Source organism: Moschus berezovskii, chromosome X (assembly GCF_049115385.1).
Source record: "Moschus berezovskii isolate FMDL1 chromosome X, NW_MosBer_1.0, whole genome shotgun sequence".
Lineage (NCBI taxonomy): Eukaryota > Metazoa > Chordata > Mammalia > Artiodactyla > Moschidae > Moschus > Moschus berezovskii.
Genome location: NC_142488.1, coordinates 63,573,442 through 63,861,799, shown reverse-complemented (window position 1 = coordinate 63,861,799; position 288,358 = coordinate 63,573,442). Strand labels below are relative to the sequence as shown.

General features: G+C 42.5%; 1 protein-coding gene and 1 pseudogene across 1 annotated transcript; one reads left to right on the top strand and one right to left on the bottom strand.

Moving 5' to 3' along the window:
* Positions 1-66,661: 66,661 nt before the first annotated feature.
* LOC148773333 (uncharacterized) lies at positions 66,662-216,180 on the bottom strand. Its single transcript, XM_088834273.1, has 3 exons — positions 216,104-216,180; positions 214,817-215,367; positions 66,662-66,973 (listed from the first exon to the last, which is right to left on the bottom strand). The coding sequence occupies exons 1-3, from the start codon at positions 216,178-216,180 to the stop codon at positions 66,735-66,737; spliced, it is 867 nt and encodes a 288-aa protein (XP_088690399.1). The 3' UTR covers positions 66,662-66,734.
* An 806-nt stretch (positions 216,181-216,986) lies between these two features.
* Positions 216,987-278,391, top strand: LOC148773332 (uncharacterized protein CXorf49 homolog; annotated as a pseudogene).
* The last annotated feature ends 9,967 nt before the right edge of the window (positions 278,392-288,358 follow it).

The following is a 288,358-nucleotide window of genomic DNA, read 5'->3' as shown; positions in this document are numbered from 1 at the left end:
CCAAACCAGCTTTACAACAAATGTTAAAGGGACTTATATAGCCAAGAAATACAGCAGAAGAAAAAAGATCTACAAAATCAACCCCAAACAATTGAGAAAAGTGCAATAGGATAGATAACCAAAACAGAAAACTAATAAGGAAACACAAGTCTTAAATGCTACATTAGGTGAGATGGAGCTCATTGATATCTTCAGGACAGTCCATCCAAATGCAGAAGAATACACCTTCTTCTCAAGTCCACATGAATCTCGCTCCAGGATAGACCACATTTTGGGTCACAAATCAAACCTCAGTAAATTTAAGAAAATTGAAATAATATCAAGCATCTTCTCCGACCACAATGCAATGAGACTAGACATCAATTACAAGAAAAAAACTGTAAGAAACACAAATACATGGAGATTAAACAACACGTTTCTAAATAACCAACAGGTTACTGAAGAAATCAAAGGGGAAATTTAAAAATTTCTAGAAACAAATGACAATGAAAACACGGCAACTCAAAATCTATGGGATGCAGCAAAAGCAGTTCTAAGAGGGAGGTTTATAGCAATACAATCCTACCTCAAGAAACAAGAAAAACATTGAATAGACAACCTAACTTTACACCTAAATCAATGGAAAAAGAACAAAAAAACTCCAAAATTAGCGGAAGGAAAGAAATCATAAAGATCCGAGCAGAAATAAATGAAAAAGAAATGAAAGAAACAATAGTAAAGATTGATAAAACAAAAAGCTGGTTCTTTGAGAAGATAAAATTGACAAACCTTTAGCCAGACTCATCAAGAAAAAAAGAGAGAAGAATCAAATCAACTAAATTAAAAATAAAAAAGGAGAGGTTACAACAGACAATGAAGAAATACAAAGGATTATAAGAGACTATTATGAACAGCTATACGGCAATAAAATAAATAACCTGGAAGAAATGGACAGGTTCTTAGAAAAGTTCAATCTTCCAAGATTGAACCAGGGAGAAATGGAAATTATGAACAACCCAATTATAAGCATTGAAATTGAAGCTGTGATCAAAAATCTCCCCAAAAATAAAAGCCCAGGACCGGATGACTTCACAGGAGAATTCTATCAAACATTTGGAGAAGAGCTAATGCCTATCCTTCTAAAACTCTTTCCAAAACTTGCAGAGGAAGGAACACTTCCAAACTCATTCTGCAAGGCCACCATCACCCTGATACCAAAACCAGGCAAAGACAACACAAAAAAAGAAAACTACACACCAATATCACTGATGAACAAAGACGCAAAAATCCTCAACAAAATTCAGCAGCACATCAAAAAGTTCATATACCATGATCAAGTTGGGTTTATTCCAGGGATGCAAGAAATCTTCAATATATGCAAATCAATCAATGTGATACATCATATTAACAAATGGAAAGATAAAAACTATATGATAATCTCAATAGATGCAGAAAAACCCTTTGACAAAATGGGCATAGAAGGAACCTACCTCAACATAGTAAAGGCCATATAGGATAAGCCTAAAGCAAATATTATTCTCAATGGTGAAAAACCCAAAGCATTCCCCCTAAGATCAGGAAAAAGACAAGGGTATCTGCTTTCACTTTTATTATTCAACATAGTTCTGGAAGTCCTAGCTTCAGCAGTCAGAGAAGAAAAAGAAATAAAAGGAATCCAGATTGGAAAAGAAGAAGTAAAGCTCTCACTGTTTGCAGATGACATGATACTATACATAGAAAACCCTAAAGAGAGTATCAGAAAATTACTAGAACTAATCAGTGAATTTAGCAAAGTTGCAGAATACAAAATCAATACACAGAAATCACCTGCATTTGTATATACTAACAATGAAAAACCAGAAAGAGAAATTAGGGAATCAATCCCATTCACCATTGCAACAAAAAGAATTAAATATCTAGGAATAAACCTACCTAAGGAGACAAAATAACTGTACACAGAAAATTATAAGACACTAATGAAATAAATCAAAGATGACATAAACAGATGGAGAGATATTCCATGTTCCTGGGTAGGAAGAATTAATATTGTGAAAATAACTATACTACCAAACACAACATAAGATTCAATGTGATCCCTATCAAATTACCAATGGCATTTTTCACAGAACTAGAAAAAAAAATTTCACAATTCATATGGAAACACAAAAGACCCCAAATAGACAAAGCATTCTTGAGAAAGAAGAATGAAGCTGGAGGAATCAACCTTCCTGACTTCAGATTATAGTAAAAAGTTACAGTCATCAAGACAGTATGGCACTGGCACAAACACAGAAATATAGACTGATGGAACAAGATAGAAAGCCCAGAAATAAACCCATGCACCTATGGGTACCTTATTTTTGACAAAGGAGGCAAGAATATATATAATGGGTCAATGACAGCCTCTTCAGTAAATGGTGCTGGGAAAACTTGACAGCTACATGTAAAAGAATGAAATTAGAACACTTTCTAACACTATACACAAAGATAAATTCAAAATGGATTGAAGACCTAAATGTATGACTGAAAACTATAAAACTCTTAGAGGAAAACACAGGCAGAACACTTGATGACATAAATGAAAGCAGGATCCTCTATGACCCTCCTCCTAGCCTAATGGAAATATACAGAAAAGTAAACAAGTGGGACCTGATAAAACTTAAATGCTTTTGCACAGCAAAGGAAACTCTAAGCAAGGTGAAAAGACAACCCTCAGAATGGGAGAAAAGAATAGCAAATGAAACAACTGACAAAGGATTAATTTCCAAAATATACAAGCAGCTCATACAAGTCAATACCAGAAAAACAAACAATCCAATCAAAAAGTGGGAAAGAGACCTAAACAGACATTTCTCCAAAGAGGACAAACAGATGGCTAACAAACAAATGAAAAGATGCTCAACATCACTCATTTTCAGAGAAATGCAAATCAATATCACAATGAGATATCATCTCACACTGGTCAGAATGGCCCTCATCAAAAAGTCTACAAACAATAAATGCTGGAAAGAGTGTGGAGAAAAGGGAACACTCTTGCCCTATTGGTGGGAATGTAAATTGATACAGCCATTATAGAAGACAGTATGGAGATCCCTTAGAAAACTGTGAATAAAACCACCATATGACCCAGCATCTCCACTCCTAGGCATATACCCTGAGGAAACCAAAATGGAAAAAGACACATGTATCCCATTGTTCATTGCAGCACTATTTACAATAGCTAGAACATGGCAGCAACCTAGATGTCCATCGACAGAGTTGTGGTACATATGCACAATGGAATATGACTCAGCCATAAAAAGGAACACCTTTGAGTCAGTTCTAATGAGGTGGATGAATCTAGAACCTATTACACAGAGTGAAGTGAGTCAGAAAGAGAAAGATAAATACCATATTCTAACACATATATACGAAATCTAGAAAAATGGTTCTGAAGAATTTATTTACAGGGCAACAATGGAGAAACAGACATAGAGAATAGACTTATGGACATGGGGAGAGGGGAGGAGAGGGTGAGATGTATGGAAAGAGTAAAATGGAAACTTACATTACCATGAGTAAAATAGATAGCCAACAGGAATTTGCTGTGTGGCTCAGGAAACTCAAACAGGGGCTCTGTATCAATGTAGAGGGGTGGGATGGGGAGAGATGGGAGGGAGGTTCAAAAGAGGGGGATATATGTATACCTATGGCTGATTCATGTTGAGGTTTGACAGAAAACAACAAAACTCTGTAATTATCCTTTATTAAAAAAATAAATTAATTAAAAAGAAATAACTCAGTATCTCTAAAGTATATTGAGTTACTTACACCTTCCTCCCAGGGCTGTGGCCAGAAGACCTTCCATAATGGCCAAAAACTGCTTTGAGAAGGGCTACTTTAGTCCCGGTCAGGCTCAACTTCTTGACCAGCGTAGTAGGTACACAGGTGTGTTCAGTTTGTTATCAGTGTAAGTACTTTTTGATGTGTACTTCTGATGTATGCATTTTTGGTGTGTATGCTAATTACCCATAACATTTATTTTTGAAAATGCAGCTGACACATTTTTTTAAAACAGGCCCTCACTCAAGGGGAGCTGAACACTTTGTATTTGGGCCCCATTGGACAAGGTTGGTGATGCCATTAACATCTAAGTAAGGGAGGGTGTGGCTATATAGAAAGTGGGTTTAGGGAAAGCAGGAGGCTGTGGATGTGTAATTTGGAGCATGTTTTCTTCTTTGGCACCTGTCCCAGGAAGAAAACCAGAGCACTTTCTGAGAGCTAGTGCTGATGAGTCGCAGGCTGAGGGGGTGGAAGCAGCCTGGATCATAAACGTACATACATCCCAGAGGCTGAACTAAGAGGCTGGCATGGGGGACAGAGTGCTGGTTGGATGCTTCATAATCTTGGGTGGGTCCTAGGCCTCTCTTAGCCCCATTTAGTTCCCACTTGGTCTGTGAAATATATGGACCTAATTGCTTCCTGAGGGTTCTGTCAGCTCCGACATTTGGAAGGGGCTTGTCCTAGGCACTGAAATTTGTCAACAAATGCATTCTTGAATGGTCTGAGCACTCATGCTGTTCTAGTCAGTGTTCTGGTCACAGAGGACGCAAGACTGAAAGGTCCTAGCTGCTGCCCTCAGGGGGCTCCCAGACCTCAGTTTTTCCAATATACTTGTCCCTGGTAATAGACCAGTACCAAGTTCCAGAGTATCAAAGTCTCTGGAGACTTGCAAGGAAAACCCCAGCCAGGGCTGGAAATGTGCAGAGAAATGTGTGAAGTAGACTGGGGGAAGCAACAGAGGGTAGTGGAAAGCTGGAGTGTGTATGCTGCCCACATCTGACCCTGGCTCCTAAGCACTCAATGTCCAATCTGGGAAACCTCTCCGCTGGCTCAACCCAATCTATCTGTGGTCCGCAGGCTGCCAACAGCTTGACAGTGTGCCTCCCACCAGCTGTGTCTCCCAGTCCTCTTGAGCCCATACTCCATCATCTGTATATTGATGTATAAATGGTATTCATGTAATACCGTGCTAATCAATCTTATAAATGATAAAACATCAACAAATATGGAAATTCAGGTCTGATTAAAATGAATGTTAATAGGAATGCTAATATTCTCTTCCTGCCTTGATGGATTATGCGCCCACTTTGGAAGTCACAGGTCTAGTGAACCACCCAGCCTTACAGCCAGGTGATGGAAGAAGGACCAAAGGAGAGGAATAAGCATGTGTTGTTTCAGGCTTTGTTCTCAGTGTTCTGCATGCCCTCGTCATTCATTCATTCAATAAATTTCATTGAGCTAATTATGTCTAGGCCCTGTGCTAGACACTGGGAGACAGAGAGATAGACAGGACACACACAAGGAGTTTACAGTCCAGTCAGAGGAGACAACAATAATCAAAGACACAAATGACCAAGGTAGGGCTGCTGCTGCTGCTAAGTCGCTTCAGTCGTGTCCGACTCTGTGCGACCCCATAGATGGCAGCCCACCAGGCTCTGCTGTCCCTGGGATTCTCCAGGCAAGAACACTGGAGTGGGTTGCCATTTCCTTCTCCAATGCATGAAAGTGAAAAGTGAAAGCGGAGTCAGTCAGTCGTGTCCGACTCTTTGCGACCCCATGGATTGCAGCCTACGAGGCTCCTCTGTCCATGGGATTTTCCAGGCAAGAGTACTGGAGTGGGGTGCCATTGCCTTCTCCGAAGGTAAGGCTAGCTTGTGAAAAATGCTATGACACGGCAATATGATGGCAAACCATGGATGCGGGTGTGGGGAGCTAGTTTGAATAAGTTGTCAGGCAAAGTCTCTCTGAGCTAAGAACTGAGGATCGCCAGGAGCCAACAGAGGGAACTTTTTTAAAAAAATGCCAAGTCCATGAGGTGAAAAGGATCTTAGTGTTTTTGAGAAATGGAAAGGAGGCCAGCGTGTCTAGGGTGGAGGAGGTGGAGGGGATTTTAAATACAATAGGAAACTGTTAAGAGTTTTAAACTAGAGAGTGACAAGATTTGATTTAAAAAATTTAAAGGCCACCATAGGGGCCTTTATAAGGGCTTCCCTCATACCTCAGTTGGTCAAGAATCTGCCTGTCAAGAAGGCAATGCAGGAGACCCCGGTTTGATTCCTGGGTCAGGAAGATCCACTGGAGAAGGGATAGGCTACCTACTCCAGTATTGTTGGGCTTCCCTGGTGGCTCAGCTGGTAAAGGATCCACCTGCAATGCAGGAGACTTGGGTTTGATCCCTGGGTTGGGAAGATCTCTTGGAGAAGGGAAAGGCTACCTACTCTAGTATTCTGGCCTGGAGAATTCCATGGACTGTATAGTCCATGGGGTTGCAAAGAGTCAGACATGACTGGACGACTTTCACTATGGGGGTTCGAGTAGAAATGGGGAAGTAAAGAGGCTACCATACTCGTCCAGGCAAGAGATGAGGGACTAGGGTCAGGGCAATGAAACCAGCAAGAAGCAGGCAAACATAAGATATATTTAAACCTTGTGACAGCCTTACAGTAATGCTCTTGAAAGGCCAGTGTTATCATTCCCACTGCATTTATGAGGAAAATGAGGCCAAGAGAAGTTAACTTGTCTAAGATCACACAGCTTGTAAATGATAAAAGCAGGATTCAACCAGGTCTGCCTGGCTACACATTTCCATCCTACTCAGAATCCTAATTCTGTTTCCTGCTCCAGGGACTCGTTCACCAAGACAATACAGGGTCTTCCTGTTTCAATCCTAAAAACCACAATGAAAAGGGGATTGAAGACTATTTGACCCAGCACTCAGCCAAGGGTATATAAATGATTAAAACAGTCCATTTGTCCCGTTTTCTTAAACATGTTGAGTTCACCGGAGCTCAAAGTAAGGGAAAAACCATTCTTTCCTTTAGAGGGGGAGTGGACAGGAGGACAGTGGTGATGGTATATTTGGAAAGAGAAAAATAAAAGCTGCCAACTTGTGCCTTCAAGGAAAGCCCAGGGACGCAGGCCAAGGCAGGGGAAATGACTTGCCAAATCCCTTTCAGTCCCCAAAGTTGTACATGTGAAAAAGAAGGTGGAATTGTTCCTGCCAAAGACATGAAGTCCTTTACAGAGTACTTTGTTAGCAAAGCCTAGCATCCCTGTCACTATGCAAAGCACGCTGGAACGTTGCTATGGCAACAGGCAGCCAGGCACTTGAATCAGCTCAAGGGCTGCCTCAACAGAGAGGCCCAAGCCGGTGGGGATATCTCCCAGAGGCAGGGGGCAGAGAAGTGCAAGCTGATTTTATGTACGTTGATGAAGATCCCTGAGCTCACTTCCAGGTTCCCAGGGTCCAAAGCCTGTGTCTTGCGGGAAATGCCTTTGGCTGGCAGATTTGCCTAACCTCCCTAAAACACAGCACCCTAGGCTGGCAGGATCTGATCCTTTCCCCTGGTTCTCTCCTGGCATTGGGGTGGAGAGAAGAACAGACAGCAGTAGTGACATGAGGGTAGAATGGGTGGTGCCATTCTCCAAGTTTGGTGGCTCTGAAAGAGGGGCAGGTGTAGGGCGTTGGGAGAGAGCTCAGCTTGGCCACTGGGTGTGCATGGTGCCTCTGGGCACAGCTGTCTGGGAGGCAGTGCGGATGTGCAGTCTGGAACTCAGAGGAGGTCAGGGCTGGAGCTCAATATGGAGCAGTCACTACCTCTCAGGATATATGAAGGCAAAAATTAGGTGAGCCAGTCCAGTTTGAGTGGGAAAAATGGGAAGAGAAGGGAGTACTGATGTTTACATTCGGAGTCCTGACTTTTTGTGTCTCTCCCTGGCTCTGCAGTGGCAGCCTTCCTGATGCACTAGACCAACTTTCAGGGAGGCACCTACCATACAGACCAATGCCCTCCTGCAACTGGGTGGACAAAGGGGCCTTAGTATGCATAGGGCCCTTGGTAATCAGGCAGGCAGCTGGCACCCTTGACACGAGGATTTTCTGGAAGAGGGACTTGATAATCTCAATGGGTCATAAGGAATTAAGGGGCAAGCAGAGAACGCCTTCAAGTATTGGGAAGTTGTCAGACCAGCTGTGGCAGAAACAAGTTTTCCAAAATTCTGATTATCACTTGAAAGTTCAAATTTTATCTTTAGTAACAGACACTGTCAGCTGTTTTCCTTGAAGTGACAGGTTCATTCCATTCATTTTTGAGAAAATGTCTGCCAAGTACCCAAGTCTGAATAACCATAGTTTGTCTGTCAGTTGTCCTTTCAAGTAAAAATGATGTTCTGTGAAAAGAGAGGCCTGTTGAGCTCACACCTCAAACAACTGCACAAGTGCTTTTCCTTAAGACCAACATCAGCCTTCGGCATCAGCACAAGTGCTTTATGTGTTCTTCCTGTTCTGTCAAACAGAAAATTATAAAGATCTGAACTCAAGGATCAAGATTTAATCAAACTAACAACTTTTACTTCTTTATCAAAGCCATTCTTCAGTATAACTGACTTTAAAAATAACTGAGAGTGTGTGGTGATGAAGTACTCAATGACCGCTAGTACAAGTTGGTGCCACTGCTCTGATCCACACTAACGACCCAGCCGTTTTGCCTTTGGTGCAAACACCAGCCTCATGAAAAAGGCAAATGATGCTTCAATATTATCTTGAAAATAGCTCTGACCTTGCACATCCCCTGAATGGGTCCCAGTAACTCCAAGGGGGTCTGTGGACCACACTTTAAGAACTGCTGGTTTAGAGAAATTGTTGCCCAGGTCCATGGGGGTAACTTAAGGAAGGTTTATTGCAGTATTATTTGTGGTCACAGCAGGTTGGTAGGACCAAGATGTCCAGTCTTAGAGGAACAGAGAAGTAAAATGTGATGGATGCATGTTGTGTCAGAAGTAGAAAACTAGATGTGCATATAACAGCATGGGGAAACTTTAAAAACTGAGTGGTGAGGGGAAAAAAGAAACAATATGATGTATGGCTCAATACCACTTATGTAAACTAAAAACACATATAAAAATAAAACACTACATATTTTTCAAAGACATACAGCTTAACCTCATTTTATGGTGCTTCACTTTATTGTGCTTTGAAGATAGTGCATTTATTTAAAATTTTATTTATTTAGCTGTGAAGGGTCTTAGTTGCAGCAAGTAGGATCTTTAGTTGCAGTATGTGGGCTCTAGCTCCTTGACCAGGGATTGAACCTGGGCCCCCTGCATTGGGAGTATGGAGTCTTAGCCACTGGACCACCAGGTAAGTCCCCAATAGTGAGTTTTTTTGTTTTTTTTTCTTTGACAACAACAACAACAAAAGGTATCTGAAGGTATGTGGCAACTCAATATTGTCAGATAATGGTTAGCATTTTTAAGTCATAAAGTATTTTTAAATTAAGGTATGTACCTCTTGTTTTTTTAGACACAGCACTATTGCACACTTAACAGACTACAGTATAGTGTAAACAGCTTTTATATGCACTAGGAAACCAAAAAAAAAAAAAAAACCCTTTGTGTGACTCACTTTATTGTGATATTTGCTTGATTGCAGTGTTCTGGTCCTGGACCCACAACATCCCTGAGGTATGCGTGTACTTCCAAGAACATATACCAACCCACTAGAGAGTGGATGGTAATGGGGATTCAAGGTGAAAGGGAAAGATAAAATAAGAGTGAACAAAAATTTAAAGAACCTTGCATGGATAGATAATAATGTGCAGAGCAACATACTTAACTGTGCCCTGGAGGGGACAGGACAGAGTGAATTCAAGGTGGAAAATAGTCTACTCTTTCAAGAGCTCCCATGGTAAGAAGCAAGGGGGATGGCTGGAGAGATGTCTTGAGAAAGAAGTGGATGGAACATCTGTGTTTTGCCTTCTATCAATCTACCAAGCATGCATTAGCTTGGGTTACCACTGTCCTCTTGTCCAGAAAGGTAGGGGAGGGCATGGAAGGCGATTCCACTTGCTGGCTCCTATTTTCTCTGGAAAGTAGGAAATGAGATCATTGCTAGAAGATGGTATACAGTTGGGGTTTGAAGAGCCAGGGAAGATGTGAAGCAGCTGCCATAGAGACTAGAGAGAAAGAAGCAATTCCAGGCAGCACTGAAGGCCCAGCTGGAGACTGAGGAAACTTTGAGATGGATGGGAGGAAAATTGCCTTGGTTTTTCATTCATTTATTTAGCCAGTTAGTCAACAAATATTTATTGAATGTCTGCTATGTGCAAAAAGATTGCAAATCTTGGGATACCATAAAGAGTAAAATAGGCATAGTCTCTATTCTCATGGACCTGCCAGCCTAGGATTATATATATGTGTGTGTGTGTGTGTGTGTGTGTGTGTGTGTGTGTGAGAGAGAGAGAGAGAGAGGTGAGGGGAGGTGTGTGTTAAGTGAGCACATAAATACCAATATAATTAAACTATGATAATTGCCAGGAAAGGAAGAAGGTACAGGATGTTGAGAGAATACACTGATGAGAATATAGTCTGGGAGCTCCGCTAGTAAACAGAGATCTCCATCCTCATTTTCAACAGCTGCATAGTACCTCACTGTAGGATTGCTCCGTAACTAACTTAGCTAGTCCCCTACTGTAGGGAATTTAGAATTTGTTCCCTTTCTCTCCTCATCATAACCAACATTTTGATGTACATCTTTGTATGAATCTTTGGGCATTTGTTTGATTATTTCCTTAGCATACATTTCTGAAAGTAGAATTGCCAGGCCAAAGGATATACACATCTTAAGGCTTTCCAAAATGCCCTGCAGAAGGGTTGTACCTATTTACAAGGGGGAAAGTCTGCATTAAAAAATAAAAGATTAACAGTAGTCAGATCTAAGTGGTAAAAATTCTATAAAGATTATTCTATTTTCTACATTTAAATTTCTCCTCATTTATCTACCTTCTAACCACTCCTAAGTGTATGTGTATTACTCATTTAAAAATGTTTTTTGAATAGTTAATGCATATACACTGCATAAATATTAAGGGAGTAAAAAGTGAATTCAGAGAGAAGTGAGTCTCCTTGAGCCCTTGCCCGGTTTTTTAGACATCCTGCCAGAGATGTCCTGTGAGGATACAAGAAATTAGGTGGTAGCATCTATACACATTTTTGGCACCTTACCCTTTTCATTGAGCACAAACAGTCACCTCATTTTTTAAGGCTGCATAGTATTCTGTGGTTATTCAGACTATTTCTACTCTTTTCCTGTTACCATTCTTTTTACTTATTTAACAATTATAATAACAAAAGTGGAAAGGGAAGAAAAAAGGCCATCTACTAAGATTAGAATATGTCTCCATTTGTTCAAGTGCTGGGTGACAGAAATAAAAAGATAAGAAGTTTTTGTCAGAGTCTCCAGAAAAAAAGCAGATTTATTTTCAGCCTCAAGGTTTGGAACACTTGTGCTTTTACTAAGCAGTTGATTTGCTTTTATCTGTGAATCTTATAACTGATCGGGGCTTCCCTGGTAGCACAGATGGTAAAGCATCTGCTTACAATGCGGGAGACCTGGGTTCAATCCCTGGGTCAGGAAGATCCCCTGGAGAAGGAAATGGCAACCCACTCCAATATTCATGCCTGGAAAATCCCATAGACCAAGGAGCCTGGTGGGCTACAGTCCATGGGGTCACAAAGAGTCGGACACGACTGAGTGACTTCACTTCACTTGATAACTGATCATGCCTCTCCTTTCTGTTATCTGACATGAAAGCTTAAAGCCAAATTTCAAGATTCACATTTATCAAGAAGGGACTTCTTTACCGGTTACCCTTGTTTTCCCCTTGCCTCATCTTTCTCTCACACAGCTAATTTTTAGGCTCTTTCCAAGTACTGGGTGTACCTTCATAAGCCACTTTAAATCCTTCTTGGAATAAGTCAAGGTATAAATCATTTTTTACAAAAATTGAGCTAATGCTTGGGTCTCCCTCCAACGCAGTCCTCAAGAGGGATGGGCAAGATACAACCAAAAGATGCCTCCAGAAAACAACAAAAGCCTAATGGAAGGTCAATCGATTCCTGGGCTACATGCGTCAAAGCTGAGGTCTTCAGCTTCCAAACACGGAAAGCAATTTAGTGCTCCAGTTCCCATGGCAACTGTGTTGGAGAAGATGCAGGAGCCTGGCCTGGCAGTTGCTGGGGGAGCTCTGGCTGCTGGCCACGTGACTTCGATTCAGGCCTGAGTGTTCAGATGCTCAGGGACTTTCCATTAACAGGGAGCACTGGATTTGAACCTAATTGAAAATGCAGTTACTGGGAAGAAAAGCATACACTGGAGACGGGGTAATAGCAAGATAGTCCTCCAATACTTGAAGTTAGTTCTCACTTTCCTTTTCTTCCCTCTCCCCACTGAGAAGGAGGTTAAAAAGTAGGAGATAGAAAGTTGGTGGGAGGGATCCTTACCACTTGGTCCTTTGTCAAAGGGGCTGAAAGAGTAACTGGGGTATAGATCCATTAGCATATTTAAAGCCTCAGCCTAATTGATTGCTTTAGCCTCCATTGAAGAAGGTTGTGTTCGTCACAGGGGGAGGGGCTGCCTGGAGGCCAGAAGAGGAGTAGAATGGGTCAAGGTCGGTGAACATTCCCCTCACCACTAAGGGAGAATATAGATGAGTATTCATCTGATCTGGGAGAGGGAAGAAGAGTTTAAAGTAATAAGTTCTTTCCCAATAAGTAAAAAGAGGCATATTTTACTTTTATAATTAGGAAAATCATCTCTAAGGCAAGGAGGGGGATAACCAGAAGAACATGTCATTCTCTGAAAGGGAAGTGATTGAGAATCACAGAACAAGGATCAGTTCAGACAACTATAAAAGTGGCTCACCGAAGGGAGAGTTTGAAAATGTCCTGCTTATTGTACTGGGGAGGTGGGAATGGAGGGTCTCCTAAAGCTTATTGAACTCACCTAAAAGCAGCCAGTTTAGAACAACCTACCAAATGGTACTAGAACTTGTCACTGACGTATGCAAGCAGGATTACTCTGCTTCCTATACAGCGAAAAGAGAGGACTATGGCAGAGAATGGGCTGTGGAGTCTCCTTGGAAAGAAGGCTATGCTATATCCCCAGCACCCAGAGCAGACTTGGGTGCTCAGTAAGAATGTGCTCAGTAAAGCCTTTCTTGAGAGTCCCTTGGACAACAAGGAGATCAAACCAGTCAATCCTAAAGGAAATCAACCCTGAATATTTATTTGGACGGACTGATGCTGAAACTGAAGCTCTGATACTTTGGCCACCTGATGTGAAGAGCTGACATTGGAAAAGACCCTGATGCTGGGAAAGATTAAGGGCAAGAGGAGAAGGGGAAAACAGAGGATAAGATGGTTGGATGGCATCACGACTGAAAGGACATGAGTTTGAGCAAACTCTGGGAGATGGTGAAGGACAAGGAAGCCTGTTGTGCTGCAGTTCATGGGACCTCAAAGAGTCAGACACGCCTTAGTTACTGAACAACAACTACAATAAGTGAGGCTTTGCTGAAGATTCTGTGAGGCTCTTTTAATGATGACCAAGTCCTTAGGTGGGGTCTCTGCTCTCAAGCTGCCTTCAAGGAACTCACCCGGGGGGAAGGCAGACATAATCTGTGTTTCTATAGATGATAAGACTGTTCACTTCTCCCACAAACACTGCTCGAGACTTATTTGTTGAGCATGAGATGGGAGTAGAGGAGTGGACCCCCCAAATGAGAATCTTATTACAAAAAAGCCTATAAAGTTCCCAGTTTGGGAAAGATAATATGCAACTTGTGAAAGAAGCTGCTTTTGAGATGGGCTTTGAAGGTTGGGTAGAAGTTCAGGAAGCAGATGTAGACAGGGATGTAGCCATGAGAACAGAAGTGAAGGCAAAGACATATGAGTGGTGAGATGATGTCCTAGGCCTTTTTCAGCTCTGCCAGTCTGGTTCTGAACTTCAGCTTCATCTTAAGCAATAATATCTCTGTAAAATCATGGCTTTGATATGCTTCTTATTATTTTCTCTAGTGTACAGAAAAATAAATACATAAGGAAAAATAAAAGGAAAAGTTCCCCTATACCTCTGGGAGGCATTTCAACTCATGAAAGTGGTTGAGGTTCCAGGTTTTGGGAAATTGTGCCAAAGGTAATAAGGAGCCACTGAGAGCTCTATCTCCAGAATTGAGAACAATGGATGGGGAGAGAATGAAGACAGGCAAATTGGTCGGGAGGCTCTTGTAAGACTAGTGAAGGGGGAGTGGTGTGGCCCTCAATTCTGAAAAAATGGCCCAGAAGCCTGGTGTGTATGGAGAGAAGTGACTGACTAAAGAATAGGTTCCAAATTCCTGGTTTGCTGCACTCAATTCCTAATGAGGCAGGGCTCACATTCAATTCTGGCCATTATGTTCTTCCCAACATGGAAGACTATTGTTTTTCATTTCCCTTCCCCAATTTGGGACACACTGTTATGGCTGTTTAAATAAGGTGGCAATAGGACTGGGCAATGGCAGGAAATGTTTCCCCACAGGAAAGGCTCACATCAGATCCCTGCTGCCTTTGGCAAGTAGAAATCAAGCCATCTGCAAAAGAGGCCAAGAGGGCCAGACCACAGCAGCACCTTCAACAGGTGTTAATAACAGAGAAAATTCTCCTTTTCAGTTAGCAACCTGGAAATGGAGTGTCTGCAGAGGGGCTGCAGGGAGCAGGGTGGTGACATGTCCCCAGTTCTGCTACTTGAGCAGTGTGGAGGGAAAGTCCAGAGAGATTGGTGGCTTGGAGGAGGACACCAGCTGCCTTCTCCATTTACAGCCTGGAGGAGGGGCTTCTCTCCTCACACACAGGAAAATGCCAAGCTTCAAAACCACCAAGGCATCAGCCTGGAGTTGGAGAGGCAGGTGAGAGTGACCCTGGAGGAAGGGGAGAGGGACATGGGTGGGGGGAAGGTGGACTGGAAGGGCAGGAGTGGGGAGGGTCACAGAGTAGCCAGGTCCCTGTCCCACTCTCTCCTGCACTTCCAAGCCCACTTCCTTCAGTTGAGACTTCTAGCTTTGTTCCAGAAGTTGTGTGGCCTCCAGGCAACTCCCAGGAGGGTTGGCTTGGTGGCCTCCTGGCACCTCTGTGAGATAACTGAGGCTTGCTTCTCTCCCTTTCAGTTTCCAAGCCTTTCAGTGCCTGACCTTGCACACAAGCAAGCTCACTCTCATTCCTCCTCAGTGTCAGGCACTGGGGACATAAACTGGGAACTGGGCATCCAGTCAGGCATGCCTCCAGAGGTCCAAGAGCCCAGCTTTCTCAGAGGATGATAGGCACACATGTTGCTCCTCATCCCATCACACTGGGAGCACCAGGAGGGCAGGGCCCCAGTTGGGCTCAGCCACGAGTCAGTGCTTGGCCCAGGCATAGTGGGAATGTGATTTATATTTTTAATTTCTTGAAGAAATCATATATATATTTTAAAAAAACAAGGCAAAGTGAGATCCACGCTCACCAAACTTCCGTTCCAAGCAAGAATCAAGAGGCTTTCTTTATGTCGGATTTTTTTTCAAGCTGCTGAGATAAATACTGTATCAAGTGCATTAGGAACCAAGAGGGGGCTTTGCCTAGAGGTATCTGGGATGGCTTCCAGAGAAGATGTCACTGAGGCAAACCGCAAGGAATAAATGAGGTTTTCCAAAGTGGAGATGAACACTGTCGTTAGGTGTAGGGAATGGTAGCATGACCAAAGGTGTATAGGTAACAGATCAGGATGCATGGTTGGAGACCTGCAATTAGAAGACTCTGCTGGAAGCAAGTGGTAGGGGATGATATTGGAAAAGTTGCCTGGACGCATCCTGTGGAGGGCCTTAAATTCCAGCTGGAAATAAACCAGGAATGCATCGTGGAGAAGGAAATCTTAACTAAAGACTGACCTGGCAGTGACATAGGAGAAGCAAGAGAGAGCTGGGTCAGCTAGGGGGTGATCCTGTGGCATGACATTATCTGGGACGTGCTGTCATTGTGGGAATGCTGATGTCGACATAGGGGAAGAGGTTCTCTCATATATTACTGGTGGAAATGTAAATGGGCACAGCCATCTTAAAGAGCAATTTTGCAATATCTAGACATACCCCTCAAGCCAGCAATCTGACTTCTAGGTACATACAGTTGAAATTTCTACATGTACGTGGAGAAATATGCACAAGAACATTAACTGCAGCATAGTTCGCAAATGTAAGAAATAGAAACAACCTAAGTTTCTGTCATTAGGGATTAGAGAAGCAGATTTTACTATTCATTTGATGGTATACCATGTAGCAGTTACCATGAACAACCTACATCTATATGTGTAAAAAGAATAGAGACCAAAAATACAGTGCTGAGTGAAAAAGGTAAAATTTAGAGAGCTACTTCACAAAGAATATCACTTATGACAAATTTTAAATGTATAATATACACACCATATATTGACACATAAACATGGCTGAGATACACATTATGGTCAAAGCAATGAAGGATGGACTGAGAGGACAGGACGGGGACTTGAGTGGGATATGTAATGTGTAATTTTGCTAGAAAAAAAATGTCAGGCAAACATGACACAAATGTTAACATTTGTTCATTTTGGGATGAGAGACAGAGCTGGCCACTACCACATTCAACCAGTTAAAAGCCCACAGACCTGTACTGAAGGGCATCACAGCCACAATTAGGAAAAACAAGAGGAAAAAATGATCCCACAGTTTCTAATAAAAGCCACATTACAGAACCTGGGTTCAGTGCCACACTTGCCTGCACCCAGCTTCACTAGCTTTCAGTCAAGAAAACAATAAATAAAAAGTGAACAAAAGTGACCCAAGGTGGAGAACTATGACTTGGAACATACTGCCAGGCCTGGATGCAAAGGCATTTGGAGAGCAAAATTTACACATATATTCCCCACATGAGAATCAGCTTCACCCTGCAGGATGTCTGAGTGCCACAGCCAAGGTGGCAGGTCCAGCCTTTGCAGGGACCATGAGGAGGGCTTCCAGAGGAGAAGGAGAATAGGAGAGCTTTTGGGTCATCAGATCAAGAGAGAAGGACAGTGAGATCAAAGGGAATGTGAGCTCACTACAACTAGAAGGTAAGCTCTAGCAATATGTGCTCACTGATCTGTCCCCAGTGCCTAGAAAAGTGCCTGGCACAGAGGAAATGCTCACTATCTGCTAAGTGAGTGAAAGGGAGTGCTGGAAAGGAGAAGTCTTGAGTGTTTCCAGCTCTGTGTCATTTTGATCGCCTAAGTTACTGGATTTCAGATGTGCCAAAGCAGCTGCTCGCAGTGTTTCCAGGGAATGTTTCCTGCTCGTAAGATAGGAGCTGGAGATCAGGTTTGAGGCATCAGCAGAAGGAACGGTGATAGAGCTACAGAGAAGTAAGGCTCCAGGAAGAGGTGTCCCTAAAAAAATGTATGGCGGGGGAGGCTCTTAGAAGCAAAATGGATACCAGAGAGAATAAAGGAGGGAGGATGGTATTATGCCCATAAGGCACTGCTAGCTCCTAATGGCACCCTTGCGCAGATTTGAGAAAGGTGCCTTCTCTAGCTGGCACACAATTTAGAGAGCAGCGATGCTTCGAGGAGAGTTGGGGTAAATGGCCCCCAGATGCAGGGCTGGATTTCAGTCCCTATTTGCTTGGGCACCCTTGTGCAGGTGCAGGGCACAACTTGCCATAGGCAGCAGTCCTGATCCCCATACCAGCCCCCAAGACAACCAGTTTCTTCCTAGTCTCCCATCATTCTGCAACTCATTGCCACCTGCCGAGGAATCTGTCACCGCCCTTGCTGTCATCCCTGTTTCACAGCCCTTGCCAGGTCATCTTGCCCTGGAACACAGCAGGCCCTTCCTTAGCACGAAGGTAGGTGGAGACATATGAAAATCAGTTCTTGGTGAATTTTGAATATTATTCTACAAGCAAGGACTTTGCGTTCTATTATCAGCAACATCTCAATTGCCTCCGTTAGGGAGGTACATGCTTCTCTATTCTCCCAACAGAGGTCAAGTAAAGTCCAAAGAGGCAGAGGCTAGAAAAGGCTTCTGCACTCCCTGGTGTTGCCTAAAGGAAATACTGATGACATTTCTGTCACCCTGAAGAAGAAATAAAAGCACCAACCGCCATCCCCATGTGAGCTTTTGAGGGTGCCAGAACATCTGCACTGGAAACGGTGGGGAGAGAGTATCAGCCCTCTCCCCAAGATTGCAGTGGGACCATGTCGTCCCTTCTCAAGCAAGAGAATACAAACTCTTAATTCTGAGAAAGTGGTAGCCATCAGATGGGAACCATCTGTCACTCTGTCCCTCCCACCAACAAAGTTATCTGTATTTGCATTTTGTGAGTTCCCTTCTCCCCTGAATGATGACAGATCCTTCGTCTTTTCACAAGGTTGCCCCGCTCACCTTTATTTTGGATGGCATCCCATCCTATTAACTACCTTTCCTTAAACCCAAGTGGTGGAAAGTGAATCCCTGTGCCTCCACTTCCTCATCTGTATTATGGGAAGGAAATAATATCTACTGTATAGAGTTGTTGTGAGGATTGAGTGAATTAATCCACATAAAGTGTCTAACTTAGTGCTTGTCATAGAACAGGCACTCAATAAATATTGCTTATCATCATCATCATCATCTTGAGTGTGAAGGGCACAGTGAAGGTCAATGAAGTGTCAATGGCACTGAACCAGTCTGGACAGCCAAGTCTGGGTTGGATAGCTCAGGGTTTGTTTCAGGATGGAAGCCCTACACTGAAGGCTCCTGGCCACTGCCAGGCTGGATCCTGGGGCCCTCAGAGTACATTCTTCTGCATGGCAAAGTTGGCAACCCTTTCCTCCTGACACTCTTGGCTTCCCATCTTGCCTCCTCTTCACCGTGCTTTGACTTGCTCTCCTGATCTAAACTGACTGGGCAACCAAGGGCAGCTAGCACTAGGAACTGGCCTCAGGTGCCATGCTGCATCCAGGCACACCTCTGTGCCCAGTCCAGCATGCTGTACCTCACAATGGTTGGGAGAAATCTACTAATGCTTCTCATCCTGAGACACTTGGGACTCCCTGGAACCCAATATGGGGAGACAACCAATGAGCTAAAAAATTTACAGTCAGGGCCAGGCTCAATATAGGCAGAGAAGATTTGGAGAGCAAGTGAAAGGCCCAGAAGTGTCTCCTCTATTATTCAGTGGCTGTTGCCTAAAGGTCTACCATTAGAAAGCTTCATTCTATGGCCACATCCTTTGTTCCCAGTGAGAATGCAAAGGCCCAGAGAATGGGAACACAGTGAACACAGCCAATGTTGATGGCTTTAGTAGAACAGTTTACTGAGCAAAGTCTCTGCAAAACTGAGACACAATGGATGCCAGCTCCCTTCTCCCCATGCTTGGTCTGCCAACATTTCCTGAGAAACACTCAAACACAAGAAAGGGCAGTATAATGGAGGAGATCCCTTGGGGGAAGCATGAGGGAAAGTGGGCTCCTGGGTATGGTTTCAGGATGGTGGGCAAAAAGGATGATGAAGTGAGCGTGTATAAGAAGGAGGGAACTAAGGGGGCAGCCATGTTTCAGCTTTACCACTTTCAGGATGAACAACAGCTGGAGTGTATGCATGTGACATTGCATTAAAAAAAAAAAACCTGGAATTTTAATACCAGCTCTGCCACTTATTAGCTGTGTGACTTTGAGAAGTCATTTAACCTCTCTGAACCTCTGTTTTCCCATTTGTATAACCCTGATAATGATAACAACATGAAATTGGTAACATTGTTTTCGGGCTTAAATGTGTATAAGAGAAACTAACTGGCACAGGAGAACTCATTTATTTGTTGCATTTAAATTTTGTTCTGAGCCAGCACTAGGGGCTTTGCCAGCAAGGTAAAGACACTGAGAAGCAGAAACACAAGGCAAAGGTGACCCCTAAACCCCTCTCTTTGTAGTGTCTGTCCTTGAAATGTCACCAGAGAAGGGAACGTAATCCTCAGCCCAGGATTTGGGAGCCAGAATCCAGAAGGCATGGCCCATTTATCAGTGCCACCAGACTCTCAACTTTAATAAGCTTTCTGCATTCGTAACCACAGGAAGAGGAGGAAGTGGGCCAGATTCCTTAGTGATCATGAATACTGCCAGCTCACTTTTATATTGGCAAAGTGCATTTGTGATCACTGATTAGTTCATTCTCACATCAGCCCTCAGGGAGCTCAGAGTATTTTTCTTTTTGTTTAAAGATGTGGGAATTGGGAAACACAAGATTTCTGCCATTTCCTACAGTTGGCCTGATCAAAGCCTTCTTCTGGGTATGTGGAGTTGCCGTAGTACTGTGAGAATTTTAGGGATGGCATTTTAGGGTCGATACTTTTCCAGGAAGATAGGCTGCCTTGTGTTGTCTAAAAGACTCAGTGTTTTACCTATCAGATGGGGCTGTGGGCAGGCCTAGGAGAAAAGAAACTCCAAACCTTAAAAGGCTAGGAATGCAGGGCCCAGGGAGATAGGGGAACGGACCAATGAAAGCACTTAGCAACATCCAAAGACCAATGGTGGATGAGCCCCACTGTTTCCATGAGGCAGCCTTGATTATCATTGGCTATGAACAAGAAACTGTCTCCCTGGACTGGGAACAGGGAGGTGGGGTCTGCAGCTCTCTTTAGGTACTTACACCTGTCCATGGAAGGGGCTTAAGAAAGCTAGGGGAGCTCCCACTCAGATCTTGGGATCCATAAGTTCTAAGTTATATTAAAAAAACAAACAAACACACTAAAGCAGTTTTAGCAGAATTTTGCCATTGCCAGGTCTGTAAAAATGCAAACTGTGCAGGCCATAGGCATGTGGTCTGTACATGATATAAAAAGGCACACATGGTCATCTTTAAACTCTGAGTGAGGGAAAACCTATTCATATGTCAGTCCCTGCCTGCCCCAGGCCTATCTCAGTCAGCAAGGATGATCAAAGACTTTCTGTCGGCTCAAACTTGGCCCAGCTCTGGAATCAATGTGAACCCAGCCTGACAGGGCACTAGGAGGTTCCTCCTCAGCAAGCAGCATGAGGGGGCACTGCAAAAAGCACGTGCTGCCCTGGGCACTGCACCTAAGGCTGGGAATGAGCTGAGTCCCAGAGGCCATGGGGGCCTCCCACCTTCCACTGCCCCTGTACCCCCACCAGAAGGGGCTGGTTTTCCTGACCAGCCATTGTGCCTGGGGCCACTGTCCTTGATCTATCTATCAGCTTCACCCCCTACCCAGGGGACCTGCCATCTAGTCCCAAGATTCAGATGGTTGCTGGGGAGCCAGTTGGCAGGTTTGGCTCCTGCCAGTCCCTTCCTTCCCTCAATGTCGGAACTGTGCTTAGACCCCATGCCTCGTGTGGGCTTGTGGGATGGGTGACTAGATTCCCACTGAATGCCAAGGCCTGCTCCCCACCCTCCCTAGATATTGCATTCTGTATCAAATCTGCCTTGAGTTTCCCCTACACCCTTTAGACATTGTACTCAGACTGATTCTCATGCCCTGGCTGGGCTGTTTTTTAATCTCAGCACCTACTGTGTGCTAGAAGGGGCTTCCCAGATGGCTCAGTAGTAAAGAACCTGCCAGCCAATGCAGGAGACATAAGAGATGCGGGTTTGATCCCTGGGTCAAGAAGATCCCCTGGAGGAGGGTATGGTAACCCACTCCAGTATTTTGCCCAGAGAATCCCACAGACAGAGGAGCCTGGGGGGCTACAGTCCCTAAGGTTGCAAAGAGTCAGACACGACTGAAGCAACTTAGCACGCATGCACCCTTGTGCTAGAAGCTGGGAAGGTTGCTGGGTTCTAGCTGTCCACGCCCCCCGTCCCCCCATCCAGAGCCAGCTCGGGCCCTGATGGCCACAATGTGGGAGTTTCTAGCCTGATCTATAGCCAGAGCCACCCCATTTGGCAAGTTTCCATGAACCATTCTCCTTATACAATCTGGAGAGTTCTGTGGGGGCCCAAGCCACACTGGGATGGGGGTAGAAGGGGCCCACTGACAAGGATACTGGTTGATTCTCACACTAAAGGGGGTTTGAGTCCTTGTTTATGGAGCAGTACTTTCCCTTCCACTCAATGGGAGGAAGAGTTCCAAAACTGGGAGGGACTGGGATTCAGTCTGATGTCCTAAATCCTGGTCTCTTGCTGTGTTGGATGGGCCCCTGAGAGGGTAACAGGCAGGAAGGCCAGAGGTCTCCAAATGGAGGAAATAGTTTGCAAGCGTCAGACACTTTTTATCTCTTAAGCGGCAGGAAGAAACAAACTAGTGTTATATTTTTTCCCCTTCTCTATACAAGTTTAAAAAGGGGTTTCTCTTAAAATTCTGTGTTGCCATTATGACACCTTGTTCCGCCTGAACTTAACTTTTTTCAAACTTTGAGCTAACCAATGCATTTTTCTTATAGAAATGTTTGTTTTAAGCTATGTTAATGTACTATGTATTTACCCTAGACTCTGTCTTCAAGTCAGGTTCCGCCTAAAGGCTCAGAACCGACTTGACAAACCAGTATGTTATACTCATACTTTGTTCTCCTAATCTGTGTTAATGAAACTATATATTTGTATGGAAATCTGCCTTTCTTCAAGATTCAGGTCAATCTTTTATGGTCGGGATGACTCACCTGGTGCCAATGTTATCTCAAAATGCATGTTGTGGGTGAGGGGCCTGGTGCCATTCCCTGAGTTTTGAGACATTTCCTTTCTTTAATTAGCAGACTGCTAGTAGCTAAAGAAAGAGGAGAGTGAAAAAGTTGGCTTAAAGCTCAACATTCAGAAAACTAAGATCATGGCATCCGGTCCCATCACTTCATGGCAAATAGATGGGGAAACAGTGTCTGGCTTTATTTTTCTGGGCTCCAAGATCACTGAAGATGGTGATTGCAGCCATGAAATTAAAAGACGCTTACTCCTTGGAAGGAAAGTTATAACCAACCTAGACAGCATATTAAAAAGCAGAGACATTACTTTGCCAACAAAGGTCCATCTGGTCAAGGCTATGGTTTTTCCATTGGTCATGTATGGATGTGAGAATTGGACTATAAAGAAAGCTGAGTGCTGAAGAATTGATGCTTTTGAACTCTGGTGTTGGAGAAGACTCTTGAGAGTCCCTTGGACTGCAAGGAGATCAAACCAGTCCATCTTAAAGGAGATCAGTCCTGGGTGTTCATTGGAAGGACTGATGTTGAAGCTGAAGCTCCAATACTTTGGCCACCTGATGGGAAGAGCTGACTCATTGGAAAAGACCCTGATGCTGGGAAAGACGGAGGGCGGGAGGAGAAGGGGACGACAGAGGATGAGATGGTTAGATGGCCTCACTGACTCAATGGACATGGGTTTGGGTGGACTCCGGGAGTTGGTGGTGCACAGGGAGGCCTGGCATGCTGTGGTTCATGGGGTCACAAAGAGCTGGACACGACTGAGTGACTGAACTGAACTGAACTGAAGACTAGCAGGGGGGTACACTTTCTGCCCCCTTCTGATGTCTATGTCAGAAGCTTTCTCTATCTCTTTTATACTTTAATAAAACTTTATTACACAAAAGCTCTGAGCAGTCAAGCCTCGTCTCTGGCCCCAGATTGAATTCTTCTCTGGAGGCCAAGAATCCCAGCATCTTTCATGGTTCTGCAAACAACCTTTCACCTCAAGTGTTAGGGGAAGCACACTGACTGAGATCACCCACCCTGGCCAGGCACCATAGTAACCATTTGCATGAGTTGTTTTACGACAGGAGGTCCTGCTAAGGAACATGGAAGTAATAAGCCACCACCAACCAGAAGAGTTCGGTAAAGGTCAAAAGGAGACACCACATGTCGGACCACCTCCCAGAATGCTTCTCTCTGTGGCATCCATCTTGGCTGAACAAGACATGCACTACCAGGAAGGACTCTGAGTCAGAATGATTGCCTAAGGACGACCTGGAAACTAATCCCATCACTATAAAACCCGAGACTGCAAGCCATGTGGCAGAGCTGTTCTCCTGGGTTCCCTTACCCTACTGCTCTCCACCCGGGTGCCCTTTCCCAATAAAATCTCTTGCTTTGTCAGCACATGTGTCTCCTCGGACAATTAATTTCTGAGTGTTAGGCAAAAGCCCAGTTTCGGGCCCTGGAAGGGGTCCCCCTTCTTGCAACACAAGCATGTGAGAATCCAAAGAGCCATGATGTCTTCCACTGCTACCATGTTGGCACCAGATATCTGCTTTTGCTTCTTCTTTGGATTCATGATTGGTTCTCACTTTCCCCACTGTGCTTGTCTGCCATGAGTTCCAGTCTGCCAGACCTAAGGTTAGCCTATGTCCCTTCAGCTCCAGTCTCTTGTCTTCTATGACCATAGCATTGACAGAGCCCACCTGGAATTGGCTTCCCACCAACCTCCCAATTAGCCTGGAAGCCCCTTAAGGACAGAGGTTGGGCCTCATTCATCTCTGTACCCCATCATCACCCACAGAGTGTGTGACACAAAAGAGGGCTGGTAAGTGTTGACAGAAAAAATACCTGCTCCAAGTGTAGGACTAAACTAGCCTCCTCACAGCTTGGTCAGTTTATTTTGTCCCTGCAGAATCTATACTCCTTTTCAAGAAAGGTCTTACTTAAAACTTGGATTTCCATCTGCCAAGAGCAGGAGAAGGACAAAGGCTTAGGAACACAAGCCCTAGGTAAGATGGAGAGTAAACATTTGCCAAAATAATCAACCTGTGTATGGTCCAAGAGGGACAGGGACCTCGTTGGTCAAGAGGAAGCCTCAGGGAGTCTCAATGCACAGTAACACCTCTGAGGAAATGAGCCCTGGAGTAAAGAGTGCTGAGATGTGCACAGGGGGTCTAAAGAAGTCATTTGTGAGGGAACAAGGTATAACAGAGAGCATATAGGCCTGAGGCCAGAGTTCAGTTCAGTTCAGTCATTCGTTCATGTCCGACTCTTTGCGACCCCATGAATCACAGCATGCCAGGCCTCCCTGCCCATCACCAGGCCAGAGTACCTAGGCTCAAATCTTAGCTTTGCAGTCCACTGGGTGACTTTTGGCAGTTTCCTAAGGAAATGTCATTGTCTATTTCCTCACATGTAAAATGGGAACAGTAACATCTGTTTCATCAAGTTAGCACAAAGGCTACAAATAATATGCGGAAACTACCTTATAACGTGGAACATTCTTAAAAAAAGGCATACATTAGTAACATAATTAATAATGTTTGGTACATGATTGATTCTGACACACAAACTTTAACCTGGTTAAATTTGCAGAGACTGCAAGCAGGATCTTCAGGGTGGAATTATGTGTGTAGGAAGGTTATATTTTCTAGGAAACTGTATTTAGGATAGTGAGTGAGGTGACAGCAAACTGGCTATTTATTTGGTCTGATGGGGTGGAGTACATGCTTTCCTCCCCCAAGCGAACTATGAGCATGCCAGTGGCAGCACCAAGCCCAACCTTCCTCTCTCTGCCCCACCACCTTGCATACCTAACTCAGGCCTGGCACAGAGCAGATGCATGACGGGAGAGGGCAACCAGAGAATTCTGGACAGAAGCGACTCAACTTGGGTCTGTGAGAGCTCTGAATTACATGTTTTCACTTGGTTCATTCATCCATCCGTTCACTTATGCAATAAAGCACCTTCCATGTCCAAGGCACACAGTAGGTCCACACCTTCAACTCAGGCCCAGTGCTCTCTACTCACTCTACAGAGTCCTTGCAACTCCTTCTTTGGGTTCAGGAACTGTCTTCTTGACTGGATACTCTGCTCAGCTTTGATTTTCAGCTTCTTCACAAGATTCTGCTTCTTAAATCCTCCTTGGGGCTCCTCTCATCACTGCTTACAAATAGGTGTGGTATATCCAAAATCACTGCAGATGGTGATTGCAGCCATGAAATTAAAAGACGCTTACTCCTTGGAAGGAAACTTATGACCAACCTAGATAGCATATTAAAAAGCAGAGACATTACTTTGCCAACCAAGGTCTGTCTAGTCAAGGCTATGGTTTTTCCTGTGGTCATGTATGGATGTGAGAGTTGGACTGTGAAGAAGGCCGATCACCGAAGAATTGATGCTTTTGAACTGTGGTGCTGGAGAAGACTCTTGAGAGTCCCTTGGACTGCAAGGAGATCCAACCAGTCCATTCTAAAGGAGATCAATCCTGGGTGTTCATTGGAAGGACTGATGCTAAAGCTGAAACTCCAATACTTTGGCCCCCTCATGCGATGAGTTGACTCACTGGAAAAGACGCTGATGCTGGGAGTGATTGGGGGCAGGAGGAGAAGGGGACGACAGAGAATGAGATGGCTGGATGGCATCACCGACTCGATGGACATGAGTTTGAGTGAACTCCGGGAGTTGGTGATGGACAGGGAGGCCTGGCGTGCTGTGATTCACGGTGTCGCAAGGAGTCGGACACGACTGAGCGACTGAACTGAACTGAAAGTTCCTACCCCCTCTCCAGCTCCAGGATATCCCACCCTGGCCTGGTCCTGACACCCCAGGCTCCTAATGACTTGAAAAGGGGATTAGGATTGAGGAACAATTCACAGACAAAGAGAACAGAGCAACTGAGCCCTGCTCTCAGGGAAGACGTGGATGGGGGGCAGAGTAGGGCAAAGAAACAGTTGAGGCCAGGAAGTCAGCTGGCTTCTCTTAGACCCCTACTGGGGGTGAACTGGGACCACGAATCTCTCACTGGGGCAGTGTACTGGGCCACCCACCCCACTGCATCCTCACTGAGTGGAGTTTCAGGCTTTTGTTTCAAAAACTAGTTCACTCTCCTGACCCTGTACATTGAACACATCCTAGATATTTTCCTGCTGAAATAACACAGACTAGGGATCAGACAGACTGGAAGGGGAGAGAAGAACACTCAGGGGGAAGGCCTGATGTGGTGGCTTCATCCATGATGCCTGAAAGGACTCTGTCCCCAAGCAAGGCCTCCAGTCTCCACTCCAGGTCAGCCTACTCCCTCTTACCCGAAAGAAAGCACTTGGGCTCTGTTGCAGCTGTATGTTTCTGTCAGGGTTGGCAAGCCTCACAGAAGAGCCCAGAACTGAGGGGTGAGGGGAAAAGAGAAGGCAAGCAGCATCCTGCATGGGCAGGTTCTGAGAGAAGTCCTCACTACGCCATTCTTGAACTCCTTTTGTTTTCCATCCTATCCCACTCCCAGCCTGCTGAAAATCACTAGCTGAGGGCCAGGATCAGATGAGTAAATAAGCCAGACACTAAATGTTTTCACCCAGAAAGGGAAAGAGGGAGGTGATATGAAATCCTCCTCCTATTTTTTTTTTCTTCTCCAACTTCTTGAATATCATTTTATGCTGTCTGCTGTTTGAAAGCTGAGTTTGAAAGTCAGGTGGACATACTTTTGCATCACCCAGGAGTGGGGCTACTTGTAGCGGGGAAGGATAGGGATCTGGCCCTGGTGTTTCTTCCCTGTTCCCTCTGCTCTCCATGTTATAGTCATATCAGAGGCCATAAAGGACTGGCCAGTGGAGATGTTTTCATGGTGTAGCTTACACATTTGAAATCACTGTCAGCATTGAAAAGTGACAATATTTTACATTAAAAATATTAATTTCTGACATCTTGAAAAACTGAAAAATGTGGCAGCACTGGGCCAATAATTCCAGATGACAATGAGTAGCAGAGCTCAGAAGCAGCAGTCCCCTTGGGACTTACTGTCCAGTTTCCCACAGTCCCCATACTTCCCTTTGGTGCTCCAGGCATGGAGCGCCACTTACCATGTTCATGTTAGTCTTTGTTTGTACATGACCCGTTCACTCACTTATATTAACTTCCTGGGTCCTTTTAGCACTTCAAGTGAGATCTCTGATTTACACTGAGCTACTTATTCTTTCCAAAACACGCCTCCATGTTTGCCTTTATTCTTCCCTCGGCATGGAATGCCACCCCATAGCCTACCTAGAAAATGTCTATCCATCCTTTATGACCCAACTGAGGCCTCATCTCCCCTGTAAAGTCTTCCCTAACCCATGCAAGCAGAGCTGGGGATTTCCTCCTTTGAATTCTTGCATTGAGGCCAATGGTACACCATTACCATTTACCTATTGGGTGATAATTATGCATTTATATGTCTGGTTCTGCTACTAAACTGTGCATTCCTTGAGACCAGAGACTATGGTTTCCTTATTCTTAAATCGCCAGCTCTGAGCAAGGGGCCTGGCACACAGGAGACACTCAAATGCTTGTTGAGTAAATTATGGAATGGCTGACTGAAGGGATGAAAAGGGAGTTATAAAGTGCTCACTCAACACTCCAGTATTCATGGGTTTCCCTGGTGGCTCAGATGGTAAAGAATCTGCTTGCAGTGCAGGAACCTGGGTTTGATCCCTGGGTTGGGAAGATCCCCTGGAGGAAGGCATGGCAATCCCACTCCAGTATTCTTGCCGGGAGAATCCACATGGACAGAAGAGGCTGGCAGGTTACAGTCCATGAGGTCACAAAGAGTCAGACACAACTGAGTGACTAAGCGCAGCACTGCACACTCAATATAGATACTGTCCCTTGATGGGGACCAGAGGCAAGTTGGGTGGTACCAGAGCAATTCTAGATTCCCTGAAGTCAATCTCATTTGGCACCAACTGTTTGGTAATGAGCCTGCCACATTCTAAGTGCTCATGGACTAAAAGAATGGAGCTCATCTGACCAAGAAGAGTGACACCTAAACTTTAGTTTGGAGTTGGTGTTCAGGGGCTACCTCACATCACTCTGGTTTAGAATCCTGCCTCCAGCACATTCCACCTCTGGGACCCTGAACAAATGACTTAATCTTTCTGAGGTTCAACATCCAGACCAGAAAAAAAAATCATAATACCACTTCATCACAGAGTAGGTATGAGGTGTAAACAAGATATCTCTAGGTCAAGTGACATGTTGCAGACAGTTAAAATGTTGAACCCTTTGTTGGTCTAGGTTAGCAAGGAGCATGTGCATGTGTAAGAATGAGTGGGTATGGTATATAACACACAGGACTGTGCAGATGCGATCTGTGTTCCTATCCAGCTCCGATTCCATGGGATACTTCAAGAGAAGATTAGGACACATCCTCTGAAAGGAAGAATTCTATTACAGGATGGTTAATGCTGATAGCAGCCATGAAATTAAAAGACACTTGCTCCTTGGAAGGAAAGTTATGACCAACCTAGATAGCATATTAAAAAGCAGTGACATTACTTTGCCAACCAAGGTCCTTCTAGTCAAGGCTATGGTTTTTCCAGTGATCATGTATGGATGTGAGAGTTGGACTGTGAAGAAAGCTGATCGCTGAAGAACTGATGCTTTTGAACTGTGGTGCTGGAGAAGACTCTTGAGAGTCCCTTGGACTGCAAGGAGGTCCAACCAGTCCATTCTAAAGGAGATCAATCCTGGGTGTTCATTGGAAGGACTGATGCTAAAGCTGAAACTCCAATACTTTGGCCACCTCATGTGATGAGTTGACTCACTGGAAAAGACTCTGATGCTGGGAGAGATTGGGGGCGGGAGGAGACGGGGACGGCAGAGAATGAGATGGCTGGATGGCATCACCGACTCGATGGACATGAGTTTGAGTGAACTCCGGGAGTTGGTGATGGACAGGGAGGCCTGGCGTGCTGTGATTCATGGGGTCGCAAAGAGTCAGACACGACTGAGTGACTGAACTGAACTGAACAAGACCTCCAAAGAGAGAGATAAGTTCAGTTCCTCCATCAAATGCTGTTCAGAGGCATAGCAGAGCTCTGCCCCACCCACATTCCCATTCCCTAGTGCCCACAACACCCAAACATATGAGTGCTGCACTCAACCCATTTTGGCTGCCATTTTGGATGTTTCCTCATCTCTTTAATGAAAATGATAACAACTGCTTGGAGGGCTGGGTGGGATTGTTAATGAGACTGGACACCTTAAGCACTTAACTTGGTGTTAGTATACAAAGCAAATGCTCAGTAAACCTTAAGCGATTTCCTTTCTGTGGGGCCACAGGACTGCAGACTAACCAAAAAAATTATGGAAGAGGGAGGGACACTGAAGACATGTCATGTTGTATACTGAAAAGGGTGGACATGAAAGTGACAGGGACAGGAGGAATTTTAATAGGACCACAATGAGATGGGGTCAAGGGGTTGAGAATGAATGAAAAAAAAATGCATGTGTGGGTCCTAAATGTGTGTGTCTTAAATATCCACAACAACACACAGGATTCAGTCCACTGATATAACCAGCTCCTGCTGCTAAGTCACTTCAGTCGTGTCCGACTCTGTGCGACCCCATAGACGGAAGCCCACCAGGCTTCCCCATCCCTGGGATTCTCCAGGCAAGAACACTACCCAACCAAAATGGGTCACATCATGCTTAACAGACCTTTCTGGCATTTCCTACAGACACCATACGGGGATTACTGATTGGAAATGTAGCTACCACTGAACTTTACTAAACTTGAAGTTGGAGATTTTTTTGAGAGTTTTAAAAGGCATTTCATAGTGTATTTATAATCAATGAAAAGTGAGAAGAAATCTAAATGTCTAACAAGTGGAGAATGGACAAATTGTGGTATAGCAATTATATGGAAGCTCCAACACTCTGGACACCTGATGCGAAGAACTGACTCAGTGGAAAAGACCCTGATGCTGGGAAAGATTGAAGGCAGGACGAGAAGGGGATGACAAAGGATGAGATGGTTGGATGGTATCACAGACTCGATGGACATGAGTTTGGGCAAGCACCGGGAGTTGGTGATGGACATGGAAGCCTGGTGTGCTGCAGTCTATGGGGTTGCAAAGAGTTGGACATGACTGAGTGACTGAATTGAACTATATGGGATAGTATACAGCAATAAAAATGAATAAATTGCAACACATGTATTAGCATGGATAAACCTCAAAAGCATAATGATTTAAGAAAATAAATTTGCAGAAGAATATGTATGCACAATATGATGCCATTTATACAAAGTTTAAAAACATGCATAAAACAATATATATATTTTTATGGATCATATGTATGTGGCGGAAGTATAAATATATGCATGGGAATTAGAAAGAGCCAATTTGGGATACTGACTTCCTTTAGGCCAGCATGGGGTGGGGCTCACAGCTGGATCTGTAATTAGCTGTTGCTTAGAAAAGATCTGAAGCAAATGTGGCAAAATGTTAAGACTTGACATTTTCCAGTCTACTTTGCTGTATAATTTTTAAAATCTGGAGCAAAAAAGTGTTTCTGGCTGCCACTGCTTTTATCCTTTTACACATACTTCTTTGTTGAGGGCCTGATGCAGACCAAGATCATTTAAGCCTTCATACAACCTTTACCTCATTTTACAAAGGAGGCACTTGAGGCTCAGACAGGTGAAATGGCTTGCCCAAAGACAAGAAGTATGATTAGGTCCTAGGTTCCCAAACCTCATTTTCATATCCTGTACCTCAAAATATGAGTCCTATGCTGCCAAAGCAAACTGGGATTCTTTGAGCTTTCTGGTGATCTGGATTCTTAAATGGGATTGATTAGCATTTCTCAACCCTCCACCTTGTGGCAGAAGGCAATTCATGTCCAGCATCTCCCAGCCATCCACCTAGTGACAGAAGGTGGCCTAGGTAAGCCTTTCTTTCCTTGATGACACTAGTGAGTGAGAACCCTCTTGGTATTGGGCTGTCCAGAGAGTTGGTTGGGTGAGGTACTCTCTGCTTTGCAATCTTGGTATCTCTTACCGCTTACCAAGAACTTGGTGAGAGGCCTGGGGAAGCACCTTCTGCCACCACTGGAGATACCAGTAGGGATCAAGTGGGAGGCCCACAGACATCTGGCCTAGGGAAGAGCTTTCCTCCTTCATAGGCCTGGTGTCTCCTACCCCCACACAGCAGTATCAGTCTTGGAGAACTGCATATTACTTCCATGTGGAGCACCAGTAAGGTGAACAAAAATACCAGAATAGTAGTGCAAGGGCTCTAAAAACTAAATTGTCATTGGAACCACGGCACACAAAGGTAGGCCAGGACCTACCTGTTAAACTTAAATAGAATGACTTCCTGCTAAAATACAAGATTGAAATAGGATCTAGAGTCTCCCAACATAATATTCAAAATGTCCAGGATGCATTGAAAAATCACTTATCATACCAAGAACTGGGATAATCACAACATGAGTGAGAAAAGACAATAAGCATATGCTAACACCAAGATGAATCAGATGTTGGCATTAAGAAGCAAGGATTTTAAAGTATCCATCATAAAGTGCCTCAACAAATACTATTTAATTTTTTTAAATATGAAATTTCAAACAAAGTAACAAAAGATACAAAAAGAACCCAAAGTAAATTGTAGCACTTAAAAATACAATAATAAGAACTCACTGGTTAGGCTCAATAGAAGAAATAATATGACAGAGGCAAGGATCTATGTGTGAACTTGAAGACAGAACAGCAGAAATTACACAATCTGACCAGCAGAGAGAAAACAGACTAAAAAGCATGAACAGATCATCAGAGACATGGGACAGTGATAAAATATCTAAGATTTATATCAGAGCCCCAGAAGGCAAATAGAAATAAAGGGTGAAAACTCCGCAAATTTAGACAAAGACATAAGCCTACAGATTCAAGGGGAGCAAACTCAGATAGGATAAACCCAAAGAAATTCACACCTAGACAAGTCAAATAAACTTCTGAAAAATAAAGAAGAAAAATATCTTGAAAGCAGTTAGAGAAAAATAATTACCAATAGTGCAAAAACAATCCAAATGACAGTAGAGTTTTCATCAGAAACCATGGAGTTAAAAAAAAAAGTAGCACATTTTTCAAGTGCTAAAAGAAAAGAGTTGTCAACCTAGAATCCTATGTTCAATGAAAGTATCTTTCAGCAATGGAGGGGAAATCAAAACATTCTCAGAGAAAGAAAAACTAAGAGAATTTGTTATCAGGAGGCCTACCCTGAAAGAACAGCTAAATGAAAGTCTTTAAATATAAAGGAAATTATAAAAGAAGGAATTTTGGAACATCAGGAAGGAAATGTAGAGTAAGTGAAAATATGGGTAAATGTTGAACTTTCTTCTCTTAAATTTTCTAAATTAAGTTTTATGGTTAAAACAAATTATAATACTGTCTGATGTAGTTCTAAATGAATCTAGAGGAAATAGTTAAGATAATTATAAATGGAGGCTAAAAAGGATATAAAGGGAGGTAAGCAATACTTTGGCCACCTCATGCGACGAGTTGACTCACTGGAAAAAACTCTGATGCTGGGAAAGGTTGGGGGCGGGAGGAGAAGGGGACAACAGAGAATGAGATGGCTGGATGGCATCACCGACTCTGTGGACATGAGTTTGAGTGAACTCTGGGAGTTGGTGATGGACAGGGAGGCCTGGTGTGCTGTGATTCATGGGGTCACAGGGAGTCGGACACGACTGAGCGACTGAACTGAACTGAAGATTACTATATACTTGACTTGAACTGGTAAAATGACAATATCAGCAACTATGAAAATATCTATATCTTATGAGATATCTATGTAGATATCTCTATATCTATAAATGCCTTCAGCAATGTTATACAAAGAGATACACTCAAAGACATTTAGATACATCAGAATGGAGTTCTAAAAAATGTTCAAGTAACCCACATGAAGACAGAAAAAGGAAACAGAAAACAAAAGATAAAGTGACAGATTTAAACCCTAACATATTAATAATTATGTTAAATGTAAATGGTCTATATATTAAAGCTAAAATATAGAGATTAGGAAGAATAAATATTGTGAAAATGAATATATTACCCAAAGTAATTTATAGATTCAGTGCAATCCCTATCAAGCTACCAATGGTATTTTTCACAGAGCTAGAACAAATAATTTCACAATTTGTATGGAAATACAAAAAACATCGAATAGCCAAAGCAATCTTGATATTAGAAGAATGGAACTGGGGTAATCAACCTGCCAGACTTCAGGCTCTACTACAAAGCCACAGTCATCAAGACAGTATGGCACTGGCATAAAGACAGAAATATAGATCAATGGAACAAGATAGAAAGCCCAGAGATGGACACCTTACCTATGGACACCTTATCTTTGACAAAGGAGGCAAGAATGGAGAAAAGACAATCTCTTTAACAAGTGGTGCTGGGAAAACTGGTCAACCACTTGTAAAAGAATGAAACTAGAACACTCCCTAACACCATACACAAAAATAAACTCAAAGTGGATTAAAGATCTAAATGTAAGACCAGAAACTATAAAACTCCTAGAGGAGAACAGAGGCAAAACACTCTCCGATATAAATCACAGCAGGATCCTCCATGACCCACCTCCCAGAATATTGGAAATAAAAGCAAAAATAAACAAATGGAACCTAATTAAAATTAAAAGCTTCTGCACAGCAAAGGAAACCATAAGCAAGGCGAAAAGACAGCCTTCAGAATAGGATAAAATAATAGCAATGAAGCAACTGACAAAGGATTAATCTCAAAAATATACAAGCAACTCCTGCAGCTCAATTCCAGAAAAATAAACGACCCAATCAAAAAATGGGCCAAAGAACTAAACAGACATTTCTCCAAAGAAGACATACAGATGGCTAACACATGAAAAAATGCTCAACATCACTCATAATCAGAGAAATGCAAATCAAACCCACAATGAGGTACCATTTCACACCAGTCAGAATGGCTGCTATCCAAAAGTCTACATGCAATAAATGCTGGAGAGGGTGTGGAGAAAAGGGAATCCTCTTACACTGTTGGTGGGAATGCAAACTAGTATAGCCACTATGGAGAACAGTGTGGAGATTCTTTAAAAAACTGGAAATAGAACTGCCATATGACCCAGCAATTGCACTCCTGGGCAGACACACCAAGGAAACCAGAATTGAAAGAGACACATGTACTCCAATGTTTATCGCAGCACTGTTTATGATAGCCAGGACATGGAAGCAACCTAGATGTCCATCTGCAGACGAATGGATAAGAAAGCTGTGGTACATATACGCAATGGAGTATTACTCAGCCATTAAAAAGAATACATTTGAATCAGTTCTAATGAGGTGGATGAAACTGGAGCCTATTATACAGAGTGAAGTAAGCCAGAAAGAAAAACACCAATACAGTATACTAACGCATATATATGGAATTTAGAAAGATGCAAATGATAACCCTGTATACGAGATAGCAAAAGAGACACAGATGTATAGAACAGTCTTTTGGACTCTGTGGGAGAGGGAGAGGGTGGGATGATTTGAGAGAATGGCATTGAAACATGTATATTATCATACGTGAAACGAATCGCCAGTCCAGGTTTGATGCATGATACAGGATGCTCAGGGCTAGTGTACTAGGATGAACCAGAGGGATGATATGGGGAGGGAGGAGGGAGGGGGGTTCAAGATGGGGAACACATGTACACCCAGGGCAGATTCATGTCAATGTATGGCAAAACCAATACAATATTGTAAAGTACTTAGCCTCCAATTAAAACAAATAAATTAAAAAAAAAGAAATGGATTATCTGAATAGTCCTATAATGATTTAAAATACTGAATTCAAAAAAAATTCTACATAATCTGTTACAGAAAACAGAAAAGGAGGGAACACTCCACCAAGTCATGTATGAGTTCAGTATTACTCCAATACCAAACTAGACAAAGATAGGACAAAATGAAACCTACAGACCAATATCCTTCATGAATTGACACAGGACACAAAAATGCTTAACAAAATACTAGCAATAGAACTCAGCAATACAGACAGAGAGATGCCATGACAAAGTGGATGCTTTATTCTAATGGGGGTTGACTCCAGGAATGCAAGAATTGTTCAATATTTGAAAAATAAGTGTAATCAACAGGCTAAAGAAGAAGAATCATATGATCAAATCAAGTGAAGCAAAATCATTTGGCAAAATCCAATACCCATTCATGATAGAAATGCTCAGAAAACCAGGAAGAGAGAGGGAACTTCCTCAACTTAGTAAAGAACACTTCCAAAAAAATCTGCAGCTAACATTAAACATAATGGTGAAAGACTGACTGTTTTCCCCTGGAGATTAGGAACAGGTCAAGGGTGTCTGTTTTTACCACTGTTACTCAATACAGAAAAAACAATTACATTGCTATATACAAGCATTGACTATGTAGGAAACAAATTAAAAAACACATAATACCATTTACAATTGTTCCAAAAAAAGCAATATTTATGTATTGAACTTGCACAGGATCTCTATGCTGAAAATTACTAAACTGCTTAGGAAAGAAATCAAAGACCTAAATAAATGGAGAAACAATACTCTATTCATGGGTTGGAAGACTCATCATAGTAAAGATAGAAATTCTTTCAAAATTGAAGGTATAGTTTTAATGAAATTCCTATCAAAATCCCACAAGATTCTTTTGTAGATATAGACAACTTTATTCTAAAATTTATGTGGAAAGGCTGTAGGCCCTAGAATAGCTAAAAATATTCTTGAAAAGAAGAACGAAATGGGAGGTCTCTGCTTATACTATACAGTTACACTAATCAAGAGGGAGTGGTACTGGTGAAGCAATACATATATAGATCAATGAAATGGAATAGAGAACTCAGAAATAGACATACAAAATATGCCCAACTGATTCTTTAAAACTTTTTATTTTGTATTGGGGTATAGGCAATTAGCAATGTTGTAATAGTTTCAGGTGAACGGTGAAGGGACTCAGCCATACGTACATATGTATCCATTCTCCCCCAAACTCCCCTCCTACCCAGTCTGCCACATAACATCTAGCCAACTGATTTTTGACAAAAGTGCAATAGCAGTTCAATGGAGGAAGAGCAACCTTGTCAAAAAATGGTACTGAAGGAATTGACCACCGGGGGGGGGGGAGGGGAGAATCTCTAAATGGATGATGAATTAGATGTAAATACAAAACTTTTAGGGAAAAAAGAGAAAATCTTTGGTACTGAGGGCTAGGTAAGGGGTTCTTGGGCTTGACATCACAAGGACAAACCATAAAAGGAAAATCTGATAAATTGAATCTCTTCAAAATTAAAATGTACGCTCTGTAAAAGCCCATGTGAAAAGGACAAAAAGAAAAGCTTCAGAGTGGGAGAAAGTATTTGTAAACCACATATCCAAGAAACTACAAATCTACATGCTAGAACACATAAAGCACTCTCAAAATTCAACAGTAAAAAAAGAACAATCCAATTAGAAAATAGACAGAAGCTATGAACAGACATTTCACTGAAGAGTATATATAGATGGCAAATAAACTATGAGAAGATGTTCAACATCATTAGCAATTAGGGAAATGTAAAGTAAGGTCACAGTGAGATGTCACACTTATCAGAATGGCTTAAAAAACAAAAGTGACCACATCAAATCCTGGTACTGCCACTAGGCAGAACACTCTTTGACATAAATTGTAGCAGTATTTGTTTGGATCTCTCTCTTAAAGTAAAGAAAATAAAAACAAAAACAAACAAATGGGACCTAATTAAACCTAAAAGCTTTTGCACAGTTAAGGAAACCATCAACAAAACAAAAAGACAACCTACTGAATGGCAGAAAATATTTGCAAATGATATGGCCAATAAAAGGGTTAATACCAAAACTATACAAACAGCACATACAACTCAACATCAAAAAACCAAGCAAACTGATTTAAAAATGGGAAGAAGACCTGAATAGACATTTACCAAAGCAGGCATACAGATGGCCAATAGGCACTTGAAAAGATGCTCAACATTGTTAATCATCGGAGAAATGAACATTAAAACCACAATGAGGATTTCCCTGGGGGTACAGTGTATTTCAGGAGGATTCTTTATCAGCTGAGCCACAAGGGAAGTTCCTGGGGGTACAGTGTAAAAGAATCTGCCTGCCAATGCAGAGGACACAGGTTCAGTCCCTGGTCCAGGAAGATTCTACATGCCATGGAGCAACTGAGTCTGTGCACCACAACTACTGAGCCCGAGCTCTAGAGCCCATGAGCTGCAACTACTGAAGCCCGTGTGCCTAAGAGCCTGTGCTCCACAGCAAGAGAAGCCACCATGATGAGAAGCCCATGCACTACAACAAAGAGTAGCCCCTGCTCGCGTCAACTAGAGAAAGCCTGCATGCAGTGATGAAGACACTGCACAGTCAAAAATAAATATCACCTCACACCTGTCAGAATGGCTATCATCAAAGAGAACACAAATAACACATGTTGGTGAGGATGTGGAGAAAAGGGAACCCTCACACACTGTTGGTGGGAATGTAAATTGGTGCAGCCATTAAAGAAAACAGTATGGAGGTTTCTCAAAAATATAAAAGTAGAGTTACCAATATGACCCAGAAATTCCACTCCTGGCTATGTATCAGAAAAAGGGAAAACACTAATTCGAAAAGATATATGTACTCCAATGTTCACAGTAGCATTACTTACAATAGCCAAGATATGGAAGCAACCTAAGTGTCCATCAACAAATGAACAGATAAAAAAGATGTTGTGTATACACACACACACACACACACACACACAGTGAAATAGGACTCAGCCATAAAAAGACTGAATTTTGCCATTTGCAACAACATGGATGGACTTGGAGAGCATTATGCTAAGTGAAATAAATAAGACAGAGAAAGACAAACATTGTATGATAACACTTATTTGTAGAATCTTAAAAGAACTATTGAATGTAGCAAAAAAGAAATTCACAAATATAGAGAAAAAAGTAGTGGTTATTAGTGAGAGGAGGGAAGTAGAGAGGGACAGGATAGGAGTAGGGGATGAAGAGGTACAAACTACTATGAATAAAATAAATAACCTACAAAGACCTATAGTACAACACAGGGAATAGTCAATAATAACTATAAATGGAATATAACCTTTAAAAGTTGTGAACACTATGTTGTACATCTGAAACTTATGTAATATTGTACATCAACTGTACCTCAATAAAAAATCCTCATGGGAAAAATATTAAGCATGCAATTAACATACAACTTGGCAACTGCACTCTTGGGCATTTATCTCAGAGAAATGAATTCTTGTGTTCACAGATAAACCTGTTACACGAATGCTCATAGAAGTTTTATCCATACAGCACCGGACTGGAAACAACACAGATGTCTTTTAACAGGTGAATGGTTAAGTGAACTGGTACATTCATACCATGGAATACTACTCTGAAAAAAAAGGAGCAGATTGTTGATAGATGCAACAACTTGCAAGGACCTCAAGAAAATGATGCTGAATGAAAAAAAAAACAGTCTTGAAAGATTACATATGATATATTCTTGAAATAACAAAACGATATGGGTGGAGAATAGCATCTTGGTTGCCAGGGGCTAGCAGTGGGGGAAGTGGGTAGTGGCTGGGTGTGAATATCAAGGAGGTAGCACCAGGGAGATCCTTGTGGTGACCATCTTGATTAGTTCTGCACCTTGATTGTGGGGATGGTTTTGTTGTTCTTTAGTCACTAAGTCATGTCTGACTCTTTGCAACCCCACGGACTGTCACCTGCCAGGCCCCTCTGTCCATGTAATTTCCCAGGCAGGAATACTGGAGTGGGTTGCCATTTCCTTCTCCAGGGGATCTTCCTGACCCAGGGATCAAACCTGAGTCTCCTGAATTGGCAGGCAGATTCTTTACTGCTGAGCCGCCAGGGAAACCTGTGGGGGTGGTTACACATATGATAAAATTACATACACACACTCACAGAGTACATGTAAAACTGGTGAAATCTGAATAAGGACTATGAATTGTACCAATATAAATTTTGACACTGTACTATAGTCATGTAAGATATCAACATCTGGGGAAACTGGGTAAAGAACCCCCTTTACATTTTTTTTTTTTGCAATTTGCTGAGAATTTTTTTTCTTTTTTTTAATGTTTATTTGTTATTTTTTAACATCTATTTATTTTAATTGGAGGTTAATTACTTTACATTATTGCATTGGTTTTGCCATACATTGACATGAATCTGCCCCGGGTGTACATGTGTTCCCCATATTGAACCCCCCCCCCACCTCCCTCCCCATCCCACCCCTCTGGTTCATCCCATAATTATTTCAAAATAAAAAAATTTTAAAGGGAGTTGGTGTATTACTTGATGTATTTATTTACTAAGATGTCAAAACTGGGCTTTTTTGGAAGCCAGAAAGCAGGGAAAGGATGGAAACCAGCATTTGCTGGGGACATGCTCTAGGCCAAACAATTGACGCATATAATCTTATTTAATTCTCAAGACATCCCTGGCAAAGTTGGCATTTTTTCTCATTTCAGATGAAGAAAATGAATCTTAGACTCAGGGCTTGTCCAAGTTAGTGGCTAATAATTTCTAACTGAAGCTAATAATTATTAAGTGCATATGTATGCTAAGTGCTATTCATGAATTATTTCATTTAATACTCAAAATAACTATGTAATGTATTATAGGTACTAGTATTACTCCCATTTAACAGATGAGGGACCTGAAGCTCAGCTAGGTTAAATGACCTGCCCAAAATCATACAGCATGGAAGAGGTAGAATCAGGATCCAAGACAGGCATGTATGATGTACTTTTCCTCAACCTCAAGGCACTTTCCAAAGTCAAGTGGGGTAAGAAATTCAGATTCCAAGGCAGAAATGAACCCTCCTCGGTGTCCTCAATACATCCCATGAATTTCCTACCCCAGTCCCTAGAACCGTTTATTGGATACATACCTCCAATGTCTGCCTCTCCTTCCAATGCTAAATTATGGAGACTCCTTGAGAGACAGAACCATGGTTTACTCATGTTCATGATTCTAGAATAGAGGCACAACTGATATCTGGTGCATGGATGAAAGAAGTGAGAGATCTCTTTAAATTCTGTGAATAATTCTCTCTCTCTCTCTCTTTTTTATCACTTTTTATTTTGCATTGGGGTATAGCCAATTAACAAACAATGTTGTGATAATTTCAAGTAAACAGTGAAGGGATTCAGCCATACATATACTTGTATCCATTCTCCCCCAAACTCCCTCCCATCCAGGCTGCCACATAACACTGAATAGAGTTCCATGTGCTACACAGTAGGTCCTTATTGGTTATCCATTTTAAATATAGCAGTGTGTAATTGTGCATCACTAACTGAGCGACTGAACTGAACTGAACTGAACTGAACTATCCCTTCCCCCCATCCTCCCCCCTCGCAACCATAAGCTTGTTCCCTAAGTGTGTAAATCTGTTTCTGTTTTGTAAGTTATGAACAATTCTCTCTGTAGGGCTGCACCTGGGAGTATCTGAGAACCCATCTTCACCTGTATCTCACCAGGTGGGCTGAGTAGACATGTTTACCCCAGTTTTCTCTGATCCCACATCGCAACCACTGGTGTGCTGGAGCAATTTACCCTGGCTCACCATACTGCTACTGCTGCTAAGTCGCTTCAGTCGTGTTCGACTCTGTGCAATCCCATAGACGGCAGCCCACCAGGCTCCCCTGTCTCTGGGATTCTCCAGGCAAGAACACTGGCGTGGGTTGCCATTGCCTTCTCCGCTGGCTCACCATAGCCAACTGTTATATTTTCAGAATTTTGTAAACCAATTTTTAAACCATTCACAGCTTGAAATCAGCCATGGTGGGAATATTTAGGCCACAAAAATTGGCAAATGCTATAAAGTAAGGCACTCTCCACAAACACCAGAACTGGTTGTTAAACATTTACCAGCACATTGCTGATCCCAGACATTTGGCTGCAGTACTTAGGTGCAAGTAAATAAAGAACTCCCAGGTGGAAGGGGCAAAAAATAAGCCTTCTAGGGTGCTGCAAATGTTCTTTATCTTGATCTGGCTTATGGTTACACAAAGATGTATACAAAGGTAAAAATTCATTGAGCTACACATTTACAACTAGCACACTGTTTGCAACTTACTGTACGCATGTTTTGCTCAATAGAAAGGAACTCCCAGACTATGCAAAGAGCTGTGGATTGATCTAGACCTCTTGCTCCCTGCAGAGACCCTACTAATCAAGATGCACTGATGCTCCCAGGCATATTGATCTACGTGCATCGCGGATGATGAGGCAGTTCAGTTCAGTGCATTATCTATCGCCCAGGATGGGGCAAAGGTGGTCCAAACAGCTGCTGGCATCGGGACTCCGAGTCCCTTCACGTCTTTTCTTTGTCATAGCTGCTGACATCTCTCACCTACGTTATTCATAGCTGTGGCTCGGGATGGTGCTGTTTGCTGATGGGCAGCATGACTCACTATCCAGCAGATAATTTTTCTAATTAAGTGGGGAGATGGACGGATATTTTCCCATACTTGGGCAGAAGTCTCATTTGCTTGTGTCTTTTTACTGCAATTACTCAGCTTTATATTGAAGGGGCGATTTTCTCCACTTTAAAAAAATAGTAATGAAACCTGCCCCCTCAGACAATTTGTGGGGAAAATGGAAAGGAAATGAAGCACTTTTCCAAAATGCACCCTCATGAGAGAGAGAGAGAGAGGAAACAACCTTCACTGAGCTTCTTCCATAAAATTGCCATAGATGGGAATGCCCAGCTCCCTATTTTATCTTTAGGATGCTGGCTGGCATTTAACCTTCCTGAAACAATTCCCATCCTCCTCCTGCTTTCTGGACTCCTCTCTCCTCAGCCACTCAACTGAACAACTTCCTTGGGGCAGCAGCTTTATTCTGTGAAGGAACGACAGGAACTTGCAGGCAAATCCTGGGGTCTAGGAAGTGGGATGGGAGGTCTAGCTCAGTGACAGCCCTTCATGGGGATGCAAGAGCAACCATGGTGGAATTTGAAGGGTGGACGAGGATAAATTTTCTCAGTGTCACTGTCATAGCCTCAAGAAATCAAATACTTAGTCCCCCCGCCCTTCTAGGCTCAGAAATAGCTCCTCAGATAAACCCAATTCAAGCTCAAGTGCTCAAAGTGCATTGTAGACAGATATTGCTATGAAGATTTTTTTAAAGTAGAATGTTAGTAGCTGCTGAAAGTCCCACTCAGTCCCCCATGAGCTGAAGTCATGAAACTCACCAGTTGGCTCGGCCCCCTCTCATTTCTACCTCCAACAGGGTAAGCAGCCCTGGCACTGGTCTCACTGCTCTTTCACTGTATTCACTGGGCCCTTGTACAACTTGCCAGTTATGAGTCCAGTCCTGAATCCCAAGCGTACTTGGACAGAACTATATTTCCTGCCTGGCTTTTGCCAGGCTCTTTCTCCTAGGGACTACTTCCCATAACACACACACACACACACACACACACACACACACACACGTCTGCCTCTGCCATGCCTAAGTTTTTCACACCCAAAGACCACCCAAGAACCAGTATTCCCAACCCCACCCCTTCCTTAATAGCCTCAATAATGTCTGCAATCCCAGCATGCCTCCTGCCCAAATTATGACAACTTGCTTAAATCACAAAGTCCTCAGATGCTCTTGGTAAATTCGACTGATCCTTGGCCCACATATGATGCTAAAGGCTTGACCATGGGCCTAGCTTTACCTCTAATGTCCAGAAAGGGCCCACACTGCCCCTTCTGTCCAGGAACAGTTCAGTTGAACCGTGTCCCTGCTGGTTCCTGACCTTCAAAGTCTTTCCCAGTGGTTGAGGTCATATTTGGGGCCCAGCTGCAAGTTTAAGAGACTGCTGTCAGATGAGATATACCCACTCTAGTGCCAACAATGTCAGCACTTATCATACCTTCATCAGGTTACCGGAGTGCACTAGAAGCTGGTGCTTCTTTTTCTCTCAAAGGGCCTGGGAGTGGGGTGAGGGAAGGCAGGAGGAGAGAGGTAGAGAAGGAGGTCAGATAGGAGGATCAGCTGCCACGTTGGGTTACTGGCTCCCCTCACCAGAAGTGGCCACCGATAGTCATTTAACAGATATTTGTTGAATAAAACCATAAAGACATGCATGGATTAGTCCTAAAATACAAAAGAAAAGTATTCTTTAGCTCACAGATATATCAAGCTCTCCTTGAATCTCTATCGCCAGCCCAGTTTGCCTTCCATACCTCTTTCTTTACACTTTTCCCTTTCAGCTAAGCAGCATTAAGTCCTTTTCTCTGAGGTCCTAAAAAACTAAGAGCCTTGCTTTTAGTTTTCCACAAAGTGGAAAACAAGCCAGAGAAGAACTTGCATGGCTCTTGGCCACCGCATATGCAACTTGAGCCGACTGAACCCTGTTTGCCTCATCTGAGAGGTTATACACCAGTGTGTCATGAACAAACAGACTGATGACTGGGGCTGGAAATATTTCCATCTGCCTTTCTCATGGGGTTCCTAGCACCCCTCTGGCCTCAACTCCTCCAGCAGCAGCAAAACCAACACTCCACATTCCCAAACTCTTTGGGTAGGCAGTTCACAAGGGTGCCGGTGGGCCAGGCTGCACAGACTAGGCCTCTGAGCTTACAGACTCCCAAATACAGAGTCCCTGGTGGAGTCAACCAGAGGGCTGTGCTTACGGCCCACCCATCTTCTTCCTGCTTCAGTTACCAAGGTTCTTGGAGGTCCTGGCAGGTCCTGCTCCCACCTCCCACCAGGTCCATGTCAGATACTCCCAGACCTCACTGACAGGGCAAAGGTTAAAATGTCCAGACTACATACCTAGTCATTCCAGCAACTTGCCCAGCAGTCCTCCAGAATGTGTGCTTGGGAGCTGGAGGAGGGATAAAATGAGAGGACAAGGCTGCTGGGGAAAGCCCTGGGCTCCGTAACCTTCTGGCCAAGTGAACTGAATTTCTAGACTAAGGCTGGAGGAGGGACGAGCAAAGGAGAGAAAGGAAAAGAGGCAGGACCAAAGCTAACCCCTTCTTTTTTCCTCCTAAACTCGATCCAGATTTGCCTTCTGAGGGCTGCCTGAAACTGATCCCTGTGGCTCTGACTCGGCCTTTCTTAAAGACATAGTCTCCACTATGCGGGGGCCAGGGGGGCGGCATATCTCACCTGGCCCAAATATGTCCCAGGACAAAAGATAGGGGGAAGGCAACACAGTGCAAACCCCCAAATGCCCCACACCTCCACTTTTGATCTAGACCCACAACTGGAGATTCCCTCAGAGCAGCCAACTCAAGACCTCTGCTGGGTGACTCACAGACTCTGCTAGCTAGAGTCACTGGGCTGGTCTCGTGAAGTCAGTCTGCAAGCGAGTGTGGGAAAAAGAGCACTGGAACATGAGTCCCATCTCTCACTACTTCCTTTGTCACCATGATCAAGTCACTCTCCTCTCAGCTGTGGTTTCCCTTCTTGACACATAAAAAGCTAATAGTGGCAGCCCTGCTAAGCTCCCAGCTTGCTGCTGTCTCTTGTTACAGTGGAAGGCAGCACCCTGAGGTGCTTAGGGTCCTGGCATCTGACTCCCAGCAGGCTGTGCTGCTCCAGCTCAGAGATACTTACAAGGATCAGAGTTGGGACTTTTTTCTCAGTTGGGTAGGGGTGGAATCCGGGTGTGAGCTAGTGAGTGGGTAGATAGGGAGCCACTGTGTGTGTGTGCCAGGGGAGGAGGAGGAACAGCCTATCTTCCGTGTTCTTTACAAGGTGTTGTTACCAACCCATCAGGATCTGCCATTCAGGGGTGCAGAAAGTGGCTATGAACACATCCTGATCTTCCCCTCACCTCCATATTTCTCATTTCCTCTGTAGGAAAACCACCTAGGCCATCAGCCTGGCAAGGCCTGGGGGCCAGGCTCTGGGCCTGGTGGCTCTTTCTTACTGCAGACTCCAGCTCCTCTTCTTCCCTAAAGCTGCTTGCCTCCTCTCCACACCTAGGCTTTTGTTCCTTTTCAGTCTGTCTGCAGAGGGGGGCACCGTCTCCAAGCTTCCCCCTCCTTTCTCACCCCGAAGAATAGCACACAGCCTCATTTCCTTTTGAGACCATGGTTCTCAGCTGTCTCTATGTGAGAATTTCCTGAAGAGCTTTAGAAAAAAGGCTCATACTCAAGCCTCACCCCTGGAGTCAGATTCCATTAGTCTGGGGCATCCTGGGCACCACTGGTGTAAAAACTCGGGAGGTGATTCTAATGTGCCATCAGAGATACAAGCCATGGCTTTGAGGGTTCCTGCTGCTTAAGATATCAGGGAATCAGAGGAAGGGTGACCAGCTAACAGGTATGGGAAAAGAGAAAATGTTGGCACCTCCCAAAGTTATTCCAGAAGCAGTTCTCCCCTGCATGCATCACTCTCTCAGGAGAAAACAATGCCAGTAGCTCACATCATCATGCCAGACAGTGTCAAGTGTTTTGTTACCTCACCCAATCCTCATGACCACCATCGTTTTTTCAGTTGCTCAGTCGTGTCCGACTCTTTGCGACCCCATGGACTGCAGCAAGTCAGGCTTCCTCGTCCCGCACCATCTCCCAAAGTTTGCCCAAGTTCATGTCTGTTGCATTGGTGCTCCACAGGAGGAGGGAATGGCAAACCATCCCAGCATACTTGCCATCAGAACCTCATGAACTGTGTAAAAAGACATGACCTTCATAGGAGGTATCATTCTTATTCTCATTTTGCAGTTGAGGAAACTGTGGCATTGAGAGGTGAAGCAATTGGTTCAAGAGTGGGATTTGAACTCAGGCATGTGGCCATCAGCCATTACACCACATCCTTCTTGCTGTCAAGCTTCAGATCTGGTACTGTTCTCAAGACGCTGCCCTCCTTCCTGGAAGGGCCTTCATCCCACACCCCAGGTCTGCAGATGCACTGGAGCTGAAAAAGTACGCTACCTTCTATGCATAAAAAGCTGTCCTTTATCCTGGGGAGGTCATCTGTATTTGAGGAAACTGCATGTGAGGTCTGGCACTCACATTCCAGGAAGACACACAGTTGCAGTGTTTAAAAAATAGACTCTGGTCAGACAGACCTGGATGCACAGTCCAGATTGGCCACATACTTGATGATGACTGTACACTATACTCTCCTCCTCAGTAGCCCCGGTCTCCTCGTGTATCAAGTGGGATAATCACACAAAGTTTCTGGGGTCATGGAGCCACAATAAAAGTACATGGGCAAAGTGCCCGGCATAGAAGGGTGCTCAGTATGCATGCTTCCCAACTCTCCAGCCTGCCCTTTATTGGAGGAGCCTTCTAGGGTATGTGGCAAAACCCTTTGGCAGTCTACAGACCCATTGCAGGAAAAAAAAAATGCCATTAAATATATTAAATAATGGAGAAGGAAATGGCAACCCACTCCAGTATTCTTGCCTGGAGAACACCAGGGACTGGGGAGCCTGGTGGGCTGCCGTCTATGGCGTCGCACAGAGTCAGACACGACTGAAGTGACTTAGCAGCAGCAGCATATTAAATAAACTACTTAGGATTACAAAGTAAACATTACTGTATACAGAAATATAATTTACAGTCTAGTCATATGTACTTCTTGATGAACAGATTCAATGTAACAAGATCTAGCAATAGGTCTAATACTAACAAACTTTTGAGATAGTAAAAAAAAAAATGATTTTTTGAGATACCTGTAACAACTGTGATGTGATACGGAAAAAGGCTGTAACTCTACTGGGGACAGTCCCAAATGCTGCTGACAGCACTGTGGCTTACTGCACTGGAGACAGCTCGGCCCCCTCCTCTACTCGATAGCTGTGTTATCTGGGCCACCCTGCTTAGCTTCTCTGTGCCTATCTCCTCACCTGTAAAATGAGTTGCTGTGGGGATGCAATGAGTGGGTGAGTACGTGCAAAGTGCTTAGAGCCAGGCCTAGGACACAGCGGAGGCTCCTTAAGTGTTAGCTCTTATTGTTATCTACAAATGGGCTTCTATAGATCAGGGCGCAGAGTTCATTAACCCAAACCCCGGGGCAAAGCCCTACCTCCAGCTAAGCTCCCCTACTATGCAAAGATGACTCCAACACCACGTGTGATGCTGTGCCATTTGTATTCCTCTGGGACTTGGGATCTTTAAATATCTTCTTTAAAACACTGCCAAAGCCAGGTCTTCTGAGGCCAAGAAACAAGCTCCTTTTCAAGGACTGCCCTCCCTTGGGCTTTGCCTCAGGACAGCCTCCCAGTCCTCTCCACGTAGCCCCACTTGCCCTCCAACTCCCCCTCCCACAACCTCTGCTGCCCAAGGCGCTGCAGTTACAGGCTCTGCCATGGCTTCAGGCTTCCAACTTAAGAGTCGAGAATTTGCCTCCAAACTTTTAACAAGCTAAAGGGTAATTTGGAATTGGAAACTGATAGCACTCCCTGACTTCTCGCTGTCATTATGAGTCAGGGAGGGGGTCTGTGAAGATCAAAACCATCCCTTCAGTGTACAGATGTGGCAACTGAGACCCAGAAAGAAACGAAGACTTGCTGCAGCCCATATGGCAGTTTGCTAGCAACTCTGGGCTTGTGACCCAAGGTTCCTCTTGCTCTGTCCTCCTTGGCTGAAGCAAAATTTCCATCTTCTTAGACCTCCCCCTTCTTCTTCCTCTCCCTCATCTGGCCAGTTCACACTTCTCATCAGTTCCCTTTCATCATAAATATGGTACCAAGCCATTAGCCCCTCTCCACGTCCCTGCACCTGCCCTGGGTCAGGCCCTCTCGCCCTTCACTCCTCACCTGCCTCCCGAACCATGGCCCACTCTGCTGCTTGAAACTTCTTACTCTGTGCCTCTGCTCCTGTCGCATGCCACAGATGTCAAGAACTCGAAGGAAGCTTATGGTTCTCGAAAATAACTCCTCATATACCATCCCACTCCACATCCTGCCATGTTAGAGAAGAAGCCTCCAAGGCTGTGCTAGGTGAATGGAGCCCTCCAAGGTCTGACAGCGAGCAAGAGGGAGAGCTGGCACCCAAACCCAGGTCACAAGGTCATGAACTCTGCATTCTAGAAAGAATTAACTTTAGTACTACTATTCCCATGACATCACCCATGTCTCCAAATTACATCCCAAATCCTATCGTTTCAGGTAACAACTGGAAAGCTTGCTCTGGTCAGGACCATGATTGCTAGTTCCCCTTCTACATGCTCATTTTGGAAAATGTGGACAATTCTCCATATCTTTCTCCCACTTTTCCCCAGATCCTCTAAGGTAGGCCTCCAATAGCCAACAGCCCAAATTGCCTCCTGATCTGTCAAAAGCATGGGTAGGCCCTGCCTGCTCACCAACCATTTTCACAAATACTACAGGCTTGGGCTCAAAATCAGTTTGCTAGTCTCATGTTTGTGAACTCCCCCATTGCCCTGAATCTCCTAGAATATACTAGACTGTGTCTGCCTCCCCTATGCTGCACTAACACCTGGTACCAGGCCTAGTATAGAATGGAGATTCAATCTTTCAGAAATGAATGAATGAATGAAAGAAAATGCTAATATTGCAAGAGGAACAGAGAGGAACAAGACATAGACAACTCTGTCCTCTGGGAGTTTAGAGTTTACTTATGAATATATGATACATATGTGAATACAGAACCAGGCTGCCATATCTGACCTTCCCTGCAGTCCAAGCAGGAACCTGGGACACTGTAATAAGGCTGCAATGTAAAGTAGTTGGGTGCAAGGGCATGGCAGGGCAGGTCATGGAGGCAGCATCTTGGATCCAAGTGGGCATCGAGCTAAGCAGCAGACTGTAACAGGCCTGGTGTGTGTGTGTGGGGGGGTGGTGGTGTTGGGAAAACCAGATTAGGTTTCCATGAACTAGAGACACCATGTTAGTAAAAGTATGTTCAGAGTGGAGAAGAAAGATTCTGGTAATATTTCTTCAAGGCCTGGTGTGTAGCTGCAGAGGCTTATCAGTAAACTGGAGGGCAATGGGACCAGAGACAGGAGGAAGCCTGGGGATAGATGAGAAGTGTCTGAATGAGAATAGAAGCAGCGAGAAAGGGAAGACAAAATCAGGCAAAAATGACTAAGGAACAAATTCCATCTTGTGACTGAAGCTGACGCTGTCGCCACTGAAATGGGCAAGTCATTGAGGAGTGGGAAGAATGGGAGTGTAGCTTGAAGTCTTCTCACTCTTAAACTTCATGCATTCATTCACTAAGCATTTACTCAATACCCCAGGACATAGCTCTTGACTCCATATGTGTGTGTGTGTCTACACATTCTAACTCTAGGGAATGCTGGAGGTCTCTCCTGCCCCTTCACCTTCAGGTAGGACAAGAGACTGAAAAAAAGGCGTAAAGATCTTTGCTATTCAAAGTGTGGTCCATGGACCAGGTGCATCACTATTGCTTGGGAACTTGTTTGAAAATGAAGAATTTCAGGTTCTACCCCAGACCTTCTGAAATAGAGTTTGCACTTTACTTCTTAAACTTTAATATACAAACCATCTTCTAGAGAGCTTATCTATGTCACTGGCCCATGGATCCCACATTGAGTAGCAAGGAACTAGACACAACTAAGGGGCCAGTGTGCTGGGGATGAAAATTTTAATGGGAGGGACCAAGGGAAACTGATCTGGTTTGGGTGCCATCTCTCCCTCTTGGTCATTGTCAGACCTTAGCAGGCTCCATTTCCCTAGTGTGGCTTTAGTATCTTCCTCTTTGACACAGCAGGATGTGGAGTGGGGTGGTGTATAAGGAGTTGGACTCCTGAGGAGCAAGTCAGGGTTACGGGTTTATTTGTGGGGTCCCCTTCACACAGGTAGGGAAGTAAGTTCCCAAGCAGCACCTCCCCAAGCTCCCCAGTGCTGTCTCTGGTGTGGACCAAAGGAGGCCTGGTGGCCCCCAGATAATCTTGCCTAACTCCAGCCAAACTCCAGGCAGGGTGAGAAGGCCTCACATTGGTTCAGGTCCAAAACTCTGCCTCAGAAGGAAAAGTTCTTTGAACAGTATGATCTCTGAGGACTTAGCATGATGGTCTACGTCTGGCTAAAGAATTGGAGTTTTTGTGGTCCCAGCCAACATTCCTTCCATCAGAGACACAAGTAACAAAATACAGGGTATGAGAGAACTGTCCCCAGCTCTCCCCATGCTTTCATTTCATGAATGTAAAACTCATGTGACACCATCTGTGACAATGTGTTGTATGACCTCACGTGTGTATGTTTTAATGAAGGCATAATATATCTTCAAGTAACTACATCAGGAAGGTGAAGGATGGGTGGTTTTTACTCTTGTGTACTTTTCCGTTTTGGCCACAATTAACTGTTATTAATAGTTTAAAAATATGAAATTAACAAAGGTTTTATTTAAAAAAACCAATTGAACACAAAGAAAAATCATGGCACTACACAAATAAGTGCTGACTTTTATGGTGTAGATAACTCATTATATGAGGATTTGAGGGAAACTTCCAGAGTGAAAGAGCAAGGGGATGAGAAAGGGGTGCCTAAGATCACCAGATTATACCCAGGTGATGCTACTGGTAAAGAACCCACCTGTCAATACAGGAGACCCAAGAGATGCAGGTTCGATCCGTGGGTCGGGAATATCCCCCAGAGAAGGAAACGGCAACCCACTCCAGTATTCTTGCCTGGATAATCCCAGGGACAGAGGAGACTGGCGGGCTACAGTCCATGGGGTCACAAAGAGTCAGACACGGCTGAAGCAACCTAGCACAAGATCACCAAGTCTTTATTCAAAGATGGGTCCACTCAGAAGTCAAAACCTGAATTTCTTGAAATGCAAAGATGCCCAGGTACTAACCTGGGTGAAAGTGAAAGAAAGTGAAGTCGCTCAGTCGTGTCCAACTCTTTGCGACCCCATGGACTGTATGTAGCCTACCAGGCTCCTCCGTCGGTGGGATTCTTCAGGCAAGAGTATTGGAGTGGGTTGCTGTTTCCTTCTCCAGGAGATTTTCCCAACCCAGGGATTGAACCTGGGTCTCCCGCATTGCAGGCAGACGCTTTACCATCTGAGCCACCAGGGAAGCTCACTAACCTGGGTAACTGGATTCATTTTTAGAGTCAGAGAATCTCAGAACTTGAAGAATCTGAGAGATTACAAGGCCAGCTATATATCTTTTTTCTTACAGGAGGGAATTGAGGACAGGACGGATTGTGAGGACACTGTAGGCTCTCTATCTTGGCACACATTCTTCTCTGCCTGTATCATCCTCCCTTCTGGCCCTGGGTGCCTAGCTAACACCCACTCTTCCTCAAGACTTGGTTCAAACATCACTTACTCTAATGGGTTAGGTGTTCTCCTCCATGCTTACAAATGTATTCCTTTATCATTCACTTGACAAACTACTGGGAACCTACTGTATGTAAGGCACTTTTCTAGGCACCTGGGACACATCAGTGATTCAAAATTCCCTGGCCTTGTGTGCAGTGATTAAATCAAAACATTTATTTATTCAACAAATATTTATGGGGTCCTGTGTGAGGCATAGCTGTTTTAAGGTTGGGATAACTGTCCACAGCTTTGGTATCCTCCCTTACCCCCATGGTCAGTGCCTTGTGAACATAATGAATGTTTTCTGAATGAATGAATAATGAAATGGGCAAGGTCACACTTGAGAAGGAGCTGGTACTGAAACCCTGGTCCCCTGATAGCTAGAGCTCTTCCCACCACCACCACCCCCACCCACCATTGCAGTCAGCCCAAATCTTTGGAACCTCCACTCCATCGCCTCGGGTGGGAAAGGTTCAGAGGAGACACGATTAAGGGCCGGGTCACTTAGGCAGATGCATTTTGGAAAAGGGAGACCCACTCTATTAGGGATCCCTCTGGAGAGGATGGGGACGTCACCAGCTTCTCACATTCCTGCTCAAAAGCTTGGGGCAAGCAAGAAGTGGCTCTCTCTAGTATGGCCCTATCAGACCAGCATTATACAGGGACTGATTATTCTAGGGTTCATTTCACTTCGGTGATTAAAAAACCATTTTCGTTCAAAACAAAGCCACCTTCGGGACTGCAGAGACGTCCTCCACCCCCACCCAGTCACCTCCACCACATCCCGGGGCCCCAGGATCTTTTCTCCCTCTGAGCCAGAAGGGCAGCGTCGGTTTGGGCATCTGGAGCAGCTGCCCTGCAGCGCCCTCTGCCGGGCGCGGGGTCTGCTCGGCCGCTCGGCTGGGCGGGGGAGGAAGGCGGGCGGGGCGCCGGGCCACTTCAGAGCAGCCTCCTTCCTGTTCCGGAGGTGCTGATGGACCTGACTCATCCCGCCGGTGCACCCGCACTGGCCACAGCCACAGGCTCGCCGCCTCCACACGCGCCTGGTAACACACCGAACTCTGCGCATGAAAAGCAGCCCGGGGCGGATCCCCGATGGTGGCACCTGCTCAGTCAGTCCAGGTCCCACCCTGCCTGAACCCCTACCCTGGGCAAGCTTCCAGCCCTGGAAGCCCCGGTACCTCCGCTCTCACTGAGTCTTCCTCATTGACCTTGAATAGGGGTTGTTTTGTTACACGGCCTTAACAGAATGGGAAACTGAGGGCGACAGAAATGTGAAGAAAGGGGGCCGGTCACGTGACTAAGACGCAGAGGAGGGACTAGACGAACCTGTTCTCTCTGACCCCAAAGTTCAAGGTATGCTTTACATAGCATCAAGCTGTATTGTCCTCCTGCCCTCCAACCCCACTTACAGACATATACAGGAAAGGACAGTTGGAAAACATCATAAGGACTTTGAAAGTCGAGCACTGTAATAAGCATTTGCCATTTTGGAAATGAAAAGCTGTAAATGACATTTAAGAAGAAAGTCAGGTGGACGTTTGGCTTCATTCTGTCAAGATGTTTTATTATGGGGCAGAGGACGTGATCAGAACTTTGAGTTCCGAAGATGCACCAGAGGAAAACAGATCAGAGAAGGGGCCCCTAAGGTTGTCCAGTAGTGCTCTGCTGCTGCTGCTAAGTCACTTCAGTCGTGTCCGACTCTGTGCAACCCCATAGACGGCAGCCCACCAGGCTCTGCCGTACCTGGGATTCTCCAGGCAAGAACACTGGAGTGGGTTGCCATTTCCTTCTCCAATGCATGAAAGTGAAAAGTGAAAGTTAAGTCGCTCAGTCGAGACCCCATGGACTGCAGCCCACCAGGCTCCTCCATCCATGGGATTTTCCAGGCAGGAGTACTGGAGTGGGGTGCCATTGCCTTTTCCGCCAGTAGTGCTCAGTAGGGCCTAAATCAGAGTCATGAAAATGGACAGAAAAGGTACAGATCCAAATGACATTGGGGTGGGAAAAGGCTTAATGATAAGTTGAATTTTCAAAAGTGTGGTTAGTAAACTCCACATAGCACTTTGTACCTCTCGTAAGGTATTTACTGCACTTGATTTTGCCTTTGGCTCAGACAGTAAAGAATCTGCCTGCAATGCAGAGGACCCTGGTTCAACCCCTGGGTCAGGAAGATCCCCTGGAGAAGGGAATGGCTAACCACTCCAGCATTCTTGCCTGGAGAATCCCCTGGACAGAGGAGCCTGTCAGGCTACAGTCCATGGTGTCGCAAAGAGTCAGACACAACTGAACCACTAACACTTTCCCTTTAAGGTATTTATTGCACTTGATTTTGCCTTCTTTATTATACTGATGTCTGTCAGCCTTGTTCAATGCTAAGATCCAGAGAGTGATGCTGGTACCTGAGGTCCCACCCCTGCCTTGGAGAACATGACCTTGTGGGGGAGAGTGAAGGTATCTAGGGGCAGTGTCCATTTTGTTAGCTGAATGTAACACAGGTGAGGGCAGAGCTGCTTGCCTAGACAGCATCTGGACATGGCAAAGAAGCCCTAAACCAGGCCCTATATCCCCCTAGGAAAAGTTTGGAGGGCTTCAGCTAAAATCCAAGACTGCCTCATGCTACAATATCTTTCTTGGGCTTACAGTTTGCTGGAACAACCGAGTAGGTAGGTTGAGCTGCTCTGGCTGCTGCTGCTGCTGCTAAGTCACTTCAGTTGTGTCCGACTCTGTGTGACCCCATAGACGGAAGCCCACCAGGCTCCCCCGTCCCTGAGATTCTCCGGGCAAGAACACTGGAGTGGGTTGCCATTTCCTTCTCCAATGTGTGAAAGTAAAAAGTGAAAGTGAAGTCGCTCAGTCATGTCTGACCCTTAGCGACCCCATGGACTACAGCCTACCAGGCTCCTCCATCCATGGGATTTTCTAGGCAATAGTACTGGAGTGGTTTGCCATTGCCTTCTCCGGAGCTGCTCTGGCAGCCCCACCCAAAGCCAGGCATCAAGATCTGTGCAACTGGCTATGAGTACTTACTGCTAGCTAGTAACACTGAAGGGGCATACCACTGGGCAGGCAGCATGGCTCTTTTGTGATAGAACAGGCCGTCTTTATACAAGGGTAAACTAGATAGCATATTAAAAAGCAGAGACATTACTTTGCCAACCAGGGTCCATCTAGTCAAGGCTATGGTTTTTCCAGTGGTCATGTATGGATGTGAGAGTTGGACTGTGAAGAAAGCTGATCACTGAAGAATTGATGCTTTTGAGCTGTGGTGTTGGAGAAGACTCTTGAGAGTCCCTTGGACTGCAAGGAGATCCAACCAGTCCATTCTAAAGGAGATCAATCCTGGGTGTTCATTGGAAGGACTGATGCTAAAGCTGAAACTCCAATACTTTGGCCACCTCATGCGATGAGCTGACTCACTGGAAAAGACTCTGATGTTGGGAGGGATTGGGGGCGGGAGGAGAAGGGGACGACAGAGAATGAGATGGTTGGATGGCATCACCGACTCGATGGACATGAGTTTGAGTGCACTCTGGGAGTTGGTGATGGGAGGCCTGGCGTGCTGCCATTCATGGGGTTGCAGAGTCAGACATGACTGAGCGACTGACTGAACTGAACTGAAACTATCCAGGCATCAGAAACCTCACCAAGACTGAAACCCCATGAGCCTGGGTCATATTTTATGAGAGTGAACCAAAAGGTAGCCAGATCTGCCTCAAAAGCCACACTATGAATGTCAGAATATCAGACCCAGTAGGCCCAGCTGCTGACCAAATCCATCTTCCAATATATGCCATATATAGATGGACACAGTGAATGAGAGCAGCCTGCTTAGAACAGGTGGTTCCCTAGTTCCTCAGGACCCCACCCATAAACACCAGCATGGAAGATGGGGCCATTCCTAATTCCTGGTACTTCCCATTCTTCGCCACTCATACTTGTTATCCTGGGCTCTCCTGGATAAAAAAATCATGACCCCACTGTCTCCTAATGTTACCATGTGCTGCTTATCTCCTTCATCTACTCCCCACTTCCTTCCTTAAATTCCAACAAAGTATGTTATCAAGTCAGAGATTTTGGGGATGGGGTTGTTTCTTTTTGATCAGGAAAAGGAATACTTCCCACTTTGGGAATACCACTGAACAACAGCCCTAGTGCCCAGAGCCCATGTTTCTAATGAAGATTTACCCTTGGAGCCTGAGTGCAGGCTTTCACAAATACACAGAAACAAGTGTGTGTGTGTGTGTGTGTGTGTGTGTGTGTGTGTGTGTGTGTGTATGTAGAAGGGGCTTATGTGGGTTCTTTAGCCCTTAAACATTTTTCACGTGGGCTCTAATAGTCTTTGTGAAGGAGGAAAAGTTGTGTGGGGAAAAGTAGAAAATGTCAATCTTTCCTAAATTAACCTATAAACTAATTGCCATTCCAATCCAATCACCACAGGAATTTTTCATAGAACTTGACAAATTGATTTGAACATCCATGTGAAAGAGAATATGTACAAGAAGAGCTAAAATAATTTTTGAGGAAAAAAAACAATGAAGGATGATTCATTACATTGGCACAGAAATAGACAAGTAAATGAATAAAAGAGAACAGAGAGCTCCTGAGCCAACTCATGTAAAGATATTAAATAAATAATATTTGTCATTTATAAGCCTATGGTGAAAGGATGAACTATTCAATAAATAGTGTTGGAACAACTGGTTTTCCACTGGATAAAAACTAAATTAGATTCCTACTTCATACTACACCTGTGCGCATGGAAGCAAACACATTAGAGATAGCTCAAACAACTAAATATGAATAAATAAAATATAAGCACAATGAGAAGTATGTAGGCATATGTATCTATGAAATGTTGTTTAGAGAAATCCTTTTTAAACAACCAAATACACAACATAAAAGCCATGAAGGAATTTTTTAAAATTTTTTTATTGGAGGATAATTACTTTACAGAATTTTGCTGTTTTCTGTCAAACCTCAACATGAATCAGTCATAGTTATACATATATTCCCTCCCTCTTGAACCTCCCTCCCATCTTCCTCCCCATCCCACCCCTCTAGGTTGACACAGAGCCCTGTTTGAGTTTCCTGAGACATACAGCAAATTCCTGTTGGCTTTCTATTTTACATGTGGCAATATAAGTTTCCATGTTACTCTCTCCATGCATCTCACCCTCTCCACCCCTCTCCCCATGTCTACAAGTCTGTTTTCTATGTCTGTTTCTCCACTGCTGCCCTGCAAATAAATTCTTCAGTACCATTTTTCTAGATTCCGTATATATGCATTAGAATAAAATATTTATCTTTCTCTTTTGGACTTACTTCACTCTGTGTAATAGGTTCTAGGTTCATCCACTTCATATTTTAAATGCATTTCTTTTTTATGGCAGAGTAATATTCCATTGTGTACATGTACCACAATTTCTTTCTCCTCTCATCTGTCAATAGACGTTTAGGTTGCTTCCATGTTCTAGCTATTTTAAACAGTGCTGCAATGAACAATGCAATATATGTGTATTTTTCAATTTTGATGTCCTCAGGGTATATGCCTAGGAGTGAGATTGCTGGGTCATATGGTGGTTTTATTCCTAGTTTTTTAAGGAATCTCCATACCATCTTCCATAGTGGCTATATCAATTTACATTCCCACCAACACTGCAAGAGGGTCCCTTTTCTCCACACCCTCTCCAGCATTTATTCTTTGTAGACTTTTTGATGAGCGCCATTCTGACTGGTATGAGGTGATATCTCATTGTAGTTTTGATTTGCATTTCTCTAATGATGAGCAATATTGAACATCTTTTCATGTGTTTATTAGCCATCTGTATGTCTTCTTTGGAGAAATGTCTGTTTAGGTCTTTTTCCCACTTTTTGATTGGGTTCTTTGTTTATCTCCTATTGAGTTGTATGAGCAGCTTGTATATTTTGGAAATTAATCCTTTGTCAGTTGTGACATTTGCTATTATTTTCTCCCATTCTGAGGGTTGTCTTTTCACCTTGCTTAGAGTTTCCTTTGCTGTGCAAAAGCTTTTCAGTTTAAACAGGTCCCACTCATTTACTTTTGTTTTTATTTCCATTCCTCTAGGAGGTGGGTCATAAAGGGTCTTGCTTTGATTTATATCATCGAGTGTTCTGCCTATGTTTTCCTCTAAGAGTTTTATAGTTTCTGGTCTTACATTTATGTCTTTAATCCATTTTCAGTTTATCTTTGTGTATGGTGTTAGAAAGTGTTCTAATTTCATTCTTTTACACGTAGCTCTCCAGTTTTCCCAGAATCACTTATTGAAGGGGCTGTATTTGACCCATTGTATATTCCTGCCTCCTTTGTCAAAAATAAGGTACCCATAGGTGCATAGGCTTATTTCTGGGCTTTCTATCTTGTTCCATTGGTAAATATTTCTGTGTTTGTGCCAGTACCATGTTGTCTTGATGACTGAAGCTTTGTAGTATAATTTGAAGTTCAATCTGTAGTATAATTTGTAATATAATCTTTAGTATAATCCAACTCCATTCTTCTTTCTCAAGACAGCTTTGGCTATTTGGGATCTTTTGTGTTTCCATATGAATTGTGAAATTTTTTATTCTAGGTCTGTGAAAAATGCCATTGGTAATTTCATAAGGATTACATTGAATCTATAGATTGTGTTTGATAGTATAGTCATTTTGACAATATTGAGTCTTCTTACCCAGGATCATGGAATATCTCTCCATCTGTTTATGCCATCCTTGATTTCTTTCATCAGTGTCTTATAATTTCTGTGTACAGTTATTTTGTCTCCTTAGGTAGGTTTATTCCTAGATATTTAATTCATTTTGTTGCAATGGTGAATGGGATTAGTTCCTTAATTTCTCTTTTGAGTTTGAGTTTCCACAAACTCTTAGAGGAAAACATGGCAGAATACTGAATGACATAAATCAAAGTAAGGTCCTCTATGGCCCACCTCCTAGAAGAATGGAAATAAAAACAAAAGTAAATGAGTGGGACCTGATTAAACTAAAGTTTACAAAGAATAAATGCTGGAGATGGTGTGGAGAAAAGGGAACGCTCCTGCACTGTTGGTTGGAATGTAAATTGATATAGCCACTATAGAAGATGGTATGGAGATTCCTTAAAAAACTAGGAATAAAACCACCATATGACCCAGCAATCCCACTCCTAGGCATATACCCTGAGGACATCAAAATTGAAAAAGACACATGTATCCAATTGTTTATTGCAGCACTATTTACAATAGCTAGAACATGGAAGCAACCGAGACATCTTATCGACAGTTGAACAGATAAAGAAATTGTGGTACATATGCACAATGGAATATTACTCAGCCATAAAAAGGAACACCCTGAGTCAGTTCTAATGAGGTGGATGAACCTAGAACCTACTATACAGAGTGAAGTAAGTCAGAAAGAGAAAGATAAATATTGTATTCTAATGTATATATACGGAATCTAGAAAAATGGTATTGAGGAATTTACTTACAGCTCAGCAGTGGAGAAACAGACAGAGAATAGACTTGTGGACATGGGGAGAGGGGAGGAGAGGGTGAGATGTATGGAGAGAGTAACATGGAAACTTACATTACCATATGTAAAATAGATAGCCAATGGGAATTTGCTGTATGGCTCAGGAAACTCAAACAGGGGCTCTGTATCAACCTAGAGGGGTGGGGTGGGGAGGGAGATGGGAGGGAAGTTCAAAAGGGAGGGGATATATATATACCTATGGCTGATTCATGTTGAGGTTTGACAGAAAACAACAAAATTCTGTAAAGCAATTATCCTTCAATAAAAAATAAATAAATTAGAAATAACCTAACTTCAACTGAAACTCTTGACCATTATAAATAAAACAGATAGAAAAAGACTCTGAAAGGTGGAGAGAGAGGGACACCAGAGAGACCTCAAGACTTGAGGAATACATGGTGGTAAGTTCCCTGGATTTGTTTTGTCTCATGTACCCCAGAGTTAGAGCTCAAAAAGCTTGCAACATGGAAACACCAATGGGAACAGACAGAAAACCAAAGCAAGGCTGTCTCTCTAACCAAAGGACCAGAAAAGGAGGTAGACTAGCCACACAGAAGATTTTAGACAATAACTCTTCTGTTCCAGCCAAACATCACAGGAAAATAATGTGGCCTCTTCTCAAACCCACCTGCAAAGAAAGGGTTAAAAACATAGGCTTTCACTCTTCCTAAACTGTGATCAGGTGTAACCTCCTTACTGGGGTGATGTTAAAGAAGGCTGAGTGGGGAGCTGGGATGGACCTACTAGACAGAAAATCAGCAAGGATACAGAAGAACTCAACAATGCCCTCAGTAAACGGTTTCTAATTTAACATTTATCAAACACTCCATCCAACAAAGAAGACTAGACATTTTTTTCAAGTGCCCATGGAAGAAGCTATGTTACACCACATCCTTTGCCATAAAACAAGCCTTAACCAACTAAAAAACAATTGAAATAAAACGAAATGTATTCTGTGACCACAGTGGAATCAAACTAGAAATCAATAATAACAGAAAGATAACAGGAAATATCTAAACACTTGAAAACCAAACAGCACACTTCTAAATAATCCATGCGTCAAAGATGAAATCTCAAGAGGAATTTTAAAAATACATTAAACAGGATGAAAATACAACATAGGAAAATTTGTGGTATGCAATTAAAGCTGTGTTTAAAGGGAAATTTATAGAAAAGAGAAAAAGCCTCAATTCAATAATCTATGTTCCTACCTCAAGAAACTAGAAAAAGAAGAGCAAAATAAACCCAGAAGAAAGGAAATTAAGAGCAGAAATCAATAAAATTGAAAACATGAAAAAAATTAGATAAATCAGTGAAACAAAGATCAGTAAAACCGATAAAACTCCAGTAAGACAAAGGGAGGGGGAAAAAGAGAAAACACATGTTGTTAATATCGGGAAAAAAATGAGTATCAATTACTTCTACATCAAAAGGAATAAATACTAAGACAACTCTACACACTTTGACAATTTTGATGAAACTTCAGTTCAGTTCAGTTCAGTGCAGTCGCTCAGTCGTGTCTGACTCTCCGCGACCCCATGAATCACAGCACGCCAGGCCTCCCTGTCCATCACCAACTCCCGGAGTTCACTCAAACTCATGTTAACAGAGTCGGTGATGCCATCCAGCCATCTCATTCTCTGTTGTCCCCTTCTCCTCCCGCCCCCAACCTTTCCCAGCATCAGAGTCTTTTCCAGTGAGTCAACTCATTGCATGAGGTGGCCAAAGTATTGCAGTTTCAGCTTTAGCATCAGTCCTTCCAATGAACACCCAGGATCGATCTCCTTTAGAATGGACTGGTTGGATCTCCTTGCAGTTCAAGGGACTCTCAAGAGTCTTCTCCAACACCACAGTTCAAAAGCATCAATTCTTCGGCGATCAGCTTTCTTCACAGTCCAACTCTCACATCCATACATGACCACAGGAAAAACCATAGCCTTGACTAGATGGACCTTTGTTGGCAAAGTAATGTCTCTGCTTTTTAATATACTATCAAGGTTGGTCATAACTTTCCTTCCAAGGAGTAAGCGTCTTTTAATTTCCTGGCTGCAATCAGCATCTGCAGTGATTTTGGAGCCCAAAAAAATAAAGTCTGACACTGTTTCCACTGTTTCCCCATCTATTTCCCATGAAGTGATGGGACCAGATGCCATGATCTTTGTTTTCTGAATGTTGAGCTTCAAGCCAAACTTTTCACTCTTCTCTTTCACTTTCATCAAGAGGCTTTTTAGTTCCTCTTCACTTTCTGCCATAAGGGTAGTGTCATCTGCATATCTGAGGTTATTGATATTTCTCCCAGCAATCTTGATTCCAGCTTGTGCTTCTTCCAGCCCAGCGTTCCTCATGATATACTCTGCATATAAGTTAAATAAGCAAGGTGACAATATACAGCCTTGACGCACTCCTTTTCCTATTTGGAACCAGTCTGTTGTTCCATGTCCAGTTCTGACTGTTGCTTCCTGACCTGCATACAGGTTTCTCAAGAGGCAGGTCAGGTGGTCTGGTATTCCCATGTCTTTCAGAATGTTCCACAGTTTATTGTGATCCACACAGTCAAAGGCTTTGGCATAGTCAATGAAGCAGAAATAGATGTTTTTCTGGAACTCTCTTGCTTTCTCCATGATCCAGCGGATATTGGCAATTTGATCTCTGGTGCCTCTGCCTTTTCTAAAACCTGCTTGAACATCTGGGAGTTCACAGTTCACATATTGCTGAAGCCTCGCTTGGAGAATTTTGAGCATGACTTTACTAGCGTGTGAGATGAGTCCAATTGTGCGGTAGTTTGAGCATTCTTTGGCATTGCCTTTCTTTGGGACTGGAATGAAGACTGACCTCTTCCAGTCCTGTGGCCACTGCTGAGTTTTCTAAATTTGCTGGCATATTGAGTGCAGCACTTTCACAGCATCATCTTTCAAGATTTGAAATAGCTCAACTGGAATTCCATCACCTCCACTAGCTTTGTTCGTAGCGATGCTCTCTAAGGCCCACTTGACTTCACATTCCAAGATGTCTGGCTCTAGGTCAGTGATCACGTTATCGTGACTATCTTGGTCGTGAAGATCTTTTTTGTACAGTTCTTCTGTGTATTCTTGCCACCTCTTCTTAATATCATCTGCTTCTGTTAGGTCCATACCATTTCTGTCCTTTATCGAGCCCATCTTTGCATGAAATGTTCCCTTGGAATCTCTAATTTTCTTGAAGAGATCTCTTGTTTTTCCTACTCTGTTGTTGATGAAACTTACCAATTCATTAAAAAACACAAATGCCCCAAACTCACACAATAGGAAATAGATGATTTGAATAGCCCTATTATTGGGCTTCCCTGGTGGCTCAGAGGTTAAAGCGTCTGCCTCCAATGCGGGAGACCCGGGTTCGATCCCTGGTTTGGGAAGATCCCCTGGAGAAGGAAATGGTAACCCACTCTAGTATTCTTGCCTGGAGAATCCCATGGACAGAGAAGCCTGGTAGGCTACAGTCCACGGGGTCGCATAGAGTCGGACACAACTGAGCGACGGAACGGACGACGGATCACTATTATTAAGAAAATTGCGTTCATAATTTTAAAACTCCCAGAAGAGAAATACCCAGGTCCTATGGTTGCACTGGAGAATTCTACCAAATCTTTAAAGAATTAATTAACACCAATTCTATACAGTCTCTTCCAGAAAACAGAAGAGGAGAAAATACTTCCCAAATAATTTTATGAAGCTTATATTATCTTGATACCAAAACCAGATGACAGTCACACAACAAAAATGTAAACTACAGACCAACATCTCTCATGAAAATAGAAGTAAAACTCCTAAACACAACATTAGTCAATAGAATTCAATAATAAGAATTATACACCATTATCAAGTGAAGGCTATTCCAGAGATGCAAGATGGTTTCAATATCTAAAATAAATCAATGCAATACACAATATTATAGACTAAAGAAGAACAATCACATGATTATGTAAGTCAACGCAGAAAAAACACTTCACAAAATTCCAACACGAATTATGATAAAAAGAAAAACAACACCCTCAGAAATAAGAAAAGAAAGGAATTTTCTCAACTTGAAAAAGAGCAGCCACAAAATACAGCTAACGCTAAACTTAATGGTGAAAGACTGAATGCTTTTCTCCTCAAATTGTGAACAAAGCCAGAATGTCTGCCCTCACCACTCTAATTCCACACAATGCTGAAAGTTCTAACCAGTATAACCAAGCAAGAAGAGGAAATGAAATGCATACAGATTGAAAAGGAAGAAATAAAACTGTCCCTATTTGGAGATAACCTGATAGTGTATGAAGAAAATTCCAACAAACCACAAAACAATACCTAGAACTAATAAGTTTGGCAAGGTTGCAGGATACAAGATAAGCATATGGAAATAAATCATATTTCTATATACCAGAAATGAACAAATAGATGCAAAAATTTAAAAATACAACAACATGTACAATTTCTCAAAATAAAATGCTTAAGTGTAAAATACAACAAAACTTGATAGGAATTGTACACTCAGAACTACAAAATGATTAATAAAGGATTCAAAGATCTAAATAAATTGAGAAATATACTGTGTTCATGAATTAGAAGACTCAACATAGTAATGGACGTCATGCATGTGTGCTCAGTCGCTCACTCATGTTCGACTCTTTGCGACCCCATGGACCATAGCCCACCAGGCTCCTCTGTCAATGAAATTTTCCAGGCAAGAATACTGGATTGGGTTGCCATTTCCTTCACCAGTAAAGATGTCAATTCTCCTCATATTTATATACAGGTTTGGTGCAATTCCTATCAAAATTCAAAAAAATCAACTTAAAATGCATCACAAACTAACCTTGGGAATTCCCTGCTGGTCGAATGGTTAAGAATATGCCTTTCAATGCAGGGGATGTGGGCTCCATGGGGAACTAAGATCCCAAATGCCACAGGTCAACTCAGTCCTCGTACTACAGATGAAGAGCCCTTGCACTGCAGCAACAGAAGCCCACATACCACAGCTGCTGAGCCCACGTGCAATAGAGTCCATGCTCCACAATAAGAGAAGTCTATGTGCCACAACCAGAGAAGTCCTGCACCGCAATGAGAAGCCCTTGTGTCACGACAAGAGAAGCCTGTGTGCTGCAACTGGAGAAGCCCCTGTGCCACAACAAAGACCCAGTGAAGCCAAAATAAAAGACTAAAAAACAAACAACCCCCCTTCAAACCAAACTAACCTTATTTTGGTAATTACTTTGAAATATATATATATATATGTGTGTGTGTATGTATGTGCATCAAATCATGTGGTACACCTTAATCTTACACCATATTATATGCCAGTGATATCTCAATAAAACTGGAAAATGCATCATGAACTTAAATGAAAAATGTAAAACTATAAAATGTTTAAAGAAAATAAAACATTTGGAATCTAGAGCTAGGCATATAGGCTAGATTTTGTATATGACAATCAAACCATGACATGAACAGATAATTCACTGAAAAGGATATATGGATGGCAAATAAGCACATGAAAAGATATTCTATCACTTGCCATTAGGGATATGAAAATTAAAACCACCATAAGATACCACTACATAGCTATCAGAATGACTAACTTTTTTTTAAAATGACCACACCAAATGTTTGAGAAGATGCCAAGAAACTGGATCATTCATATATTGCTGATGGGAATGTAAAATAGTATGGCTGTTCTATAAAACAGTTTGGCAAGTTTCTTTAAAAGCTAAACTTGGAACTGTTGAACCATATGACCCAGCAATTGCACTCTTGGACATTTATCCCAGAGAAATGAAAACTGTTCACATAAAATCCTGTTACATGACTGTTCACAGCAGCTTCATTTGTAATAGCCCCAAACTGGAAATAATCCACATGTCCTTCAACAGGCAAGTGGATAAACTATTTCTCTACATCCAAGCCATGGAAAACTACCCAGCAATAAAAAGAAACAGGATATCGATACATACAACAACCTGGATAAATCTCCAGATAATTATATTGACTGAAAAACCAAACAATTCCTAAAGCTAACATTCTGGATTATTTTATTCACATACCATTATTGAAAAGACTTAAGTTTAGAAATGGAGAGTAGATTGGTGGTTGCCAGGGGTTAAGGAGAAGGTGAAGGGTGGAATGAAAATTGGGGGTAGCTATGAAAGGGCAACTTGAAGGATCCTTGTGGTGATGAAAATTTTCTGTATGTTGACTGTATCAATGTTACTATCCTGCAGGTGATATTGTACTATAGTTTTGCAAGAGGTTGCCATTGAGGAAAACTGGGTGACGGGTAAATAAGATCTCTTTATTATTTCTAAGCTACACGTGAATCTACAATTACATCAAAATAAAAAGTTTAATTAATTAAAAAAATTAATTAGATCCATGTGTCCTGACATGGTAAGGTTTCCAAGATACATTGTTAAGTGAAATAAAGCGAGTTAAAGATCAGTGCATACAGTGTAATACTATTTATTTTTAAATACCCTCACACAAGCAAACTATGTATACATAGAAAAAGATTTGGAAGAGAGTACTCTTCGCTGATAACAGTGGTTGGTACCTCTGGGGAGCAGAGCTGGGAAAGGAAGAGGGTTTTAACTGTAGCTAGATTCTTTTTTTTTTTACAATGAAAATATCTTCATATGCCACTTGTATAGTAAAAACATTATCCTGGACACAGCAATAGTATACTAGGAATTCAAACCTGTTTTCTTGTCCTGATCTGACCTACCCATATTTCACCACCAGTATGACCAGAAGGCCCAGCTCATATCCCCCTGCCCTTGAGCCTCAAGGAAGTGCCTCCTGGGTCCACTTTACCTGGAATCAGGCCCACTAGCACTACCACTGATGTATGGAAGTACCACCTGGAAGGGCCAATGTCCCCATGACTGTGAGCCTACCCACTGCTGCTGACGACTTAGAAACACACAAAGCTCAGCCACGCTAATCAGTGAAACAGCAGTTTCCATAAGATTCTAGTTGAAAATCTGTCATGCAAGTTTCAATGCTGAGGGCACCAAAGACCTCCCTACCCTCTGATTTGAAAATGTGGCAGCAGTGAAGCCTCTTTGGAGGAAACTGAGAGCAGCAGTCATGAATAACAATTGAACAACTACCCCTAGCTGTGCCTGGCTGAGGGCAGACTCACTCTAGGGTGGCTTCTGAGAGTGCATTCATTCATTGACCAGATATTCACTGAGCACCTACTGTATACTATTCTAGGCAGTGATAATAGCAGTGAATCAAACAAAGTCCCTGCCTTTATGAGGCACCCATTCTAGTGGGGGAGCAGATGATAGGCAAGATAAATAAATGTTAGGTGGTATTAAGTGCTATACAAAAATGTATCAATAGCATGAAAGAAGGATGTAAGGTGTTCAGTGCTGGGGATTGAAATTTTAGAAATGGTGGCCAGAGAAGTCTTCACTGAGAAGGTAACATTTCAGTGGAGAGCTGGAGGAAATGAGGGAGCCAGCTACAAAGATATCCAGAGGTTGTGGACATTTAATTTTCCCCTTCAGATTTTGTCCACCCCTCTCCACCCAGCTTTGTGCCCTGGTAGGCTGACCTGTATGGGCTGCATTGACAGGTTCCCTCGCCCTCTGGCTTCGGGTTAGGTTTGACCAATGGGAGGCACCTGCAAGGAGATCAGAAGGAAAGAGAAAATGAGATTTTTCATCAGCTCTTGCTGTTCAGGTTCATCATGGGTTGGCTGCATCCCTCCATCAAAGACCTCTGCTCCTCTCAGGTGGCTTTCTTTAGACAGCAACTTTCCGCAGTTCCCATAATCACTCTCTCCTAGCATCCTGACTGATGCACTGGGGAAAAGCATTCCATGCATAAGGAAAAGCAAGCACAATACATTAATGTGCCTAGAAAGCATAAAGAATGATCAGGAGACTAGTGTGGCTGGGATGAAGGAGGTGATGGAGGGATTTGGAGTAGATAGTGTCAGGAAGGTAAGGGAGGGGCAGATTCTGAGGGCCTTGAAGGCTATTCTAAAGTCTTTGGCTTTTAATATGAGTGACATGGGGATCAATTAGAAGATGTTTGTTGAGCAAAAGATTGACACAGACTATGTTTTAATGGCATCATTTAGGAGACCAGTGACAGGCAAGAGAGGATGATGGCTTGGGCTAGATGGAGGCAACAAAGATGGTAAAAAGTGATTGGATTCCAAGTAGATTTTGAAGGTGATGCAGAAGAATCCTGTTCATTAAAATGACCAGAGTGAAAGCCCAAACCCAAGATCAGAGACTAGTTGCCTGTTTGTCACTGCATATTACTGAAAATTCTGTTATTCCATGAGATTTCAGAAGACCCTGCATATAGCACAATAATCCTAATCCCTTACTACTTGTGCAGGACACACAACTCTAGACCAAAGGCCCAGCCCAAAGGTTCCCAGAGTGTACCTGACTCCAGAACAATTTCATAAAACTATCATCACAGACTTTCCAGCCAACCTACTCCACCTTAAAGCCACAACTCCATAGGGTTTGCACTGCATGCCATTTTGGCCCCTGATTCGGGTCCAGCCTCTTTACCTCCACTGGCTCCTCTGTGAGTTGGCCTAACCATGTCACACCAGAATTTTGGGAAACATTGTCAAACCTGTCCTGTTCCTACCTCCTGTCCTCTGCCCACCATCACTCACAGGTTGGCAGCAGACAGATGGCATCTATCAACCATTGAGCTGATAGGAATTGGTCCCAGGGATAGTCAGAACAGTGAGGACAATATCTCAAAGTTACCATGCTGTTTTAAAGCTTGAAACACTTGTTAAACCTTGTTTTATCATCAACATTTTATTAGGAAAGTATGTGTAACATTGAGTTAATATCAGGGTAGGGACTGAGGAAACTAAACAAGTAAAGGGACCATGGTTTTGATAAGGATTTTAAAATTTGCCTAGCAGCTATCAACCAGATCACTAGCAGATCACTGGGAGGGAGAGAAAATAAAAAACTCAGCTCCATAGGCTAAAAGCTCCCAGCCTGAAATGTCTTCTGGGAAGAAAAGCAGCCTGGTATTTTTGAATGCATGCTGTTGATGTTCAGGATAAGGCCTATTGCTTCATATTCATGAACACCCGGCAAAGACACCCAGCTGGAAGCTGGAAAACAGCACATGATTCTGAAGATTCATTCCAGAGCCAGGGAAAATTGATGGTATTTTGTTTATGTTCAAAGAAATCAATCTAGAGATCAGCCCCATAGCCAAAGTCAGCAAGACCAGGGAGAAAACTGCTGCCAATCGTGGAGGGGATGACCTGCATTGGAATCTCAGATTCAGGACTTTGAAGTTGTATACCCTTGGGTAAGATTCTTAACCCTTCCAGGACCTCAACTTTCAAATCTGTAAAATATAGATGATACCTAACTCACAGAGTTACATTAAGGATCAAAAGAGCTTGTGTGCATAAAATGTATCCAGTGTGGCCTCTGGGATACTAGCTGTTCACTACATGTTTTCTTTTTCTCTTGTCCACTTATCATTGGCAAGAGCAGGGCCAGTGGTAGGGGGCAACTATGGAGTTCCAGTGGGCCCTGATGCCCTTAGGAAGAGCTATCTGAGGAATTCTCTGACTCATTCATGCCAATACTGTTTTTTGTGTTTTGGTTTTTTTTTGCTCTTTGTTAAACGGGCATCCTGGGCAGCTGGCATTTGATCACAGCAGGACGGATTCTATACTCAGCTTGGCACTGAAGGGCACTAATGCCTATTAATTAACAACTGACTTGCCTAGGCAGGCTGCTTTCATTTCTAGAATCCCAAATCTTTTCTTATTTCATTTCAGGTTATTTGAATTCCTTTGTGTGGAAGCTTTTGGTGCAGACCTTGGCTCTCTCCTCTTTCATAACTTCAGCTTCTCCTCTTTTCTCCATTCAACTCCCTCTGCCTGCCCAACACCTTGGCTCTCCATCTTTTTCCTTCTCTCCCTTACTTCTCTCACTAACCCTCATCCAAAGACAGTGCTCATGGAGACAGCAGTTAAAAGTGGCTCAAGTGTGTTATGGCCGATGCATGCTGATGTATGACAGAAACCAACACAATATTCTAAAGCAATTATTCTTCAATTAAAAATTTGTAGTTGTTCAGTTGCTCAGTCATGTCTGACTCTTTGCGACCCATGGCTTCCCTGCCCATCATCAACTCCTGGAGCTTACTCAAACTCATGTCCATCGAGTTGGTGATGCCATCCAACCATCTCATCCTCTGTCGTCCCCTTCTCCTCCTGCCCTCAATCTTTCCCAGCACCAGGGTCTTTTCTAATGAGTCAGCTCTTTGCATCAGGTGGCTAAAGAATTGGAGCTTCAGCTTCAGCACCAGTCCTCCAATGAATATTCAGGACTGATTTCCTTTAGGATTGACTGGTTTGATCTCCTTGCAGTCCAAGAGACTCTCAAGAGTCTTCTCCAACACCACAGTTCAAAAGCATCAATTCTTCGGCACTTAGCCTTCTTTATTATCCAACTATCACATCATACAAGGCTATTGGAAAAACCATAGCTTTGACTATATGGACCTTTGTCGGCAAAGCAATAAATGTCTCTGCTTTTCAATATGCTGTCTAGGTTGGTCATAGCTTTTCTTCCAAGGAGCAGGCGTCTTTTAATTTTGTGGCTACAGTCACAGTCCACAATGATTTTGGAGCCCAAGAAAATAAAGTATGTCCCTGTTTCAATTGTTTCCCCATCTATTTGCCATGAAGTGATGGGTCCAGATGCCATGATCTTAGTTTTTTGAATGTTGAGTTTTAAGCCAACTTTTTTTACTCTCCTCTTTCACCTTCATCAAGAGGCTCTTTAGTTCCTCTTCACTTTCTGCCAAAAGGGTGTTGTCATCTGCATATCTGAGGTTATTGATATTTCTCCTGGCAATCTTGATTCCAGCTTGTGCTTCATATAGCCCAGAATTTCACATCGTGTACTCTGCATAGAAGTTACATAAGCAGGATGGCAATATACAACCTTGATGTACTCCTTTCCTAATTTTGAACCAGTCCATTATCCCATGTGCGGTTCTAACTGTTGCTTCTTGATCTGCATACAGGTTTCACAGAAGGCAGGTAAGGTGGTCTGGTTTTCCCATCTCTTGAAGAATTTTCCACAGTTCATTATGATCCACACAGTCAAAGGCTTTAAGCAGATGTTTTTTTCTGGAATTCTCTTGCTTTTTCTATGATCCAACGGATATTGGCAATTTTATTTCTGGCTCCTCTGCCTCTTCTAAATCCTGCTTGAACACTTGGAAGTTCTCGGTTCACATACCGTTGAAGCCTAGCTTGGAAAACTTTGAGCATTACTTTGCTACCATGTGAAATGAGTACAATTGTGCAGTAATTTGAAGATTCTTTGGCATTGTCTTTCTTTGGGATTGGAATGAAAACTGACATTTGCAGTCCTGTGGCCACTACTGAGCTTTCCATATTTGCTGGCATTTTGAGTGCAGGCCTTTCACAGCATCATCTTTTAGGATTTGAAATAGCTCAACTGGAATTCCATCACCTCCACTAGCTTTGTTCCTAGTGATGCTTCCTAAGGCCCACTTGACTTCACACTCCAGGATCTCTGGCTCTAGATGAGTGATCACACTGTCATGGTTATCTGGGTCATTAAGATCTTTTTTGTACAGTTCTCCTGTGTATTCTTGCCACCTCTTATTAATATCTTCTGCTTCTGTTAGGTCCATACCATTTCTGTCCTTTATTGTGCTCATCTTTTCATTAAACGTTCCATCTGTGTCTCTAATTTTCTTTAAGAGATCTCTGCTGCTGCTGCTAAGTCGCGTCAGTCGTGTCCAACTCTGTGCGACCCCATAGACGGCAGCCCACCAGGCTCCTCCATCCTTGGGATTCTACAGGCAAGAATGCTGGAGTGGGTTGCCATTTCCTTCTCCAATGCATGAAAGTGAAAAGTGAAAGTGAAATCACTCAGTCGTGTCTGACTCTTCACGACCCCATGGACTGTAGCCCACCAGGCTCCTCCATCCATGGGATTCTCCAGGCAAGAGTACTGGAGTGGGTTGCCATTGCCTTCTCCATAGGAGATCTCTAGTCTTTCTCATTCTATTGTTTTCCTCTATTTCTTTGTATTGTTCATTTAAGAAGGCTTTCTTATCTCGCCTTGCTCTTCTTTGACACTCTGCTTTCAGATGGGTATATCTTTCCTTTTCTCTTTGCCTTTCACTTCTCTTCTTTTCTCAGCTACTTGTAAGGCCTCCTCAAACAATCATTTTGCCTTTTTTTCATTTCTTTTTCTTGGGGACAGTTTTGAACACCACCTCCTGTACAATGTTATAAACCTCTGCCCATAATTCTTCAGGCAGTCTGTCTATCAGATCTAATGCCTTGAATCTATTTGTCACTTCCACTGTATAATCGTAAGGGATTTGATTTAGGTCATACCTGAATGGCCTAGTCGTTTTCCCTACTTTCTGCAATTTAAGTCTGAATTTGGCAAAAAGGGGTTCATGATCTGAGCCACAGTCAGGTCCTGGTCTTGTTTTTGCTGACTGTATAGAGCCTCTCCATCTTTGGCTGCAAAGAATATAATCAGTCTGATTTCAGTATTGGTGATGTCCATGTGTACAGTCACCTCTTATGTTGTTGGAAGAGGGTGATTGCTATGACCAGTGCGTTCTCTTGGCGAAACTCTGTTAGCCTTTGCCCTGCTTCATTTTGTACTCCAGGAGGAAACTTGCCTGTTATTCCAGGTATCTCTTGTCTTCCTACTTTTGCATTCCAGTCACCTATGATGAAAAGGACATCTTTTTTTGGCGTTAGTTCTAGAAGGTCTTGTAGGGCTTCATAGAACTGCTCAACTTCAGCTTCTTCAGCATTAGTGGTTGGGGCATAGACTTGGATTACTATGATATTGAACGGTTTGCCTTGGAAACAAATATCATTCTGTCGTTTTTGAGACTGCACCCAAGTACTGCATTTTGTACTCTTTTGTTGACTATGATGGCTACTCCATTTTTTCTAAGGGATTCTTGCCCACAGTAGCAGATATAATGTTCATCTGAATTAAATTCACCCATTCCGGTCTATTTTAGTTCACTGATTCCTAAAATGTTGATGTTCATTTTTGCCATCTCCTGTTTGACCACTTCCAATTTAACTTGATTCACGGACCTAATATTCAAGTTCCTATGCAATATTGCTCTTTACAGCATCAGACTTTATTTTCACCACCAGATGCATATACAACTGGGCATTGTTTCTGCTTTGGCTCAGCCTCTTCACTCTTCTCCAGTAACATATTGGGCCCCTACTGATCTGGGGAGTTCATCTTTCAGTGTCATATCTTTTGCCTTCATGGGGTTCTTAAGGCAAGAATTCTGAAGTGGTTTGCCATTCCCTTCTCCAGTGGACCACATTTTGTCAGAACTCTCCACCATGACCCATCGTTCTTGGGTGGCCTTACACGGCCTAGCTCATAGTTTCATTGAGTTATACATGTCTGTGATCCATGTGATCAGTTTGGTTAGTTTTCTGTGATTGTGGTTTTCATTCTTTCTGGCCTCTGATGGATAAGGATAAGAGGCTTGTGGAAGCTTCCTGATGGGAAGTACTGGCTGTGGGGCAAACTGAGTCTTGCTCTGATGGGTGTGGCCATGCTCAGTAATCCAATTTCCTGCTGATGGGTGGGGCTGCGTTCCCTCCCAGTACTTTGGCCTGAGGCTAGGCAGGTGCAGTGGCAGTAATGGTGACCTCCTTCAAAAGGACTTATGCCAGCATGCTGTGGCTCCCAGTACTGTTGTATTCAGTGCCCCTGATCCTGCGGCTGGCCACTGTCAACCCACACCTCCACTAGAGACTCCTGGACACTCACAGGCAAGTCTGGCTTAGTTTCTTGTGGGGACACTGCTCCTTTCTGCTGGCTCCTGGTGCACACAAGGTTTTGTTTGTGCCCTCCAAGAGTCTGTTTCCCCAGTCCTGTGGAAGTTCCATACTCAAATTTCCCACTGGCCTTCAAAGTCAAATTCCCTGGGAGTTCTCAGTCCCTTTGCTTGATCCCCAGGTTGGGAAATTTGTTGTGGACCCTAGTAGTTTTGCAACAGTGTGAGGACTTTTTTGGTATAATTGTTCTGTAGTTTGTGGGGCATCTGCTTGGCAGCTCTATGGTGGGGCTAAAGGCAACCTCCCCAAGAAGACTTATGCCACACACCACGCCTCCCAGGTCTGCTGCAGCCAGAGCCCCTGTTCCTGTGGCAGGACACTGCTGACCCACGCCTTTTCAGGAGACACTCAAACACTCAAAGGCAGGTCTGTCTCAGTCTCTTGTGGGGTCCCTGGGTCCTGGTGCACACAAGGTTTTGTTTGCACTCTCTGAGCGTCTCTGGTGGGTATGAGGTTTTACTCTAAACACAACTTTGTCCCTTCTTCTGTCCTGTTGAGGCTTCTCCTTTGCCCTTGGACACAAAGTATCTTTTTATGTGGGATCCAACATTCTCCTGTTGATGGTTGTTCAGCAGCTAGCTGCAATTTTGGAGTTCTCACAGGAGAAGATGAGTGCACATCCTCTACTCCACTATCTTAACTACATCTATATAAATTAAAAAGATAGAGAGAAGGACAGCCCTATGTGGAGTAGGGCAGCCTTAGTACCAAATTTTTTTTTTCTCTATTCTGAAATGAAAAAAAAAAATAGTGGCTCAACTGGACCCATGGTCAGGCTTGGGGGGAACCATCATATTTTCTCTTTGTACTGTCCTATCAGCTCATCCTGAAGCCCACTTTCCCATCCCTTCACACTAGGCTGGGTAATGGGATGACAAAGTACAACATGGCTGCTGCCCTAAGGGAACTCTCAGTCTAGTGGGAGAGACAGAAGCCCCATGGTGTATATGAAGAGATGGGGAGGGGAGTACAGAGATGCAAAAGTGTCTCGTTGCCTCTGAGGGGTCAAGGAAAGCTTTACAAAAGAGGGGAGACTTGAACTTGGCCTTGAAGCATGAATTTACTTTTCATAATGGAGAGAGGTTCAAAGGGTATTTCAGGGGAGGAGGTGGCGTTGAGGATAGAAGGTCAGTGTATACACCAAGGGGCTCTGTATAGCCAGCCAGATGTTAAGGTCTAGGAGGTGAGTACCAGCAAGTCTTAAAGGAGAAACTAGAGCCAGCTTGCTGGGCAGCGGGACTGCAAGGGGTTAGGGTACAAGGCCAAGGTGGTTGGACCTGGTGAATGCTGAGAAGGGACATGAAGAAAGCCATATTTTAAGAACATAATTCTGGAAGACAGAGAGACCAGAAGAAAAACAGAGGCCAGTTAGGAGCCTGCTTCAATGATCCTGGCATGAGTGGAAGCTCTGAACTAAGGTGCTGACCTTAGGAATGGAAATGAAGGGGCAGAGATGTCCCCAGGGCCTATTTCTCTAGCTTTGGCCTCTGGTTCTGAATTCACTCTTCACCTCTTCCCCAACACCTTCTCCCTTGATGATCTTAGTAAATGCTGATCTCAACCGGAGCTCCCACTTCAAAGTGGATTTATCCCAAATATATCTTGAGGTTGACTTCAAACCTACATCTGGGATCAGATAGTGGCTATTTTTGAACATTCTCAAAATACCATCTCATCATCTCATCAGCGTGTTCAAAACAGTCATTGCAGTGCCTGTACCTCAGCCCTAGGCCAGTCCGGGAGAACTGTGGACCTCAGACACCTTTTGGGCTTCTGAGGCCTAATTCAGCCACTGAAGGATTATTTTACACCTTTCTGGGACAAATTTGATTTCCTAGTTATAAACCACCAATTCCATGTGGACTTGGAAGACTCAACACGTTCACACCTTGGGGATGGCCTTCCTTCCCCTCATGTCCTCTCAAGTCCTTCAGGGGTGGCCCTCAGCTAGGGGTGGGTCCTCCCAGCCCCTGGAAATATTTGAAAATGCGTAGAGGCATTTCTAATTGTCACAATGACTCTGGGGTGCTAAGTAAGCCAGAAGTCATGATGTTGAACATCCTGCAATGTACACGAGTGTCCCACACTGCAAAGAATTGTCTCACCGCAAGGGCCAGTAGTACTCTCATTGAGAAACACTGTGACCATGAGCTCGGTTGAGGGCAAGGATTCTATTTTGTTCTCTACTGAGCATTGCCCTTGGTGCTGGGGAAAGAAAAATGAACAAGACTTGTGCAGTGCCTTTGTCCCCTGTCTCTTAGTTGGGTAGGATAAAGATGATCCTGAGATAGAGACTAAAAGTCAATAATGCATCACCTTCCATAACTACCATGGGGTCCCTTCCTAGTGAGTGGAATGTACTGCTAGTTAAATGATGAATTGAAATTCATTCATTCATTCATTCAAGCAGCACTCAAATAGCATGTGAACTTTTCAAAGTACTTTCTCACACATGATCTTGCTGGAGCTGGCCTGGGAGGAGAGGAGGATTGGGGCAGGGACTGGAAGCAGAGTTGAGGCCTGAGAGGTTCCTACCCAGCTCGGGCCAAAACAGACAAAGCCAATCAGACAGTCTCCTCGGACTGGGGCGGGGTTGGGGGAGGTCTGGTGTGAATGGAAATATGTGTCACATGGCCTGAATTGCAGGGGCCGGCCTTAGGCTCCCACAGCCCCCAAACACTTCCAGATGGATTTATTTATAACTTCCAAAGCAGAGGCAGCACTCGGTTCCTTTTCTTCACTCTCCTCCCCACTCCTGGAACAAGGCTTGGCTGCTCCTTGCCACTCTGGAAGCCAGCAGGAGCCAGGGAATGTGCTGCAGTGCTCAGCCTGGGTTCATGGTCACCGCCTGCCCCCTAGGTAGCAACTGCAGCTCACTGTGTGGGTGCTGGCTGAACTGGTTGTATTCCTGCCAACCCGGCCATGTAGGCTCTCTGCTAAATGGGTTGTGTGAGCCGGGCACATTCACTCTGGCAAGTTTCCACTTCAGACATGCCTCCACTTCATAAAGTCAGTCACATCCATTTCTTCTCATTCTCTGTCTTTGGAAGATTCTGAGCTTCATCCCCTCCACCTTCTCCCACAGGATACTGCTCACTGTACAGGCTGCCAGAAGCTTTGGTCTTGGACATTTTCCAAATCAGGAAACTGAATCTCAGAGAGGTTAAGTGACTTGCCCAAGGATATACAGCACGTGAAATAGCAGAGCCAGACATCTAAAGCCCTAAACTCTGCCTCCGAGGTTAGTGCCTCCTGAACCTCAAGTTTCCTCATGTGTGAAGTGGGATGAATGCATGCCAGGTGGTCTGGTTGGAAGTGTGGGCTCTGGAACTGCTCTGCATGCTGTATGTGCTGGTTCTGTCATTTACTGGCTGAATGAGCTTCAATGAGTCACTCTTCCTCTCTGTGACTCAATTTCTTTATCTTTCTTTGAAAGATTAAAGAAAGAATGGATTGAAATGGTTTAGCACAGTGTCTGACCCACAGTAAGCCCACAATAAATAATAATCAATATGATAGCTTATTGCTCAGCTACATCATTAGAAAACTTACAGCTCCCATCTCTTGAAATATGGGCCAGGCCCTGTACAAACAACACCTCATGACTTTTCACACTATATAGAGAGAAGTAAACTGGCTTTGGAGAGATTAATCACTTGCTTAAGGCTACCCTTGTAGGAATAGAGGAGGGCTTGAACTTGGTTCTAGGTGAGTTCAAAGTTATGGATTTTATGTTTCTTTTAGTCTTATAAATTCCTACAGAATCTGAAAGATAAAAGCCCCTATATGGGTCCTTTGCCTTGCCTCTCCCACCCCACCCCTATTCTCTCGTTTCCCTTAGGATAGGCCCAGGGGGGTCCCTCTGTCCCAGAGCTACAGCCCACACAGCTGCCCTGAGCATTCTGGTGGCCCTAAGCAGGACCTGTGAGCACATCAGGCCCAGAGGAACCTGGTACCCTAGGGCTGAGGCCTTCTGCTTCCCTTCTCTCCTTGCCACAGCTGGAACTGATGGTAGCAGGAGGGGGACGGGGTGGCAAAGAAAGCAGATGAAGGCTCCAAGGTCAAGCTTCTAGATGTGCCATGTCTGTTTCCTGTACAACCTCTTTGCTCTCAAAAGTTACTCAGAACCAACGTCTGGTGAACCCACCTCTCTGCCTCCAAGGGTCCAGACAAATTTTCCCGCAGCTGTTCAGCAACACATGATGCCAGATTTCTGCCCCAGTGGGAGCCTACAGTATTCTCACATTCCTTTCTGCTTGCTGCTGCGCAAGGAAACATGTATTCTTTCTGCATGTTTTCCCATCCCACACCACACGTCATTACCACCAATGACAGCATGAGGGAATATGGCACAATCTCTGTGCACATACGGGCAAGGAAACCAGCAGACACATCTCTCAATTGAATATGACTCACCAAATGGGCTCCAAATTCCATCAACATTTAGATTCAATCTAGCTGTATTTCCCTCATCTTTGCAGTCATCATCCTGGGCTACCCAGGATGCTCAGAATTCCTGATAGTCCAAGAATAAGTGCAGAGTTACTTCATAAATGCCCAGCACAGAAAGGAAATTGAATAAATGCTTAATCTCTATCCAAAGCTCTGTCCACAACTCTGAGAGTTTGTAGACAAACATTACCAGAAAGTCCCAGGGGACAGTTCCTCTCTGCTTCCAGCATTGACATTTAGGAAAGCTTCCTCATCAAGAATAGGCCTTTACCATTACCCCAGAAACTACCAGATCTCCAGCCCCAGCCCTACTGTATAGAGGCCTTCTGAGCCTCGGTTACCTTCTTTGTTGTTCAGAGGTATCGATTATGTATCAGGTATATGGTACTTTCTCAAGAGATGGTACATTTATAAAGTTTTACCTTGTAGTAAAATTAAATTTTTACACATTATAGAGTCATCTAGAAGATGATTCCGGAAATTCTTTACTTTCCCAATACTTATTGGGCATCTACTATGTACAGAGCTGCATGCGAGACACAAAAAATTCAAAATAAAGTTTCTTTCCTTCAAGAGACTATAATATAGCTGGATATTTAGATAAGTGTGGAATATTTCAGAATTTCCATATACCTTTAAGAGCCAGGCAAGTACTATAAATAAGTAAAGGAGGCTGGAGTGATATCATCATCATCATAAGTGGTGGGGACTGTGACAAAGTGAAGAGCAAGAGGTCCATCTAATGGGAAAGTTGCCATCCCAATCCAGCTAACTACCACCCTGTGGGAAATGCAGTGCTAGTGTTACTACATTTCTCTGTTTCTAAAAGAAGACAGAAATCTAGATTGAATGGAAAGATTAGTAATTGTGACTTATTAGCAAATAATTTAGAAAAGAAACAAACCACATACAGACCAAACCAAATATATTCAGCCCATCAGTCACCAGTTTGCAACCTGTCCATAATGACAGATGATACATTGTTTAAATACTGACAGTAAGTTCTGGAAGTGCTCAGACAAGGATGTGAGCTCCTTGGGCTGGTATGACCTGGAAAGTTTTCCTCAAGGTGGTCACATTCAGACTGGGCTCCAAAATGTGAGTGTGAATTTGATAGGCAGAAGGGAAGAACACAGTTTTTGGAAAGGATAGACAGGTGAACCAAGAAGGTTGTAGTCAGAACTCAGAGGCAGTGAAGAGGTGCGTCTGGTTGTTATGAAGGATTCTTGAGGGGAAGGGCAACCTCTGGCCTCTGGGTAGTCTCAGTGGAGGAGGTTTCTCATGACCACCAAAATCAGGAATCTCAGAGTGGAGGAAACAAAGGAAGATGGGAACTACTACTTAGAAAGTCTGATTCTGAAAAGCCAGTCAGAGTAATATTAAACACAGACAGACAGATGCCTCATCAGCAGGCATGGGAAAGGCCACTTTAGTTAAGTCCAGGGCCTTTTCTAGAATATAGCAGTGTAAAAATGTAGGAGAAGTGCAAATAAGTAATGCAGGATCCTGTCTGGTGACTAGAAACAGGTCCAGAAGGTGGGACTGGATAAACCACAGTACAATGAGACCTACCATACAGGGAAGGGGGCTCTGGTCCCATACAAACACTGGGGAAAGGAAAAAAAAATGCATGGAGCTTTGAAAAAGCCAGCAATCCACAAAATCCTGGAAACTATTTAAAAAACACTTTAGTAAGAGCCAAGGTAAAATATATGTCCAATATTAAAAGCTAAAGGATTAGAAACCATTCTCCCACAGGGCTCTCTGGCAGCTGGCATTTATCTGAAGGAATGAAGGCATTTTACTCCAAAGTGGAGGGCATAAGAACGTGTGGCATGCAGGTGTCAAGGAAAATGCTATTGGCCTCGTATTGGATTATGTAACCACTAAAACAAGAGGCAAGGTAGTTAGGCATCATGGAAAAAGCACAAGGGTGGTAGGCAAAATTGTGCCCCCTCCCGAAATATGTTCATGCCCTAAGTCACTGGAACCGATGAATATGTTAGGTTAAAGAGCAAAGTTCAGAAATAAGGTTTGCAGACAGAGTTAAGGTTGCTAATCATCTGACCTCAAGATGGAGAGACTCTTTCACACGTAGAAGGTGGGCATAATGTATCACAAAGGTCCTTATAAAGTGAAAGAGAGGGGCAAGAGAGTTAGAGAAGAAGATGTGGCAGCAGAAGTGGGAGTCAGAGAGATACTGGTTTCAAAGATGGAAGAAGGGGATAAAGACCAGGGAATGCAGGTACTGTCTAGAAGCTAGAAAAGGCAAGTAAACAGACCCTCCCCTAGAAGCTCCAGAGGGAATGCAGCTTTGCCAACACCTTCATTTTAGTCCAATGAGACCCATTTTTGATATCTAACTTCCAGAACTGTAAGATAATACATTTCTGTTGCTTTAAGTAAGTTTGTGGTAATTTGTTATAGCAGCAATAGGAAACTCTTACAACTAGCTCTGAATTCGGATGTAGGGTTTAATCCTGACTCCACTGTATAGCAATTACTTGACCTTGGTGAATCAGTTAACTTCTCTGAGCCCTAATATCCTCATCTCATCCTCACAAATGATGCCCATAATACTTACACTTCACACAGTGGAGGTGAAGGGCAAGTAAGATCACGAACATAAAAAAGATAGTACAGCTTGGCACAGAGAAGGTACCTGGCAAAGTTCTTCTCTTTCCAATGATGCATTTGATACTTAGGACAAGTGGTGTTCTGGTAAATGTTTAAGTACTGGCTTGTAAAAATAATGCACATGTATATACATATATATGTAAATTTACTTCTTATGTAAGAAGTGAAATGTACAATTTATGAATAACAATGAAATAATACTCTATTGCAAATCCATATAGCCAGTTAAATTTTTTATAATGCATTCATTAATTTTGCTGAACTCTTACATCCATAGCCATCTTACAGCTGCAAAAGAAGACTGTAATTTCTACTTGAATGGTGGCTGATATTTTCCTTTATGTTAATGAGTAAGAAGTTGAACCATGAAAAGTGTTAGAATTGACAGATTAACCAGTGATTCAAATAACTCCTTTCTGAATCAGATAATAGTTTCCATGTATTGGAAGCATATTTCCTCAATTTTTTTGGTGTTATTTATGAAGATGGACATCATTTCCGAGGATGAGGTGAGGATGTCAGGGCTATAAATATGACACTCTTTTAAGTTTAATGTACATTTTCTCCATCACTTTCTCAAGGCTAGAGTACAGCGAACAAAACAAGAACCTAAACCCTCATTTGTAGCATTCTCAGATTTTCATGTTATAAATACTCTCATTGTGGCCTATTTCAAGCAACCTATGTGACATCACCAAACTCAGAATAGGAAAGGATGCTCAATAGTACACCATTCAGATGCAGTAGATGTGAATCCGCTCAAGAGCACAGATCATAGTAAAATAAGAGCTGGTGAATTTAAAGTATTTATTATTTTTAACATAATTTATTTAACTGAAGGTTTATATAATTTACTATTTTTGTTCAACAGTTAATTTTTTATTTTGAGATAATTTTAGACTCACAGAAGAGTTGCAAAAGCAGTACAGAGAACTCCCCTATATCCTTCACACAATTTTCCCTTATGTTGACATCTTATATAATTATAAAACATGTATCAAAACTGAAAAATTAACCTTGCTACAATATTATTGACTAAAGTATAAAGCTTATTTGGATTTAACCAATTTTTCCACGAAAGTCCTTTCTCTGTTCTAGGATCCAATCCAGGATCCCATATTGCATTTAGTTGGTCATTTATTTGGTAGAATGTCCCTCAATCTTGACTTATTTTTTGTTTTGTGTTTAACAATTGTTTCATGGACTTCCTAAATATTGAACAATCAGCTTTCATCAGCTACAAGAAGCCCAAGCCAGCTCCAGCACACCACTACCTAGGAAGCTCAAAGCAAAATTGACAATTCATCTGTTTTTTCCATCAATCCCACTAATACTTATTGAGCGCCCTCTAGGGGCTACTGCTGGGGATGTGGAGATAACGGAAACATGCACTCCTTGCCACTGAGAAAAGTTCGGGTTAGGGGACATGACTGAGCAGTAGCAAATAGTACCCCTAGAGCAATCAGGGTTATGATGGGGTTGAAATAGAATGTGCTGGAGTGCTCAGAGGTGGGAGGGCCAACCCTGCCTGGGGAGGTCAAGGAAAGCTTCACAGAAGAATTAAAAGATGAGCAAGAGTTCTGCAGGTGATATGCAAGGAAAAAAGATGATCGTGTGAGCTGAGTCTTGATGCGTCAGTGAGAATGAGCCAGTCAGTTAAGGGAGCAGAAGGAAAGCAGTCAACATCTATTCTTTCATTCTATAAGTATTTATTAGGCATCAATTCTGTACCAGGCTCTGGAGATGCCTAAACATGTAATGAATAAGGGCACTCAAGTGTGACAAGGGTTGTGATGGTGGAGACAGTGCCTGGGCTGTCTTGAAGTTGAGGTGGTGTGTGCATACACGAAGGTGGCACCATGAAGGAGCACGAACGTGAGGGCACTGGCCAGACACCTCCTCCCTGGGAGTGCAAGAAGGACCTCAGAGGACGCTCTCAGGCTTCTAACACCATTTCACCTAATGCAACCAACAGCTTTTGCCAGAGGATTACTAATGCTAGAACCTTTTTATGCAGGTACCATATGTTCACAGCACCCTCTTTCCAGCCCCTCATACCTAAAACCACATATACAGACCCCTGGGAGCTACACTTAGCAACTGACTCCTGCCTTGGGCAGATGGCATATAAATACTCTCAGGATGAAGTAGTGCTGACCAACATAAGGCAAGGGCCTTTGACTTGAGACCAAGAATTCCCAGAAAAGCTCCTATGTCCCTTTCTCAACCCCCTTAGAGATAAACCTCAACCACTCTCTACATCATTATACAGCTTTATTTTCTTCATAGCATTTATCACTATCTGAAATTATTTGTCTTTTCTTTCTTTTGCCTGTCTCCTGCCACCAGAATCTCAGCTCCTCAAACATAGAATTCTTGTCTGTCTTGTCATCAGTATATCCCCAGCTCACAGATCAGGGCCTGGACCATGGGGGTATTCAAGAAATATCTGTGGAATGGACAAGTGAACAAATGAATGTGTGGGTGGATGCTATTATTCAGATTTGAGGGCTGCATTCCTAATCCTCTGTGGCCCAAACTCTGTCAATTTTAAATCTGTTGCCTGTCTTTGGTGCTATGAACTAAAATGTTGCCTGCCATATAAGTAAACAAAAGATGTTGCAACCATCTTGCCACCACATTACAGCTGCCCCGAGAGCTATAACACAGCCCTAAGGGAACTCAGGATAGAAACAGAATGCCTGCCATCTAGCAGTCAACTGCTGCAGCAACCCCCGACAGTGCACCCTGAGGAGACTCAAGATGAAAAAGCACAGGATACTGGCCCCAGATAGTTGAGGAGCATATCAAAGGTACGATTTCAGTGAGTCCAGGCTCTTGAATCTTCCCATACATAGCAAAGCACCAAATTCCTTAACTTGAGATATCTGGTTTTCTTTTATTAACAGTAATCTTTTGATGTTCCAACTACCTGGTCTTTTGTTGCAAAAACTCCTATATATCCTGGCTCCCCTGCTTGCCTCTTAGGAACAGTTTCTCAGTGTCATCTGAGATGCTGTGTCTGGGCTTGAAGTCCTCAGAATGTCTGCCGAATAAAACATAACTCTCAACTTTTAGGTTGTGCCTTTCTTTTTTTTCCCAGTCAACAGTGCCTTGACTCTGAATTTGAACTTTATGGAGGAAGGAAACTGACATGCGTGAAACTGAGTGCTCCTCTTGTAATTGTTGTGAGAGTGTGAAAGATAACCACAACTGATATTTGTTGTGCTTACTAAGTGCTAGTTCCCATTCCAAGCACTTCATATATATTCAATAAATATTTGCCATGTCTCTACCAGGTACCACACACTGTTTAGGCATTAGGGATAGAGTAGTGAATAAAAGACAAAACGATCTTTGCTTTTAGGGAGCTTAAACATTAGCTCATTTAATCTGAAAACAACCTTAAGGTATAGACCTTGTGATCATTTCCATTTTGCAGATGAGGAAACCTAGGTACAAGTCTAGATCACACAGCAGAGCCAGGCAGTCTGGGTCCAGAGCCTGTGTTCTTAACCAGTAGGCTCCCCTGCCTCCTGAGGAGCTACTATATGGGCAAGTGCTTGGCAAACTTTGAATGACCTTGACAAATCTGAGTCCCTGTTATTCTTGGTGGGAGCATGGTGTGGGGAAGGGGTAGGAAACAGACCGGGCCAGGGAGCTCAGAGGATTCATGCCAAAGAGTGGTCATGGAGGTGCCTTTGGTACTCCTTAGGCCAGGAAAGCACTAGCTGTGTCTCTGGAGTCCTGGCCTCGTGCCAGGGGCTGTCTGACTTAGCCAAAGCACATGGAGTGATACTGCATAAAGGAGCCTGCAAGGCTTCCTCACTAGTGTGTACTTAGCACTTTATGGATTTTTTTTTTTTGGCGAGAGTTCTGTCCTGGATCGCCTTCTACAGATTTGTTGCCCTTATGGGGGCCTTGCCCCACCCCCTTGTATGGTCCTCCCATTCATCCTCCCAGCCCAAGAGGACAAAAGAAAGTTTGGCTAACCCCCGCTGGGCTTTTCTGATTTTCTGTTTCCATTGGAACAAAGAACTGCTCACCAAATGCTCTCTGATCTTTGGAATGAGAAAGGAAAATAGTTTATCACATGGAGTACCCCACACACATCGTCCCCAAGGCTCACTGGTCTCAGCCTCTCAGGACACCCAGATTCCTGGCAGGGCTAGGCAAGGATGGTGACTCCCTTCTCCCCAGCCTTCAGGAAGCCAGTGGGAGAGTGATGACTTCCATCTGGTCTGGCCTGCTTTCCACTCCTTGGGCTCCACCTGTGTCCTAGAAGGAGCAGAAGGAAGAAAGGAAGCATCCTCCCTCCTGCTTCTCCCACAGCTCCAGCCACACAGATGAGCTTCCCAGACCTTGGTCAGCAGATTTCCAAGTGATTCCTGTAGAAGGACGAGAGGTTCCTTGGGAGCTTGGGCAAATTCCTTAATCCTGCCAAGATTCAGTGTACTCTTCTGAAAAATGGGTCGAAGAATGCCTGCTTCATATGGTTATTGCAAGGATTAAAATTTTAAGAAATGTTTGCAAAATACTAGGCCCCAACTAGACTAGGTGGAGGAATTTAGTCTAGGAGAGGAGATGCCATTGCTTCAGTGATGGGCCCACCTGAGTGGTAGGTGTGATAGAAGCTTTTGCTCTGGAAAGTGGAGTAGGACATCCTCCCAACTACTGGTCTCTGCCAGACTTCTCTCCTGCACCAGGCCTTTAGGTCAGAGCCAGGTACCGTTCATGGGGCACTGCTGTCTTGATTGAATGTGGCTGATGGGCAGTCACCCCTCCCCCATCATTATGTGACCAGCTTTACCATGGTTTCTTTACAGATGTTGATTGAAAATAAGAGGGCACATTGGAAGAGATTGAGAAAGCAAAAGAGAATGGCTGGGGTGAGGACCTCTGCCCTCGTGTCCAAGGGGCCTGAGTCGCAAACCCAGCTTGAAGGCCCTCGCTTTACTCCTTTAGAGATCATCATACCAGATCCCTCACTTTATCAAAGAGCAAACTAAGGATCATGGAACAGAAGGGTCTTGCCCAAGGTCACCTTGGCTAGACCTGTGAACTTCTATGGACCAGTGTGTTCTCTGCTTCCCCTACACAACCTGCTCCTGTGAATCCCCGGTCACATGGTCCAAAGATGGCCCAGGGCAACCTCACTGATCCTCAGTTTACTTGTTTATTCAGTAAGTCCTCATTTGACTGCCTGCTATGTGACAGGCACCTAAATTAGAAGGCAATGTCTGATTTGAGGGAAAATTAAACAATAAAGGGACTCAGGGGGCCAGCAGAGTTGAGGATTCTTTTTTATAAGAGGATGATCAAATAATTTATTGAGAAGGTGACATGTGAACAGAGATCTGAATGAAGTAAGGAAGTATACCCCACATATATCTGGAGGAAAAGAATTCCAGGCAGAGAGAATAGCAAATGCCAAGATCTTGAAGCTGTGGGGGAACAATAAGGAGGCCAGTGTGGCTAGAGCAGAGTGAGTAAGGGGTCAGGGGGATGGTGGTAAGACATGAGATCAGACAGCTCGTGGGGGGACAGATCACGCAGGGCCTTGTGGGTCATTGTAAGGACTTTGGCTTTTAGTCTGAAGTAGAGACCCATTAGAGAGTTTTGAGCCGAGGCAAGACATGACCTGACATGTTTCCTTAGGATCACGCTGACTGCTGTGTCAAGAGTCGATGTACAGGATCCAATAACTTTATCTACCAGGGAGACCTAGTAGGAAGGAGGCTGTGCTAATATCTAGGTGACACATGATGGTGGCACACAGTGGTAACAAGTGATTCAATTCTGGATACTATGAAGGTGGAAGTAACATGATAAGCTAAAAGAGCAGAGATGGGAATGGAGAGAGAGAGAAGTCAATAACAACTTTGGGGGCTGTGTCCTAAGCAATTGGAAAGTTGGGGCTGCCATAGTTGAGATGGGCAAAACTGTAGGGGCAGCAGGTTTGTGGGGAACAGTCTGGAGTTTGGCTTTGAACGTGGTAAGTTTCAGATGCCTGTAAGACACCCATGTGGATGCCTGTGAAAGCCAGCCCAGGAGCTGCGCATCCTCCCTCCTTCCCTCACCTCATGCACTCTCTAGTTCAGCAAGCATGAAGTGAGCAAGCCCAGGCACTGGGGATGCAGCTCCCCGGCTGGCCGGCTGCCCTGTCTTCAATCTCTTTCCCCTCCCCCTCCCCCATCAGGCTCCAGTGGGGGCCTTCCAAAGCCAAAGTCAGATCGGTCACATCCCTGCTCCAAGCCCTCACCACCACTGGAGTAAAGGCCAAGATCTGCAGCACAGCCCAGGAGGCCCTCAATGATCCACCTTATTCCTGTCACTCCCAGTCCCCCTACTCCTTACATACCTGTCACAGAGCTACTTACCAGGGCCTGAGCAGGCCATCCAAAGCCATAATGCCAAGGGTCTGCTCAGGGGCTACCCTGGGATAAGAAATGCCTGCCCCCACCTCAGTTTGCTTTACTTGATTTTCCCCCAGGAACTGGCCAAGCTACCTCCTCTCACCTGAAGCCTACCTTTCTCAGATTTTACACACACAGAGAGAACCTCATTCACGGAGCTCTGAGCTTTTGCATGTTTGACAGTTGCTGTTTTCTCTCCCATCTGTCTCTTAACTGGACTAGTTGCTCCTCAATGGCAGGGATTATTTATTTATTCATCTCTGTAACCCCAGGATAGCCCTTGAATGAATGAATTAATGAATTAATGGTTTGATATGCTGCAAAAGAGATTCTAAGGGATCAGAGAGAGAAGAATTCATTTGGCCAAAGGAGGGAGGTCAGAGAAAGTACCACAGACATGCTAGTTAAGCCGGGTTTGGAAGGTGAGGAAAAATTTTGCCAGGCCAAAAGTATTAGTGATGCACAACTAAATTTTAACTCTCACATTGGTCACAAACTGGCAGCCAGGAGGCCTAATATGGTTTGAAGATACTTTTAGTCTGGTCTTTTTATTTGACCATGTGAGGAGACATGCATTATGCTTGGTCACACCACAACTCTCAGCTCTGTTACCTGCCAAGGGCGGTGTGGGGAGTATGGCTCTGCATGCAGACAAGTCTGCCTTCCCTGCTCAGGGATCCCCAGTGCCTGCTCACTGGCAAAAATTCCTACCACTAAGGAGAGGACAAATTTGGCTCATTCAGACTAACCCCCCACAACATGGAAACCACATGGTCATGCCAAGCTTGGCCGGTCAGTTAGCAGCCATGGGGGTGAAGACCCAAATGCTCACCAACTACAGAACCATTGTCTCCACCTCAAATCCTCCTAAGTGTGTGAGAACTCTTGTCACAATGGTAAGAGAGGATGCAGGGCTTGGGCATTGTACAGGAAGCCACTGCAGAGCCCAGGCCAGGGCTTGGCTGCCCTGACCCCTAGTATTCCAAAGACCGAAAACAACCACCACAGAGTCCCCTCAGTGGCTCCCATCTCAGAAAGAGATTCCATTTCAGCAAGAAGCCTCACTGTGTGATGATGACAAGGCCCCTGGTTGAAGACAGGGCACGGGTATGGTTCTGTAACCAAGAGCCCTGCCTTATCCTCTATACCTTCTAGGCAGAGAGAGCTGACTTTCTAGGGCACCTGGGGTAGCTAGGTGTGCCAACAATGCCACAACTGTGCTGTCAGACACAGGGCCCGGGGACTGTGTGAAAGTTAGGGTGAGAACATTTGGCTCTACGCCTATCTAGCTGACACTGGGGCTCTCTGACCTTCCCTGTGTTTGCTGGTTTCAACCTGCAAGCTACATATCCACACACAACAGCTACAGCTAGGTTTCCCAGTCTTGTCAGAAACACGTACGTAACACACCGTACAGCCACAGTCATATCACCCGCCACATCACATCCTCCTGTGTGCATGGTCTTTGGTCCTGGCTGCAGCCAACCCCCAGCCAGCAGCCTCTCCAGCCCTTCAATGACTATACCATCTTACACTTCCCCAAGAAGGTGTTCCCACCCCTTCCCACCCCTCTGCACATGAGACAGTCTTATCTGTCTAATCCAATGCCTTCCTGACGTGAGTTGGGTGCAGTCATGCAAAAGAAACCAACAACACTAAAAAAATAATCTAAAACTGTTTCTCTAAGACTTTGAAAAGTGTTCCATAAAGTTTCTTTGGTAGCAGATGCAAACTATTATATATAGAATGGATAAACGAGGTCCTACTATATAGCACAAGGAACTATATTCAATATCCTATGATAAATCATAATGGAAAAGAATAAAAAGAATATATATATATGTGTAACTGAATCACATTACTGTACACGAGAAAGTAACAGAGCATTGTAAATCAACTATATATCAATAAAATAAATTTTAAAAGAAGTTTCTTTGGAAAGTTTACTTACTCCATTTTATTTGCCTTTGAAAAACAGTACTAGGGAATTCACCTCCCTGAGTTCAGAAGCTGACAAGCAGGAAAGGGCAGAAACAGGGAAGCAAAACCACAGGCAATCCTCTTCATCCCAGGAAGCTCCCTAGGGTTGTCCCAGATACATGAAGCAGTTTAGTCAGAAACACTTTGTCTTCTCTCCTCTGCCTCCCTCATCCTCCCTGTCCTCATCCCGGATGCCTATACCCACTACATACAGGGTGGTTTCACCATGTGTGCCCCCCAAATGAATAGCCCCTTTAGACCTTCCACATTGAGTTTGAGGGCAGCCGGGCTATACACACCCCCAAGTCACTGCAGCCATTTGGCACCACGGGCCATCAGAAGTTCCATTTTTACTCAGCGACTGTGCCTAGTGATGGACACATATATACCCACACCCGCCACTTGCCCAGCTCCCAGTACCTTCCACCCAGATGCTGCCCAAATGTATGAGGCTCAGCTGCTGTCCAGGTTGGGCGAGTGCCTCCCAGCAGCCGCTGTGTTGGTCTGGCATCTCCAGGTAAGCCGAGCCTTGTCAGCCTTTGGCGAGGTAGGTTTTCAGCTCATGTGGCCCTTGGGACCAGCTAAAGCAAACAAGCCCAGTGGTGAGAATACCGTCCCTGACCTTCTTTGCCCACTCTGTGCTTCTCTGTGGAGTCTCAGAGTCTCTGTGGAGTCTCTCAGTGTAGACCAGGCCACAGAGAGCCAGGCGGAGATCGAGAGCCCGGCTTGCTAGCACACACTCCGCATTCAGCACTTTGTCTTGGAAAGGATCCTGCAAGGCAACCTAGGCTAAATTCATACTTTGTGCCTGCAACCAATGCTCCCTGTGTATGTATGCCCAGCTGGTTGCCAAAGGGCATGCTGTGCTTGGTCCTTTCTAGATTGTAAATGGGTCCCACTTGTGCTGGGTTATGTGAAGACAGTCACTTTCAATGGAATAACATCTCCCCCTGCAACTGACTGTCAAAATCAGAATATTAAGGACACACACGATTATTCTTTGGTGGCCTGCTTTGGGAAGGCAGAGCCAGTCAGGCCTGACTGCTGCGCGTGAGATGACACTGGAAACCACTTAAGCAAAGCACTTGCGATTTTCATTTCAAAGCAGGTCAAACAGAGAATCCTGGCCTTGCCAGAGTTGAAAGGTGCATAAACACCACCTCATTCAAGGGTCACAAATGTAAATGCCTTTAGACTCCAAGCAGCTAATGAAAATGAAAGAGGAGGGGAGATGTAAGAAAATGGGGGAGGGGTGGGGAACTGGAGCCCACTTGCCTTACAAAAAAGCAATTAAAATAATTGCAATGTGCCAATCAGCGAAGCAGTTCTGCAGGCCCTTAGGGCCAAAGAGCCATAAGTTTGGGGGTGCTGTTGGAGACAGGAAGCCCAGAGAGAGGACAGGACTTATTCAAGGTCACCCAACTAGTCAGTGACAGAAGCCCTGAACAGCTATTTAACAAAATGAGTCTTCACCTCATTTGTTACTTCATTCCTTCAGCAAACAAGTCCTGATCCCCATGAGGTCCTAGGCAGCAGAGAAGCCTAGGATGCAGCAGAGAAGCCTTAGGAAAGTCTGAACAGGTCTCAGAAAACTGTGCTGTAGGAAGATCCACCCATCAGTGGTAACAAGATGGACTGGGCCTGGCCAGTAGGGTGGGAAGTGTAATTGGAAGCACAGAAAATGGCTGAAGAAACCAACAGTCTAGGCCTAAGGTAGATGGTAACTAAGAAGAGAGGAGAAAGAATGATTATGTAAGACACTGCAAATCAACAGCGGAGAAGGCAATGGCAAGCCACTCCAGTACTCTTGCCTAGAAAATCCCATGGATGGAGGAGCCTGGTAGGCTGCAGTCCGTGGGGTCGCTAAGGGTCGGACACGACTGAGCGACTTCGCTTTCACTTTTCACTTTCACACATTGTAGAAGGAAATAGCAACCCACTCCAGTGTTCTTGCCTGGAGAATCTCAGGGACGGGGGAGCCTGGTGGGCTTCTGTCTATGGGGTCACACAGAGTCGGACACGACTGAAGTGACTTAGCAGCAGCAGCAGCAGCAAATCAACAGAATGGTCTTGTGTGTGGGGGGGGTGGGGGGTGCCTAGGGTAAAGGAAATGGGTTGGCAAAAGGCAGGATGAGGGAAGAATCAAGATGACTCCAAAATGGGGTGAGTGGCTGGAATGCCAACAGACAGGAAGAAATCCCGGAAGACCTGGGTTGGGGGAAGTGGGTGGGTGCGTATGTCCAAATGTTTCTTTATGACAGCAGCCTAGAGACCAATAGGAGGAATCTGGGGTTGTCTGTTTTATGTTATTATAGCCTCTCCTTTCCAGTATGGAAAATTGAGCCAGGGCCTCTTGACCTCTCGACTCTTCCATATGCCCGGAAGTGACCCTTGGAGAAATCCCACTCGGTGCCTCTGGTTGAAATGGTCCAATGATTAAACAAATACTAATCAAATAAATAACTAAAATACATTCTCCACCCCCACCTCTTTCTGTCCCCCACTCCAAAACAGCTCTGTGGGAAAGTCAATTTGGGAGTTTCCCACATGTGTCTATGACCGCAATGCCACAGCAGTGATCTGAGTCAGCTACAACTTTCAAAATTCTGTATTTTCTTCTTGTATCAGAGGCAGCCTACTGGCTGGAAGAGCTCTGGTGATGTTGTAAAATAATTCCCCATGTCATCTCAGGGGCTACCTAGGACTACTGCGCTAGCTTCCAAAGGCATGGGATACCAGGTCGAGTGAGGCCTGCCAGGCATGTGACTGAACCGTATGACCCACTTACCCCAAACCCACTACAGCGATGTTCATTTGCCTTCTGCTCCCTCTCAAGTTGCCCTTTCCTTTTCCCTCTGGAAGAGGGTGCACCATCAGTGAACAAGCCAGAACCACTGTGGGGTTCCAAAAATAGATGAAGACTTCCAGTCCAAGTTTTGGCCACACAAAGGAAACTGGAAAAGCTGCAAATGAAACTGAAGCTGAAGGATACACGGAGCTCTGGAAAAAGAGTAGGGGTTTTGGAGTCGAACTTCAGTTAAATCTCAGCTTGGCCTCCTTCCAGATGCATGGTCTGGTCAGTTTTTTTCATGCATAAAACTATAATTACGATATTTCCCTTTCAGAGTTACTACAAGGATTAAATGTGATGATGCACCCATAGTTCCTGGCACATAGTAAATGCTCAATACAAATTAATTTCATCTTTCATATTTTCAGCTTTTGAAGACAAGGTCATGTCGATGTATGGCAAAAACCACCACAATATTGTAAAATAATTAGCAGCCATGAAATTAAAAGACGCTTACTACTTGGAAGGAAAGTTATGACCAACCTTGATAGTATATTAAAAAGCAGAGACATTACTTTGCCAACAAAGGTCCGTCTAGTCAAGGCTATGGTATTTCCAGTGGTCATGTATGGATGTGAGAGTTGGACTGTGAAGAAAGCTGATTGCCGAAGAATTGATGCTTTTGAACTGTGGTGTTGGAGAAGACTCTTGAGAGTCCCTTGTACCACAAGGAGATCCAACCATTCCATTCTAAGGGAGATCGATCCTGGGTGTTCATTGGAGGGACTGATGCTAAAGCTGAAACTGCAATACTTTGGCCACCTCATGCGACGAGTTGACTCACTGGAAAAGACTCTGATGCTGGTAAGGGTTGGGGGCGGGAGGAGAAGGGGACGACCGAGAATGAGATGGCTGGATGGCATCACCGACTCTGTGGACATGAGTTTGAGTGAACTCCGGGAGTTGGTGATGGATAGGGAGGCCTGGCGTGCTGTGATTCGTGGGGTCGCAGAGAGTCGGACACGACTGAGCGACTGAACTGAACTGAAAATAAAGAAATTAATTTAAAAGAAAAAAATAGGGACCAGGTGTTGTACCAAAATACTACCTGGTGAGAGGGGTCAGTGGGGAAGAGAGCTGAGGAGGAGGAAAAAGGAGCCAATATCTCGTCTTACCAAATAGAGAGTCGAAAGATGCAGATGATAATTAATGGAACAAAATACATAAAAATTGTTAGTATACTGCATAAATTACTAGATTAACCAATAAAGGGATGAAAAATGGTGATATAACCATATAATGGTGATAAATTCTCAGCTAGCTTGGCAGGAAGTCAAAGGATAATATCCCCAAATTGGTAAATGAAGGAATAAAAGAAGTGTTTACTTAGAGAAATGAGGGTAGATACAGGAAGAAAAGAAAAGTTGGCTGCCCTTCCAGAAAGGGGACTTTGGTGGGATTCTGGCAGGGCTCTGTTATTTCTTTACATGGGCATGTTCCACTTTGATTACAAAAACTCAACCAGGAATAAGATGGAAAGTCTGGAGCAACAACCATGCCCACCACCTTAAAGAATGGCCTACACAGCATTGCAGCTACCATATAGTCCAGCTTTAGCCCCGTTCCCTGCATGTTGTGCATATCCCTCATGTGAGGCAGACTAAAGCCTTCCCAGAGACATTAAAAAACAGAGACATTACTTTGCTGACAAAGGTCCATATAGTCAAAGCTTTGGTTCTTCCAGTAGTCATATATGGATGTGAGAGTTGGACTATAAAGAAAGCTGAGCACCAAATAATTGATGCTTTTGAACTGTGGTGTTGGAAAAGACTCTTGAGAGTCCCTTGGACTGCAAAGAGATCCAACCAGTCAACCCTAAAGGAAATCAACCCTGAATATTCATTGGAAGGACTGATGCTGAAGCTGAAACTCCAATACTTTGACCACCTGATGTGAAGTGAAGTCGCTCAGTCATGTCCGACTCTTTGCGACCCCATAGACTGTAGCCTACCAGGCTCCTCTGTCCATGGGATTTTCCAGGCAATAGTACTGGAGTGGATTGTCATTTCCTTCTCCAGCCTGATGCAAAGGACTGACTCATTGGAAAAGACCCTGATGCTGGGAAAGACTGAAGGCAGGAGAAGAAGGGGACAACAGAGATGAGATGGTTGGATGGCATCACTGACTCAATCAACATGAGTTTGAGCAAGCTCCAGGAGTTGGTGAAGGGCAGAGAAGCCTAGCATGCTGTAGTCCATGGGGTTGCAAAGAGTCAGACACGACTGAGGGACTGAACTGAAAGCCTTCCCAGGTGGCGCTAGTGGTAAAGAATCCATCTGCCAGTGTAGGAGACACGGGTTTGATCCCTGGGTTGGGAAGATACCCTGGAGGAGGGCATGGCAACCCACTCCAGTAGTCTTACCTGGAGAATCCCATGGACAGAGGGCTACTGTCCATAGGGTCACAGAGAGTCAGACATGACTGAACAACTAACACTTCACTTCTTCAAAGCCTTAAAAGGGGGACAGAAACTTGATTAGGCCAATTGCTCAAAGAAGCTCCCTTGCAAAGGAGCAGCGATGGCAGTCAGAGCAGCATGAGGCACAGGCCAACTTGAGAAGCCTTTTACAGAACACATTCTCCACTAGGGTGGGCCTACCTGTGGAATTGGGACCCCTGGGTCCCCAATTCGATGTTGAGTTCACACTAGCTGACCATAGGTAAAGTCCCAAAGTGCCAGGATATGGCACATATGGCTATGCATGCAACTCCACCCTCCTATAGTCCTGCCTGCAAGGAGTAAAATCTATGCCAACCTCCAGCCAAGAGGGGCCTACCACTCTCCATCCCACTGCCTGAAACTTCTGCCTGGAAGCTGTCTTGAGACTCTTTACTTAAAAATTCATTCATCCAGAATCAATTGATGCCCAATAGGAATGCAAAGATCACTTCAAGGGAGAGTAAAGTAAACCTTTATTCACATTCAGGCAGAGGGATAATTAGAAAAGTGCTGGGGGAAAATTTTGCCTGTGTGACTGTTTTGCCCGGGGCCAGGCCAGGACCAGAATGCCCTGAAACACACATATGAGCACATGCACATACACACAGCCAGGGAACACACCCACACAGAGATACCTCCTATGATCTCTGATAAACCTTCTTCCCTTTGTAAACTCTGCCATGGCAGTTCTGGATAGTTCTTTTCTCCTTCTACCATTTTCTTTAACAGTTTTATTGAGATACAATTCACAATTCAAACTATTAAAGCAGACAATTCAATGGCTTTCAGTATATTCTCAGAGTTGTGTGTCCATCACTACAGTCCACTTTAGATCATTTTCACTATCCTGAAAGAAACCCATACCCATTAATTCCCTATTCCCGCTCCCCACACAGTCCCTTGTTGTTCAGTCACCAAGTTGCTTCCGACTCTTCACAACTCATGGACTACAGTATGCCATGCTTCCCTGTCCTTCACCATCTCCTGGAGTTTGCCCAAGTTTAGGTTTATTGAATTGGTGATGCCATCCAACCACCTCATCCTGCCGCCCTCGTCTCCTTCTGCCTTCAATCTTTCCCAGCATTCTGTATACAAGTTCCTTATCACATATATGATTTACAAACATATTCTCTCATTCCGTGGGTTGTCTCTTCACTTTCCTGATGGTGTCCTTTGAAATGAAAGTTTTTCACTTTCAACAAAGTTCAATTTATTTTTTTTTCTTTTGTGTCTTGTCCCTTTGGTCTCACATATGAAACCACTGCCTAATCCAAGGTCATGAAGACTTACACCTATACTTTCTTCTAAGATTTTTACAGCTGTAGCTCTTACATTTAGCTCTTTGATCCATTTTGAGTTAATTTCTATATATGGTGTGAGGTTAAGGGTCCAACTTCATTTGTCTTTGCATGAGGGTTCTCATTCCTTCTTATTTCCAAGGGAAGCACCTTAACTGAGGACTGGGTCTAGGCAAAAAAATCATGACTCATAATAATTACAAAAGTCATTGGTTAGGTCTCTAGTAGGTACTCACATATGCTCAGTCGTGTCTGACTCTTTGTGACCCCATGGACTATACAGCCTATGGACTTCTCCAGGCCAGAATACTGGAATGGGTAGCCTTTCCCTTCTCCAGGGGATCTTCCCAACCCAGGAATCGAGCTCAGGTCTCCCACATTGCAGGAAGATTCTTTACCACCTGAGCCACAAGGGAAGACTGCTCACATATGCTACCTCTTATTTTTATAGCAACTCTTCAAGGTAGAACTTTGTTCTATTCTCATCTTATAGTTGATCAAAGGGAGAGAGATGAACTTGTTCCATTTTGCACAACGGGCAACAGGCAGAGTCAGGATTTGTATAAGGTCTGTCTGTCTCCAAAGCCTAGACTCAAAGTGTCGCACCAAGCTGCAGAAATAAGCATTGTAATAGTGCTTGAGAGATGCTGGTTGAATGACTCATTAAGCCCAGTTGTTGACAAAAGCTGATGTTGCACAGAAAGTGATCCTAGGGTAGGCTAAAAGACACCAGGGCTAGGAGCAACTTAGCAGGAAAATACGCAGTAACTTGAGCATTAAATACTGATGCAACAAAAGCTTCTGGCCTGATATAGGGGTGCCACTCCACTCTTCCATGACTGAGTAAAATGTTTAGCTTGGAATCTCTTTCTTCTAGTCCCACACAGAGTGAGGTTAAAGATCTACAGTAGTCTGTTGGGCCTGGAAATCCATGAGGATTACCTGATAAGCGGTTTTGAGCAGAGTCCTGGCACCACATGAGGGGCCCATAGCTGGGATTAGGTATAAAGCACCCAAGGGCAGGGGCTGGCAGGGCCAAGGGAGGGATCTGACCAAGACTGTAAAGGAAAGCACTGTAATAAAGGGCCTGAGAATGCATGGACAACTGAGAATTGGTTAGTAAAGAAAAGCTCAAAGCAAAGTATAAGAGATGTCAAATGATTTCTTGTCTACTTTCTAATAATAATAATAATAGCAGCTTCTTATGTGCAAGGTACTGTGCTAAGTACTTTACATGTATTAACTCATCTAATCCTCATGGAAACCTCATAATAGAGATACTGTCTTTATACTTTACATATGAGAAAACTGAGGAAAAGAGAGGTTAGGTATCTTGCCCATGGTCACACAGAGAGTAAGTGGCAAAGGTGGAATCTGAATTTAGGCCACCTGACTTCCAGAGTCTGTGCACTTATGCTGCTGCTGCTGCTGCTAAGTTGCGTCAGTCATGTCCGACTCTGTGCGACCCCACAGACAGAGCAGCCCACCAGGCTCTGCCATCCCTGGGATTCTCCAGGCAAGAACACTGGAGTGGCTTGCCATTTCCTTCTCCGATGCACGAAAGTGAAAAGTGAAAGTGAAGTCGCTCAGTCGTGTCTGACTCTTCGCGACCCCATGGACTGCAGCTTACCAGGCCCCTCCATCCACGGGATTTTCCAGGCAAGAGTACTGGAGTGGGGTGCCATCACCTTCTCCAGCACTTATGCTACTAGGCTATATAAATACAAGTGGAATGTAAACAAGAGAGGTGGGAGAAAAAAGCATGGTTGCCTCCTTCTAAAAAGTTACATTATGATTTCAGAAATTTCCTACTATCCTCCTAGTGGTGTCTGGAGTGCTCTGAAAATTTTTTAAAGGTTTACCAATAAAAAGTGGTACCACAATTAGTACTGTGGTTTTACCTCATTGGGAAAGGGCAAGAAATAGAGATCAATTAGTCTAGAAGTTTCCAAGGTCACCTAGTATGGGCACATATATTCTGGGAGGACAAACACTAATTAAGGTTTGTAAAAGAACTTACTGTATATAAGACAATGTTCTGAGAACTTCCATGAACTCTTGGATTTAATCATCACAATAATCCTTTGAAGGAGGTATTATTATTATCCTCTGTTTTACAGATAAGAAGATAAAACACAACTTTTTTCAAGGTTACACAAATTATAAGTGGCAAAGTAGATTTAAACCTAGAAGTCCATCCCTCCATCTGGGACACCTAACAGCCATGCTAAACTGATCTTGCCAAAGGAGCCGGACTATAACATTATCCTGTTGTCCTCAATCCCTTTCTTGTTTTCCAACTTGTTTTAAGCCTACTTTTAAAAGTTCCTTGTGTTGATTTCAGCAGGTTAGCAATTTTCATAAGCATCAATATATCCTGGCCCCAACCCATCCCAATGGCACCGTTACACAGTTGCACTACTCTTTTCTATTGGTTTATCATACAGAAAATGCAATGCCCTATAATTTTCCAGAAGAAAAAGTACATCTCAAGTGTCTACATTATTTTTCTGACCTTGCCTCTATAATAGAGTAGAAAGACAACAGGCTTTAGGATAGACAGATCTGGTTTCAAATCCTGCTTTCTATACTTCACGGCTGAGAGGTCACTTTGCCTCAGTCCACTCCTCTATAAAATAAGGATAATCACAGCAGATACTTCAGCTCCCAACTACACCTTCCTCCTCCTCTAGTGTCACACACATACTGAGTTCCTGCACTGTTCCAGGCACTTGGAGGCAGGGGACAGAGGAGAAGGAATAAGGCAGGAAAACAAATTTAGGGTGTGATAAGAAGTCCAGTGTGGCTGAAGTATAGAGGAGGTAAGGAGGACTGAGGCCAGAGCAAGAGTTTTGAATGCCTCAGACAAAGGGGTTAAACTATATCTGAGAGGTAATGGAGCCTTTGAGGGTCTTCATACAAGGGAGGACACAATCACAACAAACATTTACTGAGTACTTATTCCAGGTTAGGCATGATTCTTTACTAAATCCTCACAACAGGCTTGTGAGTAGGTATACTATTTTTCATGTTTTGCAGATGTGAAAACAAAGACTCAGAAAGATGGACTCACTTGCCCAAGATCTCACATAACTTATAAATGACGGGCCTGGGACTAAATCTATACAGCTGGATCCCAGAGCCACACGAGGCTCTGTTATTTTGAGGTAACTCAATCAAGCAGGGTTGTACACAGCAGACTGGAGTAAAGAGTAGAATACAGAGACCACTTAGGAGGCCATTACAGTCATCCAGACTCTTGAGAGTTCCTTGGACAGCAGGAGACCAATCCAGTCAATCTTAAAGGAAATCAATCCTGGATATTCATTGGAAGGACTGATGATGAAAATGAAGCTCCAATACTTTGGCCACCTGATGCGAAGAGCTGACTCATTAGAAAAGACCCTGATGCTGGGAAAGATTGAAGGCGGGAGGAAAAGGGGACGACATAGGATGAGATGGTTGGATGGCATCACTGACTCGATAGACATGAGTTTGAGCAGGCTCAGGGAGATGGTGAAGGGCAGGGAAGCCCGGCACGTGTAGTCCATGGGGTTGCAAAGAGTCGGACATGACTGAGTGACTGAACAACAACTGTCATCCAAGAGAGGAGGCCAGTGAAATGGAGGCAGTAGCACACACACTAAGAATACAGTGTTCTGGAACCAGGCAAATGAATTAATGTGGGGAGTAGGGGGTTTTAGTCTAGCCTAGAAATGTCAGGGTCAGGAGAAGGTTTGTCCTCCCATGTTCTTTAAACATAAGGAAAATTGTCAATGGTTTAAAACAGGACGGTTTAACATCTGGATTTCGGTCTTCTCTTAATGAACCAGAGGTTTTGGCAGCACTAGGTTGGCACTCCCATGGGTCACCAGTGGGTTGGGATCCAGCAGAAGCCTCTCTCTTGAGATAGAGAAGCAAGCCCCAAGGCCCTCTGGGACCTGCTTCTCCACCTTACCTGGCTGGCCAACAGAAAGCCTGAAGCCCCTAAGCTCTGAATTCTATTAGGTTGCAAACCCAGAGACTGGGAAGAATAAAGATTGTGGAGGAGGAGTTAGTTTGGCAGAGGAGAGAAACATTGTCTCTGTAAATAAAGAAAACTCATGGCCAAGAGGAGATAAAGCAGCTACAGGAAGGCGGGGCAGGGAGTGGGCCTTGAGATGACAACTGGCATGACAAGAATGGACAAAGGTCAAGGGGTCATCAAGGGGTCCAGGCTTTTTAAAGAAGCAATTGAAGGCATTTATTGATGGAGAGGGGGAAAAGTTGGGGAAGAGAGAAAAAGGCAGGAGTGGGGATGGCTATGTCTAAAATCCAAAGGTTCTGGCCAAAACTAAGAGGCCATTCTGCAGATGTGCTGGGAAGCTGGGGGAGGAAGGAGGTTGTACACACAGAACAGAGCATTAAAGAGTGAGATATCTTGATAAAAATCTATCCATGAATGATGAAAAGGGTAAATTAGAGGAGTTCAGAAGGACAGGAAACAGAGAAGCCAGTGCACTGCCATGGGTATAGTCTCAAAGCAGTCATTTTGCAGTATGCCTGAACTTTCTTTACAAACGGCAAATGGAGGAGTATCCCCAGGGAACAAATAGGTTGGTATCTGCCCCTCTAGCCCTGTGGCATTGAAGCCAGGGTTTGAGGTTGCTAGATTTAGGCACAAAGGGGCAGTGGCTGCCCAGAATCAAGACACACACAGACTGGACAAGGGGGAAGAGAAGTAAAAGCTTCTATGGCTACCTTTTCTCTTTGGAGTCCTGTACTTCTTTAAATCTCACCATTCCCCTGATAAAGTGGTCAGTTTGAGTAGGCCGAGGAAAGACACAATTGGAGAGAGGGTGTTAATTTAGATGAAGATATCTTTCTTAGTAGCACAGCCTTACTGCACTTTCCATTGAGGTAAGAGTTTTCCAGCCTGGCTGGTGTTCAGAATTCTATGCCTCAAAAGGAGAAAGCAAGGCAGAGAGAGAAGGGAAACGATCTCTTCCAAATGAAGGGGTCATGAAGGCAGTTCAATGTCATAGCACTGTCACAATCTGCTTTTGTACATTTTTGGACCCAGCCTGTATGTTTCTAGAGACCAAATGAGGGGCTATTTGGGGCTCTTATCAACATTTAGCCAAGACAGATTTTCCAGTAAAAAATTACAATGACATTTCTAAACCATAGTTGTATCAGCAGCAGAGCAGGCCCCACATAACCATAAGTAGTTCCTAAGGATGAGATTATTTCTGCTGCTCCAGGGATCAGAATGCTTTACACATATTAATAACTATGGCTGCTTTCCCTTCCAATTAATGCCTGATTCTGTAGGACAGCTGCTCTGCAAAACATCAGCATTTAGATGATAAAGTTCAGATTATTTAGTGGGTTTATTTTTGAAATGTCTTACATTATAACCCCATTTCACTTTTTGTATGCTTTCTTTCCTTCTAAATAAAATCTTGGGTTTGAGTTAATTGAGTTCTAGTAGAGGTAATATGTGGAGAAGGAGCCCCCACCAGTTTTTTTTTCCACTGGAAAAATGTTAGATAGGGATGTGGGACTTCCAGAATGGCTCTATGGGAAGCTGGTGTGACTCCCCAGTGAAACAACCATTTCACTGGTGAAAATTATTTTTAAAAACAACCATTTAAGGTCTCTGGAGATTTGCCCTCAGGGCATATTGCAAGTAGAGAAACATTTATTCAAGAAAATGTACTAAATCTTGGTAAGAACAGGGAGAGTCTGTGGCATTTGAGTCATGATGTGCTCCAATTCCTTGCCCCACCCCCACCCCCAGCTCCATGTTACAGAAGCACTGCTCTCAGCAAGTGTGGCCAAGAAAACAAGGCTCCCATTCCTCTCAGCTTCCAATCTAGGGGCTAAAGTTTCACCTCAAGAGCATCCCTTGTTTCCCCTAGCCACTATTGCAGAAGCTCTCTTCTGGGTGGTCAAGAGGACTGGACTGCCCTCTCCCACCCAGCCTTCATTCAAAGGGTAGAAGCTCTACTCAGACTCAGCAGGCCAAGAATATTGGGCCCTCAGGCATCCCACCTCAGTTCACTCATAGGAGGATGGAGAAACCTAGGAGAGGCAAGCTAAGACCGGAGGCTACCATCTTCTCCCCAGCACCCATTCATAGAGCAGGGAGTAATTCTCCAGGGGAGGAGGGCACAGTCTGCACTCCCAGCCTCAGTGAAGTGGTTCAGAGTTTCTACCCAGGGTTGCTGACAGACCATAAAGACAGAGAGCTCCACAGCATGGTTCTACCTTAATGGGGCTGTTTAGAACAGAGTATGGAGTTTATGGAGATTTCAGTGGCAAAAAATTAAGAAGGGGCTGGTAGTTTGATGAAACTAGTATTAATAATAGCAAGAAAAATGGCAGGCCAGCCAAAAGGTTACCAGGAGAAAAGACAGCCAAGACCTCTCTCATGGGATTATCCTCATCCTCGTGGATTTGGAAGGCTGTACACATGCACTAGGTTGCAGCTGCTTCAGAAGCAATCAGAGAAGGACATTGAACAAACTTGAAAATACCCCGCAAGCCACACACATATAAAGCAGCAAAGGGCACAAGTCTCACTGGCTCAATGCACTCATGCACAATCTCTGACCAGGCACTGCTTGAGCAAGAAGTCAGACTTAAAATTAAATCATAAACCATCCCTAGTGGTCTGGAAGACTGTACCCTCTCAGTCTTCCAGAAAGTAATGGAGAAAGTAATTGTAAGCTACTAGGAAGCTGAATGTGGGGCATAATTGTAAACTCCTTGAACTGTCAAAGCAGTCTCCAAGCCATTTACACACAATCAACTATAAAGATATATCAATAGAGATTTTGACATTTTAAGAACAATGAGAAGAATAAGGAAGAGGGTGAGGGGAAGTTGCAGGAGGAGAAGAAAAAACTGAATAGAGCCTAAGAGAAATGTAGGATACCATTAAGTGCACCAACATATATATAACAGGAGTACCAGGAGGAAAGGTGACAGAGAAAGGAACAGACAACATATTCAAGGACATATTGGCTGAAAACAATCCAAATTTGATGAAAAATATTTATATACACATTCAAGAAGCTCAATGAACTCCAAGTGGGATAAAAACAAATAGATCATGCTGGAGAGGATGTGGAGAGAAAGGAACCCTCTTATACTGTTGGTGGGAATGCAAACTAGTACAGCCACTATGGAGAACAGTCTGGAGATTCCTTAAAAAACTGGAAATAGAACTGCCATATGATCCAGCAATCACACTCCTGGGCATACGCACCGAGGAAACCAGAACTGAAAGAGACACATGTACTCCAGTGTTCATTGCAGCACTGTTTATAATAGCCAGGACATGGAAGCAACCTAGATGTCCATCTGCAGATGAATGGATAAGAAAGCTTTGGTACATATACACAATGGAGTATTACTCAGCCATTAAAAAGAATACATTTGAATCAGTTCTAATGAGGTGGATGAAACTGGAGCCTATTATACAGAGTGAAGTAAGCCAGAAAGAAAAACACCAATCCAGTATACTAACGCATATATATGGAATTTAGAAAGATGCAAATGATAACCCTGTATATGAGACAGCAAAAGAGACACAGATGTATAGAACAGTCTTTGGGACTCTGTGGGAGAGGGTGAGGGTGGGATGATTTGGGAGAATGGCACTGAAACAAGTATGTTGTCATATGTGAAACGAATAACCAGTTCAGGGTCGATGCATGTTACAGGATGCTCGGGGCTGGCGTGCGGGGATGACCCAGAGGGAGGATAAAGGGAGGAGGGAGGTGGGAGGGGGGCTCAGGAGGGGGAACTTATGTAAACCTGGGGCGAATTCATGTCAATGTATGGCAAAACCAACCAATATAATATTGTAAAATAATTTGCCTCCAATAAAAAATAAATTAATTACTTAAAAAAAAACAGACAAATAGATCCTTACCCAGACACATCACAGTTGTTGATATGTTAAAAGGCAAAGAGAACATCTTGAACACAGAAAGAGAAAAAAACTTACCACACACAAGGAAACTCCAGTAAGGGTAACATCTAACTTCTCATCAGAAACAATATCAGACAGAAGGAGGTGGGATGCCATATTCAAAGTGCTGAAAAACCTTTAAAAATTTAAATCCAACATAACTATCTTTCCAAAAATGAAGGCAAAAAAAAAGACTAAGAAAGTCCAATGCTACCATATCTACCTTACAAAATAACAAATGTAGTTATTCAAACTGAAAGGAAGTGATACCAGATAGCAATTTGAATTCACACAAATAACCAAAGAGTTCCAGTAAGGAAATAATGTTGGTAATGATAAAAGATGATATAATTACATATTCCTTTTTCTTTCTTTTCTTTACTCATTTAAAAGATAATTTCATATATATCTATAAAATAGTATTGCTTGTCTTATGACATATAGCAATGTAATATATTTGACAATAACAGCACAAAGGAAGTGGCTGAGAATAAAGCTTGCTGGAGTAAGGAAATAACACCAGATATTAACTCAAATCCACAGGAAGAAATGAAGAGAAGCAACAATGGTAATTTAAAAAGTTAGCACTTTTAAAACTCTGTACATATATTTGTGTTCTCCTTGGGCTTCCCTTGTAGCTCACTTGGTAAAGAATCTGCCTGCAGTGCAGGAGACCCAGGTTCGATCCCTGGGTTGGGAAGATCCCCAAGGAAATGGCAACCCACTCCAGTATCGTTGCCTGGAAAATCTCAAGGACAGAGGAGCCTGGTGGGCTGCAGTTCATGGGGTCGCAAAGAGTTGGGCATAACTGAGTGACTAACACTTACTTACTTTCTTCTATGAGAGTCTTTAAAAGACATAAGATTATATAAAGCAATAATTGTAACCATATATGGTGGGATTTGTAACATATATGCACACAACATGCGCAACAATAATAGCATAAAAATGGGAGGGGAAGTCATATAAAAAGAATTTTCTGTATCTACTGAAATTAACTTAGTACTAAGAAAATATAGTTTAAAAGTCATTAAAGAAGTTAAAATGCTACACTAAGAAATATTTACTACAAAAGAAGGCTGTAAAAGAGAAACAAGGGAACAAAAAACAAAAATGGTTTAAGGAACCTCTTAGAAAGAAAACTAAACTGACAGCAATCAGAAGGAAGGAAATAATAAAGACTGGAGAGGAGACATGAAGTAAAGAAAAGAAAAGCAATAAGAGAAAAATCAACACATTCAGAAGCTGGTTACTTGAAAAAAATCAACAAAATTGACAAATCTTTAGCTAGATTGATGGAGAGAAAATTAGAGAAGACCACTACTCCTGCTCTAATAGAAATAAAAAGGAAAAGTAAGAGAATACTATGAATAATTGTATGACAACAAATTAAATAACCTAAATGAAATGAACAAATTCTAGAAAAAAAGTTTTAGGACTTCCCTGGTGGCTCAGTAGTCCACCTGCCAATGCAAGAGACATGGGTGTGATCCCTGGTCCAGGAAGATCCCACATGCCATGGAGCAACTAAGCCCATGCACCATAACTACTGAAATCTGCATGCCCTATAGCCTGTGCTCCACAACAAGAGAAGCCACCACAACAAGAAGCCCACACAACTAGAGAGTAACACCCATTCTGGGCAACTAGAGAAAAGCTTGTGCAGCAACGAAGACCCAGTACAGCCACACACAAAAAAAGTTTTAAAGCTGACCTAAGAAGACACAGAAAATTTGAAAAGACTTATAACAAGAGATTGAATTAATAATTTAAAAACATCCTACAAAAATGTCCAAGCCCAAATAGCTTGATTGATGAATTCTACAAAACATTTAGAGAAAAATCAAGACCTTTGCAAATTCTTCGAAAAAAAAACACTTTCAAAGTCATTTGTGAGGCCATCATTATCTCAATATCAAAGTCAGAGAAAAGCATCATAAGAAAAGAAAACTACAAAAGCCCTTCGAATATAGATTCAAAAGTCAACAAAATATTAGCAGACCCAATCCATTAACATATAAAAAGAATGATATGCCATGAACTTGTGGGATTTACCCAAGAATTTAAAGTTGCTTTATCATCTGAAAATTAATTGAAATCATTAAAGGAGAAAAACAACAAGACTATTTCAATAGATTCAGAAGAAGCATTTGACAAAATCTAACACCCTATTGTAACTTTGAAAAATCACTCAATATGAACTGAATGAACCCACCATTCTGATGTCAGGCTATACTACAAAGCTACAGTCATTAAAACAGTATAGTATTGGCACAAAAACAGAAATTCAGACCAATGGAACAAGATAGAAAGCTAAGAGATAAACCCATGCACCTATGGGACCTTATTTTTGACAAAGGAGGCAAGACTATACATTGGAGAAAAGATAGCCTCTTCAATAAGTGGTGCTGGGAAAATTAGATAGCTACATGCAAAAGAAGGAAACTAGAAAACTTTCTAACACCACACACAAAAATAAACGCAAAATGGCTTAAAGATTTAAATGTAAGGCCAGAAATTATTAAGTTCTGAGAGGAAAACATAGGCAGTATACTCTTAGACATACATCACAGCAAGATCCTCTCTAATGCACTTCCTAGAGTAACAGAAGTAAAAACAAAAGTAAATAAATGGGACTTAATTAAATTTAAAAACTTTTGCACAGCAAAGGAAATAGTCAACAAGATTAAAAGACAACCCTTAGAATGGGAGAAAATAATTGCAAATGGAACAACTGACAAAGGATTAATTTCTAAAATATACAAGCAGCTCATGCAACTCAATACCAGAAAACAAACAACCCAATCAAAAAAATGGGCAGAAGATCTAAACAGACTTTTCTCCAAAGAAGACATACAGATGGTCAACAAACACATGAAAACATGCTCAACATCACTCATTATTAGAGAAATGCAAATAAAAACTACAATAAGGTATCACCTCATTGTCAGAATGGTCATCATTAACAAAATCTACAAACAATAAATGCTGGAGAAGCTGTGGAGAAAAGGGAACCCCCTTGCACTGTCGGTAGGAATGTAAACTGATACAGCCACTATGAAGAACAGTATGGAGATTCCTTAAAACACTAGGAATACAACTACTACATGACCCAACAATCCTACTACTATATACCCTGAGAAAACCATAATTGAAAGAGACACATGTACCCCCAATGTTCATTGCAGTACTACTCACAATAGCTAGGACATGAAAGCAACCTAGATGTCAATTGACAGATGAATGAATACAGAAATTTTGGTACATATATACAATGGAATATTACTCAGCTATAAAAAGAATGCATTTGAGTCAGTCCTAATTCTGTGGATGAACCTAGAGACTATTATACAAAGTGAAGTAAGTCAGAAAGAGAAAGACAAATATTGTATATTAACGCATACATATGCAAGCCACTCCAATACTATTGCCTAGAAAATCCCATGGATGGAGGAGCCTGGTAGGCTGCAGTCCATGGGGTCGCTAAGGGTCGGACACGACTGAGCGACTTCACTTTCACACATTGGAGAAGGAAATGGCAACCCACTCCAGTGTTCTTGCCTGGAGAATCCCAGGGACGGGGGAGCCTGGTGGGCTTCCGTCTATGGGGTCACACAGAGTCAGACACGACTGAAGTGACTCAGCAGCAGCAGCAGCATGGAATCTAGAAAGATGGTACTGATGAACCTATTTGCAGGGCAGCAGTGGAGACAAAGACATAGAGAACAGACTTGTGGACACAATGGAGGAAGGAAAGAGTGGGAAAATTTGAGAGAATAGCATGGAAACATATACATTACCATATGTAAAATAAACAGCAAGTGAGCATCTGCTGTGTGACAAAGGGAGCTCAACCCAGTGTTCTGTGACAACCTAGAAGGGTGGGATCAGGTAAGAGATAGGAGGGGTTTTAGAAAGGCGGGGACAAATGTATACCTGTGGCTGATTCATGTTGATGTGTGGCAGAGGCCAACACAATATCATAGGGCCACTGTCCTCTAATAACTGTATTTTATTCTATACTTCTACATACTGGACAGTTATAAACTTTGATTATTAGTTATTCAAGAACAGTTATGTTTTATGAGTATTGTTCAATTGTTATCACCAACTGAATGATACTCAGATGTGTTATTTCTATATAACTTTTTAAGTAATTTTAAAATGCAAAAAAACCACACCCACTTAATATACTAGGAATAGAAGGAAATTTCCTAAACCAGATAAGGGGTTTCTATAAAAATACCACAAGTAACATTATAACTAATGTTTCATCAAAAGTGAAAGCTTTTCCCCTAATATGAGGAAAGATGTTTGCTCTCACCACTTCTATCTATTGAACATTGTAAGGGGGGGTTCTAGTCAGGAGAAAGAAAGAAAAAAAAAAGAAAGGAAGGAAGGAAGAGAGGGAAGAAGGAAGGAAGGAGGGAAGGAAGGGAGAGAGAGAAGGAGGGAAGGAAAGAATAAAAGAATGAAAGAAATAAAGGGAGGGAGGAAAGAAAAAAAGCAAAGAAACAAAAGGCATTCAGATTGGAAAGGATAAAGTGAAACTATCTCTATTTGCAGATGACATGATTCCATATATAGAAAATCCTAAAGAAACCACTAAAAAGCTATTAGAATTATTACATTCAAGAAGGTTGTAGGATACAAGATCAAAATACACTTACCTTCTTTCTTCAGATGCCCAATATCACACCAGGGACCAGAACCTTAAATTTCTAGGCATACAGAGAGACATATTGCATTGATATTTCCATATCAGCACATATAGAAATAACTCATCTTTTAACCCTACCTAGAGAGCATTATACTATAAGCAGGTTGTTGTTCAGTCGCTAAGTCTTGTCCAACTCTGCGAACCCATGGACTGCAGCATGCCAGGCTCCTCTGTCCTCTCTGTCTCCTGGAATTTGCTCAAATTCATGTCCATTGAGTCAACTGTCTCATCCTCTGCTGCCCCCCTCTCCTTTTGCCTTCAATCTCTCCCAGAGTCTTTTCCAATGAGGTGGTTCTTTACATCAAGTGGCCAAAGCTTCAGCATCAGTCCTTCTAAAGGATACTCAGAGTTAATTTCCTTCGGGATTGACTGGTTTGATCTCCTTGCTGTCCAAGGGACTCTCAAGAGTCTTCTCTAGCACCACGATTCAAAAGCATCGATTCTTTGGTGCTCAGCCTTCTTTATGGTCCAACTCTCACATCTATACATGACTACTGGAAAAAACATGCATTGACTGGACGCTCTCCTGTCGTCAAGGTGATGTCTCTACTTTTCAAAACACTGTCCAGGTTTGTCATAACTTTCCTTCCAGGGAGCAGAAGTCTTCTAATTTCAAGGCTACAGTCATGGTTCACTATGATTTTGGAGCCCCCAGAATAAAATCTGTCATGGCTTCCACTTCTTCCCCTTCTATTTGCAATGAAGTGATGGGACCAGATGCCATGATCTTAGTTTTTTGAATGTTGAGTTTTGAGTCAGTTTTTTTTCACTCTCCTCTTTCACCCTCATCAAGAGACTCTTTAGTTCCTCTTTGCTTTTGGCCATTAGGGTGGTATTATCCTCATATCTGAGGTTGTTGATATTTCTACTGGCAATCTTGATTCCAGCTTATGATTCATCCAGCCCAGCATTTCGCGTGATGTTCTGCATAGAAGTTAAATAAGCAGGGTGACAATATACAGCTTTCCAAATTTTGGAAAAATAATTCCTTTCCCAATTTTAAACCAGTCAGTTGTTCCATATCTGGTTCTAACTGTTGCTTCTTGACCTGAGTACAGGTTTCTCTGGAGACAAGTAAGGTGGTCTGGTATTCCCATCTCTTTAAGAATTTTCCACAGTTTTTTGTGATCCACACGGTCAAAGGCTTTAGCGTAGTCAACAAAGCAGAAGTCAATGTTTTTCTGGAATTCCCTTGCTTTCTCCAAGATCCAACGACTGTTGGCAATTTGATATCTGGTTCTTCTGCCTTTCCTAAACCCAGATTGAACATCTGGAAGTTTTTGGTTTATGTACTGCTGAAGCTTAGCTTGAAGGATTTCGAACATAACCTTGTTAGCATGTGAACTGAGCACAACTGTACGGTAGTTTGAATATTCTTTGTCATTGCCCTTCCTTTGGGACTGGAATGAAAACTGACCTTTTCCATGTAACATATTTTATTTATGGCACCTTGAATGAAAGACATTCAGGTAATTTCCTAGTGTTTACTATTACAAACAATATTGCAATGAATATTTTAAGCATATGTTTATTTCTAATCTGTATATTCTTAGAAATGAAATTGCTACCTCAAAAGTTATATACATTTGTAATTTTGATAGCTATTGCAAAATAGTCCTCCCAACAAAGGAGCTATACCAAGTGACATGCCTACTAACAACACACTGAAGCACTGGTTCCTATTCCACACCTCCCTCCCCCCAGAAATCCCGTCAACACAGAACTATCAAAGCTCTTGATATTGGCTAATTTGATAAAATTTGATATTTAACTGCTTAAATCTGCCCATGAGAAAGGTTAAGCGTCTTTACAGATGTTTCATTTTTTTCTCTTTTTCTTTGAAATTTGCTCCTCTTTCCCTTTCTTGGCTCTTCAGTCTCTGATTTATGGGAATTCTTAATTCATTAAGTAAATTAGCTTTTTGTTGTTATACATATGCTAGTCCACATTTATTAGGTTCCAAAAGCCCCTCCTCCCCTGCTTATTTTTTATCATTTTTTGACATTATTTGTGGTATATTTTGATTTGTAGAAATTTTTAAGTTATATGTTGTCAAATGATTACTATTTTTTTTCTTTAAGTTTGATGGGCTTTATATATTTCCTAGAAAACCTGCTTTCACAAGATTACAAAGGTAAATTCTCCCATGGATACTTATTTTCATGTTTTGACTTTTTAAAATTTCAATCTTTGAACCATCTGGAATTTATTTTGATGCAAATTGGGATTTCACTTTATTTTTTTCAAATGGGTAACTAGTTGATCCATCACTATTTATTAAATAACCATCTCACAGGGCTCTGAAATGTCACTTCACCTACTAAATCTCCTCATGCATTGGGGTCTGTTTTGGGACTCTTTTTTTAAAAATTTATTTTTAATTGAAGGATAATTGCTTTACAGTGTTTTGTTGGTTTCTACCATACATCAATATGAATCAGCAATAGGTATACATATGTCTTCTCCCTCTTGAACCTCCCTCCCACCTCCCATCCCATGCTACCCCTCTGGATTGTCACAGAGCACCGGGCTTGAGTTCCCTGAGTCATACAGCAAATTCCCACTGGCTATCTATTTTACATATGATAATGTATATGTTTCAATGCTACTCTATCAATTTGTCCCACCCTCTTTTTGTTTTGGGACTCTTATTTTCCATTATTCTGAAGGTTCATTCATGTACCAGAACCAAATTGTTTTTCAATAGATTTCAATATCTAGTACTGCTACTAATACTTGATTTCAGAGAAAAAATCTACTCTCATACTTGTACAACAGACATAAAATTGACCATGTGAATCATAAGGCAACCTATTCAGGAATAGAAAGGGCAACCTGTTAATCACTTGGAACTTTCTGACAGCCAGCCTGGCTCACATTTTTAACATTCACTTACTGGATAAAATGTCTTCACTGAAGCACACACTGAAGCTCTTGGACCTAGAAGGGCTGAAGAAGCCAGCTAGTCTACCTTTTCCTCTGACAAATGTTTTTATTTCTAGAGAGGTTGTGACTTCCCTGAGTTCCCACACTGCCACATTGACCTTCGGATCATGGAGGTACAGGCACAAGTCTGCCTCTGATCAGGAAGCAGGGCACATGGCTCATACTGTGGTCTGATGAAATATTCAGACTGCTTAAAAATGTACCTGGCCAGGACATCCCTGTTGGTCCAGTGGTTTAGAATCCACCTGCCAACACAGGGGATATGGATTCAATCTCTGCTCTGGGAAGATTCCACATGCTGCAGGGCAACTAAGTCCATGCACCACAACTATTGAGCCTGTACTCTAGAGTTTGTGTGGGGTCACAAAGAGTCATACATGACAAAGCAACTTCATTAGAACTCATGTGCCACAACTGAAGCCTGCACATCTAGAGCCCAGTTCTGCAATGAGAGACACCACCACAATGAAACGTCTGCACACTGCAACTAGAGAGTAGACCCCACTTGCTACAACTAGCGAAAGCCCACGTGCAGCAATGAAAACCTTGTATGGCCAAAAATAAATCAGTCAAACTTGCTACTGAGGCCTAGTAGAATTACATTATATACCTTATATATATATTGCAAATATGATTTTAACCCAGATCTCTTGATTTTGAATCCTTGCAGAACAAAATATAAATATGATAAATCTTGACACTATAGACTACAGAAGTTGAGGCTTCAAAAATGGGCTGGAGAGGTGGAAGTTTGAATAGTAATGTGCATGTCTTTAACACAAAAAGTAAAAAGAGAGTGGCAGTCAATGGAATAGGCAATAGAAATTTCAGTATAACATTTAAAGTCAGTAGGTAATCATTATTAACAGGGGGAGGGATAAATTGGGAGATCAGGATTGACATGTACAAAACACCATATGTAATATAGACTCTTGAGAGTCCCTTGGACTGCAAGGAGATCCAAACAGTCCATTCTAAAGGAGATCAATCCTGGATGTTCATTGGAAGGACTGATGCTAAAGCTGAAACTCCAATACTTTGGCCACCTCATGCGACGAGTTGACTCACTGGAAAAGACTCTGATGCTGGGAGGGATTGGGGGTGGGAGGAGACGGGGACGACAGAGAATGAGATGGCTGGATGGCATCACCGACTCAATGGGCACGAGTTTGAGTGAACTCCGGGAGTTGGTGATGGACAGGGAGGCCTGGCGTGCTGTGTTTCATGGGGTCGGACACGACTGAGCGACTGAACTGAACTGAACTGAATATAGATAATAAGGATCTACTCTATAGCACAGGGAACTCTACACAATACTCTGTAATGGCTTATATGGAAAAAGAATCTAAACAAGAGTAGATATATGTATATGTATAACTGATTCACTTTGCTGTATACATGAAACCAACACAACATTGTAAATCAACTATATGCTAATAAAATTCCAAAAAGAAAAATGTACCTGGCCAGCACTGTCTACTACTAGCTTTAGGAAGTAGTTGAGTAAACCCATACCTAGATTGCTGCTGTTAGAGGCAGAACAGGAATTGACAAGTAGAGATAGCCCTGACCCAGTTGATAGAAGATGAATACACAAAAATCTGCTGTATACACTAGCATGAGCCATCTGAAAATGAAATTCAGAAAACACTTCCACATATAAGCACATCAAAAAGAATAAAATACTTGGGAATAACCTTAACAAAAGAAGTAAACTTTCATATTCTGAAAACTACAAAGTATTGTTAAAATAAATCAAAGAAGATATAAATAAATGAGAAGACAGTCTATGTTCATATATCAGAAGATGTAATATTGTTACATGTAATACTCCCCAAATTAATCTGTAGAATCATTGCAATACCTATGAAAATCACAGCTGTCTTTTTTTGTATAAATTTGACAAGGTGATCCTACAGTACATACAGGAATGAAAAGGACCTAGAAGAGCCAAAACATTCTTGAAAAAGAGCAGCAAAGTTGAAGGAGTCATACTTCCCAATATCAAAACTTACTACAAAGCTACAATAATTAACATGCTGTGGTACTAGCACAAGACTAGATATAGATTAATTGAACAGAACTAATCGATTATACATAAAATCAAAATTTCTGGCCAATTGATTTTGGACAAAAATACCAGGATAATTCAATGGGGAACCAGTGTTTTTTTCAACAACTGGTGCTAGGACAACTAGATAGCTACAGGCAAGAAAATGAAGCTCAACACCTGTCTGATATCGTATACAAAAAATTAATTCAAGATTATAGACCAACTTAAAGTGTTGAAAGAAAATAACCTACAGACCAGATTACTGTACACAGCAAGGATCTCATTCAAATATGAAGGAGAAATCTAAAGCTTTACAGACAAGCAAAAGCTGAGAGAATTCAGCATTACCAAACCAGCTCTCCAACAAATGCTAGAGGACCTTCTCTAGACAGGAAACACAGGATGAGTGAATAAACTCGAACCCAAAACAATAAAGTAAATGGCAACGGGATCATACTTATCAATAATTACCTTCAATGTAAATGGGTTGAATGCCCCAACCAAAAGACAAAGGCCGGCTGAATGGATACAAAAACAAGCCCCCATATATGTTGTCTACAAGAGACCCACCTCAAAACGAGGGACACATACAGACTGAAAGTGAAGGGCTGGAAAAAGATATTCCATGCAAATAGAGACCAAAAGAAAGCAGGAGTAGCATTACTCATACCAAATAAAATAGACTTTAAAACAAACACTGTGAAAAGAGACAAAGAAGGACACTACATAATGAGCAAAGGATCAATCCAAGAAGAAGATATAACAATTATAAATATATATGCACCCAACATAGGAGCACCACAATATATAAGACAAATGCTAACAAGTATCAAAGGGGAAATTAACAGTAACACAATAATAGTGGGAGATTTTAATACCCCACTCACAGCTATGGCTAGATCAACTAAACAGAAAATTAACAAGGAAACACAAACGTTAAAGGATACAATAGACCAGTTAGACCTATAGGACATTTCACCCCAAAACAATGAATTTCACCTTTTTCTCAAGCGCACACGGAACCTTCTCCAGGATAGATCACATCCTGGGCCATAAATCTGGCCTTGGTAAATTAAAAAAAATTGAAATCATTCCAAGCATCTTTTCTGACCACGATGCAGTAAGATTAGATCTCAATTACAGGAGAAAAACTATTAAAAATTCCACCATATGGAGGCTGAACAACACGCTGCTGAATAACGAACAAATCATAGAAGAAATCAAAATATGCATAGAAACGAATGAAAATGAAAACACAACAACCCAAAACCTCTGGGACACTGTAAAAGCAGTGCTAAGGGGAAGGTTCATAGCAATACAGGCATACCTCAAGAAAAAAGAAAAAAGTCAACTAAATAACCTAACTCTACACCTAAAGCAACTAGAAAAGGAAGAAATGAAGAACCCCAGGGTTAGTAGAAGGAAAGAGATCTTAAAAATTAGGGCAGAAATAAATGCAAAAGAAACAAAAGAGACCATAGAAAAAATCAACAAAGCCAAAAGCAGGTTCTTTGAGAGGGTAAATAAAACTGACAAACCACTAGCCAGACTCATCAAGAAACAAAGGGAGAAAAATCAAATCAATAAAATTAGAAATGAAAATGGAGAGATCACAACAGACAACACAGAAATACAAAGGATCATAAGAGACTACTATCAGCAATTATATGCCAATAAATTAGACAACTTGGAAGAAATGGACAAATTCTTAGAAAAGTACAACTTTCCAAAACTGAACCAGGAAGAAATAGAAAATCCTAACAGACCCATCACAAGCACGGAAATTGAAATGTAATCAGAAATCTTCCAGCAAAGAAAAGCCCAGGTCCAGACAGCTTCACAGCTGAATTCTACCAAAAATTTAGAGAAGAGCTAATACCTACTCTACTCAAACTCTTCCAGAAAATTGCAGAGGAAGGTAAACTTCCAAACTCATTCTCTGAGACCACCATCACCCTAATACCAAAACCTGACAAAGATGCCACAAAAAAAGAAAACTATAGGCCAATATCACTGATGAACATAGATGCAAAAATCCTTAACAAAATTCTAACAATCAGAATCCAACAACACATTAAGAAGATCATACATCATGACCAAGTGGGCTTTATCCCAGGGATGCAAGGATTCTTCAATATCCGCAAATCAATCAACGTAATACACCACATTAACAAACTGAAAAATAAAAATCATATGATTATCTCAATAGATGCAGAGAAAGCCTTTGACAAAATTCAACATCCATTTATGATTAAAAAAACCCTCCAGAAGGCGGGAATAGAAGGAACATTCCTCAACATAATAAAAGCTATATATGACAAACCCACAGCAAACATTATCCTCAATGGTGAAAAACTGAAAGCATTTCCCCTAAAGTCAGGAACAAGACAAGGGTGCCCACTCTCACCACTACTATTCAACATAGTTTTGGAAGTTTTGGCCACAGCAATCAGACCAGAAAAATACATAAAAGAAATCCAAATTGGAAAAGAAGAAGTAAAACTCTCACTGTTTGCAGATGACATGATCCTCTACACAGAAAACCCTAAAGACTCTACCAGAAAATTACTAGAGCTTATCAATGAATATAGTAACATTGCAGGATATAAAGTCAACACACAGAAATCCCTTGCATTCCTATACACTAATAATGAGAAAATAGAGAAATTAAAGAAACAATTCCATTCACCACTGCAATGAAAAGAATAAAATATTTAGGAATATATCTATCTAAAGAAACAAAAGACCTATATATAGAAAACTATACAACACTGGTGAAAGAAATCAGAGAGGACACTAATAGATGGAGAAATATACCGTGTTCATGGATTGAAAGAATAAATATTGTGAAAATGAGTATATTACCCAAAGTAATTTATAGGTTCAATGCAATCCCTATCAAGCTACCAACGGCATATTTCACAGAGCTAGAAAAAATAATTTCACAATTTGTATGGAAATACAAAAAACCTCGAATAGCCAAAGCAATCTTGAGAAAGAAGAATGGAACTGGGGGAATCAACCTGCCAGACGGCAGGCTCTACTACAAAGCCACAGTCATCAAGACAGTATGGTACTGGCATAAAGACAGAAATATAGATCAATGGAACAAAATAGAAAGCCCAGAGATAAATCCACGCAAATATGGACACCTTATCTTTGACAAAGGAGGCAAGGATATTCAATGGAGAAAAGACAATCTCTTTAACAAGTGGTGCTGGGAAAACTGGTCAAACACTTGCAAAAGAATGAAACTAGAACACTCCCTAACACCATACATAAAAATAAACTCTAAATGGATTAAAGATCTAAATGGAAGACCAGAAACTATAAAACTCCTAGAGGAGAACATAGGCAAAACACTCTCCGACATAAATCACAGCAGGATCCTCCAAGACCCACCTCCCAGAATATTGGAAATAAAAGCAAAAATAAACAAATGGGACCTAATTAAAATTAAAAGCTTCTGCACAGAAAAGGAAACTATAAGCAAGGTGAAAAGACAGCCTTCAGAATGGGAGAAAATAATAGCAAATGAAGCAACTGACAAAGAATTAATCTCAAAAATATACAAGCAGCTCCTGCAGCTCAATTCCAGAAAAATAAACGACCCAATCAAAAAATGGGCCAAAGAACTAAACAGACATTTCTCCAAAGAAGACGTACAGATGGCTAACAAACACAGGAAAAGATGCTCAACATCACTCATAATCAGAGAAATGCAAATCAAACCCACAATGAGGTACCATTACACACCAGTCAGAATGGCTGCTATCCAAAAGTCTACAAGCAATAAATGCTGGAGAGGGTGTGGAGAAAAGGGAACCCTCTTACACTGTTGGTGGGAATGCAAACTAGTACAGCCACTATGGACAACAGTGTGGAGATTCCTTAAAAAACTGGGAATAGAACTGCCATACGACCCAGCAATCCCACTCCTGGGCAGACACACCGAGGAAACCAGAACTGAAGGAGACACATGTACTCCAGTGTTCATCACAGCACTGTTTATAATAGCCAGGACATGGAAGCAACCTAAATGTCCATCTGCAGACGAATGGATAAGAAAGTTGTGGTACATATACACAATGGAGTATTGCTTGGCAATTAAAAAGAATACATTTGAATCAGTTCTAATGAGGTGGATGAAACTGGAGCCTATTATACAGAGTGACATAAGCCAGAAAGAAAAATACCAATACAATATACTAATGCATATATATGGAATTTAGAAAGATGGTAACGATGACCCTGTATACGAGACAGCAAAAGAGACACAGATGTATAGAACAGTCTTTTGGACTCTGTGGGTGAGGGCGAGGGTGGGATGATTTGGGAGAATGGCATTGAAACATGTATATTATCATATTTGAAGCTAGTCACCAGCCCAGGTTTGATTCATGATACAGGATGCTCAGGGCTGGTGCACTGGGATGACCCAGAGAGATGATATGGGGAGGTGGGAGGAGGGTTCAAGATGGGGAACACATGTACACCCAGGGTGGATTCATGTCAATGTATGGCAAAACCAACACAATATTGTAAAGTAATTAGCCTCCAATTAAAATAAATTTTTTAAAAAAGATTATAGACTAAATGTAAAAGTTAGAAGTTTAAAACTCTTAAAACACAGAAGTATACCTTCAGGATATTGGTTTAAGATATTTCTTTTCTTACATAAGACACTAAAAACCACAAGTGAAAGAAGAGAAGAATGAAAAGTTGAACTTCATGAAAATCGAAAACTTTTGTACTTTAAGGAACACCATCAACAAAATGTAAAAGCAACCTATGTACATAAATATTCATAGCAGCATTATCCAAAAAGTGGGATCAATCCAACTGTCAATCAACTGGTAAATGCATTAATGAAATGTAGTATATCTATACAATAAAACATTAAACTTGGCAATAATGCAAAATGAAGTAGCATGACAACTTCAAGCATGACAGTATGAGAACCTCTGTAAACACACTCCCCAGCAAAAATGGTGAAATTTCTTTAAAAAAAAAAATCATTGATTTCTGGTTTCCAGTCTGGCATCTAACTCTTTCCTAACAAGTAAAAAGAAAATTCAACTGAAAATCAGTTTATTCAAACTGAAAATCAACTCTTTTATCCACCAGAGAACTGAGGTCACAGAGAAAATTTCTGCCCCTCAAATTAGATATACAGACAAGGAGAGACAGAGAATCACAACTTATGGGAGCAGAAACCAGTACTGGGGTAGGAAAATCTGAACTGTACAGTAGTACCCCCAAGACTCCCAGTGGATTCCTTAAACTGAAGACAGTACCACGCCCTATATATGCTATGTGTTTTCCTACACATCCATACCTATGATAAAGCTTAATCGATAGGTGCAATAAGAGATTAATAACAATGACTAATAATAAAATAGAACAATTATAACAATATTCTGTAATGAGTCATGTGAATGTGGTCTCTCTCATTCTCTCAAAACAACTTATTGTACAAATTTAATGCCTTTTCCATCTTAACTAAGCACTCATCATGCACTGTGAATATAACTTTTGCAGTTTGAGGTACAACAGCAAAACTAGCACAAATTTCTTTATCCTTCATCACAATTTCATGGATAGGAGATTCGTTCTTACTGTAGATCCTAGCAACCTTGCAAATGATTTTTTTTTCCTTATTAAGTTAAGAAGAGAACATGAACCTTTTCACTTAATGGAAGCACTTTATAACTCTTCTTTGGCATATCCAAATTGCCAGCATCACTACTCTTGCACTTTGGGGCCACTAATAAGTGAAATAAGGGTTACTTGAACACAAACACTGTGATACTGTATCAGTAGATCTGATAACCAAGATGGCTGCTAAGTGACTAATGGGCAGGATACACTGGATTAAAGGATGATTCACATCCGGTGTGAGACTGAGGATGCCGTGTGAGATTTCACCATGCTATGCAGAGTGGTGTACAGTTTAAAACTTATGAACTGTTTATTTCTGGAATTTTCCACTTAATATTTTTATGCCACGGTTTACTGTGGGTGAATGAAACCACAGAAGGAAAAACTGCAGATGGGGGGAACAATTATAATTGATGAGCTGTTGGAGGCCCAGTGTGGACAAGTCTGCAAGTTAAAAATTCCAGGGGAACCCAGTCATACAAAGGGCCTCTTACTTTTCATAGTTTTACCTCTAGGAGCTCTACCATATTCTCATAGCGAAGATCAGAAAAAAAAAAAAAATCCCCTTGTGCTTTCAGCAGGGGAAGGAGAAATGGAAACATTTTGAAATATGCTAAACTACTCTATTCTTCTTCAGTCAGTTTCAGTTCAGTTCAGTCGCTCAGTCGTGTCCGACTCTCCGCGACCCCATGAATCACAGCACGCCAGGCCTCCCTGTCCATCACCAACTCCCGGAGTTCACTCAAACTCATGTCCACAGAGTCGGTGATGCCATCCAGCCATCTCATTCTCCGTCATCCCCTTCTCCTCCCACCCCCAACCTTTCCCAGCATCAGAGTCTTTTCCAGTGAGTCAACTCGTCGCATGAGGTGGCCAAAGTATTGCAGTTTCAGCTTTAGCATCAGTCCCTCCAATGAACATCCAGGATTGATCTCCCTTAGAATGGACTGGTTGGATCTCCTTGCAGTCCAAGGGACTCTCAAGAGTCTTCTCCAACACCACAGTTCAAAAGCATCGATTCTTCGGCGATCAGCCTTCTTCACAGTCCAACTCTCACATCCATACATGACAACGGGAAAAACCATAGCCTTGACTAGACGGACCTTGGTTGGCAAAGTAATGTCTCTGCTTTTTAATATACTATCAAGGTTGGTCATAACTTTCTCAGGAGAAACTGTTTTGCGTGCATGCATGCTAAGTTGCTTCAGTTGTGTCTGATTCTTTGCCATCATATGGACTGTAGCCTGCAGGTTCCTCTGTCCATGGGATTCTCCAGGCAAGAATACTGCAGTGGGTTGCCATGCCCTCCTCCAGGGGATCTTCCTGACCCAGAGATTGAACCCACTTCTCTTAAGTCTCTTACATTGGCAGGCAGGTTCTTTACCACTAGCTCCAAGTTAGGTTTCAACAGTACGTGAACTGAGAACTTCCAGATATTCGAGCTGGATTTAGAAAAGGCAGAAAAACCAGAGATCAAATTGCCAACATCTGTTGGATCATAGAAAAAGCAGAGACTTTCAGACACACTCCTGCTTCCCTGACTACACGAAAGCCTTTGACTATGCAAATCACAACAAACAGTGGAAAATTCTTAAAGAGATGGGAATACCAGACCACCTTACTTGCCTCCTGAAAAACCTATATGCAGGTCAAGAAGCAACAGAACCACACATGGAATAATGGACTGGTTCAAAATTGGGAAAGGAGTATGGCAAGGCTGTTTATTGCCATCCTGCTTATTTAACTTATATGCAGAGTACATCACGTGAAATGTTGGACTGGATGAATCACAAGCTGGAATCAAGATTGCCAGGAGAAATATAAATAACCTCAGATATGCAGATGACACCACCCTTATGGCAGAAAGTGAAGAGGAACTAAAGAGCCTCTTGATGAAGGTGAAAGAGGAGAGTGAAAAAGTTGGCTTAAAACTCAACATTCAAAAATTAAGATCATGGCATCCAGTCCTATCACTTCATGACAAATAGATGGGGAAACAATGGAAACAGTGACAGACTATCACTGTTTTCTTGGGCTCCAAAATCACTGCAGATGGTGACTGCAGCCACAAAATTAAAAGACGCTTGCTCCTTGGAAGCAAAGCTATGACAAACCTAAACAGTGTGTTAAAAAGCAGAGACATCACTTTGCCGACAAAGGTCCATATAGTTATAGCTATGGTTTTTCCAGTAGTCATGTATGGATGTGAGAGTTGGTCCATAAAGAAGGCTGAGCACCGAAGAATTGATGCTTTTGAACTGTGGTGTTAGAGAAGACTCTTGAGAGTCCCTTGGACAGCAAGGAGATCAAACTAGGCAATCCTAAAGGAAATCAGTCCTGAATATTCATTGGAAGGACTGATGATGAAGCTGAAGCTCCAATACTTTGGTCACCTGATGCAGAGAGCTGACTCACTGGAAGATACCCTGATGCTGAAGGGGACAACAGAGGACAAGAAGGTTGGATGGCATCACTGACTCAATGAACATGAGTTTGAGCAGGCTCTGGGAGGTGGTGCAGGACAGGGAACCTGGCATGCTGCAGTCCATGGGGTTGCAGAGAGTCAGACATGATGAGCAAGTGAACAACCATGTGGGAAGACCAGAGTCTACGCTACTGGGATTTTATTAGAGCCTAATGAACCTAGGGGAAAGGAAATATCCAACTTCAGCTCCATAATGATTAAGGGGTCAACTCTCCAGGAAGTTCACAGGCCAGGAGAACAAGCTTACTAAAAAGCTGATACCTAATCACAGGACTGGATAACACTCCCCCTCCTCCCACCCTTTATCACTACTTTACTAAAGACCTATTTACCACAGTTCCTTTTACCTGGTACACCATGTCCAGCTTAAAACAAAAAAATTGCAGGACATGCTTAAAGGTGGAAAACACTGACCAAAGAGAAAAAGCACTGACTGAAGAGAAAAAGCAAGCATCAGAACCAGGCTTAAGATATGGCAGAGATGTTGGAATTATCACATTGAATTTAAAAGGACTACAATTAGTATGTTAAAATGTTCTAAGGAAAAAAGTAGACAACATGCAAGAACAGATAGTTTACATAAGTAGAGAGGTGGAAATTCTAAGGAAGAACTAAGCAGAAATGCTAGAGACCAAGAACTCTGTAACTGACCAAGAACTCTGTATTTTTGCTAGGCTCATTTGTAGACTGGACAGAGTAAGAAAAGAATCTTTGAGCTTGAGGATATATCAACAGAAACTCCTAAAATTTAAAAGCAAAGAGAAAAAAGACTGAAAAAAATAAAAATATAATATCCAAGAATTGTGGGACAACTACAAAAGTTGTAACATACGTGTAATGGGAATACCAGAAGGAGAAGGAAGATAGAAAGGAATAGAAGCAATATTTGAAGCAATAATGTTTGGAGAGTTTCTTCCAAATAAATGTCAGTCACAAAACCACAAATCCAGGAAATTAAGCAAATGCGAAGCAGGATAAATTATCCCCCAAAGCTACACCTAGGTATATCATATTTAAATGATAGGAAACCAAAGATAAAGAAAATAATCTTGAAAAAAACAGAGGGAAAAAACACCTTACCTGTAGAGGAGCAAAGATAACAATTATATTGACTTCTCAAAGACCATGCAAGGAATAAAGGAGTGGAGTGAAATACTAAAAATGTTGGGAGAAAAAAATTGAACTAGAATTCTATACCTATGAAATTATCATTCAAAATGGAGAAAGACTTTCTCAGAAAAACAAAACTTGAGAGAATTTGTTGCCAGTAGATCTGCCTTGCAAGATCTGAGAAGCCCATTCAATTATGCATAAATATTCATGTATAAATGAAATGAGTAACAGAAATGAAACAGGGACAGAAGAGAGGAATTAGAAATATTTGTTGTTATAAGGTACTTGCATTACCCATGAAGTAGTATAGTGTTGTTTCAAAGTGGACTTGGGTCAGTCATTAATGTCTATTACAAACTCTAAAATGTAAAAAAAAGTTTGATATTCCATGATATGCTAATACAGAAAATGGAATCATATAAGATGTTCAACTGAAACTACAAAAGGCTAGAAAAGAGAAGACAAAAATAGAAACAAGAAACAAGGACAGCAAGTAGAAAACAGTAACAAATATACTATCTATTTCTCCAGCTCTATCAATAATCACATTTAACATCAGTGGTGTAAATACACCAATTAAAAGATAGAGATTGTCAGAACAGATCAAAAAACAAGACCCAACCATATGTGAGGCAAAAACTGATAAAACAGCAGGGGAAAATAGATGAATCCACCATTATGGTTAGAGACTTCAACATCCCTCTATTAGAAGTGGACAGATCCAGTAGGCAGAAAGCAAGGACATCGTTGAACTCAACAGCACAATTAATCAACTGAATAAAGTTGGAATCTATAGACTATAGACTACATCATCCAATTGCAGCAGATTACACAGTCTTCTGAAGCTCACATGGAACATTTGCCAAGACAGACTTCACTCTGGACCATAAAACACATGCTAAGTTTAAAAAAGTAAAAATCATATAATGTCTGCTGTCAGACCACAATGAAACTAGAAATCAGTAACAGAAGTTTCTGCAAATTACATCTAATAAATGATACATATACACATATGTATATACTCAGTGGCTTAACTATATAGCTATCCATCTAAATAAAAAGTGTTTTTTTAATTAATAAATAAAATAAATAATCTATGCTTCTACCTTAGGAAACTAGAAAAAGAAGAGCAAATTAAATACAAAGCAGAAGAAAATAAATGATAAAAAATATTAGAGCAGAAATCAACAAAACTGAAAATAACAAGTCAATGGATAAAACTAATAAAACCAAAGGAGACTCTCTGATAAGATCAGAAAATCAACAAATCTCTAGCCAAGCTAATTAAGAAAAAATAGAATGAAGACACAAATTACTAATATCAAAAAGGAGAGGTGACATCACTACAGATTCTATGGGCATCAAAAAGATAATAAATGAATGCTATTAACAACTTTATTTCCACAAATTTGATAACGTAGATGAAACAGACCAATTTCTTGAAAGATACAACCTGTCAAAACTTACACAAGCAGAAACAGATAATCTGAATAGGCCTATATTGATTAAAGACATTGAATCAATAATTAATAGCCTTCCAAAACAGAAAGCACCAGACCCAAATGGATTGGTTCACTGGTGAGTTCTAGGAAACATTTAAGGAAGACATTATATCAATTTTCTACAATCTGTTCCAGAAGATAGGAAAGAAAATACTTAACTCATTCTATGAGGCCAGCACTACCCTAATACTAAAACCAAAGACATAAGATAACTACAGATCAATATCTCTCATGAACAAAGATGCAAAACTTCTCAACAAAATATTAGCAAATTGAATACAACAATGTATAGAATTAATTACAAATTACAACCAACAGGAATTATCTCAGTTATGCAAGGCTGGTGCAACATTTAAAAATGAATTAATGTAATCCATCACATGAATAGGTCAAAGAAAAACTATATGGTCATGTCAATAGATACAGAAAAGCATTTGACAAAACCCAACACCCATTCATGATATACACTCACATCAAATGAGGTATACAGGGGAATATCCTCAACTTGATAAAGAACATCTACAAAAAGCTAATATCATACTTAATGTAAGTGAGAAATTCTAAGTTTGCCCAATAAGATCAGGAACAAGGTAAAGAAATACCTTCTCATCAATTTTCTTCATCACCATACTAGAAGTTTTCAGTTCAGTTCAGTTCAGTTCAGTCGCTCAGTCGTGTCCGACTCTTTGCGACCCCATGAACCACATCACGCCAGGCCTCCCTGTCCATCACCAACTCCCGGAGTTCACTCAAACTCATGTCCACAGAGTCAGTGATGCCATCCAGCCATCTCATTCTCTGTCGTCCCCGTCTCCTCCCACCCCCAATCCCTCCCAGCATCAGAGTCTTTTCCAGTGAGTCAACTGTTCGCATGAGGGGGCCAAAGTATTGGAGTTTCAGCTTTAGCATCAGTCCTTCCAATGAACACTCAGGATTGATCTCCTTTAGAATGGACTGGTTGGATCTCCTTGCAGTCCAAGGGACTCTCAAGAGTCTTCTCCAGCACCACAGTTCAAAAGCATCAATTCTTCGGCGATCAGCTTTCTTCACAGTCCAACTCTCACATCCATACATGACCACGGGAAAAACCATAGCCTTGACTAGACGGACCTTGGTTGGCAAAGTAATGTCTCTGCTTTTCAATATGCTATCTCGGTTGGTCATAACTTTCCTTCCAAGGAGTAAGCGTCTTTTAATTTCCTGGCTGCAATCAGCATCTGCAGTGATTCTGGAGCCCAAAAAAATAAAGTCTGACACTGTTTCCACTGTTTCCCCATCTATTTCCCATGAATTGATGGGACCAGATGCCATGATCTTAGTTTTCTGAATGTTGAGCTTCAAGCCAACCTTTTCACTCTCCTCTTTCACTTTCATCAAGAGGCCTTTGAGTTCCTCTTCACTTTCTGCCATAAGGGTGGTGTCATCTGCATATCTGAGGTGACTGATATTTCTCTTGGCAATCTTGATTCCAGCTTGTGCTTCTTCCAGCCCAGCGTTCCTCATGATGTACTCTGCATATAAGTTAAATAAACAGGGTGACAATATACAGCCTTGACGTACTCCTTTTCCTATTTGGAACCAGTCTGCTGTTCCATGTCCAGTTCTCACTGTTGCTTCCTGACCTGCATACAGGTTTCTCAAGAGGCAGGTCAGGTGGTCTGGTATTCCCATCTCTTTCAGAATTTTCCACAGTTTATTGTGATCCACACAGTCAAAGGCTTTGGCATAGTCAATGAAGCAGAAATAGATGATTTTCTGGAACTCTCTTGCTTTCTCCATGATCCAGCAGATGTTGGCAATTTGATCTCTGGTGCCTCTGCCTTTTCTAAAACCTGTTTGAACATCTGGAAGTTCACAGTTCACATATTGCTGAAGCCTGGCTTGGAGAATTTTGAGCATTACTTTACTAGTATGTGAGATGAGTGCAATTGTGCGGTAGTTTGAGCATTCTTTGGCATTGCCTTTCTTTGGGATTGGAATGAAGACTGACCTTTTCCAGTCCTGTGGCCACTGCTGAGTTTTCCAAATTTGCTGGCATATTGAGTGCAGCACTTTCACAGCATCATCTTTCAGGATTTGAAATAGCTCAATTGGAATTCCATCACCTCCACTAGCTTTGTTCGCAGTGATGCTCTCTAAGGCCCACTTGACTTCACATTCCAAGATGTCTGGTTCCAGGTGAGTGATCACGCCATTGTGATTATCTTCATCGTGAAGATCTTTTTTGTACAGTTCTTCTGTGTATTCTTGCCACCTCTTCTTAATATCTTCTGCTTCTATTAGGTCCATACCATTTCTGTCCTTTATCGAGCCCATCTTTGGATGAAATGTTCCCTTGATATCTCTAGTTTTCTTGAAAAGATCTCTTGTTTTTCCTATTCTGTTGTTTTCCTCTATTTCTTTGCATTGATCACTGAGGAAGGCTTTCTTATCTCTCCTAGCTATTCTTTGGAACTCTGCATTCAGATGCTTATATCTTTCCTTTTCTCCTTTGCTTTTCGCTTCTCTTCTTTTCACAGCTATTTGTAAGACCTCCTCAGACAGCCATTTTGCTTTTTTGCATTTCTTTTCCATGGGGATGGTCTTGGTCCCTGTCTCCTGTACAATGTCACGAACCTCCATCCAGAGCTCATCAGGCACTCTATCTATCCCTTGTGGCTCAGCTCGTAAAGAATCTACCTGCATTGTGGGAGACCTGGGTTCAATCCCTGGGTTGGGAAGATCCTCTGGAGAAGGGAACAGCTACCCACTCCAGTATTCTGGCCTAGAGAATTCCATGGACTGTATAGTCCATGGGGTTGTAAAGGGTCGGACACCACTGAGTGACTTTCACTAGAAGTTTTAGTTAACAAAGTAAGATAAGAAAAGGAAATAAAAGGTATACAGATTGGGCAGGAAATAAATAAATCAATATTTTATTCTCTGTACACAAATTACATGATTGTTTATATAGTAAATCTAAAAGACTTGACAACCTCTTGGAATTAATAAACAATTATAGCAAGGTTACAGAATACAAGGTTAACATACAAAGGTCAATTGCTGTCCTATATAGTGAATAATGAACAAGTGAAATTTGAAATTAAAAACACAATACCTTTTATATTAACACTCTTCAAAATGATATAATTAGGTATAAATCTAATAATGTATAATATTTTTAGGAGGAAAACTACAAAACTCCGATGAATGAAATAGAAGAACTAAATAAATGGAGAGATAGTCCATGTTCATAGATAGGAAGGCTCAATATTGTCAAGATGTTAGTTCTCCCCAATTTGATGTGTAGATTCAATGCAATCCCAATCAAAATTCCAGCAGGTTACTTTGTGAATATCAACAAACTCAGTCTTAGTCTATACAGAGAGGCAAAAGACTCAGAATAGCCAATACAATACTGAAGGGAAAGAACAAAGTTGAAACACTGACATTACCCTATTTGAAGATTTAATACAAAGTATGGTAATCAAGACAGTGTAGTATTTGTGAGAGAACAGACAAACAGATCAATGGAAGAGATCAGAGAGCCCAGAAACAGACCCATATAAATATGGCTAATTGATCTTTGGCAAAGGAACAAAGGAAATAAAATGGAGCAAAGATAGTCTTTTCAACAAATGGTGCTGGAACAACTGGAAATTCACATGCATAAAAATGAATCTAGATACAGACCTTACACCTTCACAAAAATTAACTCAAAATGAGTCACAGATCTAAATGTAAAACACAGAAGTATCAAACTGCCAGCAAGTATCATAGGTGAAAATCTAGATGACCTTGGGTATGCTGATAACTTGTAGATAGAACACCAAAGGCACAATTCATAAAAGAAATCATTAATAAGTTGGATTTCATTAAAATTAAAAACCTCTACTCTGCAAATGACAGTGTAAATAGAATGAGAAGACAAGCCATTGACTGGGAAAAAATAGTTGTAAAAGGACCGCTATCCAGAATATACAAAGAAGTCTTAAAACTCAACAAGTAAACAAACAAATCGATTAAAAAATGGGTCACAGACCTTAAGAAATACCTCACCAAAGAAGATATACAGATGGCAAACAAGCATATTAACAGATGCTCCACATCATATGTCATAAAGAAAATGCAAGTTAAAATGAGTTAATACATGCCAACAGCTCAGTTGCTCAGTCGTGTCCAACTCTTTGCAACCCCATGAATCGCAGCACGCCAGGCCTGCCTGTCCATCACCAACTCCCGGAGTCCACCCAAACCCATGTCCATTGAGTTGGTGATGCCATCCAACCATCTCATCCTCTGTTGTCCCCTTCTCCTCTTGTCCTCAATCTTTCCCAGCATCAGGGTCTTTTACAATGAGTCAGCTCTCTGCATCAAGTGGCCAAAGTATTGGAGTTTCAGCTTCAACATGAGTCCTTCCAATGAATACCCAGAACTGATCTCCTTTAGGATGGACTGGCTGGATTTCCTTGCAGTCAAAGGGACTCTCAAGAGTCTTCTCCAACACCACAGTTCAAAAGCATCAATTCTTCGGCGCTCAGCTTTCTTTATAGTCCAACTCTCACATCCATACATGACTACTGGAAAAACCATAGCCTTGACTAGACGGACCTTTGTTGACAAAGTAATGTCTCTACTTTTTAATATGCCCACAAGAATGGCCAAAATTCAGAACACTGACAACACCAAATATTGACATGGACATGGAGCAACGGGAACTCTCATTCACTGATGGTGGAAATGCAACATCATAGAGCCACCTTTGAAAGACAGTTTGCTGGTTTCTTACAAAACTAAGCATGCTCTTACCATTCAGTTCAGTTCAGTTCCATACAACCCAATAATCATGCTTCTTGGTATTTACCCAAAGAGGTTGAAAACTTATGTTCACACAAAAACTTGAACATGGATATTTATAGCAACTTTATTCATAACTGCCAAAACTTGGAAGCAACTAAGATGTTCTTTAGTAGGTGAATAGGCAAGTACAGTGAGGTACCAACCAGACAAGGAAATATTCAACACTAGAAAGAAATGAACTACTAAACCTTAAAAAGACATGAAGGAACCTTAAATGCATATTATAAAATGAAAGAAGACAATCTGAAAAGGCTACATATAGTATGCTGCTACTGCTGCTAAGTCACTTCAGTCGTGTCCGACTCTGTGTGACCCCACAGACGGAAGCCCACCAGGCTCCCCCGTCCCTGGGATTCTCCAGGCAAGAACACTGGAGTGGGTTGCCATTTCCTTCTCCAATGTGTGAAAGTGAAAAGTGAAAGTGAAATCGCTCAGTCGTGTCCGACCCTTAGCGACCCCACGGACTGCAGCCTACCAGGCTGCTCCATCCATGGGATTTTCTAGGCAAGAGTACTGGAGTGACTTGCCATTGCCTTCTCTTATATATATATATAATTCCAACTATATGATGTTCTGGAGAAGGCAAAACTATGGAGACAGTAAAAAGATCAGTGGTTGACAAGAGGTTGGGTTAGTGGGTTAGAGAAAGGATAAATAGGCAGAGAAAAAGGATTTTTCAGGCAGTGAAAATAATCCATATGATGCTACAATGATGGATTCATATCATTATACATCTGTCCAAACCCATAGAATATACAGCAAGAGTGAATCCTAATGTAAACTATGGACTGGGTAATTATGATGTGTTAATATAGGTTCATCAATTATAACAAATGTATAGCTCTGGTGGGGGCTGTTGATAATGGGGAAGGCTATGCAACTGTGGGTGCAGAGGGTATATTGGAAACCTCTATATCTTCCTCCCAGTTTTTCCATGACTTTAAAACTGCTCTAAAAATAAAGTCTACTAAACAAAAATTAAAGTCCCTGGACATGGTCTTCAAGGTAGACAGCAAATGAAAAACATTTAATCAAAAAAATCTGCTAAATTTCTGTAAGAAGAGTGAGACCTTGGGGTACTTGAAACAAGATTCACTCCCTCTCTCCTCCCTCCCCACACATCAAGATAGAAACTCTACTCCATACTGTTGCAGCCAGGAACACAGGGCTCCTTCTTCTTCAGCTCCTGGTTGAAGGGCTATTTTCCTGGGAAGAGCAAGACATCTACATTTCTTATCCTGCACCCAGATAACTGTTGGTGAGGCTGATTTCCAGGTCAGTGAGTCTGAGAGGAGGGGATTCCCTTCTTCCACTTATGGTATAGAGGTTCTAACTGAGAAGCACCACTGACAATACTAGGGCCATGATCATTCTTTGATCTGGCTGGTGGGATAGAGATACCATGTCAAGAGAGGCAAGCCAAGAAGATCTGGAACTGCTGCCTTTCCCTCCATTGAGCACTCAGCTCCTAAAGTGGGGATGTCATTCAGAAATGTGCCATTGTCTCTGACTGCAGCACCACTACTGTGGCTCAGAGACTGCCCTAGGGGAGAATCGGGCCACAGAACAGAGACCTCTGAACCCCTCCCAAAGGAATACCTTATCTGCAACAGTGTGGAGAAGTTCAAGCCCAAGTGCACTTTCAAAAAGAGTGGTTATTGTTGTTCAGTCGGTAAGTCATCTCTGACTCTTTGCGACCCCATGGACTGTAGCATGCCAGACTTCCCTGTCCTTCACTGTCTCCTGGAGTTTGCTCAAAATCATGTCCATTATTGAGTCAGTAATGTCATCCAACCTTCTCATCTTCTGTTGCTCCCTTTTCCTCCTGCCCGTAATCTTTCCCAGCATCAGAGTCTTTTCCGATGACTTGGCTCTTTGCATCAGGTGGCCAAAGTATTGGAGCTTCAGGTTCAAAAACAGTGAAGGCTGTGGTAAAGGGCAATTGTTAGGAGAAGAATAGATTCATTGGAGATATATGCTAAGCTATAGACAGGCTAGCTTACTAGATAGAAACAAGGAAGGAGACAGCTGAGAAAAGCCCTCCTGGATCATAACAAATCATAAACTCTAATCTAGGAAACTATCACTTCAAAGGAGCCCAGATTTGATTAGATCAATCTGTGGAGCAATTTTTGCCCTAGTGGATTTTTGAAACAACAGAACAATCAGCTGACAATTAGTAGAGTTTAACAACTAGGAGTGGTCAGTAGATGAGACAAAGGGAACCCTGCCAAAACCAGAATGTCTTTGGGCATCCTAGGGCTATGCCTCCTGAGGAAAATCATAGCTGGGAGTATAGGGGGATTAGACATCACTAAAGTAATCTAGTCAGTGACTTTCAAACAATTAAACAAGCAAGTAACTTAAATAAGCCCTGGAGTTGGGGTGGGGAGACTGGTACCCAGAATTGCTATAACATGCTATCTAAATGGAGAAGGCAATGGCACCCCATTCCAGTACTCTTGCCTGGAAAATCCCATGGACGGAGGAGCCTGGTGGGCTGTGGTCCATGGGGTCACGGAGTCGGACACGACTGAGCGACTCCACTTTCACTTTTCACTTTCAAGCATTGGAGAAGGAAATGGCAACCCACTCCAGTGTTCTTGCCTGGAGAGTCCTGGGGGCCGGGGAGACTGGTGGGCTGCCATCTATGGGGTCGCACAGAGTCGGACACGACTGAAGAGACTTAGCAGCAGCAGCAGCAGCTATCCAAAATGTTACAGTTTACAGCAAAACGTATGAAACATGTAAAGAAACAGGAAAGAAGGATCCATACACCAGGAAAAATTAAGCAACAGAAACTACCTGTAGCAATGAGCAGATTTCAGATTTAATAGGCAAAGACTTCAAAGGAGCCATTATAAATATGCTCAAAGGATTGAACAAAATTATGAATGAAGAAGTAAAAACATCTGACAACAATGTCATAGTAAAGTGTATCAATAAAGAGAAAGAAATTTTTGAAAAGAACCAAAAGGAAATTCTGGAGTTAAAAAGTACAATAACTCAAATGGAAAAAAAGAGAGATCTGGTTTGCTATATCCAAGTACTGAAACCTAGCAGGACACTATGGAGTTCCTGGGCACGAAATCCTTTCTGTCCTCCATTTCTTGTTTGTAGGGAACAGATTCTAGTCCCCATGACCTTCCCTGAGCTCCAATGGGCAGTTTAGAAGAGCTGCTAATCAAGGCAGGAGCAGCCAAGAAACCACCCGAGGCAGGATTAAAGGAAAGAGCAAAGCTTATTGAGGAAGATCACCAGAGACTAGATTAGAGGAGTGCAGGCCCTGCATACACTATGGTCTTGTCAGCAACCCCACTCTTGAACTATTGCTATAAAACTCCTCATCAAATCCTCCAGGGTTGGTACATATAGTTTTTGAGGGGCAGGAATCTGCTGTATCCCTCTTTGCTTGGCAAAGCAATAAAGTTATGCTTTTCTACTTTACCCGAAACTCTGAGATTCAATTTAGCACTGGTGTACAGAGGCTGAGTTTTTGGCATCAGTACCAAAAACTGGATGGCTTTTAAAAACACAAATTTGTCTCATATTTCTTTAGGCTAGAAGTTTAAAATCATGGTATTGGCAGGGTCATGCTCCCCCTGAAGCCTCCAGGTGTCCTTGACTTTTCCAGTTTCTGGTAGTTCTAGGCATTCTTTGGCATGTGGCGGCATTGTTCCAATCTCTGCCTCCATTTTCACATGGCTGTCTTCCCTCTTTGTATCTGTGTCCAAATATCTCTCTTCTTACAAGGATATTGATGCTGAAAACTCAGCCTCTGTGCACCATTGCCAAATTGAATCTCAGAGAGTTTTAGATGAAGTACAAAAGAACAGCTCCATTGCTTTGCCAGGCAAAGGGGGACACAACAAGCTCCTGCCCTGAAAAACTATACGTCCAAATCTGGGAAGATTTGATGAGTTTATAGCAATGGTTCAAGGGCAGAGTTGTTGATAAGGATTATAGTATGCACAGGGCCTGCCCTCCTTTAATCTGGCCACAGGTGGCCTCTTGCTGAGTTTCTTGAGGTTATCTTCTATGATTTTCTCTAGAATAAAGAATGCTAACATCTTTCTTTGTTAGAGGTTTTGGTTCTATAAACTCAGACTGACTCTTTGCGACCCCATGGACTATACTGTTCATGGAATTCTCCAGGCAAGAATACTGGAGTGGGTAGCCTTTTCCCTTCTCCAGGGGATCTTCCCAACCCAGGGATCAAACCTGGGTCTCCCACACTGCAGGCGGATTCTTTATCAGCTGAGCTATCAGGGAGCCTCTTCATGAAAGTGAAAGAGGAGAGTGAAAAAGTTGGCTTTAAACTCAATATTCAGAAAATTAAGATCATGGCATCCAGTCCCATCACTTCTTGCTAAATAGATGGGGAAAAACAGTGACAGACTTTATTTTGGGGGGCTCCAAAATGACTGCAGATGGTGACTGCAGCCATAAAATTAAAAGCCGCTGCTCCTTGGAAAAAAATCTATGACCAACCTAGACAGTGTATTAAAAATCAGAGACATTACTTTGCCAACAAAGGTTTGTCTACTCAAAGCTATGGTTTTTCCAGTAGTCGTGTATGGATGTGAGAGTTGGACTATAAAGAAAGCTGAGTGCTGAAGAACTGATGCTTGTGAACTGTGTTGGAGAAGACTTGAGAGTCCCTTGGACAACAAGGAGATCCAACCAGTCCATCCTAAAGGAAATCAGTCCTGAATATTCATTGGAAGGACTCATGTTGAAGCTGAAACTCCAATACTTTGGCCACGTCATGCAAAGAACTGACTCATTGGAAAAGACTCTGATGCTGGGAAAGATTGAAGGTGGAAGGAGAAGGGGACGACAGAGGATGAGATGGTTGGATGGCATCACCGACTTGATGGACATGAGTTTGAGTAAGCTCCAGGAGTTGGTGATGGACAGGGAAGCCTGGCGTGCTGCAGTCCATGGGGTCGTAAAGAGTCGGACAGTACTGAGCACTGAACTGAACTCTAGTTCCATAAACTGCTCAAAGATATTATGTATATACCTTGAGGTGGAACCAGGATTCTGCCGCAAGCTGTACTATTGTTTCTAGGCTGCTCCTCCCTTGTCTCTGCATCCCCTCCTTTCTCTGACTGGCAACTGTTTGAAAGGCTTCCATGCCCAGGAGCCCCACAGGGTCCTGGTCAATTTCAATACCAGTCATATTGGATGAATAATTCCATCCCAAATAAATCACATTCTGAGGTACTGGGGGTTAGGACTCCAATAAATCTTTGTAGGGGACATAATTCAACACATAACAACTGGCAACTATAATTATACAATTATAAAAGACAATGAAAATACTCATTTGTTCTCCTTTCTTAACTGGTTTTCAAATCAATTATATAAAACAATACGTATGATGTATTGTTTGGGTTGTAACACATAGATAAGGGCTTCCCAGGTGGCACTGGTAGTAAAGAACCTGCCTGCCAATGCAGGAGACATAAGAGCCAGGGGTTTGATTCCTGGGTTGGGAAGATCCCCTTGAGGAGGGAACGGCAACCCACTGCAGTATTCCTGCCTGGCAAATCCCATGGACAGAGGAATCTGGTGGGCTACAGTCCATTGGGTCACAAAGAATTGGACATGATTGAAATGACTTAGCAGCAGTTAGATATAGACAAGTAAAATATTTACCAATAAGACCAGAGAGGAAGTGGGTGGAGTCAAGGCTATATCAGACTAAGGAAAAGACTCAAGATAGAAACTCAGATCCACAGGAACAAATGAATAAAATTTTAAAAATGTATTAATTTTAGGGTTATAAATAAATTTTAGCAAGGAGGTGATTTGTAAATATGGACTCCATGAATTATAAGAATCAACAGCATATATGAGTTACATTTCTACATGCCACTGGAACTAAGTTAGTATAAATCTGAAGCTGCTTTTGTATGGTAAGCCTGAGAGCAACAATAACTCAAAAATATAGTGTCAAAATCATTTAAAAATTAAAACGCTACATTAAAAAATATGTACTTAATATGAAAGAATACAATATAGGAGTAATAGAGGATAAAGACATGAAACAAAAAAGCAAAAATTAAAATGGCAAATGTAAACACAACTATATTGATAATAATATTAAATGTTAAACAATCCAATCAAAACGTAGAAATTGTCAAACTGGATTAAAAAAACAGTATAACAGTGTAACCACATGCTATCACATTTAAAATTTAAAGATGCAAATAGGTTAAAAGTGAAAGGATAGAAATATATATCACATAAATGGTAATTTCAAGAAAGTTGCTGCTGCTGCTAAGTTGCTTCAGTCGTGTCCAACTCTGTGCGACCCCATAGACAGCAGCCCACCAGGCTCCCCCGTCCCTGGGAGTCTCCAGGCAAGAACACTGGAGTGGGTTGCCATTTCCTTCTCCAATGCTTGAAAGTGAAAAGTCAAAGTGAAGTCACTCAGTCGTGTCTGACTCTTTGCGACCCCATGGACTGCAGCCTACCAGGCTCCTCTGCCCATGGGATTTTCCAGGCAAGAGTACTGGAGTGGGGTGCCATTGCCTTCTCCATTCAAGAAAGCTAGAATGGCTATATTACTATCAGACAAAATAGACTTTAAAAGAAAAAAATAGTTACTAGAGATAAGGAGTGGCATTTTATAATAATGAAAGGATCTATCCAGAAGATAAATAACAACTATAAACATATACACAACTAACAACAGAAACAAAATATAAGAAGAAAAAATAACAAAACATGAAGGGAGAAAATTCAACAATAACATTGTAGACTTTGATACTCCATTTTTAATAATGGATAGAACTAGGCTGAATATCAACTTTACTCCCTAAGCAATAGAAGAATAAGAGGAAACTAAACCCAAAACTAGCAGAAGGAAGGAAAAGTAAAGGTAAGAGCAGAGATAAATGAAGCAGAGAATAGAAACATAATAGAATTAATTACATCAAAAGCTGGTTCTTTGAAAAGATCAACAAAATTGACAAACTTCAGCCAGACTGACTAAGAGAAAAGAGAGAAGACTCAAATTACTAAAATCAGATATAAAAATGGAGACATTACCACCAAACTTGTAGAAGTAAAAAGAATTATAAGAGAATACTTTATGAACAAATTGCACAGTTCTTACAAATTAGATAACATAGATGTAATGGACAAATTCTCAGAAACACAAAAACTACCAAAACTGACTGAATAAGAAATTTAAAAATCTGAACAGACTTATAACAAGTAAAGACATTTAATCAATAATCAAAACGCCTTCCAATAAAGAAAAGTCCCTATCAAGCTACCAACGGTATTTTTCATAGAGCTAGAAAAAAATAACTTCACAATTTGTATGGAAATACATAAAACCTCGAATAGCCAAAGCAATCTTGAGAAAGAAGACTGGAACGGGGGGAATCAACCTGCTGGACTTCAGGCTCTACTACAAAGCCACAGTCATCAAGACAGTATGGTACTGGCATAAAGACAGAAATAAAGATCAATGGAACAAAATAGAAAGCCCAAAGATATCCACGCACCTATGGACACCTTATCTATGACAAAGGAGGCAAGGGTATTCAATGGAGAAAGGACAATCACTTTAACAAGTGGTGCCGGGAAAACTGGTCAACCACTTGTAAAAGAATGAAACTAGAGCACTCCCTAACACCATACATAAAAATAAACTCTAAATGGATTAAAGATCTAAATGTAAGACCAGAAACTATAAAACTCCTAGAGGAGGAGAACAGAGGCAAAACACTCTCCAACATAAATCACAGCAGGATCCTCCATGACCCACCTCCCAGAATATTGGAAATAATAGCAAAAATAAACAAATGGGACCTAATTAAAATTAAAAGCTTCTGCACAGAAAAGGAAACTATAAGCAAGGTGAAAAGACAGCCTTCAGAATGGGAGAAAATAATAGCAAATGAAGCAACTGACAAAGAATTAATCTCAAAAATATACAAGCAGTTCCTGCAGCTCAATTCCAGAAAAATTAAACGACCCAATCAAAAAATGGGCCAAAGAACTAAACAGACATTTCTCCAAAGAAGACATACAGATGGCTAACAAACACATGAAAAGATGCTCAACATCACTCATTATCAGAGAAATGTAAATCAAACCCACAATGAGATACCATTTCACACCAGTCAGAATGGCTGCTATCCAAAAGTCTACAAGCAATAAATGCTGGAGAGGGTGTGGAGAAAAGGGAATCCTCTTACACTGTTGGTGGGAATGCAAACTAGTACAGCCACTATGGAGAACAGCATGGAGATTCCTTAAAAATCTGGAAATAGAACTGCCATATGATCCAGCAATCCCACTCCTGGGCATACACACCGAGGAAACCAGAATTGAAAGAGACACATGTACTCCAGTGTCCATTGCAGCACTGTTTATAATAGCCAGGACATGGAAGCAACCTAGATGTCCATCTGCAGACGAATGGATAAGAAAGCTGTGGTACATTTACACAATGGAGTATTATTCAGCCATTAAAAAGAATACATTTGAATCAGTTCTAATGAGGTGGATGAAACTGGAGCCTATTACACAGAGTGAAGTAAGCCAGAAAGAAAAACACCAATACAGTATACTAATGCATATGTATGGAATTTAGAAAGATGGTAACTATAACCCTGTATGCGAGACAGCAAAAGAGACACAGGTGTATAGTCTTTTGGACTCTGTGGGAGAGGGAAAGGGTGGGATGATTTTGGAGAATGGCATTGAAACATGTATATTATCATATGTGAAACGAATCGCCAGTCCAGGTTTGATGCATGATACAGGATGCTCATGGCTGGTGCACTGGGATGAACCAGAGGGATGGGATGGGGAGGGAGGTGGGAGGGGGGTTCAAGGTGGGGAACACATGTACACCTGGGGCTGATTTTGTCAATGTATGCCAAAACCAGTACAATATTGTAAAGTAAAAAAAAGAAAAGTCCAGGGCTTCCCTTGTGGCTCAGCTGGTAAAGAAAAGTCCAGACCAGATTGTTACACTGGTGAATTCCACTAAACATCTAAGGAAGAATTAACATCAATCCTCAAACTCATCAAAAAGTTAAAGAGGAGAGGGAGGGCACTTCCTAACCACTCTATGAGGCCAGCATTAGCCTGATACCAAAGTCAAACACATCACAAGAAAACTACTGACCAAAACCCCTTATATAAAAGCAAAAACTCTTCAAAACAAAATACTAACAACCAAGTCTAGCAGCATACAGAAAAGATTGTGTACCAGGAGCAAGTGAGATTTATTAAAGTAATGTGAGGGTGGCTCCATATATGAAAATTCCTATCATTATAAAACACCACATTAATACTGAATAAAGGAAAGAGGGAACATGATCATCTCAAATAATGCAGAAAAAAATTCTACACATTTTCATGGTAAAAAAACACTCAACAAATGAAGAATAAAAGGGAACTTTCAAAACAATACTGGGCATATGTGAAAAACTCACAGATAACATTGTATTCAGTGGTGAAAGACTAAAAGCTATCTTCCTTAGATCGAGAACAAAACAAGGAAGTTCTCCCTTGCCACTTCTATTCAAAGTCATACTGGAAGTTCTAGCCAGAGCATTCAGGTGAAAAAGAAAAAGAAAAATTCATTGAAATAGGAAAAGAAGAAGTAAAACTATTTTTTTCTCAGATGGCATGATTTTACACATACAAACTCCTTCAGTTCAGTTCAGTTCAGTCACTCAGTCGTGTCCGACTCTTTGCGACCCCATGAATCACAGCACGCCAGGCCTCCCTGTCCATCACCAACTCCCGGAGTTCACTCAAACTCATGTCCATAGAGTCGGTGATGCCATCCAGCCATCTCATTCTCTGTCATCCCCGTCTCCTCCTGCCCCCAACCCCTCCCAGCATCAGAGTCTTTTCCAGTGAGTCAACTCTTCGCATGAAGGCCAAAGTCCTTCAAAAAACACCAAAAAAGCTATTAGAGCTTAACAAATGAATTCAGCAAATTGCAGGGTACAAGGCCAGCATAGTGAAATCAGTTGTATTTCTATACATTGACAATGAACAATCCAAAAATAAAATTAAGAAAATAATTTCATTTATCAAAATGAATAGCATCAAATATAGTAAAATACTTAGGTATAATTTAACCAAGGGATTTCCCTGGTGGTCCAGTGGTTAAGAATTCACCTGCTAGAACACTCTTAGACATAAATTGAGGCAAGATCCTCTATGACCCGCCTCCTACAGTAATGGAAATAAGCAAAAATAAACAAGTCGGACCTAATTAAACTTAAAAGTTTTTGCACGCAAAGGAAACTATAAACAAGATGAAAAGACATCCCTCAGAATGGGAGAAAAATAATTGCAAATGAAGCAACTGACAGAGGATTAATCTCCAAAATATACAAGCAGCTCATGCAACTTAATATCAGAGAAACAAACAACCCAATCAAAAAATAGGCAGAAGACTTAAACAGACATTTCTCCAAAGAAGACACACAGATGGCCAATAAACACATGAAAAGATGCTCAACATCACTCATTATTAGAGAAATGCAAATCAAAACCACAATGAGGTATCACCTCACACTGGTCAGAATGGCCATCATTTTAAAAATCAACAAACAATAAATGCTGAGGAGGGTGTGGAGAAAAGGGAGCCCTCTTGCATTGTTGGTACGAATATAAATTGATATAGCTATTAAGGAGATCACTATGGAGATTCCTTTAAAAACTAGGAATAAAACTATCACATGACCCAGCAATCCCACTACTGGGAATATACCCTGAGAAAAGCATGATTCGGAAAGACACATGTACCCCAATGTTCACTGAAGCACTATTTACAATCCTTGGACATGGAAGCAACCTAGGTGTCCGCTGACAGGTGAATGGATAAAGAAGTTGTGGTACACATATACAATGGAATATTATGCAGTCAAAAAAAGGAAAGAGTTTGAGTAAGTTCCAGTGAGGCAGATGAACCTAGAGCCTGTTATACAGAGTGAATTAAATCAGAAAGAGAAAAATAAATACTGTATATTACCGCATATATATGGAATCTAGAGAGATTCCCAGGAGGCTCAGTGGTAAAGAATCTGCCTGCAGTGCAGGAAATGCAAGAGACTTGGGTTTGACCCCTGGGTTGGGAAGATCCCCTGGAGGAGGAAATGGCAACCCACTTCAGTATTCTTGCCTGGAAAATCCCCATGAACAGAAAATCCAGGCGGTCTATTTATACAGTCCATGGGGTCACATAGAGTCGGACATGACTGAGCAATTGAACACACACAACACACATGGAATCTAGAAAACATGGTACTCATTAACCTATTTGCAGGGCAGGAATAAAGACACAGACATAGAGAATGGACTTGTTGACCCAGCAGGGGAAGGAGAGGATGGGATGAATTGGGAGAGTAGCATTGAAATATATATATTACCTTATGTAAAATTAATAGCTAGTGGGAAGTTGCTGTATAACACAGAGAGCTCAACTCAGTGCTCTATGACAACTTAGAGGAGTGGAATGGGGTGGGGAGTGAGAAGGATGTTCAAGAGGGAGGGGACATATGCACACTTATGGCTGATTCACATTGTAGTAAGACAGAAACCAACACAACACTGCAAAGCAATTATCCTCCAACTAAAAGTTAAAAAAAAAAAGAAAACAAAACAAAAGAATCTGCCTGCCAATGCAGGGGACAGGGGTTCGATCCCTGGTTCAGGAAGATTTCACATGCCACAGAGCAACTAAACCCATTTGCACAACTACTGAGCGTCACTCTAGACCCTGCAAGCCACAACTACTGAAGCCCACACACCCTAGAGCTCGTGCTCCACAACAAAGAGAACCCACCACAAGGAAAAGCCCACACACCACAACTAAAGAGTGGCCCCACTTGCCACAACTAGAGAAAACTCACATACCACAACAAAGACCCAGCACAACCAAAAATAAATAAGTAAATAGGTAAATAAATAAATAAAATTTTAAAAATTTAACCAAAGAGGTACAAGTCTTATACACCGAGAATTGTAAAATGCTGAAGAAAGAAATCAGAGAAGCACAAATAAATGAAAATACATTGTGTATTCATGGATTGAAAGACTTAAGTTATCAATACGATCCAATGTGACCGACAAATTCAACACAATCCCTATTAAAATCTCAACAGCTTTTTCTCTTTTGCATAAATAGAAGAGTTAATTCTAAAACTCATAAAGATTTCCAGGGGACCTCAGATAGCCAAATCACTCTTGAAAACCAACAGCAAAGTTGGAGGGCTCACTTCCAGATTTCTAATCATATTAGAAAGCTACACTAATAAACACCATACTATACTGGCATGAAGATAGGCATATAGTCAAATTGAATACAATTGAAAGTGCAATAATAAACCCAAACATACATGGACAACTGATTTTAATAAGGGTGTCACCACCACTCAATGGGATAAATATAGTCTTTTCAACAAATGGTGCTGGAACAACTGTAATAGCCACAAGCAAAAAAATAAAGTTGAACTCCTACCTCATACCATAATACAAAAATTAATTCAAAATGGATTAAAGACCAAACTATGAGAGCCAAAATTATAAAGTTATTACAAGAAAACATAGAGGTAAATCTCCATGATTATGTATTTAGCAATGGATTCTTAGATACGACATCAAAAGCATAAGTAACAAAAGAAATAATAAACTGGACTTGATAAAAAATTTTGGGGTATCAAAAGTAACCAAAAGAGAGTGAAAGGACAACTCACAGAAGGGGGGAAATATCTGCAAGTTATACATCTGATTAGGGTCTAGTATCCAGAATATACAAAGAGCAATTACAACTCAGCAATAAAAAGACAAGTCACCCAATTTTAAATGGGCAAAGGATTTGAATACATAGTTCTCCAAAAAATACATATAAATGGCCAACAAACACATGAAAAGATGCTTAACATCATAACTCATTCAGTTCAGTTCAGTTCAGTTCAGTCGCTCAGTCATGTCCGACTCTCCGCGACCCCATGAATCACAGCACACCAGGCCTCCCTGTCCATCACCAACTCCCGGAGTTCACTCAAACTCATGTCCACAGAGTCGGTGATGCCATCCAGCCATAACTCATTAGGGATATGCAAATCAAAAGTACAATGCCCACAGTTCAGTTCAGTTCAGTCGCTCAGTTGTGTCTGATTCTTTTTGACCCCATGGACTGCAGCATGCCAGGCTTCCCTGTCCGTCACCAACTCCCAGAGTTTACTCAAACTCATGTCCATTGAGTCAGTGATGCCATCCAACCATCTCATTCTCTGTTGTCCCCTTCTCCTCCTGCCTTCAATCTTTCCCAGCATCAGGGTCTTTTTCAGTGAGTCAGTTCTTCGCATCACGTGGCCAAAGTATTGTAGTTTCAGTTTCAACATCAGTCCTTCCAATGAATATTCAAGACTGATTTCCTTTAGGATGGACTGGTTGGATCTCCTTGCTGCCCAAGGGACTCTCAAGAGTCTTCTCCAACACCACAGTTCAAAAGCATCAATTCTTTGGACCTCAGCTTTCTTTATACTCCAACTCTCACATGCATACATGACCACGGGAAAAACCATAACCTTGACTAGACGGACCTTTGTTGGCAAAGTGATGTCTCTGCTTTTTAATATGCTGTCTAGGTTGGTCATAGTTTTTCTTCCAAGGAGTAAGCATCTTTTAATTTCATGGCTGCAGTCACCATCTGCAGTGATTTTGGAGTCCAAGAAAATAGTCTGCCACTATTTCCACTGTTTTCCCATCTATTTGGCATGAAGTGATGGGACTGGATGCCATGATCTTAGTTTTCTGAATGTTGAACTTTAAGCCAACTTTTTCACTCTCCTCTTTCACTTTCATCAAGAGGCTCTTCAGTTCTTCGCTTTCTGCCATAAGGGTGGTGTCATCTGCATATCTGAGGTTATCGATATTTCTCCCGGCAATCTTGATTCCGGGCTGTGCTTCATCCAGACCAGCGTTTCTCATGATGTATTCTGCATATAAGTTAAAAAAGCAGAGTGACAATATACACCCTTGACATACTCCTTTTCCTATTTGGAACCAGTCTGTTGTTCCATGTCCAGTTCTAACTGTTGCTTCCTGACCTGCATACAGATTTCTCAAGAGGCAGGTCAGGTGGTCTGGTATTCCCATCTCTTTCAGAATGTTCCATAGTTTGTGATGATCCACACAGTCAAAGGCTTTGGCATAGTCAAAAAGCAGAAACAGATGCTTTTCTGGGACTCTCTTGCTTTTTCCATGATCCAATGGATGTTGGCAATTTGATCTCTGGTTCCTCTGCCTTTTCTAAAACCAGTTTGAAAATCTGGAAGTTCATGGTTCACATACTGTTGAAGCCTGGTTTGGAGAATTTTGAGAATTACTTTACTAGCATTTGAGATGAGTGTAACTGTGCAGTAGTTTGAGCATTCTTTGGTATTGCCTTTCTTTGGGATTGGAATGAAAACTGACCTTTTCCAGTCCTGTGGCCACTGCTGTTTTCCAAATTTGCTGGCATATTGAGTGCAGCATTTTCGTAGCATAATCTTTTAGGATTTGAAATAGCTCAACTGGAATTCCATTACCTCCACTAGCTTTGTTTGTATTGATGCTTCCTAAGGCCCACTTGACTTCACATTCCAGGATGTCTGGCTCTAGGTGAGTGATCACACCATCATGATTATCTGGGTCATTAAGATCTTTTTTGTATGGTTCTTCTGTGTATTCTTGCCACCTCTTCTTACTATCTTCTGCTTCTGTTAGGTCCATAGCATTTCTGACCTTTATTGAGCCCATCTTTGCATGAAATGTTCCCTTGGTATCTCTGATTTTCTTGAAGAGATCTCTAGTCTTTCCCATTCTATTGTTTTCCTCTATTTCTTTGCACTGATCACTGAGGAAGACTCTCTTATCTCTCCTTGCTGTTTCTTGGAACTCTGCATTTAAATGGGTATATCTTTCCTTTTTTCCTTTGCTTTTTGCTTCTCTTCTTTTTGGAGGTATTTGTAAGGCCTCCTCAGACAGCCATTTTGCTTTTTTGCATTTCTTTTTCTTGGGGATGGTCTTGATCCCTGTCTACTTCATCAGGCACTCTATCAGATCTAGTCCTTTAAATCTTTTCTATTTCTCACTTCCACTGTAACAATGCCCACATGGATGGTTATAATCAAAACAAAACTCAGTAGCATGTATTGAAAAGGAGACAGAGAAATGGCACAGACACTTTGGAAAACAGTTTGTCAGTTCCTTGAAAGATTAGTTACCACATAACCCAGAAATTCCACTCCTAGGTTCAAAGAGAATTGACAACATATATCCATACAAAAACTTGCCAATTCAAAGGTCTTCAAATGATGAACAGATAAGCAAAATACGGTATATCCATACAATTGAATATCTTTCAGCAAAAATAAAGGAATGAAATATTAATACATCCAACATCATGGATGAATCTCAAAAGCCTTATGCTAAGTGAAAGAAGTCATTTACAAAAGAAGACATATTATATAATATTATTTATTTGAAATATCCTGAACAGGCAAATCCAGAGAGGTAGAAAGCAGAGTAAATCATTGCCTGGTACTGGCGAGGGGAGGGGTAAGGGAGGGTGAGGGATTGGGAGTGATGGCTAATGGGTATGGTATTTATTTTAAGGGTAATGAAAGTTTTCTAAAAATGATTGTGGTGATGGTTACACAACTTTTTAAATATAGTAAGAACCTTTGAACTGTACACTTTGAGTGGGAGAATTTTATGGTATATAAATTATTTCTCAATAAAACTGCTAAAAATAATTAAGACCAGGCTACATTTTTGGTATAAATATATCCCACAAATAAAGTAGCCCTGACTCTTGTACAGGCAACAAATATTTGTGGATTAAAATTGCTTAGGGTAAATGGCTCCTCTCTGGGGGCTACCCTTGGCCAACTTCCCAGTCTTGAGGAGATGAACAGAGCTGTGGCTGCATAACTGTAGAATTGTAGGCAGGTGAAAACCCAGAGGCTCCATTTCCACCTTCTTCATTATCCTTTGGCACCTTCTAGACCCCTCCATTCTGGAATTGAAGGCTTCAGTTTTCCTTTCCATCACTGATCAATTTATTCCCCATGGAGGCACACTCTGGCCTGGTGCTTACCTAACTCTTGCATTTACCCTTTTTTTCCCTTTGTATGGTCCCTGGATTTTAATATTTGTAATTAGTTTTATGACTCTTAGCCTTTAGACTCTGCAGCTGAGAGGAGTTAGGAGACCTGGGCTCAGAGTTCACTTTCCTAGCTGTGTGCCCCTGACGGGTCACTTAAACTCAGCTTCCGCAAAGTGAAAACAACAACTCCTACTTTATAAAATTGTTTTGAAGACTCAGTGAGATACTATATTCGAAAGCGTCTGCTGAATTGAATCCAACATCCTGTCAAGTGAAACCATTCAGTTTACCACTTAATAGCAGCTAACTTCCTTTAGACAAAAATTAGGAAACAGGGGAAAAGGCAGAGAACAGAGAAAGGGCTGGATTATCTTCCCAGGCACATGCCTATGGATAACACAACCAGGAATGTTGCTATCTAACTCCTCACTCTGTAGTTTGGGGACAGCCCAGTGAGCAACCTCATAAAACATGATTGTCTCTTCCCCTGTCCCCAGTCAGCCCCACTGCTGCCCAGCAAAGGCCTATCTCAGACATATAAATGATGGATGAAGTGAGCCAGCAACTGTTATTCCCTGTGTGGCTTTCTCCCAACCCAGGACCTTTATTGTTTCTAGCAATGTGATGAGCTGGGAATGAAAACTTTTATGAGAAAACTATTACCAGACCATCAGGATTGGCCACTACTTCCGGCTTGGGCTAGCCAAGGGTCCAGCTAAATCCATTTGGCTACTTGGGGGCTCAGATGAAGGTGTGATGGGAAAGGGGTGTTCAACTCCTCAGCTCTACTGAGACTCTGGGATTAGCAGTGATTTGCAGTTCTCTGAGCTCTCTGAGGATATCCTCAGGGAGCTTTCTGGCCCTAAGCCTGCTGCTGGGGCCTGGAATGCAGCCTACCCTCGCTCCCCACCCCCAGCACATAAACATTCATGATCCACTATAGAAATCCTAGTGCCTATTCAAGATCAGCTTGAATGTCACCTCAAGCAGGAAGTTTTCTCTGGAGCCCCTTCCCCCACCACTGCCAGATGTGAGCCTCTCTCTTCTCCATCTCTTCATTGTTCCTCTCCTAAAGCATTTATCACATTCTGTCGTGTGTAATGGTTATTTATGTGTTTGTCTTATTCCTCCCTCTTTATTATAGTCAGGGATAGGGGCCAATTCACCTCTGTATCCCCCACAGTGCCTTCCATGGAGTAAGAGTTCATTCATTTAGTCAACAAATATTTACCTACCACCAATTTTAGGTACTTGCTGAATACTCAGGAATTAGACACCCTGGGCCTGTTGGGACACTGCTACCACCTCATGTTCCCCTTAGCTGAGAAGTGTCCCCAAGGTACTCTTTTCCCACTTAACCCTGGGTGTAGTATGCAGGGGGGTGGTCTCTCAAAGGAGGGAAAATAACTCGCCCTCCTCCCTTCCTCCAGGGAGCTATAAAAGATGCAGCTGTCAGGAGTATGTGCTTGTTCCTAAGTGACTGTGTGCAGCTCAGACCAGCGCTACTCCACTCCAGCCCATACCAGGCCCCCTTGGAGGGTTGTACCGTTGGGGCAACAAATGAGATATAGAGTCCCAGATAGAGCTCCTTCCTAATTCCAATATTTCCATCCTTTCCCATCAGCCCCATGCACCCCTCTCCAAGGGTTACTGAACATTTGCCCCACACATGGTCGGAGGAGACTGCATACAATGAATTACATGCCCAGAGAGTTTCTGCTTTCTGGAAACTTCTAGTCTAAGAAAATGTAAGTCTCCTATTCTATAGCTTGATCTGGTGATTTAGGAGGGCAGGGGAGCCCATTCAGCTCCTTATCCCCACCAGAGGCCTGCAGAGGTGAGCTATGGACCCCGACTGAGCCAGGAGGAAAGCAGCATTGTCTGCTGGGTTCAAGGACTCTTAACTCATCCAAGCAACATGGAAAGAATTAAGCATTTATTCTTGAGAATATTATCTTTGAATGGAGTATGGAGCAGTGCCCAGAGCACTGGATTAGGAGTCAGGGCTGGATTCACATCTCAGCTTAACTCTTTATTAACTAGGAGCGGATTATCTCTCCTTTCTGAGCTTCAGTTTCCTCATCTGTAAAATAGGATTAATAACCGACTCAAAATCCTGCAGCACTCCAGTCACCAGCCAGGAACCTGCCAGAATGTAATTTAAGGCATGAGAAAACAAAGAAGAGTGATTCTACTTCTTTTATACAGTTCTTTTAAAAATTGCTATCTAGAAAAGATTGTCATAGCAATGTCCTGTAATGACAGGAACCTTAGAGAGAAGATATCTTGTCCAACCATCTCATTATAATGAGAGAAAAACTGAGGACCAGAGAGAGTAAAGCCTGCAAAGCAGTACCTAACAAATGTCCCTCTAACAAGCACAACAAAAACTAGCTTTTGTGAAGAACCAACTTCTGAGGGGCTACTGGCCCCAGTACCCAAAAGCCAAAGCCACTGCTTCTGAGAGTTTTCTAACCTAAGAAGAGCTCATCACTGATAGACCTATGTTCTTTCCCTCAACTTAGGCTGTGAAGAAAGATTAAAGGTGACCAACAAGAAGAAATTTGGCGACAATGGAAATGTTCATTTATCTTGATCATCATGATGAGTTTATGTGTATATATAAACTCATATATATATCAAAACTCATCATCCTTTAAATATGTGTAATTTACTGGCAGTCAAATGTACCTCAGTAACATGAAGAACTTAGCAGGGCCTGAATAATGCTAATGAAGCTACAAAGTAGCTTTGTTGTTCAAGATCAGCATTCCTTCCACTTTGTTTCATGGAAGCACCACAGGCAGCTTTCTTGGAAGTTATCATATCTGGGCCCCCTGGAGGCCTGAGGCTCCTCTCTGCTGCTCGGTGGTTGCAGAGTATGGGGCCCACCCAGCACGGTCCTCAGGCTGTATCCTGTTCTTTGGCTCACCCCTGGATGACATGGCAGCCAGTCAGGGATAGGCGCAGAACTAACTTTTCTGAATTCCTTCTTCCTAAAGATTCTCAGGAAACCTGCAGCTCGAATTGAATGAAAATTCAAAAAAATTTAGGAATCAATGCATGCATATGTGCATGCACACTTAGTCATGTCTGACTCTTTGAGACCCCATGGACTGTATAGCCCTCCAGGCTCTTCTGTCTATGGAATTTTCCAGGCATGAATACTGGAACAGGTTGGCATTTTATTCTCCAGGGGATATTCCCTACCCAGGGATCGAACCCACATCTCTTGTGTCTCCTTCATTGACAGACGAGTTCTTTACTAGCTGAGTGATAAAACTAGTTAAGTCATTCGAAAGAATTCTATCACCTATAGCTATCTCACTTCCACTCCATGTCATCTTCCCTCACCTCACAGCTCCCTGAGGGGACATATATGTGGTACCTAAGATTAGCTTCCAAGCTGCAGAATTGGCTTTTTATTTATTCTTTTCCCCAGTTCAGCAAATACTTTTTGAGAATTTACCTATGTGCAAGGTTGGGCCTTTTGGAAAATGAAGATGCTTAAGCCACTTCTCTGATCTCCATGTGCACTCTCAGCCTGGGACACAGTGGGCAAAATGTGATGCATGCCATGAAGGCTCTGTGACGGCTGGAGCACTGCAAAAAGAGAGTGTGCTTGCTTTCACCCAGGGCCACGTGGGAGCTTTCACAGGATGGTACCATAGAGCTGAGTCCTAAAAGATAAGTCATTGTCCCTTAACAATATGAAATGGCATTTGGATGGTGTTTTACAAATTCCCTGGTGGATCAGATGGTAAAAAATCCACTTGCAATGAAGAAGACCTGGGTTCTATTCCTTCACTGTTAAGCTTCTTTTTTTAAAAAATTTATTTATTTTAACTGTAGGCTAATTACTTTACAATACTGTATCGGTTTTGCCATACATTGACATGAATCCGCCCCGGGTGTACATGTGTTCCCCATCCTGAACCCCCCTCCCACCTCCCTCCCCATATCATCCCTCTGGGTCATCCCAGTACACCAGCCCCGAGCATCCTGTATCATGCATTGAATCTGGACTGGTGATTCGTTTCGCGTATGATAATATACATGTTTCAATGCCATTCTTCCAAATCATCCCACCCTCACCCTCTCCCACAGAGTCCAAAAGACTGTTCTATACATCTGTTTCTCTTTTGCTGTCTCTTATACAGGGTTATCGTTACCATCTTTCTAAATTCCATATATATGCGTTAGTATACAGTATTTTCTTCACCACCTTGACCTTTTCATTTCTCAGACACTTCAATGCACTGCTCTCTGAATCCTTCCCTACACCTCCATTGAACAGTTTTCTAGAAGGGTGGCAAATAGATTTCAGCTTGTTGGCAACTCTGACTGATTGACAGTAACTGCTTGGGGTACTGTGTTGAGAAGGATTCTGAGGCTATATCTAGGTTCAGCAGGAAAATGTGCCCAAACCAGTTTGTCATGTAATCCATGGGTAGGCAGGGTTGGGGCTGGAGGGATGTAGTCATACATGTCTTATATTTGCTAGTCCTGCCTTAGGACACTTAGGGGCTTCCCAGGGGCATCCCTAGACACTTAAGGGCTTCCCAGGTGGCACTAGTGGTAGAGAATCTGTCTGCCAATGGAGTGGACTAAGAGATGCAGGTTTGATCCCTGGGTTGGGGAGATCCCCTGGAGGAGGGCATGGCAAACCACTCTAGCATTCTTGCCTGGACAGAGAAGCCTGGTGGGTGACAGTCCATGGGGTCGCAAAGAGTTGGACATGACTGAGTGACTAACATTTTCTTTCACTTACATTTTCCAAAGAGGTTTTCATATAATTCTGTCTCATCATACAACCATTTTAAAAGGTAGGTGGGCTGTAGCATAATGCCCATTTTAGAGACAAGGAAACTGAACCTCAATGGGGGATGAACCTGGGAGGTATGACATTCAACCCAGGGTTACAGATCTAACCCTTCTTACTATTCCATGAAGCTGCTTAATAGGCAGAGGTAGAAAGAGCAAAGAGGCCAGAAAGCCATGGGTCTTTGGGCCATGATGGGATTTTGGTCAGCAGGAAAATGAGGATTATGTAAGGAAGCAGTGGATGACAAGACTGGGAATGAAGCTTGGGACTCATTTGTTGATAGCTTTCAATGCCAGGCTAAGGGTCTGTGCATTTATCACCTATGTTTTATAAGAATAATGGCAGATGTTAACTAGACTTATTGTGGTGATCATTTTGCAATATATACAAACGCTGAATCATTAGGTTGTACCTCTAACATTGGCTGTACATATAACCAATACAATGTTATATGTTAATTATATCTCAATTATAAAAAGAAAAGGAAAATATAAAAACAATGTATATATAACTGAAATGGTAATCCACTCCAGTATTCTTGCCTGGAGAATCTAATGAACAATATGAAAAGGTAAAAAGATATTACACTGGAATATGAGCCCCCCAGGTCAGAAGATGTCCAGTATGCTACTGGGGAGAGCGGAGGTGAATTACTAACAGCTCTAGAAAGAATGAAGTGGTTGGACCAAAGTTTAAACGATGCCCAGTTGTGGATGTGTCCAGTGGTGAAAGTCTGATGGTATAAAGAACAATATTGCATAGGAACATGGAATGTCAGGTTGACAAATCAAGGTAAATTGGAAATGGTCAAGCAGGAGATGGCAAGAATGAACACTGACATTTTAGGAATCGGTGAACTAAAATGGATGGAAATGGGTGAATTTAATTCATATGACCATCACATAACCTGAGATATTCAGATGGTGGAACTAAAGAGCCTCTTGATGAGGTTGAAAGAGGAGAGTGAAAAAATCGGTTTAAAACTCAACATTCAAAAAACTAAGATCATGGCATCTGGTCCCACGCTTCATGGCAAATAGAAGGGGAAGAAGTGGAAGTCGTGACAGCTTTTCTTTTCTTGGGCTCAAAAAACACTGCAGACAGTGACTACCATGAAATTAAAAGACACTTGCTCCTTGGAAGGAAAGCTTTGACAAACCTAGACAGTGTATTAAAAAGCAGAGACATCACTTTGCCAACAAATGTCCATATAGTCAAAGCTATGGTTTTTCCAGTAGTCATGTATGGATGTGAGGGTCAGACCATAAAGAAAGTTGAGCTCCAAAGAATTGATTCTTCCGAACTGTGGTGCTGGAGAAGACTCTTGAGAGTCCTTTGGACAGCAAGGAGATCAAATCAGTCAATCCTAAAGAAGATCAACCCTGAATATTCACTGGAAGGACTGATGCTGAACCTGAAGCTCCAATACTTTGGCCACATGATGCGAAGATCTGACTCATTGGGAAAGACCCTGATATGGGGAAAGATTGAAAGTAAAAGGAGAATGGGGCGGCAGAGGATGAGATGGTTATATAGCATCAGCGACTCCATGGACACAATTTGAACAAACTCCAGGAGACAGAAGAGGACAGACAAGCCTGGCATGCTACTATCATGGGGTCACAAAGAGTCAGACACAACTTAAGATCAACAAGAATATAACTGAATCACTTTACTGTATAGTTATACTGTACAAGTTTGCTGTACAACAGTGTAAATCAACTATACTTCAATAAAATAAATTTTAAAAAAGAACTGGGTTAAAATTAGTTCTTGGAATGGAAGTGAGGACCAGGCCAATGATGTATGTAAAAAGCTTCCTTTGCTTTGTTTTTAGGCCCCCAACAAAATAAACAAACAACATTAGGGTGACCCCAGTCCCAGCCATGAGTAGATTTCCAGAGAAGGCACAAGGAGACGTTCATCCAGGTTAAATAACAAAAGCCATTTCCTTTGGAGCAGCTTGCTTTCCAGCTCCCATGGAGGGGGCAATAAGGTCAGGGAGCAGAAGGCAGTGAGAGAAAGCAGGAAGATAAAGGGAGGGCCAGGAAGGGAAGACAGGCTCCAGGCTACATCCTGACAGCCTGCCGGGCCCAGCCTGAGGCTCTCCAGAGATGCTCTCGCCAGTTTCCCACTAGAACAAATTAAACTTTAATCAACTGTTTTTCCCCTCCAGCTCACTGTTGTTGCAGGCAAAAGAGAAAACCCTTGTGTTGAGACCTTTTGCTAGTTTTCCCAACAGCAGCGGCAGCAGCATGCATGGGGCAGAATAGGGCAGGCCCCCATGGAGGCAGTGCAAAGCTCATGTGAGTCAGGGAATTTGAGGCAAATTACTGAGCTTCTCTGAGCCTCAGTTTCCTTAAGTATCAAAGAATACTTGATGGACTGGCAGGAGAATTCAAAGAGCTCAATCAGATGGAAGTCCAGTGCTGTGCCTGACTCCTAGGAGGGACTCAATAGATGCTAGCTTCCTCAGTTCCTTCCCCTTGTGCCTAGAATGGCTGCCAGGGGATGCCCATGACACAATGGCACAAGATGTCATCTCGTGAGCAAAAGCATCCAAGTCGAGTGTAGATTTCTTTAGGCCAAACAACGTTTAAGAATGTGTCCCATGTCATGTTTTAGAAGGATAAGCACTAGTGGGATCATGTATATTAAAAAAGGAAAAGATTAGAAAAATCCTCTTTCCGGAGAGTCTAGGCAGGGGTTGGGAGGTAAACTAAGTGGAAGAGATTCAACCAAAGCAGAGTAATCTGAAGTTCAATCACCACCACTTCCTCCCTGAATTTCAGCAAGGAAAGCATTAGAGGAAGCTAATGAGAAAACAAAACATAGTCAATGGCCTAGTTATCCATGCACATAGAGGAGACTATTAGTAGATCTAATAGATGTAATTGATTAGTAAATCTATTCTGGGTTTGCCAGTCACCAGAGATCCAGAAATGGGAAGGCTCCCAGAACCAAATGCTGGTGAATACTGTCACGCAGTCCTGTCAACTATCTGCTCTTTTTAGAAAGGCAGGTCACTCTAAGTCAGTGTGTCCCAATCTTCAGTCATCTGTGGGTTACCTTCCCGATTTCTATCATTAGCCACATACCACCTGAACTATGATTTAACACATATTTTCCTTTAAATTTCTCACTCTTTCACTCAAAGAAACTGTGTATCAGTTATGCAAATCGGAAAACCACTACAGTGTGTGCTAAATTAAAGGAAACCATGAAAACAAACACATTGCTATTAAAATAAAAATATTTATTCGTGTCCCATCTTAAAGCATGAACTGTACCCCTACTCCCAGAGCAAGCTCACTTTCGGAAGCTGACTCTAAAGGACAAGATGATTGCCTTGAGGATGAAGCCTGCGGCAGCTGAGCTTCTGCTCAAACAGAAAACCGTGCTGGAGTGGGAAGGCTTTGATGAACAGCTGACTTGGAACACGGTATCTTCGGGTCTTGCCATGGAATCTCCTTTCAGATTATGGAAAGTTAGATGGTACCTACCCCTTAGGGATAGGCAGAGAGCTAGACCAGAAGGCCAGCAGGTGAGGGAGCAGCTGCAGTGCCCTGGCTCTTGCTGGTTCAGATTGCACCCCTATCAGATCCAAAACCTGCCCTCAGGAAACTTGTTTATTTAACAGGTTGCTAATTGTATTTTTTGTCTTTTTATACAGTTCATGAGGTTCTCACAGCAAGTATACTGGGGTGGTTTGCCATTCCCTACTCCAGTGGATCTTGTTTTGTCAGAACTCTCCACTATGACCCATCCATCGTGGGTGGCCCTACACAGCATGGCTCATAGCTTCCCTGAATTATGCAAGCCCTTTGCCACGACAAGGCAGTGATCCCTGAAGGGGATCACAAATGGCATCACCGATGCAATGGACATGAACTCGGGCAAACTTCGGGAGATGGTGAGGGACAGGGAAGCCTGGTATGCTGCAGTCCCTGGGGTTGCAAAGAGTTGGACACAAATGGGTGACTGAATAGCCACAACAATTGTACTTTTACAGTGATTTCCTTCTTCCCCTTCTGTAATATTTTATAAATTTCCTGTTGAGAATGCCAGATGTGGGTCTGGTCCTCAGGTGGGCTAGGACCAGCTCCCCCACCCTGAGGCCACCTGGCATACTGTGAAGAGCAGAGTCAGTGAGAGGATTCCAGGAGGAAGATAAAACCGAAGAAATGCATCCCTTCTCCACCAGGAAACACTCAAAAAGGGGTTTCTTTTTTGTTCTTACTTCTATTTTTATGAGGGTCACCAGGTCTTTACATTCATTCAGAGATCAAATAGCAAAGGAAGCTCATGGACAACATCTTTAGTGACAAATTTGGGCATTTTGATAGCTACCCTCTATAGATCTACTTTTTTCTATTTTTCATCTTATGCTAATGGGGATCAAGCGGGTTTTGAGAAAGGCACAGAACTACTTGATTGACAAACACAAACAAGCTTTTTGCATGGAGGGAGGGAGAGATTTATCTACTCTTTTAACCAGATAATGGGTTCAAAGAAATCTGCCACTTCCTACCTTTTCTCTTCTTCTCCAATCCCTGAGTCTCTTCCTCTCCAGGATGGCTGGCTGGCTGTTATGGTAGGTGGGACTATATGGGACAGAGATCATAGAAAACAGAGAATCAGAGACATCTAGAGTTGGGGAAGTCTAGGTCTACAACCATGGTCAGCGTTGAGGAAGACTGCAGCACTCACTGGCTGTAGGCTTGCAGTCGTCAAAGTGTATGCAGAGTACAGTGGTAACTGACTGTACAACAAAGACTTCTTTAAGTCAAGGTAATTAAATCACTGACTCGATGGACATGAGTTTGAGTGAACTCCGGGAGCTGGTGATGGACAGGGAGGCCTGGCGTGCTGTGATTCATGGGGTCGCAGAGAGTCGGACGCAACTGAGTGACTGAACTGAACTGAACTGAATTCTAACCTACAAAACAATGGGCATGTTCAACTTCCAAGTGTGCCTGGAAATCAAAGCTAAATGCAGTCTCATAGGGAAGATTCACTGAAGAAGGAAATGGCTACCCACTCCAGTATTCTTGCCTGGAGAATCCCATGGACAGAGGAGCCTGATAGGTTCCCAGTCCATGAGGTTGCAAGAGTCAGACACGACTTAGCGACTAAACCACCATAGGCAAGCCAAAAACTTACCTGTCCAACACATGAAAAGATGCTCAACATGACTAGTCATTAGGGAAATGAAATTCCAAATCACAACGAGGTACCACTTTACACGGGTAGCTATTATTTTTTCTTAAGGTAAAAAAATATTAAGTGTTGGTGAAGGTGTAGAGAAACTGGAACTCTTGCAGTGCATCACTGGTGGGAATGTGAAGTGATACAGCCACTGTTGAGAACCGTTTGTGGGGGGTGGTCCTCAAAAATACCCCAAAGAATTGAAAACAGGGACTCAAAAACAGGTATTTGCACACCCATGTTCAAAGCAGCATTATTCACAATAGGCAAGAGGTGGAAGCAATTCAAGTACCCAGCAAGGGATAAACACAATGTAGTATACACACTCTATGGAATATTATTCAGTCTTTAAAAGGAAGGAAATTCTGACACATGCTACAATCATGCTATTACGGTGGTGCAAAAGTAATCATGGTTTTGCATTGTTGAACTTTGCTGTTTGATACTGGAATACATTCTCAATAAATTTGGTTATGTTATACATCATTTTAATGCACATTCTCACTTTATGTTTTTTCACTAATGACTTATTACTTGCTGTTTATAGCTATCTTAGACTAGGGAAATGATGTTAATTCAAGCAATTTTCTTCTTTATTTATTTGTAATTGGAGGATAATTGCTTTACAATATTGTGTTGGTTTCTGCCATACACCAACATGAATCAGCCATAGGTATACACATGTCCCCTCCCTCTTGAACCTCCCTCCCACTTTCCACCACATCCCACCCTTCTAAGTTGTCACAGAGCACTGGTTTGAGGTCCCTGAGTCATACAGCGAATTCCCACTGGCTATCTATTTTACATATGGTAGTGTACATGTTTCCATGCTGCTGCTGCTGCTGCTAAGTCGCTTCAGTCGTGTCCGACTCTGTGTGACCCCATAGACGGCAGCCGACCATGCTACTCTCTCCATTTGCCCCACCCTCTCCTTCCCACTCTGTGTCCATAAGTCTGTTTTTTATGTCTGAATCTCCATTGCTGCCCTGAAAATAGCTTCATCGGTACTATCTTTCTAGATTCCACATATATGTGTTAATATACAATATGTTTTTCTCTGACTTACTTCACTCTGTATAATAGTCTCTAGGTTTATCTACCTCATTAGAACTGACCCAAATGTGTTCCTTTTTGTGGCCCAGTAATATTCCATTGTATATACATACCACAGCTTCTTAACCCATTCATCTCTGAATGGACCTCTAGGTTGCTTCCATGTTTCAGCTATTGTAAATAGTGCTGCAATGAACACTGGGGTACATGTCTTTTTCAATTATGATTTTCTCAGGGAATACACCCAGTAGTTGGGATTGTTGGGTTGTATGGTAGTTTTAGTTCTAGTTTTTTTAAGGAATCTCCGTACTTTCCTCCATAGTGGCTGTATCAATCTACTGGAGCAATTTTCTTATTAGAGTTCAAACTGGATCACAAAGCAGCAGAGACAACTCACAACATCAACAACACATTTGGCCCAGGAACTGCTAATGAATATACAGTGCAGTGGTGGTTCAAGAAGTTTTGCAGAGGAGACGAGAGCCTTGAAGATGAGGAATGCAGTTACCAGCCATCAGAAGTTGACAATGAGCAACTGAGAGGATCTTCAAAACTGATCCTCTTACAACTACATGAAAAGCCAATGAACTCAACATCAACCATTATATACTCATTTGGCATTTGAAGTAAATTGGAAAGGTGAAAGAGCTTGATAAGTGGGTGCCTTGCGAGCTGACCACATGTCAAAAAAAATCTTCATTTTGAAGTGTTGTCTTCTCTTATTCTATGGAAAAACGAGCCATTTCTCAATTGGATTGTGACATGAGATGAAGAGTGGATTTTATATGACAACCAGTGATGACCAGGTCAGTGGTTGGACAGAGAAGAAGCTCCAAAGCACTTCCCTAAGCCAAACTTGCACTAAAAAAAAGGTAATGGTCACTGTTTGGTGGTCTGCTGCCAGTCTGATCCACTACAGCTTTCTCAATTTCAACAAAACCATTACATCTGAGAAGTATGCTCATAAAATCAATGAGATGCATCAAAAACTGCAACACCTGCAGCCGGCATTGGTCAACAGAAAGGGCCCAATTCTTTTCCACAACAACGCCCGACTACACGTCGCACAACCAATGCTTCAAAAGTTGAACAAATTGGGCTATGAAGTTTTGCCTCATCCGCCATATTCACCTGACCTCTAGCCATCCAACTACCACTTCTTCAAGCATCTTGAAAACTTTTTGTAGGGAAAATGCTTCCACAACCAGCAGAATACAGAAAATGCTTTCCAAGAGTTTGTCAAATCCCGAAACATGGATTTTTATGCTATAGGAATGAGCAAACATTTCTCATTGGCAAAAATGTGTTGACTGTAATTGTCCCTATTTTGATTAATAAAGATGTGTTTGAGCCTAATTATAATGATTTAAAATTCATGGTCTGAAATTGTAATTACATTTACACCAAATTAAATACAACACAGATAAACCTTGAAGACATTATGCTACTTATTAAGAAATGTCAGACAAAGAGAAATTAAGGAATCAATCCCATTCACCATTGTAACAAAAGGAACTAAATATCTAGGAATAAACTTACCTAAGGAGACAAAAGAACTGAACACATAAAATTATAAGACACAAATGAAATAAATCAAAGATGACATAAACAGATGGAGAGATATTCCATGTTCCTGGGTAGGAAGAATCAATACTGTGAAAATGACTATACTACTAAATGCAATCTACAGATTCAGTGAGATCCCTATCAAATTACCAATGGCATTTTTCACAAAACTAGAACAAAAAATTTCACAATTCACATGGAAACACAAAAGACTCAAAGAGCCAAAGCAGTCTTGAGAAAGAAGAATGGAGCTGGAGGAATCAACCTTCCTGACTTCAGGTTATACTACAAAGATACAGTCATCAAGACAGTATGGTACTGGCACAAACACAGAAATATAGACCAATGGAACAAGATAGAAAGTCCAGAAATAAACCCATGCACCAATGGGTACCTTATTTTTGACAAAGGAGGCAAGAATATACAATGGGGCAAAAACAGCCTCTTCAATAAATGGTGCTGGGAAAACTGGATAGCTACATGTAAAAGAATGAAATTAGAGCACTTCCTAACACCATCAGTTCAGTTCAGTTCAGTTCAGTCACTCAATCGTGTCCAACTCTTTGCGACCCCATGAATCACAGCACCCCAGACCTCCCTGTCCATCACCAACTCCCGGAGTTCACTCAAACTCATGTCCATCTAGTCGGTGATGCCATCCAGCCATCTCATTCTCTGTCGTCCCCTTCTCCTCCCGCCCCCAATCCTTCCCAGCATCAGAGTCTTTTCCAGGGAGTCAACTCGTCGCATGAGGTGGCCAAAGTATTGCAGTTTCAGCTTTAGCATCAGTCCTTCCAATGGACACCCAGGATTGATCTCCTTTAGAATGGACTGGTTGGATCTCCTTGCAGTCCAAGGGACTCTCAAGAGTCTTCTCCAGCACCACAGGTCAAAAGCATCAATTCTTTGGTGAACAGCCTTTTTCACAGTCTTCTTCACAGTCCAACTCTCACATCCATACATGACCACGGGAAAAACCATAGTCTTGACTGCTGCTGCTGCTGCTAAGTCACTTCAGTCGTGTCCAACTCTGTGTGACCCCATAGACGGAAGCCCACCAGGCTCCCCCATCCCTGGGATTCTCCAGGCAAGAACACTGGAGTGGGTTGCCATTTCCTTCTCCATAGTCTTGACTAGACAGACCTTTGTTGGCAAAGTAATGTCTCTGCTTTTTAATGTGCTATCTAGGTTGGTCATAACTTTCCTTCCAAGGAGTAAGCGTCTTTTAATTTCCTGGCTGCAATCAGCATCCACAGTGATTTTGGAGCCCAAAAATATAAAGTCTGACACTGTTTCCACTGTTTCCCCATCTATTTCCCATGAAGTGATGGGACCAGATGCCATGATCTTCGTTTTCTGAATGTTGAGCTTCAAGCCAACCTTTTCACTCTCCTCTTTCACTTTCATCAAGAGGCTTTTGAGTTCCTCTTCACTTTCTGCCATAAGGGTGGTGTCATCTGCATATCTGAGGTTATTGATATTTCTCCCACCATACACAAAGATAAACTCAAAATGGATTAAAGACCTAAATGTAAAACATGAAACTATAAAACTCTTAGAGGAAAACACAGGCAGAATACTCGATGACATAAATTGAAGCAAGATCCTCTATGACCCACCTCCTAGAGTAATGGAAATAAAAGTAAAAAAGTGGGACCTGATTAAACTTAAAAGCTGTTGCAGAGCAAAGGAAACTCTAAGCAAGGTGAAAAGACAACTCTCAGAATGGGAGAAAATAATAGCAAATGAAACAACTGACAAAGAATTAATTTCCAAATACAAGAAGCTCATACAACTCAATACCAGAAAAACAAACAACCCAATCAAAAATTAGCTGCTGCTTCTGCTAAGTTGCTTCAGTCGTGTCCAGCTCTGTGCAACCCCATAGAGCCCACCAGGCTCCCCCGTCCCTGGGATTCTCCAGGCAAGAACACTGGAGTGGGTTGCCATTTCCTTCTCCAATGCATGAAAGTGAAAAGTGAAAGTGAAGTCGCTCAGTCGTGTCCAACTCTTAGCGACCCCAGGGACTGCAGCCTACCAGCCTCCTCCGTCCATGGGATTTTCCAGGCAAGAGTACTGGAGTGGGATTATCAAAAAGTGGGGAAAAGGCCTAAACAGATATTTCTCCAAAGAAGACATACAAATGGCTCACAAACACACAAACACATGAAAAAAAGCTCAACATTGTTCATTATTAGAGAAATGCAAATCAAAACTACAAAGAGATATCATCTCACACTGGTCAGAATCAAAAAGTCTACAAACAATAAATGCTGGAGAGGGTGTGGAGAAAAGGGAATGCTCTAACACTGTTGGTAGGAATGTAAATTGATATAGCCACTAGGGAAGACTGTATGGAGATTCCTTAAAAAAAAAAACAAAAAAAAAAACTAGGAATAAAACCACCATTTGACCCAGAAATCCCACTCCTAGGCATATACCCTGAAGAAACCAAAATTGAAAAAGACACATGTATCCCATTGTTCATTACAGCACTATTTATGATAGCTAGAACATGGAAGCATCCTAGATATCCATCGACAGATGAATGGATAAAGAAGTTGTGGTACATATACACAATGGAATATTACTCAGCCATAAAAAGGAATGCATTTGAGAGTGTTCTAATGAGCTGGATGAGCCTAGAACCTATTATACAGAGTGAAGTAAGTCAAGAAGAGAAAGATAAATATTGTATTCTAATGCACATATACAAAATCTAGAAAAATGGTACTGAAGAACTTATTTACAGGGCAGCAATGGAGAAACAGACATAGAGAATACACTTACGGACATGGGCAGAGGGTGAGATATATGGGAAGAATAACACGGAAACTCACATTACCATATGTAAAGTATATAGCTAACAGGAATTTGCTGTATGGCTCAGGAAGCTCAAACAGGCACTGTGTATCAACCTAGAGGGGTGGGATGGGGAGGGAGATGGGAGGGAGGTTCAAAAGGGAGGGGATATGTGTATACCTATGGCTGACCTGTTCATCCTAAAGGAGATCAGTCCTGGGTGTTCACTGGAAGGACTGATGTTGAAACTGAAACTCCAATACTTTGTCCACCTGATGTGAAGAGCTGACTCATTGGAAAAGACCCTGATGCTGGGAAGGATTGAGGGCAGGAGGAGAAGGGGACGACAGAGGATGAGATGGCTGGATGGCATCATTGACTCGATGGACATGGGTTTGGGAGGACTCCAGGAGTTGGTGATGGACAGGGAGGCCTGGCGTGCTGTAGTTCATGGGGTCGCAAAGAGTCAGACACAACTGAGTAACCGAACTGAACTGATGGCTGATTCATGTTGAGGTTTGACAGAAAACAACAAAATTTTGTAAAGCAATTATCCTTCAATTAAAAAATAAATAAATAAAGTTAAACAGGAAAAAAAATGTCAGACACGAAAGGACATGTATTGTATGGTTCCACTTATATGAGGTACATAGAAGAGTTAAATTCATCCAGTCAGAAAGTACAATAGTGGTTTATAAGGGGTTGAGGGGAGGAAGAAATGGAGTGTTACTGTTTAGTGGGTAGTTTCAGTTTTGGAAGATAAAATTTTTCTGGAAATGGATACACAAACACTGAATGTATTCAATGCCACTGAATTGTACACTTAAAAACACTTAAAATGGTACATTTTATGTTATGTATGTTTTATCACACATACAAAAAGAATGTGCCTGCCTAGTAATAAAGGCAAATGAAGGACATGGAATAATCCAGCCCCTTAAGGCTCTTTTTCTTATAGCAGAGCTTTGTGTCAGCTTTACATCTAAAATCTGAGCAAATTAGTTTACACAGGCTGTCAGTGCAGGAAAGACTTGGACATGTGACCACAAAAGAATGATTAGTATACCAAATATTGATCATCCAAATATATTTAGACCCATAGAGTTGGAAATTGGCAACTTGCGAATAGAATTTCACACCACATTGGTGTCTGTGAGATGTCAAACACACAAATACAACTGAAAACATTGTAAAGGATGAATTGTTGAAGTCTTTGAATCCCAAGCTCAGGAGTTAGGACTCAACTCGAATGCTACCATCAAAATGAACATTAACCCCTCTCCCCACCATGCTACAGGCTGCTGCTCGATAACCAGATATGCCAGAAATCAATAGGATGTGACTGATGCCAACACCACAGAAAAGGCCAAATGGCTTAGTGTGGGAATGACAGAGCTATACAAGTCAGGTCACATGGATGGGGAGAGCTTATAAGCCACAAGAAGGACCCACCATGTTGCAGGTAGGAGCAGAGCTGTGGCACAGATGCTCACCCAGGCCCTCAGGAAGATGTAAAGCATGTGCCACTGCTGGGCACTTAGAGTGGCAGGAATCCCTGGGGGCAGAAGGACACAAGGATGTCTCCCTGTAGCAGCCACCCAGTTTCTAATGCAAACTCCAGCTGGAACTGGAGCAAAAAGTCCGGTTCTCCTCCACTTTTTAAACTCCTCCCCCAATTCTCTACCCTCAGGCTCACTAACTCCTCTGCTTTGTTTCCAGTCCCACTGCACCAGCAGGCAAAATACCATGGCAACCTGCCCTGAACAGGGAGCTGGGAATGCTGTGTATTGCTGGTCTGGCTGGGCATTGGGACTGGCCACTGCTGCTGCAGCTCCTTAGCCTCTCCTTCTTGCCTGCCTCTTCCTCTGGAAGCTAGCCTTTGCCTCTTGCCTGGGCCAGCTGGGCAGACAGCAGGCATCTGGCATACATCCCTGGCTTGACAAACTAGTGACTACACCTACTGGCCAAAGGATTCCAGGTGGAAAAAAAGACTCTGATGGATGGAGGAGAGGTCTGCAGAAATTCAAGAAATGGATAATCCAGATCCACCACTTGGAATGCAAACGCGCATGCTCAGGTGGGCATGCTCTCTGCTCTCTGCCCCTGTGGATGGCCTGACCCTCCTGGCCGCCTGAGGCCTCCTGCTGCTGGACGGTAGGCAAGTGGTGTGATCTGGAGAGGCCACAGGTCACACAGCAGGACATGGGGAAGTGTGCTGACCCCTCCCCAATCCCCAGGTCTGCTATGTGGCATCCTGGAAAAAAAAGAAATAAACAGTCCCCCATCCCTGGTCTCCGCTCCCTGTGTGTGGCTTGGTGTGCGGAAGTAGGAGAGATTTTTATTTTCCAATGAGCTTGTGCACTCAGGCTGCGGGATCTTGGCCTTCTTGCTTGTAGGCAGGGCTGAATGACTATTGTTTTTCCCAAGTAGCAGTGGGGGTGGAGAGTACACCAAGTCTGAAGGCAAGTTGGAGATCTGATGCAAGTGTGGCAGTGATTATCTGAGTAAATGACAAGGAGCAGTCACCTTTGGGCTGGGGTGAGAAAACTCATTATTGCCTGGTACAGTGACCTGGAGTTTTATATCCCTAAATGTGAGCCAAACAAGTCTGGGACAAAGCAACTCACTCCTCCACCCTAATACCTCCAGCCAGGGAAGTTCAGAGGTGTTAAGCTACTGGGTGGCACCCAGACTGTGCAGGTTCCTATAGCCTTTTGGGTTCATCCTGGCCCAAATCCCTGGTTTATAACTTTCTCTCCTTTCATCACCTAACATACTCTGCTAAATCTTCTCAGATCTCCTCTCCTCCTGGAAACCTACCCCAAAGCCTTTCTCAGCTAAGCCCAGCCAAGGGTCCTCTCTCTCAGCACCCTGAATGATCTCTGTCACGGGGGCTCTGACAGAGCAGTGATAACATTTTATTTGAACAAGTGAAGGAATTTTTTTAAACTTCTATTTAATATAATCAATATTTCATATGGGACTTCCTGGAGATTCAGTGGTTAAGATTTTGCCTTCTGATGCAGGAGGTGTGGGTTCGATCCCTGGTGGGGGACCTGAGATCCCACAGGCCTTAGGGCCAAAAAACCGAGACATAAAACAACAGCAATATTGTAACAAACTGAATAGACTTTAAAAATGGTCCACATCAACAAATCTTCAAAAAGAAATTTCATAAACAAGAGGATGTTTTAACATCAAAAAGTTGGCTTGACAATTTTGGAATTTAAAAAACTGAACACATTTGACTTTATGAAAAATTACATCATCATTTTTCTCGTTTTTAGCCCAGAAGAATGAAAATTTTATGAAAGATGAGCACCAAGTTGCATTTGGGAACTGAACTACAGGCCCAGACACCAAGTAAATAAAAGCTTATCTTGGAAGACAGGTGAACACTTCCCCCACATTTGGATGGCACTCTGAAGGTGGCGCTAGAGGTAAAGAATCCATCTGCCAATGCAGGGGACATAAGAGACATGGGTTCAATCCCTGGGTCAGGAAGATCCCCCTGGAGGAGGGCATGGCAACCCACTCCAGCATTCTTGCCTGGAGAATCCATGGATAGAGGAGCCTGGCGGGCTAAAGTCCATAGAGGTCTCAAAGAGTTGGACATCTCAAAGAGTTGAACTCTCAAAGAGTTCATCTCAAGATTGAAGCAACTTAGCACAGTACACAAAGCACACGCTGAAGTTTGCAGAGCTACCTATACATTCCCATTATCCCCTGCCTTGGAGGTATCATTATTCCCACTTTACCCAAGAGGAAACTGAGGCTCAGAAAAATGAAATCACTTACCCAAAGCCACACAAGTAGGTAAAATCCTAAATCCATGATCTCCTAGGCCTCAACACAGTGCAACTTAACAAGCATTTATTGAGGACAGACTTCTACTGAGGACGGTATTGTTCTGTCAGATGCAAAAATGAAGATGGCATGTCCCACATCCTCACAGAGCTCATGGGGAAGCAAAGAAACTATAGATAACTGGCATTACATCACCACCTCTCAAGGTTGTTGTGACAAGGAATGACACGACTTATGAAGGCTTTTAGCATGAGGCCAGGAATCTAGTAGGCATTCAATAAATATTAGTTTTCTCAGTCCTTTTCATCTTCAAAGCATCAGAGAAGGATGTGGAAAACAGCCCCACTGCCAACATGCAAGCACCCATGCCTCGCAGCCCCACTGCAGTCTTCTTCAGATCACAGGAAAAGTGCTCGGGAATTGTGTCCCTTAACATTTAGTACAGTTCATCCCAGTCCTTTTGGCCTGTTTTTGAGAGGAAAGGATACATGTATCTGAAGGATGAGGTTGGGAAGGGAGGCCCACGGCCAAAGAAAGCTTCTTGGAGGACCAAGAGTCAAGGACCAGCTTGAGTGAGAAGAGGAAGAGATCTGGTGAGTGGCAAGGGGCAGGAATCCTTCAATCCTGGTATGTGAGAAGGCTGAGCAATGGGACAAGAGAGAGCAGATAAAGGGGCCATCACTTAATTTTGTCAGAATGGAAGGGAAGGAGGAGTTGGAGCAGAAAACAAGGGGAGTGAGTTGGGTGCCTAGGTGAAGGGTCTGAGGCTGAGGATGGAGGTTTGCCGAGTCCTCAAGTCTCTAGTCGAAGAAGGCAATGGCACCCCACCCCAGTACTCTTGCCTGGAAAATCCCATGAATGGAGGAGCCAGGCAGGCTGCAGTCCATGGGGTCGCGAAGAGTCAGACACGACTGAGCGACTTCACTTTCACTTTTCACTTTCATGCACTGGAGAAGGAAATGGCAAGCCACTCCAGTGTTCTTGCCTGGAGAATCCCAGAGATGGGGGAGCCTGGTGGACTGCCGTCTATGGGGTCGCACAGAGTCGGACACGACTGAAGCGACTTAGCAGCAGCAGCGGCAGCAAGTCTCTAATAAGTCTTCCTGTCGAGACCAGCTACCATATGGGAAAATTTTTTGCAACCTTTCCACTGACAATGCAAATAGAAAAGAAAGGCCCTGTTCTGGGTCCCTGATCACATGTGCGGTTTCCATGGAGTCTCACAACTGCAGCAAGAGGGGTAGTACTAGCCCCATTTTACCCATGAAGAAACTGAGGCTCAGAGAGATCAGGAATCTTTCCCAATTCATAGAGCTAGCAAGTGATAGAAAGGGAGTGAATGCTTTAAAACCCACACTCTTCTACAAAATTTACACTCTGCTCCAATCAAATTATTTTACTTACCTCGTTATCCAGTTAGCAGAAAAGCTATAAGAGACATTTGAGTAAGACTTGAGAAATGAAAATAATGTTGTGAAGATAATTTGAACAGCCCAGATGTGAAACAATATGGGCTCCAACCAAGGTGGCAGTAGTAGAGCTGGAAAAGATAAGACAGATGTGAATGTGAAGCCAGATGACAACTCCGTTTCAGTCTCTTTTGTGAGCTCATCATTTTCTACCCAAATCTCGGCATTCACCAAGGCTTGGTCCTAGGCTTCACACTCTGTACTGCATCCCTCTATGATCCTGTTCACAATTACAGCTGGACATTTCTATATGTGGACTTCAACCACTGGTGTTCTGCTAAACTAGTTGGGACAGGAGTAGGGGAGGGGATACTAACATGCAGCATTTGCCAACTTCCTTCCTTGCTATAAACACTTTCACTATAACCAATCTGAAGTAACTAATGGTTTGATAATCAGCTTGCAAAATTGCTCAATATTTAAACAACTGGCTTGCAAGAGCTAATGAGAGCCAGCTCCAGAACACCTCTGAATCCACTCAGCCCTCTCCTCTAAACTCTAAGTCCACATAGCTGAATAGCCTGCTGCTTACTTCCTCCCTACTCTTGGATGGTTCAATGGCAACTCAAAATTAACATGCCCCAAACTGAAGGTGTGATCATTCCTCACAAAACCCCATTTTCTGGGTTCTCCAGAATATAACCCTCTATCTACATGGATGTGCAAGACAGATCACTGGGAGCCTTTCTGGACGTCTCCTTCTCTATCTCTTTAATCCTCACACTCAGTCTGTCACCAGATTCTATTGCGTTTTCTTCCTCAGTAGCTCTTGAATCATTCTGTGGCCCCCAAGTTATCACCTAAGTCTAAACCACCACTCTAGATGTCTCCACTGGACTGTGGCAATTACCCTTGGACTGGTCTCCAAAGCAATCACAACACTGAAGCTATAGTGATCAGAGGGATCAGTTCATACTGTGAACATGTCATTCCCTGCTTGGAAACATTCAAGGGCAAGACTAAAAGAGGCCTGCAGGCTTTGCCTGTGTGAGGGCTTCAGGTCTCCCTCACATGTGTGCCTCTCATTCCTCCAGCCACCTGAATACACTATGTTCCCTTCCACCACAGAGTCTTTGCATATGCTCTTTCTTCTGTCTGTTCCTTCCCTTATTTACCTAATTAACTCCTATTCATCCTTCATATTTCATCTCATCTCCCTCAGAGAAGCTTTCTCTGACTTTCCTGTTAAATCCCCTATTATATAGGCTCCCCTAGCGTGTATACATTTGTCTGTAATTATTTGACTATTATCTGCCTCCTCCATGGGACTGTGAAATCCAAACTCCTCTCCGTGGCTCCCAGGGCACTCTACCACATAGTCCCTGCCTAGCTCCTGGGTCTCATCTTTTGGCCTGCTCCAGCCATACTCAACCATGCTCAATGGCTTCTCAAAGCACTGTGTTCTCTCTTGATCAGGCCCTTTTCAAAGCTATGCTTTCTATTGGATCACTTTTTTCCTACCATGGCTTTCACTAGGCTGACTCCTGCTCCTCCTCCAGATCCTGCGCAGTCATTACTTCCTCTGGAAAGCCTTTGTTGCCTCCCCACCTCCTGCCCATGGCTGTGATGGATGCCCCTCCTCTGTGCTCCCATAGCATCAATTTCTTCTCCATCACAGTATGTGCCACCCTGTTCTATCCCTGCCTGCTTACTTGTCTGTAACACATACTCCCATGGCTGCTGAAGTTGCTGAAGGCAGCAACCTGCTCTTGTTCACAGTTGCATGTCTAGCATCCAGCACAGGGCTTGTCATAGAGCTGGTGGTTCAATACATTTTTGTTGAGAAAATCCTGACTTCACCATACCCAAGTGACCTTGGGTAGGTTCTCTCTGAGCCTGTTTCCTCAACTGTAAAATGGGAGGGTGATATTTTGCCAAGCTGTCACGAGGATTAAATGAGATAACATACATACAGCACACAACACAGTAAGCACTCAATAAATGGCAGCTATTATTGGATTACTGGTCAGAAGAAGAGAGAAAAACAAGTCTCTCCTCCCTGCTAGCCCATATCCACACCCATCCTGCTTCCTCCGCCTGTCTTCAGTCTCTTGAATAAAGCTGGAAAACCTGACCCAGCAAAAATAATCCCCTTCAGTAAACTCTTGGGAGAGAACTATCTTCTATATCAACAACACACCCTTGGCTCAGCCTCCAGTGGACCAGGCCCAGGTTGGAGGTCTGGCTTCGCTTTTCACCCTATCCAGATATTTATAGTGTAAACTTTGGATGATGGGGAGGGGCACACAGCCTGTGCCAAGAAACCTCATGAAGGAACTCACACTGGGTCCCCACACAGTAATGCACACTCTTCTGGAATGGGAATGAGACATGAAAATGCTTTGTCAGCTGTAAGATAGAAGAAAGGGATCTTCTCTGCAGTGAGGTGGACATGCAGAGGCTATGGAGTAATCTCCCAACTCTGACTGTAGTCTGCTCTGTCTAGCAGAGAAAAGTCTAGTTCAAGCTCCATCTCAAGCTCTCTGTCTTTATGGTGAAAGAAAGGAATAGTTTTGGATCCCCATCTCCCACTTCTAAACTCCAGCTGAACTGGAACTTCCAATTGACCCCTAACTGCCTCAGTGTTGACATTCAATAAATATGCATTGGTTGCCCAATGCCTCTTTGACTCGAAATCAGAAAGTTGTCCTCTGATACATGTCACATGTGCATTTTGTCCAATAAATGCTGCTAAGTCGCTTCAGTCATGTCCGACTCCGTGTGACCCCATGGACGGCAGTCCATCAGGCTCCTCCGTCCCTGGGATTCTCCAGGCAAGAACACTGGAGTGGGTTGCCATTTCCTTCTCCAATGCATGAAAGTGAAAAGTGAAAGTGAAGCCGCTCAGTCGTGTCCGACTCTTCGCGACCCCATAGACTGCAGCCTACCAGGCTCCTCCGTCCATGGGATTTTCCAGGCAAGAGTACTGGAGTGGGGTGCCATCGCCTTCTCTGTGTCTAATAAATATTTACCTACTATTTTGCTTTTTCACTTAGCATTATTCTGTACAAATATTTTCTCATCACAGCAGAGTTCAGAAGTTGTCAGATTTCGTGACCATATCATAGCCGAATGTACTAAAATAAAAAACTCACAGTCTGCTTAGCCAAATCTCTATAATTGGCTATTTGGGTCATTTCTATTTGTTGCTATAATAAATAGCAAATAATTAATAGTGCTTTGTATAACTTACTTTTGGAAATTTCCTCTTCTGGATATTTTTTCTCTGGAGGTGAATTAGATTTCAGAACTACTTCAGAAAACATATAAGAAAATCAAAGATCCAAAGGCAGGAATGATCTCTGCCATGGAGAAACAGGCCTACCATTCACTCCCACCTCAAGCCTTGAAGCAGAGCCACAGGGAGAAACTACTTGCAAGGCAGTAACGGAATGAGACACTACTATACTCCACCAGACTCTTCCCTTACGGTGAGAAAAAGCCAAACTGAGAGGCCCACAGAGTCCACCTGACCTTTCAAATGAGAGACGAGGACCCTCAGGTGCAACTGCGTGGGCACTGAGAAAATGGCTCCTTCTGGAAACCTCTTGATCTCAGGTCTTCCACGTCAAAATTGGAGCAAGCTACTTGTTTCTCTAAACTAGTCTTTGTTGAGTTTATTGGTAGATACTGACAGCTGCCTAACAGCCATTCCCCTCTCCTTTGTACTTGCTAACAGAACTTCAGTTTGTTCAGGTAGCTGGTAAAGATCCAGATATGAAAGGATCTTTGTCAGTTCCCGCCCCAGGTTTGAATTATAAATGGTCTAAACCAATTATCAGTCTAAGAGTGAGCACATGACACAATTCTGGCTAATGAGATGTAAGCATTAGTCTCCTGGGAAAGTCTCCTCGTCCTGAATATCAGGACAAAATCACCCGAGGAGGAGGGCTTTGTTCCTTCCTCCTTCTTCCTGCTAGAATGCAAATGTGATACCCAGAGATGCAGCAGTCATTTTGTGACCATGAGGCAACAAGGCTGAAAGCCAATTCACTATGGATTGTGGAGCAGGCAAATATTTGCCTCTAAATTTTTTATTTTGTGAAAAAAATAAACTTCTATTTGTTTAAGCCACTATAGTTTGGGTTTTCTGTTACCTGCATCCCAAAGCATACCCAACTGTATCTACCATGCACCCAGCACTTTTTTAAGTACCAATGAGGTTACCAAAGAAATGCAAAACACACTCCTTTACCTCAGAAAGCTGAGTCTACTTAGGGAGACACACACACACACATACACACCTCACAAATAGCACTATGTGAAATATAAGTAAGTGACCAAATAGAAAGGACTCAGGAAACTAATTTAGTCAAGGTATATAGGAAAGGGCCAGAACTAGAAATAAGCACAGCATATCTGAAGAACAGGAAAGACCTGCGAGGATCCTAGAAAGGAAATGGGAGATGTGAACGGATCTTAAGCTGAGGCTATATTCCGAGGACTGAGAACTGTTCATTTATGAGTCTGGTCATGTTCTAATACTCACTGCAGAACCAATCTGGCTGAAATTCACGGCAAAAATTATGCTGTAGGAAGATAAATTGGATGGTGTGGTGTAGACTGAGGCTGGTACACTCAAATGGGTGGTAAAAGTTGAAAGGGACCCAGTGCAAGAGTTAGTCTGAAAGGAGAATAAATAGGACTTGGTCAGTAATTGAATATGTAAAAGGAAGACAGTGGAGTCAGATATCTCCATCAACTATCCAGAGAGAGAGAAAGAGAGAACACGAGAACTCTCAACAGAGAGCAGGAAGTTCAGGAAAGGAGATGAGGCTTGACTTCGATCTGTTGAGATGACGATTGATTAGGAAGATTAATATGTCTATTAGACAATTCCCAAGGCAGAAGCCCCAAATTGGGGTGCAGGGGCAGAAGAGGCAGCATAAAAAGCAACAAGATTTGGTCAAGACCACTGTTCCCCAAACTTCAGTCTTCTATATACTACTTTCATGACTTCTGCCACATGCTTAACACCTAAACTACTATCTTAATATTTTTATTTAAATAAACTTTCTTTTTTAAAACTTCAGCATGTTTCTAAGCAATAACATGCCTGAAAGCACCAATTTTTATGTGCTAATTATATTTTTCTAAAACACATTAAAAGAAATCCATGGCTATTGAAGTTAAAAAATGTTCAGCCATATACCACCTGAAAGTATTTCATGTACCACCAGTGGCCTGCCCACCATCCTTGGGAAAACACTAGCTCAGACACAAGTCATCAGGGACCTGTTTCAGGAGGGTGGGGGCATTTCTAAGAGCCTAATCTCTGTGCAATGGGCCTCTTGAATCCATCCCTTTCTCTCACATAGGCAATTTGCATTCTTTTCTTGGAAAAAAAATCTCTAGCCATCTGGGTCAAGCTGTAGGGGAGAGAGAGATGGAAAGGCAAGGTCCTGACTGTCAGGATGCCTGGGGAGGCTGCTTACTCAGCAGGGATCTCCGGCCACACGAACCAGGTGAAGGTTCTCCTCAACAGCAGTCTGATCACAGAGGGGCCTCAAATCCCCTCATCAGAAGGAAAGATTCCTATAACTTGAGCTAACCAACAAACTCAGAAAGAGGCTAAGTTGCTGCCTTCCTCCTCCCTTTCTTCCCCTCACTCCACCCCCACTCCCCTAGCCCCCTTCCAAATCTGAGCTGGGCTTAGCATAAGAGGAACATGACTCATAGTAACCAAGGACTGAGCTAGAGAGGTCAGGCTGCCAGGATTCCTCCCAGGCTGATGATGAGCAGACCCAGCAGCTCAGTGCTCAGCTCACGGCAGACTCGGGAGTCTGAAAGCTTTGGGCCTTTAGAGATCACAGGGTGACAAACATTCCCCGAGGGAAGGTCAGGAGACCAGAAAATGGCAAAGAGCCGGAATGAAGGAAAAAATACTGTGTTCATTCAATTCTGGCAGGGTTCAAATCTCGCCTCCCCTAATGTCTAAAATCTATCAGGCTCTGAGTCCCTGCCTTCATGGTAAAATAATAACAACAGTAAGACAAAGAAGAAATGTTTATAGGAAAATAACTATATGCCAGGTACCGTGCTGGGTGCTTTTCATGTATTATTTCATTTTCACAAAGAACTCATGAGGCAAGTACTCGGATTGAACTCATTTAAGAAATAAGGAAACTGGGAATCAGAGAGTAGAATTGCCCAAAGTGTCCCAGTAAGTGAGAAGGCCTGTATTTAAGCCTAGGCATCTGGTTCCAGTGAAAGTCACTTGGTCGTGTCCAACTCTTTGCGACCCTATGGACTATACAGTCCTTGGAATTCTGGTTCCAGAGCCCAAATCCTTAACCATTCTGCCTGTCTTACCCACAAAACCTTAGGAAGAATGTTGACATTAGATACCACTGGCTGGACCAAACACAGATCCTTGAATCAGAGCAGAAAAAGTTGGCCAGCAGCCTAGAAGGTAGCCTGAACTATCTGCCAAATATGGAAGATAGTGACTAATAGAATCCCTCAGATGGTCTCTCCTGTGGAATCTGGACATGAGACAAGGACCAGGTCCTCAGTCAATAATGGGAGCAGAAGCAGACACAGGGACACACAGAGAGAGAGTGACCTGAGGCATAAGCCATGAGGCAGTGTAAGAGCCTTGAGTGAAACAGAAGCTATGAAACAGAGTGAGGGTAGAGGGAAATGATTGCTGGCAGCAAGAACAGGAGCTTCTGAATCAAAGAGCATGGGAATTTACAAGTCAGTCATTTAAAATTCTCTCACCGATGTCCTTACCTTTCTGACACCATTGTCCATCCATCATATCCATCTTGCAAATTTCTAAGCCTCGAAGCAATCCAATTATCTACCCTTTCTCTTCCTATCCCAGGACCACTAAGTGCTGCTTGGAGAGAACAGCCCAACTTTGCACGTGGGAAGCATGATACGTTCATGGTCTCGACTACTCCTCGGCACTCAGTATGACTGGGCAACCTTTCTTTGAGCCTCTGTTGGGTTCTCCCTTCCATCCATTCTCTCCAGTGGCTCTCTGAGCACCATGGCCTCCACGTTCATCCACAAACTTCCAGTCCTGTCATATCCTCCTCACTCAACTTCACAGAAAAAGAGAAGCCACAGGCAGTAATGTTCCATAAGGAAATCTACAAGCTCACTCGCCACGCCCATGCTTTCCTCCTGTCCTCTCCAATTCCTCCTGCCTGAGACTGACCCTACTTGTACTCTGCATTCCATCTCCTCCCACCAACCATCTCAGGAAACTCAATTGTCAATCATTCCCTTTCCTACCTGTATCTCCCACCTCTACTACTGGCCTCCTCCCCCTCAGCACTGAAGTATACACTCCCTTCCCTCATAGTCCTCAAGTTATCTGCTCATACTTCCTTTTCACAGATAAAACTTCTGGAAAGAGCTCTCTACACTTGCTATCTCCATTTCCTCACTCCCACTCTTCCAGTCAGTGTAATCTGACATCCAGTCCCACTGCTCCACTGAAACTTGTCACCAACCACCTCCTCGGGGTGAAATCCCACTGTAGTTTCTCAGATCTTCTCTTATATCAGCCTCTCCAAAGCATCATCACCATTGGCCACAGCCACCATCTTGAAACATTCTCTTATTTTGGCTTCTGAGATGCTGTGCCCTGCCCTGGCTTTTCTCCTGCTTCTCTGGCTGCTGCTCAGCCTCTGCATTGGTCTCTTTAATCTCTATCCATCCCACAAATGTTGAGTGTTCAGGGCTCACTCCTAGGCCTTCTTTTCTTCCCTATGATTTCTCCCTGCATAATCTCCCAAGGTTTCAATGAGCTGATGGGTCTCAAGTAAATAATTTCTAGCCAAATATTTCTAGAAATATATATTCATAGCTCCTGAGCCTACAGATTCATATGTCCAATTTTCACTTGAGTGTCTCACAGGCAAGCTAGAGTTGGTATGCCCAAAACTGAACTCATCATTCCTTTGAAGCCTATTCCTCCTCCACGTTGCCTGTAATAATAGCTAATATTTACTGAACACTTCTCATGCTCCAGATAAAGTTCAAAGCACTTTATATACTGTTTCACTTAATTGTTATAAGAAGGATAATATTAATAATCTCATTTTACAGGTAAGGAGACTGAAGCACAGAGAGGTTAAGGAATTTGTGCAAGGTCACACAGCTAATCAATCAGTGGCAGTCTGCTTCAGAATCACTGCTGTTAACTATCACCCTATACTCTTATCACTGCTATCCAGTTGTCCTGACTTTTTTTTTACTGTCCATATATGCTTATTCAGATAATCTATCTCCCTTCTAAATGTGCCTCAGATCCATCCATCTCTCTCCAGTCCCATTACAACTATCTTAACTAGGTCACTATCACTTCTCACCTGGACTCTCAACCACCAGTATCATATCTTCCCAATCCATCTTCCACGCTGCTTCCATAGTGATGCTTCTGAAAGGCAATTCTGATCCAAATGGCAAACATTCCATAGCTCCCCACTGCCCTTGGTATAATGGCCAAGATCCTTCACATGTTATCCATGGTCCTTCATGATCCAGCCTCTGCCTGCATCTCTAAGCTTGTATCTTCCTGCTCCTCTCTACCACCTAACTTTCTTCCTTCTCACCTGCCTTCACCTGGATAACACCTACTTATCCTTCTGTTCTTTGTTTAGCTGAGGGACTACTCCTCTAGGAAGCTCACCGTGACTCCCCAAGTCTAGCTCAGGTCCCATTCCTTTATTACCTTGTATCCATCCTGATCAGAGCATTTCTCGTGCCCTATACTATCTGTTTAGTCATTTTCTTCCCCTACTAGACTATAAGTTTTTAAGACCAGGACTTTGTCTTGATCACCTCTGTACCCCACCAAAGCTTGGCACAGTTTGGTGAATGCCATGCATGTATAAGCCATACCAAGCTTCTCTCTTCCTTTGTCTTTCTCCAGGCAACACACAGTGGTATGCAGAAGCACCCGTAGGAGGCTGAGACCTGGGGCCAGCTTCCTGACACAGGTCCTGTGCTCAGAGGCTAAGGATATGTGTCCTGGGCTATCAGGCCATATCTTCCTTCCCAGGAGTAGGGAAATGTTCTCCCTTCACTCCATTTCCTGGACTTGCTTTGCATTATGAATTTCAGTTATCCCTTGGCTTTTAGAACTGGAATCTAGCTGTGTGTTAGTTACTGACTCTTTTAATAGCCTTGTGAGATCAATGGGAATGCAACGGAAATAACAATGATGACTCATGCAGCCCATCTGACTCTCCTCCCCGCCCCACTCTGTACAACATCCAGTCCCACCACTGGCAACTCAAGTGTCACTCCAGGGGAGGTAGCTGCAGTGCCTTGATTATCTCAGGCATCATGCATGGGAGGAGAAGCCAAAGTGAGACCTCATGTGAGATGCCAGTCAGATTCTACAGTCAAATGCCCTGTTGGGCTTTGAGCCAATGGAACACCGACAGAAGGAAACAGAAAGGAATGAGAACTTCCAAGGAGAAAAGTGCTCTGGCTGGGAAATGCATGCAGAATGGAGCAGCTTGCCTTACCAGTATCATTTAAAGGGAAGCAGAGCTACCTGAAACTCAGGTGGGCTTCCTCAACCCTGCCTCATGCAATCCCTTTCTTCCAGAACATTCTCAGATAGAAGCAGGTCATGTCGTGCTATATCACAGTGGGCAAGTGAGCTGTGATGGTCTTTAAGTACTGTTCTCCAAATATTCTCATCTCTTTGCCTTTGGGCTACAAGGTAAGATAGCCAATTACAGTTTGGTAGGTCCATATGAAGAGTTCTGTCCATGCCACAGAATTAAAATACGTCACTTCCAGGCTGAAACGTTTTGTCATAGACATGTAGTAAGAGCCCAGAATTGGCCTGTATTGTTAGGATACACTAAGATTTTGAGTTGTCTGTTACTGTGGCACAACCTAGCTCATCCAGACTGGTACATAAGCTAAAATCTTCCCTTTAGGGTTTGTCATTATCAAGGAAGGGAAACCATAACCACTGGACTGAAAAGAAAGACAATTATTTAGCAAAATGACGACCACAAAAATACTTAGCACATTGGTAATATGTTATTAGCAATGTTCTAGATCATTATTTGAGAAGTGGGTTCTTGCATGTTTGTTATATTAGTAGATTGATAAATTTAGGGTAAAAAATTTACCACAAGTGTGATGATCTTGGAATGCAACCAGCAATTCCAAAATACATAGCATAGCCCAAGAGTCTAAACTAAACCTGATCCAGTTAAGACACAGGTCCTAAGAGGTTTTAAATCCTTAGGTCCAGGACCAGATCCAGCCCTTCTTAGCCTAGCTCTGACTCTCCAGCCCTGCAGAACTGCAGATTTCTCTTCTGCTGCTTTTCCACTCCTGGCTGCAGCCCCCTATTTCAAGTCCCTTAAATCACTAAGAAGATGAGTTCTACTTCCTGGTTCTCCCTAGGCACTTTCAGGTCTCTGACACCAAAGGAAGGTGCTGGGTGTCCCTAGTACACATAGATCTGTAACTCATCAACCCTCTTATAGGGAGGGATCTCCTAACAGACAGAGTGTGTTTTGAAGTCAAACAGAGCTGGGTTTGAATTCCAGCAACACAACTTACTTGTTATATGATCTTGGATAAGTCATTTTGTCTCTCTGAGTCTCAATGTCTTCATCTTCAAAATAGGAACAATCACACTTAGAAGTCAAGGAACTGCTACAAGTATTCTATAGTGAGGCTGCAAGCAGAAAAACACTGGAAATTTTATAGTTAATGTACAATGTTGTGTTAATCTCTACTGCACAGCAAACTGACTCAATTATACATATATATTCTCCCTTTTTCAAAATGGCAACTGACTTGTACTAAAGCTCTAATCTCATTTTTTTCTCATTTGAAATTCTTCTTTTTCTTCTCTCAGTCTAAACTACCTCCACCCCTTCCACTACCACACACACACCACCATCACCATTCTCACTACCAGTGGCTACCTTCATTCAAACTTGTCTCTCATTCATTGTCTAGTTCAGGGATTTTACTTATTTTTGTTTGTTTATTTTTAGGAACATCATCCTTTTTGGCAAACAAAATCACCTGTAGCTCTCCAATATAAAAGGCAAGATGAGAACTGCTCATGGCAGCCCCAGAGTCTGAGGGACTCTCGAAGGCTCAATGGATCACACATTGAAAACTACTGGGATCTTTGCCCATTCCAAGTCTATAGAATGTCAGGGCTGGCAAACCTCTTAGAGGTCATCTGCTAATCCACTGTCTACATTTCTAGATGGGACACAGGTCTGGGGATTTAGAGAGTTGTTGAGTCCTAGGGCTGGAAAGGACCCTGAAGGCCACCTTAGGCCCCAAGCTGACTGACAAGTGGTCAGTGCAGAGCAGGGAGGGAGGGAGCCAGGCCTCCTACTCCTGTCTCTAGACTTTGGGAGCACAGTGGCCTCTCACCATGCCCAGCAATAAGCATCATCGTGTTATCCAGAGCTGGGAAACCCAGATTCAAAGCTCAGCTCAGCCACTTGGTAGCTATGTGGAGTCTTTACCAGCTGAGCCACAAGAGAAGCCCTATGTGGCCCCAGGCAAATCAATTCCTCTCTCCGTATTTTTCTCTATCTGCATTTTTCCCTCTGTAAAATGGGATAGTGATGCTTATCTCATAGAAGTTGTATGTAACCAAAATGTCTTTACCTCTGTAAAACACTCATAGTGACACTTGGCTTTCAGAATTTCCACGTGGGACACAGACAGTGGTGGTAGGAAGGAAGAGAGGTACATCACACATTTCTCCCTTTTTCAGGCAAGAGACAGATTCACTCGCCTCCACAGAACTCTGATTCTTAATTATGAGAAGCCTCTGGCCTCTCACAAATGCCCTTGGCTTTTTGTAGCAAAGAAACTGCTTCCTAGTGGGGCTGTAAGGCTAAGGCTCACTCCTCCCTGCCTCCGGCCATCCTTTTGGTCTACTGCCCCTCAAGCACATAGGCTAAACGACTGCCCTGTTGGTCTTTTCCAAGAAAAATTTGGGCAACCAGCATCTGCATTGAGCCCATTACCACCCATTTGCCTCAATGATGCAAACTCCCACCCTCAGGTCCTGGAAACACTGAGCTGAGAGGTGATCCTCAGTCAGATTCAACCCTGACTGGAACCAGCCAGTCAGTGGCCAAGAATCATTCTTCTTTTTCTTGTTTTATTTTTGTTTTGTTTTTTAATTGAACGATATTTGCTTTACAGAATTTTGTTGCTTTCTGTCAAACCTCAGCATGAATCAGCCATAGGTATCTCCTCCCGTTTGATTCTCCCTCCCATCTCCCTCCCCATCCCACCCCTCCAGGTTGATACAGAGCCCCTGTTTGAGTTTCCTGAGCCATACAGCAAATTCTTATTGGATATCTATTTTACACATGGTAATGTAAGTTTCCATGTTACTCTTTCCATACTTCTCACCCTCTCCTGCCCTCTCACCATGTCCATAAGTCTATTCGCTATGTCTGCTTCTCCACTGTTGCCCTGTAAATAAAATCTTCAGTACCATTTTTCTAGATTCTGTATATGTACATTAGAATATATTTATCTTTCTCTTTCTGACTCACTTCACTCTGTATAATAGGTTCTAGGTTCATCCATCTAATTAGAACACTCTCAAATGCATTCCGTTTTATGGCTGAGCAATATTCCATTGTGTATATGTACCACAACTTCTTTATCCATTCATCTGTCGATGGACACCTAGGTTGCTTCCATGTTCTAGCTCTTGTAAATAGTGCTGCAATGAACAATGGGATACATGTATTTTTTTAATTTTGGTTTCCTCAGGGTATATGCCTAGGAGTGGGATTGTTGAGTCATATGGTGGTTTTATTCCTAGTTTTTTTTTAATAGGAATCTCCATACTGTCTTCCATAGTGGCTGTATCAATTTACATTCCCACCAACAGTGCAAGAGTGTTCCCTTTTCTTCACACTCTCTCCAGAGTTTATTCTCTGTTGAATTTTTGATGATGGCCATTCTAACTGTTGTGAGGTGATCTCATTGTGATTTTGATTTGCATTTCTCTAATGACGAGCGATGTTGAGCGTCTTTTCATGTGTTTATTACCCATCTGTATGTCTTCTTTGGAGAAATGTCTGTTTAGGTCTTTTTCCCACTTTTTGATTGGGTTCTTTGTTTATCTCCTATTGAGTTGTATGAGCTGCTTGTATATTTTGGAAATTAATCCTTTGTCAGTTGTTACATTTGCTATTATTTTCTCCCATTCTGAGGGTTGTCTTTTCACCTTGTTTAGTTTCCTTTGCTCTGCAAAAGCTTTTAAGTTTAATCAGGTCCCACTTGTTTACTTTTGTTTTTATTTCCATTATTCTAGGAGATGGGTCACAGAGGATCTTGCTTTGATTTATGTCATCAAGTGTTCTGCCTATGTTTTCTTCTAAGAGTTTTATAGTTTCTGGTCTTAAATTTAGGTCTTTAATCCATTTTGAGTTTATCTTTGTGTATGGTGTTAGGAAGTGCTCTAATTTCATTCTTTTACATGTAGCTGTCCAGTTTTCCCAGCACCATTTATTGAAGAGGCTGTCTTTGCCCCATTGTATATTCTTGCCTTCTTTGTCAAAAATAAGGTACCCATTGGTGCATGGGTTTATTTCTGGACTTTCTATCTTGTTCCATTGGTCTATATTTCTGTGTTTGTGCCAGTACCATACTGTCTTGATGACTGTATCTTTGTAGTATAATCTGAAGTCAGGAAGCTTGATTCCTGTAGCTCCATTCTTCTCTCTCAAGACTGCTTTGGCTATTCGGGGTCTTTTGTGTTTCCATATGAATTTTGAAATTTTTTGTCCTAGTTCTGTGAAAAATGCAGTTGGTAATTTGATAGGGATTACACTGCATCTGTAGATTGCATTTGGTAGTATCATCATTTTCACAATATGGATTCTTCCTGCCCAGGAACATGGAATATCTCTCCATTTGTATATATCGTCTTTGATTTCTTTTATCAGTGTCTTACACTTTTCTGTATACAGTTCTTTTATTCCTTAGGTAATTTTATTCCTAGATACTTAATTATTTTTGCTGCAGTGGTGAATGGGGCTGAGTCCTTAATTTCTCTTTTTGATTTTTCATTGTTAGTATATAGAAATGCAAGTGATTTCTGTGTATTGATTTTGTGTTTTGAAACTTTGCTAAATTCACTGATTAGCTCTAGTAATTTTCTGATACTTTCTTTAGGGTTTTCTATGTACAGTATCATGCCATCTGCAAACAGTGAGAGCTTTACTTCTTCTTTTCCAATCTGGATCCCTTTTCTTTCTTTTTCTTCTCTGACTGCTGAAGCTAGGACTTCCAGTACTATGTTGAATAACAGAGGTGAAAGAAGACACCCTTGTCTTGTTCCTGATCTTGGGGGGAATGCCTTCAGTTTTTCACCATTGAAAATAATGTTTGCTGAAGGCTTAGCATATACAGCCTTTACTATGTTGAGGTAGGTTCCTTCTATGCCCATTTTTTGAAGAGTTTTAATCATAAATGGGTGCTGAATTTTGTCAAAGGCTTTTTCTGCATCTATTGAGACTATCACATGGTTTTTATCTTTCAATTTGTTAATATGGTGTATCACATTGATTTGCATATATTGAAGAATCCTTGCATTCCTGGAATAAACCCAACTTGATCATGGTGTATGAGCTTTTTGATGTGTTGCTGAATTCTGTTTGATAAATTTTTGTTGAGGATTTTTGCATCTGTGTTCATCAGTGATATTGGCCTGTAGTTTTTGTGTGTGTGCTGTCTTTGTCTGGTTTTGCTATCAGGGTGATGGTGGCCTCGTAGAATGTGTTTGGAAGTGTTCTTTTCTTTGCAAATTTTGGAAAAATATTTTAGATGTATAGGCATCAGCCCTTCTCCAAATGTTTGATAGAATTCTCCTGTGAAGCCATCTGGCCTTGGGCTTTTCTTTTTTTGGGAGATTTTTTATCACAGCTTCAATTTCAGTGCTTGCAATTGCATTGTTCACAATTTCTATTTCTTCCTGGATTAGTCTTGGAAGATTGAACTTTTCTATGAATCTGTCCATTTCTTCCAGGTTAACCATTTTACTGCCATATAATTGTTCATAATAGTCTCTTATAATCCTTTGTATTTCTGCATTGTCTGTTGTAATCTGTCCTTTTTCATTTCTAATTTTGTTGATTTGATTCTTCTCTCTTTTTTTTTTCTTGATGAGTCTGGCTAAAGGTTTGTCAATTTTGTTTTCCTTTTCAAAGAACCAGCTTTTAATTTTATCAATCTTTACTATTGTCTCTTTCATTTCTTTTTCATTTATTTCTGCTTGCATTTTTATGATTTCTTTCCTTCTACTAATTTTGGGGTTTTTTGTTCTTTTTTTCTCCAGTTGTTTTAGGTGTAAAGATTGTCTATTTGATGTTTTTCTTGTTTCTTGAGGTAGGATTGTATTGCTATAAAGTTCCCTCTTAGAACTGCTTTTGCTGCATCCCATAGGTTTTGAGTTGTATTTTCATTGTCATATGCTCTTAGAGACTTTTTTATTTTCCTTTTGATTTCTTCAGTAACCTGTTGGTTATTTAGAAACATGTTGTTTAATCTCCATGTGTTTGTGTTTCTTAGTTTTTTTCTTATAATTGATGTCTAGTCTCATAGCATTGTGGTCAGAGAAGATGCTTGATGTGATTTCAATTTTCTTAAATTTACTGGAGGTTTGATTTATGACCCAAGATACGGTCTATCCTGGAGAATGTTCCATGTGCACTTGAGAAGGTGTATTCTTCTGCATTTGGATGGAATGTCCCGAAGATATCAATGAAATCCATCTCATCTAATGTATCATTTAAGACTTATATTTCCTTATTAAGTTTCTGTTTTGATGATCTTTCCATTGGTGTGAGTGGGGTGTTAAAGTCTCCTTATATTTTTGTGTTACTTTCTATTTCTCCTTTTATATCTGTTAGTGTTTATCTTATGTACTGAGATGCTCCTATGTTGGGTGCATAGATATTTACAATTGTTATGTCTTCCTCTTGGATTTATCCCTTGATCATTATGTAGTGTCCTTCCTTATCTCTTGCAATCTTCTTTATTTTAAGGTATTTTGTTTGATATGAGGATTGTTACTCCAGCTTTCTTTTGCTTCTCATTTCATGGAATGTATTTTTCCATCCTCTCACTTTCAGGCTATACATGTCTTGAGTTCTGAAGTGGGTTTCTTGTAGACAGCATGTATATGGGTCTTGTTTTTGTATCCATTCAGTCAGTCTGTGTCTTTTGGTTGCAGCATTTAATCCATTTACATTTAAAGTAATTATTAATATATATGTTCCTATTGTTATTTTCTTAATTGTTTGGGGTGATTTTCTAGATCCTTTTTCTTCTCTTGTATAATTCTTGACTGTTAGTCCCTTTAACATTTGTTGTAAAGCTGGTTTGGTGGTACTGAATTCTCTTAACTTTTGCTTGTCTGAAAAGCTTTTTATTTCTCCATCAATTTTGAATGAGATCCTTGTCAGGTACAGTAATCTTGGTTGTAGATTTTTCCCTTTCAGTACTTTAAATATATCCTGTGGTTCCTTTCTGGAGTCTCTGCTGAAAGAACAGCTGTTAAACGTATGAGGTTTCCCTTGTATGTTACTTGTTGCTTCTCCCTTGCTGCTTTTAATATTCTTTCTTTGTGTTTAGTCTTTGTTGGTTTGATTAGCATGTGTCTTGGCATGTTTCTCCTTGGGTTTATCCTGTATGGGACTCTTTGCCCCCTCTTGAACTTGACTGACTATTTCCTTTTCCATGTTGGGGAAATTTTCAACTATAATCTCTTCAAAAATGTTCTCATACCCTTTCTTTTTCTATTCTTCTTCTGGGACCCCTTAATTCGACTCTTGGTGCATTTGATATTGTTCCAGAGGTCTCTGAGACTATCCTCAGTTCTTTTCATTCCTTTTACTTTATTCTGCTCTTCAGAAATTATTTCCACCATTTTATCTTCCAGCTCACTGATTCATTCTTCTGCTTCAGATATTCTGCTAGTGATTCCTTCTAGAATATTTTTAATTTCAGTAATTGTGTTGTTTTTCTCTGTATGTTTTTATTCTTAAATTCTTAATTAAAGAATTTAAAAGAATTCTTTAATTCTTTTATTCTTTAATTCTATGTCTTTGTTAATTGATTCTTGCATTATCTCCGTTTTCTTTTCAAGGTTTTTTATCATCTTTACTATCATTCTGAATTCTTTTTCAGGGAATTTGCCTATTTCCTCTTCATTTATTTGCATATCTGTGTTTCAAGTTTGTTCCTTCATTGTGTAGTATTGCTCTGCCTTTTCATTATTTTTTTAACTTATTGTGTTTGAGGTCTCCTTTTCCCAGGCTTCAAGGTTGAATTCTTTCTTCTTTTTGGTTTCTTCCTAAGGTTGGTCCAGTGGTTTGTGTAAGCTTGTATAGGGTGAGATTTGTGTTGAGTTTTTGTTTCTTTGTTTGTTTTTCCTCTGATGGGCAAGGCTGAGTGAGGTGGTAATCCTGTCTGCTGATGATTGGGTTTGTAATTTTATTTTGTTTGTGGACACGCTAGTAAAGTGATGCTCAAAATTCTCCAAGCCAGGCTTCAGCAATATGTGAACCATGAACTTCCAGATGTTCAAGCAGGTTTTAGAAAAGGCAGAGGCACCAGAGATCAAATTGCCAACATCCGCTGGATCATGGAAAAAGCAACAGAGTTCCAGAAAAACATCTATTTCTGCTTCATTGACTATGCCAAAGCCTTTGACTGTATGGATCACAATAAACTGTGGAACATTCTGAAAGAGTTGGGAATACCAGACCACCTGACCTGCCTCTTGAGAATCCTGTATGCAGGTCAGGAAGCAACAGTTAGAACTGGACATGGAACAACAGACTGGTTCCAAATAGGAAAAGGAGTACGTCAAGGTTGTATATTGTCACCCTGCTTATTTAACTTATATGCAGAGTACATCATGAGGAACGCTGGGCTGGAAGAAGCACAAGCTGGAATCAAGATTGCCAAGAGAAATATCAGTCACCTCAGATATGCAGATGACACCACCCTTATGGCAGAAAGGGAAGAGGAACTCAAAGGCCTCTTGATGAAAGTGAAAGAGGAGAGTGAAAAGGTTGGCTTGAAGCTCAACATTCAGAAAACTAAGATCATGGCATCTGGTCCCATCACTTCATGGGAAATAGATGGGGAAACAGTGTCAGACTTTTGGGGGGCTCCAAAATCACTGCAGATGCTGATTGCAGCCAGGAAATTAAAAGACGCTTACTCCTTGGAAGGAAAGTTATGACCAACCTAGATAGCATATTAAAAAGCAGAGACATTACTTTGCCAACAAAGGTCTGTCTAGTCAAGGCTATGGTTTTTCCCGTGGTCATGTATGGATGTGAGAGTTGGACTGTGAAGAAAGCTGATCACGGAAGAATTGATGCTTTTGAACTGTGGTGCTGGAGAAGACTCTTGAGAGTCCCTTGGACTGCAAGGAGATCCAACCAGTCCATTCTAAAGGAGATCAATCCTGGGTGTTCATTGGAAGGACTGATGCTAAAGCTGAAACTGCAATACTTTGGCCACCTCATGCGACGAGTTGACTCCCTGGAAAAGACTCTGATGCTGGGAGGGGTTGGGGATGGGAGGAGTCGGGGAATACAGAGAATGAGATGGCCGGATGACATCACCAACTCGATGGACATGAGTTTGAGTGAACTCCGGGATTTGGTGATGGACAGGGAGGCCTGGCATGGTGTGATTCATGGGGTCGCAAAGAGTTGACACTACTGAGCGACTGAACTGAACTGAACTTAGATGAGGCATCCTGCACAGGGTGCTACTGGTGGTTGGATGATGCCGGGTCTTGTATTCAACTGGTTTCCTTGTGTGAGTTCTCACTATTTGATATTCCCTAGGGTTAGTTCTCTGGTAGTCTAGGGTCTTGGAGTCAGTGCTCCCACTCCAAAGGCTCAGGGCTTTATTTCTTTTTTTCCTCCAGCTCTTCCAATTTACCATGGCTGCATATTTGTATAGGTCCAGTGGTCTCGAAAAAAGGCAGCCCAGTTTCCTAGCATGCAGCAGGGCTCCACAGGAGCAGAGGAGACCTTCTCGTAAAACTGTGTCAGTTTTTCTAGAAGTTGCCTGAAGAACTGTTCTCTTACAGAGAAACTGGAACTCTCTGTGAGAGGAAAAATTCTATATAGCGGGCGTCCTTGAAACACAAATGAAAAACCTCTCTGCCACCTGGGACAAAAGATTCCTGGCAAAGGAAACAGAAAACCTGAAGAACTCTGAGAGGAAAAAGCTGAGGACAGTATCTCTTTCGGTGAAGCAGGTTATGGGAAATCGCCTGCATACGTGGGATTTAAATGCGACGCCATGACTCATTCTTTTTATTTCCGTTTTCCACTCCTCTCTCCCGTCTAATGAGCTGCCCAGGTGACAGGATGTGCATTTAGTTAGCGATTATCCTTAGCCACAGATTGTTACTTTGAACTTATGAACATGTGGTGTAATAAATGTACAACCACTACGGTTTTCACATTTCCCAAGGTTAGAAGCCTCTCTGACAGCATAAAAGGTTCTATCAACTTAGGTATCTCATTGCTGCTGACCTCCTCCAAAGAGTAAAACAGGAGGAGGCCCTGAGAGGGTGCAGCTATTGTTTTTGAGTTTTAATTAAAAACCATTAGCAAAACGTTGATTCCTATCAAAAACAAAAATATTGTCAAGGACACATTAGAGACCCTGAGGGACCCCTGGACTACTGATTGTAGGAGGTCTAGAAAAAGCTGCCACAGTGATGTGGGTGCCATGGGATGTGTATATGTTTGTGAACATGTGGGTGTGCATGTGTTTGTGGTCATGTGTATCTACTATCAAAGAGCGCTCCTGAAAAACAAAAAAGGGCCTGCCAGTTACAAAATAGCTGGAGGTGCACCCTAAAAGAACTCCAAGCTGAGACTCCTCTCAGTTATTACAAGGTATGCCTTGACAAACTCAAGAATTCTGAGATTCAATTTCAGTTAAGAATGGACACCATCTAACTACCCACACATTCAAGCCGAAAACCTAGCAGTCATCCTTGACTCTCTCATACTCCTTACTTTCCACATCCAATCCATTAAAAAATCTTTTCTGCTTTACTCCAAAATATACTTAAATCTCTCCATTTCTCCCCACCTTTACTTCCATCAGTGTGTGTCAAGTCACCATCATCTTTGACCCAGACCGGGCCTCCTCACTGGTCTCCTTTTTCCATCCTTGCTGCCCTACAGTCCATTCTCTACACAGCACTCAGGGGGATCTTTTAAAGTACATAAGTCAGATCATAGCCCCTTTTCCTGTTGCAGCAATTATGGAGGCACATGTTCAAAATGAAACCTCCAGAGAATTCCCTGGAGGTCCAGTGGTTAGGATTCTGCGCTTTCACTGATGAGGGCATAGGTTCAATCCCTGGTCAGGGAACTAAGATCCCACAAGCATCACGTCATGATCAAAAGAAAAGAAAAATCCAACAAACAAACAAAAAGCCAAAATGGAACATCTACCAGCCTGGATCACTGTGACTATGATGAACAGAGCCCACTTCCCTGGATAGTTGCATAAGTTAGAATTTTGTAGTATCTGTTACTTCATCATAACTTAGCCTATCCTGACTGATTCATTGAAGTCATGCATATTTCTGGGGAAAGCATTATGGCTTCAGCTGATTCCTAAAGGAATCTGCGACCACAAAGGAGTCTCTCAACAATTGGCCAAGAAGGAGAGGGGAGCTGGCTGACTGGACACAGTGCTCAGAGGGTACCATGAACAGACCTGATTATGTATGCCTCAGGCAGGGGCATCACATGGATGAAGTGAGTCAAGAGGGTAGACTGCTCAGCAGTCAGGCAATCTGTACTTACACCAGGACAGAGGACAGGATCTTGGTCCAGTTGGGGTGGGATGGTGGGCCAGGACTGGAGTACAAAGGAGGGTGATTGTGTAGAATTTGGGAGTAGGAATCAACATGGTAGGGGTGGCAAGATTGGGGGAAGGAGAGGAAGGAAGAGGAAACAACTAAGAGGAAACACAGATCTCCAAGGGTCACTCTTGGAGGTGCCCAATCTTATATCAAATTGGCAGCAAGAAGACTCAGGGACCAATGCAGGGCCCTAGCTGTTGTCATAGGTTCTCCAGCTCCTGGGTCTGCTAAAGCTGATGGGATATTCCTTGCCTCAGACAGGACTGGTTCAGGGGTTACTATGATGAACCAAGTTGGCTACAGTGAACCTGCCTGGAAACAGCTAGGGCAAGCAGAGGCGGGAGAAATGAGGAAAGGCTTATATCAACAAAATAACAGCTGATAGTTATCCAGGGCTTTTCACACGCCAGGCACTATGGCAAGTATATCACAAGCATGCTCTCTCCATAATCCTCACACAAACTCCATAAAGGTAGGACTACTCTCCACTTATAGTCATTAAGTAACTTGCCTACGATCATGCAGCTAGTAAATGTCAGAGCCCTGATCTGAAACTAGGATGTCTCCTCCCCAGCCTATGCCTTTAACCACTTTATTTTCTCCTTGGATTTATGTACATATTTATTTTCCTTCCTCCTGGTTTCTCATTCCACCCCATTTCCTGCCACCTGTTCAATGCCTTCTTCTCACACTCCTCTACTTGACATGACAAAAAAATTGAGTACACCTTGACTTGTCATCATTGTTCGTTTTCTGGTCATTTATCTTCTGGCTCAATGTTTCAGCAGTTCAGCTTTCCATATATTGACAACTGACAGATGATCCCTATCTAGAACCACAGAGTCTATGGCACACCTCTCTGACCAGTATGTAATAGCAGAGAAGCAAGAAGTTCTTTTGAACAGGGTGACTGTCACTGGGAAAGGAGGTAGTGCAGCACTCTGTGCATAGACTGCAAATGAATCAAGGAATCAGGGACTTGGGAGCTGTAAACACTCCTGGAGGGGGTTGGTAGCAATTCTGGGGAGATGAAAGTTTGTAGAAAGGAGGCCAAGGATTCCCCAGGAGTGTAGGCTTTGAGGTTTGGGAAATGCTTGCTGTAGTGGGGGAAAGGTTCAAAGAGGGGAGGAGAAGTTGCAACATTGATTTTCTCTGATTATCTGCAACTATTTGGGATGGACCTGAGTCAGTTCTGTTATCAGAGAAAACAAAGAGCACTGATTGTTCTTAGAGTAATGGAATTCTAATCTGGCCTTGCCACTTACTGGGTGCCCCAGGTGGCACCAGTGGTAAAGAACCCGCCTGCCAATGCAGGAGACATAAGAGATGCAGGTTCAATTCCTGGGTTGGGAAGATCCTCTGGAGGAGGGCATGACAACCCACTCCAATATTCTTGCCTGGAGAATCCCATGGACAGAGGAGCCTGGTGAGCTATAGTCCACAGGGTTGCAAAGAGTTGAACATGATTGAAGTGATTTAGCACGTGCATGCACACAGGTGTCCAGAACAGGCAAGCCATAATAGCTTCTCTGGTACTCAGTTTCCTCATCTGCAAAATAAGGACAAGAGCTCTATACCTTCTTCATAAGGATGATTTGGAGTAAGTAACAATGACATCTGCAAGTCACCTCAAACTCAATAACACTGATTCTGCCTTCCCTGAAGCTGCCCATGCTCCAGTGTTCTTTATCTTGATGCAGACCATTCCTCCCAACACCGTCACCTAGACCAAAAATCCTGTTGCCTCCCTAAGAGAACACTGTCTCTATAACCTCATTTACTTTTGCACCTGTGAATCTGTCCACTTTCTCCCCAGAGTTACCACTGCCACCCTTGGGAAAGTGAAAGCGAAAGTTGCTTAGTCGTGTCCAACTCTTTGCGACCTCATGGACTATACAGACCATGGAATTCTCCAGGCCAGAATACTGGAGCGGATAGCCTTTCCATTTTTCCAGGGGATTTTCCCAACCTGGAATCAAACCCAGGTCTCCTGCATTGCAGGCAGATTCTTTACTAGCTGAGCCACCAGGGAAGCCCAAAAATACTAGAGCGGGTAGCCTATCCCTTCTCCAGCTGATCTTCCCAACCCAGGAATCAAACCAGGGTCTCCTGCATTGTAGGTGGATTCTTTACCAACTGAGCTATGAGGGAAGTCCCCATAGCTTCCCTCATAGCTTGGGAAACCCTTGGGAAAATCCCATCATTTCTCTCTTGAACTACAGTAATACCCTCCTTACTGGCTCTGCTCTTTCTCCAACTGCCTTCAGTCTGTTTTCTGCATAGCAGCCAGAGTGAAAGTTTTGAAATCAAATCAGATCATGTTGCTTCTTTGCTTCATTGGCTTTCTATTGCTTTTAGGATAAAATCTTAGGACTTCTTCCACAGCCCTCCAGACCCTGTGAAGACGAGACTGGTCATCTTTAGGCAGCTTTTCTTCACCTAGTGCTGCTCTTTCTCTTATTCCCATGTGCCTCAACACATTCACTTCTTTTTGTTTTTTGTTTGTTCAGTCACTAAGTTGTGTCCAACTATTTGTGACCCTGTGGACTGCTGCACGCCAGGCTTCCCTGTCCTTCACCATCTCCCAGAGTTTGCTCAAACTCATGCTTGTGATGCCATCCAACCATCTCATCCTCTGTCGTGCCCTTCTGCCTTCAATCTTTCCCAGCATCAGGGCCTTTTCCAATGAGTCAGCTCTTCGCATCAGGTGGCCAAAGTATTAGAGCTTCAGCATCCATCCTTCCAGTGAATATTCAGGGTTGATTTCCTTTAGGGCTGACTCTTGTAGGCCAAGGGACTCCCAAGAGTCTTCTCCAGCACCACAATTTGAAAACATCAATTCTTCAACTTTCTTTATGGTTCAACTCTAACATCTATACATGACTACTAGAGAAACCATAGCTTTGACAATACAGACCTTTGTTGGCAAAGAGATGTCTCTGCTTTTTAATAGGTTGTCTAGGTTTGTGATAGCTTTCCTTCCAAGAGGCAAATGTCTTTTAATTTCATGGCTGCGGTCACTGTCCACAATGATTTTGGAGCCCAGGAAAATAAAATCTGTCACTGCTTCCACTTTTATCCCCATTTATTTGCCATGAAGTGATGAGACGAGATGCTATGATCTTAGTTTTTTGAATGTTGAGTTTTAAGCAAGCTTTTTTCACTCTCCTCTTTCACCCTCAACAAGAGGCTCTTTAGTTCTTCATTGCTGCCATTAGAGTGGTATTATCTACATATCTGAGGTTGTTGATGTTTCTCCCAGCAATCTTGACCCCAGTTTGTGAGTCATCCAGCCTGGCATTTCTCATGATGTACTCTGAGAAAGTTAAATAAACAGGGTGACAATATACAGCCTTATCATACTCCTTTTCCAATTTTGAACCAGTCCATTGTTCCATGTCCACTTCTAACTGTCACTTCTTGACCTGCATACAGGTTTCTCAAGAGACAGGTAAGGTGCTCTGGTATTCCCATCCCTTTAAGAATTTTCCAGTTTGTTGTGATCCACACAGACAAAGGCTTTAGCATAGTCAATGAAGCAGAAGTAGATGTTTTCTGGAATTTCTCTGCTTTTTCTATGATCCAACAGATGTGCTTCCTTAGAGTTCCTTGAATGCACCATGCACCCTCCTGCTATGGAGCCTTTGGATATGGTGTTCTTGCTGCCTGGAAACTTCTTATCAATCCTCCTCCAGCTTCAAGCATCTTCCTAATTGTTTATTCAATACACTAGGAAAGGTTTTCTTGATCTCCTGATACACGTCAATTATTTGTTAGTCACTTTCAATTTATTTTGGTGATTATTTGATTAATGTCTGCCTCTTCCACTAGACCCTTAGGGACCTGAAGGCAAGAGCTATGCCTGTCTTTCCTCATCACGGTGTACCCAAGCACCTGACACAGTGCCTTGCACGTAGTAGGTGCTTAGTCAATATTTGTTAAAGGAGTAGATGAATGTGGATATCCTTGACAAATAGTAAAGTGCAATGCAAAATTAATCAGTCTTGCAGAAATGAACTAACTAATCTTAAAATTAATGTGGAAATCCAAGGGATCCATGAGTGAAAACTATCTTGAAAATGAAGAATGAAGCTGGAGGAAAAACACTTCCCAATTTCAAATTTTACTACAAAAGTATAATAATCAAAACAGTGTGTTACTGGCATAAGGACAACAAATAGATCAATGGAATAGAATTTAGAATACAGAAATAACCCATACATTTATGGTCAACTGGTTTTTGACAAGGGTGCCAATACCAATCAATGGGGAAAGACTAATCACTTCAGCAAATGATGCGGGGACAACTGGATATCCACATGCAAAAGACTGAAATTGGACCATTGCCTCCTTACACCATATACAAAAACTAACTCAAAATGGAAAGACCTAAATGTAAGAGTTCAACTATAGAACTCTTAGAAGGAAATATAAATGAATATCTGAGTATCTTTGGATTAGACAACACATTCTTACATGTGACACCTAAAGGATGAACAACTAAAGAAAAAATAGGTAAATTGGATGTTACCAAAATTTAAAAAATTTTTGCATCAAAGGACACTATCAAGATAATAAAAAAGGCAACCCGCAGAATGGAAGAAAATATTAATAAACCATGTCAGATGAGGGATTAATAGCCAGAATACATAAAAAACTACAACTCCAAAACAAAATAACAACCCAATTCAAAAATGGACAAAGTCTTGAATCACTATTTGTCCAAAAAGATATACAATGGCTACTAAGCACATGAAAAAATGCTCAACATCACTAATTATTAGAGGAAATGCAAATCAAAACCATGATCAGATATCAGTCACACCCACTAGGATGACTACAATTTTTTTTAAATGGACAATAACAAGGATGTAGAGAAATTGGATGTAGGGAAATAGCAAGGATACGCAGAAATTAGAATTCTCATACATTGCTGGTAGAAATGTAAAATGGTGCATCCTTTGTGAAAAATAGTATGGCAAGATCTTCAAAGGTTAAACATAGTTACCACAAGAGCCAGCAATTCCACTCTTAGATTCAGACCTCAAAGAAATGAAAATATGTGTACACAAAAAATTTTGAACATGAATATTCACAGAAGCATTATTCATGATAGCCAAAAGACAAAAACCACCCAAATGTCCTTCAACGTGAGTATATAAACAAACTGTGCTAAAGCCATACAATAGACTATTATTCCACCATAAAAAAAATGAAGCACATATACATGCTATGACACAGATGAGCCTTGAAAACATCAAGCTAAGTAAAAGAAGCCAGACACAAAAGGTCACATATTGCACGATTCCATTTATATTAAATGCCCAAAATACGTAAATCCATAGAAACGGAAAGTAGATTAGTGTTTACCAGGGGCTGGGAATTGGAAGGTGACAGCTAAGGGAAGCATGGTTGCTTTGGGGGGTAATGTTCTAAAATTGATTTTGGTTGTGGTTGTACAATTCTGTGAATATATTGAAAGTCACTGAATTGAACACTTTAAATGGAGGAATCCTATATAGTGTGTGAATTATATAGCTCAATAAAGCTGTCCTTCAGGGGGAAAAAAAGGTGTTAACAAGGAAGGTGAGCTCTAAAGATCAAAAATAAGCCAGTCACACTAAGACTTAGAGGATGAATATTCCAGCCTGAAGGAATAGCTAGTGCAAGGATCCTGAGGCATGAATGAGCTTGGTGAAGAACAGAAATGAGGCCAGTGCAGTTGGCCAGGGTGGCCAGGGTGAAAGTGGTGGGAACCGAGGTCAGAGATGATGGCAGGACAGATAGCTTTGCAGTTTATGGTAAGGAATGTGGAATCTGTTCTGAGTATGATGAAGAGCCACAAGAGGTTTTGGAGTGGGAGAGTGACATATTTCACTAGCTGAAGCAAGTCACATGGCCACACCTAACTGGAAGGGGAAGTCCTGCTACGTACCCGGAAGAAGGACAGCCAGAACAATCTGGAGAGTAGCACTGATGACAACCACCCACTGATGTGTTCACATAGACATACCATTTTTGATATCATTCTTTTTTAAATGTATTTTTAATTTGGGGAAAACACATACAATCTTGAATGTAGTTTCCAGGTGGTCAAGTTTCTTTTCCAAGTTAATTCTTAAAGCAGGATAAAAACTCCTCACTGGGTTGGTTCTCCAGCATTTGCTTTGCCTCAAGGCATGGATTCTTACCCTGGGATCCACAGATCCCCAAAAGTTACATGAAGAGAGTTTAGGAGGTCTGTGAAAAAATTACCTCTTTATTTCCACTACCCTCTTGTTGAAATGATGACTATAGGCAACATATCACAGAAGTACGAGCAGTGTCTATGACTATATCTGTGATAGAAATCACAGAGATTTGTATATCAATCTACAGTTGTTGAAGGAATCTCAAAATTTCACTTACAAAATTACAGTTATTATTAAACCTGCTGTTAGATCTTGTCATTTAAAATGTGTTAGCAAAGAAGCACGTATATTACCATATCACAATTTAAAAAAATATTCTGATAACTGTATTTCAGTATAATTGTTTTCCTTGGTCGGAGAAGGCAATGGCAAGCCACTCCAGTACTCTTGCCTAAAAAATCCCATGGATGGAGGAGCCTGGTAGGCTGCAGTCCGTGGGGTCGCTATGGGTCGGACACGACTGAGCGACTTCACTTTCACTTTTCACTTTCACACATTGGAGAAGGAAATGGCAACCCACTCCAGTGTTCTTGCCTGGAGAATCCCAGGGACGGGGGAGCCTGGTGGGCTTCCATCTATGGGGTCACAGAGAGTCGGACACGACTGAAGTGACTTAGCAGTAGCAGCTGTTTTCCTTGGTAAGACTGTCTATTTTATCTAATGCATTTAAAAATAATATTCTGAAAAAGATTAGGAACTCCAATGGGTCGTAGAGGGTGACTCTCCTTCTCCCTACCCTGTCTTCCTCTCAACTTACCCTGTGTTGCCTCCTTGGTAGGTCTGCCAAGGTTCATGTTCAAGTTTTAATCTATGACACTAAAGGAAATGAAATGAAGCAGAAAACTTGAAAGCAAGTTCTTTTTTTCAGTAATAACATGGATCTCTTTTTTGAAAATTTTTTATTGAAGTATAGTTGATTTACAATGCTTCTGGTGTACAATAAAGTGATTCATTTATATATATATAAATTATATAATTTATATATATATATATATATAATTTTCAGATTCTTTTCCATTATAGGTTATTACAAGATATAGAATATAGTTCCCTGTGCTATACAATAGGTCCTGTTGTTTATCTATTTTATATACAGTAGTGTGTATCTGTTAAACCCAAATTCCCAGTGGAAGCAAGTTCTGAATATGACTTCTGGGTACTAGAGGAGTAGACTTGGATACTACTGAGTGATGTCTCCAGTAAACAGCCCAGGCACTGTCATGCATCACCACATGGCAGAAATATCAGCCTGACAAAGCCAAGAACAATTTTCTCCTAGCTTGCTGCGGCTGATCCTTTCACCTTTCTGGGCCTCAGTTTCCCCATCTGGCTATGAAAGTTTGGACTGGATAGTCTTCTTATGGCCTGCCCAGCTGTGACAGCCTGAGTTTACATGTCTCTGCGCTGTCTGCTTCCATGACATTTCCAGAAAGAAGCTCATTAGCACTAAGTGCCCTCTGACCTTGGCACTAAGTTTGAGGGGCTCCCCAAGGATTCCCTACAAAGTAGTAGAGGAGAAAAGGTGCTTTCCCCAACACCCCATATGCCATCCACAGCCTTACCTCCTTGCCTTTGGTCACACAGCTCCCTCTGTCCTTCCTTGTGCCTGTCAAGGATGGAATCCAAAGCCAGGTTTCATGACAAAGCTGTCACTTACTACTCTCTGAAGTTCCTGGGCACCAGACATAATGTACCAAGTGACTACTTCATGTAAAGATTAAGGAACAAATGCAAGCAGAGTGCTGGACACTTATCAAAATGATCCTTTATAATGCTTGTGTAAACAATTTCCTATGTGCCAAGCTTATAATATTCATGGTATGCCTATGAAGTAGGTATTATAAAACTGATTCCCAATTTATAGCTTGGGAAACATGCAAAGAGATGCCAGGCTAGTTACCTAGGATCATAAAGAAGGCAAATGGCAGAGTGAGGGCTCAAACCCAGGGAGGGTGGTTTCAGGGCCCCTGAACTTAACCACTATGCTACCTATGCTAGCATTATCATCTTTCTTCTGCCAGTGCAGACAAATTATAGGTGCAAAGAGATTACGCCAAGTGGTAGCCTGCCTTCCTCTAGCATGCTTTCTGCTGCTCCTGGGTGCTTTTGACCTTCAAGGCAGACATTTTTGTTTCTTCTTCCTTCTGGCTGAATTTCACAGTCTGAACCCATTGAGTCCTCCCCTCTGATCCTGCCTTTTCATGTCTTTTATGCCTATCTGTGTTGCCCAGTTTTATATATATATATCTTAGTAACTTTGCTGTATACCTGAAACTAACACGCTATTGTAAATCAACTATACTTCAATAACAAAACGAATTGCCAGTCCAGGTTCAATGCATGATACAAAATAAAATAAAAATTTCTTGATATAAACACTGAGATTCTAATTTAATTCACCCCAGAGATGAAGTGGGCTTCCGAGGTGGCACAGTGGTAAAGAATCTGCCTGTCAATGCAAGAGATGTGAGTTTGATCCCTAGGTTAGGAAGATTCCTTGGAGTAGAAAATGGCAACCCATTCCAGTATGCTTGCCTGGAAAATTCCATGGACAGAGGACCCTGGTGGGCTAAAGTCCATGGGGTTGCAAAGAGTTGGTCACGACTGAGTGCACACACACACACACAGAGGTGAGGTCCAGACGTTGGTTTATACATTTTTAAGTTTCCAAGGTGATCCTAATAAGAAGGCAAGGTTGAGACTGCTCTGAACCAGTGCTTCTCATGCTTGACTTAACACAAAGCCCCTCTGGAGCAGGTTTAAAAACACACACACAGAACATGGAAGCAACCTAGATGTCCATCAACAGATGAATGAATAAAGTTGTGGTACCTATACACAATGAAATATTAGTCATAAAAAGGAACGCATTTGAGTCAGTTCTAATGAGGTGGGTGAACCTAGAGCCTAATATATAGAGTGAAGTAAGTCGGAAAGAGAAAGATAAATATTGTATACTAACACATATGTATGGAGAAGGCAATGGCAAGCCACTCCAGTACTCTTGCCTAGAAAATCCCATGGACGGAGGAGCCTGGTAGGCTGCAGTCCATTGGGTTGCTACGAGTCAGACATGACTGAGCGACTTCACTTTCCCTTTTCACTTTCACACATTGGAGAAGGAAATGGCAACCCACTCCAGTGTTCTTGCTTGGAGAATCCCAGGGACGGGGGAGCCTGATGGGCTGCCGTCTATGGGGTCACAGAGAGTCGGACACGACTGAAGTGACTTAGCAGTAGCAGCAGCAGCAACACATATGTATAGCATCTAGAAAAATGGTACTGAAGAATTTATTTGCAGGGCAGCAATGGAGAAACAGACATAGAGAATAGACTTATGGACATGGAGAGAGGGGAGGAGAGGGTGAGATGTATGTAGAGAGTAACATGTAAACTTACATTACCATATATAAAATAGACAGCCAACGGGAATTTGCTGTATGGCTCCGGAAACCCAAACAGGGGCTTTGCATCAACCTAGAGGGGTGGGATGGGGAGGGAGATGGGAGGGAGGTTCAAAAGGGAGGGGATAATCCATGCACCTATGGACACCTTATCTTTGACAAAGGAGGCAAGAATGGAGAAAAGACAATCACTTTAACAAGTGGTGCTGGGAAAACTGGTCAAACACTTGTAAAAGAATGAAACTAGAACACTCCTTAACACCATACACAAAAATAAACTCAAAATGGATTAAAGATCTAAATGTAAGACCAGAAACTAAAACTCCTAGAGAAGAACATAGGCAAAACACTCTCCGACATAAATCACAGCAGGATCCTCCATGACCCACCTCCCAGAATATTGGAAATAAAAGCAAAAATAAACAAATGGGACCTAATTAAAATTAAAAGCTTCTGCACAGCAAAGGAAACTATAAGCAAGGCGAAAAGACAGCCTTCAGAATGGGAGAAAATAATAGCAAATGAAGCAACTGACAAAGGATTAATCTCAAAAATATACAAGCAACTCCTGCAGCTCAATTCCAGAAAAATAAACGACCCAATCAAAAAATGGGCCAAAGAACTAAACAGACATTTCTCCAAAGAAGACATACAGATGGCTAACAAACACATGAAAAGATGCTCAACATCACTCATAATCAGAGAAATGCAAATCAAAACCACAATGAGGTACCACTACACACCAGTCAGAATGGCTGCTATCCAAAAGTCTACAAGCAATAAATGCTGGAGAGGGTGTGGAGAAAAGGGAATCCTCTTACACTGTTGGTGGGAATGCAAACTAGTACAGCCACTATGGACAACAGTGTGGAGATTCCTTAAAAAGCTGGAAATAGAACTGCCATACGACCCAGCAATCGCACTCATGGGCATACACACCAAGGAAACCAGAATTGAAAGAGACACATGTACTCCAGTGTTCGTGGCAGCACTGTTTATAATAGCCAGGACATGGGAGCAACCTAGGTGTCCATCTGCAGACGAATGGATAAGAAAGCTGTGTGGTACATATACACAATGAAGTACTACTCAGCAATTAAAAAGAATACATTTGAATCAGTTCTAATGAGGTGGATGAAACTGGAGCCTATTATACAGAGTGAAGTAAGCCAGAAAGAAAAATACCAATGCAGTATACTAATGCATATATATGGAATTCAGAAAGATGGTAACGATAACCCCGTATACAAGACAGCAAAAGAGACACCGATGTATAGAACAGTCTTTTGGACTCTGTGGGAGAGGGCAAGGGTGGGATGATTTGGGAGAATGGCATTGAAACATGCATATTATCATTTGTGAAACGAATCTCCAGTCCAGGTTCGATGCATGAGACAGGATGCTCATGGCTGGTGCACTGGGATGACCCAGAGGGATGATATGGGGAAGGAGGTGGGAGGGGGGTTCAGGATGGGGAACACATGTACACCCGGGGCGGATTCATGTCAGTGTATGGCAAAACCAATACAATATTGTAAAGTAATTAGCCTCCAATTAAAATAAATAAACTAAAAAAAAAGAAAATGCCACAGCTTTAACAAGCCTACCCCGCCAAGGAGAACTCTACAGAATAAAATGATTAGACTTCATACCTGCTGCATCATCACAGCAATATTCTAGAACCTATCACTTCCAGTCACTGTGTACTTTGTCTTCTTCCACATGCTTCTGAAGGACACTCCAATTTAAGTATGTAAAAAAAAAGGGAGGGGATATAAGCATACCTGTGACTGATTCATGTTCAGGTTTGACAGAAAACAACAAAATTCTGTAAAGCAATTATCCTTCAATTAAAAAATAAATTAAAACACACACATACATCCAATGCCTAGGCTTCACTCCCAGAGATTCTGATTTAATTGGTCTGGAGTGGAGCTCAGGCATCAGTGTTTTATTTCAAAATGTGGTAGATGATTCTAACACACAGCCAAGGTTGAAAACCCAAACCAATATCCATTACTTGACAGAGGATAACTGAAAAGAGATAAATCATAGATTATCTATGTTGTAAGCTCCATGAGGACAAAGAATTGTGTCTGTCTGTTCACTGCTGTATCTCTAGCATAAAAACAGTGCCTGGTACACAACAGATGCTCAATTAATGTTTTTATTGAATTAATGAATGGTTCATTGGTCTTCATGGAAAAATCAGTGGTAATGTCTCTGGATCTATTCTCATATCTTTGCGTGTGTGCTCAGTCATGTTTGACTTTTTGTGATCCCATGGACTGTAGCCCGCCAGGCTCCTCTGTCGATGGGATTTTTCAAGGCAAGAATACTGGAGTATGTTGCCATTTCCTACTCCAGGGGATCTTCCCAATCCAGAAATCAAACCTGTATCTCTTGTGTCTCTTGCATTGGCAGGTGGATTTTTTACCACTCGCCACCTGGGAAACCCCTTTCATTTCTTAAATAAAAGTAATAACTCACAAGGCTGTCATGAGGACTGTATGAGACAACATATGTAAAAGTGCTTCATAAATTAGGAAGAAATCCAAAAGTGCTAGTTAATCTCACAGAAAAAAAATCAATTTCCTGTTTTCTCTTCCTGTCTCACTCCTCAAAGTTTAATTCTCCTTTAGTCCCACCAAATACAGTCCTGCCGAATCTCCTGAGTTCCCCTAGAAAGCCTCCCATTTGATCCTACCCTGACTTGAGCTCTACAGCTCTTAAATTATTTCTTCTTCTCTGAGCCTGTTTATTCGACCAGAAAATGGGGATAATAGTGGCAACTATATTATGAAATCACTGTGAGGATAAATGAGTTGATGATTCACACATTGCCAGGCACATAGTAAGCCCTTAACAATAACAATAAAAGCCATGGCTTTTTTTTGTCCAAAAGTTCTTCAATTTTAAAAAAACAGAGGGTCACCTCAGTGTAAAAGTAAAGTGGGGTAATCTAGCTGTGATATCTGTCACTTTCTGGTATCAAGAGCTAATTTGATTGGCCAAATAGAAGTGCAAAAAACGTTCTACTAGCTCTCCCTGTTTGGCAGTCAGCAAAGATGTATATAGCACTTACTGGATACCAAGGCACTGGGGGAACACAACTCTTGAGGGGTCTAGTGGGAGACCTAAGCCCTTAAGGAAAAGGTCATATCGCAGGTACCACTTGCCAATCTGGCAGCGGTACATCCTGATTGCAGGCTTCAGAGTATTGGTAATGGCAGAAATTATGAAACAGCTAAAGGTAAGCATTAATATAGCAGATTTATTATATAATATAGAAATGTTTAAAGAAAAGGAAACAGGTTTTAGTTTCCTTGATGAGTTATGGGGAATTCTTTATGTATTCTGAATAACTCCTTAGCAGATATATGATTTATATTATATAAACATTTTTAAATGATACATTAATTTGAAAGGGGCTAAAAAGGGTGGATGTATAACTTTTTCTTACAAAGCAAAAATGAAACATTCATAAGGAAAAATGTTAGAAGAATATATATCAGAATGTAGTCAATTATTGTATCTGGTTGATACTAAGGATGATTTTTGTTTTATTATTTTTTTCTTTGTGCTTTCTATACTTCCAACTTTTCTGCATCAAATAAGTATATTTTTATAATTAGGGAAATTGTCATTAAAGTTATTACTGGTATTAAAAGTAGAATCCTAGAAAAAAAAGAGAGAAATACAAACACCCATCTCCTACTACGCCACTTAGTCATTCAGCAAACATTTGCAGTGTGCCTACTTCCAGACTAGATGCTGGGGAAAGAGGGATGAGTTGGCCAGTGTCCTTGTTCTCAGGGATGAAAATACATAATATTTTGGGGTGATTTTTTGCTTGTGAAGTCTTTTCCATATAGGATTTTATTTGATCCTCCCGACAAAAAGTAAACAGGCCCGACACTGAAATTACTTGCATTAGAAAATACTGAAATTGGGCATTATCCCTTGGCAAAATGAGCGAAATCAGCCAAGTTCATAACCAGGGCCTCTTTCTACCTCTAAAGGCATGTCACTAGCCCACAACCATAGAATATAACCATAGATTTCCCTTAGGGTGAAGGAAACCCTTCAAACTCATCTGAACTTATTAGGATTCGAAGGCCTCAGTAATTTTATCTTATTTCCAAAGCCCCACAACCTTTAAAACAGGCTTTTACTCTTCCCAGGAGAGGATGCTAACTTCTAGCTTCCAGTTCATCTTGCAGCCAGGAATGGCCAGGCTGTTCTTTCAAGTTTCAAAGAAGAGGGTTATGCTACTTTCAAAAGGTGGTAAAGGAAAGGAAATAAAAATGAATTCAAGAGGTTTCAGTACATAGTAGGCTGTCTCTGCCTCAACCATCTTCTCCCAACCTTGGCCACATGGAGGAACCAAGGTTGCAAAAGTAAACAAAGCACAGCAGAAATATAGCAGAATCAGAGAAGGTTTTAACAAGGAGGGACTGTCTGGATGTATGAATAGAAGTTTTCAGGAAGACAAGAGAGAAAAGGGCTATGGAAGGTTTTCTTGCCTCTGCTCTATGCTTTTCACCTAATACCCAGTAGCCTGCAGTGAGGTTATCTCCCTCCCCACTGTCCTCCCAGCTAAATATCAAGACTCAAGGGCAAAATATCAAGACTCAATTCACTGTAACCAGTACTTGGCAGAGGGCCTGGCACAATCTTAGTACAATGAGCTAGGTAGGAATTAGCCCTTGAAGCCAGCTCTAAATCACCATATTAGCGATAAATTGCTTTCTTTTGTCAAAAAATATGAAAATTAAAGGTGGAAAATAGCTCAGCTCTACCCAAGCTCACCATTTCAAAACACATTTAAACAGAACACAGCCAAGTTTTAAAACAGATATTGAAGAAATGCTGTCTATATTTTCCCATCTAGAACCCAGAAGCAACAAGCCCTCACAACGAACAATTACCCTGAGCTGTTCATCATAGAAAGTAGACATTTAGTCTGGAGCCTCAGGCAGGAGCAGCACAGCCCCCACTAACAGCAGACAGCAGCCTGTGCATCTGGAGGGGAGACGTTTTGTCACCATAAAGAGAAGCTCTGCCAAGCAGGATGCAGCATGGGTGGAGCTGGCAGCAGATGGCGTGAGTTAAAGAGGATGGGGGTTAGGAGGGGGAGTTCTATAAATTTCTCAAGAACAGGATTTAGCTCTCACATGTATCTGTATGCCTGGTGCCTGGCCTAGTCCCAGGCACCACAGAACCACCTGTACTCTTGTGCAAGTTGTATTCCTACAAGGGCACCCTGCCAAGGGAGCTCAAGTTGGGGACAAAATTCAAGTCAAACCCAATGCCCTGTCAGACTGCACATGGACTTTAATTATTAATTTCAAAATTGGTCCACCCAGAGGATGCTCTATTTTTAAATAGCTATGACCTGCTTCCCTGGTGGCTCAGAGGTTAAAGCGTCTGCCTCCAATGCGAGAGACCCGGGTTCGATCTCTGGGTCGGGAAGATCCCCTGGAGAAGGAAATGGTAACCCACTCCAGTATTCTTGTCTGGAGAATCCCATGGACGGAGAAGCCTGGTAGGCTACAGTCCACGGGGTTGCAAAGAGTCAGACATGACTGAGCAACTGAACGGATGACCAGAACAAGTGATCTTTTCTAATTGCTATGCTCAAAGAATGTGCTTTTGTCTAAAGGTTCCACCAAAAGGAGTGGGTTTTCCTCATTGATCCATCCAAAGGTGGCACCCTTTTTGTCACCCTCATGAGGAACGCTGGGCTGGAAGAAGCACAAGCTGGAATCAAGATTGCTGGGAGAAATATCAATAACCTCAGATATGCAGATGACACTACCCTTATGGCAGAAAGTGAAGAGGAACTCAAAAGCCTCTTGATGAAAGTGAAAGAGGAGAGTGAAAAGGTTGGCTTGAAGCTCAACATTCAGAAAACTAAGATCATGGCATCTGGTCCCATCACTTCATGGGAAATAGATGGAAAAACAGTGGAAACAGTGTCAGACTTTATTTTTTTGGGCTCCAAAATCACTGCAGATGCTGATTGCAGCCAGGAAATTAAAAGACGCTTGCTCCTTGGAAGGAAAGTTATGACCAACCTTGATAGTATATTAAAAAGCAGAGACATTACTTTGCCAACCAAGGTCCGTCTAGTCAAGGAAATGGTTTTTCCCGTGGTCATGTATGGATGTGAGAGTTGGACTGTGAAGAAAGCTGATCGCCGAAGAATCGATGCTTTTGAACTGTGGTGTTGGAGAAGACTCTTGAGAGTCCCTTATACTGCAAGGAGATCCAACCAGTCCATTCTAAAGGAGATCAATCCTGGATGTTCATTGGAGGGACTGATGCTAAAGCTGAAACTGCAATACTTTGGCCACCTCACGCGACGAGTTGACTCACTGGAAAAGACTCTGATGCTGGGAAAGGTTGGGGGCGGGAGGAGAAGGGGACGACGGAGAATGAGATGGCTGGATGGCATCACCGACTCTGTGGACATGAGTTTGAGTGTACTCCGGGAGTTGGTGATGGACAGGGAGGCCTGGCGTGCTGTGATTCATGGGGTCGCGGAGAGTCGGACACGACTGAGCGACTGAACTGAACTGAACTGAACCTGGAGGGGACAGCTATGTGCCATATATATGCTACCAGCTCCCGCTGGCATCTAACAGCAGTTCAATACATGCTAACTGGAATGGAAGGACTCATCTTCACTGGCTCTTCCACCCACCACCTCCTCCTCACGTGCAACAGATAGTTTTGAAACTACAGGCACAAAGTGTAAAGCCTCTGTGCAAGTCAATAACATTTGTTTCCTAAATCTACCACTTCCAATAATTTGGAATTATGAGGGGAAAGATTTCATCATGCTGTTTCACAATGGGGAGTAAACTTAGGTAACTCATTATTTCAAAAGGTGAAACAGGTTATAAATTGGAATACAGTGAAACTTTGCTATCCAGAAGCCCCAAGTCTCTCTCAAGAGCAAAGTTTCCCAGGAGTTTTACTCTGCCCCCGCCGACTTTTTCATACTGAATCATTACTTTAATTTGCATCATTTTGAGTGGAACTTTTCCTGAAAACTTTTCCTCAGTCTTCTTAAACAGATTCCTCTGAAGATGCTGCAGTCTCTTCCCAATGCCTTGTTTGTCATAATCAGCATCAGCTGTTGCTGGGGACACAAATTAGAGAGGATGTCTTTAGTATCTCTCCCCTCTAATCACAGCAGAGAGAGGGGACACTAAAAGTGTCCCCCCCCCATAGTTTTTTCCTCTCACTTGTCATCCTTGTCCCAGCATTTCTCAGGGGCTGATGATAGGGTCACCTAAACGGATGTCTCAGGATCTCAGAACAGCCACAGGAGAGGTTCTCTACTTGAAGCCAGTGCAACCACTGACCCTGAAGACCTCTTTGGGCCAGTCCCCTTCCTTTCTCTGGGCAACTGCTGGCCTAGATCCACATTCTGAAACTCTATTTCTATTGGAATCATGGAAGGGATAAAAAGAGAAATACTTTTTCTTCTAAATTGCATTTGTTGGAGTAGATATAGGTTTAAAAATACTAAACACATGGGATTTCCCTGGTGGTACAGTGGTTAAGATTCTGTGCTGCCAGTTCAGGGGACCCAAGTTCAATCCTAGGTCAGGGAACTAAGATCCCACATGCCCTGCAGTGAGGTGAAATGAAAAAAAAAAATTAAAAATACTAAACACAACAATCTATACAATTGTTCTATTATGCTCTAATAATCTACCTGCATGAAATGGTGCATCACATAAGAGATTTCTAGAAAGCATGAAGTCCAATCCAGACATTGATTCAGAGGTAACCATTTCAATTTCTATTTATGATTTCTGGCATAGCCTAATTTGGAACACTAAATATTACAAAGTAGAAGTTTCCTTCCTTTTCCCTGTACTCCAACAACCCTCTGCATAGTGGAATTTTAATATTCTTTTGCAAAGACAGGCAAGTTGAGGTTGACTTGATGTAGGGATCCAACCCAGTAACATCAAGAGTGATATCAAGTAGCTAAGATGTAAGAAAACAAAAATACTATTCTCAGGCTTCCCTGGTAGTCCAGTGCTTGAGAGTCTGCCTGCCAATGCAGGGGACACAAGTTCAATCCCTGGTCCTGCAAGATTCCATAGGCCTCAGGATAACTAAGCCCATGCACCACAATTACTGAGCTCATGCTCTGCAACTACTGAAGCCCCAGCTCCTAGAGCCCATGCTCCACAAGAGAAACCACTGCAATGAGAAGCCTGAGCACCACAATTAAAGAGTAGCCTTTGCTTGCCACAACTGGAGAAGGCCCTCACCCAGCAACAAAGACCCAGAGCAGCCATACATTAATTAAATAAAGAAACAAATCTTTAAAATATACTGTTCTCATCTAGAAGGTCAATAGTTGTTAATGACATGTTATAACCATTATAACCAAAAAATGTAAAATTAAAGATGCTTAACTTTGCCTTAACATATACTTATTCTTTTTATTAATAAAACTAACTGGCTTCATTCTTCTAATTTCCTCTGTTGTCTTATAAAGTTTAAAAAGTATATTATCCAATTTTTAGGAGTTAAATTCTTTATTCATACAGAAGACCAGTTGGTCTACAAGTCCATGCCCTAGAGTGGTGCTGTCCAATATGGAAGCCATGTTCCACATAGCACCATGGAGCATATAGACTGAATTGAGATGTTCCGTAAGTGCAAAATTCACATTAAGTTTTGAAGACCTAGTACAAAAGAATAATGTAAGATACCTCATTAATCATTTTAATAATGATTGTATGGCAAAATGATACTGTTTTGGATATACTGGGTTAAATAAAATGCATTATTAAAAATTTTTTTGAAGTGTACTATCTAACTTGGTATTATTACTGCTTACAATGAGTTCATCCATGAGGACATTTTTGTCACTTACTTTCATATAAGCCTGTATTATAGTTCATGCTCATTATCCACAAATACATTATAATTTTTCAAACTCTGGACGGTCCCTTCCAGTTTTAACCATCTTTACCACAACAGTGGTTCTCACCACGTCTGCACATTAGAATCACCTGGGGATCTTTTAAAAATCCTGGTTCCTGGGCCTCATCTCCCAGAAATTCTGGTTTTATTGGTATGAGGTATGGTCATGCATGGCATTAGTAACTTTTTAAAGCTCTCCAAGTAATTTAGCTAGGGTCTATATTTTCGGCTGTAGTTTTAAAAGTGAAAAATGCAACCAGACAAGTAGTGTGAAGGATTCTACTCAGGGAGATGACTGAATTGCCTGGTCGTCTGGGCATGCTATAGACAGTCCCAAGGTATGCCCATGACCTTGAGGCTGTATGGCTTCGAGATCAGGGCTTACTGGCTCTACTTCCATGCTGGTGAGAAATAGATCCTCAGGCAAGTTGCCAAATACCTCACTGAAATATCCTGAGGCCCCAGAAATTTTTGTGAGAAGAAGGTGGCTCTTCACCCATAAATCAAGCTGGTTCTGTAAAACTGGTGAGCCAAGCCAGAAGCCACAAAGCCGTCCTGAGGGAAAAGGTGACCCGGGAGCAAGCTGGACATTTAGACAAGGGCTCTGCCCCAAGGCAGGGGATGCTGTCTAGTTGTGCGACCTGCATCCGTCCTCTGCTGCTTCATTAAAGCTTCTCCTTGGCATCCCAGCCTGGCAGGTCCTTGTGGTCAGCCAGCACCACATATTCTGTGATAATAAACATCTCAGATCTGCCAAGACTCTCAGTGGTGCCTCGGCTTCAGTTCCAAAGACTGTTTTCCCCCTTGGTTGGTGAGGCAGTGAACAGATGTCAGTGGGGGAGAATGAAGGGAGGAGTCAAAGGAAAGGAAAATCCTTGGGTTGGGAGAGATGAGCTGACAGCTTCAAAAGCTAGATGCTGCTCCTCCATGAGTACACAGGCAGGCATTCTTTACATATTCTGCAAAAGGGAGGAATGGCTGCAAATCAGAGCTGTCTAGGAAACATTCTTATTATAATTTCATCTTGACAGTATCCTCATCCAGGGATTTCAAAAGGTTTTGTGTGATTGTGTGCTGGATTGTGGCATATGGGCCCAGCATTTTCCACACATTATTCTGGATCTTCACGACAGCCTTCTAAACTGGGGAGAATTAAATAACCTCCTTTTACAGATGAGGGACTGTGGTTCTGAGACACTCAAATCAGCTTAATAATATAAATGCTGGGCAAGTCAGTCTTAAATCTACAGGTGCTACTTTCAAATCCCAAGATCCTTTTCTTTAACACGTCATTCATTGTCATTAAAAGTAATCCATGTTCACTTAGGAAATTTCAAAAAATACAGAAAGGTACAAGAAAAAAAATCCACCCACTCCCATAATCTCAACCATTGCTATCTTTGCTATCATGTACTATCATTGTTATCATCCGGAGATAACAAACACTGTTAACATTTTGGCAATACCCCTCCAGTTTCTTTTTTATATGTGTGCTTTATTTTGGATAGTATCATCCCTGGAGAAGGGATAATATCATACATGCAATTTAATACCCTGGTTTTTCACTTAGCATTATTTTGCACATTTCCACATATCCTCATATGTTTGTTTTGAGCACTATTTTTCTTAGTTGTCTAGTTTTCTACCATATCGACCTGTCAACATTTATAGAACCACACTCATATCATTAAGTTGTTTTCATTTGGGGGTTAATATAAATAACCAAAAGATGCAGTGAGGATCTACAAACATTTTCCCCACAATATCTGATCATTTCTTTAAGCATAAGTTCTTAGAAATGGAATTACTGGATCTGGGGCAATAAGAGCATATAATGACACTACTGGAATTACTGAAAACTGTGATGCACGGCCTCCTGTGAGAGCAGAGAATGCCCAAGATCTGCTGGTGGAGGAGACCTCACTCCCCTTAGGGCCTGCTGGTTGGGGAAAACAACATGAGTTTGACTATTTCGCAGATACAGGGAATCAAACTATAAATTGCCAAGCAGTTAATTACACTGTTCTCAGAAGCAAATTAAAAAAAAAAAAGCACTTAAAATAAAAACAGCTGAATCACTTTTAAAACTCATCTCTTTGAATCCATTTTCCAAAGGGAAAAAAATATTTTTCTGATTTTCCCCTAGATGAATTACAGACCATTCTTAAGAATCCAGAAAGAATTTAGAAAGAAAAGAAAATAAAACATATAGTGAAACATCAAATGTCCCCACTCACAAGAATGCAGGGGCATGAATAATATATTTTGCTCTGGAATGCAACTGGATCCACACAGCTGGGGACATAACAAGCAGGTAGATTCTTGCTTTCTCTCCCTCTATCTCACTGTGGCATGGGGTGCCTCCTGGCTTGGATGTCTTAAGGGGAACCAGGACTTGGGTCTGCAAAGCAGGGAAGGGCCAAGGTCGCTCAGGTCTCATCTGCCCAAGGATAATGAAAACTTGAACGTAGATCAAGAAAATCTGCAGTTCCTAGTACAACTGTGTTTGAATCTTCCTAAGGACGCTCCAGTATCCAGCTTCTTGGTCAGCAAACAGGGTGTTAGCACCTCCCCACCCCACCTCCGCCCTGAGGGCTCACTCTGAGTCAGGAGGTGCCTTGTACCCGCTCCTCCTGAATCACTTGAGTTAGTTCCTCCCCCACAGTAGCCCTCTCACATATCCAGGGCCTCACACAGGCTACCTCCTGAGCCAGGAATTCCCTCCCCCTCCTTCTTCAATTGGCCAGCTCCAGATCATCCTTCAGAACTCACACACACAGCCTTCCCGAGATGAGCTTCCTTCGCCTTCCGATGACCCCCGGGCTTGCCTATGATTGGGCAGTATGATGACTCCAGGCTCTCCCTGCTGGACCATGGGGCTGCACTCTAACTTGGCTCTATATCCTCAGAGACCAGCACAGGGCCAGAGCCAGAGTCAGGTGCTCAATACATGTGTGATGGTTAGAAACAAGGGAGGAATTAAACTTAATAGCTATTTATTAAGTGCCAAGCACTATTTTAGGGACTGGAGATAGGGCAGTAAAAACAGAGAAAAATCTCCACCCTAAAGATGTTTACTTTCTATTGAGGAGCTTACAGTTTAGAAAGAAAGAGAGGAGGGACAGCAGGAATGGAGGAGGGATAGACAGAGGTTGCTCAAACCTCCCAAGTTAAAGGACTGTGCCTAGTGGTCTTATACACAATCAGACCCAGTGCCTCACATACAAAGCACCTTGTTGCAAGCCTCCTTGTGCAAACACAGTCAGCACATCTCCTGTTTGTGGCATTATTGACATAGTCTTGTCTATTAAGATACTTCCATCCAATAAAGGTTCCTCAAAACATTAAAAATAGAACTACCATATGATCCAGCAATTCCACTTCTGGGTATTTCTCTAAAGAGAATATTATGCTTAATGAAATAAGTCATACAGAAGAAGACAAATACCAGATGATTTTACTTATATGTGGAATCTAAAAAACAAGACAAATGAACAAACATAATGAAACAGAAACAGAGTCATAGATACAGAGAATAAACCAGTGGTTGCCAGCAGGGAGCAGGTAGGGGGATGAGTGAAATAGATGAGGGAGATTAAGAGGCACCAACTTCCAGTTACAAAATAAAGGAATCATAGGGATAAAATGTACAGTGTGGGAAATAGAGTCAATAATAAGGTAATATCTTTTTTTTGTGTGGTGACAGTAACTAGACTTACCATGGGATCAATTTGTAAGGTATAGAAAAATGGAATCACTCATTATATGATGTAGGTAAGTCAAATAATCATCCTGTACACCTAAACTTACGCAGTGTTGTATGTCAATTATATTCCAATAAAACTGAAAGTAAATAAATAAAGTGGAAGAAAAGATACTTCCATCCAGTATGTTCACTAAACATTATACTACTCATTATATGATGTAAGTAAGTGGATGTAATAAAGTGGAAGAAAAGATACTGCCATCCAGTGAACTATAACTTGAAAACTTCAGTGAGGACTTATCTGAGTGAAATCATGGAATTCTCCAGAGCAGGAAAGAGCTGACAGCTTGAACCAGGAAGGTTAGATCAGTGCTTCCCAAAGGAGGGTAGAAGACTCTAGAAGGCCATCCAGATAACTCTAGAGGCGTTATCACAAGACAGCTATGAGTCTGCAGATCCACCAAGTATTATTCATCTACTGAATAAGCACTATTCTGCCTATGTATGAAGAGAAGATCATCAATTTAAAATCTACAAATTCATGTAATAGCATTGCTGAATTCCCAGTAGCACTCTATCATTGTTTGTTTGTTTGTTTTTTTACCATGTGCTTAGTCACTCAGTTGTGTCCGACTCCTTTGCGACCCCGTGGATGGCAGCCCGCCAGGCTCCTCTGTCCATGGGGATTCTCCAGGCAAGAATACTGGAGTGGGTTGCCATGCCCTTACCATAGGGAATTCTAAAACCCCAAATTCCATCCTTGGATCCCAAACCAGTTTGAATGGAAAATCCTATGGGGTGTTAACTGGGGTCCAGATTCTGGTTATCAGCTCTCCTCGACCTAGAGGAGAACACCAGGTACCCAGACATCCTGTGCTGATATGCTGGCAAACAAGATGATATCTATCCCTGAAATTGAGAGCTCTTTGAAGGGACAGACTGTGTCTCATTTATCTGTGGGTCTCTAAAACCCAGCACAAGGGTGAGTGGTGGGTGAAGGTAACAGTACCCAAAGTGGTGCCCTTTCTTTAAAGCTAGAAAGTACTAATCTGAAGAAAAGGTGATTTGAGTCCCTCAGAAAGAATATATAGAGCAGCAAAGCTAGTAAGCCCGTTAAGCTACTCAAGCTTTGCAGAAGAAAAAATTCATACTTTAGAAACATGTATGTTAAACACATTTTTGGTAATAATTTTATTTTCTCATTCCCCTAGGCTTTTAATAAAAGTACCTTTGGAAACGCCAACAAGACTCTGCTGTAATAACAGAAAATAGGATGTGGGTGTGCAATGAGGAGTGTCCACAGTTGGATTAAAAGCTATTAGGGGAAACAGAAAATATAGAGATGATAGAAGGATTGTGAAGGAAAGATTCAGTGGAAAAGTGACCTTCAGAGGACAGTGTCAGGTCACTGGCCCAGCCATCCCTTCCCAACTAAAGAGCCTTTTTCCAAGGCTATTTCCTACTGAACACTTCAAGAAGACTGTTTAGCAAGGGATCCTGTTGCCTCACATCTATTCTTTACATGATGCAAGGTTGATCTTCCTTTCTCCCCTCTGCCTCCATCTCACCCCCCAAGTTCCAGCTGTAGAAACCCCAGGAGGCCTGTTCTCTAGATCATCCCTCAGTTCCCAAAGGTAGCAGGAGCTATTCCTCATCCTAAACTATTCCAGCTAGAAAAAAATACCACGGCAGTGACTCTCAATGAACAGCTGACTTTGAACTTAGCATCCTTGCAGAAGGCAGAGCACTGGTTTGGATGGCAGAAGCCCTGGCTTCTAGATCAAGGCCTCCTGCCACTGACATGCACTGTGACCAAAGCAGAACCACATTCCCCAAGAGGCAGATTATGTCCATGCTTAGGGCACCAATAACAGGAGTACAAAAGAGAGAGAGAATGAAAGAATCTAAAAAGAAGCTATTTTATTTTCAACATACAAGTGGAGCTCTGAGTAATCCTTTAAAATAAGATTTTATTTGCATGTTTAGTATTGTTTTCATTTGGAATTAGGTATGAAGAGGCACTATGATCTTTCCAGCACTTAAAGCTACAAAAGATCCTGATCCATCTGGGTGCCTTTAGATAAGTCCCTACCCTTTCCTGAGAAGAAAATACAGAAGTCAACTATTATGGTGCCCATAATGGTTCATGACCAAATTGTTGGTGCCACATAGTATAAACTCCACTCCACCCATGCCAGAGAAATCCAAGGACAAATGATGCAAATTCACCACCCTTCTCTTGTCACCTAATCAACGCCACAAAGATAAAAATTGAGCCCAAGAGCCGTAACTTGAATCCTCTCCTATTACTCTACTCTTCCATCATTCTGATGTTTTTATCGCTTTAGCTGTTCATGTGTCTAAAAAAAAGGAAAAGATTAAATTTCTTGTTTCTAAAGTGGAGGAAATTCTAGTGGACATTTTGGTGTCCAAATTTCCAAAGATGTTTTCAACACATGGAAATACCATGAAGCAGGAATTTCATGGTATTTATTTAAAAGAAAATAGGCTTGCTCCCTCTCCCCACCCTGTCAAACCAACTGTCCCAACAGTCTCTGGGGCTGACAGATAGAAGAGAGACAAAAGTGAGCCCTGGTAGTGTGCCTTTTCCAAATCCCCCAAGTTCTCTCTGCTCCATCCAGCTCTCAAGCAGGCCATATCCCCTGCTCAGTAGCCATGATGGTCAGATTCAGGGTCTACCACACCTCATCTAATGGTACACTGGCTACAGTCTAGAGGTTCAGTTTTCATTTTTCATCTCCGTATAGATTTACAACAGTCTCTGCTCATACTGGAATTATGGTTTAAACATAAATAAACCAGCTGTTCTTTCTGATTTGCAGCCAGAGTTGCCACAAAGTTGGAAAATCATGAGGCAAGAATTTTACATAAAGGTGAAGAGGGAGTTTCCACCATTGACCCAACTGGCTGTATTCAAGCCAAAATCATTGCAAGAAGGAACAGAGCATCTTTCCCACAACAAGTTCATGGGCTAGTGTAACAAGATACCTCCCCAGTGTTATTAAACATACCTAGTGTTGTCCTGTGCTTCAGTGACTTCTTTGCTTGCACGGGAGATATTATACCTCCAGGCCAATGGTCTGATTGCTTTTGTAATTATCATCTAAACACCTACATACATTAACTAGATCGCTGAGGGAGAAACTGGAAAGCGTGGACTGACTCAGCACATGGCGGAAGACATGGAGCTATATGCCTGCTCTGACCAGTGGCTTCCCACTGGCTTTGACCATGCCATTCTTGAGATGAAGAGCACAAAGTCCAGGACATGAATACAATAAAGAGGGGCATATTTAAAGGCAGATGTGAGGAAAAATGCAAGTTATAGTTAGGGTGATGCCAAGGGTGCAGCAACAGCGACAGATCTACAACCAGAAGAACCTGGTGCAGTCCTGGAGCGCATCCTCTCCTCAATCCAAACCCCATCCCCCAGTTACAAGAGCTTCTGGGGCAGTCCCAAAGGGGTTCAAGTTACCAAAGAAAAGCCTTCAGTGAAGGAGAGGGTGTTGCCAGGCAACCAGTCCAGTCCAGTCCCACCCTTGTAACCTTGAAGATGGTGGGGGCGTGATCCTTGATTGTGGAGAGGAACACCTTGGAATCCTTTAGCATCAACTTTCTCCTCCTCTATCTTTCTCCCTCTCCTCTCCCTGTTCTCCCCCATCTGGCCTCCCTGCCCGGCTCAGCCTGCAGTGTGATCTCCACAAGCCTGAAGGCTATGGGCCAGTCTGACTTGTCATTACTCAGTCTGGAGGTGGCAGCCAAACTGTCCCTGCAGGGAGGCTACAAGCTGCTGGCCTGTCAGGCGTCATTCACTCTGGCCATGTTGCTTCAAAACTTTCCTTCCCCATTCTTTCCTGACCTCATGGCCAAAAAAATTGCTAGAGCAAGAATTTGGGGGAAATCCAGCCTGATGGAGGACATATAGGGTAAAATGTTGACTGGGAGTGCCCACCACCAGCAAAATGGCCAGTAACAAAGTAGGAGTGCTAGGAGGAAAAGAAACAGGGAAGAAGAAAAGGGCAAGCCCTGAAAACAATGCGGGGGAAAGCATTTTTAGTTGGGGTCAAAATATATAATATACATCTGCTCAACACTTTACTGAAACTTATATCCAAGCAACATGGGGGGTGGCCAGATGGTGCACTGATTATACTCCCCAACTCCCTCTGCATTTGGCACTTGTGCTCAGATCATTGCTGAGAAGGCCTAATTTAAGTGCCACACAATCAAAGCTCCTGAAAAGTGTGCAGTGGGAACCTCAAGGGGAGTCTAGAGTAGGGCATTAGACCAGAAAATGGAAAACCAGATCTTGCCAAATTAAGGTAGCTGTGTTCCATTTATACAGCAGGCCCCCTCAATGTCTCTGAGCCTGGAGACAGGTACACTCTCAAAAGCAAGCAGCTGCCCCAAAGATGAGAGATAGCCACTCTCTCAGCTCTCACAAATTTCAAGGAAGCCAACCCAATGCAATTTTTCTGAAGAAATTGCTCCCTTCCTTTAAAATATCTTCATCGCATAAAGCCATCTAACCCAGCAGGTCACTGGCCCAAAGACAACTTGGTGAAGCCATTCCTTCCCTCACACGGAAAGGGCTCTCAGACAGAAAGGTGCAAGTTGGAAAAACAGAACTTCCTCACTGTCTTTAACTCACCCTGATGCGCTCATTAGGTGGCTCTCTGCAGGCCAGGTGGGCATTTTGAAAATGACTCCCCAAACTGACTTCTCAAATTTCTCCTACGCTAACCTTGGTAGTCAGTGGGATCCCAGAAAAAAAAATCAACAGTGACCTTCTTACCCTCTCTCTTAAGTGAGAATTAACCAGACCTAAGGCCCCAGCTTTCCTGCTCCCCTGCCCATCAGAGGTTTCTGGCCCCGTGTCTACATTCCATCTGGCAGTCAATTGTGTCTTCCACCTTCCTTTCCCCACAGGACCCAGTGACCTCCACCATCTACCTCAGAGGCCAGAGAGTTTTTGGAAGAGGGGGAGCCAGGGCCTGTGACTCCTATTCTGTGGAAGGGGTGGGATCGAGGAGAGGTCTGCAATGGAGAAGGGCTGACTCAAACACTTCTTTCCCAAAGCAGCTGCAATCACAAGTCAGTTCGTAGCCATCCTGACCCCATCTGAAACTTCTTTCCACCCTGCTCCTTCTCTCTCCTAACTTTCTGGTGCTGTCAATTGGCCCTGGTACCTGGCATGCCCCAGCTGAGGTCAACATTTCTAGCACATTCGATCCCCTTGCTTTCACCAAAAGTCCCACACTCTAAAGGATCACGGCATTTCCACGGACAGGGGATTCCCCATTTAAAGTGTTGGGGTCCCAAATAGTAAAGCACAAGGGCTCGCGTTGCCCTCCTGCCCTCTGACGGACAATGTGTGCTCAGTGAGGGCACCACCGAGTTTCTCAGGCATGGCTGGTTTCTAAAGGGATCACAAAACTGAAGACAGTTGCTTTAAACGGTTCTCCCAAACAAGTCTGTGCAACCGGACCCTAGGGGTAAGGGGTCAGAGAAGCCAGCTGCGAGGGGGAGTCTGCCCGCCTCGCCACCCTCTCCTGGAGCACCAGCCCTATTTCGCGGAGAGAAGCCGGCGGGCTCTCAGACTTTTCTCGCAGCGAGAGCGGCGATGACACTCCAGCGCGAAGTTGTACAGGTTTAAAGTCGGTAGGCACCGCGGGCGGGGCTCCCACCGCCGCGGAGGTGGCGGGCGGCCCTGGCAGCGCTTTCCGATGCGGCCAAGTTCCTAGACTGGAGCCAAGACGCCAGAGGCGCGGCCATTGAGTTCCCGACGCCGCGAAGACGAGTACGCCTCGGGCCTGGGGGCGGCGCCGAAACGGTGGAGACTCAGCGGCTCCCGGGGCCCCTCGCAGGTCCCCCGCTTTCCTGCCCCAAAGCCCCAGAAGGTGGCCGCCAGTCCCAAGGCGGGGAACTACCCCTCGGACACATGGCCACTCGGGACGGCGCGACCGGGTCCAGGGGCAGGAAGTTCCAGCCGGAGCGCGGCGGGCGCGGGGTCAGGGAAATGGGATCCCCCGCTGCCGGAGGGGAGGGCGGGGGACGTGGGGGAGGGGCGGGCGCGGAGCGGGCGCGTGCTGGCGCCCCCAGAGGCGGGGTGCGAGCGCGGCCGCCGGCCCCGCGCGGCTTACCGAACTCTTCCTCGTGGTCTTCCCGGCCGAGCAGGCGGTAGGGAAGGCGGCGGCGGAGGCGCACGGTGCGCCGGCACAGACTGTCGGTGCGGCGCCCCAGGGCCAGCAGGTGCCCCTCGAGGTCCTCGAGCAGAGCCAGCGAGTGGCCGCAGAGGTCGGCGAGCTGCCGGAGCACGCTGAGCGCGGCCAGGTGGCTCACGTCGCGGAGCTCGGTCAGCGGCTGCGGCGGGTTTCGCGGGCACAGGCGCTGGGGCTCCACCGTGCGCCTGTAGAACGGCATCCCGGGCGTGGGCGCGGGGGACCAGGCTGGCGGCGCGGCCGGCGCGCCCCGAGCAGCGACCCTGACCCGAGCGCCCCTGAGCGGCCGCCCCAGCTCCAGGGGAAGCAGGCCCCTGGGCGCGCGCTGGCGAGCGGGCGGGTTCCCAGCCTGGAGCGCCGACTCCCCCCAGGGCTGCACACTCGCTGGAGCCACCAGTCTCTCTGACTCCGGTTCGCTGGGCTCCTCCTCCTCCTCTCCGCCTTTCTCCACCTCCTCTTCCCTCACTCTGCTACTTCAGGATCCCCCCACCCACTTTTTTTTTTTTTTTTTGCGGTCAGAGATTCACAGATTAGCGCTTGATCACGGAGAAGAGGGAAAGGGAAGTGGGAGTAAAAAAGATCGAGCTGGAGGGTGAAAGAAGGAATGTCTGCGAGAGTGGACTGTGTATATGATGTTCGTTCGGTGTTGTGTGCCCACGTCCTCCTGTTGTAGCTCTAGTCCCAGTACTTGTGGTTAAATTTCTTTTCTGCTTCAGTGTGTGTGTGTGCTTTAAACGTTTTCTTCGTAAATAATAGAAATTCAAGGGCACACTTGCCCACAGCAGCTAGTAACCAGCGGAGACCCGCCGAATAGTCTGACCTCATTCCTCTAGATTCCCTTTCCCAAACATATACTCACTGCCACACACAGACTAGACGACTAGACTGTGAGCACAGCCTTCTACCGCCCAGGAGCTTGGAAAGGAGTGGGGAAAGAACCAAATATCTTACTCGACTGTTCAGGAGGGCAGAGTTTCTGGGGAGTCCTGGACTACTGTTAGTCAGCAGTCCTGGACTACTCTTAAGGCTCTGGAATGAATGAATGAGTGAATGAAAGAATGAATGAATGAAAACAAACCCATTCTCTGCAACAGCAGATTCCGTCCAGATAGAGGGACACAATCCATATTTTAAGCAAAAAAAGGGCCCCAGGGCCCCTTCTTCCTGGCAAGGCCTCTGGGCTGAGACGACCTCTATCTCTGGCCTCACTGCACTCCTAGGATGCCCACTGAAGAGGTGGTATAGGAGCCGGGGTGTGCTTTCAGTACTGGAAACCCTGTGGTCATGTCCTGATTTCTCTCCATTCTAGAAGGTAGAAGAGTGGAGGATAGTGGCATCCTCAGAAAATCAGAATCCCCAAGTGTGCGTATGTCCTTGTACAGTTGGGCAGTTTCCACTCAGAACATTTATTTTCAACACACCCAGTCTCCCATCTGATTCTCCTCTCACTTCTTTGACTTTGGTGTGGTTCCACTTCTGGTAAATCTCTCCTCATCTTTCCTCCTAAAAAATGTTCCCATTCTTATAATCCATTATAGTCTTTTAGTAAAACACCTTGAACAGAATACGTGTGTCTGCACTAATGATCCTGAATGTGACATGTTTTTATTCATTTCTTTCACAGAATTGCCCCTTAAGCAGTTCAAGGTTCTACTACTAGTTAAGAGTAATCTGGGGCTTTCCTGGTGGTCCAGTGGTTAAGACTCCAAGCTTCCACAGCAGGGGGCACAGATTTGATCCCTGCTCAGGAAAGTAAGATCCCTGCATGCCAGGTGGCCAAAATAATAAATAAAGAGTAATCTGATTACCCTTTTCAGTAAATAGGTATCCCTGGTTCAGTATACTGGAACATGGATACTAGAAAAGTTGGGTTCTGATTCAAAGAAGAATAAACAAATGGGCAAAAGATAGTCATTTTTCTGAACCATAAAATCAAGTTGTAGAATGAGGACCTGAAATTCTCTGTTCGGCAAACTTAAACCTGAGCCAGCACAGTGACTGGCAGGAAGTAGGGACTTGGCTGGGCTCTCCAGGGATAATTTTCCTTAACCTATGGGCTGTTTAAACTGATCTCCATTCCGGAGAAAAAGAAATGAGGTACCAGCAGATTGAAGGAGACTGTGTGGGCAGAGCTTCACTGCCAGAGGGCGGCAGGCCTGGGCCAGGCCTGGTGTCTGAGCTGCACTCACTACTCTGGTTCCTAAAGCTGACAAATCTTTCAGAGCTCTCTAATAACAAGCTCAACTGCAAGCAAATCAGCATTAACCCCACGCCCTTCCCCCCAGCCGAATCTGCTCACTCCAGCCTCTTCAGAGCACTGGCCCTGGTTTTCATCAAGGAAACATCAAGAACTTGCGATGGGGCCACCTCAGAACAGAGCCCTTCCTCCGTTCCCAGGGCCAGAGGCACACTGCACATCCCATGGAAGAAGTCAGGGGAATACACATACATTTCCATGTTCCTTCATATCTCCAGTCTCTTCCCAACAGGAAAGGTGAGACCTCAAATGAGAAGCAGGCTTGCATGTAGAGAGCCTCTGATCCATTCTGTGGAGGGAGGGTTGGGGTTCTAGAAGTACCACACTCCAGCCAAGCTGTCTGGGACAGGCAAGCAGCTAAGGTGAAGGATTCTGCCCCATGCTCCCACATCACCCCTCCACCCCTGCACGGTATCCTCACAATCATTCTTGTTTAATAGTAATGATATTGTTTTTGTAATGATATTGTCTCTCCCTCTGGACTGTTAGTTGCCTGAGGGGAGGAACCATGTCTGTCTTACTCATTGCTATGTTCCCAATACCAAGCCTAACAATTGGCATCCAGGAGGTACTCAGAAAATATATGTTGATGAATGAGTAAATGAAGCTGGTCTAGAGTCAGAGCCTGATATGAAGAGCCTTATTAAAGTATTTAACTTGGCCCAAGAAGCAACAGAAACATTGCGGATTCTGGAGCAGAACACTGTGTCTCAGGAAAGGGGCAAGGATGCTATGCCTCATCTGTGCCCACGTCTCCAGGGCCAAGTAGCCAGAAAGTGCTCCTTGAATGAAACACTGGCTTTGAGTTGTTTGAAATCTTGGCACTTTGTGTTCTAAGAGGCCCCTACCAACCAAGATGAGAATGCTGGGTGCTTTCTACCCACCCACCAACTCCCAGACCCCAGGCCTATAGTCATTCATCTGTTACTGTGCTCCGAGTTGCAGTCTGAATCCAAGCAAGACACTCCTGTGGAGTTAGGTCTAGGTCTGGCCTAAAAGCAGAGACTAAGAAGTGGCCAGACAAGTAGGAGGGAAATGGGAGAGCTGACCACTCATGACCAGCAAGGCCTCTACTTTCCTTCCTACTTCCTATTGTGGCTAACTACTTGCTGCTAAGAACCTAGAAATTTCAATCAAAAACTGAATCTGAAAAAATAAATAGTGAATTGGTACAGAATTTGAAGACTCAAGAGACAGTTTTCTATAACAGGTTAACCTGGGGTATCCTCTAATGCACATTAATGAAGTCTCCTTTATATACAGTTGGGAAGGTCCCCTGGAGGAGGAAATGGCAACCCACTCCAGTATTTTTGCCTAGAGAATCCCATGGACAGAGGAGCCTGGCGGGCTACAGTCCATGGGGTCGCAAAAAGTTGGACACGACTGAGCGACTAATACTAATACTATGCCATTTGTCTTCCTCCAAACTGACAGTTTTCATAGCTTCAAAGTGAAAATCTATGAACAAACTTCATACAACCTACCCAGCTTCCTAGTGCAGCCCTCCATCTAATTTCACCATGAAAAACAAGAAGGTTGTGCCCCCTGTTGCTACCTCTGAAGTACACCTAAATAGTAGTATCTTATTGGCTAAGCAAAGATGCCAGTTTTCTCCTTTATATTCTTTTGCTGCTGCTGCTGCTAAATCACTTCAGTCATGTCCGACTCTGTGTGACCCCATAGACAGCAGCCCACCAGGCTCCCCCGTCCCTGGGATTCTCCAAGCAAGAACACTGGAGTGGGTTGCCATTTCCTTCTCCAATGCATGAAAGTGAAAAGTGAAAGTGAAATCGCTCAGTCCTGTCTGACTCTTAGCGACTCCATGGACTGTAGCCTACCAGGCTCCTCCGTCCATGGGATTTTCCAGGCAAGAGTACTGGAGTGGGGTGCCATTGACTTCTCCGTTACATTCCTCTATAGTCAATCGATTGTTGTATCTACATTGTAAGAATATATATTCCACCTCACATCCCCTTGCCACGAGACTACATAAAGATACTTCCCTTACAAGGGAAAAAATATATATATAGCCAGCATCGGGGGAAAAAGGCTGCTCCTCAGTTCCCACTCCGACATTCTGTTGTTCCCTGGTTCTAAGTGTCTGTATCAAGAGAAATTAACAAGAATTGGCAAACACTAGATTGACTCTTGTTTAAAATGTCTATTACCCATTTTGGTATTAAGGCTTGGCTCTACAGTTAAAAACACAAGTAAAAACTCTCTCTCCTAGCAAGGAAAGTAGCCCAAAGAAAGCAAACTGGCAGCTTTTGGTTTTTCAATCAGAATAAAGCCCACGCTCAAATAACAAGGCAGACAAACCCATGCTAATTAACGCCACATTTTGAAGAGGGGATGTGGGGCGAGGAGCAGTGCTACAAGATTTGAGGAGAGAGCAAACTTGTGCCCTTGAGGCAGCTGAGGCAGTGGAGTGGGGAAGGTTGCACCCCAAAGCTGGGCCTCCAGGGGTGGACTGGAAACTTACACAGCCATCAATCACCTCCCAGGGCAGTAGGCGTGTAAGCCTAAGACTACTCAAGGTCCTCAGAGAAATTCCTTTCAGCCCAGACTCAATGCTTCACAGACACACACACACACGCACACACACACACGCACACACACACACGCACACACACACACGCACACACACACACGATACAGGGCAAACCATTCAAGAATTCCATGAGGAAATAAACCTTTATTTCAAAAATAAACTTTGATGTTGGTTGAACTTTGGCCCTGACTCTGAGCCCAGGCTGAAAGTGCGAGAAAAGACTTGCAGACTTGCAGTATTCTGAAAGAAGCTGCAGGAGACTCCAGCAGAGTGTGACCAGATTCTTTTTCACTCCCTCACCCTCATATCATATGTGGATCCCCCTCTCACCAGCAGTCCTCCACCCCTGACCCCACCATCATGTTTTTCCTCCCTCCCTCCCTTGTTAGGATATGGCCATAATTAGGAACATTCAAATGTTTCATTCCCTGGGTAATTTTATTTTAACATGCCTGCTTTGCTCAGGAGAAATCATATTAGGCCACTTCCTCATTATCCTACTTTTGACCTGTTGACCACTTGCCTTCCTCTGCAAACTCCTATCTCCCCAAAAGATTCTAAAGCAGTAAGTATAAGTCGTTCTTCTCCCCAGGATGGGTTATATCTGCCACACAATGACTTGTCTTCTATACATTTAATATTAAGGCTATATTTAGGTAATGAACTGTCTATCTCTACAACATTAATTTGGGAGTTGTTATACAGGTCAGGGTTTTGGATTAATGAAGGGAAAATATAAAACTGAATAACTAATGTTTCAGCTTTATCAAGGACTCAAATATAATTAGACATGTGGTCAGCCTTCCCTCTGTCCTGGGAAGTTATGCAGCACAGCATAGTGGTGACAGTCAAATGTGGGCTTTGGAGATACACTGATATGATTTCAAGTCCCCAGCTCCACTGCCAGCCATGTCTTGTGCAGATTACTTAAACTCTCTGTGCCTCAATCTTCTCATCCATAACATGAAGAAGGCCAATATCCAATTGATGTGCATGAGTATGGCTGTGCTGATATTCTGCAGGTGTCCATTCTGATCAGGGCCCATCCTGGTTGTTCAATATTTTTGACTACCACTCCTAAAAATGGGGGGCTTCCCTGGTGGCTCAGTTGGTAAAGAATCTGCCTGCAATTCAGGAGACCCAGGTTCAATCCCTAGGTTGGGAAGATCCTCTGGAGAAGGAAATTGCAACCCACTCCAGTATTCTTGCTTGTGAAATCCCATGGACAGAAGAGCCTGGCAGGCTGTGAGGTCCATGGTGTCTCAAGGATCAGACATGACTTAGCGACTAAATCACCACCACCTAAAAATGGGGTGATCTTGGTATTTAGTTTGTTGGATCAGATTGCATGAGATAATGTACATACAGTGCTTAACACTGTGCTTGGTGCACAGGAGATACTCAGATGTTATTATTAGTATACACAATAGTTTCCTGGTTATAACCAGGAAGGGATAGCCTAAAAATATAATGTAATACAGGGATTTTTTCAACAGCGATGTCTTCAATTTCTAAGTAAATTCAATTTCAACTAACATTTCCAAGATACAGAAACATGAAATTTCAACCCAAATATAACATGGAAAGGCAATGAATCAGACAAGCTTCTCTGGTTTACTACTGATGGAGTTTATGGGATGGTCATGTATTTCATAGACTTGCCTCTATGACTACCTGTTTATACCTTTTGTGCCTGAGCTCACTCACAATCCAGTGGAAGCAGTATCAAGCTTGTAGTTCTTTGTGGTGCTGACTTTACCAGCCATTTTGAAATCCTCCATTGGCCAAAACTATACCTTCTACATACATGTCCTCAAGATCAAGAATCCATTAGCCCATGGAAGGGCTTCCCTGATAGCTCAGTTGGTAAAGAATCTGCCTGCAATGCAGGAGACCCCGGTTTGATTCCTGGGTCAGCAAGATCCCCTGGAGAAGGGAAAGGCTATCCACTCCAGTATTCTGGCCTGGAGAATTCCATGGACTGCAAAGTTCATGGGGTCTCAAAGAGTTGGACACAACTGAGTGACTTTCACTTCACTTCAGCCCATGGAATCTCCAGCTAATTTAAATCTGCTGCTGCTGCTACTGCTGCTGCTGCTGCTAAGTCACTTCAGTCGTGTCCGACTCTGTGTGACCCCATAGATGGAAGCCCACCAGGCTCCCCCGTCCCTGGGATTCTCCAGGCAGGAACACTGGAATGGGTTGCCATTTCCTTCTTCAATGTATGAAAGTGAAAGTGAAGTCGCTCTGTTGTGTCCGACCCTTAGCGATCCCATGGACTGCAGCCCACCAGGCTCCTCCATCCATGGGGTTTTCTAGGCAAGAGGACTGGACTGGCTTGCCATTGCCTTCTCCGAATTTAAATCTAGACAATGCATTTTCATATTTTTAAAAAAGGAAGGGACTTTTTTTCCTCTCTTCTCCATCCTTGCTTCAGAGTTTCTGTAGTTATACATATTATTTTAATCAGGAATAATCTAAATCTTGTCTCTTACCAAATTGCCTTTTAATTTATCAAAGACTTCCTGAGATTCGGATGTCTCACTTTCATTATCAAGCCTTTTCTCAGCCAATAAATGAGTAAGGGATTTATTAGATGAAACTGGGTATGAACTTATGGAAATAACCAGTGCCAGCCCTCTTCTGCTTCTTCTTTGTATGGGTTGATCCATTTCCCAATCATCTCAGCTAGATCTTAAATCAGTAGGAATCTGCTATTGCAAACTCTCTAATTCAGAGACATCACCTCGAGCAATCAAAATGAACATTTGCTCACCTTCTTAATATGCCCGGTTCCTGGAGTTACCTAGAGAGCAGTCTCCAAACATCCCAGATGAATTTCCATATTTACATTAAAAATGGCTGTCTCATCACTATATGCAATTGCAAGATCATTCATTCAAGACAACAAAGTATTGTCCAGCATTGAAATACACTTTCAATATCAGAGGGAAAAAAGTCCATTCTTAGTCACTACCAGAGCAAATCAAGTGAATACTGGCCTTGTCCATTTTATGGATAAGGAAACTGAGGCACAGAGAGTTTAAATAACCTGTCCAAGAAACAATAGCAAAGTTGGTCTTGGCCTTGTGAATCCTATATTATTTGGTTGCAAGCAATAAAATATCTAACTCAAAATCACTTAAACAATAAGGACATTTCAGTTCAGTTCAGTCGCTCAGTTGTGTCCCACTCTTTGCTACCCCATAAGGTTATAAAGTTCCTTATAAGCAGCACGCCAGGCTTCCCCTCCCAGAACCTGCTCAAACTCGTGTCCATTGAGTCAGTGATGCCATCCAACCATCTCATCCTCTGTCATCCCCTTCTCCTCCTGCTTTCAATCTTTCCCAGCGTCAGGATCTTTCTTTTCTGATGAGTCAGTTCTTTGCATCAGGTGGCCAAAGTCAGGAGCTTCAGCTTCATTATCAGTCCTTCCAATGAATATTCAGGGTTGATTTCCTTTAGGATTGACTGGTTTGATCTTGCTGTCCAAGGGACTCTCAAGAGTCTTCTCCAACACCATAGTTCAGAAGCATCAGTTCTTCAGTGTTCAGTTTTCTTTATGGTCCAACTCTCACATCCATGTATGACTACTGGAAAAACCATAGCTTTGACTGTATGGACCTTTGTTGGAAAAGTAATATCTCTACTTTTTAATATGCTGTCTAGGTTTGTCATAGCTTTTCTTCCAAGGAGCAAGCATCTTTTAATGTCATGGCTGCAGTCACCATCTGCAGGGCGTTTTTAGCCAAAGAAAATAAAGTCTTTCATTGTTTTCATTGTTGCCCCACATATTTACCATGAAGTGATGGGACCAGATGCCATGATCTTAGTTTTTTGAATGTTGAATTTTAAACCAGCTTTTTCACTCTCCTCTTTCACTTGTGGAAGCTTCCTGATGGGGATAAGGACATTTATAATCTTATAAAACAAGAAATTCAGATAAAGGGCAGGCTTGTTTCAGTCATGTCCGACTCTTTGCCACCCTATGGACTGTAGCCTGCTAGAATCCTCTGTCCATGGGATTCTCCAGGCAAGAATACTGAAGTGGGTTGCCATGCCCTCCTCCAGGGGATCTTCCCAGCCCAGGGATCGAATCCGCGTCTCTTATGTCTCCTGCATTGGCAGGCAGATTCTTTACACCAGTGCCAGCTGGGAAGCCCATGGATTTCTACTTCTATAACTTTTGTGAGTTTTTGCCTCATGTATTTTGAAGCTCTCTTGTTAAGTGCATACATATTTAGAATTAATATATCTTCTTGAAAATTGATACCTTTATCTTTATGCAGTATCCCTTTTTGTCCCTGAAAATATTCACTGCTCTTCACTCATCTTGGTCTGAAATTAATATAGTTAGTCCAGCTTTCTTTTGATCATATCTGCATAGCATATCTTTCTCCCATTTTACTTATAATCTATTTCTTCATGTTTAAAGTGTGTTTCCTATAGACAGCATAGTTGGATCTTTTTATTTTTTTAATCTAATCTGACAATCTTAGTCTTCTAACTGGTGGATTTAGTTCATTCATATTTAACATGATTATTGATATGATCGCAGTAAAATCTGTCATCTTCCTATTTCAATTGTCGTTACTTTTTCCTCTTTTCTCTTGGGTTAATTGACCATTTTAAAATGATTTTTATTGTAGTAAAATATATATTATAATATATGTGATTTTAACCATTTTAAGTGTACAATTCAGTGGCATTAATTACATCCATCATATGTTTTCAAAACTTTTTCATCACCTAAAACAAAAGCTTTTTAACCATTAAGCAATAAATTTTCATTTCTGCCTTCCCAAAGCCCCAGGTAACCGCTAATCTACTTTCTGTCTATATGATTTTGCCAGTTCTAGATATTTCAGATAAGTGGAATCAGAAAATACTTGTCTTTTGTGTATGAATTTTTTTCATTTAGCATGATGTTTTCAAATTTCGTTCATGTTGTAGCATGTATCAGAACTTTATTCTTTTACTGGTTGAATAATATTCCATTGCATTATATATCACATTGTGCTTGCCAATTAATCTGTTAATGGACATTGGGTTGTTTCCACCTTTTAACTATTGTGAATAGGCATAAAAATATATATTTGATACATTTTTTCCCATTATTTTAGGTGGTGACTCAGATGGTAAAGAAATCTGCCTGCAATGCAGAAGACCTGGGTTCAATCCCTGGGTTGGGAAGATCCCTTGTAGAAGGAAATGGTAACCCACTTCAGTATTCTTTCCTGGAAACTTCCATGGACAGAAGAGCCTGGCGGGCTACAGTCCATGGGGTCGCAAAGAGTCAGACACAACTGAGTGACTAATACAGTAAGGTATGTCACTGGTCATGTGGCAACTCTATATTTACCCTTTTAGAGTATCTACAAGACTGTTTTCCACAGAAACTACATCATTTCAAATTCCCACCAGCAATGTATGATGGTCCAATTTCTCCACATCCTTGCCAACACTTGTCATTTTCTGTTTTTTTTTTCTTCCTTCTGTTATAGCCATCCTGGTAGATGTGAGGTGGTATCTCATCATGGTTTTGATTTGCATTTCCCTAAATATCAATAACCTCAGATATGCAGATGACACCACCCTTATGGCAGAAAGTGAAGAGGAACTCAAAGGCCTCTTGATGAAAGTGAAAGAGGAGAGTGAAAAGGTTGGCTTGAAGCTCAACATTCAGAAAACAAAGATCATGGCATCTGGTCCCATCACTTCATGGGAAATAGATGGAAAAACAGTGGAAACAGTGTCAGACTTTGTTTTTTGGGGCTCCAAAATCACTGCAGATGCTGATTGCAGCCATGAAATTAAAAGACGCTTGCTCCTTGGAAGGAAAGTTATGACCAACCTTGATAGTATATTAAAAAGCAGAGACATTACTTTGCCAACCAAGGTCCGTCTAGTCAAGGCAATGGTTTTTCCCGTGGTCATGTATGGATGTGAGAGTTGGACTGTGAAGAAAGCTGATCGCCGAAGAATCGATGCTTTTGAACTGTGGTGTTGAAGAAGACTCTTGAGAGTCCCTTATTCTGCAAGGAGATCCAACCAGTCCATTCTAAAGGAGATCAATCCTGGATGTTCATTGGAGGGACTGATGCTAAAGCTGAAACTCCAATACTTTGGCCACCTCATGCGACGAGTTGACTCACTGGAAAAGACTCTGATGCTGGGAAAGGTTGGGGGCGGGAGGAGAAGGGGACGATGGAGAATGAGATGGCTGGATGGCATCACCGACTCTGTGGACATGAGTTTGAGTGTACTCCGGGAGTTGGTGATGGACAGGGAGGCCTGGCGTGCTGTGATTCATGGGGTCGCGGAGAGTCGGACACGACTGAGCGACTGAACTGAACTGAACTGAATGACTATGATGTTGAACATCTTTTTGTGTGATCACTAGCCATTTGTATATCTTCTTTGGGGGTAATGTCTTTTTGAATGCTTTGCCTATTTCTAAGAGGATCTTTTTACTGTCACATTGTAGGAGTTCTTTATATACTCTGTACATTAAACTCTTTTCAGATATGAAATATCAGATGTAAGATTTGCAAATATTTTCCCCCATTCTATGGGTTATCTTTCTTTTTTCTTAATAATGTCATTTAATGCACAAAAAAATTAATTTTGGTGAAGTCTAATTTATCTATTTTTCTTTTGTTGCCAGTGTTTTTTATGTTATGTCTAAGAATGCATTGCCAAATCTAAAGTCATGAAGATTGACTGCTATGCTTTCTTCCAAGAAGTGTATGGCTTTAGCATTTATATTTATGTCTTAGATCCATTGTGAGTTAATTTTTGTATATGGTATGAAGTAGGGGTTCAAACTTCATTCTTTTGCAGGTGAATATCCAGTTTTCCCATCACCATCTATTAAAGAGGGTCTTCTTTTGCCATTGAATGGTCCTGACACCCTTGTTGAAAATGAATTGACCATACAGGTATGAGTTTATATCTGGACTCTCAATTCTATTCCATTTGTCTATATGTCCACCCTTATGCAAGGACTCCATTAACTTAATTACTATAGCTTTGTTGAAAGTTTTGAAATCAGTAAGTGTGAGTCGTCCAACTGTATTCCTTTTTTTAAAAATTGCTTTGGCTGTTTGGAGTCCATTACAATTCTATATGAATTTGAGGATTGGCTTTTCCATTTTTATTTTTAAAAAAGGTCATTGGAATTTTGATAGAGATTGCATTCAAACTATAGATTGCTTTGGGTAGTATTGGCATCTTAACAATATTAAGTTTTCCAATCCATGAACATGGAACATGTTTTCATTTATTTGGGTCATAGTTACTTTGTTTCAGGAATGTTTTGTAGTTTTCAACATACAAATCTTTAACCTCCTTATTTAAAGTTATTCCTAGATATTTTATTCTATAGGATGCTATTATAAATGAAATTGTTTTCTTAATTTCCTTCTTGGATTTTTCATTGCTGGTACATAGAAACACAAAAGAATTTTGAGTGTTGATCTTGTACCCTGCACCTTTACTGAGTTTTTGCCCTAGTAGCTTTTATGCAGATTCCTTGAGCTTTTCTTTATATGGGATCATATCATCCAGGTCTACATCTTTTCTAATTTATGTGTTTTTATTTATTCTTCCATCTAATTGCTTTGGCTAGAACTTACATTATGATGTTAAATAGCAACGATGAAAGTGGACATTCTTATTTTGTTCTTGATCTTAGGGGGAAAGCATCCAGTGTTTCATTGAGTATGATGTTAGCTGTGTGTTACATATAAGATTTTGCAACCCGGGCTTCCCTTGTGGCTCAGCTGGTAAAGAATCTGCCTGGGTTCCTTTACCAATGTGGGAGACCTGGGTTTGATCCCTGGGTTGGGAAGATCCCCTGAAGAAGGGAAAAGCTACCCACTCCAGTATTCTGGCCTTGAGAACTCCATGGACTGTATAGTCCATGGGGTCACAAAGAGTCGGACACAACTGAGCAACTTTCACTTCACTTCACTTCACTTAGTAACCCACTTTTTAAATTCAAAATTATATCATAAACATATTTCCATTGCATTAAAAATAAAAATATTTTTGTATGCTTAATATATTTGACAAACAAATGAGAAGTATGAGAAATTAGCAGAAAGCTAGCAACTATAATAAAAACAAAATGGAGATTCTATAACTAAAAATTACAATATGTAAAGTTAAGAACTCAGTGGATAAGTGTAATAACAGATCAGATACAGCAGAGGAAAGAACTAGTAAACTCAAAGATTGGTTAGAAAAATATCCAAAATGAATCTAAGAGAGGCATAAATATGGAAAACAGAGGGGGAAAAAAGTAAAAGGCAAAGGGATATAATGTGAAGGTCTAACATACATGTAATTGGATTACCAGAAGAAGAAAGGATGGGGCAGAAGTAATATTCATAGAAATAAATTTCCAAAATTGAGAAAAGACATCCATACATAAATCCAAGAATCACTATGCACTCCAAGTAATATAAATCAAAAGAAAAAAATATCTAAGCACTTTGTAATAAACCTGCTAAGAAGCAAAAGAAAAGAGAAAATCTTTAAAACATCCAGAGAATCAGTATGGTAGGTCATAAAAATATTAAAAACAGAATTACCATATGATCCAGAAATTCTGCTTCTGAGAATTTGAAAGACTTTGAATCAAGTTGTTAATTGTGCTTGTTTCTGTGGAATAAAATCAGGTAGGAGGAGGGATTTTCTTGATATATCTTTAGATGTTCAAGGAGCATATGTTAATTTTCAGACAATATTTGAGAGAATTCAGTAGACCAGCACTAAAGGAAATACTAAAGGTTTTTATTTAAGCATAAGGAAAATGGTTCTAGACTGGAAGTCAGAGATTCAGGAAGGAATGAAGAAAATGAAAAAAGTGAAAGGAGGGGAGGAGGAAATTTAAAAGACTACTATTGATGATGATGATGATGATATCTTTGGGATTTAAATACATGAAGAAAGTTAAAATACATAACAATAGCTTACAAGTCAGGAGGGGTGGTGCATAGAGTTAAAGTGTTCTAAGTCTTACCATTGAAACAATGAACATATGAAAAAGTTCTCAACCTCATTCCATTCCGTTCCGTTCCATCGCTCAGTCGTGTCTGACTCTTTGCAACCCCGTGAACTGTAGCCTACCAAGCTCCTCCGTCCATGGGATTCTCCAGGCAAGAATACTGGAGTGGGTTACCGTTTCCTTCCTCATTAGGAACCAGGAAATGCAAATGTAAACCTCAGTGTGATACAGCTACATGTCTACCAGAATGGCTAAAATAAAAAAGACTGACACTGTCTAGTTGGTAAAGATGTGGAAGTAGTGGAATTCTCACATGCTATTCATGGTATATTGAGAAAGTCACATACATAAAAGGTCACAGTGTGTTGAATCAAAGACGTGTGCAAGAAGAGTTATACGAAGCTTTTACATAATATTTACAAAATGGTAAATATGTTCAAGCAGGTTTTAGAAAAGGCAGAGGCACCAGAGATCAAATTGCCAACATCCGCTGGATCATGGAGAAAGCAAGAGAGTTCCAGAAAAACATCTATTTCTGCTTCATTGACTATGCCAAAGCCTTTGACTGTGTGGATCACAATAAACTGTGGAAAATTCTGAAAGACATGGGAATACCAGACCACCTGACCTGCCTCTTGAGAAACCTGTATGCAGGTCAGGAAGCAACAGTCAGAACTGTACATGGAACAACAGACTGGTTCCAAATAGGAAAAGGAGTGCGTCAAGGCTGTATATTGTCACCCTGCTTATTTAACTTATATGCAGAGTGCATCATGAGGAACGCTGGGCTGGAAGAAGCACAAGCCGGAATCAAGATTGCTGGGAGAAATATCAGTAACCTCAGATATGCAGATGACACTACCCTTATGGCAGAAAGTGAAGAGGAACTCAAAAGCCTCTTGATGAAAGTGAAAGAGGAGAGTGAAAAGGTTGGCTTGAAGCTCAACATTCAGAAAACAAAGATCATGGCATCTGGTCCCATCACTTCATGGGAAATAGATGGAAAAACAGTGGAAACAGTGTCAGACTTTATTTTTGGGGGGCTCCATAATCACTGCAGATGCTGATTGCAGCCATGAAATTAAAAGACACTTACTCCTTGGAAGGAAAGTTATGACCAACCTTGATAGTATATTAAAAAGCAGAGACATTACTTTGCCAACAAAGGTCCGTCTAGTCAAGGCTATGGTATTTCCAGTGGTCATGTATGGGTGTGAGAGTTGGACTGTGAAGAAAGCTGATCGCCAAAGAATTGATGCTTTTGAACTGTGGTGTTGGAGAAGACTCTTGAGAGTCCCTTGTACCGCCAGGAGATCCAACCAGTCCATTCTAAGGGAGATCGATCCTGGGTGTTCATTGGAAGGACTGATACTAAAGCTGAAACTGCAATACTTTGGCCACCTCATGCGACGAGCTGACTCACTGGAAAAAACTCTGATGCTGGGAAAGGTTGGGGGGGGGAGAAGGGGACGACAGAGAATAAGATGGCTGGATGGCATCACCGACTCTGTGGACATGAGTTTGAGTGAACTCCGGGAGTTGGTGATGGACAGGGAGGCCTGGCGTGCTGTGATTCATGGGGTCGCGGAGAGTCGGACACGACTGAGCGACTGAACTGAACTGAACTGAAATATTATGTAAAGGCTCACCCACAGTAAAATGAATAAGCAATTTATGGCAACAATAAATGCTCAGCAACAGTAAAATGCTTGTTTCTATGGAATAGAATGCTCACCAACAGTAAAATGAGTAAATAACTTATGGCATATTCATACAATGGAACACTTTAGAGCTACAGTGTCCAATACAATAGCCACTAGACACGTGTGGCTTCTTAAATTTAAAATATTAAAAATAAAATAAAAAACCCAGTTCCTTAGCAACATTAGCTACATTTCCAGTGTTACATAGTCTCATGTGGCTGCTGCTGCTGCTGCTGCTAAGTCACTTCAGTCGTGGCCAACTCTGTGTGACCCCATAGACGGAAGCCCACCAGGCTCCCCCTTCCCTGGGATTCTCCAGGCAAGAACACTGGAGTGGGTTGCCATTTCTTTCTCCAATGTGTGAAAGTGAAAAGTGAAAGTGAAGTTGCTCAGTCGTGCCCAACTCCTAGCGACCCCATGGACTGCAGCCCACCAGGCTCCTCCATCCATGGGATTTTCCAGGCAAGAGTACTGGAGTGGCTTGCCATTTCCTTCTCCGCTAGTGTCTACCAAATTATACAGTATAGAAACAGAACATTTTCATCACTGCAATGTATTAAAGGACAGCATGGCCAGAAAGCAAGATTCAGCTTTTGTTTATGTAAAGGGCCTGGTACTAAATAATTTCGATGTTGCAGGCCATGTGGTCTGTGTCACAACTACTCAACTCAACTACTCAACTCAAAAGTCACAACTACTTTTGCCATTATAGCATGAATGCATCTATAGACAGTATATTAATGAATGGGAGTGACTATGTTCTAATAAAACTTTATTTATGGACACAAAAAGTGTATTTCACAAAATATTACTCGTCTTGCAACTTTCCCAACCATTTAAAAATGTAAAAATCATCCTTAATTCAAAGAGCATACAAAAAGCAACACCAGGCCAGATTTGGTCTGTGGATCCCAGCTCATATCCCTGCTATAGAGCAATATAAATGAATAAACTATAGCAACAAATCACAACATGGAAAAATCTCATAAATATAATTCTGAGCAGAAGCAACCTACATTAACTTCCTATTGCTGCCATTACAAATGACCACTGATGCTGAAGCTGAAGCTCCAATACTTTGGCTACCTGATACGAAGAGCTGACTCATTGGAAAAGACCCTGATGCTGGGAAAGACTGAGGGCAAGAGAAGAAAGAGGAGACAGAGGATGAGATGGTTGGATGTCATCATAGATTCAATGGACATGAGTTTGAGAGAACTCTGGGAGATAGTGAATGACAGGGAAGCCTGACATGCTGCAGTCCATGGGGTTGCAAAGAGTTGAACATGACTAAGCAACTGAACAACAACAACAAATTTTAATAAAAGCTTGTTATCTTTTAGTTCTGAAGATCAGAAGTCCAACACAGGTCTCACTGGGATGAAATCAAGATGGTGGCAAGACTCTGTTTATTCTGGAAACTCTGGGAAAGAATACATTTCCTTGATTTTTTTCCGCTCCTAGAACCTTCCTGCATCCTTTGACTTGTAGTCCCCTTCCTCCATCTCCAAAGTCAATAATGTACTGAGTCCTTCTCATGGTACCACCTCTCTGGTTCTCCTTTTTCCTCTCCCTTCCACCTTTAAGGGCCCTTACAATTACATTGAGACCACCCAGATATCCAGATAACATCTCTTTCTTAAGGTCAGATGATTAACAATTTTAATTCCATCTGCTACCTCAATTTGCCTTTTTAAAAAATATTTATTTGTTTTTTTATTTGTGACTGTGTTGCGTCTTAGTTGCAGCACACAGGATCTTTTGTTGTAGCAGGTGGGTTTTTCTCTAGTTGTGGCTCGGGCCCCATAGTTGTGGCACATGGGCTCAGTAGTTGCATTACGTGGGCTTAGTTGCCTCACAGCACGTGGGATCTTAGTTACCTGAGCAGGTATCAAACCTGTTACCCTCACACTGGAAGGCAGATGCTTAACCACTGAACCATCAGGGAAGTCCCCTGAATTTGCCTTTGCTGTGTGACCAAACGTTGTCATGAATTTCACAGATTAGAATGTGGATATATGTAAGTGGCCAGACCTACAATTACATGTCCAGTAGAATTCCATGTAGATAATTTTGAAAATATCAGGGAGGGAGCACAGCCCTGCCCTTTAACACAAAATTGGATTAAAGATTTACTGAGCATGCCTATCAGAACAAGATCCAGTTTCCCCCTCAGTCAGTCTCTTCCATCAGGAAGCTTCCATAAGCCTCTTATCCTTCTCCATCAGAGGGCAGACAGACCAAAAACCACAATCACAGAAAACTAACCAGTCTGATCACATGGACCACAGCCTTGTCTAACACAATGAAACTGTGAGTCATGCCGTGAAGGGCCACCCAAGACAGATGGGTCATGGTGGAGAGTTCTGACAAAATGTGGTCCACTGGAGAAGGGAATGGCAAACCACTTCAGTATTACTGCCTTGAGAATCACATGAACGGTATGAAAAGGCAAAAATATATGGCACTGAAAGATGAACTCCCCAGGTCAGTAGGTGCCCAATATGCTACTGGAGATCAGTAGAGGACTAACTCCAGAAATAATGAAGAGATGGAGCAAAAGCAAATAAACAACACCCAGTAGTGGATGTGACTGGTGATGGAAGTAAAGTCAGGTGCTGTAAAGAGCAATATTGCATAGGAACCTGGAATGTTAGGTCCATGAATCAAGGCAAATTGGAAGTGGTCAAACAGGAGATGGCAAGAGTGAACATCGAAATTTTAAGAATCAGCAAACTAAAATGGACTGGAATGGGTGAATTTAACTCAGATGACCATTATATCTACTACTGTGGGCAGGAATCCCTTAAAAGAAATGGAGTAGCCATCATGGTCTACAAAAGTCCAAAATGCAGTACTTGGATGCAATCTCAAAAATGACAGAATGATCTCTGTTCATTTCCAAGGCAAAGCATTCAATATCACAGTAATCCAAGCCTATGCCCCAACCAATAATGCTAAAGAAGCTGAAGTTGAACAGTTCTGTGAAGACCTACAAGACCTTCTAAAACTAACACCCAAAAAAAGATGTCCTTTTCATTATAGGGGACTGGAACACAAAAGTAGGAAGTGAAGGAACACTTGGAGTAACAGGAAAATTTGGCCTTGGAGTATAGAATGAAGCAGGGCAAAGGCTAATAGAGTTTTGCCAAGAGAACGCACTGATCATAGCAAACACCCTCTTCCAACAACACAAGAGAAGCCTCTACACATGGACATCACCAGATGATCAATACTGAAATCAAATTAATTATATTCTTTGCAGCCAAAGAGGGAGAAGCTCTATACAGTCAGCAAAAACAAGACCAGGAGTTGACTGTGGCTCAGATCATGAAATCCTTGTTGCCAAATTCAGACTTAAAATGAAGAAAGTAGGGAAAAAAACTAGACCATTCAGGTATGACTTAAATCAAATTCCTTACGACTATGCAGTGGAAGTGGCAAACAAATTCAAGGGATTAGATCTGATAGAGTGCCTGAAGAACTATGGACGGAGGTTGGTGGCATTGTACAGGAGACAGGGATCAAGACCATCCCCAAGAAAAAGAAATGCAAGAAGGCAAAAAGGTTGTCTGAGGAGGCCTTACAAACAGCTATGAAAAGAAGAGAAGTGAGAGGCAAAGGAGAAAAGGAAAGATACCCATTTGAATGCAGAGTTCCAAAGAATAACAAGGAGAGATAAGAAAGCCTTCCTCAGTCACCAATGCAAAGAAATAGAGGAAAACAATAGAATGGGAAAGACTAGAGATCTCTTCAAGAAAATTAGAGATACCCAGGGAACATTTCATTCAAAGATGGTCACAATAAGGGACAGAAATGGTATGGACTTAACAGAAGCAGAAGATATTAAGAAGAGGTGGCAAGAGTGCACAGAAAAACTATACAAAAAAGATTTTAACAACCCAGATAATCACAATGGTGTGATCACTCACCTAGAGCCAGACATCCTGGAATGTGAAGTCAAGTGGGCCTTTGGAAGCATCTCCATGAACAAAGCTAGTGGAGGTGATGGAATTCCAGGTGAGCTGTTTCAAATCCTAAAAGATGATGCTATAAAAGTGCTGCACTCAATATGCTAGCAAATTTGGAAAACTCAGTGGCCACAGGACTGGAAAAGGTCAGTTTTCTTTCCAATACCAAAGAAAGGCAATACCAAAGAATGTTCAAACTACCACACAGTTGCACTCATCTCACACGCTAGCAAAGTCATGCTCAGAATTCTCCAAGCCAGGCTTCATGTGAGCTGTGAACTTCCAGATGTTCAAACTGGATTTAGAAAAGGCAGAGGAACCAGAGATCAAATTGCCAACATCCGCTGGATCATGGAAAAAGCAAGAGAGTTCCAGAAAAACATCTATTTCTGCTTTATTGACTATGCCAAAGCCTTTGACTGTGTGGATCACAACAAACTGCAGAAAATACTTAAAGAGATGGGGATACCAGACCCCCTGACCTGCCTCCTGAGAAATCTGTATGCAGATCAAGAAACAATAGTTAGAACTGGACATGGAACAACAGACTGGTTCCAAACAGGAAAAGGAGTATGTCAAGGCTGTATATTGTCACCCTGCTTGTTTAATTTATATGCAGAATACATCATGAGAAACGCTGGACTGGATGTAGCAAAAGCTGGAATCAAGATTACCGGAAGAAATATCAATAACCTCAGATATGCAGATGACTCCACCCTTATGGCAGAAAGTGAAGAACTAGAGCCTCTTGTTGAAAGTGAAAGAGGAGAGTGAAAAATCTGGCTTAAAACTCAACATTCATAAAGCTAAGATAATGGTATCCTGTCCAATCACTTCATGGCAAATAGATGTGGAGACAGTGTCAGACTTTATTTTGGGGGGCTCTAAAATCACTGCAGATGGTGACTGCAGCCATGAAATAAAAAGACGCTTACTCCTTGGAAGAAAAGTTATGACCAACCTAGACAACATATTAAAAAGCAGAGACTTTATTTTGCCAACAAAGGTCCGTCTAGTCAAGGCTATGGTTTTTCCACTAGTCATGTATGGATGTGAGAGTTGGATTATAAAGAAAGCTGAGCACTGAAGAATTGATGATTTTGAACTGTGGTTCTGGAGAAGACTCTTGAGAGTCCCTTGGACTGCAAGGAGATCCAAACAGTCCATCCTAAAGGAAATCAATCCTGAATATTCGTTGGGAGGACTGATACTGAAGCTGAAGCTGCAATACTTTGGCCACCTGATGCAAAGAACTGACTCATTGGAAAAGACCCTGATGCTGAGAAAGATTGAAGGCAGGAGGAGAAGGGGCGACAGAGGATGAGATGGTTGGATGGCATCACTGATTCAATGGATATAAGTTTGAGTAAACTCTGGGAGTTGGTGATGGACAGGGAGGCCTGGCATGCTGCAGTCCTTGGGGTTGCAACTGAACTGAATTTTGAAAAAGAGAAAAAATTTTGCTATAATCTTTAAGAATGCTCTCTACCATTAGTAGTAAGACTCTAAAGAAAAACCAAGAAATGATTACCATAAAATTTAGAAAATTGCACAAAAGTTGTTACTTTGAGGTAAGGGGGAAGGTGAAGTGATTGAGAAAGGACACAGGGGAAGGAACTGACTATTGCCAATGTTCTATTTCTTGACTTGTGGGGTGATTTACAAAGGTCTTTCCTTTATGAACATCCATCAAGTTTGATGGTCATCTTATGTGCATTACTTTCCACAATAAGAAAAAAGTTTAAAAAACAAAAGAAAGAAAGAAAAGTACTCCAAGGGGACTTCTCTGGTGGTCCAGTGATTAATACTCCACACTTCCACTGTAGGGAATGAGAGTTAGATCCTTGGTCAAAGAAATAAGTTCCCACATGCCACAAGGTACGGCCAAAAATTAAAAAAGAAAAATACTCCAAATTCAAAATTACTACTCACTGGTGGTGGAAGAATGCATGATCAAACACTGTTTACATAAATGCAACTTGTAGTCAGCCTTTTAGTGATTCAAAATGCAATGTTAATAGGCTTCCAGGGACCAAATGGCATTTGAATAAGATCTCCAGTAAAAGGTGGATGAAAAATAAAAGTGGAATCTAGTAAAAATAGACCTAATATGAGAAAAATAAAAACATAAAAAAATAAACACCGAGTCCTCTAATTAACACCCTAGAGAAATCAGAGAAAAAACTAAATCCATGCTCTAAAAGAGTAACATAGAATAAAAAGAGTTTGTAGAAACTAAAATAGAAGAAATAAGACTAAAAACAAACAGCAAGTCTTAATGGAAAGTTTGCAACTAAAGTTGCAGAAATATTTCATAAGCATAAAAAATGAAGGCAATCAGGATGATAATAGAAGAGAGAAGATAAGAAAATTTTATGATCAATGCAGAAAATCCAGTCTGCAGGTCTAAGAATGATGTTCTTGGCTCTGTGAAATGTAGAGAGCTGATCAATATGGAAATACTAGCAGTTCTTAAAAGAGAGAAAAAAAGAAAATACTGGGGGAAAAATAAGACAATGTTATAGATTTAATGTGTGTGTCTCCCAAAATTCATCAGCTAAAACTTAATGCTCAAAATTCTCCAAGCCAGGCTTCAGCAATATGTGAACCGTGAACTCCCAGATGTTCAAGCAGGTTTTAGAAAAGGCAGAGGCACCAGAGATCAAATTGCCAACATCCGCTGGATCATGGAGAAAGCAAGAGAGTTCCAGAAAAACATCTATTTCTGCTTCATTGACTATGCCAAAGCCTTTGACTGTGTGGATCCTGTGGAAAATTCTGAAAGACATGGGAATACCAGACCACCTGACCTGCCTCTTGAGAAACCTGTATGCAGGTCAGGAAGCAACAGTCAGAACTGTACACGGAACAACAGACTGGTTCCAAATAGGAAAAGGAGTGCATCAAGGCTGTATATTGTCACCCTGCTTATTTAACTTATATCCAGAGTACATCATGAGGAACGCTGGGCTGGAAGAAGCACAAGCCGGAATCAAGATTGCTGGGAGAAATATCAATAATCTCAGATATGCTGATGACACTACCCTTATGGCAGAAAGTGAAGAGGAACTCAAAAGCCTCTTGATGAAAGTAAAAGAGGAGAGTGAAAAGGTTGGCTTGAAGCTCAACATTCAGAAAACAAAGATCATGGCATCTGGTCCCATCACTTCATGGGAAATAGATGGAAAAACAGTGGAAACAGTGTCAGACTTTATTTTTTGGGGCTCCAAAATCACTGCAGATGCTGATTGCAGCCATGAAATTAAAAGACGCTTACTCCTTGGAAGGAAAGTTATGACCAACCTTGATAATATATTAAAAAGCAGAGACATTACTTTGCCAACAAAGGTCCATCTAGTCAAGGCTATGGTTTTTCCCGTGGTCATGTATGGATGTGAGATTTGGACTGTGAAGAAAGCTGATCGCCGAAGAATTGATGCTTTTGAACTGTGGTGTTGGAGAAGACTCTTAAGAGTCCCTTGTACCGCCAGGAGATCCAACCAGTCCATTCTAAGGGAGATCGATCCTGGGTGTTCATTGGAAGGACTGATACTAAAGCTGAAACTGCAATACTTTAGCCACCTCATGCGATGAGCTGACTCACTGGAAAAAACTCTGATGCTGGGAAAGATTGGGGGGGGGAAGGGGACGACAGAGAATAAGATGGCTGGATGGCATCACCGACTCTGTGGACATGAGTTTGAGTGAACTCCGGGAGTTGGTGATGGACAGGGAGGCCTGGCGTGCTGTGATTCATGGGGTCGCGGAGAGTCGGACACGACTGAGCGACTGAACTGAACTGAACTGAAAACTTAATCCCCAGTGTGACAGTATCTGGAGGTAGGGTTTGGAGGTGATTAGGCCATGAGAGTGGAGACCTCATGGATGGGAATAATGCTCTTATAAGAGACCCCCGTGAGTTCCCTTGCCCTCTCCACCATATGAAGTCACAGCCAGAAGATGCTCTGAACTAGAAAGTCCATCTTCACTAGATATCAAATCTGCTGGTGCTTTGATCATTGACTTTCCATCAGAACTGAGAGAAATTTGTGTCATTTATAAGACACTCAGTCTATGGTATTCTATTACAGCAGTCTGAATTAACTAAGTAGACAAGAAAAGTTCCTGGTATTCAAGAACACAAATATTCAGACCAAAAGTGTATACTAAGAATAAAGCAAAGTGCACATCATTAAAAAAAAAACACCTTGCTAAGATATTTCCAAATGCAGGGAATATAAAAAATATTGATGTTAGTCAAATAGGAAAAAATATAGGGCTTCCTTGGTGCCTCAGACAGTAAAGAATCTGCCTGCATTGCAGGAGACTCAGGTTTGACCCCTGGGTCAGGAAGATCCCCTGGAGAAGGGAATGCTCACCCACCCCAGTATTCTTGCCTGGAGAATTCCATGGACAGAAGAGCCTGGTGGGCTACAGTCCATGGGGTCACAAAGAGTTGGACACAACTGAGTGGTTAACAGTTTCACTTTCACACGTTCACTTTCATGGATAACTCAATGCACATAAATTCCACAGCTTAGAAGAAATGGACCAATATCTTGAAAATCTCAGCTTACTAAAATTCATTCAATAGCGAACGGATAACTTGAACACTCTTATGAAGAAACTGAAGTCATTGTTAAATAGCTTTCAAAAGAGAAAACCATAGGCCAAAGACGGTTTTACTGATGAATTCTACCATACATCTAAAGAATTAATATCGATTTTTAAAACCTCTTCCCCCAAATAGAACAGTTTCCAATTTATTTAATGAAGCCAGCATTACCCTGATATCAAAGCTTAGTAAAGACAATAAAAAAGCAAGCAAGAAACTGTAGACCAATAACTCTCATGAATATAGACACAAAGATCCTCGACAACATATTAACAATTTTCATCAAGCAATGTAAATAAAGAAAAATATATCCCAAACAAGTGGAATTTTCCCCAGGAATCCAAGACTTGCTTGATGTTTAGTAAAACAACCAATTGAATCAATTATGTTAATTATTTATAACAGAAAAGTCACATAGTCAGAAAAACTGATGACAAAAATCCCTTTGATATCAAGTCAAGATAAAAGCCCTTAGCAAACTGAATAGAAAGAAATGTATACAACCCAATAAAGGGCATCTACAAAAGCCCTACAGCTAACATCAGTTTTTGGTGAAAAACTGAATGCTTTCCAATTAAAATTTAGGACAAGACAAGGATGTGCACACTTACTCCTCCTAAAAAACATCATACAAGAAATCCTAGCTAGTGTGTTAATTTGTAAAATAAATAAAAGGCATTCCAAAAGGAAAGGAAGAGATAAAACTGCCTGTATTTATATAGACAACATGATTATCTACATAGAAAATCCCATGAAATCTATAAAAAAGCGCCTCTAACTAAAAAATGAGTTTAGTAAGGTCACAGGGTACAATATCAATACACACACAAAATTTTTACTTATATATAAAATCAATGTACAAATGGAGACCAAAAATTTAAGAATCAATATCCAAAACATGTAATATTTAGAGAAAGAATCAAGCAAAATATATAGAAGATCTACCTTCTGAAAGTCACAAAATACTGATGAAAAAATACAAGAAAACTTATTTAAATGAAGAAACATATCATGCTAATGAATTGGAACGCACAACATAGTAAAAATATCAAATTAATTCACAAATTTAATATAATATCAAAATGGCAGGAGGAATTTTTGTAGATTCAGATATGATGATTCTAAAATTTATATAAGAAGGCAAAGTAACTAGAATCACTAAATATTTTAAAAATAAAGTTGAAGGTATCACACTACTTGTTTTTAAAACTTACTATAATGCCACAATAATTAAGAAAAGGCGCTTCCCTGGTAGCTCAGATGATGAAGAATTTGCCTGCAATGCAGGAGACCCAGGTTTGAACCCTGGGTCAGGAAGATCCCCTGGGAAATCCCATGGGCAGAGGAGCCCGGTGGGCTACAGATGGGGTCACAAAGAGTCGGACACAGCTGAGCAATTAACATTTTCACTTCACAATAATTAAGAATAAGGGTTATTAGTGAAGAGTTAGACATTAATTGAACAGCTTTCCAGAAATAATTGTTGTTGTTCAGTTGCTAGGTTGTGTCCAGTTCTTTGACACCTCATGGGCTACAGCACACCAGGCTTCCCTGTCCTTCACTATCTCCCAGAGTTTGCTCAAACTCATGTCCTTTGAATCAATGATGCCATCCAGTCATCTCACCCTCTGTCTCTCCTTTCTCCTCCTGCCCTCAGTCTTTCCCAGCATCCAGATCTTTTCCATTGAGTCGGCTCTTTGCATCAACTGGCCAAAGTATTTGAGCTTCAGCTTCAGCATCAGTCCTTTCAATGAATATTCAGGGTTGATTTCCTTTAGGATTGACTAGTTTGATCTCCTTCTGTCAAGGGATCTCAAGAGTCTTCTCCACCACCACAGTTCAAAAGCATCAGTTCTTTGAAGCACAGCCATGTTTACAGTCGAACTCTCACATTCAACATGACTAAAGGAAAAACCATAACTTTGACTAAATGGACCTTTGTTGGCAAAGTGATGTCTCTGCTTTTTAACATGCTGTCTAGGTTTGTCATAGCTTTCCTTCCAAAGAGCAGGTGTCTTTTAATTTCATAGCTGCAATCACCATCCCCAGTGATTTTGGAGCCCAAGAAAATAAAGTTTGTCACTGTTACTTTATTTCTGTCATCTATTTGCCATGAAGTGATGGGACCAGATGCAATGGTGTTTGTTTTCTGAATGTTGAGTTTTCAGCCAGCTTTTTCACTCTCCTCTTTCAAGTTCATCAAGAGAATTTTTAGTTCCTGCTTGCTTTCTGCCTTTAGGGTGGTATCATCTGCATAGCTGACATTCTTGGTATTTCTCCCAGCAATCTTGATTCCAGCTTGTGATTCATCCATCCAGCCCGGCATTTCTCATGATGTACTCTGCAGATAAGTTAAATAAGCAGGGTGACAATATACAGCCTTGAGGTAGTGCACGCTCAATTTTGAACCATTCCATTGTTCCATATACAGTTATAACTATTGCTTCTTGACCTGCATACAGGTTCCTCAGGAGGCAGGTAAGGTAGTCTAGTGTTCCCATCTCTTTAAGAATTTTCTACAGTTTGTTGTGATCTACACAGTCAAAGGCTTTTAGCATTGTCCATGAAGCAGAAGTAGATGTTTTTCTGAAATTCTCTCGCTTTCACTATGATCCAACTGATGTTGGCAATTTTTTTTTATTGGAGGCTAATTACTTTACAATATTATATTGGTTGATTTTGCCATACATTGACATGAATCCACCCCGGGTGTACATGTGTTCCACTTCTTGAACCCCCCTCCCACCTCCCTCCTCCCCATATCCTCCCTCTGGGTCATCCCTGTGCACCAGCCATGAGCATCCTGTATCATGTGTTGAACCTGGACTGGTGATTTGTTTCACATATTATAATATACATGTTTCAATGCCGTTCTCCCAAATCATCCCACCCTCACCCTCTCCCACAGAGTCCCAAAGACTGTTCTATACACCTGTGTCTCTTTTGCTGTCTCGTATACACGGAGAAGGCAATGGCAACCCACTCCAGTACTCTTGCCTGGAGAATCCCATGGATGGAGGAGCCTGGTAGGCTGTAGTCCATGAGGTGGTGAAGAGTCGGACACGACTGAGCGACTTCACTTTCACTTTTCACTTTCATGCATTGGAGAAGGAAATGGCAACCCACTCCAGTGTTCTTGCCTGGAGAATCCCAGGGACGGGGGAGCCTGATGGGCTGCTGTCTATGAGGTCACACAGAGGCGGACACGACTGAAGTGACTTAGCAGCAGCAGCAGCAAATAGGGTTAAGGTTACCATCTTTCTAAATTCCATATGTGTTAGTATACTGTATTGGTGTTTTCCTTCCTGGCTTACTTCACTCTGTATAATAGGTTCCAGTTTCATCCACCTCAGAACTGATTCAAATGTATTCTTGTCAATGGCTGAAGAATACTCCATTGTGTATATGTACCAAAGCTTTCTTATCCATTCGTCTGCAGATGGACATCTAGGTTGCTTCCATGTCCTGGCTATTATAAACAGTGCTGCAATGAACATTGGAGTACATGTGTCTCTTTCAATTCTGGTTTCCTCGGTGTGTATGCCCAGGAGTGCGATTGCTGGATCATATGGCAGTTCTACTTCCAGTTTTTTGAGGGATCTCCACACTGTTCTCCACAGTGGCTGTACTAGTTTGCATTCCCACCAACAGTGTAAGAGGGTTCCCTTTTCTCCACACCCTCTCCAGCATTTATTGCATGTAGACTTTTGGATAGCAGCCATTCTGACTGGTGTGAAATGTTGTGGTTTTGATTTGCATTTCTCTGATTATGAGGGATGTTGAGCATTTTTTCATGTGTTTGTTAGCCATCTGTATGTCTTCTTTGAAGAAATGTCTGTTTAGTTCTTTGGCCCATTTTTTGATTGGGTATTTTATTTTTCTAGAATTGAACTGCAGGAGCTGCTTGTATATCTGGAAAGCAAAATGGAGTTACAGATAAACAAACTGTAGAAAAGGATTAAGAAGATGTGAGAAAGTTTTAATAAGGATTTAGAGGAAATAAAAAAGAGTCAATATACAATGAATAATGCAATAGATGAGATCAGAAACACTCTGGAGGGAACAAACAGTATAATAATGGAGTCAGAAGACAGGATAAGCGAGCTAGAAGATAGAATTGTAGAAATAAATGAAATAGAGAGGGAAAAAGAAAAACGAATTAAAAGAAATGAGGACAATATTAGAGACCTCTGGGACAATGTTAAATGCCCCAACATTCTAATCATAGGAGTCCCAGAAGAAGAAGACAAAAAGAAAGACCATGAGAGATTACTTGAGATAATAGTTGAAAACTTCCCTAAAATGGGGAAGGAAATAATCACCCAAGTCCAAGAAACCCAGAGAGTCCCTAGCAGGATAAACCCAAGGCGAAATACTCCAAGACACATATTAATCAAATTAACAAAGATCAAACACAAAGAACAAATATTAAAAGCAGCAAGGGAAAAGCAACAACTAACACACAAGGGGATTCCCATAAGGATAACAGCTGATCTTTCAACAGAAACTCTTCAGGCCAGGAGGGAATGGCAAGACATACTTAAAGTGATGGAAGAAAGTAACCTACAGCCCAGATTACTATACCCAGCAAGGATCTCATTCAAATATGAAGGAGAAATCAAAAGCTTTACAGACAAGCAAAAGCTGAGAGAATTCAGCATCACCAAACCAGCTCTCCAACAAATACTAAAGGATCTTCTCTAGACAGGAAACACAGAAAGGGTATATAAACTTGAACCCAAAACAATAAAGAAAATGGCAACGGGATCATACTTATCAATAATCACCTTAAATGTAAATGGGTTGAATGCCCCAACCAAAAGACAAAGGCTGGCTGAATGGATACAAAAACAAGACCCCCATGTATGATGTTGGCAATTTGATTTCTGGTTCCTGTCTTTTCTAAATCCAGCTTGTACATCTGGAAGTTCTTGGTTCATGTACTTTTGAAGCCTAACTTGAAGGATTTTGAGTTTTATCTTGCTAGCATGTGGAATGAGTGCAACTGTATTGTAGTTTGAACATTCTTTGGCACTGCCCTACTTTGGGATTGGAATGAAAACTGACCTTTTCTAGTCCTTTGGCTACTGCTGAGTTTTGCAAATTTGATGGCATATTGAGTGCAGTGTTAGTACTTTAACAGCATTATCTTTTAGGATTTGAAATAGTTCATATGGAATTCCATCACCTCCACTTGCTTTGCTTGTAGTAATGCTTCCCAAGACCCATTTGACTTCACACTCCAGAATGACTGGCTCTAGGTGAGTGACCACACCATCGTGGTTATCTGGTTCATCAAGACGTTTTTTGTACAGTTCTGTGTATTCTTGCTGCTGCTGCTAAGTCACTTCAGTTGTGTCCAACTCTGTGTGACCCCATAGACGGCAGCCCACCTGGCTCTTCTGTCCCTGGGATTCTCCAGGCAAGAATACTGGAGTGGGTTGCCATTTCCTTCTCTAATGCATGCATGCATGCTAAGTTGCTTCAGTTGTGTCCAACTCTGTGCCACCCCATGGACAGCAGCCCACCAGGCTCCTCTGTCCACGGGGTTCTCCAGGCACGAGTACTGGAGTGGGTTGTCGTTTCCTTCTCTGGTATTCTTGCTACTTTTTCTAAATATCTTCTGCTTCTGTTATGTCCTCGCTGTTTCTGTCCTTTATTGTTCCCACATTTCCATGAAATGGTTCCTTTGTATCTCTAATTTTCTTGAAGAGATCTCTAGTCTTTCCCATTCCATTGTTTTCCTCCATTTCTCTGCACTGTACACTTAAGAAAGCTTTATTATCTCTTCTTGCCAGTCTTTGGAACTCTGCACTCAGTGGGGGTATATCTTTCCCTTTCTCCTTTACCTTTCATTTTTCTTCTTTTCCCAGCTCTTTGGAAGGCCTCCTCAGACAACCATTTTTCCTTCTTGCACATCTTTTTCTTGGGAATGGTTTTAGTTACCGCCTCCTATATGATGTCACGAACCTCTGTCAATACATCTTCAGGCACTCTATCAGCTCTAATCCCTTGAATCTATTTGTTACGTCCACAGTATAATCATAAGGGATTTGATCTAGATCATACCTGAGTGGCCTAGTAGTTTTCCCACTTTCCTCAATTTAAGTCTGAATTTTGCAATAAGGAGCTCATGATCTGAGCCACAAACAGCTACAGGTCTTGATTTTGCTGACTGTATAGAGTTTCTCAATCTTTGGCTTCAAAGAATATATTCAATCTGATTTCAGTATTGACCAACTGGTGATGTCCATGTATAGAGTCATCTCCTGCATTGCTGGAAGAAGGTGTTTGCTATGACCAGTGCATTCTCTTGGCAAAATTCTGTTAGCCTTTGACCTGCTTTTGTACTCTAAGGCCAAACTTAACTGTTACCCAGGTATCTCTTGACTGCCTACTTCTGTATTCCCGTCCCCTATGATGAAAAGGACAACTTTTTTTGGTGTTAGTTCTAGAAGGTCTTGTAGGTCTTCTTGGAACCATTGAACTTCAGCTTCTTTGGCCTTAGTGGTTGGGGCATAGACTTAGATTATTGTGGTATTGAATGATTTGCCTTGGAAATGAACAGAAATCATTCTGCCATTTTTGAGACTGCACCCAAGAACTGCATTTCAGACTCTTTTGTTGACTATTAGGGCTTCTCTTTTGTTGACTATTAGGGCTTCTCCATTTCTTAAGGAATTCTTGGCCATGGTAGTAGATATAATGGTCATCTGAATTGAAATAGGCCATTCCTGTTCATTTTAGTTCACTGATTCCTAAAATGTCGATGTTACTATCTCCTGCTTGAACACTTCCAATTTACCTTGATTGATGGACCTAACATTCCAGTTTCCTCTGCAGTATTGTTCTTTATAGCATCAGACTTTATTTCACCACTACACACATCCACAACTGGGCATGTTTTCTGCTTTGGACAAGTTTCTTCATTCTTTCTGGAGCTATTTCTCTACTGTTACCCGTTAGCATATTGGACACCTACCGATCTGGGGGACTCATCTTTCACTGTCTTATCTTTTGCATTTTCACACAGTTCATGGGGCTCCCAAGGTAAGAATGCTGAAGTATTTTGCCATTCCATTCTCCAGTGGACAATGTTTTGTCAAAACTTTCCACCGTGACCCGTCCTTGCTGGGTGGCACAGCACAACATGGCTCGTAGTTTCATTGAGTTATAGAAGGCTGTGATCCACGCGGTCATTTCAGTTAGATTTTTCTGATTGTGGTTTTTATTCTGTAAGACATCGGATTACAGTTCCCGCTTCTTCTGTATGCTCTCTAGTGTCTGGGGATAAGAGGCTTGTGCAAGCTTCATGACAGAAGGGACTGGATGTGGGGGAAACTAGGTCTTGCTCTTCTGGGCAGGGCCATGTTCAGTAAATTTTTAATCCTATTTTCTGCTGATCAGTGGGGCTGTGCTACCTCTCTGTAGTTTGGCCTGAGGCGGCCCAGTCCTGGAATCTTCAGTCTCTGTGGTATAGAGTTGCACATGCGTGTTGGGGAGGGTCCTAGGGCAGGTCAGGTGTGGGAAAAGAAACAAGATTAATTGGCCAAGCATAGACAAAGACTGAGAAGGACTGCCCTATATAAATGACTTAACTGTCTCTTTACTGCATTCATCCTTATTAGGATGGATGCCCATATCCTTTCTCTCCAAGCGTGTATCTTTGCCTTGCTCTGTCTTAACGAAACAAACTGTTTCTCTGTGTGCTCTCCTACTTGTTATGCTGTGTCTCTAATAATAAACTCTGTACCTGTTTTTACAGTTTTTGCCTCTTTGAGAAATGCATTTTTCAAAGGAGCAAGAGCCAGGGAAAATTTGCTTCTAGCCTCTAGCTCTTTTTGCTTTAGTGGCTAAGATTCCCGGTTTTCATTCTGGCTACCTAGGTTCAATTCCTGGGCAGGGAACTAAGATCTCACTTTAAGCTACAGCTCACTGCTGCCTCTCTGAGATCACTTGGATTGGGAGACTCAATACTGTCAGAAGGACTATACTACCCAATGCATTCTAGTGATACAATTGAATCCCTATCAAATTATCAATGTTATTTTTCACAGAACTAGAAGTAAAAATTCTCAAAGTTTTGTATGGAGACACAAAAGACCATGAATAGCCAAAGCAATCCTGAGAGAGAAAAATGGAGCTGGAGGAATTAGGCTTCCAGACTTCAGACTATACTACAAAGGTACAATCATCAAAACAGTTTGGCACTGGCACAAAAACAGAAATATTGATCGATGGAACAGGATAGAATGCCCAGAAATAAACCCATGCACCTCTGGTCAATTAATCTATGACAAAGGAGGCAAGAATATAAAAAAGAGAAAAGACAGTCTCCACAATAAGTGGTGCTGGGAAAACAGCTGTACAGAAAAGAATGAAATTAGAACTTTCTCTAACATTGTACACAAAAATAAAGTAAAAATGGATTAAGACTTAAATGTAACACCAGATGCTATAAAACTCTTAGAGGAAAACACACGCAGAACACTCTTTGACATAAATTGCAGAAATATGTTTTTGCATCCACCTCCTAGAAGAGTGAAAATAAAAACACAAATAAACAAGTGGGACCTAATTAAACTTAAAAGCTTTTGCACAGCAAAGGAAACTATAAACAAGATGAAAAGACAACCCTCAGAATGGGAGAATATATTTGAAAATGACATGACTGACAAGGGATTACTTTCCAATATACAAACATTTCATGCAGTTCATTTTTTATATACATATACATATATGTGTGTGTATGAGTCTTCCCTGGTGGCTTAGACAGTAAAGTGTCTGCCTACAATGCGGGAGACCCGGGTTTAATCCCTGGGTCAGGAAGATCTCCTGGAGAAAGAAATGGCAACCCACTCCAGTATTCTGGAAAATCCCATAGACGGAGGAGCCTGTTAGGCTGCAGTCTGTGGGGTCGCAAAGAGTCGGACATGACTGAGTGGCTTCACTTCACATGTGTGTGTATATACACATAATCGACAATGGACAGAAGACCTAAAAAGAGATTTCTCCAAGAAGACATACAGATGGCAAAAAACCACGTGAAAAGATGCTCAACATCATTAATTATTCAGTTCAGTTCAGTTCAGTTCAGTCTCTCAGTCGTGTCCGACTCTGCGACCCCATGAACCACAGCACGCCAGGCCTCCCTGTCCATCACCAACTCCCGGACTTCACTCAAACTCATGTCCATCGAGTTGGTGATGCCATCCAGCCATCTCATTCTCTGTCGTCCCCGTCTCCTCCCACCCCCAATCCCTCCTAGCACCAGACTCTTTTCCAGTGAGTCGACTCGTCGCATGAGGTGGCCAAAGTATTGGAGTTTCAGCTTTAGCATAAGTCCTTCCAGTTAGTTATTAGAGAAATGCAAATCAAAACTATAATGCGGTATCACCTCATACCTATCAGAATGGCCATCATCCTAGATCTACAAACAGTAAATGCTGGAGAAAGTGTGGAGAAAAGAGAATCCTCCTTCACTGTTGGTGGGAATGTAAATCGGTACAACCACTATGGAGAAGAGTATGAAGTTTCCTTAAAAATTGAAAATAGAACTACCATATGATCCAGAAATCCCACTCTTGGCATATATATGGAGAAAAGCATAATCTGAAAAGATGCATGCACCCCAATGTTGATTGCAGCACTATTTACAACACCAAAGACATGGTACCTACCTAAATATCCAACAACAGAGGATTAGATAAAGAATATGTGGTATGTATATACAATGGAATATTCAGTTCAGTTCAGTTCAGTCACTCGGTCGTGTCTGACTCTCTGCGACCCCCATGAATCACAGCACACCAGGCCTCCCTGTCCATCACCAACTCCCGGAGTTCACTCAAACTCATGTCCACAGAGTTGGTGATGCCATCCAGCCATCTCATTCTCTGTCGTCCCCGTCTCCTCCCGCCCCAAACCTTTCCTAGCATCAGAGTCTTTTCCAGTGAGTCAACTCGTCGCATGAGGTGGCCAAAGTATTGCAGTTTCAGCTTTAGCATCAGTCCTTCCAATGAACATCCAGGATTGATCTCCTTTAGAATGGACTGGTTGGATCTCCTTGCAGTCCAAGGGACTCTCAAGAGTCTTCTCCAACACCACAGTTCAAAACCATAAAAAGAATGATATAATGCCATCTGCAGCAACATGGATGGACTGTCATATGGAGTGAAGAAGGTCAGAAAGAGAAAGACATATGTCACTTATATGTGGAACCTAAAAAATTGTAAAAATGAACTTATTTACAAAATAGAAACAAACTTTGAAAACTTATGATTACCAAAAGGGAAAGGCAGAGGTGGGGAGGTATAAATTAAAAGTTTGGGATTAACAGATATACCCAACTATATGTGATATAGATAATCAATAAGTGCCTTCTGTATAGCACAGGGAACTGTACTCAACGTTCTGTAATACCCTATATGGATAAAGAAACTGAAAAGAAATGGATATATGTAGATGTATAACTGAATCACTCTGTTGTATACCTGAAACTAACACAACATTGTAAATCAACAATATTCCAATTAAAATAAAAATTAAATTAAAATAAATATTTTAAAAAGTACATTATGAATAAATATTGACACTACTTTTTTTTCTAAACATGATTTTCTCAGATAATCTGATAAGGTGGAATGTTTTATCACCTTACATTAAATCCAATTTATAATCCTGGGTGAATTTATTCATGGCATATTATGTATTTTCCTTTTTCATATGTTGCAGGATTCAGTTCACTAATATTCTTTTTCTGGTTCTGCTTCTATGCCCTGAGCATGTGATTGACCTGTGAGTTTCCTTTCTCAAACTGTCCTTGACAGGATTGAATATCAAGGTTATTTCATCCTCAGGAAAATGAGTTTTAGAGTATCCCACCATTTCTCTTTTTCCTAAGATTTTGTGTGAAATTGAAAATATTTATGCCTAGGATGTTTGTCAGAATTCAGTGGGGGAAGCCTGGAGGATTTTTGTGAAAGTTGCTTTGACGACTCGTACATTTCTTTATGGTTACCTGGAGCAGTTCAGGTTGGCTATTCTTTCTGGAGTCAGTGTTGGCAAGTTTGTTTGTTTGTTTGTTTGTTTTCCTACAAATTGGTCATGTTTTCCTAAGTTTTCAAACGAGTTAGAATAAAGTGGCCCATGATGTCCTCTTTGCCCCCAAATTCCATTTTTGGAGATATCTCTCTTACAGGTAGTTGTTGTTGTTCAGTCACTAAGTCGTGTCCAGCTCTTTGCGACCCCACGGACTGCGACACACCAGGCTGCCCTGTCCTCCACTATCTCCTGGAGTTTGCTCAAACTCATGTCCACTGAGTCGGTGATGTCATCCAACCATCTCCTCCTCCGCACCCCCCCCACCTTCTCCTCCTGCCCTCACTCTCTCCCAGCATCAGGGTCTTTTCCAATGAGTCCTAACCACTGGACCCCCAGGGTATTCCTCCTACAGATGGCAGTTGCAAGAAAATAGCACGGAACACCCAAAGATCCCTCACCTGGACTGACCCACTACTAACATTTTGCCACATTTGCCATATTCTCTGTCTCTGTCTCTCTCTGTTTTGTTGAATCATTGGCGTTTCTTTAAGATGTTGCGGTGTATCTTCTCTCAGTATTCCAGTATGTGTCTCTAAAGAAAAAGATTCAGTTCAGTTCAGTCGCTCAGTCGTGCCCGACTTTTTGCGACCCCATGAATCACAGCACGCCAAGCCTCCCTGTCTATCACCAACTCGCAGAGTTCACTCAAACTCATGTCCATCGAGTCGGTGATGCCATCCAGCCATCTCATCCTCTGTCGTCCCCGTTTCCTCCCACCCCCAATCCCTCCCAGCATCAGACTCTTTTCCAGTGAGTCAACTCGTCGCATGAGGTGGCCAAAGTATTGGAGCTTCAGCCTCAGCATCAGTCCTTCCAACAAACACCCAGGATTGATCTCCTTTAGAATGGACTGGTTGGACCTCCTTGCAGTCCAACGGACTCTCAAGAGTCTTCTCCAACACCACAGTTCAAAAGCATCAATTCTTCGGCGATCAGCTTTCTTCACAGTCCAACTCTCACATCCATACATGACCACGGGAAAAACCACAGCCTTGACTAGACGGACCTTGGTTGGCAAAGTAATGTCCCTGCCTTTTAATATGCTATCTAGGTTGGTAGTCTGCCTCAAAATCTTAATGCAATTATCATACTCAGGAAGTTTAATTTTCAGACAATACAATTAACCTACTATATGATCCTCACTCAAAATGTCTGATTGTCCCAATATTGTTTTTCTACCTGACTTCTAAAATAAGCTTTGTTTCCCAATAAAGGCCATGCAGTGCATTTTGTTGTCAAGTGTCTTTAGTGTCATTTAAACTATAACATTTCCCTAGATTTTTGGGGTCTTGGATGATATTGACATTTTTAAAGATCCAATCCAGGTGGTTTTTAGAAAGCTTCTCCAGTTGAATTTGTCTGATTGCTGCTTCCTGATTCCATTCAGGTTAAACGTTTTTGGCAGGAATATTGCATAGGTGATATCTTGTCCTTCTCAGTGTATGGCATGAGGATATTCTTTAGATTTTTGCAATTCTATTCAGATATATTTGACATACAGCACTGTATAAATTTAAAGTGTACAGCATAATTATCTGACATATACATCATTAAATGATTATCACAAGTTTAGTGAACACTCATCTTCTCATACAGATACAAAATAAAAGAAAAAGAAATTTTTTTCTTGTAATAAGAATTCTCAGGACTTGCTCTTAACAGCTTTCATATATAACATACAGCAGTGTCGATTGTATTTATCATGTTGTATGTTACATCCCTCATACTTTTTTATCTAATAACTGGAGGTGTGTCCCTGTTGCTCACCTTTGTCCAATTCCCCTCCCCCACACCTACACTTTGGTAAGTGCAAATCTGATCTCTTTTTCTCCTCATCTTTGTTTGTTTGCTTCTTTGTTTGTTTTGAAGTGTAATTGAACTACAACACTTTATTAGTTCCTGGTATACAACATTCAGTTCAGTTCAGTTGCTCTGTCATGTCCATGGGATCCATGAACCGCAGCACACCAGGCAGCTCCCGGAGCTTGCTCAAACTCATGTCCATCGAGTCGGTGATGCCATCCAATCATTCATCCCCTGTTGTCCCCTTTTCCTCCTGATTTCAATCATTCCCAGCATCACGATCTTTTCCAATGAGTCAGTTCCTTGCATCAAGTGGCCAAAGTATTGGAGTTTCAGCTTCAGCACCAGTCCCTCCAATGCATATTCAGGACTGATTTCCTTTAGGATGGACTGGTTGGATCTCTTTGCAGTCTAAGGGATTCTCAAGAGTCTCCAACAGTTCAAAAGTGTCAGTTCTTCAGCGCTCAGCTTTCTTTACAGTCCAATTCTCACATCCATATTTGACTACTGGAAAGACCATACCTTTGACTAGATGGACCTTTGTTCACAAAGTAATGTCTCTGCTTTTTAATATGCTGTCTAGGTTGGTCATAGCTTTTCTTCCAGGGAGCAAGCGTCTTTTAATTTCATGGCTGCAGTCACCATCTGCAGTCATTTTGGAGCCCCCCAAAATAAATTCACTGTTTCCACTGTTCCCCATCTATTTGACATGAAGTGATGGGACCAGATGCCATGATCTTAGTTTTCTGAATGTTGAGTTTTTAGGTAACTTTTTCACTCTCCTCTTTCACTTTCATCAAGAGTCTCTTTAGTTCTTCTTTCCTTTCTGCTATAAGGGTGGTGTCATCTGTGTATCTGAGGTATTGCTATTTTTCCTGGAAATCTTGATTCCAGCTTGTGCTACATCCAGCACAGTATTTCATATGATGTACTCTGCATATAAGTTAAATAAGCAGGGTGAAAATATACAGCCTTCATGTATTCCTTTCCCCATTTGGAACCAGTCTGTTTTTTCATGTCCAGTTCTAATTGTTGCTTCTTACCTGCACACAGATTTCTCAGGAGGTAGGTAAGGTGGTCTGGTATTCCCATCTCTTTAAGATTTTCCACAGTTTGTTGTAATCCACACAGTCAGAGGCTTTGGTATAGTCAGTAAAGCAGAAGTAGATGTTTTTCTGGAACTCTCTTGCTTTTTTGATGATCCAGCAAATATTGGCAATTTGGTCTCTGGTTCCTGTGCCTTTTCTAAAACCAACTTGAACACCTGAAAGTTCTCGGTTCATGTACTGTTGAACCCTGGCTTAGAGAATTTTGACCATTACTTTGATAGCGTGTGAAATGAGTGTTGTTTGGTAGTTTGAACATTCTTTGGCATTGCCTCTCTTTGGATTGGAATTAAAACTGACCTTTTCCAGTCCTGTGGCCACTGCTGAGTTTTCCAAATTTGATGGCATGTTGAGTGCAGCACTTTCACAGCATCATCTTTTAGGATTTGAAATATTTCAACAGGAATTCCATCACTTCTGCTAGCTTTGTTTGTAGTGATGCTTCCTAAGGCCCACTTGACTTCGGACTCCAGGATGTCTGCCTCTAGGTGAGATAACACCATCATGGTTATCTGGGTCATGAAGATCTTTTTTATATAGTTCTTCTGTGTATTCTTGCCACCTCTTCTTAATATTTTCTGCTTCTATTAGGTTCTATTTCTATCATTTATTGTGCCCATCTTTGCATGAAATGTTCTCTTGATAGATCTAATTTTCTTGAAGAGATATGTCATCTTTCCCATTCTGTTGTTTTCCTTTATTTCTTTGGGTTGATCACTGAGGAAGGCTTTCTTATCTCTCCTTGCTATTCTTTGGAACTCTGCATTCAGATGAGTATATCTTTCCTTATCTCCTTTGCCTTTAGCTTCTTGTTTTTTCTCAGCTATTTGTAAGGCCTCCTCAGACACCATTTTGCCTTTTTGCATTTCTGAACCTCCGTCCATAGTTCTTCAGGCACTCTGTCTATTAGATCTAATCCCTTGAATCTATTTGTCACTTCCACTTTATAATCATAAGGAATTTGATTTAGGTCATACCAGGATGGTCTAGTGGTTTTCCCTACTTTCTTCAATTTAAGTCTGAATTTGTCAATAAAGAGTTCATGATCTGAGCCACAGTCAGCTCCTGGTCTTTTTTTTGCTGACTGTATAGAGCCTCTCCATCTTTGGCTGCACAGAATATAATCAATTTAATTTTTGTATTAACCATCTGGTGATGTCCATGTGTAGAGTTATCTCTTGTATTGTTGGAAGAGGGTGTTTGCTATGACCAGTGCATTCTCTTGGCAAAATTCTGTTAGCCTTTGCCCTCCTTCATTTTGTATGCCAATGCTAAACTTGCCTGTTTCTCCAAATTCTCTTAAATTTCAAATTTTGCATTACAGTCCCCCATGATGAAAAGGACATCTTTTTTGCTGTTATTTTTAGAAGGTCTTGTAGGTCTTCATAGAACTGTTCAACTTCAGCTTCTTTGGCATTAGTGGTTAGGGCATAGACTTGGATTACTGTGATATTGAATGGTTTGCCTTGGAAACAAGCAGAGATCATTCTGATTTTTTTTTTTTTTTTGAGATTGCACCCATGTACTGCATTTTGGACTCTTTTGTGGACTATGATGGCTATTCCATTTCTTCTTAGGGATTCTTGCTCACAGTAGTAGATATAATGGTCATCTGAATTAAATTTGCCCGTTCCAGTCCATTTTAGTTCATTGATTCCTAGAATGTTGATGTTCACTCTTGGCATCTCCTGTTTGACCACTTCCAATTTGCCTTGATTCATGGACCTAACATTCCAGGTTCCTATACAATATTGCTCTTTACAGCATTGGACTTCCCTTCCATCACCAGTCATATCCACAACTGGGCATTGTTTTCACTTTGCCTCTGTCTCTTCATTCATAACTTCATAGTTATTTTTCTACTTTTCTACATTAGCATATTGGACACCTACTGACCTGGGGAGTTCATCTTTCGGTGTTCTATCTTTTTGCCTTTTCATGCTGTTCATGGGATTCTCAAAGCAAGAATACTGAAGTGCTTTGCCATTCCCTTCTCCAGTGGACCACGTTTTATCAGAACTCTCCACTATGACCGGTCATTCTTGGGTGGCCATACATGACATGGCTCATAGTTCCATTATGATGTTCTTTGAGTTTCATTATGAGTTTCATAGTGAGCATAGCTTCATGGCTCATAGTTAGACAAGGCTGTGTTCCATGTGATGAGTTTGATTAGTTTTCTGTGACTGTGATTTTCATTCTGTCTGTCCTCTGATGGACAAGAATTTTCCCCTGTGATGAGAACTTTTAAGATTTACTCTCTTGGAAACTTTCAAATATATGATGCAGTATAACTATAGATGCCATGCTATATATTACATACTTAGAACTTATTTACCTTATACTAGAAAGTTGTTCCTTTTGACCACTCTCACCCAATTCCACACTCACCCTTGTATATTGTTAGCTTTAAATCATAGTATTTAAGTTATAGGATATAAAGGAGAAGAGTGAACATCACCCAAATAGTTTGCTTCCTTTTCTAGGGTAAGGGGTAGTGCATTTTTGGCATGAAGATTGGTTGTGTCATGTTAGGCAGAAGTATGACCTTGCAATTGTCTTTATTTGGAGATTAAGGAGATTTATATGGGTGCCAAGTTGACAAGGGCTGGATATATGATGGTTCATTTTGTGTGCCAACTTGGCTAGGCCACAGTGCCCAGATATTAATATTTGGTCAAATATCACATCTCATAATTTTTTAGATGACATTAACATTTAAATCAGTGGACTTGGAGTAAAGCAGGTTATCTTTCATAATGTGAGTAGGTTTTATCCAATGAGTTGAAGAGAAAAGAGAAAGAGAGAAAAGTCTGGGATCTCCAAGAAAGAGGGAATTCTGTCCCTAGACTGCCTTCATACCTGAGCTGCTGCAGCATCAATGTTTTCATGGGTCTCCAGCTTGCAGACCTGCAATTACATGGGCCAATTCATTAAAAACTCTTTCTCTTTTTCCCTTTCCTCCACCCTTGCCATTCCTCTCTTCTCTCTCTCTCTCTTTCCTCTCTCCCTCCATATACACATATATCCTATTGGTTCTGTTTCTTTGGAGAATTCTGATTAATATACTGCCAAGGGAATATTCAGTGGATCACATCAGCCACTTCACCTGAGATATTCCACTTGGCACTTATAGGAAGAGGAAATAGTTCCACTTCTCGGGGTAAATAAGCTTTACAGAAACTTATATCCAGTCCATCAGGCTGTTTCCTTGGAATAACCTGCTGTATATCTGGATCATGAATAGGCATACGTGATTGTTCAATAGTGAGTTGTCAATCCTATATCAACCCAAAGTAGATATATAACTCCCAAAGAGTAGAGATATAGAACTCTCAAAGATATAGAACCCAAAGAACTCCCAACTGTAGAGTTCTTTCACTCTACAGCATTCAAAACAAAGATACCACCCCTAAATTAATAATGATACACACATCTACTCTAGTGAAGGTTCTTCAGGAAGCTGATAATACTGATCCATAAAATGAAACAATTCCTTCACATATATTCCGTGTTTTCAGTAGTTTTTTGGTTTTGCCTTCCCTATACCTGGACTACCTTCTTAGTGACCAGAGGTCGTAGAGGTACTGTCAGTTGACTCAATAAAAATTTTCCCTTTGGGGGCATCTCTGAGGCTAGCATCATAGCTCAAGCTGACCAAAATCTGAGGTTGGCCCAGTGTCAGGTTCTACCCCAGCATGCTCTTTTACTTTCACCTAAATTATTACAGATAACAATAAGGAATCATATATTTAGTGTGTTTCCTTTTGTATCAGTTAGCCAATTTTGGGGGAATTTGGTCTATCATTTCTAGATTTCATTAGTAAGTATTACCTTTAGTAACCAGTAACAGGTAGTTATAGTTTCTTGCCATGGGAGAATAGAAAAACATCCAGGAATCAAAGGTTTCTCATTCTCCCACCATTTCATTTTTTTCCTTCCCAAACCACATGTTTCAGTGAGTCAGAGTTATTTTAGCAAATCTCACTTTTTCTGACATGAACACAGTGACTCTGACACCAGCAACCTGAAGTTCGGTCAAACTTCACAAGTAAAAGGCACAGTCATTCATAAGACTGCTCTCACTTCAGATACCAGCCAGAAGTTGGAAGATTCTTAAGCCACCTTTACTTCTGATCACTTGGCTCCAAATTCAGAGGTTCTCGATATCCCTTCAGGTTTGATAATTTGCTGGATGACTCAGAGAATACAGGAAAGTACTGTATCTGTGATTGCAGTTTTGTTATAACAAAAGATGAAAACAGAACCAGCCAAAGGCAGAGATGCATATGGTAGGGTATGGGAGAGTACCAAATAACTAAGCTTCTCTCTTACTCCAGAATGTGTTAACTTCTCAGCAGATCAGTTCGTGACAACATACAGAATGATGCCAATTAGGGAATCTCACCTGAGTTTTGGTGTCCAGAGTTTTTATTGAGATTTCATTATGTAAGCAAAATAGATTGAATCACAAGGTTTAACTTAGTCTCCAATCCTTCCCTTCTCTGGTAATTAGGCTGATTTCACAAGGCTCAAAGCCCAAATCTCTAGACATGTGGCTGTTTTTTTTCTGGCATGTCTAGGCCCCATTCGTAGATGGGTTCCTAGCATACATTATCTAGGGGCCCATCATGAGTCACCTCATTAACATAAACTATGGGGTGTGGTCCATGATGGGCTTCCCAGGTGACTCAGTGGTAAAGAATCTGCCTACCAATGTAGGAGACACAGGAGATGTGGGTTCATTCCCTGGGTTGGGAAGATCCCCTGGAGGAGCAAATGGCAACCCACTCCAGTATTCTTGCCTGGAAAATTCTATGGACAGAGGAGTCTGTCAGGCCACAGTCCATGGGGTCTCAAGAGTCAGACACTGATTGAGTGACTGAGCACACACGCATGATGCCCACCATGAATAACAAAGATACTCATATCACTTGGGAAATTAGAAGGGCTATCTTCTAGAAACTAGGAACAAAGCCCAGTCAAATTTACTTATTGAACACTAAGTATACAGAAAAATGCACATCATAAAACAGTCACCTTATTGGGATATTCCAAATCTCTGGAATATTGAAAAGATTCTAGCAATGAGCAAATAGGAATAAAATAATAATACAAACAACTAAATCTGTGCACAAACTCAACAACTCAGGTGAAATGAACCAATTCCTTTAAAGCCACAAATTACCAAAACTCAACCAATATGAAGTAGATAATTTGGATAGTCCTCTAAAGAAATTGAATTCATAATTAATTACCTTCTTAAAAAAGATATCTCCAAGCCCAGACGGTTTCACTGGCAAATTCCACTATTCATTTAGAGAAGAATTGAGGCCAATTCTACAATATCTCTTCTCCACAATAGGTCAGAATGAGAGGGAACACTCCCTAACACATTCTATGAGACCAGCATTACCTGATAACAAAGCTATCCAATGACAGTGCAGAAAAATTAAGCAAGAAAGAAACTACAGATTAATAACTCTCATGAACATAATTGCAAAAATCATCAGAAATATTAGTAAATTGATAGTAAACTAGCACATTAATAAAAATTAGTAAAATTAGTAAATTGATATAGAGGCGGTGGTGACAGCAAAGGAAGTGGCTTCAAGAGATAATGGTGGAGGCAGGACCAGGATCGTGACTGGTGCCCCAGTTTCTAGCACAGCAGAATAGGAGTCTGCGAAGCACTATGAACCACCATTGGTGTGGCCAGGCTCATTGGCCTGGACAATAACACCCAGGAGCTGGCAGAGAGGAAAGGCGGGGGCCAGAGCTCAGCTGGCAGTGGGCCAAGCAGACAAAAGAATGGCCCCAGGATGGCCAGCATCACTAATGAGGCCAGGGAGCCCTCCACTCCTGGGCATCCTCCAACCTCGGCTCCTGCTTTCCCTGGACCTTGTTCCCGGTGACTCAAGCAGGGCCTTTGCACCAGCCCCTGGGAGGGAGGTTGACCGACACCTGGCAGACAGTGAAAGTTTACATGCTCAACGAGGACCAGCAGTGGAACAACTAGGGAACCCAGCATGTCGCCCAGCTATATGGAACAGCTGAAGGGTATGTCCCTGCTAGTCAGGGCTTAACAAAATGTGGTCCACTGGAGAAGGGAATGGCAAACCACTACAGTATTCTTTCCTTGAGAATCCCATGATGCTACTGCTAAGTCACTTCAGTCATGTCCGACTCTGTGTGACCCCATAGACAGAAGCCCACCAGGCTCCCCCATCCCTGGGATTCTCCATGAGAATCCCATGAACACAACAAAAAGGCAAAAAGATATGACACTGGAAGTTGAGTCCCCAGGTTGGTAAATGTCCAATGTGCTAGTGGGGAAGAGCAGAGAGACAGTTGCAGAAAGAATGAAGAGGCTGAGCCAAAGCAGAAATGACGCCCAGTTGTGGATGTGTCTGGTCATGAAAGTAAAGTCCGATGCTTTTACAACAATATTGCATAGGAACCTGCAATGTTAGTCCATGAATCAAGGTAAACTGGACATGGTAAAGCAGGAGATGGCAAGAGCAAACATCGGCACTTCAGGAATCAGTGAACTAAAATGGACTGGAGTGGGCAAACTTAATTCAGATGACCATTATATCTACTACTGTGGGCAAGAATCCCTTAGAAGAAATGGGGTAGCCCTCATAGTCAACAAAAGAGTCCAAAATGCAGTACTTGGATGCAATCTCAAAAACGACGGAATGATCTCTGTTCATTTTCAAGACAAAACATTCAATATCACAGTAATCCAAGTCTATGCCCTAACCACTAATGCCAAAGAAGCTGAAGTTGAACGATTCTATGAAGACCTACAAGACCTTCTAAAACTAACACCAAAAATATGTCTTTTTCATCATAGGGAACTGGAATGCTAAAGTAGGAAGTCAGGATATACCTGGAGTAACAGGCAAGTTTGACCTTGGCATACAAAATAAGGCAGGGTGAAGGCTAACAGAATTTTGCCAAGAAACCACCCTGGTCATAGCAGGCAACCTCTTCCAACAACACAAGAGATGACTCTACACATGGACATCACCAGATGGTCAATACTGAAATGCAGCTGAAGATGGAGGAGCTCTACACAGTCAGCAAAAACAAGACTGGGAGCTGACTGGGGGTCAGATTACCAGCTCCTTATTGCAAAAATCAGGCTTAAATGAAGAAAGTAAGGGAAACCACTAGGCCTCTCAGATATGACCTAAATCAAATCCCTTATGATACAATGGAAGTGACAAATAGATTCAAGGGATTAGATCTGATAAGAGTGCTTGAAGAACTATGGACTGAGGTTCATAATATCACACAGGAGGGGGTGACGAAAACCATCCCTCCAAAAAAAGAAATGCAAGAAGGCAAAGTGGTTGTCTGAGGAGGTCTTAAAAATAGCTAAGAAAATAAGAGAAATGAAAGGCAAAGAAAAAGGGAAAGATATACCCAACTGAATGCAGAGTTCCAGAGAATAGCAAGGAGAGATAAGAAAACCTTCTTAAGTGAACGTTTCAAAGAAATAGAAGAAAGCAATAGAATGGGAAAGACTAGATATCTCTTCAAGAAAATTGGAGATACCAAGGGAACATTTCATGAAAAGATGGACACAATAAAGGAGAGAAATTGAAAGCACCTAAAAGAAGTAGAAGAGATTATGAAGAGGTGGCAAGAATACACAGAAGAACTGTACACAGAAGGTCTCAATGACCCAGATGACCACGATGGTGTGGTCACTCACCTAGAGCCAGACATCCTGAGGTGTGAAGTCAAGTGGTCTTGGGAAGCATTACTACAAACAAAGCTAGTGGAGGTGACGGGATTTCACCTATTCATCTATTTCAAATCCTAAAAGATGATGCTGTTAAAGTGCTGCACTCAACATGCCAGCCAATTTGGAGAATTCAACAGTGGCCACAGGACTGGCAAAGGTCTGTTCTCATCCCAATCCCAAAGAAAGGCAATGTGAAAGAATGTACAAGCTACCCTACAATTGCACTCATTTCATATGCTAGCAAGATTATGCTCAAAATCCTTCAAGCTAGATTTCAGCAGTACATGGACCAAGAACTTCCAGATGTACAAGCTGGATTTAGAAAAGGCAGAGAAACCAGATCAAATTGGCAACATCTGCTGGATCAGATCATATAAAAAGCAAGGGAATTCCAAAAAAAACACATCTGCTTCACTGACTACACTAAAGCTTTTGACTGTGTGGATCACAAACAACTGTGGAAAATTCTTAAAGAGATGGGAATACCAGACCCACATTACATGCCTCCTGAGAAGCCTGTATGCAGGTTAAGAAGCAACAGTTAGAACTGGACATGGAACAAGAGTCAGCTCAAAATTGGGAAAAGAGTATGTCAAGGCTGTATGTTGTCACCCTGCTTATTTAACTTATATGGAGAGTACCTCATGTGAAATGCTGGCCTGGATGACTCACAAACTGGAATCAAGATTGCTGGAAGGAATAACAACAGCCTCGGACAAGCAGATGATACCACTTTAATGGCAGAAAGTGAAGAGGAACTAAAGAGGCTCTTGATGAAGGTGAAAGAGGAGAGGGAAAAAGCTGGCTTAAAACTCAACATTCAAACAACTAAGATCACGGCATCCGGTCTCATCACTTCATGGCAAACAGATGGGAAAAAAGTGGAAACAGCAACAGATTTTATTTTCTTGAGCTCCAAAATCATTGCAGACTGTGACTGCAGCCACGAAATCAAAAGATGCTTGCTCCTTGGAAGAAAAGCTACGACAAACCTAGACGGCATATTAAAAAGCAGAGATACCACTTTGCCGCCAAAGGTCAGTATAGTCAAAGCTATGGTTCTTCCAGTAGTCGTGTATGGATGTGAGAGTTGGGCCGTAAAGAAGACTGAGCGCCGAAAAATCGATGCTTTCAAACTGTGGTGCTGGAGAAGACTCTTGAGAATCCCTTAGACAGCAAGGAGATCAAACCAGTCAATCCTAGAGGAAATCAACCCTGAATGTTCTTTGGGAGGACTGATGCTGAAGCTGAAGCTCCAATACTTTGGCCGCCTGATGTGAAGAGCCGACTCATTGGAAAAGACCCTGATGCTGAGAAAGATTGAGGGCAAGAGGAGAAGGGAGTTGACAGAGGATGAGATGGTCCGATGGCATCACCGACTCAATGGACATGGGTGTGAGTAACTTCTGGGAGATAGTGAAGGACAGGGAAGCCTGGCATGCTGCTGTTCTTGGGGTTGCAAAGAGTTGGACATGACTTAGTGACTGAACAACCACAATAGCAATGTCTAAAAAGAACAATATAGCTTATGTGTAGTTTATCCCAGGAACTCAGGATAAATGTTCAATGTTCAAAAATCAATTTCACACGTCATATTTATTCACTGTCAATAAAGAAAACACAATCATGTCAACTGATGTAGAAATCGTTAACAAAATTCAACATCCATTTTTTAGAATTAGTGGATAATCACTTTACAATATTTGTTGGTTTCTGCTGTTCAACAATATGAATCAGCTATTCCCCTCCCCTCTCTCTCCCAACCCCCCAGTCCCACTCCTCTAGGTCATCACAGAGCACTGAGCTGAGCTCCCTGTGTTATACAGCAGCTTCCCACTAGCTGTCTATTTCACACATGGTAGTATACATATGTTAGTGCAAGTCTCTCAATCAATATCCACTTAAGACAAAAACTCTCAGCAAACTAAGACTAGAACTGAAGTTCATCAGCCCGAATAAGGGCATCTATAAAACACTTACATCTAATATCACACTTAATTGTAAGCAAACTAAATGCTTTAATAATGTCTGTTCTATTTTATTATCTTCATTTTTGACTGCATTGTACAGCTTGTGGGATCTTAGTTCCCCAACCAGGAATTAAATCTGGGCCTCAGCAGTGAAAGTGTAGAGTCCTAACCACTGGACAGCCAAGGAATTTCCAAGGATGTCCACTCTTGCCACTCCTATTTGAAATGGTATTAGAACAATTGTCTTGGTGTGGGTGTTTGGGTTCATTTTGTTTGGGACCCTCTGTTAGTCCTGTACTTGGATATCTGCTTCCTTCTTCAGGTTTGGGAATTTTTTAGCCATAATTTTCTCAAATACATCTTTAACTTCCCCTCTCTCTTGTCCTTCTGGGACCTCTACAATGCTGATGTTGGCATGCTTAATGTTATCCCAGAGATCTCTTAAACTACTTTCATTTGTAAAAATTTTTTCTCCTTTTACTGTTCTGATGGGGTGATTTCCATTATTCTGTCTTCCAGATCACTTATGAGTTCTTCTGTATGACCTAGTCTGCTATTCAGTCCTAGTATGTTTTTTATTTCAGCTATTGAATTCTTCATTTCTGATTCTGTCTTTGGTATATTTTCTAACTCTTTGTTTAAACTTTCACTATATTCATCTATTCTTTCCCCTAATTCAGTTAACATCTTTATTACCAATTTTTAAAGTTCTTTATTGGTAAATTATTTCTTTCATTTTTTTTTCAGAGTTTTTCTCGTGTCTTTCAATTGAGAGTTGTTCCTTTGCTTTTTCATTGTGTTTGACTTTCGTTGCCTCTATGAATTTAGGTAAAACAGTGGCCTGTTGTGGTGTTGAAAGGGTGTTCTTATGTGAGAGCATCCCTGTACAGACACATGTGCTCACTGCCTTTGGTGGGAGAGCTGCATGTGACCTAGACAAAAATCACATCTTTCCTTGAGGTATGCTGGCAACTATCACCATGGTAGGGGGATGGAGCTAGAGATGGATGGACTAGAGCTGGAGCTGGGTGTGAGGTGGGCCGTACCCTCTTCTCAGAGGCTATCATTGTCCCACTGGGGGTGTAATCTGACTCTAAGTTCCTGGAACAGAAGCCCTGAGGGTCAGGCCTGAGCTGAATTTGTTTCCTTTAGGTGTGTGCTTTTCCCTCCCCCAACACCAAGAACCTTGCCCCAGAGGGGATAGTGCTGAAGTGAAGTGGGACTCTTACATGCTCTTAGTTCGTACTGGCTAAAGAGAGATGATCTGTCTCCTATGCACTGCCTATTTTTGCAGGCATCCACAATTTTTTCTCTCGCTCTCCTCAGTTACAATCTGGGGTGCAAGTCCCCTTTGTCTCTCACGGCCAATCACTGCCACCAGTCTCTGCCTCCCCTGCCTTGTTGTGGAGCAACACTACAGTGCGGGTGAGGACGTCATGGACTCTCAGCATGTGTCAGTGCGTGAGCTGCAGTGGAGCAGCTGCCATCAGAGCGTCTTGAATAAGTGTCAACAATGGCAATTGCCACCTCAGGTTCCTACCTGGGACAAGGTCACCTTTCCTTGAGTTTTCTCCTCGGTTGAGTTTTTCCCTTGGTCATGGCAGCCCTAGATCCAGTGCTGCCTGTGATGTGGAGTACACGGGGCTGGAGTGTTCACTCAGCTCAGGCTGGAGTATGTGCTGAGGCGGTTGTAGGAAACCCAGTAGCCCCTAGAGCAGCGCCCTCTCTGCCCTCTCCACCCTGCCTCAGGTGCAAGCCAGCACACACGCTCCTCATGAGTGGAGTCCAGTTTTCCCACAGCCCTACCTTTAGTACCAGCAGTCATCCAACCAGTTAAAGGAGCTCATTTCCCCTGTGTAGGACCTCAGGACTGGGGTACCCAGGCTGGGCTCTTATTGCTCACTCCCCAAGGCAGGTCTCCATCCATGTATTCTCCCTTTTCCTCTGAGTCCACTGCCAGGGACGCAGGTCCTGACTTCATTTCTTCTCTTTCCTGCCTTCCTGATAAGCGTGGATCTTCCTTGGTTGAACTGGAGTCTTTCTGCCAGTTTCCAGTTCGTTTTCAGTGAGAATTGTTCCACACATGGATGTAGTTTTGATGTATTCGTGGGGGGTGGTGGTGAGTTCTGTGTCCTCCTGCTCTGCCATTGTGATCACCTCCTCAACTATTCTTTCTCTGAATATTCTTTTTGCCCCCTTTTCTTTCTCCTTTCCTTATGGGATTCCCACTATGTGTGTGTTGGCATGTTTTATGGCATTCCACAGGTCTCTTAGATTTTCGGTTTTTTTTCGGGTGTCTTTTTTTTTTTTTTTTTACTCTTCTCTTTAGACTGGATAATTTTATTTAACCAATCTTCGAGTTCAGTGAATTTTTTCTTCTGCCTACTCAAAACTACTATTGAAGCCCTCCAGTGAGTTTTTCATTTCAATTATTGCACTTTCAGTTCCAAAGTTCTGCTTTGGCTCCTTTTTGTGTTTGACTCTTTATTAATATTATTTATTTCTCATACATTGTTCTCCTGGTTTTCTTTAGCTCCTTGACCATATTTAAGACAATTGATTTAAAATCTTTGTCTAATAGACCCAGCGTCTGTGCTTCTTTAAGGATGGTTTCTGTTGATTTCTTCTGTGAATTAGCCATAATATTTTCTTGTTTATTTGTATACTTAATACTTTTGTTAAAAACTGGACTTTTGCATATTATAATGTGGCAAGTCCAGAAATCATATTCTTTCACTTCTGAGGGTTTTCCCCCCTTGATGTTATATAGCTGCTTGTTTACTTAGTGACTTCTAAACTACTTTTGTAAAGTCTGTATTCTTCGTCGTGTGTGGTCTCTGTCACTGTAGACTGTGCTAAGCTAGTGTTTGGACAGAATATATCCTTCAGTGCCGTGAGGGAAGGAGGGAGGGGGAAGAAGGAGAGAGAGAGAGAAACAGGGAGGAGGGAAGGGAGACACACAGAGAGAAGGGAAGGAGAAGGAGAAAGGGGAAGAAGGAGGAGGGAAAGGAGGAAGAGGAGAAAAGAAAGGAAGGAAGGAAGGAAGAAAAATAACAGCAAAAAAACTCTCATTGGCTCTGTTCTGAGGCACTCCCACAATGCTTGGCCAGGTCATGTAAAGCTCTACCTTAACTTTCACTTCCTGCTTGTGCTGAGCCTATACATCAGCCAGAGGTAAAAGCTTAGGGTGTTCTAAGGACTTTTCTAAGCATGCATTCTGCCCTGGACATGCAATGACTTTCTAAATTCCCCAGTAAACTTGAATGCTTTTGAATGCCCTAATTTCTTCTGTTCCCAGCTTTGCGCCTCTGACTTTTAGCACTCTATGAAATGCCTCTACCATAAACTGTTGCCCCAGGTGGCTGTGGATACCCTGAGCTAGTTATGAATAAGGTATATCTGTCCTGCAGGTAGCCCGCATACAGACCAGAACAAATAGAATTCTTTGAGAATAAGTCTGCTCTTCTCCCTTTGGAGCCAAGTATAAGAGATCCATGCTGAAAATGTGGGCTGCAGTCTTCAAGACTGCTACTGAGCCAGGGAGGGACACAAGGCAAGGACAGCTAGAAATGCCACAAAGGTTTCCTACCACTTTTAAGTTGTCTTTTTATTGTTTCAGCCTTTGCTTGCCTGGTGTAAACTTTGACTGTTTTAAATGACTCTAACAAAGTTGATTCTCACACTTTTGCTTGATTTTTTTTTATCTTTCTTCAGAGGGATTGGCCATTGGAGGTATCTATTTTAGCATTTTCGATAATGTTACTCATGCCAACTAATTTTTTATAAAGGTGCAAGATAAATTCAATGTAGAAATCATAGTCTTTTCACAAATGGCATTGCAACATTTGAGTACTTGTATGGAAAAGAAAGAGTCTGAACCTAAATATTGAACCTCATTCAAAATGTAACTCATAATAGATTATGGATCAGAATGTATATATATATGTATGTATTAGAAGAAAATGTAAGGGAAAATCATCATGACCTGAAGTTATGTAAAGAATTCTTAGAAATAACACAAAAAGGCTAATCTGTAAGAAACACGAGGAAACTTTCGTTACATTGGATTTCATCAAATTATGCTCCTTTGCTCTGTTAAAAGAATGAAAGGGCAGCTTTAGAATGGGGGGACAATATCTGTAAATTAAACCATATACAGAATATACTAAGAATACTCAAAACTCCGCTATAAGAAAACAAATTTCTCATTTTAAAAAATGCTTAAAGGGCATGTACAAGTACTTCACTAAGGAAGATATGAACACTTGAAAAGATGTTCAACATCATTAGCTATTAGGGAAATACAGATTAAAACCACAACAATATGTAATTTTTTCCCTTTCTTTTCCTAGTCTCTCTTGGCTACTGGAGTCCGGTTTTACCCTTCAGTGTTTTTTGTTTTTTTTAATTCTTTGCTATTGTTCTGCCTTTGTTTTCTTTTCTTTTTCTCTCTCTTCTTTGTTCTTTTTCCACACCCCACGGCTTGTGGGATCCTGGTTCATGGGCTAGCGATCAGGCCTGAGCCCCTGAGGCAGGAGGGCTGAGTCCAAACTGCTGGAACAACAGAGAACATCAGGTTCCAGGGAATGTTAATTGGAGTGAGGTATCCCAGAGGTCCACATCTCAACACCAAGATCTGGTTCTATACAACTGCCTACAAACCTCACTGCTGGAAACCTCAGGTCAAATAACTAGTGAGACAGGAACATAGTCTCAAACATTAAAAAAAAAAAATGAAATGACTAAAAAAAATTTTACAGATGAAGGAACAGGTAAAAAATTTAAAAAACTACAAGACCAAGTAAATAAAGAGGAAATAGGCAACCTACCTGAAAAAGAGTTTACAGTAATGGTAGAAAAGAAGTTTCAAAATATCAAAAACAGAATGGACAAAATACAAGCAACATTTAACAAAGACCTAGAAGAAATAAAGAATAAACAAATGGTGATTAACAAAACAAACATTGAAATTAAAAATACTCTAGAAGGAATTGATAGTAGAATAACTGAGGCAGAAGAATGGAAAAGTGATCTGGAAGATTGTTGTTGTTGTTCAGTTGCTCAGTCATGTCTGACTCTTCGCGACTCCACGGGCTGCAGCACGCCAGGCTTCCTTGTCCTTCACCATCTCCCGGAGTTTGCTCAAACTCGTGTCCATTGAGGCGGTGATGCCATCCAACCTTCTGTTCTGCAAGGGACTCTCAAGAATCTTCTCCAGCACCATGGTTCAAAGGCACCAATTTTTTGGCGCTCAGCCTTTTTATCATCCAGCTCTCACAACTGTACATGACTACTGGAAAAACCATAGCTTTGACTATATGGACCTTTGTCGGCAAAGTGCTATCTGCTTTTTAATATGCTGTCTAGGTTTGTCATTGCTTTTCTTCCAAGAAGCAAGATGGTTATTTTGAGGCACTAGCCTGCCGTCTTCTCGGTCAGCTGGCTCCTGAATAAAGTCCCTTCCTGATCCCAACATCTCGTCTCGGATTCATTGACTTACCTTGCAGCGAGCAGAGCTAGCTCCTTCAGGAAGCACTTTGATTCAAGATGGTGGAGTAGAAGGATGTGCACCCATCTTCTCCTGTGAGAACACCAAAATTGCAACTAGCTGTTGAACAACCATCGACAGGAGAATGTTGGGACCCACCAAAAAAAAAAGATACCCCACAAACAGGGGCAGAGGAGAAACTGCAACAAGACTGTAGGAGGGGTGCAATCACGTTTAAAACCAAACTTCATACCCGCCAGAGACTCTTGGAGGGAACAATAAAAAAAAGCCTTGTGTGCACCAGGACCAAGGGACAGCAGCAGTGACTGAGCCAGACCTGCCTTTGAGTGCTTGAGGGTCTCCTACAGAGGCCTGAGTCAGCAGTGGCCTGCTGCAGAGACAGAAGCTCTGGCAACAGCAGTCCTGGGAGGTGCAACATGTGGCATAAGTCCTCCTGAAGGAGGTCACCATTAGCTCCACTATAGAACCACCGGGCAGGCGACTCACAAACTGGAGAACAATTATACCAAAGAAGTTCTCACACTGCTGCAAAAGTTCTCAGCCCCACAACAGACTTCTCAACCTGGGGATCTGGCAAAGGGACTGAGTATCCCCAGGAAATCTGACTTTGAAAGGAAGCAGAATTTGGTTACACAGCTTCCACGGGACTGTGAAACAGAAACTCTTGGTGGGCACAAGCAAAAGCTTGTGTGCACCAAGACCCAGGAGAAAGGAGCAGTGACCCCACAAAAGACTCAGCAGGACTTGCCTCTCTGTGCTTGAGCGTCTCCGGCAGAGACGTGGGTTGACAGAGGCCTGCCACGGGATCAGGGGCACTGACCAAAATAGTCCTGGGAGGCCCGGTGTGCTGGAATAAGTCCTTTTGAAGAGGTTGCCATTACCACCATTACCTCTGCCGTACTACAGGGAGGGAACACAGCCCCCCTCATCAACAGAAATTTGGATTAAAGACTTACTGACCATGGCCTTGCCCACCAAAACAAGACCCAGTCTTCCCCATAGCCAGTTCTTCCCAGCAGGAAGCTTGCACAAGCCTCTTATCTTCATTCATCAGAGGGCAGACAGAATGAAAACCACAATCACAGAAAACTAACCAAACTGATCACATGGACCACAACCTAACTCAATGAAACTATGAGCCATGCCATGCAGAGATGGAAGACAGAGTGCTAGAAATAATGTCAAGGAGCAGAATAAAGAGGAAAAAAAGGGAAAAGAATTGAGATAGTCTCAGAGACCTCTGGGACAATAGTAAGGGCACCAACATTTCAATTATAGGGGTCCCAGAAGAAAGAGCATGAGAAAATAGTTGAGGAGATTATAATTAAAAACTTCCCTAATATGGGAAAGGAAATAACCACCCAAGTCCAGGAAGCCCAGAGAGTCCCATACAGGATAAAGTGAAAGAGAAATACACCCAGACACATATTAATCAAACTAACAAAATTTAACCACAAAGAAAAAGTATTAAAAGCAGCAAGTGAAAAGCAAAAAATAACATAAAGTAATCTCCATAAGGCTAACAGCTGATTTTTTTCAGCAGAAACTCTGCAAGCCAGAAGGGAGTGGCTGAATATATTTAAAGTGATGAAAGGGAAAAACCTACAACCAAGATTACTCTACCCAGCAAGGATCTCATTCAGATTTGACGGTGAAATCAAAAGCTGTATAGACAAATAAAAGCTAAACGAATTTCACACCACCAAACAAGCCTTACAATAAGTACTTAAGTAACTTGTCTAGCATGAAACACAAGAGAAGAAACAAACCTACAAAAGCAAACCCTAAACGATTAAGAAAATGGCAATAGGAACATACATATCAATAACTACCTTAAACGTAAATGGATTAAATGCCCCAACCAAAACACACAGACTGGCTGAATGAACACAGAAACAAGACCCCTGTATATGCTGCCCACAAGAGACCCACTTCAGACATAAGGACACCTACAGACTGAAAGTCAGGGGATGGAAAAAGATATCACGTGCAAGTGGGAATAAAAAGAAAGCAAGGGTAGCAATACTCATATCGGACAAAACAAACTTTAAAATAAAAACTGTTACAAGAGATGAGGAAGGACACTACATAATGATCAAGGGATCAATCCAAAAAGAAGATATAACAATTATAAATATTTATGCACCCAACAAAGGAGCATCTCAGTACATAAGGCAAATGTTAACAACGATAAAAGGGAAAATTGACAGTAACACAATAATAGTAGGGAACTTTAACACCCCACTTGCACCACTGGACAGAGGTTTGAGCAAGCTCCAGGAGTTGGTGATGGACAGGGAAGCCTGGTGTGCTGCAGTCCATGGGGTCGCGAGAGAGTCGGACACAGCTGAGCAACTGAGCTGAACTGAACTGAAATGCCAATAAAATGGGCAACCTGGGAGAAATGGACAAGTTTTTAAAAAGGTATGACCTTCCAAAACTGAACGAGGACGAAATAGGGATCATGAATAGACCAATCACAAGCGCCAAAATTGAAACCGTGATTTAAAAAATCTTCCAACAAACAAAAGCCCAGGGCCAGATGACTTCACAGGCAAATTCTACCAAAAGCTTAGAGAAAAGCTAACCCCTGTCCTGCTCAAACTCTTCCAGAAAATTGCAGAGGAAGGAAAACTCCCAAACTCATTCTATGAGGCCACCATCACCCTGATAGAAAAAACCAGACAAAGATACTGCAAAAAAAAAAATAAACTTACAGGCCAATATCACTGATGAGCATAAATGCAGAATCCTCAGCAAAATTCTAGCAAACAGATTCCAACAACACATTAAAAGGATCATACACCATGATCAAGTGGGATTTATCCTGGGGATGCAAGGATTCTTTGATATATGCACATCAATCAATGTGACACACCATATCAACAAAATGAAAGATAAAAAGCATGAGATAAAAAGATAATAACCATCATCTTAATAGATGCAGAGAAAGCTTTTGACAAAATTAAACAACCAGTTATGATTAAAAAACAAAAAAACAACTCTCCAGGAAGAAGGCATAGAAGGAACCAATCTCACTCAACATAACGAAGCCCGTAAATGACAAACACACATCAATCATTATTCTCAATGGTGAAAACCTGAAAGCATTTTCTCTAAGATCAGGACCAAGACAAGGGTGGCCACTCTCACCACTATTATTCAACATAGTTTTGGAAGCCCTAGCCATGACAATCAGAGAAGAAAAATAAATAAAAGGAATCCAGATCAGAAAGTAAAGTCGCAGGATATAAAATTAATACACAGAATTCCTTTGCATTCCTATACTCTAACAATGAAAAATCAGACAGAGAAACTAAGGATACAATTCCACTCATCACCGCAACAAAATGAATAAAATACCTAGGAATAAACCTACCTACAGAGACAAAAGACTTGCATGCAGAGAACTATAGGATACAGATGAAAGAAATCAAAACCAACACAAACAGATGGAGAGATATAACATGTTACTGGATGGGAAGAATCAAGATTGTGAAAATGACTATACTACCCAAGGCAATCTACAGATTCAAAGCAATCCCTATCAAACCACCAACAATATTTTTCACCAAACTAAAAGAAAACATTTAACAACTTATATGGAAACGCAAAAGACCCCGAACAGCCAGGGCAATTTTGAGAAAGAAAAATGGAGCTGGAGGAATCAGCTTTCCAGATATCAGAATATACTACAAAGCTACAGTCATCAGGACAATATGGTACTGGCACAAAAGCAGAAAAATAGACCAATGGAACAAGATAGAAAGCCGAAATAAACCCACGCACCTTTGATCACCTTATCTTTGACAAAGGTCAAAGTCCCTGGGAGAAGTGGGAGAGGGCGGTATCCACACACAGGCAGGAACCATGGAGGAGGGGGGACATGCTCGAGGAGGAGGATTGAAGATTTACAGTGCTCCCAATCTCCCCTGTTCTGTAACCTTCTCCAGCATGGCCAGCTTCTCAGGTGCAGACCCAGAGAAATTGGGCCTTTGAGTTAAACAGGCAAGAGGGGTTCAGGCACCCCAGGCTTCTCCAGGAGGTCAGCCAGAGAGGGATGCAGGAGGGAGAGGTGACTGAAGACGGAGGAGTATGAATGGGAAAGAGAGGGAGGAGGGTAGGGGGAAATGGAGGGCTGGTTGTTGGTGTAGGGGTTGGGTGGCAGACAAGGGAAAAAATCTAACACTCCAGGGCCTAAATGCTAACACTCCTTGGCTTTACCAAGGGAAAGACCAGTTCCCAGACATGAGGGAAGCTGGGAATCTCCAATTTCAAGAAAATCTGAGAGACACCTGGTAATCCACACCCACTGCTACCGGCACTGGTAGGCCTTGGTTGTGCTTCCTTCTGGACATTGAAAACATACTTGTACATACACTTATATGAATCCTCAAGTCTTAGATACAATTGACTGTGTGTGTGTTTCAAGTTACCAGTGTGAATCCAACTCCATAATTCTGCATGCATGGAGTCAGGAGGATGCTTTTGAAACCTGTGCATGGGGCCTGATGTGTTCCTTTGGACTGCCAGGTTTTAACCCACTGGATGTGACGCCAGGTTGCATTCATCCATCTCCATACTGATGGGAGTTTGGAGTCTTCCCAGTTTTTCCCATCACAAGCATCTTTGTGCATGTGTTCTTGTGCACTGCAGGTAACAGCCATGTCTCTAGAAAATGCACCAGGCAGCAGACTTGCCTGAACATAGAGGAAATAGCATTTCATTTTAACTTTCACTTTTAAGGTCTTTGGCTCAAAGCAAGGACTCTGGAACCAGACTGCCTGGTTTCTATCCTGCCATTGATCCAGACGAGCCAAATGACCTTGGGCCAGTAGCGAAACCTCTTGTGCCTGTTTCCTGTAAGAGGCCAGTAGTAGTGGGTACTTAAGTCCTAGGATTGGTGCAAAGATGCATTCCTTTTTAGCTACAGTGCTTAAAGTAGAAGCACTGTAGAAGAGTAGAAGCACTTTTAAAAGAGTGCCAGGAACAGAGTCCATGCTGTATACCCTTGTTTTTCCTGGATTCTGCCAAATTACCCACCCAAATGGCTCTTTTCAACACCACAGTAGTGGCTGGCTCCTAACCTCTCCCACCTCTGAATGGTTAACCTCTTTGAAGATCACAAACCTAGAGTGCGAAAACCGATTTGTGGTTTTAGTTTGCACCTCCAGGAGCATCAGTGGTGAGCATCTTTTGCAGTGTGTACTGGCCACTGGAATTCCCTCTTCTTTCAATTGCTTCGGAGTGGAGGAGGAGCTGAAGGAATGGGGCCAAGCCCAGCCTATCCCCAGATCCACCCGCAAATAATGTTTGCTGAGAACACAGGCCTGGGACGATCTGATCACCTATCTAACGGAGCAGTTGAATCAGACCGTTTAAGCAGTAAATAGGACACTCTTTCGGAGAAGGCAATGGCACCCCACTCCAGTACTCTTGCCCGGAAAATCCCATGGACAGAGGAGCCTGGTGGACTGCAGTCCATGGGGTCGCTAAGAGTCGGACACGACTGAGCGACTTCACTTTCACTTCTCACTTTCCTGCATTGGAGAAGGAAATGGCAACCCACTCCAGCGTTCTTGCCCGGAGAATCCCAGGGACGGGGGAGCCTGGTGGGCTGCCGTCTGTGGGGTCGCACGGAGTCGGACACGACTGAAGCGACTTTGCAGCAGCAGCAGGACACTCTTTGCTCTCTGGCCATTTAGGGAGAAAGTACGCCTCTCACTGATCACTGCCTGTGGGATTCTTCTGCCCGTTCTCCCATTGGGTCGCAAGGCTCGCGGTGGAAGTGAGGCTGGCAAATGCTTTCAGCACGTGCTAGGCGCCCAGCGCCTCCAGCCTCACGTCTCATCCTCACCTCCCAGGAGACCAGCGCCCTCAGTACCCTCCTGCCTCCAGCTCCACCCACTTTGTACACAGTCAGGGCTCAGAGCTGTGACTCTAATGGGAAACGGGGGAGGGGGCTGGGCAGGACAGGAGGAGGTGGGACGGACGAGAGGCTTGACAGAGGTGCTCGCACCATCACCTTCACTCGCCAGCTCGCCAACTGCCCAGATGGCCCCTGGGCTTGGCAGCGGACCAGAGGAGGCCCTCGACCCCATTGGTTACGCCTCGAAGGGGCGGGCCAACAAGGCGCGTGCTGGTTGGCGGGAACCGGGCCAATGAGGAGGCAGTGGCGCAGCCGTTCCAGGCCTGCTGAAAGCCTCGCGTCATTTGCGGCGACCTCCTGCGTGCAGTGCCTGTGGTGCTCGACGGCGAGGTCCAGACGCTGCCCGCCTAACCGGCCCTGGCCACCACCACCACCGCCACCGCGACCTGGGTGAAACATCGTCGCCACCCGAGTTCCGGGGGCCACCCAAATCGCGACACGAGCTCCCGGGAGGATGAGGTGTCTGTTTGGGGAGCAGGTTTTGGCCCACCAGGCGGGGAGCGGACCAACGTCCATCAAGTTGGTTCCGCAGCCCCACGGGGACCCAGACAGGGCCCCAAGCCAGGGGCACCGCGAAGCGGCGAGGGGGAGGGCGGGGGTGGCTTCCCAGACCCTGAGGGCTTCGAGTCAGAGCGGGAGGTGCTGGAAGCGGGAGGGCTGGTGCCGTGGGGCCGCGAAGGCCAGCCTGGCTCCCCGGCTGACGACAAGGGGGACGCCCTGCAGCTGGCTGACGAGTCGGTGGCGGCCATCCTGCGGCAGCTGAGCAACCTGGACGTGCTGGGCGTCGGCAGATCCCCGTCCCCAGAGAGCTACGCGGTCGGTGAAGTGTCCGCCTTGTGGGCCGACCTCGAGGCGGGTCCTGGCGGTGGAGGCGCGGCCGCCCAGAGTAGTGGGGAAGTGGCGCCGGCTGCGGTCTGCCCTCTCCAGGTCAGCGGGCCCAAGGCGGGCCGGGCCTGGGGGAACCCTAAGAGAGGCACTAAGAGTAGGTTGAACGTGGCTGTGGATCGCCAGTGGCCCCCCGCGGAAGGCTCAGCCAGGCTGCTGTCTGACCCCGAGTCCTTTGATGAGTTCAGTGAGATAGAGCTGATGAGGGTGAGCATGTATCCCAAAGAAGGAGGCCATGCCAAGCTCAACAGCCCCGAGGATCCCGGGGACACACCCAGACGCTCGAATGTCCCAGGCAGGGAGAATCTCCTTAACGTGCCAGGTACTCTCCTATCCTCGGCTCTGCGAGGATTCACTTCAGTTGTGGAAAGGCAGGGCAAGCAGGTCGATGGAGAGCCGGACATCTCTTCCCCTAAGAAAATGCAGAGCATGCTCTGGGGGCAGGCGGGCAGCGGGCCCAGCTACCCGGGAGTAGCAGTAGCAGCAACTTCTGCAGTGGCCGCTACAGGCAGCCTGCTGCCCTCCACTCCCAGGAGGAAGGGGGCCCAGGAGAAGAAAGAAATCCCTGGAGGGAGCCTCCAAACCTGCCCTGGGGAAACCTTCCCTTCCTGGGGGCAGGGAATCTCGGCCACTCCCCTGGAACCGGCCACCTTCCCCTGAGTCTCTGGCATCCCGCTGCTTGGGAGGTCCAAGAGGTATACCGTGGTCCCTTGGGGAACCAAAGAGTCCCAGCACGCAGGCACTGGGAAGAAATCCGTGGTCACGCAGGTGGGGCAGGTGGTGCCCGCGCTGCCGATGGCGGGAGAAGACAACGACCCAAATACAGACCCAGTCCCAGAAGGCCAAGTGAGTAGGCAAGGCCCCTCCTCTCTCCCCACTATTCCCCCTCCCACCCTCCCCAGGACACACTTCTTCACCCGTGCTCCCTCTCTCCATCCCTCAGGGGTCGCCATTGGGTGCCCCTCCGTCAGTGGGTCATTAGGATGCCAGATTGGGGTCCTTTTACTAGGGACAGACGTTAAGGTAGCTCTTCGGGTGTGCTGGGTTTGGTTCTCCACCCTCGGCCTGTTTCCAGCCTCCTCCACGAGGCCAGGGCTGGAGTGGAAGGGAGGGCTGGTAGCCGAATTGGGTCAAGGGGACCGGTTAAAAACTTCACACAGCTTTGATATTTAGATGCAGCACTTTCCTGAATCCTACTTCCTAGCTGTTCCCCAAACCTTCTTTGCAGGGGACCTGGGCTTTCTCAGTGCCTCACTGTTGTCCCCACCTCAGCTCTGCCTGCTGGCCTGGGGCTGACTGATTGAGAAAGTGCTAAAGAGATCAGCCTTTCAATTCTCTTCCCAAGCCCGTGCCTCAGCCTGGTCCCGAATCACATGTGTACGTACACACACACACACACACACACACACAGAAGCCCGTGCCTCAGCCTCGTCCCGAATCACATGTGTACGTACACACACACACACACACACATCCTTAGTCACACACACACACACACATCCTTAGCCACGCACACACACACACATCCTTAGTCACACACACACACATCCTTAGTCCAGATTGGTGAGAAATCTTTGTTTTAGCTGCACACACACGCACACACACACATCCTTAGTCCAGATTGGTGAGAAATCATTGTTTTAGCTGCCCACTCGCAGGCCATGGCCATCTTGTCCATGGGTGCATCATGGATAACCCAGCAGTGGCGACCTCAACATCAGAGGCCCGCAGGATCCAGGAAACTCAGAGCCCATGGCCCTGAACCAGGGAGAAGGCATGCCCAGAGGGCCTGAACCCTCAGGTGAGTGTCCTGGGTTTTGATATGGGGGCAGGGGACCAGAGGTGAGGGCAGAAACCTCTGTCTCTCTCTCTCTCCTAGGGGCTCAGCCTTGCTCCCAGGCAGCTTCTCCCATGGGAAACAGGGTGTCAATTCAGGCCTGGCCCTGGCCCCATCATCCTCTGTGTGGGGTTTGTTTGGCAGAGGTGATCGGTGGCATTTCCCCAACAGCTAATCCGGGTGTAGACCTGCAGGTTAATAGCCTTTTCTGTGAAGTGCTGTTCGCCCACATTGCTCTGCCAGGTGCTGGCTGTGGCTACAGCTCTGGGAAGCTTGAACCCAGAACCATGGGATTTTCAAACCACAGTGGTGAAAATGCTGCCCCTGGGGAACAGGGGAGGCAGGCCCAGAGAGAAGGTTTGGGCTGCTGGGTAGAGCAGGGGAGGCCTGTTGCCAGCAGAGCGGGGTGCTGCTTCACCTCGCGTTAGACCTTGCTTGGCCCTTTGCACCTCACTGGGAGCCTGGGAAGCTGGATTGTGTGCCCTTTCCCTCTTGGGTGACCAGGAACCAACTGACCATTCCCTGAGACTCGAAAGGCGGCAGCAGCCACCGGGAACCCAGGGCTGTCTTCGGGTCATGCTTCCTCTGGCTCCTGGAAATGCACGCCCAAACCCCATGGTGGGATCTGGGTCCAAGTTCAACTGACGTGTGTGGGCCCCCTCCCCCGTCCCCATCCCACAGCTCACGCAGGGAGCCCACCTCCTTTCCACTGAGGAGAGTCTTTCCCTTGCCAGTCTGGGCACCTGGCTTTGGGATGGAGGGCCTGGGGGAGACGAGAGGAGGAGGGGAGGGGCGGCGGGTGTATACTAACCATTTCTCTTCCTCCTGTGTGTGCTGGCCTAGTGTCTGGTGCTACCGAGAGAGAGAGAGAGACGAGCTTAAGGAGAAACTTGGTATGAGGAACCAGGGACAGAGAGCTGCAGGTTCTTAGTGCATAAGCGGGGTGGGCTGCCGGTGCTGGGGGCCTCGCAGGGATCAGCATTCCTGTGGGGCGGAGAACCTAGCAAGCCTGTCCCTGAAGCCTGCTGTGCATGTTCAGCTGGGCGTATGGACAAGTAGCAAAGTACTGTGTGGGCTCCGAGCACACTCTGCCAGCCAGACGAGTCCTAGAGAGCTCCTTCTGATAGGACTTAGAGACGCCTTGTTGATCCTTCCCTTTGACTGCTGCTGGTGTGGCCTCTGAGGTTCTTGTTGGATTGTTTGTTTGCATGGTTTGGGCGTGGCCCCAAGCTTGAGAGCTGCTGGCACATTTTGTTTCCTTTTAGGAAATGGCTCCACATTTAATTCAGGTGGTGGGGAGTGATCAGGCCCAGAGCTCTTTGCATCGGGGCTGGGAGGGGAGTGGGTTTCAGGTTTCAGGGCCAGGAGGTTCCCCACGGGGACAGGGGGACAGGCTTCTATATCCCTCTGTCTGCTGCGCCTGTTTATGCCTCTCCCTGTTGCAGGCTCCATGCAGCACCTGGCTGACGAGTTCCAGATCCTTTGAAGTGAGTGTTACACACTCCATACCACTTCCCACAGTCCTGGCTGTTGAGCAGGGCTGTGGGCTGGCCCTGGCTTGAGGCTCTCCCCTGACTCTGCTGTTTCACGGGTTGAGCCCAGCATCTTCCTGCAAGAGGAGCAGCTGTTAACTCCGGGGCCGGCGAGCTGTGGCCAAGCTTGTTCCCTCCTGTTCTGCCTCCACCAGAGCATCTTCTGCCCCTTGTTTTGCCCCCTCTCTGCCCCAGTTTCACAGCAGTTTTTGATTAAAGGACTCCTTGTGTTCTGTGTTCTGTCCTGTCTCTGAGGGGTAGGGGTTGGGGGAGTGGGGCGAGGCCTGGGGAGCTGATGTGGGGAGCTGCCCCACATCAGAACCTGTTCAAGAACAGTACCTCTGGCATCCTGTGTTGGAGACTCTGGGTCAGCCTCTGCTACCATCCTGGCCATCAGGCCAGTGGAGCGCCCCCAGTCTGGGTTCTGTGTGGGCTCTGTCTGGCCATGTTGCCACATCCTCCCTTTCCCCTGAAGGCCCTCTTCTAGTTCTCTAAACACCCTCCTCTGGGATTTGGCGGTTCCCATTCATTGCTGCCATTCTGCCTCCCCGTCAGAAGGAACTCATGACCACTTCACAGAGCTCCGATCCATCCCCCTTCTCTCACTGTTCTCACTGTCCTGCTTACCTTGGCCACTCTGCTTTCCTGTCAGAGCACCCTCGATCCCTCCCTCCCCTGGCTTGCCATTGGTGACCTTGCCTGCACATGTACTTCAGCAGGTGGTAACAGGCACACGTTTGCTCATCTTCCCCCTTCCCGGGCCCTGCCCTCTCAGTGGAGTCCCTACCCCGCCCCCTTCCCCAGTGCCACCTTGCATGCAGGAACCTGCCACTGTCCTCCTCTCCTCTTTAGCTCTCACCCCTGAGGCTCAGGCACCAATACTTTCACTTCTCCTTCCTTGGGTTCAGCAAAGGGCTTGAGGATAGAGCCTGGACCCAGTGAGCTGGGGAGCAGGAGGGACGGTACAGGGAACATGGGAGGAAAGTTCAGGGTAGTCGCTGAGACGGAGGTCAGGAGAGGCGTCGTGCCAACCTGGGGCAGAGTGCACCCTGGCAGCTAGAGGTGGATGGTCCAGTCCTTGGAGCTTTCACATCCTCCCTGCCCTAGCCATCTTGCCAGCCTGTCCTCCTCCAGCCCGGTCGTCTCTCTACCCTTGAGTGGAAATGGGCCTGTCAGGCTCTGTGGCAAGTGAGGTTGGTAGGTCTGTGTTCTTACAAGGTCTCCATCAAATACTGTTCCACCAGTCTCATGACACAGATTTTCCTGCAAAATTATACTTCCCGTAGTGTCCCAGCTCAGTCTCCCAGACTGCTTGTTAGGGCACCCACGATTGAGTCTGAAAACCATGTTCCATTTCACGGTAATCCAAGTCTATGCCCAGTCAGTAATTCTCAAGAAGCTGAAGTTGACTGGTTCAGTGAAGACCTTATAAAACCAGCACCCAAAAAAGATGTCCTTTTCATCACAGGGGACTAGAATGCAAAAGTAGGAATTCAAGAGATACTTGAGTAACAGACAAATTTGGTCTTGGGATACAAAAATGAAGCAGGGCAGACAGAGTTTTGCCAAGGGAAGGCACTGGTCATAGCAAACACCCTCTTCCAACAACACAAGAGATGACTCTACACATGGACATCCCCAGATTGTCAACAGCGAAATCAGATTGATTATATTCTTTTAGCCGAAGATGAAGACGCTCTATACAGTCAGCAAAAACAAGACCAGGAGATGACTTGGCTCAGATCGTGAACTCCTTACTGATATTGAATGGTTTGCCTTGGAAATGAACAGAGATCATTCTGTCATTTTTGAGACTGCACCCAAGTATTGCATTTTGGACTCTTTTGTTGACTATTAAGGCTACTTCATTTCTTCTAAGGGATTCCTGCCCACAGTAGTAGATCTAATGGTCATCTGAATGAAATTCGCCCATTCTAGTCCATTTTAATTCAGTGATTTCTAAAATGTCATTGCTCACTTTTGCCATCTCCTGTTTGACCACTTCCAATTTACCTTGATTCATGGACCTAACATTCCAGGTTCCTCCTATGCAATATTGTTCTTACAGCATCATACTTTACCTCCATCAGCTGTCACATCCATAACTGGACATTGTTTTCACTTTGGCTCTGTCTCTTCATTCTTCTCTACTCTTCTCCAGTAGCATATTGGGCACCTACCAACCTGGGGAGTTCATCTTTCAGTGTCCTATCTTTTTGCCTTTTCATATTGTTCATGGGGTTCTCAAGGCAAGAATACTGAAGTGGTTTGCCATTCCCTTCTCCAGTGGACCACACTTTGTCAGAACTCTCCACCTTGACCCATCCTTCTTGGGTGGCCCTACATGGCATGACTCATTGTTTCACTGAGTTAGACAAGGCTGTGGTCCATGCGATCAGTTTGATTAGTGTTCTATGGTTGTGATTTTCATTCTGTCTGCCCTCTGATAGATAAGGATAAGAGGCTTATGGAAGCTTCCTGATGGGAGAAACTGACTGCAGGTGAAACCGGGTCTTATTCTGATGGGTGGGACCATGCTCAGTAAATCTTTAATCCAGTTTCCTGGAGATTGGTGGGACTGTGTTCCCTCCGTGTTGTTTGGCCTGAGTCCAAACTATGGTGGAGGTAATGAAGATAATGGCGACCTCCTTCAGAAGGTTCGATGCATGCACTGCCGCACTCAGTGCCCCCAACCCTACAGCAGGCCGCCACCAACCCATGTCTCTGCCGGAATCTCTTGGAAATTCCCAGGCAAGTCTGCCTCAGTCCCTTCTGGGGTCACTGCTCCTTTCTCCTGGGCCCTGGTGCACACAAGGTATTGCTTGTGACCTCCAAGACTCTGCTTCCCCAGTCCTGTGGAAGTTCTGTAATCAAATACCACTGGCCTGCATAGTCAAATTCCCTGGGGTTTCTCAGTCCCTTTGCCAGATCCCCAGGTTGGGAAATCTGTCACCTGATGCAAAGAACTGACTCATTGGAAAAGATCCTGATGCTGGGAAAGATTGAAGGTAGGAGGAGAAGGGGACGACAGAGGATGAGATGATTGGATGGCATCACTGACTTGATGGACATGAGTTTGAACAAGCATCAGGAGTTGGTGATGGACCGGGAAGCCTGGCGCGCTGCAGTTCATGGGGTGTCAAAAAATCATACACGACTGAGTGACTGAACTTAGTTATCCAGCAAAAGGGATAGAGTGGATAGATGCCTGCAAGAGACTCACTTCAATTTTAAGGTCATACCTCTGCTCAAAGTGAAGGGATGGTGAAAAGTATTCCATGAAAGTGGGAAACAAAAGAGAGCAGGAGTAGCCATATCGATATCAGACAAAATAGTCTTTAAGCCAAAAATAGTACTTTGAGACAAAGAAAGTCATTATATAATGATAAAGGGTGTCAGTTCATCGAGATGATACAAGAATTGTGAATATTAACATATATCCACACACCATTGGAACACCTGAGTATATTGAGCAAATCCTAACAGATCTGAAGAGCTAAACAGGCAACAGCACGACAATAGTTGGGGACTTCATTACTCCACTTTCACAATGGATAGATTATCCACACAAAATAAACAAAAAGAAAAAGGAAATGGACTTGAACCATACTGTAGACCGAGTGGACTTAAGACTTATACAACATTCCATCTCACAGCAGCAGAACACATTCTTCTCAAGTGAAAATGGAACATCTTCCAGGATGGGTCATATGATATCTCATGAAACATCTCTAAGCAAATTTAAGAAGATTGAAACCACACCAAGTAATTTTAGTGACTACAATGGTGTGAAACTAGAAATTAATAACAGGAACAAAGCTGGAAAATTCACAAATATCTGGATATTAAATAGCACACTCCTGAACAACTAATGGGTCAAAGAAGAAGTAAAATAGTATGTTTAAAAACATCACAAAACTAATGAAAACGGAACCACAATGTACTACAAAAGCAGTTCTAAGAAAGAAGTTTATAGTGATAAATGAATACATTAAGAAACAAGAAAGAGGGCTTCCCTGGTGGCTCAGTGGAAAAGAATCTGCTTGCCAATGCAGGATACACAGGTTCACTCCCTGATCTGGGAGGATCTCACAAGCCGCAGAGCAACTAAGTCTGTGTACTACAACTATGAGCCTGTGCTCCAGAGCCCGGGAGCTGCAACTACTGAGTCTGTGCACCTAGAGCCTGTGCTCCACAACAAGAGAAGCCGCTGCAACTGGGGGCCTGCACACCACAACTAGAGAGTAGCCCCACTTGCCGCAACTAGAGAAAAGCCTGCACATCAACGGAGAGCCAGCTTGGCCAAAAATAAATAAATGGGAAATGAAATTGGCTTTTTTAAAAAAAAGAAACAAGAAAGATATCAAATAAAAAACCTTGTGGAATAAGAGAAAAAAGAAAAAAAATATCTAGGTGCAAAGTTAGAAGGAAATAACAAAGATCAGAGAAGAAAAAAAAAATAGAAATGGAGACCAGAGAATGAATGCTGCTGCTGCTGCTGCTGCTACGCTTCAGTCGTGTCCGACTCTGTGCGACCGCATAGACAGCAGCCCACCAGGCTCCCCCGTCCCTGGGATTCTCCAGGCAAGAACACTGGAGTGGGTTGCCATTTCCTTCTCCAGTGTGTGAAAGTGAGGTCGCTCAATCATGTCTGACTGAGTGACCCCATGGACTGCAGCCTACCAGGCTCCTCCATCCATGGGATTTTCCAGGCAAGAGTACTGGAGTGGCTTGCCATTGCCTTCTCCGAGAGAATGAATAGAAGAGATCAATGAAAATAAGAGCTGGCTTTTTGAAATGGTAAGCAAACTTGACAAACATTTTTACTAGATTAACTCAGAAAAAAAAGTTCAGACAAAATCAGAAATAAGTGACATTATAATGACACCACAGAAATACAAAGGATTGTGAGAGACAAATATGAACAGCCATACACCATCAAATTGGAAATCTAGGAATGGATAAATTCCTAGAAATATGCAATTTACCAAGACTGAATCATGTAGAAATAGAAAATATGAACAGACCAATTGTGAGTAAGGAGATTAAATCAGTGAAGACAAAAAAACTCTCAGCAAAGCCCAAGACCAGATGGTTCCAATTGTGAATTCTAACAATCATTTAAGGAAGAATTAATGCCAGTTCTTCTCAAACTCTTCCAAAAAACTAAAAAGGATGGAATACTTCCAAACTCATTTCACAAGGCCAGTGTTATCTGATACCAAGGTCATAGAAAGACACTGTAAGAAAACTGTAGACTAATGTCACTGATGTCACTGAAATTCTCAACAAAATAGCAGGCCAAACTCAACAGCACATGAAAAGAAGTATATACCATGATCAAGTGAGAACTATCCTTGAGAGGCAAGGGTGGTTCAACATGTTCAAATCAATAAATGGGATATGCCACATTAAAAATGAAAAATTAAATTCATATGATCATTTCAATATATGCAGAAAAAGTATTTGACAAAATACATCATTTCAGGATAAAAACACGGAACAAGTTGGGTATAGAAGGAATAACTTCAACATAATAAAGGCCTTATATGACAAGCCCACCATCAGCATCATACTAAACAGTGAAAGGTCATGTCACACATGACCAAAAAATGTCTGGGAAATTGTTCTAGTTTAAAGGACACTAACTGAACTGAACTGAAAGAGATACAAAAACTGAATGCAATGCATGTTCTTTGATTGGAAGCAGAATTTAAAAAATAGGTACAAAGAACAATTTTGGGACACATGAAATTTGAATGAATGCCTACAGTAGATAATTGTATTGCCTCAAAGTTAAATTTGCTAAGTTTGAAAACTGCTTAAGATATTGTAGCAATCAATATGTAAAAGAATGAAATTAGAACACTTCCTAACACCATACACAAAGATAAACTCAAAATGGATTAAAGACCTAAATGTAAGATCAAAAACTATAAAACTCTTAGAGGAAAACATAGGCAGAACACCCGATGACATAAATCAAAGCAAGATCCCCTATGACCCACCTCCTAGAGGAATGGAAATAAAAACAAAAGTAAACAAGTGGGACCTGATTAAACTTAAAGCTTTTGCACAGCAAAGGAAACTCTAAGCAAGGTGAAAAGACAACCCTCAGAATGGGAGAAAATAATAGCAAATGAAACAACTGACAAAGGATTAATTTCCAAAATATAAAAGCTGCTCATACAACTCAATAGGAGATAAACAAAAACCCAATCAAAAAGTGGGGAAAAGACCTAAACAGACATTTCTCCAAAGGAGACATACAGATGGCTAACAAACACATGAAAAGATGCTCAACATCACTCTTTATTAGAGAAATGCAAATCAAAACTACAATGATATATCACTTTGCATCAGTCAGAATGGCCATCATCAAAAAGTCTACAAACAATAAATGCTGGAGAGGGTGTGGAGAAAAGGGAAGCCTCTTGCAGTGTTGGTGGGAATGTAAATTGACACAGCCACTATGGAAGAAGGTATGGAGATTCCTTAAAAAACTGGGAATAAAACTACCATATGACCCAGCAATCCCACTCTTAGGCATATACCCTGAGGAAACCAAAATTGAAAAAGACACATGTACCCCAATGTTCATTGCAGCACTGTTTACGGTAGCTAGGACATGGAAGCAACCTAGGTGTCCATCGACAGACGAATGGGTAAAGAAGCCATGGTACATATACACAATGGGATATTACTCAGCCATAAAAAGGAATGTATTTGAATCAGTTCTAATGAGGTGGATGAACGTAGAGCCTATTATTCAGAGAGAAGTAAGTCAGAAAGAAAACAATAAATATCATATACACTAATGCATGTATATGGAATCTAGAAAGCTGATACCAATGAATTTATTTCCAGGGCAGCAGTGGAGAAACAGACATAGAGAACAGACTTATGGACATGGGGAGAGGGGAGGAGAGGGTGAGATGCATGGAGAGAGTAATATGGAAGCTTGCATTACCATATTAAAATAGATGGCCAATGGGAATTTGCTGTATGTCTCAGGGAACTCAAACAGGGGCTCTGTATCAACCTAGTGGGGTGGGATGGGGAGGGAGATGGGAGGGAGGTTCAAGAGGGAGGGGACATATGTATACCTATGGCTGATTCATGTTGATGTGTGACAGAAAAAAACAAAATTCTGTAAAGCGATTATCCTTCAGTTTAAAAATAATTAAAAAAGAAAAAAAAAAGATGTAGCAATCAATTTTTCCCCAAGAGAAACGTCATGATATTTAGGGACAATGTACTATAATATCTTCAAATAACTCAAATGATTCAGCACAACAATTAAAAATACACATACGCAGAGAGAAAGGAAATATGTCAAAAACTACAATGGGTAAGTTTAACTGAAGGATGAATGGATATTGCTTGCAATTTTCTTGTGTAAATATCTGTAAGACAGACTTTTAAGTCAGGGAAGGAAAAATATTGTATGACATCCCTTATATGTGGAATGCAAAAAGAAACGATACAAATGAACTTACAAAATGGAAAGAGACTCACAGACATAAAATGAACTTATGGTTGCCAAGGGGAAGGGATAGTTAGGGAGTTTGTAATGTACATACTGCTATATTTAAAATGGATAACCAACAAGGACCTATTGTATAACACATGGAACTCTGCTCAATGTTATGTGGCAGCCTGAATGAGAGGAACGTTTGGGGGAGAATGGATACATGTATATGTATGGCTTAGTGCCTTTGCTGTTCACCTGAAACCATCACAACATTGTTCATCGGCTATATCCCAATACAAAATAAAAAAGTTCAAAAGAAAACTATATTTAAAAAATAAGGGAAAAACAGGGGTGGCTCAGAGGTTAAAGCTTCTGCCTCCAATGCGGGAGACCCGGGTTCGATCCCTGGGTCGGGAAGATCCCCTGGAGAAGGAAACGGTAACCCACTCCAGTATTCTTGCCTGGAGAATCCCATGGACAGAGAAGCCTGGTAGGCTACAGTCCACGGGGTCGCATAGAGTCGGAAACGACTGAGCAACAGAACAGAACAGAATAGACCGTTTTAATATAATCAATTTGAAAACTTAGAAAAAGGTCACCCATTTCTACAAAAACATAAACTTTCCAAAAAAGACTCAGGAAGGAATAGCCAACTGGAATTGTTTCATAATAACTGCAAAGAAGTATACTAGTAGTCAAAATGCTTTTCAAAAAAAGCACTCTAGGTTTCACCACAGAATTTTGTTAAGCATTCTAGGCATATTTTCAGTTTGACACAAAATCTTAGAAAAAATAGAAAAGGCAGGGCACTCCTCAATTCATTTCTGAGGATGGAATAACCTTGAAAACTAAATCCTGTTGACAGTTTGAGAAAGAAAAACCACAGGTCAACCACAGGCTCATGGCCTAGAAGCAAGAATCAGAAACAGAATATTAGCAAACTGAATCTTGCAGGATATAAAAAGAAAATACAAAACGTACCATGACTAGATTCATCCCAGGAATACAAACTTGATTTAATTAGTTTCAGAGAATAAGGTGATATAGCTTTACCTGTTAACAGATTATAAGAGAAAATTATGATTCTCATGTTTAAAAATAAACATTAAGTAACAATGGTGGTGGTGGTGGTTTAGTTGTTCAGTCATGTCCAACTCTTGTGACCCCATGGACTGTGGTCTGCCAGGCTCCTCTGTCCATCAGATTTCCCAGGCAAACATACTAGAGTGGGTTGCCATTTCCTTCTCCATGGGGTCTTCTGGACCCAAGGATTGGACCGGGTCTCCTGCATTGCAGGCATATTCTTTACCAACTTCCATTTGTAACAATAACATAAGTAACATAAGCAACAATATCCATCTGTAATGTACTTTTTAAAATTGAAGTAGAGATGATTTACAATGCTGTGTTAGTTTCAGGTGTACAGCAAAGTGATTCATATATATATGTATGTGTATATATATATATATTCGTTTCCAATTCTTTCCCATTATAGGTTACTATTAACACAATATATTAAATATAGCTCCCGGTGCTATACAGTAGGACCTTGTTGTTTATTTTACATATATTAGTGTGTATCTGTTCATTCCAAATTCCTAATTTATCCCTCCTCCCTTTTCCCTTTGGCAGCCATCAGTTTGTTTTTGATATCTGCTTCTGTTTTATAAATAAGTTCATTTGTATCATTTTAAAAATAGATTCCACACATGAGTAATATCAGATTATATTTGTCCTTCTTTGCCTGACTTACTTTTCCTAGTATGATAATCTCTAGGTCCATCCATGTTGATGCAAATGGCATTCTTTCATTCGATTTTATGGCTAATATTCCACTGTTTATGCATATATACACCACATCATCTTTATCCACTCTATTCCATGTGTGTATGTAAGTATATATACACATACATACATATGTGTGTATATATGTATATGCTTATTTATATCACATCTTCTTTATTCATTCCTCTGTTGATGGACACTTAGGTAACTTCCATGTATTGGCTATTGCAAATAGTGCTGCTATGAACATAGGGGTACATGTATCTTTTCAAATTAGAGTTTTCTCTGGATATATGCCCCAGAGAGGAATTGTTAGGTCATATGGTAACTCTATTTTTAGCTTAAGGAACCTCCATACTGTATTCCATAGTGGTCGCACCAATTTACATTCCCACCAACACAAGTGTTCCCTTTTCTACACACCCTCTCCATCAGTTATTATCTATAGACTTTTTCATGATGGCCATTCTGACAGGTGTGAGGTAAAACTTCATTATAGTCTTGATTTGCATTTCTCTAATTATTAGTAATGTAGAGCATCTTCTCATGTGTCTGTTGGCCATTAGTATGTCTTCTTTGGAGAAATGTCTATTTAGGTTTTCTGCCCACTTTTTGATTGGGTTGCTTGTTGTTGTTGTTTTTTGATATTGAGCTGTATGAGC

Excerpts from the sequence above, each read along its gene's own strand:
- LOC148773333 (XM_088834273.1), bottom strand. The coding sequence starts at position 216,180 with ATGACCACAGGGTTTCCAGTACTGAAAGCACACCCCGGCTCCTATACC. Across the intron at positions 215,368-216,103 it reads GTGGGCATCCTAGGAGTGCA|TAGCAGAGTGAGGGAAGAGG; the intron begins GTGAGGCCAGAG and ends GGGATCCTGAAG. Across the intron at positions 66,974-214,816 it reads AGACCACGAGGAAGAGTTCG|GTGCCTCCCATTGGTCAAAC; the intron begins GTAAGCCGCGCG and ends ATCTCCTTGCAG.